Genomic DNA, 205376 nt, shown 5'->3' on the forward strand with positions numbered 1-205376 from the left:
CATACTTCCTTTAGTCTGTATACACGAAGAGAGTAAATGACAGGAAGTGCGATGACCAGACTTCAAGCATACAGCGCATTCCGTGGCGATTGTGGGTCGATCGATGCTATAACTTCACATCAACGTATAGTGATGCCCTTGATGAAAAAGCCTAAGTGCCTAGAGATCTCTAGCATTGTGGAGAAGACATGGGAGAGAGCAGTAGACCGCGTCAGGGTATTTATACTTGTTCATGCCACCAAGTGGAAGTCTAATGTCTAGTTGGAGGGTTAACAACTTGATTCGACTGAACCTGGTAGGTATTATCTGCAGAATGTGACGAACCCGGGCACCTCTGGAGCATTGTACACGCCCCTTGCCAATCTTGGATACATCAATGACGAGATCGAGTGAGGCTTATTCTATCAAAAATGCCATAAGTGATCCGTCTGTGTCGTATTCATGGGGAAATGGTCTTTGATTCCGTTCTTTAATCTAAGTCTTCCTCCAAGCTGATTCTACACTGAAGCTCATGATGCATTAACCGAACCTATGAAGTTACTTTCGGCATATAACAGCATACAAATCATACAAAATGAAGTGTTTTATTTTCCGACAGCAAAACATCTATCTCGTCTTCGACGTACTGACACCATAGACTTTAAGTCGCAGGCCGTGCTTGCCGCTTTGAGCGAGATGCACATCGCGTCTAGAAGCTCACCTCCTTACTGTCATCGAACAGTGCTGGTTGTTATCATTTGTATACTGCGTGTATTGAGACTCGACCTGAAGTATACCTATGTAGCAGAGCAGGAGAAGGATGTGTGGGATTCAGTGTTAATTTCTATAAACGACGTTCAAGACCATTAAACCAATCCTAAGTAAAACCAAGGGTTACTACTACCGACGAAGAGAGAACTATTTTGGCAAGTGAAAAAGATTTTGGGTTCGAATTCAAACGTTAAATAGGCGTTATATCTGCAGTATCCCCAAACCATCTCCTTCTATGTGGTCGGTCTTTGGTCGCCTACCTTAGATACCATATAAAACCAGCATTTTCAAGCTAGGTACTGGCCACATCAGACAATACGCTAGGGTGTTGGTCAGTCATTAGCAGCTGTTGCGCCCTTGATTGGACACTCCCCTGAGCCCTGGTTTTCTGTTAGTACCTGGTTTGGATCCAGCTATTAGTACCCTCGTCTTTCAGCGTCCTTGTCACTCGTGCCGTATGAGGCCCCCAAGTAAATGCGTATTCTGTCCGTAAAAGTTCAGTCGTACAGCTTCTAAGCCACAATGTCGTGCGTCTGCGAGATACTACGAAGTTGTAGGCATTCCGCCTCCTGACTTGGAGCGTGATGATGAATATCACTTGGGCATATCCATTTCCCCTGCAATGTCTGTCTGAGATGATCTGACAAGACCGCAGTCCATATAAAAGTTGCCTAAGGAGGAACGCAGAGCCGAGCAATGGAAGCGTTCGCCTGAAGTAAGACTCAGAATGGAAAACATGAAACGCACCTATGAGCATTCTGGGTACGCAATAACACCTGAGAGATCGCTGTGCCATGTTCCGATGGATATGCTATATATTTACTTGGAAGCTGGTTATTGAACTCCGAAAAGCAATGTCCAGTTTGTACAGCCTTTCGTTTTGCATATGCCCCGGCCCGGTTCACACCCGTAAACTAAGGCCGTCTCTGTGCCTTCATTCTGATTGAGCCATCTATCTGCAGGTGTGGGATCACGCAAGTCTCGTCCTTCATCACACTCTTCCACGGGGTATACGTCGATATCATTAGAGACTTATACGATCATGCCGGCCGCGAGCTACGCGTGGGATCTTGCAGCGATACCTTCAAGTCCTATTTTCCGCTCTTGAAGGGCCTCAAAGAATTAATCATTCCAGCTGGTCCTTTCATTGTGTTTAGATCCATCATACTGGATCAAGCTCCTCTTATACTGCCTTCGGCCCCTGACCAAGCAATATCATCAAGTCAGCCACCCGCCGAATCCGATACGGGACCCCGGACTGCGGACGGAGATCGAAGCAAGCACCACATACTCGCTCCCAAACAGGTTCGCCGTTGCCCAGCTGAGTAAACACCAACCCAAATCAAACAGGATTAGTCCCCGGATGCTGTGTTCAGCTTCCAGCAACTCATAACCTGCGACGGACTACCCATTTGCGTGAAATAAAAAGCCAGCCAGCTGTTCCACTTCCGACTCTCTGGTTCACGGAACGAAATCTGCTGAAAAGCGACGAAAGTATTCCAGCTGTCTCAAACGACCCAAGCTCCCGTCATTTATACACTCCCCCAACATCCGCATCGTCGATGTGAAAAGCACCCTCGTTCCAGAAGCCAAGCCATACTAGTCAACCTCATACAACACGAATGATTGCGAGCCAAGGGTGACGACGGAAGTTCATCAACCAGTAGCAACTGAAATTGTATCAGTTTGAATGCATGGTTCCTTAAAGGTTTTACCTCAACATCTCCACAGGTGTCTGCCCAGCTTCAACGCGACAATCCAGACGCCATTTGGACCTTTCTCATCCATGCGTACGAATTTGTTGGTCTAAAACTCATTCAAGTCCAAGTAGCCTCTCTTTTATACTTGAGACTTCCACGCCTACCTAGCTTAGACACGACTGACCGAAAATCAAAGACTGTACTGTCATTCTTCATACAAACAACGCCGCTTCCCACGAAAATCCCACGCACGCCGGGACCGGAATCGCTCCCCAGACCAATGGCACGAGAGGACCAAGGCACATATAAGAAAGAGCCACTACCATGAGGGTTATCACCTTGTACGCCAACCAACATTTCGAAGGTTCGTGCTCATGAAAGCCATGTGCTCCTGTGAGCATCGAGACTGCCGAACATGAATAGCTCTCATGCAGCCAGATTCCGCGTCATCATGGAATAAGAGCAGCAGCCGTCTCTGCTTATCGTCTGTGTTTGTCGTGTATTCATGGTCCAGAGCAACTTGGCTGTTGCCAAAAGCAACTACGGTGTTGAAATCGCCAGTTGAGCACATGATGTTCAATCTGGTCCATGACGCACGATGAAAGCCAATGTTGTCACCTCCGATTCGGTTGTCAGATTCCATCCAAGTTCACGATGCCAGCGGCTTTTATTGGCCTCTGTACTGCCCGCTCCATGGAAACTCGAGTTTGTGAGGGTTCAGGTGGCCCTCTCAGTCACACAGCAAACTGGATGTGGATGGAGACCAACACATTTCGTAGGGCATTCGGCTACCAGGAGACTTGTAGCCGCATAGTACACCTTCACCTCAAACACGCGAGCATTTCAATCACATGAGAGGCGGCAGCAGCGGCTGGCCATTTCCTCAACCGCCGCTGGCGGTGTTCAACACCCATGTTGTCCATGTTTGCTTACCCCCCTGGACACCCAAACAAACGGTGAAGGAGGCTCGGGAAAGGGTCTCTCGCATGCGCGCTGGCCGTTATGAGCAAAACCTCCGGGCAGCCTGCATGTTGTCTCTCCGAGAGGTAACGCGGGGATACTGCCTCTTCTCCAGTAGGCTAGAGGACTACTTAGTACACCGACATCCAATGAGGATGGAGGGATGCTGGGTAAGGGTTGCTCACGTCACTTGCTGTTGGGGGCGAAGCGCTTACGAGCTGCGAATTCGTTCTTAACCCGGGCCGCTTCAAGCGCACATCTGTTCGGGGTCGCTGACCGTTCTGATGCTGTTGCCTCTAGTGTGGCCCGGGGTCAGAGTAGCTTGAAATCTTGCTGCAGGTTGAGGCTAGGGAGGGGGCCGATGTGGGATGCCGGACGCGGATAGACTGGACAAGCGCGAGTATGGATAGCATCCGAAAGAAATCTCATGATGTTTCTGTAAATATTCAATCAGTATCGCACGTGTCCATTCAAACAACAAGGCTCTGATCGACTGGACGTAGCCCAGGATGTCCATTTTCTAGATGTAAGTCAAGTTGCAGTGCCATTGGCGGAGTCGATGCCGCCGGACCACCCGGGTACCACTTCCGAGCTATTAACTTCGCCGGAGACCATTCCGATATTAAGTTTTTCACGCCTTGATTTGACAAGCGCGTTGTTTACTTCGATCACAGGATACGGGTGGTTGGGATTTCGCAGTCGTGTCGGCGCATTCGCACAAGAGTCCCGCCCTTATCAGCATAGAAAAAAAGGTTCCACGGTACCGGCATCGTGCCCGGTTTCCCCACGGAAATAGAACGTTGGTGACATTTGGAAGCCAAGCAAGGGGGTTGCCGACTACCGACGCGCGGCGCTTGTCTTGGTTGAATGATGATGTCCTGGAGACGAGTCGTGGGAGATATGAGCATTCTTGTCTCAGATTCCAATCGAGGCATCCAGAATTCGGATCTAGCATCATATCGTAGAGTTTCACGATCCCTTGAGAACACGCTCATTGAATGGCAGGACGCGGTCAATCTGACTCCCTCATGTCGTTCCTGAGCTAGGACTGACTCTTGGATGATCGAGATCCGACCCTGGAAAAGAAGCAAGTGAATGGCGCTCATACACACGTGATGCCTGCAACGGCTTTCTTGGCGAACAGGACGACGTGAGATGTGTCCATAAGGTGAGCCCTTGGAGGGGAGATTATCTGATTGATAACGGCTCCCCTGGCAAGAAAACGGTCCAACAAAAAGCTCAGGATCCAGGGTGGCACTGACAGAGTATCAAAATGACAGAATCTTTGGTTACCTGTGGGTTAACGAGATGACGGCAGAATCCTTCAGAGACGGTGATGGGTCAGGCTGTGGTTGATTTTATGGAACGAGTGAACTTCAAAATGCAATTGAGCCTTTAGGCGCAATGATCGACACTCGACTTTTGAAGAGCTCGAGAACAGGTGGTAAATGGCATGCCATGAGGTGGTTTAGAGTTCCCCAGACATTGGCCAGGCTTTCAGGCTGCACCTGCGCTGCAACGTCGAGTGGGAGACCGAAAAAGAGGGCCAGTCCTGTATCCATCCATATCCGTAGTTGCAGGAAAGGGACAGCTCCCCGGCGCATATTGCATGGGCTTGGAAGTGACGGTGGTGCGTGCCGGAGTCTTTCACTCTTGCAATGTCCCGAGCCGCCCCGACTCCGGCATCACCTATTCGTGCCGATTTACGTGCTGCAGGCCGTAGGATACGGATTACGCGATGCCTGTCCTTATCGAACCGCAGCGGGGCCAGCCAATAGTTTCCGGGGATGGTGATGATCGGTTTGCAGCACTTGGAACCCCGCAAGCCATCGTGTGCCTCTCGCCGGCTGCATGCACGCACAGGGCAAGGCCAAGATACCTCTTGCAATGCTGCGGGCTTTTTCAACGGCTGCAGCAGTCGGATAGCAACTTCCTGCCGCCGGTGCGGCCACGCGCCAGGGTTTGGTCAGCCTAAGATGTCATGCAGTATCTGTGGTTTACTGAAGGTGTAGTGTCTTCGAATGGCGGTGAAGGTGAGTCATTGGCCGATGGCAATGGCATTGTTGGCCGAATCCCGCTTTGGGGAGATGGGATGGACCATGAACGGGGGCTCAAACAGATGGATCTGATTCCCGAGCATTGTCTTGCCCCAATGGGAAGGTCGATGATTAGCAGCAATGGTGGTGCGGATGGGACGTTTGAGGGTCCAGTCCAGTAAAGTCCAGCCGAGGACTTCGTTTATGATTCGGTTCTGAGGAGAGCTGAGCGACCTCCAGAACAAGCAAAATGAGGGGTTCTGCGTTGATCAACCGCGTGATGGAGGGACGGGCGAATCAATTGACACGATTGGGCCTGTCCTGGAGGTCATGAGGCTTCATGTTTGTCACTCATCAGTGGCATCAGGAGTGCGTCTATGTAAGCCGGCTTCCATCCATGCCACACGCGTATGCAGGAGAGGTACGAATAGAGCACGCAATAGAGCGTATGGCGTGCGATTCAGGTTGACTTTGGTGTTCCAGGAGAGCGAGGGGTGTGGATGGCCCAAGGCAAGAAAGCAATCTCCCTCATGCCGACAGTCGAACGCCTATCGGCCTGCAGCAGAAGTGCTTGAAGCGGGTGGGGGAGGAAGTCGCATCCAGGATCAGCTCTCTTATTCGTTATCGCCGCTTTGCAGGTGCGGCGCCGTACGTGAGGACGGGTGGGATATTCAGAGTCCAGTCTTGCAGTCGATCGTTACGTACGACCTGAGAGAAACGTCGGCGTACGACTCAAGCAGTTGATGTGTCAGAACCAATGCAATTGGTTTAATGTCGACGACGTCGAAGAGTGAGCCGTGCGTTGCACACGATGGGAATGTGGTGGTTGGGAGTCGAAGATTGGCTTCTGACAGCGCACCAAAGGCGGATGGGTGCGGATGTTCCTGAACGTTGGGAAACCTTGAGCCTCGTGGCAGCTCTTGGATCCAGAGGCTAGCGAGCTGGTGCTTGTGGGATGCCTTGAGTGGGCGCCTTTGAGTCCTCTAGGGACGAGGGAGCGTCAGCTCAAAGCATTGTTCGACGGTAAGACATTGTTGATGGTCAAAGCCTAGCAAAGCAGCTCCAGGTGTGCAGGCTAGTCGGGAGTTAGGAGACGGCGCAGGTCCCTCAAGCCAAACACCCAAAGGACGTTTGTTGAAGGACAGATTTGCAGGAAGTCAGATTGACGAGGCAAGGTTTGGCCGTGTAATTACTTCCCAGACATCTGGGAGCAGTGCTTGGCTTGAGACATCATTCTGATCTCATGGGAAAGTGTGTCGCAAGTTGCTGGCAAGCCATCTGTTCTTCACCAAAGGCAAAAGCAAGGAGGGACGCTGCCGATGGAACGGGTGATGCCTATGCCGCTGTTTCCTGCAACAATAAACACTGCGGGCTGCGATTGCTAATGCCCATGAAAACACGGTGAGGTGAGTCGGACGGCGAGAAGCAGGCATTTGCTTGCGAGAGGGCCAGGTTCTCGGGAGCAACGCTTCAAGGATGCATTGATCCGGGTGGAAGGTGGGTTGGCAGAGGTGTGGTTGGCGGGTGAAAGAGAGAGCGAGAGAGTGAGGTGCTGCTGCTGTGGGCTCACGATCCCTGCAGACGCGCTTTCCAGCAACCATCCATGTGCAAGGCAAGAGCAGCTGCGTTGCGCCTTCACTTCCGGCACCTGCCTGCGATTTTGAACCTGGGAGCTACAAACTGCAATTGCACTTGCACTTACAGTTGCGCTTGCTCGTTGCGCCTTTTCGCCCTTGCCATTTCCAGCGTGGTATGGCGTCTAGCCCTGCGAAAAGACAGATACGTACCTCTTGTTTCTCTTGCTTAGGAATTTTTCATCATCTTTTTTTTTTACTCCTTCCCGGTCCTCAGAGATCGAGCTCTCAGTTGCTCATCGGGTACGTACCGAGACCTGTCGCAGTGGGGATGAGGAAACCGAGCTCGCCGACAAGGTGCTCGGTCGTCATGGGCGTTGAGCGTTCTGGGCCGAAAGGAGCTGGAGCTGGTGGGTTTTTCTTGATGTTTAGATTGGGGAGCCTTACATCATTGGGTTGGTGGAATGAGAGAGGCCTTGCGCAAGACGCTTCAGCGACATCTCATTTCTGGGAGAAATGAAGCTGGCCGACAGGTGACTCGATGGTTTTGAGGTAGCTACTTCACATGGCTATTTACCCACATCACTCATCCATTGATCTGTATCCTTCCTCATGGCAAGCAGCAGCAACAGCAAGCAGTCGCGCACGCGTTATCTTCCGGCGGGGAGGTAGGCCAACATAAAACCGTAGCTTCAGTCCTTTTGCGCCCTTACGGGGCACGCTTGGTGGAGAAGAAAGCTGCACGCTGAAGCAGGGCGAAAAGGAGGAGAGCGTTGCTAGCGAGCACATGCTTGCTGCAATTGAAGCTTCCCACTGGACGGCTCGCTGCTATCATGGTGCAGCTGGCGGGGCACGATCCTGGCCGCCTTGGTACACCCTGGACCTCCGGACTGCATCTGACCTTGCCGGACGGAGCCTGCGCCTGTGTCGTGTATTCCGACTGCGTCGTCCAGCACTCCAGACTCCAGAGGCATGGCTTCGGCTCACAGTCTAGCTCACAGTGAGGAACAAGGCCCGAAGCTGGGTTCCGGGGTCGCCATTCTGGGTACTTTGGAGGGAGGGAGGCTCCGCTCTGGCCAAGATCCGTGGAGACTGCGTCCTTCAGGTAGTGTGGATGAGGCGGTGGAAACCTCGCCGTTGTTGTTTCCCAGGTCTGTGAGCTGCTTGCCGCGGATCGTTATGCTGCTGCTCCGGCGACTGTGTGCTTCGTATTTTCTATGTGTCCAGTGTGTGTACGCAGTATGTGTATTATTCGGCCCCCGAGTGCTCCAGCAAGGACCGGGTCCCAGAAAAAAAAAATAGCGACGAAGAAGGAGGACAGACAGGCCAGGGCACCGTCGTCAGTTACCCGTGTCAGTCAGTCAGTGCCGTGGAGTGTTGTTAACCAGACGCCAGACCAGACCAGACGGGACCAGAAGTTAGCTACCTAAACACCTTCCCCCCACCCCCAAAACTCATTCTGGATTCTGCAGCAAAGACGTGCCGTGCCATCCTCTTCCTCCTTCCATCCCTCTCTTTCCTTTTTATCTTTTTTTGTTTTGTTTCTTCCCCCGACATCACCTGCCTCCCAGCAGCGTGCACCCGACGGAAACTCCCTCTGCAACGCCTAGGTTTTGATCCTCTCTCTCTCGGATGAGGTGACGTACATACAAACATACGCCCTACCTCGCCTTCTCCTCTCCCTCTGCAACAAAGTCCGACGTCGGCTCCCGCCACCGCTCCCTCGACTGGACCGCCGCGAACCGATCCGAGACGCCGTTACACTTCCCATCCATTCAGCTTATCTGACCCCAACACCACAAGCTGTCGGAGCTCGACCATTGATCGCTTGCTTTTAGGCGTTTCTCCCCGCCATACGGGAGTGGGGTACTAGCAGCAGCAGCAGCAAACATGAGCAACTTTGCTCAGTGTAGCTGGCCAATATGGCAGATCGATGATCTCACGCCGTGTTTCCAGCAGGAGTAAGTCATGATCCCGCCCTGTCTTGTGTTCCGTCGCATCCTTCTCAGTCGCACCGCGAGCGCATCGCATCAAAGCGCATGCACCACCGCACCAAATCCTTCTACAGCTGTGCCTGCGGTACCCTTGCGCCGACAATTTTTGCGCCTGATAGAATGCATAAACTAACCATTCTTCTCGTTACAGCTATCTGAAGATTCTCTTCCCTCTGATTATAATAGGATTTTCATTCCTCCACCTCGCCGTGCAGACTCTTCGAAGCATTTCCAAGAATCGCAAACATGGATACGAACAGGTTTCTGACGAACATCACCACTCGCATACCGAGCTTCCTTCCGAGGAGACCGCCGACGACGATGAGGACGACGACGAGGCACTCACCATGAACGGTGGTGGCCGCTTGGCTCTGGTCAAGACCACCACCAAAGGATCCATTGTCCAGGCCGACAGCCCCCACGGTCAGAACCTCTCCATCGTCGTGGAGGAGCTTGCGATTGCTGGTCTGATTGCCATTCACATTATTTCGTTGGTTACTGGTTCTGTTGCCGGCGGCCACGGCTTGATCGTCACCATCGTTGGCCTCGTCAACTGGGTTTACGTCGCTATCCTTGTCACACTGCGCCTCTTCTTGGGAAACACAAAGTGGCGCGTGCCTCGCATCTGGAACCACACGGCCTTCATCTACCTCTTCCAGTGGCTGTTTACCGTTGCAATCTTCCGCTCTGTTATTGTCAACCCGCCTCCTCAGCTCGCGCAGATCCTCGTCATTCTCGAGTTTGCGTTGACCACCCTGCTGTTTGGCCTTGCTGTCACTACGAGAAAGGGCAACAAGACGGTGCTGTTGGAGTGGGAAGATGGAATTGAGCCTTCTCGCGAGCCTTTGGCCTCCCTCTTTTCCTTGGCTACCTTCTCCTGGTTCGACCCCCTGATCCTGCGCGGGTACAAGGAGACTCTTGAGATGAAGAGTGTCTGGAACCTCATTCCCAAGGAGAAGGCTGCAGCCGTATTGGCGGACTACAGAACACTCAAGAGGACCGGGGCCCTGTCATGGCACTTGATCAAGTACTTCAAGGCCGAGCTTCTGAGCCAATTCGCCTTGGCAGTCCTGGCTGGTATCTTTACTTTCGCCCCAACGATGTTGCTCAAGGCCATCCTAGAGTATGTGGAGCGTCCCGAAGGAGCTCCGATCAACGTCCTGTGGCTGTACGTGATCCTGCTGCCCGTTCTCGACATTGTGAGATCGTTCGCCGACGGCATGGCTCTGTGGATTGGTCGCAAGATTTGCATTCGCATTCGTGCCATCATGGTTGGTGAAATCTATGCCAAGGCCCTTCGTCGCAAGGCCGCCGCAGGCAAAGATAAAGAACTCGGCATGAAGAAGCCTTCTGGTTCCGAGAAGAAGGGCTTCTTCGCAAAGGTCAAGTCCAAGTTGGGTTTTAAGAAGGCCAGCGACGCCGAGTCCGCCAACGGTGCCGCAAAGGACGCTGAGAAGAAGGACGACGAGCAGGCTAACCTGGGCACCATCATCAACCTGATGTCTGTGGACAGCTTCAAGATCTCTGAAGTCACCGCTTACCTCCACTTCATCTGCGCATCCGCTCCTACTCAGCTGGTCATTGCAATTGTTCTGCTCTGGCAAGTTATGGGTCTCAGCGCCATCCCCGGTCTCGTTGTCATGGCTTTGCTCTTGCCCATCAACTACAGCTTCGCCCGAGGCTTTGCCAACACGTCGAAGAAGATCTTGGGAGCTACCGACAAGAGAATCAATGTGACCAACGAAGTCCTCCAAAACATCCGCATTATCAAGTACTTCGCATGGGAGGCTAAGTTTGGCCGAATCGTGGACGAGAAGCGTGCTGCGGAGTTGAAGGCTCTCCGATCCCGCTACATCATCTGGTCTTTCGCGGTTGCCGTTTGGAACTCCGTGCCTGTTCTCATCACCTTCTTCTCTTTCCTGATGTACACTCTCGTCGAGAAGAAGCCCCTTTACCCCTCCGTGGCCTTTACTGCCATCTCGCTTTTCATGCTTCTGCGTGTTCCTCTCGATCAAATGGGAGACATGTTTGCTCACGTTCAGGAAACCAAGGTCTCTTTGGACCGTGTCGAGGAGTTCCTCACCGAGGAGGAGACGGAGAAATACGAGCAACTTGGCGAGGACAATGTGGACGAGAACGGCAACAAGGTTATCGGCTTCCGCAAGGCAACTTTCATCTGGGGTGGCAAGGACGTTGTCGCGGACGATGGATCCCTCGCTTTCCGTCTCATGGATATGGACGTTGACTTCCGCATCGGAAAGCTCAACATCATTGCTGGACCCACAGGTTCTGGAAAGACATCTATGCTCATGGCTTTGCTGGGAGAAATGACTCTGGTGGATGGCAAGGTGTACTGCCCTGGTGGTCGCAGCCGTGAGGAAGTCCGCGCTGATCCCGAAACCCACTTGGCGGATACGGTTGCTTATGTCGCCCAAGCTGCTTGGCTTGTGAACGCCAACATCAAGGAGAATATTCTTTTCGCTGCACCTTACGATGAGAAGAGATACCGAGACGTCATTGTCGCTTGCGCCCTGGAGCGTGACCTGGAGATTCTCGATAACGGCGATGAGACTCTGGTTGGTGAGAAGGGCATTACTCTTTCTGGTGGCCAGAAGCAGCGTATCTCTCTTGCCCGCGCCATCTACTCCAACTCTCGGCACATTCTTTTGGACGATTGCCTCAGCGCCGTGGATTCCCATACCGCGCAATGGATTTTCAACAATGCTATCAAAGGTCCTCTCATGGCCAACCGAACCTGCATTCTCGTCACGCACAACCTTACATTGTGCGCTCCCTCATCCCACTACATCGTTACTATCGAAAATGGCAGAATTGGTGCCCAAGGTCCATCGGGCGAACTCATCGCCTCCGGTAAGCTCGGAGAGGAGATCCAGAAGGCCGCCATCAACTCCGCCACAGTCTCACGCATTCCATCCCGTGTACCGTCTAGCGTCGGCGAGGATGGTTCCGAAACCGTCGTCAACCCAGGCGACGAGAACACCACCGATGCCCGATCCAAGAAGAACGACAAGAAGAAGAAGGAGACGAAGGATGCTATGGAGGAACACAAGGCGGAGGGCTCCGTCAAGTGGCCTGTCATCCAGTTGTACTTGTCATCCATGGGCCCTTGGTGGTTCTGGATCGTTGCCCTTAGCGTATTTGGTCTCCAGCAGCTTTCAGGTGTTGCAACTAGTTGGTGGGTGCGGGAGTGGGCCAAGCAGTATCTTCAGACGGAAGAGCAGTCCATGACATTCTCGACTTCATCTCACAGTTACAGCTCTCAGTCGTTGTCTCCCACTTACTTCGCCTCCATCGCCAATATTGGGGAGAGAATCAGCTCGTCGTTCTCCACTACCGACAATTCCGACGTCAACGTTACTTATTACCTGACCATTCTTGCCATTATCGGTGTCGCAGGCTCGGCCACAGCCTTCATCAGAGATATCTGGGTCTTCTACGGTTCTTTGACGGCCTCTAAGAAGATTCACAACGATCTTATCTCCCGCGTCTCGAGGGCCAAGTTCAAGTTCTTCGATGTTACTCCCTTGGGCCAGCTCATGAACCGTTTCAGCAAGGACCTTGAGGCAGTCGATCAAGAAGTCGCTCCGATCGCTATCGGCGTCTTCGGATGTGCTCTTGGAATTCTAGTCACTGTCGTCCTGATCACTGTCATCACCCCTGGCTTCCTCATCGCTGGTGTCTTCATCACCGCTGCTTACTGGTTTGTTGGCTCGTTCTATCTCCGAGCTTCTAGAGACTTGAAGCGTCTGGAATCCGTCCAGCGAAGCCCTCTATTCCAGCAATTTGGCGAGACCTTGTCGGGAATGACCACTATTCGTGCCTATGGCGATGAGCGCCGTTTCATCCGCGAGAACCTGACAAAGATCAATGTGCAGGCGCGTCCTTTCATCTACCTCTGGGCTGCTAACCGATGGCTTGCTTTCAGAACTGATGTTCTTGGAGACATGGTGTCTTTCTTTGCTGGAGTCTTCATCATTTTCAGCCTTGGCACCATCGAGCCTGGACTTGCCGGTATTTCTCTCAGCTACGCCATTGGATTCACGGAGAACGTCCTGTGGCTCATTCGCCTTTATGCCATCAATGAACAGAACATGAACTCAGTGGAGCGCATCAAGGAGTACCTGGATGTTGAGCAAGAGGCCGAGCCCATTGTGGAGAAGAACCGCCCCCCTGAGAACTGGCCCAGCCAGGGATCTGTCGAATTCATCAACTACTCTACGCGTTACCGCCAGGATCTTGACCCTGTCCTTAGAAACCTCAGCTTCAAGATCAACCCCAAGGAGAAGGTCGGCATTGTTGGTAGAACGGGAGCTGGCAAGAGTTCGCTAGCCCTGGCCATCTTCAGAGCTTTGGAGGCCGATGAGGGCAAGATCTTGATCGACGACATTGACATCGGACTGATTGGACTTCGCGACTTGAGAGAGTCTATTACCATCGTCCCCCAGGATCCTACGCTCTTTATGGGCACTATCCGCAGCAACCTCGACCCCTTTGACGCGTACACGGATGAGCAAATTTTCGAGGCCCTCCGCAAGGTTCAGCTCATCGGACCTAACGAGTCGACGACTAGACCTACGACACCCTCTGCCTCGTCGATGTTGCCAGCTACGCCCAACCTCGGCCTCATCCAGGGCGAGACAAACTCGAGCCCTGCTTCTTCCATCGCACCTACGAACAAGAACGTCTTCCTCAGCCTATCGTCGACTGTCTCGGAGTCTGGCTCCAACTTGTCTCAAGGCCAGCGTCAACTTCTTTGCCTCGCCCGAGCGCTCTTGAAGCGCCCGAATGTGCTGGTCATGGACGAGGCAACGGCCTCCATTGACTATGCCACCGACACCAAGATTCAGGAAACGATTCGCGAACTGACCAGCACCATCATCACCATTGCTCACCGTCTACAGACAATCGTGGACTACGACAAGGTGCTCGTTCTGGATAAGGGAGCCGTTGTCGAGTACGGCCACCCATACGAGTTGATTCGCAAGGAGAACGGCAGCTTCCGGGGCATGTGCGATATGAGTGGAGAGCTATCTATCCTGATCAAGGCCGCCAAGAAGAAGTGGGATTCCGGAAGGCTAGTCGACATTGACGACGAGGAAATCGGTGACAGCCAGGCGACGGCCGTCGAGGATGAAGCCCAGAAGATTACCGAAGAGGCCAAGGCCAAGGCCGATGAGGAGGCTAAGCAAAAGGCCGAGGAAGAGGCCAAGAAGAAGGCTGAGGCTGAAGCCCAAGCCAGAGAGAGAGCGGAGCAAGATGCCAAGAAGGCACAGGAGGCAGATGAGGAGGCGAAGAGAAAAGCGGAAGAGGACGCCAAGAAGAAGGCGTCTGACGAGGAAGCAAAGACGTCCGAGGAAGAGGACAAGCGAAAAGCTGAGGAAAAGGCAAAGGCCGACGAGGAGGCCAGGAAGGCTGGCGGAGGATAGGAGCCTGACCTGGACGACTTGGCCTTGTGTATTATGTCTTAGCGTTGAGCCAGGGGTTGGTATTCTCAGCTATCGCCAGCGTTGTGTTTTAATAGGTAAAGGATAGTTTAGGTTCGGTAGATACAATATTCTCTTTGTTCATTCATCTGCAATCTCATAATTGCGTCTGGTGACTTGTTATCCTGTTTATGAAGATTCACACCGACGACGCAAATGCTGGGTGTTAGCTGTGTTGTGATCAAGCTAGTCCAGCGTCGCTTTACTCGTTCAGCGTTCCTGGGCTCACACGTCTAGCTGGCCTACCGTGAGTATATAAGAAGAAGCTTTTCCTTCACCAGGCAGAAACCTGCCAATGTGATCGTAATCGAGTTGGTGGTAGACTTTGTTTTCCAGGATCTGGAGGCGGTGTAAGAGCTCCCATTTTCTGGCGGTGGTTGCGGTGCTTTTTCTGCACGAATAACCTCCTGGACGATTGCGTGGCTCTGAGTTTGAAGTATACTCATGAATAATTTCTGAGAGGGGACGACGGAGGTATGGATGTTACGGATGCGAGATGGCTGATGGTACGTGGCGGAGTTGAGGGCTCAGTCTTGGGATGTGGTGACTCAGAGGTGGTTGACGTCGCGTCTTGGAATACCCGGACGCAAGTTCAATTCTGTGGCTGTTGAGTTTTCTGTATGTTTGACGGCCCTGTGCTATTTATGTCCTGAGCTGTGTGGACTCTGGGCTTTGAGAGCAGGGAGGTTGGTGTGTGAGACTAGATGAACGCGAGATGCGTGGTAGCGTGTCCTTGAATAATTGGCTGACGGGCAGAAGTATGTCTTGACTGACTTATAAAGAGAAAAGATATCTAATTCTTTTAATCATCAATGTGGTCACTGCAGTAATGGTTTTTAAATGCTTTCAAATACGGTCTATGGTCTTTGGGCGAGTGCTTGCGATGTTCAAGTCTACCTGATCCCTTGAGGTATGGCTCTGCTTTCAACGGCTCTTCTCTTGTTTTATATATCTCAGGAATACACAACTATCGATACCGAGTGTGAACGAGGGGATATAGTGATGGCGGGCGCGGTGTTGGTTCGACCTGGATGAGAAGGCCGCATGGAGTAGATTGCTTATGCAGTGTATCCGGCAGCTGGATCGCATGTACCATTGCGTGACATTTAGAGACATATCCAAAGCAATCTAGAGTCATATACAAGTATGTGTCGTTCAGGGCCGTTCACGGTCCTTTCATGGCGGCTGCCTCGTCGCCTGGCCAAAGGTTACGGTAGTTGTTGAGCTAGAGGTCGAGCTATGTAAGAGGTTTGCGCCGCATGATCTGGGAAAGAAGTTCAGTTCAGCAATAAGTAGAACTTGGTTTCCATTTTCTAAGGGTTCAACAAGTCGAAACCTTCAGCGTCGGTACGTCCAGAGGAACTATACCCGGTTGGCAAGTTTTCCATCGCCTAAGTGTGTCCTAGAGTTCACGCCTGCGATTTCGACGTCTAATACATCACGCACCAAGACGACATCCAAGTCCATTTCTGTTGTTGATCTTCCTCGTGATTTCTTTTGTATTCGTGTGTTTCGTCATCTTATCCAGCCGCGATCTCTGCTCATCACATTACCGCAGCCATTGAGAGAAGCGCAGTCGACGACGCGGTTTCGAAAGGCCCACAAGAGGCAACTCTTCACCTAAGGATCTATCATTTTCTCGAAAAAGAATACGATGAAACAGGACGATTCGGGCAGAGTATTTTCAAAGATGTATCACCTTGCTTTTATACACTCACTAGTCTCGACGGCCGGCGCCAGGGAATGATCATAAGCAGCTCTTCCTAAGCACGACGCGACGCCTCCAGTACGGATGTCGACCAGCAATATCGGCAATGTAGCCGGCAGTATCTGCTCTATACTATATGCACTACATTCTGTGCTGTCTCTATTTATTTTCAAACTTCTATCATTGACCACGCATATAAGGAAGAGGTCTCTCCGCCGAAAACATGGGCTAACGGAACACACAGTGTCCACCGGGGTCGAACTAATCGTGCCATGGAGAGTTGCGAGCGAGGCTTCTCTCCGTCTCACTGCAGATACACTCCTGTCTCTTGAGTTACGATGTTTATCTCATATAACCCATGCATCTTTGGCAATAATCTGGAACAGGTGAGGAGCAATGAGAATAAGACAAGGAATCAGAAACGCTGTGGATATTAGCACTGCCTGTGTCTAACTTCTGAATAGGATACTAAAGCTTCATGCAGCTTCGATTATTTTCACCAATAGAAAACAGTTCCAGAAGAGCACATTTCGTGTTTTTTCCTGAAGGAATTTCGTTGCTGGCGCTCTCACTTAGCTCTTGTATAACTACTCTTTTAGGTGCAGCAACCAAAGAGCAGTCAGAAGAGCCTCAGAAACCGGAACGGAGGTGTAGTCTATCGTTGGGGTGGTGGTGGAATGTTTCTACAAAGACTGTAGTATGCACTATGCGTGTCCGCCACGACGAACGGAATTATGTATTAAACCCCGCATTTTGACGCATTAGATCTGTTACCGGACAGTTGACGTGCCGTCTTGGAAACTATGACATCTTGACCGGTCACGCTGAGCCTCATTGTGTGCTTTTGCTTGGCCCCATAGACATCGTCTTCCTTCATCTTTCTCATGATATTCCCACGTGTTGCTATATCTCGACAAGTCAAACGAAGACCAGATGCCAAACATGCCCCGAGCGTGTAGCTTACGACACATTGGTGATCATTTCATGAATCTTCATCAGGATTGGCCAACGACCGCTTGAGGAAACACCCCATTGGCCTGGAAAAAAAGACCAGCTCTTCACCTCAAACATGGGACCCATTCATACTCGGTGGATGACTAGATTCAAGCAGCAGAGCGAAGGATTTTCAAATGGCATCGTTGTGCATTGTCACATACTTCCACAGCCAATGTCGCTCAGCCAAAGGCACCCGCGCGTCAGTCCAACTAGAGTTCGCGGCCTGAGCTTTGCGGCCGGCGCCGATAAGGGTCAATCAGAATGGCAAAATGACTGCCGCTTGTCCTGTACGGCTATGCTGGTCATGTTATATGCCCTATATACGAGTACGAATGATGGACGGGGAGACAGACAATTCGAGGAGGCAATGAACGAGATAAGATCCAAGCAATGCAGTTTGGTTTGTTCCAGTACCGTGGTCACTGGCTCAACAAAACATTTCATGGGCTGTGCGTTCTATTGTTGTTTTGCCTAATATTCAAAATCTCCCGGTGTATGCTATTATATGCTCTCCTCATCGACGCCTTATTCTCTCAGCGCTCCCGACTGACATCGTTGAGAGCTGGGTCTCAAGTAGAATATTTTGCAATCATATTTGATTATATGGAGCTACTTCGTCATTTCCCTCTCAGCAGGAGAAATGGCCAAATCGTCATCGAAGTGTCTCCATCTTGGCAGAGAAAATGACCTTCGAATCAAACTTAGAAACCTAATGTATTAGCATGCTTCCAACGCTGCAGTACTACGCAGGTTTTCTTCCTTCACCTACGGCCTCCATGGTCAGAGGCGTATTCACGACTAATACTGGATTTTATTATGCTCGGATTCAGCTGCCATTGAGCGCACGACGACACCATTGGCCTCGCATCTGGAGGAGGAAAATGGGATGCATTTCCACTTGCTCGATGGCACATACAGCCAGCAAACACGCCCGGGACTTTGAAAGACTAGATTGCTCCTGAACCATCATCCGTGAACCGATGCACCTATCTTTATACAATGAGGACGAGGAGTTTGTACATTGCGGTAAAGGTTGCTGAACTGAACGGAATAGATGCTGTGAAGGGGCTAGAAAACGCATGCAAATTGCTACATTTTGATCAAAATCCCGTGACGAGATCCTCATGTGCATTTGCAGTGGTGAGCATAGTATACATAGGCGTGTTCGGCTGACTTCAGGTTCTTTCAAACACACAATACTTGCTCATTGACTCAGTTCTTCCGCTACAACGCGTTTGCTCGAAGCCGTAAGAGTGATGCATTCGTAACATGTACCGGTAGCCGCAGATCTGAATGCAGGCAGGGTCGCCAATTTCAGCCTTTTCTCAGGCGTACCTGTAGTATTCTTTTGTGATGGGCGATGTGGGCACATAGCGACGGTGACAGCGGCGGCTTTGAGTTCACATCGTGGTTTAACATCGTGTGATGGCACCACAACTTCTTGCATGGGTCCAAGACTGAGTAAATGGTATCAAGACACAGGCGAGCTGAGCGAGGTGTTTAAAGAACGACCACAGACTCAAGCTAGCTGACGAATAGATATGCGTACGATTATCTGGATTGGGGTCGTCGCGAGGGTTGAGTTAGAGCTAGTACAGTTGCCTCTTCGCAGTTCTGCTGGATGAATACTGGTCTATCAACGTCTTAGCTCGTCTCGCCGTGTCCGCCGAACAAGAGACTTGGCTTCAGATGGCCCTTCCCCCAGTTCCATTCCCAGATCTTGCCGCGGTCATGCCTGCCAAATGATGAAATGTTTCCGCCAACCTGCTCATCTCATACGTAAGCCTTGCCGGCCAGCTGCAGGCAACAGTGCATTTTGTTCTCGCCCTCATGTCCAATCCCAGATATTTCTAGACGAAAAGGCTGGCATCAACAAGATTAGTCTTGAGCACCTTGGTGGATGGTGGGCAAAGTTCTCGACAGTTGAGATCAAAACGGCAGGAGCGGTCATCAGAACACCATGTCATGTCAGTCTTGGCTGGGAATAGACTTTTTTCCAGCATGAAGAAACAATCAAAAGTCAACTAAGCAAACGAAAAGCGCCACACCCACATGGCGCCGCTCATTTAGCCAGCTAAGAAAGGGGGCGCGGCATCGCTGACGAAGCCCATTCAGCCGCAGCGGACTCGCATCACAACATAATTTCGGGCCGGGAGGAACGTTCAGCACTGCAACATGCTCCCTTCCCTCGGCTTGATCCGAAGAAAGGCTGGCTCTTCACCGCGTCTTTGAAAATAGGTTGTCTGGCATGGAAGGGGGGAAAGGGACAGGCAGATATATGTACACGTGCAGGTGCCAGTATGTTGCCAGGTTCATCGCATTGAGTAGGTGGCACGAGCGACGTCTCAACAGTGGGACGAGGTCCTGCAACGAGTGGCTGAGTGGCCAGCGCCCGGTTGGATGTTCCGTGTGGAGATGGCGGGGGCGCCGCCAGTGACAATGCAGAATGACCGCCATCCGACACCTGACTGGCCAGAACTTGGCGTCCACGTCGCCTTGCAGAGGAGGAGAGGAGAAGAGAGGCCCGTGGTGAGTGGCCAGTGGCCAATCTGTGGCGCTCAATCGTCTCTCCGCACCAAATATTTTTTTGATTGTCTCTCTGGCCCTGTCTACTGCGTACTTTCAGGCACCAGGAGGAGCAAAGGGAAGAAAAACAATAAAATCTGTGTGTGTGAGCTGGCCGTGAGGTTGTTAGGGTCCTCCGCAACACCAGGTGGGTGCTGCTGCGCCGCAAACCGAAACTGTTGGCCGTTGATTCGTGTAGGCAGTAAGGGTACCTGGATGCAGCGTAGTAAGGGAACTTGAGTGTGAGGTGTTGTTGTTTTCGTTGGTCACTTCAGGGTCTGGTGGCCAAGACGTGGATGCAGATTCCGGGCCTGGAACCTTGCCCAGACTTCAGAGCGACGGCAAAGCCAAAATAGCGACCCGGAAAGTCCATACCTTGTCTACCTGCCCTTTCGCTGCCTGCGGCATCACCCCATCCATCCCTCTCCTTCATCCCCTCACTCAGCACCGTCTTTCGTTTGATTTTTTCGTCTTCGTGTTGATTCATCGTCGGTTCTCTCTACCGCCGTCGACTTCCATCTTTGCGGGATCGACTCCTCCTCTCCCTCAACCCTCCAAGACAGTGACAGGGAATATTCAGTGTTCTCCACGTCTTTAATCCTCACCTCCACTCACCGATCTCTTCTCCGCACCTTGCAGTCGGCCAGGCACTCTACCCGCAACAACACCAACATTTCCAAAATGTCCATGCCAGGCGCCTTCTCCCCGGAGCTGCCCCCTTCCAAAGCAGCCCCCGAAGACGCCAAGTCCAACAACCCGCCGCCCCTCCGCCTCGACCAGCCCAACGACGCATACTCCCTCCACACAAACGACCCCTACTTCGATAACCCGGCCGCCGCATCTTCAAGCGCCGCCCTGGACCTGCCGCCTTCCTACACCGACGACCCTGCCGCCGAGCCCCCGATTCCCTCCCTCCTGCTCGCAGACGAACACGCCGCCCCGAATCTCTTCCGCAGAGATCCCGCAACCGGCAACGAGATCCACATCTCCAAGCGTCTCGACACAGACCCCGCCTACCTCGAATCCTTCATCACCTCCCTCGCCCAGCTCCCTCCGCGCCCCTACGTCCGCGTCCGCGGCACCCACTCCAGCACCGTCCACAAGTCGGAAAACAAGACCGAGTCCAAGACCGTCGTCGACTTCGACCTTCACCTCGACCTCACCCCCTTCCTCTACCGCGATATTTCCGCCCGCCAGTCCTGGCGCGACCTGCGCACCGCAGACAACTTCTCAAAGGTCCGCCGCGGCACCGTCTTCCCAACCCGCGCCCCGGGCTTCGGCGGCTCCTCCTCCGCCGGCGGCGTCGTCGAGGGCAGCAAGCCCCCGACCCTGCGCGAGTGGTGCCACCGCTACTGCGCCTCCCACGCCGGCCTGAAGACCTTCACCCTCTCCCGCACCGTCACCGGCTTCGACGACGACGAGCGCCTCAAGGGCCGCCTCGAGGATCTCGTCCGCTCCACCCACTACCGCGGCCGCATCGACGTCAGCTTCCCCGTCCGCGACGAGCGCGTCGACGTCTACAACACCTGCCGCGTCAACCGCTGGCGCTTCTCCAGCTGGGTGCGCTGGCTCTTCTACCTTACCTTCCTGTGGGTCTTTGCCTGGCCGTACCTCTTCTTCCGCACCAAGCGCTTCGAGGTCGTCGAGGCGGAGTGGCCCTTCTCTCGGCGCAAGCGGGACCCGCAGACCGGCCGCGTCGTCGGGAGGGAATACATCACCGTGTCCGAGGACCAGTGGTACAACATGTGGGCCAGGGCCATCCACCGTGCCGTGATGGAGCGGCGCCAGGGCGAGCTGGACCAGCGGGACCTCAGGGATGCCGAGGGCCGCCAGGATACCAGCTTCGAGGATGTCCTCGCGGGCATGGACGATGAGAGAACCAGGGGCATCGTGAGAGCTGGCGTGAGCGCGATGAACGTTGTGAACCGTCACTTTGGCTGGGGCGGTGATTGCTAGGCGTTTTTCCTGTGTACTGCTTTTCTTTTGGGTTCCGGGTCTTCTCATCTCAGCTTGGATTGGTTTCGCTTGGCTTGGCTTGTTTCCTTGGTGCGTGCATGGTTGGATGGTTCGGAGGGCGTTTCATTTTGCATTATGACGATTCCCAGACTGCACGTTATCATGATCGTTTCCGATTCTTTCTTCAGAATACCCCGTTCTGCATGGGTAGCGAGGCCATAAAAAACAGTTGTTAGCAGAGTATTCGCACGCACCTCACCTCGTCAACACAAAATTGATACCACTTCTCACTTTTGCAGTACCAGTGCAACGTGTCATTGCAGAGCAGATGTCCAATGTGTGAGATGGTGAAAGAAACGATGCCCGCACCTCCCGTCCCTGAGGTGGTGGTCTTACACACTGGAGCGTTTTCAGGGTCCGTAGCATCCGCTCGGCGCCCCGCACCCACCCGCTTAGCGAAGGGCCCGTCCTCCGGCGTTTAGGTAAGCTGGGACCCCCGTCCCGATACTTTGGGCCCCAAACTGTCACATTCAACCTCTCAACGCTGCATTCCATTCCACGTCAATTCACCAAGCTCATAGAAACATGGCGGAAGTCTCGAATCCGCGCCGAGTGCTGGCCGTCTCGCTGGCCGAGTCGACGCAGCATCTCAGCAGGGTAATCAAAGGTGCGCAACATCGTCCGAAAACGGCTTATCTGATCACCCCGCCATGCGCTCAAGAGAGAGCTGGCATATATGAGCTTCACGATACACACTCTCGGACGCCAGAACTATGTCACACAACGGCTAGCTAATACGCTTCGCAGACCTCACTGGCGCCGTCCCGGAACCTGCCTCAACCTCCCTGGCCGGCACCACGCATCTCCTCGACATCAAGACGAGCTACTACACCGCCCAGGTGCCCATCTGGCTGGACCTCATCACCTCGCCCGCCGAGTGGTCCGCCTCATTCCTGTCCCCCGAGGCGAAGGAGGTCCTCTCCGTTCTGGGCGGGTTGGCCGTCGTCTTCGCCCTGCCGTCGCCGCCTTCTTCCACGACAACAGCAGCACCACCATCATCATCATCACCGCCGCCAACAGTAGCAGCGCCGCCGCCGCCCACCGCGGACGAGACCCGCGCGCTCATCTCGGAAGTCGGCAAGGTCGTGCGCGAAGGGCTCGGCGGGTGGGCATGGGACGGCGTCGGGCTGGGCATCGGCGTCGGCGAGGGCGACGCGGAGGAGTGGGAGGAGCTGTGCGCCGAGTGGGGGCTGGAGTTTGTGCAGGTGCGCGGGGGCAAGAAGGATGACGGGCGGAACGAGTTTGGAGGTTTGTTTTGTTTTCCCCTCCTTCCACCCACTCATTCTTCATCAAGGTCGATACTCTGTCAGGAAGCCAAAGGCTAACCAAGCCCCCCAGAAAAAATGGGCATCCCACGAGTCCTCGAGGCGCTGGAATCAAACGACTGGGCTGCCGACGCCGGGCCGGACGTCGACTCTGACCTTGAGGAGGTCGAGGCGGAGATGGCGGGCCTGCCGCGCAAACCTAGACCACTCGCTGACGGAGACGACGGGGACGAGTTCGACTTCGACCCGGAGAGCCTCGATTTTGGTTTCGACCGGGCTGATTTCGAGGGGCTGAAGAAGGCGATCTGGAACCTGGAGCAGGAGCAGCAGCAAGTCGATGATGAGGACGAGGGCAAGGACGGTGATAAGAAGAAGGATGGTGAGGGCTCAAAGGATGCAACGAAAAGGGAGGCGGCGAAGGCGGCGGCCGATGAGGAGGAGGAGCGGCTTGATGCCGAGGAGATTGAGAAGCTGGAGGGGATGATGCGCAAGTTGCAGGCTGTCAGGGATATGAGCGCGGGGATGCCTGTGGAGCAGGCGAGGAAGATGGCCAAGAAGGCAGTGAGTGAGGTGATGAAGGAGTTGTGATTGTGGTTGGTTGGTGATTTTGAAGGGGGGCGGCAAGTCGTTGTGAGGACGTGGCTTGCTCTGACCATGATAGAAAATAATCATGCATGAAAAGAAAGCAAGATGAAGAAATCGATAAAAGGTGTTGGTCAGGGCATAGCTGTGAAATGAAGTCCTTGATGACAACCTTTGTTGAACGGGTAAGAATTTGACCGCAGCACGTCAATGTATGGAGCCTCCCACAGCGCATTTATTGACGAATCCTTCGGCAAGGTTATTCGTAGTGGTGGACTGTCTCTTTCATCTACAGACAATACTTCCAGTACTGCGTCAACACAGCATGTCTTGCTTGTTCCTGTCCAATTCTGTCCCTGAGATTTGATCCCTTGGGATTTCCACTGGTTTAGGAGTTAATCAAGTTGAGTTAAATGTCTCTGAGAAAGCTAGAGACTCTTCAACACCTCATTCACCAAAGGAGCTCCCTACCTCTATCATATTCTTCCCATCTGAGAATTTTCAGAGGACAAAATAGATACGCCATGGACGAGATGCTTCTTCACCTACCGAGAGAGTATAAAATGGTTCAGAGCCCCCGTACAAAGACCATTTCAGAGGCCAGGAAATTAGACGGCTCTTGGTCATTTTGAAGTGATCCAATAGCGGCGCGAACTGAGACATGTTAGGAGGCGCACGGCAAAAAAGGAGCTTCAAAGACAACCAGGTTATCGGAAAGACAGGACAACCCGCGCGTATTCATATCACTGCCCAAATCGCACGTGGTGAATAACTCTGAGACGTCGGAGCCGCGAGGTGACGACGATCATGCCCGGAGAGAAGTGATCTCACCGTCTTTTACAACATGGCCTAGAAACCTGTCGTCGACGGGCCTCGCTCAACGGCAAAGCCTGATTTAGTACCCCCAATTACATTACATACAAGAGGAGTAAAACCGTGGCTCAGAAGTAATCAGAAGACCCTTGGCTGTTTTTTTTACCAGATATATCAATTACATCCTGCCTTGCGACTCCGCTGGAACTCATACGGGAAGACTGGATATCAACTCTGCCGAGCACATGCGCTTCAAACATGGTCTCAGGCAAGTTCCATCATACACCCACAACCTTTGAAAACCAAGAAGAACCGGACACGACTGCCGCTGATACCGCAGACTACTTCTGTCACAACACACCCAGAAGGCTAGGTCTTTACGGACAACAACCAACTCACTTCACACCGAAGGCACGAAACCACATTACTAGAATACCCGAAGTAGGGTATGATGACGAGACACGCCCGGCTCAATTGCTAACGACATTCTTCTGGAACTTCATGGTGATTTAGACGAACACTGTGCTGCTGGTCTTTTTGACGTATCTAATTTGTGCGCAATATTCGAAGGACGAGAGATCTTTTCAACCGCAGGCCAGTCTGTAAATTTGGCGATTCGTGCCGCTTGAGGTTAAAAGTGCGCATGCTGGTAGTCTCGCGCACACACACTCAGGACAATCATTAGTCGCTCCTCTATATGCTCACGAGTAGGAAGATTCATTGTCGTGACGGCTGGAGGCACCGTTCAACTTACCCCAAGCCATACCGAACTTACCATCTGGACGTTTCACAAGTAAACCTTGTGAGTTCTATTCGTATTGACACTGCCCATGCTTCATATAAAGGAGCTATCCGCGTAGATGCCGACGTGGCATCCGCGCCCCTCAGCCCGCCCACCCCCCTGGAAGACGTCGACAGTGCCGAAGCCAAAAGCCCGAAGGTCTCGCATTGCCTCCTAAAGAGGTCGAGAACGATACCCCTAATACACAACCTTATGCCAGGCCGCAACCAACGTGCCCACAAACTCCAATGGCTCGGTAGGTTCCGAGCATCTCAGACTCCCTTAGGCCAGCCCCATCCACTATAGGGCTTAATGTAAATGCCAATCAGTCATATATTTTGTTGGAGTTCGGACGATCTCATCATGTTGGGGGCAGCGCAACACACCCTCAAAAGACCCGGATTGTAAAGAGGCAAAGTTACGGTTGTCCTTGTTGACCTCAATATGTAGGGTGATCCACTACTTGATATATCTGAGAGTTCGGCGGACCGTGTGTCGGGAAGCCGGGTGCATCATGTAACCTGACGGCCGGGTCAGTCATCGTCACGTCTCTTTGGTTGGGACTTGTCGAAGTGTATATGAAGGAGTGGCGCCGAGTCAGTGCCAGGCGCGTGTTCGGACGATTCGAGTCGGTCAAGCTGGGTTAGCCCGGAAGGAAGAATCCAGACCGAAAGGTCCTCTCCCTTCGGCGAACAGGCTCCGTCCCGGTCAAGCTGTCATCGGTAGACCGGCCAGGGGCCCCGTCTCGGTGAGGCCCGGGAACATCAGACGAACGCTAGCGCCGATCTTTGGCAAACCCTTGTGCGATCTCGTACGGATGGAATGGTGCACGACGTCGCAGACAGAAAGCGAGCAGGGAACGTTCCGGCATAGCCTCTGTTGAGAGGGTCCACCGCCGCAATGCCGATGTGTGGTTCCTGCCTCTCTTTGTCATGCTGGAGGCCCAAGCACGGCAGAGGAGTCGTGAAGTATTCTGCCGCCACGAATCGCAAAAGACAATGCGGCGGAGCGGTATCGACGCATGACTGGTGCGTCTTTCCTCACTGATTTCTCTCTCGCAGCGGGGTGCTGGGCTCGCTCGGAAATTTCTCCGCGATGCCTGCAATGCTTGTCAAAGAAGCGAAGACCCGGAGCAGTTTCAGCAAACTCAATTGGGAATGCTTGGCCCGGTGTCACGGCAGTTTTGGTGGCCCTGCTCGATTTCTTGACGCTGAGGATACCGTGCGCGACTGAAATGCTGCCATGCTGCCACGTCGATTGCCCATAGATTGCGCATGAGGGTTCGCCAGTTTTCTCGGGGTCGAGAACCGAGCGACCCCAGAACGGCACACTGACCATACGCACGATGCCTCAGATCGACCAGGGCGGCGAGTTTCGTTGTCTAATGTCTTCGGAATGACAAGAAGATGCATCTCGTAACGAAGAAATCGGGTACATGGGCCTGTTTACATAGATGTTTCTGCTGCAACCGCCTTTTCGTGCGGAGAGAAAACATAGAAACGCGTCCACACGCGTCTGTTGATGGAAGTGTCGGAGGGCTGCGATGATCATTCATGCCTCCACGAGTGGCCGGGCTTCAGTAACTTGCTCATTGGATCAAGTGTGGTCCGTGGTCATGCAGCCCCGGGGGAGGGGAGCGGACTGCATGACAGTTGGGACGCCATGTTTTCTTGGCCTTGCAATTGATATTCGTGGTTTGTCTACAGAGTACTTCATGCTCCATTGTGTTGTCAGTGTTACTTCGTAGTTGCCTGCGTTGCTGTGTCAAGGGATTCGCTATCGGCCGAGAAGTGGTGCTGATTCACGTCTCTGGATGTCAGCTGTAGTGCCAAACGAGAGGCAAGGCAGACACCCTAAAGTTGAACATAGACTTATGATGACAAGCTCTCAACGGTCGACCCTCACAGTGTCTGACGTGACGGATAGTTGTGCCACAGATGCTGCGACACATGATGCTAGAGACACATCTCGCCTATCCATCGTCTCGTCCACCTCGTGCGGCAATCTTGCGTGTTATCCATGAAGGGTCCAGACAGACGAGCCGACCTTTCAAGGGCTCCTGGCTAGCGAGGTGTCGCCCAGCAGGGCCCTCAGATAGGGGGAGGGGCACACTAGGGCAGGCGGCCAGGGACCTCAGGTTCGCAATGTTCGATGGTTCTTCTGGAACATTTCACCGGACAGGCCACGAGAGGTTTGGTCTGGTGATGCTGGCGACGGAGGCAACGGACCCCGGACACCTTCTTTGAAGAGTCCCGTAGCGGTTTTACGAATTTCAATCACGACGGGCGGCGGGTCGACAGGCCAGGTAGGCGGTGGTGGATGCTGCTAGGAAAGCCGGTCGGTCGGATTCATATGCGATGACTGACCGTCGTCGGAGCTTGTGGCTGAGTCAGTAGCAGAAATGTCTGAATTGTTTGGCCCCGAGGCCAGCGGGCTGCAAAACGACGATCTCCCACCAACAACGCACGGTACTCTGAATGCCTCTTGTCATCATGTTGCTGTTTGCCCTTCTCCTTTATGCGGCGCCGTAGTCCTGTTTGAGCGCTAACCGCCGTATCCCGTCTTTCCCCAGGGTGCTTGGCTGATTCTCTGCGGAGGAAGCCCAGTCGCTGTCTAGTTTGACAGTTGTTAAATGGGGCCGGACGCGGACCGGAACTAGGTACAACTGGAGTCGAGAGCCAGAAGCGGGAAGAGAAAAGATCAGATGAAAGAAGCACGCCGGAGGCTGACCAAGTGGATTTTGAGTGGGAGACAGAGGCGTGGGAAGCGTGGAAGACAGGGGGGAGGCTCAACGAAGTTTGAGCACCACCCCTCCGTATCTGAATGTTCCCTTTGCCTGAGGTTCCTGACTGCGGTAGTGGCCCCCCTCACTAACCCGACGAGGCATTCCATCGGCGATCTTTGGCTATCCCTATTTCAGCCAAGCTCGAACGGGATTGTCCAATGACGGGCTTCGTTTTGTGAAGATCCTTGCAAGCGACGCGAGACTGGCTGGGTTAGCCGCAACGCCCTGCAAAGCTGCAAGGTACCGACGCCAACGTTCAGGGGTAAAAGCGGGTCTTGTTGAAGACAACCTGGAACCCTGACGCTGACTGCCTCGAGACAGTTTTCAACATTCCTCCAACACTGTGTTGGCTGTCGCGCGTTATGCAGATCCGCGAGACTTATTGTGGAAAACGGAGCCGATCCGTCATGCGCGACGGACACAGTGCCCGATGCGTATCTTCTTGCCTCGAGAAGGAGCCTGCTCCGGAACCTTGGTTTTGTCGGTGTGGCGTCGATGGAGGCGTTGCCTGGTTGTGACCAGAAACTCGAAAATTGACTTCTCTGCGAGTCTCGCATGCTGGCAAGCAAGATGTTCGTTGCCCGGTGGAAGAGCGTGAAGTGTTAGGTGAAGGTCATGCAGCTGAGTTGACCGGGGCTGCGCAGCTTAAGAAGACCGGTGGCTAAGTCAAAACAAGCGGGCACCTGCGGCTGTGATGCGATGATTGTCCGCCATCTCGAAACCCATGTTACTATTTCGGGCATCGTGAAGCACCTTGCGACCGCCTAGAGCAACCAGCTCAAAGTTAGCGGCGCAAGGAGGCGTGCGCGAAGGGAATGTTCCGCCTGCAAGTACGGACGCAGTAGAAGAGGGGCCGGCGGCTATGGGCTTCGACGGGTTGCTTAGCAAATGAAAAGTTCGTCCGATCTTGACTTCAGTTGGAACTAGTTCAGCGCAGTTGACATCACTCGCTGTGGTCAGACCGGATGCATTGTGAAAGTCCAAGCTTCTCGCGATGCCAGGCTTGATTAACACTGACAAGAACCATCGACTGTGCCGTGCAATGCGATGCCAGCCCGTTCGTTTTGGCCTTGAGAAATTTTGGAGCGCTTTCTTGTAGGTGCTGCTACTGAGGACCAACGGGACTGGCCCACCTGTCTCGAACGGGACTTGGTAAGATGTTTTGAATGGAGCCGGTTAAACGGTCAAAGATGGTTAGCGTCGTGTCACAGTGTCTCTGGCGCATGTGGGACACTGGCGGTGTCCTAGGTTACATGACGCTTCTGCAGGTACGAGGTAAGAGGTGCTGCAACAGCAGCACCATTGACCAAGGCCGGAGATGCAAGCTTGCTTGAATGACGATATAGGCAACCTGAAGCCTCGGCCGTTGACGGAGGACGCGGGAGCATCGGAGGGAGAAAAGGTCAAAATTCCTCGGCCAGCCGTAAAGTTCTTTCCAGATGCGGCTGTTCAACACGCCGTGGGCGCGATGCTCGATAGGATTGGGCCTGGGATGTTTGTTGGAACGCCTCGACGTGCGTGCGAGGTCTTCGAGCGTGTAAAGCAGTCTTTGTAACGCCCAACAGGGCCTTGTCTGAGACATCCCTTTCGTTGTCGATTGCCCGGGAGGAATGGCCAGGCGATCTGTTTCGCGCGTTGTTATTCGGATCCCAGCAAAGGACTCCGTACACAAGATGCAGATTGGGCGTCCAAGGGAGCCGATTAGCATTCGCATGTAGTTTATACGTAACGAAGCGGAAACAGTTGGTCTCTGCTTTGTATATGAGGATGCCCAGCGACCCCATCACATTGCATCGCATCACAGCCCATCCCTTGAGAGGGATGGTTGGCTGCAATGTTTTCGCAGTTCGATGGCGTGGACAGGTCGGACGTGAGGTCAGCGTGGGCAAGTCCGCTTAGGGCGGGATAGGTCGGCTTGGCGTGACCCCTTTTCCCCGACATGCCATTCGTGGAAGTTGAGTCCTGCCCATTGGTTCCAGAACGCGCCAACAGCTTGAAACCCTTCCAAATAGACTTGCTGAGGTCTTCATTGCCGGCACTCATTGTAGAAGTGCGGCCAAGAGAGTGAGAAAGGGACGTGATGGCCTGAGAATTTTGGCGTTGATCGAGTATGTTCGCCATGACAGGAAATTTCCCCATGGCACTGACAAAGTCAAGGAGCCATCAATCATTCAGTAAAAAAAACGCCGAGCGAGGTCTGAGGTCGGGGCGGGCATGGGCGCCGAGGCCTGCCCATGGCCCAAGTGGGTGGCGGACAGTTGAGCGATTCCCAGAGCTGTGAATGGGCTGCATCTGCATGGGCTGGACAGCTTGTCTGCATGGCGCGGAAACCGCCGTCATGACCACCTCAATCACTAGACGGGCATCAAGCCGTTGAGCCGGTCGACGGAGATGCTTTGTGCCGGGCAGTCGATATGTTGACAGACCCCTGTCGTCCGAACCAGTGGTGGACCGCGTTCTGCACCTTTCGCTTTACGACTGAGATGGTGGTTTTGGTGGTGCTGGGTTCTCTCATCATGAGCGCTAGTGCGAGGCTAACCTCTTGAGCAGGGCCAGAGGCTAGTCCCGAATCCGAAGAACCGTCGCAACGTGGAGGCTCAAGAAGGCAGGACGGCGGCATCAGAGCGGGCGCCTGACTGCTGGCAACGTGCAACGACACCAGAGGCTTGACCGATGCCGAGCTGCTGTACCAGGCACAGAGGATTGCTTGCTGCGCGGGCATCGACGAACCAGCAGAGAGACGACTTGCCACCATCGATCCCCCTTTCCAAGACCAGGACAGCGAGGACGGAAACATGCAGATCCAAGTTGGGGAAATCGACGTTGGAAGGAAGGCCGCTGTTGGTGGGTGGCGTATCCAACCATTGGTATGAGAGGTACGGATACAGCAGACGGAGGTGTGGTACCGTGTAAGGGGGGATCAGGATCAGGATCAGCCGGCGCAACGGTCCACGACAGTAACTATACTAGGCGACGTCTGTCGTGGGTTTCTGGGATAATGGCTGCTCAATGGTTCAAGACCAAGCGGGAGGTGCATCGCGAGACCCCAGACTCTGAGCCAGCGTTGAGAGGGTTACGTAGTTTTGTTTGAGTTTCCAGGTTTGCCGAAGCACAACATGACAGTCCGGTGTCGTCTCGATCTGGCGTATCGGCTGTGTACATGACGCCGTTCTTCTGGAGCAAAAAACGCGTCTCCGGGGTACAGAGCTTTGTTTAGACTATTTTTTTTGGAGAGGCGAGTGAGCCGTCGCCGGTGAGAGGGAGGGGCGGAGAGGTCAGAAGGGCGGCATGGATCGCCAGGAACAAGAGACATTGTGCCTTGAGAGGGTGGACGGAGCCGAGACAGTGCGAGCAGCGAGGCTTGCGCCGACGTGTGGCCGCTGCAGGCGCAAGTACAGCTTCCACACTTTTTTTTTGTGTGAAGGTGAGGGGTGCTGCAATGCAAATGCAATGCAGGCAGGCACTTGCGACTTGGAGTTGGTGGGGAGGGAGGCGCGACTGGACGACGCGACGTACGTAGGTACCTGTACGGATAGGTAGTTTACCTTTGGAGGCGGACGGAAGACTGGACGAACGAGCAAGGGCCAGGGTCCGACGGTTTTCTCTGGACCCCACCAAGTCAGCCAGAGTGTCGCTGCGGCAGTCTTCTTTGGTGTGCGTGCAACGGATAGTTCACAGTGCTCACTCGTAGCTGTTCAGTGTTGGAGCTCCGCAGGTCCCAGTCGTCGTCGTTCTCGGTCGGTCGTGTTGCTCTTTCCGCGAGGTGGGTGAGGTGGCACGGTGGATGGAACGCGCTCCGTTGACAGCCGATCAATGGTTCCGTTGGCCGCGCATGACGAGTTCTGGTCGTTCCTGTCCGGCTGATCTGCTGATGTGCAGGTGCGAAGGACGGACGGGAGGTGCAAATGGCAGGCATACGGCAGAGTAGCAGCAGAAACGACATCAGTAAGGTAAGGCGTGCCTTGCCTAAGCGAGACGGAGACGGAAGGAGGACCAGCCCAGGAAGGCACAGGAAGGCAAAGGAAGGCAGGCAGGCACGCCAACACCGCACGGCTGGATGGAAGGATAGGACGGCCATTGGAAGGCGCGGGATGGAATGGAGTCAGAACCTGGAAGGAGGGACGATGGATTGGCCGGATAAGATCTTCTGGATGGAAGAAGGTGTAGCAGCGCGTCACAGCCTTCCCTCACAGACCTTGCGTCTTAAGTCGGGACGAGATAACGGTCGGGATTTGGAAGTTGGGACGGGGGGAGGAGGGGACTGGCAGACTTTCAAACTTGGGACGACAGCAACGTGGAACTGACGGTGGACGGATGGGATGACGGGACGGAAAACCCTTTCCACTGCTGACATGACACTCCGTTGGTACGGGATAAGGTACTTGGATGGGACCTGTAGAAACAAGCCCCTGCTCAAACGGCTCCGACGAGACGGCCGCGGCTTTTGTGCATGACAAAGACCCCGGCACCCTCGATTCAAGAGGTATCCGCCTGGTATTCAGAATTTCAGAAAACGTCAGCCCTCTCCTGTTCCCCTTGCCGTCTTCAACGTGACCTGTTCTGGAGACGACGCAGGGTATTCCGTACCCATCGCCCCCCTCCAGTATCCCCTCCCTCCTCCCAGAGTCTGTTCAAAGTCATCCACCACCCATCATCCCTGTGTGCCTGACAGGAACCCACGGGTCCCAGCATCAATCCAAAGGTCCATGCAGCCCACCCACCAACCGCAGGCAGAACCCCCAGTCGCACTCACAAGTCGCGCTGGACCTTCCGTCCATCGTTCCACCGTGGGCTCTTTTTCGCTCACTGACGCACGAAAGCAAGCGGACTGTCTCTTTGGCAGCCGCGCGATGCCCCATGTGTCAGTGGCAGCGGCAGCGTCAGTGTCAGTCTCTGCGATCCAATGCTGTTCTTGTCGCGTCCGACTGCGAGCAGTGGGTGAGCCCTTGAACTTTGAAGAGGTCCATCACCCCTTCGCTGCCGATGCCTCCACGAGGCCAGTGTCGCGTCGCTGCTCGGCCGCCCCCAAAAATAATGGGGTATTCGAGAAAGTGTACGAACCTTTTTGCGGATACCTACCAAACGCGACCCTGCCGCCAGTGCCTGTGCTTGTGCCTGTCCACTAGCCACCGCTCTCGTGCCTGCGTCCGAATACCTGAAGAGACGGTGAAGACTGGACAGGGCAGGCAGGACAGGCAGGGCAATAAGGGTAGGGCAAAAGCCGAGGCGCGTCGTTGATGTACGAAGCAGGTGCGAGGGCGCGTTGCTCAGAATACCAGACCGACGCCTCTTTTTCATGCTCATGCTAAGCCGACGGTCCAGCATAAGGTGCTATGCAGTACACAGTCCGTTAGTCTCTCAAGCTCTAGCTCCTACATAGTAAAGGTACGGACGGGAGTCTCCCCTTTCCACGAGTCCCAAGGTGCAAGGATATGCTTTCCTCCGCGTCGCTGACTTTCCACTGCCGCCGATGTTTCTGCTTCCCCCACCTTTTCTTTGGAGGATGGTTGCTGGACGCCAGGAATAGCCCGGCATCAGCATCGTCTGCATCTGCATCTGCAGCAGGGCTCTTGGTTGGCTGGCATGTATATCTCCTATCAGTTTCTGTCGACCGAGGACCAACAGCGGTGTGTGGGTGTGCGAGTGGCACTTTTGACTTCTGAATTGGGGTGCTGATGCGGCGCGGGCAGAAAAAAAAAGAGCGAGAGAGAGGCAGTTTCAAGACTCGTAGCCACAGTGAGAGGCTGCGAGGGAAAAAAGGCACCAGAAACTAACACCGACCGGGGATGCCACTAGAGCAGGGTTGGGCTAGGTTAACGGATACGTATACGTACCTACTGCGTATCGTTCGTCCATCGGCCGCAGGTCAGGTGCGGACGGTAGAAGTGGCTTTTGCTTGGCCAATGAGAAACGGCGCGTACCTGACGTGACCCCCGTCAACCTGTGGAAGCTCCAGCCAGTCCGCGTCGTGGCTCTTCTTACCTGCCCCATCCCTCCTCCCCTCTCGTGCTGTCCCCTCCACGTCCCATCCCACACCTCCAGCCCACGATGCGCCTCCAAGTACTTGACCCTGGCTCTCGGGGCTGAATAGGGCGGCAGAGCAGGATAAAGTACTTACGTGTACATGCCGTGGCTGCATGTTCCACTGGCCGCTGCTGAGCCGCCGCTGCACAACTCGTCCGTCCCATCCATCCCTCCCCATCCCTCGCCCACCAGGCACAGGCACAGGCACAGGTACAGACAGACCAGGGTGTCGCATCTCCCCCGTCCCAGTCGGGCCCATCCCCGTCGAGGTCGTCCACTGCCTCCAGTGTCTTCCCAACTGTGTGAACTCCACACTCACACATTCCCACCCACACGCCCCCCTCGATCCTCGTCCACACCACTAACGCACACGCCTCACTCCTCTTCCTGGGGCTCCTGGCTGGCCTCCTCTTTCGCCCGCCCGCTCTCGTTGGACTGGCTTGCTCCTGAGTAGCCCTGGCCCCAGGCCCTGGGACGTGGACGGGACTGGACTGGGCTGGCCTCTCTGTGAACCGGCGCCTGCACCTGTGCCTGACTGAGGAGACCTCTCTGCGCGCTCTCTCTCGACTCCCTCCTAGCCCAGAGAGGAGCCTCTGGCCTCTCGACAGGGTGGGCTGCCACCGGTTCATTCGTTCGTTCGTTCGCTCGTTCGTCTGTTCCCTTTTTTTTCTGGGCCCGCCGCCTCGCCCGTCCATGTCTTTTCCTTTTTCTCCTCTCTTGCCCCCATCCCTCCTTCTTCTCATCATCTCCTCATCGTCATCCTCGTCGTTCACGACAATCCCTTCCTCTCTTCCTCTTTTTCCCCCACTCCTTTTTCCTTTTCACAGTCACTCTCTTGAATAATTCAACCATAAACTACTTCTCTGAATCCCGTCACTCCTTTCCGGGTATTCCATTACGTTCCTTAAGTCTGGTTGAATTTCGACATTCGTTCGTACCGAACCGACACTATTCACACATCCCAAATCTCCTGATCCCCCTGCTGGATTCTGGACCACGCTCCTTAGCAACCTTGCCTTAAAGCTCCTTCTTTACCTTCCCTAGCCTCACAGCAAACATCCTTCATACCTGTTACCTACCATCAAAGAGGAATCCGTCTACACGACACCATACATCCCGATCACACCGTGGACGCGACTTACACCGAGATCTTCTGACCCTCGAGCTTCCGTCCCTTGATCACAATCGCACCACACCACAGCGATACTACCTCGCCTTTGCTCCTTTATACCGATCGATATCACCGATTAGAAAACAAAGAAAGCCATGGCTACTGAGGTGGAAAACCCGGTGGCTCTTGCCCCCAGCGCCGCGACGCCCGGCTCGACCACCGCCCATGAGTCCATTCAGACTCCCGGTTCCGCCAACAGGAACTCAACCCCCTCCCCGACTTCCGCCAATGGCCAGGCGCCCTCTTCGCAATCAAGGCGCCCGCCTCGCAAGAGCACCCTCACCCAGCAGCAGAAGAACCAGAAGAGACAGCGTGCTACCCAAGATCAACTCACAACCCTCGAGCTGGAATTCAACAAGAACCCGACTCCCACGGCTACAGTCCGTGAGCGCATAGCGGAGGAAATCAACATGACCGAAAGGTCTGTCCAGATCTGGTTCCAGAACAGGTGAGATATGCCGACCCCTGAAGTCGCGTCCCTTGGAATCGTAGCTGACCCCTGGAAAGACGTGCCAAGATCAAGCTTTTGGCCAAGAAGAGTCTCGAGACTGGTGAAGACATTGACTCCATCCCCGAGTCCATGCGTGCCTACCTCGCCATGCAGGCGATGGAATCCGGCAAAGGACTGGGCGGCCCTTTCCTCGGCCGCACCGGACTCTTGCCCTATGGACACAACAGCATGCTCCTCGGTGGCGACCAGAGTGGCCAGGGCAAAGTTTGTAAGTACCTCCGGAACGTAAGTCAAGCTTAACTAAACTAACCAGCCTCAGTGATCCATCACTTGACCTGTCGTTCTCTCAGCATCGGCAAGTGGACTCGCGTCGGACAGAACACGATGGATCTCATCATCTTCTACTCCCCTGACAAGTGCACCATGACCTACTACATCAACAATGAGCAGGCTGGTTACAAGATCGAGTACCCCTTCGCCTACATCAAGAACATCTTCCTCGAGAACCAGGAGGGCGACCCGAACAAGCCCGGCGGCATTGTCATCGAGCTTAACCGCCCTCCCAACTTCTTCATGGACTCTTCCCCCCAGACGAGCGGCTTCTTCCAGTGCGGCGACTTCACTGAGGACCAGCAGGCGTCCCAGTGCCTTGTTCACCACCTTGGGGGCAACCCCAAGGTTCTGAGCGGTCAGCTGGCGAAGCTCGTCTCCCTGGAGGCATTCATGAACCGCAACAACCCTCACCCCTTCATTGACCAGCAACACGCTCTTTCCGTGTCCGCCCCCGTGTCGCCCACCGGTCGCCCTTCTTCGCAGCCCAACTTTGCTCAGCCTCACATCGGTATGTTCCAGGAGACCTGGGGCATCAACAACATGCACCCTGGCATGCGCGGTCCTGGCCACAAGAGACAGCGTAGTCGCTCCGTGCCCATGGCCGTCGACTTCTCCATGCTCCAGACGCCCATGCCCTCCTTCTACATCCAGCAGCCTGGCGAGATGCAGGCTGCTCAGACTCCTGGCCCTTACCTCCACGCTCCTGTTCCTCAGCAGCCTGGTGGCCTCGGCCCCAACCTGAGAATCGACACCCAAGCCGGCTTCGGACTGGATATGCGTCAGTACCCCATGTCGGCCACGACCGCTTCTCCGTCCGAGTTCCCCACGAGCCCTGCGTTCTTCTCTCAGCCCCCTGAGCCGAGCCCCCTCCCGACCTCCAGCTACAACACTCCCTACGGAAGCGCGTTCCTGTCGCCGATGGCCAACCCCTCAAACAACATGATCCCGCCTTCCGTCTCCCCTCTGTCATTCGGCAGCCACCACGAGCCCTCCATCGTTGAGCAATCGCCTCCTTTGTCCATGCTCGGCAGACCCGCCTCAGCCGACATCTACACCCAGGGCGACAGCGGATCCTGCGCCGTTTCTGACGACGGTACCGGCCTGAACGAGATGTACTCGAAGCACACCATCAACTTGCCGATGCACCCTCATTCTCCTGCGTTTGTCGAGCAAGGTCAGGCCGATCTCGACATGAACCAGCTGGTGCAATTCGATAACGTTGACCCCAGCTCATTGTCACCCGAGTCCATGTCCCATGTGCCTCATCAATGAGCGCCTTTGACTCAGGCCTGCAGTGCCTGAAGTCAACTGGCGTTTGGGATTATTCCGGACAGGACATGGCGTACATAATACAGGCTCCGGCGTGCTTCGAAAACCTTTGGGAGGAGAGCGGAGTTGCTTTGCTTTGATTATTCACAGCTGGCGTTGAGGCGCTCGATATATACCAGATGGGTTGCGCTTGGTCTACTTTCGACACACCGATGACTACGATGCTTGATTCAGTTCTCGCTCTACTTTCATCCATCGGCCACGACGAATCTGCATGACGATACCTCTATTCGTATCTCGATCATGCGTGTCCGGCACAAGCGATCGTACACTTGCACTTTCTTGAAAATCTACTTCTACCATTTTTCGAGTCATTTATTGTCGCGAACAAACTCATTTTTTGTTGCGAAGGGGGTAATCTTCCGATTTTCCTACCTTGTCATCACAACCGTGCTTCGCCGTATCGGTCCGCGCAGAGACCCGACGATATGGCACCTAATAATCCTTTCCCCTTCAAATCTTTGGTTGGCTTGCGCTGCACATTTTGTTATTTTTACTTCGATTTCTTCTGTCATCGTTCATGAGTCAAAGATGTCTTGGCCGCAGGTCTGGAGATGAAAATGGGGGAAAAGCCCAGGTGGCTTGGGATTTTTCCTGGTTCTTAATCAGTCACAAACCGAAATTTTCTTGCGCAAAGATATACACAACTCCGACACACAACAACTTTTTTGGTCTACCTCCTCTTGTGGGTACTTTTTATTGGTTTGACGGGAATCGTGGGGGAGCAGGGTAAATCTTGGTGGCTTTTGTGCGTTGGATGCCGGGGTACAGCGTTTGGGAGCGGTTTAATGGGAAACAAACCGCGCCGCGCTGTATGACCTCGGCAGCGAGAGGCTGGGGCCGGCCGTTGCTCGAAAGAGGCGGTTCGGCCTTGGAAGTAAATGACGATAGATAGTCGAGAGTTGAGAGAGACAAAGAGAGAGGGCGTCAAATCCCTGTTTTCCCACTATTACAAGACTTGCAAGTTCCCATTCGGTCTAGACTGTGACAGTGCATCTGTAAAGTTGGGTGATTTGCAAAACTAGTGATTTTGACGTCTCCACGGCCGGCGGCCAGGTTGCTTGCCTGCGCGGCCTCATCGTCATGGGTGTGGAGGCTGAACCGATGTAACGTGCATGGTGAGAAGACGATCCCGATGTTTTCTGGAAAATGATGTTACCGGCGCCTACCGAAGCGTCGTTTCCTCTGCTGGCTGCTCTGGGGGATCTGCTGGGAGGGATTATGTATCGGATGGGTACTGCTTTGCTTTTTGGGCGAAACGGTGTCGTGATGCGAGATTGCAGAGTCGGATCGTGAGCCGGTGGGCGAGGCGAGGCGAGGCTCTGCCACTTCTGGGGTCTTGCTGTGGGCACTTTTTGGCAGTGGACGGGGCTAGGTAGGCTAGGCTAGACCAGGCTGGACTACGAGTACGGGTACAGAACCAGACTTGTTGGTTTCTTGGATTTTGTAGCGGCGGGTGAGTGATGGCAGACGGATATGAGACTTTCTGTTTTTAGATAGCTTTTTTGGTGAGAGCCACGTGGAACATGCATGGGGGCCGGGTAGGTTTACGTGCGGGATCACTGAATATCTGGAGATGTGAATGCTATGCACTCCTCGTTTTTGTAACGAGGCTGAGCTTGGATAAGGAAGTACGGATAACTGCTGATGACTGCTGAGGTGGTGATGGTGGACGTTACATGTTACACGAGAGACACGAGGGACGGGGCGCAGCCGCGCAAGTGCTGATGGGCAATGCCACCTGCGTGCAAGCTAAGGTAGCTACTGAATCACTCTGTGTTGCTGATGCATTTATTGGCCTTTCACCTTGGGCAGTACCGCCGGCTTTGCTTGAGTTACCGTGTCGGAATACGTCTGCCTAAGTTAGGATATGGTAGTATCAAGTCATCCCCCACAGACCTACGCAGGTAAGGTTAGGTTGAATGAATGAAGATGCCTATTGTATCCGTAGGAGGAATCCATGGCTCGGGGAAATCAAATCCCACTTGCTGTCGGCGTTGCATTAAGCAAGCGCTGAAAAGGGTAAAAAAGCATCTACTGTCGTGCCGTCCTACGGCCCCCTCCATGTGTGCCTGTGTCTAGCATGAAGTTCTCGATGTCGAAGTCGACGTCCTAAAAGTGTGTGGCGTTGGACAAGCTCGAGACGGTGTCAAAGCCGCGGGGGCCGAGCCGGGGAAACGGGGGAAGGGGGCGCGAGGTGGCGATGGGTGGTGGCCCACTAACACGAGGTCTGAGGGCGCTCTCTTTCGACCTTACTCGATCACAGGAACGGTGTGTTTGTGTATTTTATTCCATGGGGTTTGTTGGGGGCCGATGATGACTGGGTTTCTAGGCGTAGGGCCAAGATGAACTTAAGTGTTCTAGTGCAGCGCCTCTGAGGGGAACGCGCTACGGATACAGAGCAAGGTAACCTAAGCCTTTAGGTAATATGGAGGTAGGATGTGGGTGTGTGGACGGCACACGTATGAGTAGATATAATATTTAATAGCACTAATAACGTGGTATAGAAAGTATTTCGATATTAGACTAGTACTACGTAGCTATATATATACTAGTAGGGCGAATAGGCCGCCCGCCACCTGTGCGTAGTGGGCGGTGGAAGCTGCCCGAGAGCAGCAGTCAGCGCACATGAGGCGAGAGAAGAGCAGACGGGCCAGGGGTGTTCGTATGTTACTGGGCATATTCTGGGGGTGGGATCAAAGTCCGAGGTGCGGAACTGCAGACGGTATTGTGCGGTGAGGACGGCAGATAGGCCAATTCTCCGTGCCGTGCCCACACTTGGGAACCGGAACGTACGGGAGTTGTGAGTCGTGTCTTGTGCCTTTTCCTTGCATGCCGTACAGAGTGCGTGTGTTTTAAAAGAGAAAACGCACTCCGTACCCGCCTGAAGAAGATGACCTGGAAATGAGACGGAACGCGGATGTGTGCAATGTGCAATGCGGATGGATCCCGTCCACTTGGTGGGCGCGGGCGAAGTTTCCCTCGCCGTCTTTCTTTTTGGTATTAGAGTTTGGCCCATCCCATCTTTTTGCATGTGGTAGGGAATGCCCTGCGTCAATGGAGGCTGGCCACGTTCGTCCCATGGAGAGTGCGCCCATAATAATTGATTAGATACTTAGAGCACGCGCCCACAGATGGGCTGTCGTCTTCTAGCTGGCGGGATGCAGGACGGTTTGGCGCCTTTTCCAATGAGGCGGTCTGCATCCTCGAGATAAGTCTTCCTGCGACCTCGATGGAGTCAATGCTAAAAGAGACAAGATGCCGTGTTTGCTGGCGTTTCAATGGCGGGTCGAAACGTGACCCAAGAAAGTGTGCTGAGCCAAGACAATGTGCGTCTATTGAATGAGTGGGTGATGTTGGCGGGTTCGATGCTGTTCTTTCTTCAGGGCGAGTCCAAGGGTACAATGCCATTGACAGCTGGGACAGTGGACGGGTGCCGCGGGCGTTCAAGTACCGCGTCGTGGCACCTGCGTTTTTTTTCGGGCGTCTTGTTCTCTTTTTGCAGGCAGTTTGCAGTTGGCACTTGCCCTCTTCCTTCACCAATGACGTCGGGCCCTCTGGCTTTGCGGGGGCAGACCGAAGAAAGTGTGCTGCCACCAGCTCGAAAAAAGGCAAGGCTCCCCCCTTCCTGTTGGGTCTTTCCCCGGTGTCTCTCTCTCCTGCTTGCTTCCAAGGCTCCTTCCTTCCGTCGGACTTCAGACCAACCAACCAATCCATCATCGAAGAGATCCTCCTCCTTCGTCCATCCATCAGCATCAGCAGTGCAATCAATGTCTTGGTATTCCCGTCGGGCAATGGTGGCAGTGGCAGTGCAGAAACGTGCCAAGACGCGCCAGAGACACGCTCTCTCCCTGACCTCATGATTGGGGGGGGGGCCCTCCAGGTCGATGCCGACGCCATCCACGAATAGTCTCCACGGCCACTTACTGGCCCCCGTCGTGACTTTTCGCCAAGACGACTCCAAGAGCGAACGCCGCTCCTGCTGTTGCGCGTTGCTGGCGGCGCAGCTGCTGTACGCGGCAACCTTCTTTGCGCTTCTTAGGAAACAACTTGTGTGTTTCGCCTGTCTTATGGCTGTCGTGTGTCTTGTCTGTACCTACTCGCCTATCTCACTCTCTGCTGCCATCTTTCCGCCCAGATCAGATCGACGCAAGGCTCTGTCGGGTTGGCGGAGTGGCTCTTCTTTCCCGCCCGGCGCTTCCTTCGACGTCCGTCCTTTTTGGGAATCCAACGCCGCCCGACTTCTTGTGACCAATTTTCTCTTGACTTCTCCCTTTCTCATCTCCTTTTCGCACTTGTTTTTCACGTATCCATTCCAGCAATACTGCGGGTGTTCCATCATCACTATTCGCCTTGTATCGTTAACCCTGGCGTCGACTAATCGCTGGACCGAAAAACTTGAATTCGTTCCGCCAGCACCCGTGACGTCGAAATCGCTGATCTGACATCTCTTCGACGCCCACTGCGACGGTTTCAGCCCTGCGAACCCAGCATTTCAATCTGTATCCGTATCCCCGGCTGCTTGCACTGACCACGACATTGGCGTTCCCTCGCGTCGCAGTTCGAAGCCACGCCAGATTTAGCAAGGAACGCGCCACAATCCTGGGTCGAGACCAATGAAGACTACCACGCGCGAGCCACTGTGGTGAATCCGGCCCGCCAGCAAGGGGAACCGTCTGGAACAAGCGTCATTCTGCCGTCTGTCTAGTCGTCAAGCTAGCTGTTCTTGCTAGCCTCTCTGCGACTAACCCCGTCTGCGCCAGGCACTTTCCATCTGCAGCGTCTGCGGTTTTGGGGGAGACATCTGGGCCTGGACTGGCCAACACAGCCTAGACAGAAACCGACCAAGCCTCACCCCTTCAAGAATGGATAGCCGGGCCCCGGGTGACGCCTCTTCCTCTGCTGCTCCCCAGCATGAAGACCCCGACGACCCCGCCCCGAGTCCTCCTCTGCCGTCCGCAACGTCTGCAGCAACCTTCGACACTGCTGATGACATTCCGGCGCCCTCAGCGAGTCCCGCGCCAACTCGCGCTGCTCAGAGAATACAGCCGAGACGAGCCATCACCGATCCCATGGGCAGTAAGGGCACCCTCGACGGCGGCCACGTCCGCTTCTCGGATGATGTGCCGCGTGAATCCATGCGTAGCTTCGACCCGGCGGGCTCGCATCCCGATCCAAGCAGTCATCATGGTCTTTACACCATCCCGTCAAGGGGGGACTTGGAAAGCCACATCTTGCCAGAGCCGTCGACGTCGCGCGCCCACCTGAGCAGTGACCAGAGCTCTGTGCAACATTCAGAAGAGCTCAAGTATCCCATTCATCGACCAGAGCCAGGGAAGCGCGCAAAATGGCTTGTTGCGAAGGAGACGCTACCTGAGCAGCTGAAGAAGGCGTACAATGTGTATGTCGTGCAGGGCTTGTTGCGACAGAAGCCGCTTCCACCGAGCGCAGATGGCAGGCATATTCCTCTGAACACGGCGAAAAAACGAGACGAGGCTCTCATCGATGAGCGTACTAGGAAACCGTACATCAGCAACTTCATTCGATCCAGTCGCTACACGATATTGAGCTTCTTGCCGAAACAGCTTTTTTCACAGTTTAGTAAGATGGGCAACTTCTACTTCCTCGTCGTCGGTATTATTCAAGCAATCCCCGGCTTGAGCACCACTGGACAATGGACAACGATAGGGCCCCTTCTCGCCTTTGTTTCCCTGTCGATGGCGAAAGAGGGCTATGACGACTACCGGCGATATCTGCTTGCAAAGACTGAGAATTTGAGTCGAACGCTGGTTCTGGGAGAAAGATCTAAGAAAGCAACTGCCAGCATGAAGAGGCACAGCAAGGCAGAGGATGCAGAGGCGTCGTTCAAAAAGAACTCGGATAATGGTTGGACTGAAACCGAATGGCAGGATCTCAAGGTCGGCGATGTTATCAAGCTCGGACGAGACGATGATGTTCCTGCTGACGTTGTACTGTTGAGCGCGTCCGGGCCCAACAGCACGGCATACATCGAAACGATGGCTTTGGACGGAGAGACAAATCTCAAGGCGAAGAGAGCGTCTCCACTTCTTGCAGAGAGCTGTTCAACTGTGGAAGGGATCAAGTCATGTGAGGCCATGATTGTTTCCGAGGACCCCAACCTCGACCTTTACAGATATGATGGTCGCGTGACCGTCAAAGAGGAGACGCTGCCTCTGTCGCTGGACAACGTCATCTACCGTGGATCGACTGTGCGTAACACGACCGAGGCGATTGGCATCGTCATCAATTCCGGCGAAGAGTGCAAAATCAGAATGAACGCCCACAAGCATGTTCGAACCAAGGCGCCAGCAATGCAGCGAGTACTGAACAGAATCGTGATTTGGCTCATTTTTGTGCTTCTCTGCCTGAGTAGCGGTCTTACTCTTGGCTACAGCCTCTGGAAAGAAGAGACCGAAAGGAAATCGTGGTATTTCCATGGAGACACGTTGACGCTTAGGAAGATCTTCATTGCCTATGTTCTCATGTTTAACACACTGATTCCACTATCGCTCTACATCAGCTTGGAGATCATCAAGATCATACAATTCTACATGATGGGAGATGTCGAGATGTACGACCCCGTTACCAACACACCAATGGTTGCGAATACGACGACGATTCTCGAGGATCTTGGTCAAGTAAATTACGTCTTCTCGGACAAGACCGGTACCTTGACAGAAAACATCATGCGTTTCCGCAAAATGAGTGTCGCTGGCACCGCCTGGTTGCACGACATGGACATCGAGAGAGACGAGCAGGCCAAGCAAAAGTTGATCGAGTCGGCTCGCAAGAAGCGAAAAGGCAAGGGTAAAGACCGGAAGAAGACCGCCGATCAACCCGACGACGGCGCGTCGCAGCCCTTGTCAGCTAGAGGCCGGCCCTCCGTCAGCTCATTTGCGCGCGGGAGATCTATCAGCAGGGCTCCAGAGTCAGATCCTGAGCTCAAGACTGAGGATCTGCTAGAATACTTACGACGAAAGCCAGACACTGCTTTTTCGAAAAAGGCAAAGCAGTTCCTTCTTTGCATCGCCCTCTGCCACACTTGTCTCCCTGAGACCTCGGACAACGGCGAAATCGAGTACCAAGCTGCTTCTCCAGATGAGCTCGCGCTTGTAGAAGCTGCGCGTGACCTGGGGTACATCGTCATTGATCGGCCGGCGCAATCGATCCATCTCCAATTGCCAGATGCCAACGGGTCGATTGTCAAAGAGACGTACCAGGTTCTCGACGTGATTGAGTTCAGCAGTCAGCGAAAGAGAATGTCAATCATCATCCGCATGCCAGATGGCAGAGTCTGCGTGTTCTGCAAAGGCGCCGATAACGTCATCTTGCCTCGTCTAAAGCTGAGCGGGCTTGCCAGTCAAAAGGCGGATGCCGTCCAGCGGAGAGCCTCGATCCGAAGGAGTGTTGAGAAGGAAAAGGCTCACCAGCGCATGAGCAATGGCGGCACGCCCCGTAGCAGCATGATGCTTGCACGAACGTCCGTGTCGGGCCGTCGCAGTTTAGCGATGAGGCGTGAAAGTATGAGAAATTCTGGAGATTTACACCGACGAGGAAGCGCCGTTACTGACGACACCGAAATGTGGTCTCCGCAAAGAGTTTCACACGACGTCCTGTCGCCAATGAGTCCTCAGGAAATCTGGCCCTCTCCACGGCCCAGCATGGCCATGAGCGAGAGTGAGATTGATGACTTCATTGATGAGTCAGTCGCGCTTAATGAGGGCGCAGTCTTTGAGAGGTGTTTCCAACATATGAACGACTTCGCATCGGATGGTCTGCGAACTCTGCTCTACGGATACCGCTACATCCCAGAAGATGATTATATCTCGTGGAAGAAGCTCTACCAGGATGCTACAACTAGCCTAGACAATAGGCAAGAGAAGATCGAAGCCGCTGGTGAGCTGATTGAAGACAAATTCGATCTCGCTGGTGCAACAGCCATCGAAGATCGCCTGCAAGAAGGTGTGCCCGAAACCATAGAAAAGCTTCGTCGAGCCGAGATCAAAGTCTGGATGCTCACTGGAGACAAGCGGGAGACCGCCATCAACATCGGACACTCCGCCGGCCTCTGCAAGCCCTTCTCGGAAGTCTTCATCCTGGACGCTTCAATGGGCAATCTCCAGGACTCCATCCTATCCACTCTCGGTGAGGTCTCTAGAGGTATGCTTCCTCACACGGTCGTGGTTGTCGACGGTCAGACCTTGGGCACCATCGAGGACGATGAGGACCTGAGTTTCCTTTTTTTCGACCTTGCGGTTAGAGTTGATTCCGTCATTTGTTGCCGTGCCTCCCCATCTCAGAAAGCTACCCTTGTCAAGCGTATTCGCCGACAAGTACCGCATTCTCTGACTTTGGCCATTGGAGACGGCGCAAACGACATCGGTATGATCCAAGCCTCCCATGTCGGCATCGGTATTTCTGGCCGCGAGGGTCTGCAGGCCGCCCGCATCTCTGACTACGCCATCGCTCAATTCCGTTTCTTGCAGCGCCTTCTTTTCGTCCACGGTCGTTGGAACTATCTGCGAACTGGCAAATACATCCTGGCCACCTTTTGGAAGGAGATAGTGTTTTTCCTCCCACAAGCCTACTATCAACGTTACAACGGACACAGTGGAACCTCTCTGTATGAACCTACGAGCTTGGCAGTGTTTAATACGCTTTTCACTTCCCTCGCAGTCATCCTTCTGGGTGGTTTAGAAAAGGATTTGCAAGCGAAGACCCTTCTGGAGTATCCTGAGCTTTACACCTACGGCCATAGAAACAGCGCCTTCAACGTCAGGCTTTACATCGGATGGACGATCATGGGCTTAATTGAATCGGCAATCATCTACTGGGTGATGTTTGCCGTGTACGAAAAGTTGCCTTTCGATCTGAATAACGGCCTCTACGCCATGGGAACTGTGCCGTTCACCGTCTGCGTAGTGTTCATCAACATCAAGCTGCTGTAAGTATTGATCCTATATCCAGGGGTGTACTCATGCTGATTTGTAAAGGATCCTTGAAATGGAGAACAAGACCCTGATAATTCTGGCTGGCTTTCTGCTCTCAGTTGGCGGCTGGTTTCTGTGGTGTATCCTCCTGTCCGTTATCCACAAAGCTCGGTCTGGGATTTACTTTGTGCACAGAGAATTTCTCGACAACTTCGGCAATACGCTCAACTTCTGGGCGGTGCTCTTCATCATCCTCTCAGCAGTTATTGTGTTTGAACTGCTTTTCAATGCTATACGACGCGTCTACTTTCCACAAGATGTGGACTTCATGCAGCGACTTGAAAGGAATGGTAGGAAAGGGAAAGGTGGGGTGGAAACAGAGGATGAAGCAACAATTTTGGAAGCCATCGGGCACAAGCATGATTCGAGCGATGGCCAGGGCGGCCACACCAACACAGAAGGTGTGCCCAGAAAGAGCCACCACTCCGGCCGGCCATCACATCACACGATCCGCATGTCGCGCAAGTCAAGAGACGAGACCGCAGCACGGGCTTTCACGCCCCCTATTGAAGAAACCAGCGGTAGTTTAGAGCAGGTGGCAGGTGGATCAAGGCAGTCGAAAAAACCAGTGCTCTCTGTTGCGACAAAGTGGCTAGGTAACACAAAAGGCGGTCGTTCTGCTAGCCCCATTGAGCTGCGGTCAACCGGGCACAAGCAAGCATGAAAGATGAAGGGGCGCTCAGGACAACAACAGCATTATGTCTTTCATGACAAGAGGATCAGGTTACAGAATAGTGTTACCGGCATGGAGCAGGTGATGCATATGATGAAGGGGCCTTTGGCTTTGGAAAGCCAACACCAATGGCCCGGAACAGTCCTTTTCATATTTTGATACCACAAGCATGTTGACTAAAAGTCAGCATACGGCGTTTGAACATCATTTTCCAAGCATACAATAAACAGTAGAAACATTACTGATTCAAGAATATGCCCCATTTTGTGACAGTTGACGAAATGTTTGTAGAGCTACCCAGTAAATTATGGATTAGGACAATAACGAAAAGAGTATGTACATGATACTGGGTCTCGTGTGAAGTTCCATTCGTACCCAGCTATGCCCACGAATCCGATCCTCGTAAGTCATGAGTGCTGGTGGCGCAAAAATGGGGCGTCAGTGGGATATCAAGTAGGGAAGAGGGGCATCTAGTTTTCCTCCTTCTTCTCCCCAGACTTGTCCTCAGACTTGCTCTCCTCCTGCTTCTTATCTCCGTCGTCCTTCTCCTCATCCTTAGGCTCTTCAGACTTGTTGTCCTCCTTGGACTCATCCTTCTTTTCGTCCTTGGACTCCTCAGCCTTGTCGTCAGACTTGTCCTCGGACTTGGATTCCTGCTTAGGCTGCTCGTCGGTCTTTTCGTCCTTCTTCTCCTCGGGCTTGTCCTCGGTCTTCTCCTCCTTGGGTTCTTCGGACTTCTCCTCGGGCTTGGACTCCTCGGCTTCTTCCTTGGCGGGTGCCTCCTCGTGCTTCTCCTCGTGGGCGGCTTCGTGGCCGTGGCCGTGGCCGTGAGCGTCGGACTTCTTCTCGCCCCAGGGGAGGATTACGGCGAGACCGGCGACGGTAATGAGTGCCGAGCCGAGGGCGCTGGATGGGATATTGTCAGCAATCGTTCAGCCAGAGGCATGAGCATTGGAGTTGCCAAGCGGTAGGGAGCCCGTCTGAACTCCAATTGGGCCAATTGGGCATGGAAGAATGGAAATGCTTACAGAGGAAGCTCGCTCTGGGGCTTCGCGGCGCCATGCTGGCTCGCGTAGGTCCTCTGCGCGAACTGAGGGCGGAGCTGAGGACGGATCGTCCGGCGCGCCGAAAGTCGGAGGGCGGAACGGAGGGAAGCGGCTCTGGAGAACGACATTGTCGGCCTTTTTTTTTTTTTGGTTTTCTTATAATTGAATGACAAAATTAATATAAAGACACAGTATAGTACAGAGGAACTTTTGGGCAACCCGATTGAGTCGTTTTTCTCTTCAGACGTGGCTTTTTCGTGCAGTACCGGGGAGAGGGAAGGAGAGAAAAAAAAGGATCTCGGGTGGCTTAGGAAAAAAAAGAAACACCAAGAATCCAAGGGGTGATTCGGCAAAGGTACTTGCTGTGCTACAAACGGAAGTGTTTCCCGCTTCACAGGCTGCCCGGCTGCCGTCCGAAGTTTAGAGCTCGGAGCTGCGAGCTGCAGAGCAGCCAAAAGCACTGGCGCCAACAGCTGGGGGTGGGAACGAGCTTCTACGGGGGCCTGTAGCAGCAAAGGCCCTCCATTGGCTGGCGAAAGAGCTGGATGGTTCCAGCGTGCCGGGGTGAATGGCTCTCCACAGCTTCTGTGGTGACGACATTGCTGGGCCTGCACGGACTGTTTCCCGATGGAATGCGATGTTCTGGCTCTCTGGACTTATGTAATCTCGGCAATGGATTTAGCTTTAGTCCGAGGATCTCGAATTGAACCTGGAAAGCACCTATCCCCTCGCACGGCCGCTGAGTGGAGGCAATTGCGGGCAGTCACAAAGAGTGGGGGTCCACTTTCGCGGGGCAAGACCTGGAACGTCCTGGGAGCAGCACCTCTTAGGTCCCCGACAACGCCTTCCTGCCTAGAGCTGCAAACCCCACCAACAACCTACCTCTCTTCACGAGGGTCTCTTGTTGTCGTTTATCACAAAACACAACAAACCAATCTCTCTACGGCATCATCTTCCAGTCTATTCCCAACCTATTGCAGACTACGCGGGCCGGTCACTCTTTCCCTACTCTCTGCATGGTCAGAGCCACCGCTTCCCGCTAACACGCCATCTGCCGCCTCTCAACCTCTCCGTCTTCCTTAACCCATTCTTCCCCCGATCAAAGCATCAATCAACCCGTCAAGATGGCTTCATCGAGCGTGCCCGCGAACCCGACGCCTCAGACCGTGATTGGTCTCGTCCAGAAGCTCGGCGACGCTGACCCGGACTTCCGCTTCATGTCTCTCAACGATCTGCTCCAGGTCCTCGCAAACGGAAAGCCCGACTTCCTCCACCATGACTATAATGTAGCCGCGCGCACAGTCGACAGTATCATCAAGACCCTGGACGACCAGAATGGAGAGGTGCAAAACTTGGCAATCAAGTGGTACGTGGACCCCTCCTGCCCCCTTCTGAACCTCAAGAAGCAATCGCTAACAGATGGGCAACCAACAGCCTCGGCCCCCTCGTCACAAAAGTACCGACCCCGATCATCGCGCCCATGATCGAGAAGCTTTCGGCGATAAAGCTTAAGAACTCCGTCGACAACGCCGTCCCGTCCCTCGCGCTGCGCGCCGTCATCATGGCGCTGCCGAAACCCACACCCGGCCTGCCCCCGTCCAAAGAGGTCCAGGAGTCCTACGTCGCCGTGAGCCGGGTGCTGATCCCGCGTTTGCTGGGTCCCGGAGGCAAGGTCCAGGCGCAGTCTGGCTCTAACAACATTCAGCTCCCGCCTGTGCCGCCGGGCCTATTGAAGGTCGACAAGAACCTTAGCGCGGAATCGGTCGACATTCTTATCGAGGTCGTCAGGTGTTTTGGAGTGATGCTCTCCCCGCTTGAGGTTGAGGCGATGCAGGACGCGGTCATCAGCTTGCTGGAGAACGACAAGACATCTTCCGTCGTTAAGAAGAGGGCTGTCGTGGCGATTTCTATCCTGGCGGTCCACCTGTCGGACGACCTGCTCAACCAGATGGTCACGCGCATGGCTAACAACCTAGGCAAGCGTGATATCCCCGCGGTTACGCGCCGTCTCTACATCTCCATTACCGGCTCCATGGCGAGATCGATCCCCGCACGATTCGGCACATATCTGAGCACCCTTGTGCCTTTCATCATGCAAGCTCTTAGCGAAGGCGAGCTGGAGCAGCACTTGGAGGAGATTAGCGACGGAGACGACGTCGGTCTGGACTTTAACGAAGTTCGCGAGTCTGCTTTGGTGGCACTGGAGGCTTTCCTCGCAGCATGCCCAACAGAAATGCGCCCCTTTACCGAAGACACTATCAAGGCGTGTCTCCGATACCTCAAGTACGACCCCAACAACGCTCAGATGGACGACGACGAGGATATGGAGGTCGATGAGGAGGAGGAAGAGGAAGATGCCGATGATGAGTTTGATGACGATGCTGGCTTCGATGACGATGACGACGCGAGCTGGAAGGTCCGTCGCTGCGCCGCAAAGGCTCTGTACACTCTCATCTCGACCCGCGGAAGCGGCGATTTGCTCGAGAATGGCGTCCTTTACAGCCAGGCCGGCCCTACTCTCGTCAAGAGATTCGACGAGAGAGAAGAGAATGTTCGTCTGGAGGTCATCTCCTGTCTGTCCCTCCTCGTTCGCAAGACAGGCGAGGGCATTTATCCCACCGATTTGTCACTCGACGACCAAGAGCAAGAGGCCCCGAGCCTGATCCCTGTCAGCCGGAAGCGTAGGCGCCAGAGCAGCGGCGGTGGTTCCATGGCTGCTCATGTTGCGACAGGTCTCACATCACCCACTCTCGAGCGAATTCCTTCGACCGGCCCTCGCGCCGACTTGGCTCGCTTCACCCCTACGATTGTAAAGGCGTCCACAAAGTTGCTCAAGGGCAAGGTTATTCCCACTAAGCAGGCCATCATTAACCTCCTTGACGACATCATTACGGTGCAGCGCGGAGGTCTGTCTGACTACTTCAACGATGCCATTGGCCCCATCATCGAGTCGATCAAGCCTACTGGAGCCTCTGCTCTCGCTTCCTCCTTGGCCGCTTCTGGTGGTAACGCGTCTGCCACTCCCAGCACACTACGTGTTGCGGCCCTGAAGCTTACCAGTGACATTGCCAAGACTCACTCTTCAAGCCTACTCCAGCCTTACCTGACCAAGATCGTTGCTGGTGTGGTGGCGGCCGCCAATGACCGCTTTTACAAGATTTCCAGCGAAGCCATTGGCACGATTGAAGAGCTGGTCAAGGCAATTACACCCCCTCGTTCCAAGATGACGGCGCAGAAGTTCAAGGGCGAGCTGCAAAAGCTTTTCGACACGATCATGGATCGCATTACCGCTACTGATGCCGATGCCGAGGTCAAGCAACGGGGTATTCACGCTTTGGGCGTCCTCTTGTCGAGAACGTCTGGCGCAGATGGTGCTGGTTTGATTGCTGCCGACAAGCGCCAAGCCGCCCTCGCCGCTCTGCTCGATCGTCTCAAGAATGAGACCACTCGACTTGCCGCCGTCAGAGCCGTCGATAACGTCGCCGCCTTTAGCACCAGCAGCGGGCAACTCGAGACGGCTTGGATTCGCGAGGTGGCTCTGGAGCTCGCCGGCCAACTGCGCAAGGCGAACCGATCTTTGCGCGGCTCTAGCATCCAGGCTCTGAAGCACTTGATCGTGTCTCCCACGTCTAAGGGGCAGCTTGATGCAAACACGATCCAGGGCCTGGTCTCGGCTTTGGTTCCTGTAATCAGCAATCACGACACCCACCTCCTGGCCCCGGCACTGCTTATTCTCGCAACTCTGGTCGAGGAGAACGCAGGCCTTGTTGTGAACCAATCCATGGTCGCGACTATCTGCACTCTTCTCAAGTCGAGTTACGCAAGCATCGTTCTGGATCAAATCTTGATCCTCGTCACCAAGGTTGGTGAGAGTGGCTCTGGCCAAGGTCTCATGCAGGGTATTCTCAAAGAAGTTAGTATCGAAGGAGACCCGGTCGTTGTTGGCAAGGTCATTGGTGCTCTTCTAGTAGCCAGCGGAAGCTCGGCTGGTGTCACGATTGATAGCTTCATTTCCGAGCTTCAGAGCAGCACGCAGAAGAGGGATGACGCTAGAATCAGTCTTGCCTTGGCAGTGCTTGGTGAAGCCGGTCTGCGACTAGGACCCAACTCTCCTCTCAAGCCGGATCTGTTCCTAAAGCAGTTCCATGAAGAGCCCGACAAGGTCTCTATTTCCGCCGCGGTAGCTCTGGGCCGTGCTGGTTCGGGCAATGTGTCCCAGTACCTCCCGATCATCTTGGACACCATGCAGAAGGGTGGCAACACGCAGTACTTGCTGATTCAATCGATCAAGGAGATCTTGCAGCAAGTCACCGTTCTGTCCGCCGAGGTTTCCAAGTTCGCCGCGCCAATTTGGCAGCATCTGCTTTCGGCGTCTACTATCCCCGACAACCGCGTCGTCTGCGCGGAGTGTGTTGGCCGCTTGACCATTATTGATACCCAGACATTCATGCCCCAGCTCCAGGTAAGTGCTCAAGGTCACCTCTTGTAGCAATCTGCTAACAGCTTGTAGTCCCTCCTCAGAGATCAGAACCCCGACATCCGTGGCATGGCCGTGCAGGCTGTTCGATACACGCTGCCTGACAGTGACGACGCTTTCGATGCTATGCTCAAGAACGTCCTCGTTGACATGCTTCTCGTCATGCTTCAAGACACGGAGATGGACAACCGTCGCTTGGCCATGTCGACGTTGAACTCGGCAGCCCACAACAAGCCCGATCTTATTCTGCCCCACTTGGGCGAGCTGATGCCGTATGTCTTGTCCGAGTCGGTCATCAAGCCGCATTTGATTCGTGAGGTGATGATGGGTCCCTTCAAACATATGGTGGATGATGGCCTGGAAGTCCGCAAGGTAAGTACTTCGTGCTTCTCATGGGACCACGCTAACTCGCTGTGCAGAGTGCCTACGAGACGTTGTACGCTCTCATGGAGACGGCATTCTCACGGATCAACAACATTGACTTCTACGACCGTGTTGTCGCTGGTCTTAAGGACGACAATGACATTCGCAGTCTGTGCAACCTGATGGTTTCCAAGCTCATCGTGCTTGACCCTGATGAGACGGCTCGTCGCCTCGATACAATTGCCGAGGCATACCGGGCAATCCTGTCGACCAAGTTGAAGGATGGTGCCGTCAAGCAGGACGTGGAGAAGCAAGAGGAGGCCAACAAGAGCGTCCTGCGTGTGACACTCCTGCTCGGAGACAGGCACAAGAACAACAAGGCGGGCTCAGGCAATGCTGTGGCCAACGCCAACGCTGGAGGCGGAAGCCAGGTGTGGAATGCTTACTGGGAGTGGGTGAACAAGGAGTTCCAAGCGTCGCTTAGAAGTCTACGCGAGGAAAGCAAGGAAGCCCGCGTGTTGTAAGCGGGGGATCTTTTAGCCGGGCTGAATACCTTCTGGCGTTAGTGAACATGGAGTAGCAGGAACTAGGACAAAGCATTACTCAACGATCAGGAACTCGAGTTATCCGGGAACTATTCGTGCTGCTTCGTGAGAAATCCATGAGCCACTGAAAAGATATCCGTGCTAACCCATCCGTAACGCAAGGCTGCATCGCTGTCCGGAAGTCACTAATAACCGAGACAAATTGGCGAGATGCTGTGTAGCGTAACGAGCTGTGATCCGCGACATTCCGATTAGCCCCACGCAGGGCACCGTCATATTACACAAGTAAGGCTGATCGGGACAGATTTACTGTCTTCAATGGTGGCGTGGGTACGCGATTCCTGTTGGGTGATGGTGTAAGCCACGGGCTTGGCGGGAAGTCATGCTTGAGCGTTATGCTGGGGCCGGCTTACGTCCATCTTCATGAGCAAGGGTTATGGTACTCGCAGGATGGAAAACTTATAAGATGAGCTGTTTCTAGACAAACGATTTGAATTTGAGAATAATAAGATATTTTAATCCGGTATTTTCTTTACCATAGATGAGTGCAGCTCCACACACAACAAACTGAGCTGCTGAACGAACGACACCAAGGCAACCAATATTATCAGACACAACTTCGACTTACACCATCCCTCAAAACACCACAACAACCAACAAAAAGCTCAGCCATGGCAACCTCCCGCGCCTGGACTTTCACAGCCCGCGGCGCGCCCCGCTCCGTCCTCTCTCTGACATCGCGCCCGGTCCCAACGCTCCCGCCCGCAGCCGCCGTCGTCTCAAAGTCCAAAGACAGCACCGAGTGGCTCCTGGTCAAGGTAGCCTACGCGGCTCTCAACCCAGGCGGGCAGTTCTTCGTGAGCATGATCCCCGCGGCCGCGAGGGCGAAAACCGCCGTGCCGGAGATGGATCTGAGCGGCGTCGTGGCCGATGTCTGGACCCCTTCTGCTTCTTCGTCTGCGACGGGAGCGAGGTTTCGCAAGGGAGACCGCGTCGCTGCCTTCATCCCCGTCTCTTTCGGCTGGGCCACGGGGACGGGCGCGCTGGCGGAGCACGTCGTCCTGCCGGCCAAGTACGCGATCGCCGTGCCGCGGGGCGTGGGGTTGAAGGGCGCCGGGAGCGTGTTGACGGCTGGGTGCACGGCGCTCACTACGGTCCGGGCCGCGGGGCTGAAGAGGGGCGGCAGGGTGCTGGTCAACGGGGCCAGCGGCGGGGTGGGGAGTCTGGCGGTGCAGATGGCGAGAGACGCGGTCGGGCCGGAGGGTGTTGTGGTTGCGGTGTGTTCGAGGAGGAATGCCGAGATGGTCAGGGGGTTGGGGGCGGATGAGGTTGTGGACTACACCGCCGGCAGGGTTTCTGATGTGTTGAGGAAGAGGTTCGGCGGGGAGAAGAGGTTTGACGGGGTTGTCGATTGTATTGGGGTGCAGGATGTGTACGCTTCCTGCGCGGCGTATGTGGTGCCCGGGGGCGTGTATGCGGCGGTCGGGATCAAGCCAGCGGCTCAGACGTGGGGGAGCTTTTTCAAGGCTGTGTGGACGATGCAGATGAATGCTGTATGGCCTTTGGCGGGGTGGCTTGGGGGCGCGGGAAGGGTTTGGAAGGGGACGACGATGATGGATCCTGGGAGGACGTTGATGGAGGAAGTTGTGGGTATGTTGGCGGATGGGAGGGTGAAGGCTGTTTTCGATAAGGAGTTTGCGATGGAGGAGGCTGTGAAGGGATATGATGTTGTCGAGAGTGGGAGGGCTAGGGGGAAGGTTGTTGTCAAGGTTGGAGAGGAGTGAGCTATTGCCATAGATGGATGTGTTCGATAATCGTCTAGGCGTATTACACATTGTTTATTTCTGATCAGTTGGTTAACTTCTTAGCTTGAATGAGAACCACTCTACCAAGCTCATTACCTCTTTTCTACGCGCGCCCGCCACTCCTAGTACATTTCGAAGAAGCCTGTTAATGTCTGCCGCATGATACATCAGTTTGAAGAGGATATGGACTGAATCTGACTGGTGAATCAATGTGTTTAAACCGATTCAACGGCTTCTTTCCCACGTGGCATCTTTTCCAAGCTCGTCTTCCTCTACCAGCGTCCCTCTGTGAAAGCGACGAAAGAGATCCTGGTCCGCCTCAACATCAACACACCAGCCCCTGTTCATGTCTATAGTCAAAAGCCACGACGACAGCCTTCGCGTACGCGAGCGCTGCGGCAAGAACCTGGAAGCAATTAGCATCTTTCTCCTCCAAATTTTTCATACCCCTTTCACATCCAAGGCTGACCATTATATGCATAATCTGATGACTGGCCCCAAACAGATCAAACGTCCTCGGGAACCACAACTCGGGAAACTGCCTTGATCAGCGACCACGCTCACTTCATCAGGTACAGGAAACAGAATCTTACCTTGGCCCAGTATACCAAGACCGCCAACGCATTACACCCAGCCGTCGCCAGTATCCATGGGCCCCCAGCCCGCGCCCACTCCTCACCAGCCCCGAACACCAAAGCACCATGCCCGATCGGCAACACAAACGCCGCAGCGCCAAACGTGGCGAACAGTGCGGCGCGGTGGTGACCCAGATGCACGGCGCCCAGGTTGGGCCTCGTCGTCGCCGCGGCGCACAGAGCGGCGAGCGCGCCCGTCAGCAGGACGTAGGCGTCGCGGGTGCGCGGCGAGCAGGGGAAGGTGTAGTGTGCCAGCGGCGCCGTGGAGCTCCACATGAGGGCCAGTACGCCGTGGAAGTCTGCTTTTATGCCGGCGAGGTAGTAGGGTTCGCTGTGAGACATGAAGGTATGGAAGCTGGAAGGGAGATGTGTTGGCGTTAGTGATGTGTGGTTGATTGTCAGGTGGTCATGTAAACCAGTCACTGAGAGGTTACTACGTACGCAGTTGAGAGAACAAAACAGACTGTAACACCTGCTGCGTAGATGCTGCAGACCACGATGTCTGAGGTGGAGGCGGTTGTCCATCTCGGGGAAATGGGGTTGCCGAAGATGAGGAATGGAAGGGACATGAAGAGGATCGCCCCGATTATGTGTGAGTAGATGTTGACTGTCCGTTGATTTAGTCTCAAAGTTGTCACTTTTCGTTGATCCCTGGATTTTCTTACTTGTTTCATTGTGAACATATGTCCAACTATGAAAGCACTCCCAGACTGAGAAGCATGCTTTTCTAAAGTGGATGATTAGCATTGTTCCAAGCTGCGTTCATGATACACACGCCAACTCACCGATAACCCGTCTTGATGTGCTCGCTCCCACATCTCATACGTCGTTAGCTGCCGCTTGAAGGAATGAGAAAGACTCATCATGAACTCACTGCTGCCATTCCGCTAGAGAACTCGTCAGCAACTTTACGTCCAAGTATCGTGTTCAAGCAACAAACTTACGGAGCTCTTCCCATCTGAGCAGCGCGCTCACTTTTATCTGCTTCGCCGGTCCCTCGGCCTGGCCGCCCCATCTCCGCAACCGCCTGCCGGAGCTCTCTCCGCCAAAAGCCTTCTGCAGCCTCCGTCTCAAGGCAGATGTCGAAAGAAGGGCCGCCATCTCAGTTTGAGGGAGAGCACTGCCCGTCAAAGTCGCCCAGGTCAACGTCGTCCAATCCTTCCTCACCCTGTCGCGACAAGAACGTAACACAGCAATTGCGCGAAGTAATCGATCCGCAGCTCACAGACGACCTAAAAGTCATCAACGGGATCCGAAGCGCTCAAGTGTTTGCAAATGTCTTGTATCCATCAAGTGCAAATGACCGTCGCGTCGATAAAAATACTGCGCAACCAGGCACAAAAAGTCCCAACATGAAGGACGTTCGTCACATTTACTCCTCACGTTCAAACCCAACAATCCCCGTGCTGTTTCCTCCATGCCCCCCTTGCCGCCGCAGTCGCCGAACCAAATCCACCAACACGAAACCCGCCCCGGAAGCGCGCCGATCCGGTGAGTGTGTGGTCCCGCAGCATCGTCGCATCCGACCACCTGCTAAAAAATTGCGACGACGCTGATGCAGGCCCATGAATAATGCGCATGGCAGAACCAAGCGTGCTAAAAAAGAGAAACCAAACAGAAGAAGTCGGTTGGATAGAGCCTAAAATACGCTACCTTAGTTGGGTTGGGTTGGGGCCAGCAGGTGGTCACTTGACGGGAGGGTGATGCGTTGCAGGGAGGGACCCTGAGTTTTTGGAGAGACCGTTGTTTCTGAGGTTCATGGCGATGTCGAAACGTTGTGGTATGTAATGCTAAGACTTGTGGGAGTGCGTTGTCTGCTCGATAGCGTGGGTCACTTACCTGCCCAGTTATGATATTTGAAGTCCGACTCGTGGACTTTGTAATTGATGAGAAGAACATTTGGAAGGCAGAACCATTTAACATCAGTCTCCTCTGAGAGACGCTTCGTACGACTGCGAAGCTAACAATACCGAAGAGCCTTCGTCTGGCCTGGCCGACATGAAAAAGATCACGAGATGAGAAGACCACGGAATCGACACGATGAAAGCGAAGGTCTCTAGTCCTATGAATATGCTACCAAGGTTCAGAATGAACATTATGCCGTGATAGAGAAGCCAATTGGCTATGTATCTGATGCCAGAGCCCCATCGTTATTCCTCATTGTCTAAGGTATTGGAACGCGAACACCCCGCCAATAACCGATACGAACAAGCGGATGATTACTTGAGGCTCTCCGTAAATTTGAACACGAGACATTTCTAAGCCTCATGGTCATCACAGAAATATGTGGGCAAGCAACGTGCAGACGCGAGTATCATTGCTAAAAGAAGACATATGAAAGGATGATATCGGATAATTCTATAGGGAAACCAGTGTCGATGTCTCACACGTAATGAATTGGAACTCAACTCAAGCACATTAACAACACTTGGAAGCTGTAGGTAGAGAAGTAACGAAACAAAAATTACAAGTCTCTCATCTCCTGACTTGGCCTCCGGTGCATGTTAAACGAAATGAAGACGCCCTGCCGAATCAGACTGCCAACATGCAGGTTTCTTCTGTACCACAGACGCCTACCTATATAAAGTCTGAGTAATTTCCTGTTGACTCACATAAAACTAAATTAAGGAGTATTCTGGCGAATTTACACATCAGATCAGAACGTCGCAGGGTGATGCAGGAAGGTCTGTTTGTCTTTGCTGTCACCTACTGCCTCTGTGATTCAACTTAACCGGCATTGATGATCGGTACAAGAAGACTTCTTCTGGCAATTACTGTTCTTCGAGAGCTTTGTAAATGTGTCATTAACCGAACGAGACATGCGGAAGCATTGAGTATCTTGCTGACCCAGACAGATGGGTCTGGGTTGTTGTGACGTTGTAGCCAAATCCCCTTCCTTCTTCCCCCATCCCCTTGTATTAAAGGACTTTTTAGATGCTACTATACAATTGAAAGAAATTCCATAGAAGACCTGTTCCCCTTTTCCCAGGAATTATAACCCTGATATACCTGAAGAGACTAATAGGTACGAAGCGGAAGACCTAAGAGAACGCCCCTTGACCACAACAGTAGCTATAAGCCCTTCTCAGACACAAACAACAATCTCACATGTCTAAATTCTGTCTTTGCAGAATCGAATTCAAAAGGCAAGACTTGATTATCTGTTCTCCTGAAAGCAATGTACCCGGCGTCAATGGCATCCCTAGCCCTATTTACAACTATTCACCATAAGTCCCGTAGCCAAGCCAAGGTCTCATTCATCCTGCGAAAGGAACAGCAACAATACCAACGCAGTTTTCGTACATATCGGTCTATGTAGGTATCATGCTAGTCTTAACAGACCCAAGCAATCCACTCCGCCTGTCGCTAGAAGCTGAGCTTTATAGAAGAGCCTCAGAGTCAAGATCAAGTGCTCCCTTACAAGGCTGGCCGGAAGAAGTTTATACGAACAAATCTTCGTCCCTCTCAGTCGTCTACATCCGCCACATATACATCGTGAATACGCAGCAGACAACCTATTGCAAAGGCAATTGGAAGGGGAACGACTTAGCAGCAAGAAAACCAGTAGCACTCCAATTCACAAAGCCCAAAGACAGTCACGCCCAGCAAGATCTTGTTGTCAAGAGGCCCGAATCTGCCGCAAACTCCTGTGTTTTAAAGGCGTATATATCGCTAACCAGAGACTTCATGAATAAAAAGGATAAAAGTGCCAGTTCCAGGCAGATGCTGTTTTCTGACTTATGGCAATTGCCCGGAGATTCCTCTCTATCAAGCCTCTGAGCATTGACAGGATTCATCAGGCCGGACTACCATCCCATTACTCACAGTTCACACCCTATGACTCACAATTGACATGTACATCAGCCGTGCAACTCTCTATGGTTTTACGCTGCCGTCCAGGACGTATTGCCCCAGAGCATTTGCAATACTCGCGTGATATGCCCACCACACTCCAAGCCAGCGCTTACACGTCATAACCGTTATGTAGCAAGCTAACAGAAGCACGTAGAATACAGTGTTAATCACCTACCTAGGTTAATGCCAAGACATCGTCGCTACTCCAGTAATGATCAAGTCCGCCACGAGACCACTTTACCTAGCAATACTCCCGAACCAAAGGCGGAGATCGACCGCGTCCCGGCCAGACTCGCCTGGTCTTTGACGTCCAGTTTCAGAGCCATCCTTCTGTGTAACTTGGGCGCTGAGCATTTCAAATACCAGGGTACGGCACCCTTTTCTGTGCCCCCTAAAACCCATTTGCGGGAGACAACAGACAATGATAGGTGACCAAAAGCGGCCTGTCCCTTGGACATAAGCAACGGGAATAACAGGGCTTGCCCACGGCAACGAAAACATCCAAAACTAGGGGAACGCCGCGCCGTTGAGATTCCATCGCAGTGGTACACTTCTGCATCCGGTAGGGCCCTGAAAGACGTTCAGGATCTTGGTATCGACGCCTCCGTTCGGCTTGGCAAGCCTCTCGTGTAAGAGGCTCAGGCTTGACTGCAATACGCAACTTGCAACGGTTGCAGGTCAGATATGTCAAGTCACCAACAGCCAGGGACAGCAGGCCAGCAGTCTAGAAGACGAGCTCGTGGACCATCTTTTGACTGCGGAACGTAGGCGTTTGCCAGATATGGAAGTGCTCGCCCCTAGGCGCATGGCCAACGGCATTACCGGAGCAGTAACAACGCTCCCAGACTTCTGGAACGGCACCATAAGCCATTGTAACGCTCGACTTCGACGTCCAGCCCCGTAAGGTGGTCAGCAGCGTGAGCGGGAAAACCTCACCCGCTGACACAAAGCAGGGGTCGGCCGCCGAGAAGGGATCTCAGCCCGGATGCGTGATGAGACAAAGAAATACTCTTATCAGATCCTTATATCATCTCGAGCAACGCTGACCGGCTCTGACCATCAACAACTCGGAAGATGCCCCGGGTCTAGCAACGCCCTGAAGACATTTCCCCGATCTCCAGGCGGCCGCCGACCGCCTCTTCATCTGAGAATCGGCTCGACGGGACCCAGGCCGGGCTCAGACCGTGTATTGTGGATTCGAGCGCTGCCGAAGTCGTCCGCCTGACTCGCCATCGGGCCGGGCCAGTTGGCGAGCGACTCAAGAGGCCGGAAGCAGAGAGGGGACGCCAACACCGGGTTTCTGGGATTTTGATTAATGACGAGAGAGGGTTGCTTACGTGCAGGGTTGTTGCTCCATGCGCAGAGGTTGCCTGTGGAGCGGGGAGGTAATTAACTCGTCCAAGGAGACGAGACTGTAACCTCAAACCTCGCGATCATCCTTCGGTTGGGGGTGGAGATGTCACTGCCCACCCGCAAAAATGCCCCCAAGACCCTCTCTCGCGGGAGGATCAATTTCAGGCACGAGGCGAGGGGTGGACTTTGCGTAACGGAACCTTGCCGATCCATTCTTCCGCGGCTGAAGCTGTGTTTCCGTTGACTCGAAGGAGAAATCTTTGGTCGACATTCTAGAGCTGTCGTGGGCGACACAGGCCGAACACCTGGAATGGCGTTTGGTGAAGGTTCCTCAATGATGTGCAACGCGCCCCCAGCTCCTGTCTCAGACATGTCAGCTGCTAGTGCGACCAGCTGCTGTGGAATCATCCAGGATGAAATGCCCGTTTAGGTGGTTTCCGTCTTCTGAAATCTCAAGTGTAGGAAATGGACCGGTGGTATGATGGGAAAGAGGCGAGCGCCCACAGTTTGCCCATCTTCTGGTGCACTAGGCCGCGAGTCAAGACCCCCCGCCTCTCCACGATTGGAAGGAATACGATGCCCCCAATGCTACCGTGGTTTGGTCTGACGCTAAGGAAAGGAGGTTTGTGCTCAACGGCAGGGGAAAGTGACTCCTACGATGACGGCGACGAAGACCGTTAGAACGCGTTGCAATCGCATTTGTAGATGTGTCTGAGACATTGTCGAGGCTAACGAAATGGTGGACGAAGACTGCGCGCGGCTGGGCGGGTGCTGTATCCGGATGATTTAAGACGGAATCATCCCATGCTGGAAAGCAACCTATGCCTTGCGGTCAAAGAGGGTGTGCTGTCGCTGGTCGATCATCGTGACTTGCGGCCTCGGCGTGGTCTTCTCATGCAAGAATGGTGGTTGCGTGTGCTCGGGCTGGCAAGCCTGCGTTGTATCAGGAAGGAGCAGGAACGTGTCGAGTTCTTGGGCCGAAGCTATGGGTGCATGTATGTAAGCCAGCCACACGAGAATGCCCATGTTGGTGTACAAGTTGGCGGGACAAGCGGCATCGCAGTGGTTGCGTGGATCACTCTAAGCGCGTAGTAGTAAGCTGGCCGTCGATTTTTGTCTCGTCCGAAATTGAGACTTGTAGGTGCTTTACGCTTCGCCACGCGATTGACAAGTCTCCTACGCAGATTCAGTTTGCTTAGCCGCGAGAGGAAAAAGAAAGCGAACAGCTTAAAAGTGTGGAGAACCCGATTCCACGCAGTGTGACGGATCAGGGGGTGAACGAGGCACGACTAGACTTCTGGTAGCCGCAACTCTCCCCTTCGCCGTTCTTCAAACCGTCTCAGGGCGGCTGGCAAGCCACATTAACGACGCCGAATAAGATGTGCAATGGGTAAGATCCCAAGACAATGGGTCGAAAGCTGCGTCAACACGTACCCAGGCTTGAAACCCGTGATTGTTGGCTGAAGAAGATTGTTTTGATAGGCTTGTTCGGACTGACCCTCCATCTTGAATCGGGGGTTCGGAGAAGGCTGACACCAGGTCGGCGGTACATGCCAGATTCGAGGGGTGATATTCTCGCGATTATTGGTAGTGCCGGTGGGAAAGGCGGGAGGCTGGTGTAAAGGCTTAGGCAGCTGGAAGCGATTGCGCTTGGGAGCAGCACAAACCCGTCGGCGATGACGATACCGCCACTGATGGGAATGGGCAGCCTGGTCTGGCGTCAGCATGAAGGAATACCGTTGACACCAGGCCGTCATTCGGCCCCGGATTGGGGTGCTTTGTCCGCTCCTTAAACCCGTCTGTTATCAACCCTGATCCCAGCTGGTGCTGCTGTTGTTTGCGCTGCAAGATTGGCGACAAATAGGCCAGGGGCGCATACGCTAGATGAAGCAGAATTATTACATTCAATGGTAGTGCGTTTTCATTCGCAACGAGGGTTATGTTTGGGCGAGCAATGCCACCATCACTCTGGGCGTTGGCAGAAACGGCAACGGCAGATGGTGAGGGGCGAGAATCGTTATCAAAAGGCGGCGTACGTATTCATCCCAGTGGATACGGAAACCGAGATGACGCGAGAGCATGGCAACCAAACGGCCGGAGCAACCAGCTTGATGGCTCTCGGGGCGCTCCCCTCGCACGGAGGCACTTTAATCGGAATCGGGCTTACTGCCGAAGGAGAGGGGTGCCTTGGAAGAAAGACCAAAGTTGCTCCCTTTGGGAGTCGACTCTTTTGTGGTTTCCGATTCCTTCCTAACTACTCTGCATACGAATGGAATATTGGGAGTCGACTCGGTTAGGCTTCCGCGGGCATTTCCAATTTGAAGGCGACGTCGGCTGCAACGGCTTGTCCAAAGCAGGAATTGGTCCGCAAGTGATTGCCGGAAGTTCTGCAGCAGAGGAAACAAGTCGACACCATCTCTGAGGTTTGAGTGCTGAGAGCCCTTGCTCAGTTCCACACATGACCAGATATTTTTTGCCCGACAGGCTAGCTTTTGCCAGGGACGCCAGGGACGAGCGGCGTGGACTGGTCTAGCTCAGGAGGTGCGGATTTCAGGGCAAGGCACATTGATGGGGCCTCGGAGGTCTTGGTGCGCCGCATGCATTGTGATCTCCGCAATGGTGCAGAACCATGGCGAAGGAGCCGGCGAATCGGCGGAGTCAGGAACGATTTGGACTGGCCACGTACAAATTTCAACCTGCAGGCGTCGACAAAGTAGGACCTAAGTCTATGACGGTGACTAGTTGGTCAGTCCGGTCGGGCGCGGTGCGGTACGGTGCAGGCTGAAAGTCGGAGAGGCCACATGGGCTTTAGCTTGGGTAGAGGTTAGCGTCGATGGATAATGCGATGCAACGCAATGCCATGCTAGGTATGTATGCCATGCCATGCGATTGTCTGCATGAGGTGCATATTTGAGGCGCCCGCCCGACTGCAGCGTCAACTGAGAATATGTGATTGTACCGGCCGGACCTGGTGTTGGAATTTGACCGGAGCTCCAAATGCAGTACGCTGCAGAGTGCAGGCTGCACGCATTGCCTGCAGCGAGAAGTGCGTTTGCGTCTGCGTTTGCATCTGGGGTGAACTGATGTTGGAGGGGAGCGGCGGAATGTGTGGACGACAGGTGGGGATTCAGAAGGGACGGTTCGGTCCCTGAGATCCGCAAGGTCCGCAGGGAGGGCTTATCCGCACCTATTTCAACTTGACTGGGCACGGCTGAGGCGAAGCGCGCCGTTCGTTAGGAGGACGTTTTCTCTGCGGCGGTACGAAGAAGGAATGCGAGCTTGCGAGCGAGGGGGCGACGCCAAGCTGATCCAGTATGGTTCGATAGTGATGTCTCTCAAGTAGCGGTGGGGGGGAGCACGTATGGGGTTTCCCATCAGGCGATATGAAGGCATGTCAGTCTCTCCGACGACGAGTGGTTTTCATCATGTCAACTGGCAAAAGGCTCCAAGAGCCCCAGTTGTTTGCACCTTTCCCCCTTTCTTCCCGGCAGATGAATCCGCAGGACATCGATCCACGAGTGATATGGTGTTGCATAACGGACAGAGGCTCGTGGACTCGGATGAGGCAGACTAACACAGTATTGCGCAGTAGGCGAAGGACTAGCGCAGAGGAGGACGTAAGATCAGGTAGCAAAAGCCAGCAGCCGCGCTGGCCGTCCCTTAGCTGATGCAATGCGATTCGCGAACCAGAGTGGAACATTTTGTGGTTGCGACAGAAGAAGGGAAGAAAACCCGGTACTTCGTACAACAGGATTTGGACTCGTGCTACCCGGGATGGTGGGAGTGTCGCCCGTGCCGCTCTTTGGAAACGCGGGAGGCCCTGAAAGACGGGAAGAGGTCTTGGGATGGCGGTGGGCGGGCTGGGATGATGTATTGGGCGAAGCAGTTGATTCCGTCCTCTGGAGAGCAGGGAGTATTCGTATCTCAGGTCTATCTGTGTCTGTACCTGACACCGACGGACATGGCCCTCGTTGAGGTGAGGTCCAACGTGGAGCAGAGAGGCGAAGGCGAGTACGACTCCACATGTATCAGGCCTTCCCGCGGTGGTGCAAAGGCGCCTCGGTACCAGCCCGGCGGCGATTTGATGGATGGTGTCGAGTGCGAAGAAGAGGAGGGTGAAAGGCAGCGCGGGTGTCAAGACTCCTTTTCCAGATGCGGTTCCTGGGACAGTGTTGTAGAACCAAGAGGCGGGCAGCGTCCCGCTTCCCGAGATGCACTTGTCTTGTCTTGCATAGCATGGCATGGCATGGCATGGCGTGGAAAAGCAGCCTGAAACTGTACGACGGACGGTGCCTGGATGGAAGATAGAATTCAAGAAGGGCAGAGACATACGTCAGGGCCATGAGACGGATGGTTGGGACGGTGCCATATGGGACGAGTGGTATCCGTCTTGGCCTGCCGAGACAACAAGGAGAGGTGAATGGCGCATACGTTCAAATGGCGTCGTTTCTTTGGCGTTGGTATGGAGACAAAAGACTCGGAGTTGGATGAAAGGGACACTGGCAAACTCAAAGAAGACGGCGACGGGTCGGCGAGACATTGCATCGGGTGGATCGTGGAAAGATGGTGCTTCTGTGCTGTTTTCGGACAGTCTGACGGACGGTTGGCGCTGTTTGCAGAAGAGATGGGAGATTTTGCCGGGACCTAAGGTGCTGGCTGGTCAGTGGTCAGTGAAGAGTACCAAACGTTAGGTGGTGTAGTTCGTCGTCGGTCGGTGTCTGGTGATGGAGGGCAGAGAGAGGGTAGGGGGTGGGGGCTCCGTACCTGGGCAGGGACCCCGGGGGCCTTGTCACTCCTGCGCAAGAAGGTGAGGTAGGGGCCCAGGGCGTTGCATGGGGGCGGACAGGACCAAGGGCAGGCTAGCGTACCTGGCATGTTTCTCTTTTAGCGATGGAAGTTTTCGAGTGTTTCCGCCCCTCCAGTGGAAGCGTCGCGATGCGGCCCTTGTGGTTCCTCCGAGGTGGAATTGTGGGTTTGCAATGGAGCGGCAGCCAGGTTGTCACTGATGAAGCCGCGTCCTCGTCGCCCTCGCCCTCGCCCTCGCCCTCGCTTCTGGAGACTGACAAGCCCGCCCGTGGCAGGGTAGCGAGAGTGAAGAGACAGGTTTGAGCCGTGGCAGTGGACACGGGTCGAGATGTCTCCTTGGGCCTTCTCCATTCTAGACCCCCGATATCCATCGTCATTGGGCAGGAGGAAATGCCACTCGAGGCTGCCCCAAGATGCAGGGGACAAGAAGAGAAGGGCAAAAAAAAAAAAAAAAAAAAAAAAAAAAAAAAGGGGCCNAAAAAAAAAAAAGGAAAAAAAAAAAAAAAAAAAAAAAAAAAAAAAAAAGGGCACTGGCACTGGAAGCAAGAGCCGCAAGGGGAACCCGGTACTTGTGGGCTGCACTTGCCGTCGTAAGTACTATGACAGCAGCTTTGGCGCAGGTACCGTTCGTTCCTTCCTACCTTGCCCGTTTTTCCCTTTCCCTCTTTTTTTTTTCTTTTTTTTTTTTTTTCCCTTCTTAACAATTCTTCCCGTCCCCTTCCCCCCTTCCCTTCCATCTTTCTTGCTGACCCGTCCCTGGCCCCTGCCCCCTGCCCCTGCTGCCATTCATGGCATCCCGAGTCGAGCGCGGCGAATGCACCTCGGAGGGGGGGTCGGCCAGGGGCGGCCTGCACCTGCGCCTGTTCCTGCACCAGGACCGGACCTGGACTGCAGCAGCCATTGATTGTGTTTGCAAATGGGTGCAAGGACCTCCATATCTGTAATTCCCCAGGTGCTACTCTGTTTTCTGTAAAGTCCTAAATTAGGTACCTCAGCACTCCGATAGGGAAAGGAGACGAGCAGTGCATAAGGTATGCGAAGAGTCAGTACCTTAAGGTTGGTACGCAGTAGACTTGCCTACTTCATCGCAGGTGGACTTAACTTGCTACTTGGGTGCATCATGTCTGGCTCGAGGTAATTTCGCCTACTGCATACTACCGCCGCTCCTGGACCAAGGACGACGGCATTGTACCTCTTTTCTGCTCACGTCTATCTCCTGCCACCGTCTGCGACTCCATGGAGTCCATGCCATTGCGGATTGTGTGTGGACTGTCTCCTCCCGTCTTCAGTCCCTTTGCCTGGAAGCGTAATCATACCGCCCCCCCAGATCTCTACCCACTTCATTCGCCGTTATTAACGTCAATTTCAAACAACAAGATCCCCCCTCCCCTGCCCTGCCTCTCCATGCAGTACTCTTCGTAGCTAGACTCTGTCTGCCTCTAGGCTCAGGCCCAGGCGCAAGCTCTCGCTCTCTCACCGACAAGCCGCTTTCACCTTACCCTCCCGCCAAACCAAAAAGGGCCACCGCAAGGCAAGGTATCCGTCCCAAATACCTCCTAAGGGCGCCGCCGTCCGTGACGACGATAATAATACCACCACTACCTACCTAGTGGTACCTTATTACTTAGGTTACCTGACTGACAGAGACACACTGACCGTCCTTCCTGCCTCTGCTTCACCTGTCCTCACCTCACCTCCTCTTCCTCCCTCACCAAAAGGTACCAAGTCACGGCACCGCACCGCACAGCGCCTTGCCTGCCTTAGTAACCCTCACTTATTCCTTCCACCCACCCCTCCATTGTTGGCGCCGCCCCCCTCCTTCATATCCTTTACCTACCTGCCCTACGCCATCTTCTATTTCGTTTCTTCTTCCTCCAAGTCACCCGTTTCTCTGTTCCAACGCGAAGGTTATTCATCCACGCGCAAGCCGGGGGCGCTGGGGAGATACTGGGAGCGTTTCTCTGTTCTATCTGGATACTGGTCCCTTGTGCAGAATCCGAAAAACAAAAGACGAAGAAGAAAAAACCAGCCAAACACTTCGACAATCCCTTTTGCATGCCGACTTCTTCGGCCCCGTCACACACGCAGTACCACTTTCTTCTGTCACCTGTCAAGGTACCTCACTGCATGCGCCATCGCTACTCTCTCGTCAGACACTAGACACCGACAAGGCTCGTTGGCCTCTGAACCATTCAACCGCGACAGCCTGCTCTCAGGATGCCTCTTTAATCCTATACTTATTTTGATGCCCAATTCTTTTTCTCTACAGGGCGACAGTATCCCTTCCTACCTCGCTTCACCATCTCAACCGCATCGCCTCGACAGGTTCCTCCACCATGGATACCTGCGAGGGGTTTCTTCTAACTCCTCCTGACCGAGGCCAAATACTGGGTCGCGCCATCTGGAAGGTATGTCTTCCCACACTACCTTATCCTCTCTACTTTCTTTTGCCATATTTGAACCTGCCTAACACCCTCGTCTCAGCCTCGATATGTCGTTGTCGGGGGCCGCAATGTTTCAAGAGAAGGCGTAACCAGCCCGACGTTCCCTCCAAGCGGCTCAACCGGCCGTATGAATGGCGCCCCTACCAAGATCCCGCCGAGGCCGATCGCGATCGACGACTACTATATCACCATCTTCAAGTCAAAGGTAAGAATCAACACGACAGAGTTCTCCGGCCAAAACCTAAGCCTTCCGAACTTGCAGGACGACTGGGAACCTTCCTATCAGTATCCCGTCAGCTCCGTCATCGATTGCCAGGTCCAAATGCTCGCCCACCGCAAACAGGGTCCTGTCTTGCCGACCCTTGTCATCACCATCAACGATAAAGAGAAGAAACGTCGTTCCAGCAGGGCTGCCGGCCTGATGTCCAGTAAAGAATCCTCAGCGACCACGTTATGGTTCCGGACACCTCCCGATGACCACCACATCAGCCTTCACGAATGGGCCCGTTTCATCATCTCGAGAAAGCTGCCCATGAGCCCCGAGGAGAGCCCGGCATCCCCTTCTTTCACGAACCCATTTTCGCCCCAGCAGCGGTCCAGAGATGCTTCCGATTACTTCCCTCGTCCACCAAGCGGAAACCCAAATCCTCGTACAACTCTGCAACACAAGCCCTCGACACAGACTTACTCGAGCCGAGACCGCCCTGTTACCTTCAGCTCCGATTCACCGAGTCTTCGCTCAAAGGCCAGCGACGTTTCATCTCCAACCAGCACCCATCACCCGGCTCACATGGGGTTTGCGCTGCCCGACCCCAACAAGTACACTACTGTACTCCCCTCCGATATACCATCTCCTATCACCACAATGAGCGACTATCAACAAAGCGACTTCATCGAGGGTTGGACAGCTGCCCAGGGAAGGTCGTCGACCGTCAGCTCTCCCATCCGCGGACGTGGCAGTGTGAGCTCTGGCGGGCCACAGCCCTTTCCCGGGGCTGATTCTAGTTCGCCGCCTGCACCACGGGAGACTATCCTTGACAGGGCATTCCAGTTGAGATGTATCCCTGGATCCGAACAAGAAATTCCGGGTGAGGAGAAGCTCACATCTTTGGCTCGGTTCGATGCTCTCATGAGGGAGGCCGACTCGAAGAGACGAGAGCAGGTGAAGAAGGCCGAGGCGGAAAAGGCTGCCATGCAGAGTGCTTTCGATATGGACGAGGATTCGTCTGAAGAAGAGGAAGATTCAGACTCAGATGACCTCGAGGGATCTCAAGACGAGTATGCGCACGAGGGAGACGTAAATGGCAACCGACACACTTTGATTCCCCCAAATGCGGCGCATGCCCTTGCATTCCTATCTACCCAGCCCGACGACATCACATCACCTCGCTCACCAGTGATGAGGAGCTCGCCAGCCAACTTCAGCGTTCCGTTGCAGGCGCCTGCGCGCCCGCACACGGCACACTCCAGAATGCGGCCGATGACGACGCACAGAACATACAGCCAACCTCAGCCCACAGGCCCAGAAAGGCTTGACGTTCCCACCTCATCATCCGGTAAGATATCCGAAGAAGCTATCTTCCGAGCCAACGGGGAGAAGCGGACGTCCGGCTCCAGCGCCAAACGACTCAGCTTCACCGAGTTCACCAAGCGTCTCTCCAGCACCAGCAGCTTACTTCTCGTCCAGACCAACACGAGCGGCGGGAGCAGCTGCGGAAGCAGCGAATTCGACCCAAGTCCATCACAGGCACCCAAAGGTACTTTGAACGCTAGAGGCGTTCCGCCGCGGCCCCGTGATATCGAGAGGGAGGAGCAAGAACGACGCTGCGGATGGCGCAACAGTGTCGGATTCACCGAGGGTGGCTTGATCTGATCGGCTACCCTGTAAATTCAACCATCGACACAGTCATCCATTTTTTTTTTCTACTTCCTTCCGACTCCCGTTCAACTATTGCGACATCGGACTCGAGCCAGACTTCTTCTAAGCCACCCTCACCAGCTATCGATTCTATACCCGACTCATTCACGCCGCAACATAGTTGATGTACATGTTGTACGATTTTCGATCAGACGATACCATTTATTTGCATCTCATAACGACTTATGATCTGGGTTCCATAGTCTAGGACCTGGCGTTTTTTTGATATCCGTTCTTATTCATTGTATTGCGAGAGCACTCAGCCTTTGTACATGGTTTCTAGTGGAGGAGACATTTGCGGAGGAGGTAGCATCGTCCATGATGCGAAAAGTTTGTGAGACGTCATATCACGAAGGCCTGATTTATATTTCTTGAAGTAATTTACGCGTTCAGATGAACATATAGATACGTTGTAGTACAAAGTGAACGACACAATTGCACGAAAAGCTAATGAAATATGGCTCTTACCAAAAAAACACAATTATCTCGCTCGCAATTCATGTAATTATCTCCCTTGGCAACCGGGAGCAAAGTGTCCTTCATTTCACACACCCTTTTACTCGACTCAAGTCCCCTGAAATTGTCATCAACCAGCGTTCCCCGGCATTGCAGAGCGGTCAACGGCATCCTCCGCGCCTCTCAACCCTTCCAAGTTCCTTCTCGGTAAACTGTTCGCCTGCCGCCCACTCTGCGCCCTGAGATCACCGGCAGCCCCAATTCCCGTCCCGATTCCCGCAGATCGACAACCTCAACTTCCCTCTTTGACCGCTCTTGTTCCCACTGGCTCAGTGGCCCTGCTCATCACCCGGGGGAGGGAGGGCATCGGACCTTGTCCGTTTTGTTTGTTCGAGAAAGACCCCAGGAGTTTGTCATTCCAGTACAGATGCCGGTGACGAGGGGAGAGGTGGAGGGGCGTAATGAGCAGCGGGTACGGATACGTAGGTGTTCATCCCATGTTTCTTTCACGATGGAGGAGGGCCCAGACGTCCTTGTCGAATCGTCAACTACATTGCCAGGGTGAACGAGAGAGAGAGAGTCCACGCCCCCCCCCAATTCTTCATCCAATCATGCGGAACCTATAAAAAATCTTTGTACGGAGGTACGGAGTACCCTCCCTACACCGTTGTCGCTCATCGTTCGCCACGCGGTCTAATATCGGTGGGAAGAAAAGTTTTCCCTTGGCCAGCCACAGCCTGCTTTTTTGCGCTCGCCTCGCGTGATGGCAAAGAGCACGCGCCTCCTCTTCCGCAGACCTGCTCGCACTCCCTCCCCCGGCCTCGGAGGGCCGTAATTGAGCCCCAAAGCATTTTTATGCAGACAGAGTTTGAAACTACCTCGTACCTTATCTCTACCTTAGTCAGGGAGAACGGGTGAAACGGAACGAATATAATCAATCTGAATTTTTACACAATTCATTGCTGGTCCGCGGCCCCCTTAAACACTCATAAACACAAGGCCACGGGAGAAAACTTCTAGAACGACGGGTTCCCCGTTCGCAAACAAGGGACACCCGGGACGATGGGTTTCCCGGGATCTAATGGATTTATGGGTCGTGCGGAAGCGGTGTAGGAAAGGACGGGACTCCCGCCAGGCAGAAAGAGAGAGTGACAGACTTGTTGGGACAGTTTTTCTGGAAGCCCCCGACCGACGTACGGACCACCACCGTATCCGTACATGCGAATTAACACCCCCGGCCCCGGCCTATAGGTGCCCCGAGCGGGTACGGCCGCGGCCGGGGCCGAATGTTACCCTCTCTTGACACGATGCGAGCGTTTCCGTGACTTGCCAGGGGATGCGGATAGAGCATGTTCAGCGCATGACGGATTCCCCATGGATTTCGTGTCGTTGTCTGGGACCTCGGGTGGCTGGCTGGCCTGTGTGGGTTTCTGGGGTAATGATGGACCGGCCGTATGATATGAGCGATGAGAAGTGCAGTGGCTTGATGGACATGGGCATCGAGGATCGGGATGCCGCTCATGTTGACTCAAAATGAAATGTTGCTTTTGTCTTCTCACAGCTTGCGAGAATATGACACTTGTCAGCTGTGCGCGCCTCTATGAGACTATCTTATAATGATCATGCTTTCGGGCATCTGGCTTTGTACGACTGTCTGTCGTCTCTAGGCCTGCATCCGACGATCTATCTGATCGAGCTTCTGATGTTCCTCCACCGCATACGCCTCATTACGTCTTTCCTAAGCGAGCTTCCCTGTCCACTCAACTCCCTATTTTCCTGTTCGACGATGCTGTCCTGCGCCTTTTGTCCGCCCTACATTGCATTCGTCAAGTTCGCTCAAGCCTACTGAATTGGATGCCAACTGCCCATCGAGAAGACAACGTTGTCCGGCAGGCCCATTCCACCGCTGGGTAACGCCACCTATTGCAGATACTGCTGCAGTGCCTGCTGCTGCTCCGGCGTAAGACGCGTACTTATGAAGTTCACAATGGCTCCGTTGTGGCGCTGGTTGGCAGAGCTGATGTACGCGCTGACCCACGGGGCCACGGCAGTAACCTCGGGATAATCGTCACGCACAATCGGCTTGCAAGTGTTGAGTGCGGTGTACGACAGTCCGAACCCAATGTCATCAACGTCGGCCTCAGCAATGATCTCGTCGCCAAGACCCGCAGTCATCACGGGTGGGTTCACAAGCAGTGCGAGAAGAATCTTGCAGGTGTTTGCCCAACCCTTGGCGAACTTTTGCGCAAAGGCCTGAGAGTCGCAAAGAACCTTGGTGAGAGAGATCACAGCAAGTTTGCGGTCAACAGGACGCGCAAGCTTTTCCGTCTCACCGAGAACGAAAGTCGGGTAAACCTTGGTGAAGATGCCCTCTTGGATCTTCTCCGAGTGCTGCATGAAGTAGTCGGCGCCGTACCCGGCCTCAAGACGGGCCGAGACGAGGTGGAAGAACCGAGCGAAACGCAGCTTCAGCGAATCGGGTGGGTTGCCCTGCAACTTGGCAAATGTTAGATTCAAAATCGTGCCAAAGTATTGGTCAAGGACCCCGCTGCATTTTGGAGTTAGCATAATCCATGATGGATTTGGAGAGTGCAACGCTTACGGCTCGAATGACTTCACAACAGCCTCCAGAATGTCAAAGGCGTACAACTGGTACTTCTTGAAATTGAGGAGGCGCTGAAAGATACCAAGGATCGCCTCCAGCTTGTTCTCCGAGACGATGTAACTGGCAGTAGCGGGAATGACGGCTGACAAAAGTCGTGTGCAAGCAGGCACGTTACCCTTGGTGTCCCACAAGCCTGCCTCGAGCAACGGGCCCAGGAAAGCCTTGTAGTTGTCGGAAATAGCATCACGAGGGCTTGACTCCAGGAGCAGCGCCAGGATCTGGAAAATGTACTGCAGGAATTCTGCGAAAGAATTAGCAAGGCGTTATGAAGTATCAAAGGGAATATCCTACCTGAGACATCTTCCACCAGAATCTGGTTGAAGGGCTCCCACAACTTCTGGTTGAAGAGTGCTGCGCTCGTTGAAGAGCAGTACCTGACAAGCGCACCCAGTGCCTCGAAGTGGTAGTAGTAAAAGCGCGGGTTGCTAGGGTTCTGCTTGATCATGTTGGTGATAGCAATCAAGTGCGTGAGGATGCCCTCGACGAGAGGGGCTGCACCGTCCTTGATGACGATGAGGATTCTCATGACGCATCTCATCAAGAACTCATTCTCCTGCAACTTCGCAGGGGTTCTCTCCTTCTCGATCAACTTGAACAGGTGGTCAAGCAGATCCTTCGCGAAAGGCTGAATGTCCTCGCGAGGGAACATAGCCTTGCCAGAATCATCAGACAAGAAGAGAAGGCGCTCCACTGCAATTGCAGCGTAAGAATAGACAACGTAGTTGTCCGAGGCCAGGTTCTGGATGAGAGGAGGGAACGCGAGCTTCCATTGCTCCTTCGTCAACTGGCTACGGAAGGTATGCAGATATTTGATGGCATCAACCTTGGAAATGGGCTCAACGCCTGCGCTCGCCATCAGGTCAGACGCAATGTGCTGCTCGAAGAAGTCAACAACGTTGACCAGAGAGTTGACGGTCTTGACACCCTGAGCCGAGGTGACGGAACCCTTGGCAGCGACCGAGATGAACAGGTAGACAGCGGTGTCCTTTGCCTTCCAGTCGGTCTTGCCCTGCTCCAAGTAATGGTTGATGTACTTGTAGACAACTCCAGTGACCAGTTGCTCGTACTTCTCTTGAAGCCTCCGGAGGAAATCAGTGGCAGAACGGCGTCTGGAATCGGTGTCGGAGCCCTCCAGATCGCGACGGATAAACTCGATGGGCTCATCCTCGAAAAGCTCCAGATCAGATTCGCGCAGGGCGACGTTGGGCAAAATGACCTTCTCGACCACTTGGCCCAGGACTTCCTCGTTGGCAAAGACACCAGAATGCTGGGACGTGCCTGCAACAGCGGTCAAGAAGTGCAGGGCCTTGCTGACTAGCAAGTCGTACTTGGTCTCGGCTCCGACATTGGAAAGAAGGTTCCAAGCATTTGTGATGAAAGGCTCGGTGTACTTGCTGAAGTCTTCGTCGTACTTGAGGGTGTAGAGCTCCAAAGCCTCGCAAATGTCCGCCTTGACGGTATCGACGATACTAACCTCGGTATCGTCATCGGTTTCGAGAATGGGGTTCGAGTAAGTGAGGTACTTGTGCAGGAGCTCGGAGATGGACGCCAGATGTTCTTCGAAAATGGGAGGCATGTCGTGTGACGAGAGATCGTAGAAAATCTTGATCATGAGACTCAGAGCATCGAACCAGTTCTTAAGAACATCCTTGTTCTGGGCGTTCTTGGTGATCTGCTCGTCGGTTTGAACCAAGAGACGCACAAAAGGCTGGGCAAAGGTGCTAATGACATGGTTGATTTCCGTGTACAGCTCGTCGGTTCTGAAGAGTGGTCGCCAGCGGACAAAGATAGAGTGGGCGACTTCGAGTACACCGATGTTGATCTTGGGATCGACGGGGGAAAACTTCTCGACGAGCTCCTGCGTCAGAGATTGCCACCGCTCCCAGAAGTCGGAGTCGGCGATGATGCTGATGGCATCGCCAAGCTGTGTTTGGATGGCGGGAGGGCAGGCAATCATCAGCCCAATAAGCTGAGACTTGATTGTTTGCACCTCATCGGCGGGGAGCTTGTAGTTTCCGTCGGCGTCAACGTAGTTGGAGCGAATGAAGTTCTTGAAAGCCAAAGCAGCAGCCAGACGAGTCTTGAGGGGCAGAGGGTCGGAAGCAACGATGTTGAGCAGTTGCAGCGAGTATTGGGGCTTGCTTTGCTCAGCCTTGAGGGCGTTCTCGGCTGTTGTTCCATTTGTTTATTAGCATGCAAAGCAAACAAAGTTGGCGGGGTAGGAAGCAACGGGGATATTTAGGTACCTTTTTTGTGAGTGCTGGGGTCTAAAGTAGCGTCCAGCAGCTGGGCGATGGTGCCCATTTGGGAGGCCATCTTGACAGAGTTCGCAACGTCGAAAAGGTGTGTGGATGACGATGTGTTGGGTGTTCGGACTGTCGTGGACTCTGCCTGTTCTGAACTTTTTGGGGATGGGACGTGTTGCTGTGGGGGGCGAGGCTGCCATTTGGAAAACAGATGGAAGGTACTGTGGGGCAACTGTCATTGGCTGGAGCCTGCTGTTAGGCAACCTGAACAGGTTGCGGGAGGCGCTTGGGCCGGGGTGAAGGCACCGGTTGTGTTGTCGGAAAAACCACGGCCAGCCACGGCGGGGCTGGCCCGTGCTTGGTGCAAGACAGGAATAGGAGCCCATTTCAGGGTTTGCTGCAAGAGAGACAAAGAGAGGAATTGCTGAAGAAAATTCCCTGGAATGAGGGAGGGTCTTCTGACGTCGTCCACGAAGGTTGGTTGGTACCGTAGCCGGGAGCGGCTTTGTTGAGCGTGGGCTGTCTTGGAATTAGGGCAACAGGGAGATCAGATTACGGATACTCCTGCAGGAATTACTACTGCAATCCTGTGAGACAGAGATAAGGCATATCAAACCAATTGGTGTAGTCATCTCATGTTTCCATAACTATCGTCAGAATGTGCCTAAATGTGCCTACTAGAGCTATTGATCTCTGGCTAAGCACCGGCCATCAGCCCCCCGTGACATTTTGATCCGGACCGGCGCCGACAGCGGGGCATTCTCGGAAGGGTGGATGCCCGCCACGGAGAATGACGCCACGGCCACCTCAGGGCAGATGACGGAATAATGTTGGTGCGACGTGACCAGGGGCGTCAAAAAGGAAGCATTCATTCATTGGATGAGCATGAATCTCTACGCCCGCCAGGACCTGGGATGGATCAGCTGGCCATGTCGAGTGGGGCATTTGACCACTCTAGGACTCTTTGGCTTAGGTAAGGCTGGTAAGGTACTTGGAGGAAACCTGCAACTGCAACGGGAAAAGAGATGCCCTGCGCGCGCACTGCATCAGGGAGCTCACGAACTGTTGGTTCTTGCTGCAGGTACTTGTCGCCTTTCCTGCCCCCTAAAAAACCTGCACTACCTCCACCCCTACCGCCCCTGACCAGTGACGGTACAGCAGCAGCAGCCCGGCCCTGCACCGACAGAGGGGATCAGCGTTCAATTTTCCTCGACGCATTTTTCTGCTGCTTCCATATCTCTTAGATGCACCACCGACGAACTTCAACAGTCCGATGCGCGAGACTATGCTGTGAGAGCGCATTAGCACCTCCCGAATCCTTGGCACCGCAAACCACAGACAATCGCCGGACCGAAACCACCACACCACCGGCCTCTCGCCTCTCAACTCACGTCCCGTCGTTGAGTCCCCCCTGGCCTGACTGAGGTGGTGGTTCCAGTTGCGCCGGGGGCCTTGTTGCTTGGTGTGCGTGCGGCACCCCTCCCACTTCGTCCAACTTGTTGCTCTCCCACTCCGACTCCCACGTCGGGGCTATCTGGCCTGCAGCTCGCCTCGCCGCCGTGGATGGGGTTTTCCAGACCTTCCCAGCTGAGCCGATAGCACGTTTGCCGTAAGTATCGTCTGCAGATACCTACTTCTTGCTTCCTTTTTCCCTCTCCAGCCCACACGTCCTAGCCTGCGTACCTATCCATCTACCTTGCTCCGCAAACTAAGTTTCATCGTCATCTCCAAAGTTGTGGACCCCCATGAGGCCATCATCGTCATTAGCGATTCGAATGACAGCATCACTTCGCTCTTTTACCTACCTTTGACCACTACCACGCCGATATGAAGCACACTGTGCTACAACGCGGCTAACATGCTCCGTCGCATAGTATCCTCCAAGAACATCCCCAGCGAGTCCGACCAGTCCGACGAGCACATGTCCCCTTCGCCAGGAGATGCGCCTTCATCGCCAGACTCGAGTCGCCCCGGCGGCCTGGCGAGCGTCTTCAAAGGCTTGACGGGTGCCAAGTTGACCAAGTCTCCTCCGCCGAGCCTCAAATCTACCTCGTCGATCCTCTCCCCCATCGCCGACACCGTGAATGCCACCCGCACTACCCTGACTCTGTCGCCAAACCACATGGAGTCCTTTGAGTTGCTGAAGAGCGGGAACGGCACCGCTGCCGATCGCGTTTCTGCCGCAAACTCCCTTCGATATGCCGTGTCCGAATACCCCATGAACCCTGTCCAGGACATCTGGTACGCTGCGAAGGACATGATCGATGCGACAAAGACAGATGCAGAACGTCTCGCTGGTTGGGAGCTTCTCTCAGAATGCGTCAAACACAAGGAGGCCTCGGACCTCGATCGCAAAGAGTACTTCCAAACCCTCACTGCACCCGCGAACCCGGATGATTTCCACCTACAACTGGCTGCTGTCGTGGACCTCACCAATCATGGGAGACAGCTGAATGGTTTCGATTACGATGTGATACCTTTACTACGAAGTTGGCTTTGCGATGCCTACAAGGCCGTCAAAGCCGCGAGGAAACAAGCTAGTCGAGATGCGAAGAAGAACACCAAATCCAGGGCCTCTGTCGCTGGAGAGGAAAAGAACCTGCATCAGTTATTCGTTTTCATCAGCGAGGTCATCAAATTTGGATCCAACGTAGCCGATGAGGCTGCAATGTCTGGTTTGATGAAAGCGTTGGTCGGCATCTGTCTTAGCACCACCATCGAAGACGACCTACGGGCTTCAATCAGCGTTATTGATACAATTGTGACGTTCGGCACCTTGCCTGTCGAAAGCTTCAAGGAGTGTGTACTTGTGCTGGGCTCAATATTCTGCCTGGTACCAAGCCTATCCAAGACCGCATGGCACACCATATCCATATTGCTGAAATCGCACAATGGCCCCGCCGCAGTGAGAGTATTAGTCGACCTGTTGCGCCATCTCCCACCGGACGGCACCAGCAAAGGAAAGGACACCAGGGACATCCGCGGCGTGCTCGCTGTCTTGGAGAAACTGCTCACAAAAAGCACAGAAAAGGGATACCCGCCTGTGCCCTTTGCGCTACTCATCGATGGATTGGTTGCTGCGGTCCACAGCACGGACTCGGGCCGAGTTCACTGCGCAATTTTGAAGCTCGTCAACTCCCTATTCCGCGACGGTGATGGAAAGCTTCATAATTTGATCATCGAGGAAGACTGGTCGGCATTACTCGATGTGGCCATGGAATGTTCAAAGAAGGCCTCACCAAACATGGTGACCGGTATCGGTTTAATAGCCCCGGAGACAGAACCTGACCGACCAGACGAAGCTATTGGCCTCGAGCTGTTGAAGCTTATCGCGCGTCTAGAAGAGTTGGCCACTAATAAGTCCGGCGATTTTGTTCAGCGACAGATAATCATCAGCTTCTTCACCAACATTCATGCCCGACTTCCAGATTCTGCGGCACGGGTTGTTCTCACATACTTTCAGGAATTCCGATGCTGCTCTCCTTCGGATCTGCAGTGGGAAGAAAACTTATCTCTGGTCCTGTCGGAATTCTATGCCAATCGGAACCGAACTTCTCAGACTCGTCTTCTAGCCCTTCAGGCTGTCACCGAGTCTTACGACATGATGGACCTCATTGGAGAGGGTTTAGGCGATGACATTGTTCCGAATCTGATTAAAGACCTTCTCAGAGACATAGCTGATGAGACCAACCTGCTGGTTCTTGAGGCAGTCGTCTCATTTATGGTTTCTGTCTGTGTGTCTTCGGATCGTGAACTTTTCGACTATATCACAGACACGTTGAGGACAATTGTCATGAACGAGCGGCTCTTATCGCCAATACCGTCGTCAACGACATCGCGGCCAACAACCCCGGTCATGGCTGATGCAGCTCCTGTCAAGAGCCATACAGCTTCTGGTGTTGTGACAAGGGGTTATGTTAAGCTTTTCATGCGATGCATGAACTTAGACGGAGCCAAAAGTCTCAAACTTTACGACGCACTCGTCAACATCGCGAAAACAAGCTCTGGCAAAACGGATGCTCGACTTGTAGCGATGAAGCTTTTGTTCCGTCTGAGAGCCGACTGGGCCAACAGGGTATTCTTGATCCAGGATACAGAGTCAGAAGGCTTGGCGGCGACATTGCAACACACAGGTTCGCTTCGAGGACGAAAGCAAAGTGAGGATGCTCAACCTGCTAGAAACACGAGAGCAGACCATGGCGCCGTATCCCGTACTACGAGAGGAATTTCCTTCAGCAGCTCGTCAACGCAAGACAGGAGCTTTCCCATGCGCTCTGCCAGCGGCGCTAAACAGACGCATCCTTACAAGCAACTATGGGTCCTGCCTGATCCCGAGGCTTTGCCTGAGTCTCCATCCGCAATAGCAAGCCCCATACTGGTGTCTCATATCGAAGATTTGGATACTAGGGTCACTGAAGAAGGCGACACAAATGCCGTCGAGACGAAACAAATTGCCTTGAACATGGAAGTCTGGCTTGACGCGATTGTTCACATTGTTGAGCACGGAGGCGATTGGGAGGTCTACAGCATGGTATTGGTGCATTTGCCTTCACAACTCACGAACCATGCAATTTTCCGGGGAGCTGTGCCGCAAATCAAAGAGCTCCGGCGCGTGGTGTGTGAACAGATTCGGACGAACAACTTTCAAGAGCCGCCTAACTGTACCAGTCTGCGGCGCGCTGATGTCGCCATCTGCCTTTTCCACAGCCTGACCATGATATTGAGCTATCACGAGTTCTTCCTCAAGGACCAAGAGGACGAGATCGTGCAGGCCTTTGTCAAGGGCATATCGACTTGGGAAAGGTGCGCCAAATACTGCATTCACGCCCTGTCAATCTGTTGCCACGAATTACCTCTATCCACCAGCAAGACTCTAGTACAAATGCTGCAGAAGATGGCGCAAATCATCACCCAACCACATGTCGCTATGCACATTCTGGAGTTTCTTGCATGTCTGAGCAGAATGCAAAATTTGTACGTAAACTTCAGGGAAGATGAGTATCGCATCGTGTTTGGTATTTGCGTCAGATACCTTCAGTACGTTCGAGACAAGAAACAAACCCAACGAGGCAGCCTCCATAGCGAAGCAGCAACGCCAACCGGGACCTCAGCGCCAGACACTTTGCATCCAAACGCGGCAGATGACCTGCCTCAATATGTGTATGCCTTAGCATACCATGTCATTACCTTCTGGTTCTTGGCCCTGAAGCTCCCGGATCGTGCTAACCATGTTGGATGGATTGCCAAGAACTTGCTCACAGATGTCGACGGTGGACAAAATCCTGAAGAACAAGCTTTGGTCACGCTCGACTTCATGCAAAGAGTCGCTTTCGCCGACGCCGATGAATCTTCGGAAGATTTACTCTTTACGAAAGAAAGATTTGGAGAGATTCTGAAGCGCAGATGGCTCATGGGCAACAGCATCGTGACAATTGAACAGTCAACGACCACTGGGTGGTCCCAGATCACTAAACGGCAACCTTCTGGGACGTCATCTTACATTGTCCACGAGAATTTCAGACCACGTCCGGCACACCAAGCACAATACATATCCGATGTTTCGAGAGACGGGCAATTAACCAACAACAATATCCTGCCTAGCCACTTGATGGTGCAGTTGATGACCTCAACCCCGCAGACCGCCGACGGAGCTCGCCCAATTCCCCTTCCCGATGACGAAGCGGTGCAGAGAGCTATGAGGGTGTTTGACCGCAATTCGACTGTGGACGGACACAAGGTGGGAGTGGTTTACATTGGCGAAGGTCAAACGCAAGAAGCCGAGATTCTTGCCAATGTCTCAGGTAGTAGTGACTACGTGACGTTCCTCAATGGCTTGGGCACTCTCACAAAACTAAAGGGCTCCAAGTTCAATTCACAGGGCCTGGATAGGGAGTACGACACCGACGGCGAGTACACATTTTGCTGGCGCGACAAGGTCACAGAAATGGTCTTCCACGTCACTACGCAAATGCCCACGAACCTTGAGCGAGACCCAATCTGCATTAACAAAAAGCGACACATCGGCAACGACTTCGTCAATATCATTTTCAACGATTCTGGAACGCCCTTCAGGTTCGATACTTTTCCTAGCGAATTCAACTATGTCAACATCGTCATCACTCCAGAGTCGAGAGCAGGATTCCTCGCTATGCGAGAAAACCCACCAAGCGAAAAGCACCCGCCTTTCTATAAGGTGCAGGTCATGAGCAAGCCTGGTTTTCCTGAAATCTCACCAGCGTCTGAGACGAAGATGGTCAGCCTGAAAGCGCTCCCAGGTTTCATACGCTTGCTAGCGCTCAACGCTTCCGTTTTCTGTCTCGTTTGGGCAAATCGCGAAGTCGGCGAGCACATCAGTTCTTGGCGCAACCGACTCAGGGAGATCAAGCGCCTTCGTGAGAAATTTGGCCCCAAGAATGCGCAAAACACACACGCTTCACTCAACCACATCAACAGTGCCTTGACACCATCACCGCCGCCCACCTCACTAGGCGGCGCTGTCGTCGGCGCCAATCCATTGGGACCGGATGCCAAATCAGCCAGCGTGCGCGACAGTTTCAGCAGCCTCCGCCGATCCTCCGTCGCCACCTTCTTCACGAGCACGAGCGAACAAACGAGCCACCGCAGCTCAATGCTCTCCACCACAACCAACGATACCGAGGTTGTAACAGCCAACGGACTCGACTCTCTCGTCGAGTCGGTTGACTTTTCTAAATGGGCGTAAATACGACACGACATCGCAACCTCCGTCACTCTGTTTTTTTTCCACAACGTAGCAAGCGATATACAACAAAAGTTCGGCGTGGGCGTGTTGGGTACCTAATGAAAGAACAAAAGACGCAAAACGATGTATCAAGTCCCTCGTCATATGACGTCTTTAAATGACACTTTTCTATGGACGGGGAGTGAGGGGGGCAATCACCGGGGGGAGGCGGCGGGTTCTTCGGAATGAATACCACTAAAAGTTTTCTGTTCTTTGTTTTGTACATGGACGCCTCAATCTGTATTGTACAGGCTATCGTGACGAAAAGACTCCCTTCCGCAAGAAAATCTTGAGTTGTCTCCTGTGCAATGTTTAATCACCGTTTCAACGTCGCAATCGTATTACCGTCGCCTTCTGAGCTCGACAGTCAATTCGGTGGACATTTGGACGCATGTGATCACAAGCACTCTCAACCAAGTCCTTCCATCGTTTTGAGTCCTAGAAATGCTTCATTGAACGTATGTATCGACAGTCAGCAGGACACCCATTCAATTCGACAAACAACCTCAAACGGACTCGGTCGCCATGCTTAATATTTATCTCCTTCACCCGACTTCCGAACCCAAACGAACAAACATAGCGTCGACACCCAGGCTCCCTGCCCGAAATACCCAGAATCGAGCGCACACAATTTGCGAGGGCATCCCGCAATTTCGTACATTCAGCACAGCTTCCTCTCGCGACACCCGAGACGTCGACGGCTAAGGACGGCGAGATGTTCGTTCTGATCCACTTACAATGGCATGTTGCTAGGTCACAGACTCTTAATGCGCGAGTCCTGTCACCCAGTCGATGCTAATTGAACGCCTCGTCCTCCTCGATCTATCCGGCTGCCATTGAGTAGGGCAATGAACGATCGAAGAAGATTTCGACAGAACACTCACTAGACATTGTCCCTTCCAAACCCTTCCAAACGCCCAATTATATAATTGAGCCTCTCGCTATGGCGACGTTGTTCCGACACTGGACGTTTTCAACTACTCTTCGTTCTGCGACGGCCCATCCCCACGATTGTACATCAATCAATTGGACGCCGTGGCCGCAGCTGCTGTTCGCCATTGTCTCCCTTTCATTATAGATATAGTCCTCAACTAGCACTGCCTTACTTTGGAAGATTGGTGTTGTAGCTTCTGCATCATAAGTAATGCAAGTGGAACAACGTAAGCTGTCATCTGCCAAGAAATGGATAAAGGCCGAACGACGAAGTTGCTAATGGCTTGCCGCAACAGTGTGTAGGAACATGGCCGTGATAGTTCCTCTGAATACGACCTGCCGATACAGAAATAGGATCTTCATCTTAATCAGCCTTCCTAAGCAGCAAATCTGTGTCTCGTTGATATGATCTGCTTTCGCCACCAACGAAGCCATCGCCACAACCTGTTCCAGCCTCTATACACTTTGGCGGCTGCGCGAATTCGGCAGCATATTTTATAGTCGTGCATATGCTTTGATACCATGGCGATGCCTCAACTCGACATTCAAATCATAATAGAGTCCTAGCGTGTAAATAGGACTTTAAACTCTCCGCTGATGACTATCATCGTGACTCTATGGCGGCGATTCCTCTGGAACAGACAATCGTGTCTGTTAATCATTCCTGAACCATATCAACCCAGGAAGCAAGGGCAAGACCATCTCTTTTCAGGCAATGAAAGTATAGTACTTCACTTAAGCTCTCAGCAATATAACTTTGGTTAGGAGATTGGCGATGATTGCGAGCCCTTCTGAATATGTCTAGAGATCTCGGACACAAAGCAGACCACTTCAGAGGTACTTTGGGGACCACTCCGCGACCTCTCTCATCATTCTGTAGAAATCGAACTGAGTGTGATGCAATGATGTGGCTAGGAAAAGTATACAAACTATCGTACACTCGAGAGGTCACAGTGACCTTCTTCGTGCGGTACAGGACATCGACAACAAGAAAGTCCAATCACAGCAATTCCTCATGACTCGCAGATGAACGGCTGCCCTTTTGTCCACGTCGTTCAATTTCGGAGTTTCTCTACGGCTCACGGCCTTACATACGATCACAGCTTGTTCAACTCTTGAGAACCGTACGCCAAAACTTCAATCACGGCTGCGCCTAGAACACAGGAATAATCGACATCTGAACACACCAGCCTATAAATCTCTCCCAGAGCACGACTGTACACTCAAACTTTACCCCTCTCGACTAGTTCTTTCCACGACTATTCCGCCTATCCCGCCCATCGTCCACCGCACCCTCCCGACTCGGCGAGGCCTAAACACCTCCCAAACCGGTAATTCTCCGAAACCTTGCAGCATCGTGGCTTCCACATCCAGAATCCAGACAAGTCCAAACGGGCCATTTGCTCCTAAGTCTCAACCCCCAATGTAAGCACCCAACGCCACACAATTCATAGCAACCAATGACACTGTCGCTTTCACGAAACCTCAATGCCGTGGACCGCTCCAGATCAATAGGGCACAGACAATTAGGAGCCGCACGTAAAGAGTATATCTTCCCCTTGCGTTCTTGTCAGTGGCCAATTAGTCTAAACGCAGTCGATAATTCTATAGGTCTATATCGTAGAGCTGTCTAAACTCACCGATATAGCTGCTAGACATCCGTTTCGGCGGAGCCACGTTGTGAACTCCAAAGGCCGGTTTTAACGGAGCAGAGCGCCAACGAGATCCCGTTCGATGATAGGCCGATGACCATGACCATGCCAAGAGCCAATTTCCAACACCAACAATCTTCACATACCCTGTCCCCTTACTGGGGAAACATTGCATGTTGGACTACTCCATACCTTGTCAATGTTCACAAAGCGACCTAGTCCGCGACGCCCTGCATGTGTCGACGTCAGCCCTTCTACCTTTTGATAAGCTAGCGCGCCTCTCTCTATCCATGCCCATTTCGTATCAAAATTTCGCCGCGTCGAGGAAGTCGAGCGAAGGTAACGGCTCAAGCCTCCTGGGTAAAGCGTTCGTCTTGCGGGATCATAGTTGATCAGAAACAGATAGGTCATGGCCAACCCTCATCAAAGGGTAACATTTTGGCTTGCCAGGTATGACTCGATCTTAGTCCAGAGAGCCCGTTAGAAGCTTTTGGATGGAAGCAGGGTTGAGTATTGTCAAAGCCGGCGTCAATCCGACAGCTCAGTTTCGCAATCACAACATTTCACCGGGCGGGAAACACTACCAGCAGATATACACACTTCATTACCAGGCCCTAAGAACACACCTTCGCGGAGTCTCTTGTCTAACTCTTCGAATTCAAAAGCCCCAAGTAGCTTCTGCACATCAATATTTGTTTTAAGGCTCTGAAAACGCAAATAGGCCTTGTTTACGAACAACTTTACCTAAAGGCTAATTGCCATTTCAGAAATGTTTACGCAATCCCATCGCCATACGGAACGCACATAATCATAACGCAATTATCAACCCACCGATCACTTTTCACCTACAATTTACGTCACAAAGACGTAAACCTCAACACGCCTCAACCTCCGGACTAGGGAAAAAAAAAAAAAAAAAAAAAAAAAAAAAGGNGGAATAGGGAAAAAAAAAAAAAAAAAAAAAAAAAAGGGCCAAGATGTCGTTTGATCTTCTGCGCAAGCGCATCTGTGTCTAGGAAGGGGGGTAGCTCGGCACACACAATTTCTGCAATCATCAACAACCGCAAGGTCTGCCCTTCCCTGCGCTGTAATCGCCTTGGCTACCCTATTCGAACTGGGGCCGGTGATAAAACGCACATGTACCTGTATGCAGAATGCCTTGATTGCATCCTCGTCACGGCTTAGTCTCAAAAGGAACGTCTCGAGCCATATAACCCGCGGTTGAGTCTTGGCCCGCAACTCGCTTCTTCGGCCCACGGCATCCCGAGACGTAACTCGGGACTGCCGAGCCGTGTTTGACGAAAGGAAGCCCACAGGCCAGTATAGATTCACGAAATTAATACACACTCTGCAATATGTCTTTCCCCTTCTTATCTTTTCGGTTTGCTCACAGATGGAGCAACCGAGTAACCAGGACAAAGACTTCACCGACGGTAAGGTACGTCTACCGATCTCTACACGACGAACACCGGGTAAGATTCCGCGGATATGGATTCCGAACTCAGGCGGGAACTAATTAGCAGCTCCCATGACCGCGGACCTTAACTCCGTAGCGTGACGGAGCACAAGGAAGGGGGGACAAAATGAAAAAGACCGGAGAAATTGGCCGGTCAAGCTAGCTGGGGTTCCCAGCTCCTTGGGTTGCCAATCTGTCTGCCCACCAAACGGCTTACGGCCGGCAAGATGATGGGTCATGTTGTAGTCCCGCTGATGGTGTCTTCTCCTGTACGAATAGACTACACAGTGTAAGTCAACCGATGTGAGTGTCAGCAACTATTCTGCCGGATGGGCGGGGGAGATGTCTTCGCAATGGATCGTAGTCTTTCCTGTCTCATCATCGGGGGGAGGGGAAAGGCGTGACATCTATTCTCTGTCTAGTCATCATCTAGTCGATATAAACCCCCCCCCCCCCCCCCCCCCNAAAAACCCCCCCCCCCCCCCCCCCCCCCCAAACGAATCAAGAATTGGCGTCCCGCCCGAAGCGCCAGAACAGGTCAATTGTTGCACGACATGAACAAACACCGCTCCTGCTCCTCGTCCCCCCACCAAAGAGTCTTTAATGGTGGTTGGTGTAAATCAATACGTCTGCACTCTCGTGGCACACACGCTCTCCCCCAAACCACCCCTGTCCTTGTCCGTCAGCAGTCCCCCCCGCTCTTCCTTCCAACAACGTCCGCTTCAATAGTTCACTTTGCGCGTCAGCGTTCGTTGGCCGGCGGCCACTTTGTGCGGGCCGTTAGATGGGTAGCGCGTCGCCCAGGCGGACCGTCATCTTTTCACAGCGGCCGCATTTCGTGGGTGTGTGATGTGAGCCTTTCCTTCGAGGGCAGGTGGGCGCAAACGGCGAGAGAGCCGTGCCGTAAGGGAGAGCCGGGATTAGCAGTGACCTTGGCGAAACGGAGAAAAAAAGTAGCTAGGGTGCGGTCATGTTTAAACGGTGCTGCTTTGGCAATATTGCACGGCTGGATTGAAAATCGTCGGTCACCCTGCAGGCTTCTAAGGATCAACGCCTGTGCCGTCAATGACGTTACATAGCACCGGCTCGAAGTATTTTTTCTTTCGAGAAGAATTGCGCGAGCGCCTTCGAAAACGTGTGTGGGTACCCGGCACGACAGAGTGGAACCGTTATGCCCCTATCGAACGGGCCGGTCAGTCGATTACTGTCTCTTACTGACGTCCTGTCCACATGGCGCAGGTCAGATGAGAGTCTGACCGGCACAGATTGACAAGTGAGGGGTGATCCCCTACTACGTCTCCCAGCATTCGACCGCACTATCCGCTGCTCAGGTGCAGTCTGCTTCAAATCAAAGCCCTTCTCAGCTTCCACGCACAGGTTTTGGGGCAGACCAATAACGACATTTGTGTGATTCAACCTGCATCCTGCTCTCTGTGGTATAACGCAGCCGAGGACGACGGACCTACGACCAGGGATCTGGGGAACAAGGATAGGACCGTATTATTGGAGAGCTATTTGGGTCTGTTCGTTGGTTGGGTCGCACGGAAACTTGAAAGTGGCAGCACGGAGATAACCCCGGCGATGTGACCGGGATACCGGACGCTAATGATCCAGTGCTAGTCGGCGTGGCTCGGCTGCTCCCGGCCACCCGGCCTCAGCGTTTGTTCTTCCTCCCCTAGTCTAGACGGCGGGTGGTTCATGGCTTCGATCCCTGGCCACATGGGAAATGTTAGGGTCTGTGTGTAAGCTCTGCATCAGGCCATTGGGAACCCCCCTTTTTCAAACTTGGCAGCCATCGCCCAATCTACACGAGACTGTGCGAGTTGCGATATCGACCTGCCTGATCGGCGGTGCTAAAATCGGTTTCCCTTTGGCATAACCTCGGGAGAGACAGGGTGTGTCTGACAAGCTCGGGGCCGAAGGTTGATTGATGATCGTCGGTTGGGCTCCAATGACTTATTACTTGTTGCGGCTCTTAACAAAAAGATCGGGGTCCTCCACCAAATGTCTCTCCATTTACATGTTTATCGACATTTTCCGTCCCCATGCTGGTTGGGCTCGCAGAAGTACAGGCAACCCCCAAAATTTTGTCATTTATGCTGAGTTGCCGTCCTCACGCTCCGGTTACTGCGGAGAAAAGGGGCGTCGAGGTTTTTGAATGTAAACCCCTTGCAAAAAAAAAAACCCGTTCGCGAGGAGAAACAGGCCTCCAAACCGCAAGAGGCAGTCTGAACCTGGGAAGCAGTGCTGTTGGTCATGGCAATCTCACCTAGGTGTCCACCCCGGGCCCCTTGCTTATGCCGGATCAAACCCAAATTGGCGGACCTTGTCTGGCTTGTTCCTGCTCAACGAGACCGATCGCACAGGCCATATGTTAGCGGCTCATCCTGAAGAGGAGAGTGATTGTTCGGGTTTGTCAACCCTTCGATAGCATTTTGACAGCTAACCGATAGGGGAGATCCGAGGCCATTGCGGAATATTACCATACATCGCATTGCTGACGGATGATGCATATGATAGGTGCCACGACTGTTCTTCATGTGTCCTTGTCGGACATGGTCAGCAACACAGAGGATCGCCATTGGGGCGCTCTGCTTACTGTCGAACAGCCCCTGTCTAGTGTTGCGGTGGGGGACAGCCACACTGCCGAGGAGGTTTTGTGCTGCGAATTTGACACGCACTTCAATCTTTAGGGCTCCTGGAAACAGGAACAAGGTGGTACTCGGAGCCGATGTATACATCCGTCACTTCTGGGATAAGAGCCAGCACTAATGGTCGGCTGTCAGCCAACGGGGGAGGCACCCCGCATCCAACATGGAGGGAGCGGTCCCGGCGTGCTGTGTTCACATTGTGAAGGTCATACAAAGCGACGTCATGGCGGTGACGATTGGCGAAGGAATCGACAGGCGTGGGTGGTGCAAATTAGCCCAAAGGCGTCGTCGGCGATTGGTATCATGTTATGTACGTGAGATCTTTGTTCAGATCTTTCGCCAACTGTCTTTGTATCTTGCCCACTCTCGAAAACCTTCGCCAGCGCGTTAGACGGGAACACGAAGTATTCGAAGGTTCTGCTTACCTAGACTTTGAAAGCCAGCATTGCCCCCTTTGACACCATCGATGAACATTTGCTGCATACCTCGGTCGGCCAGCAACTTGACACAGGTATCTAGCAGTCGAATCATAACCGAGTCCCGGCTATTCACCATTTCACGATTATCATCTGGAGCGCTTTGAGTGAGCCACTGACTTCGCGGGGTCCTGATAGTGTTGCCACGAACCTGTGATGCAAATGCATGTTACGCCACCGACATCCGCGCCAATGGTCTTGGCCCACGGTAGGTCGTCCTCGGTTGGGCTTCCAGTGTTGGGGATGTACGTCAAAGCGACAGCCACGATAGTCTCGCCCTCTAGACCGATGACAACGTCCTCAATGTTTGGAGTGCCGTCCAGCCTCGCATATTGGTCATACCATCCCATGTTCCCCTTTCGTATCGCGTCTCTGTCTACAATTTGCAGAACTTGATGAAATTCCATAAAGTCGCACCGCCGAAAAGTTAGTCCTGCTGAGGATAGACTGGTTGCTGGCATATCGTCAAATCGGAGAAGCCAGTCCGAAACCTCCTGTCCATGCATCTGCCAGCCTCGGCGAGCAAACCATTCTTTTGCAAAGAAGTCTGACGGGACCCCGTAAAGTAGGCGTGGGAAAGCCGTCCCAAGCTGAAGCCGTCTGACACCTCGTGTTCTCTGTAGCATCTTTAATGCATTGTCGTGTAGGCTCAGACCTATACCTCGCCCTCGATACGAGCTTTTGACAATCAAGACGGCCAACGAGCCTAGAAGACTCTCCTGATCACTGTCCGTAAATGTTGTGTATGTCGCACAGAAACCAACAATCTCTCGAGTATCGGGGTCTCGCACGACGTAGTTCATCGTATATCCATCCCGTTTAAGAAGGAGAACAAGAGCAAATTGAGGTAGGTGATATTTTGGCGGTAGACATTCTGTCCAAAGTTTGTGTATTGGCGCCATGTCCTGGCCACAAACCTCCACAGGCCAATGTCGTGCCGCACTGATGATGAGATTTTGCACAGGCACGGCATTGACAGGCGGGGGTCGTTGATCTCCAAACATGATTGAAGCTGCGCTTTCGAGGTCCGATGGTGCAAATCCCCCGACTTGTACAATCGTGGCAAAGTTTTCGAGAACATCCGGATTTGCCTTGACGTTGTAACATGCCACTAAAATTTGTGGGCGTTCCTCAGCCAAGGACCGCGCGGTTTCCGCCAGCTCGACCTGCGAGACATCGCCGTCTAACGGTGGCCCGGAGATGACGAAAACCATCGTTTTCGCTCTCTTTATGAACTCGGAGTGAATATTGTTGATGCCGCCTCGTTTGGTATAGGGAACATGGCGGACCATAGAATGCCGCGCAGCAATCGCACGGCCCAGCGGTTCGAATGGATCTCGATAATTTTCGGCGTTTCTGCTGTATGGGACGACAACGGGCGTGAGGAGTACAATGACATCGTCTTCCGACAGACACCTTCCAAGTGGGATACAATCCTGCTGATCCCGTAGCAACATTGCCAAAGCCCCTTGAGTCGGTTTTGGACTGCTCCTCGAGCCGACAAGACGGTCGATTTGCATGTCAGGGGAGTACCTCATGTCGAATATCTCAGACACCTAAAGATCGAACTCTAGCTCATCCCTACCAAAAGGTTAGCTGAGGTTACACAACGGTTCAGAACCAATGTTGTATCATGAATACGCTTGAATGAAGCGATATCAATGACTGAGCTAACCTGTACAGTGGATGAGATGCCTTGCACGGCATGAGGAGACGACAGTGCCGACAATATCGTCCGTGGAACTGGCTGACTGAGCTTCACCAACTCGGTCGAGAAGACAACGGCACTTGTACAGCCTGAAAAGTTGTCAACATCGACAAGTTGATGCGTGCTCACGCAGGAATCGTGTGGTAGGTAGCGGGAAAGGGGTTCGTCAATCCTAAAATAGCTGTGGTTGAAATGGTTCCTGGGCCCGGGCGCTTTTGAATTCTATGCGGTATGATCGAATAGACTCAAACCTTCGCATACAGGGTTGTCCGAGAAGGTCAATAATGACTACCACTGTCGATAGCGCTGAGCAAGTTGACGAGATAGGAGGCTCATGCCGAGGCAGTGTCAAGCCGAGGACGGAAAGGAGCGAATGATGCTGCCTGCTATTTCAAGTTAAAGGGCTGCGTCAGCTAACTAAAGATGACTGAGAGACGAAGTCGAAAGATACGCAACGGAAACATAAGGGACCCGCAAGTCTAAATGTTGTCACTTGCATCGTGTGGGAGGAACAGGAAGGTTACACATACCGTGACGAGCTAGCAGCAGAAAAGAGTCTAAGAGACGATGTCCTTTGGTGAGCTCTTTATCCTGATAGGCGTGGGAAGAGCACTGCATAAGGCCAGCAAAGAGTGGGGTGTGTACAAGAGGCGAGCGGCGGAGGAGACAGGGTCAGCCAGGCTGCCGGGTAGACTGAATGGAGACTGATGGAGAAAATCTTGAAACGACATGCACACGGACATCATCAGCGGATTGCATAAATCCAGCGCTGAGCGACTGTAGGAAGGTAATAGCATGGTACTGTGGATGTAGGCAGGTAGGACAAGACGAGCAAAGCGCGCAAGCGGCTAATGTCCAAGGACCTCCACGCCTCATGCGGTGGGTGGTGGGTCGCAGTAACAGTTAATCAATGAAGAGCGACGTGGTTCCTGGTCCGGGGGGCATCTGACTGATACAATGGCAAGTTGGCTGTGTGAGTATGCTTGCACGGACAGAAAGAGTGTGTGGCCATGGACAAGATGAGGATGGAGGGACGGTGGGAAGGATGGATGGCTGGACGGGTGTATCCCAATGCAACCGCTGCGGTACGGGGCGGCACTAGGTCCGTTTGCTGGGGGTCAATCTATGGATAACGGAACAACGAGGAGCGGTCTTTTACCTTGATATGCTGACCACCGGGCAAACCATGCAGCTGCCACTTAGCAACACGAGGGGCTCACATAGGTTACACAAAGTAGCTGCAGATGAATTGACTCCGGCCGGTGCGAGGTGAGATGAGAAAGGAAGGGTAAGCAGACGCCAGCGCATGACGGTCGACCGTGACACAGAGCCAAGATGATGACAGGAAACTGGAACCAGACCTCGTGAGACTTGCTGCTCGATCAACGCAGCCCCCAAACCCCCCACGGGTGATGGAGCAGGAGACTTGGAAGACTTTGCTTCAGACGTAAGTGAAAGGGTGAGGTGTCTTCTCGATTTGGGCATAAGAAGCGGGCACTTGGTGCACGAGTACCGTCATTGAGTGCCATTCCAAGACCAACCGCAGTCTTGGTGCTCTCCAAGTACCAAATGCTCGGGGTCTGCATACAGAAAAAGGAAAGTCCAAAACGAGATTGCCGGGACAAAATAGCTCAGTCTAGGCTGTTGGTGGTGTAACTGGTGTTTGTCAGGGTAAGAAAAATAGGGTTTGCCGGGAAAATCCTACCAACAAAAGGCAGGAGAAGGAAGAGTCGGCACAACAGGGGCGGGATGATGGTAGATGTTGAGTCTCAATCGGGCGTCTCTCGGCTGTGGAGACGTCGGGCCGCGAACAATGGCACAAAACGTTGGACCCTGGGTAGGACCGGCGAGGGTCCTCGGTGACTTGATCTGGCCCTAGTATGGCAGTGATGGGCATAGGTTGCAGTCGATGGACATGTCGACAGCTGGACTTCCAACTTGCGAGATTCAACGGCGATGGAAGCGATCGACGCGGCCTGGGGGAGACAACAAGGGACGATTAGACCAGGGCTTGACATAAACGCACCAAACCCGATCCGTGGGAAGGAAAATGAAAAAGAGAGAAAAAAGCGGCGTGAATGGTAAGCAGGCTACATCACCTTGCGCAGCGATGTGGAGGCGAAGAGAAAAGGTGGTTTGGTCTGGCATGGGTGGAAGTGACGGAAGGATTCTGACGAAGCATTTTGTGTAGCACGTCTGTGAAACAATGAGGTCGGAAGCGGACGTCAGTCGGTTTCGACCCGGCTTATTGGCAAAGCAACAATACAGAAATGCCGTCCCTGCCTGTCCACATTGTCGATTGTACGACTTCCATGCGATGCGCCAGGAGCATTTGATGGTGTCGGAAGGCGGCGGATAGTCGAGGAAGGTATGGTGCAGTGTGAGTGGAAGGAGTTGTAATACGGATACAGTTGCGGAACCAGGGGGTAGGCATCAAAGCGTAAGGTAAGGTAAGCAAGCCCAGGACTTTGCTATGTGCTCCGCACCCGACGTTACGGACGGTGGGCGCCGTTCCCCAGAAGCACGGTGTAAGATGAAGGTGTGGGAACGGTTCGTCACCTTCAGGCTTCCATAGGTTCGGGCAGGCGCCAGTGCGTCAAAATGGACGTCCCGTCAGATACGGGCGCAGGATGGCACCTTACCTTACCGTACCTTGACTAGCACCCCAGGTAAGGCACCTGCCTGCGGATACGGATGGAAACCCTGCCTTGCGCACCAGAGCTCTTTCCTTTGCAGAACAGGTGCAGATGCGGATAGATGAGAGAAGAATTGAGCAGGCAAGAAGAGCCTAGGGAACAATCCGAATTCCATCTCATTTCCTTCCTCGACTCGACCTCGACATGGAAGTCTGACGTTTGCGCCTGCGCCTGCGCCTACAACATCAAGCTTCCTTGTCAATGGCCCGCCTTGTGCAACGCGAGGTGAGGCCACGACTGGGCCCTTCCAACCCTTCTAGTCGCCGTGCATCTGCCGAGAGGAGAGTCGTGCTCCTCATCTCATCTAAGACAATGAGGAGAAATGTCCATCATCCCGAGCGCTTTCTCAATTGTCCGTCAATGAGTCGCAAAATGCCGGTACGCCTCACATATCACAAAGCCCGACTTGGACCCCAAATTCACGGCCAACTTTGGAATAAGCCCGGTCGAATGAGCGCAGGTCATGGCAGCCAAGACGGCTTGTACGCCGCTTACATACCTTTACCTGGGGTCGGTCTCGGGGCCGCAGCACGCAGCAAGCATTCAACGTGAGGTAAGGTAAGCAGAGCAGCATCCGCACGCATACGAATACACACTCGATGGGAAAGCCGGTGAGCCCTCTTGTGCCAATCCTGCCCTACCATCTCTTTTCCTGCAGCTCATCTCATCATGACCATCTCCTTTCCTGTGTCACAGTGCCAATGAGCCGCGGTCAGCCAAACGCGCAAATCGGGCATGATGCGACTTCGGACATCAATCATCAAACATGATCAGATGCTCGGATCATGAGACATATTTGCCTTTGTTTTTGCCCAGTACCTGCCAGGAGTCGCAGGCCAGATGCAGATTCTTGCCAAGAATCTCGCCTAGCTCTTTCTCACCGAGCAATGCTCCCATTAGCACCTACCAATTTCGTGGTGTTCATGGGTGGTTTTTTACCGGTGACCGAGAAGCCCCCACCCATGCTCGCCCAATCGACGGCAAGCACAGGCTTATGCTCGCTCACCCTCCCGACCGTCTTTCGTGCACCGTGCAGGTCCTCCACGGGCCTCCTCTCCAGCCCGATTGCAGCCGACAGGAGCTCATTCCGGTTGCTGCACTGGGCCCCCGGCCGCTGAGGAACCGCAAGTGGGGCTCGTCCGGCCATTGACATCCACAACCCATGGGCCATGCAAGGTGTGTGCGCCACTTTTTTCCCGGTCGAGGTAGACGCGCTCACCTTAGCTCTCTCACCCCGCGACGCGTCCACCACTCCGTTATTCGCGACCGAACGAGGACCACACCACCAGCCCGACCTCGGGACTGCACCACCGCTCACGGCGTCCCTGCATCTCCTGCGGTGCATTGGGGGTTTCCAAGGAACATAGGATACCGACCAAAATGGCTTCACCCACAGACGACATGTCTGTAGATGGAGACAACGACATAAACCAGCTTGTAGAGGACATCGTTGAGGGTGAGTTGTACTTGTTGGGTTTCATGTAAATATCGAAATACTGATCGATTCCAAACCCATAGCTTCCAAGTTACCGGCCAAGAAGCGAGCTACAGCCATTAGACCTACCGTGGACAAGGTAGCTTCATCGGCATATGAAAACGGCCTGTTGCCTGAGCCGCTCAATGAGCTCATAGATCTTCTCACGAGACCAAGCTATCTGGACCAAGGGAGCCTCAACGCCTTGCTGAAGAGTCTCTACCCTGCGACCAAGCTATCAAACGATGTTGTTTGGAGGGTAGTGGGTTGCCTGGGACACGGAGAGCTCAAGCCTTCGCTGAACTTGCAGTCGAATCTGCTCAAGTGGCTGATTATGGCGTATCATGTTATTGAGAATCCAGCAGTATTATCCCAAGCATATGCTGTTCTTTTCAACCTCCTCGACACAGCTGCCATCAGGTTGGATTCCCCTGGCGCACTGCACTGAAAAACTCAAGGCGCTGACGCCATCCAGGCCACAGCTCTGTCATCTTCTTGCTCTCATAACACGGAGAAAGCACGTTCGACCTTTCAGGATACAACTCGTGTAAGTCTGCATCGCTTTGAAGGGTGCAGGTGCAAGACTGACTTGATCGTCAGCCTAAACCTATCTCGAAATACCGGCAGCGACCCAGCTCTGACTGGTCTCCTTCGGGTATACAAGGACTACTATCCCGAAATCATTGTCAGCGATGCTCTCAGGGGCAGGGCGTCAGCGTTCAAGGTACAGCACGGTTGATTGTCCGTTTGGAAGCTTGTTCTAACACTCACAGCATCCCGACATGGAATGGAGAGAAAGATTGGATCAGATTCAGAGGGACCATTCCCAACGAACTGCCGATATCACCGGCCAGCCTCGAAACGGCTTTAGCGTCAATCACTCTGCTTTGAGAGCTCGCGGTAGAAAGGGGACGCATCTCCCCTCAGTTCATACCTCGGCCGCTACAGAGGTGAGACCATCATGTCCGGGCAAGATGTGGTGTTCCCATGAAACTGATTTCTGCAGAACTCCGTCACACTGGAAGAGATCGACAGTGCCGACCGGCTCGCCCAAAATATTGAGAAAATCGAGCTTCCCAACCAGCTGGCAGCAGTCTTGGCAGACCCCTTGCTTCAGAAGTTCATCGCTTTGAAGAAAGATGATGCCGCCTCGAGGCGCGTGATCCATTGGGTGGATGCTATCCTCGAGGACGTACTGAATGGGAATGCCGACGACAAGCTCTTCAACGAGACGATGGAGATCTTGGAAGACTATGTCACTCGGGTGAAGGTATGTGCTGTCACAGTGATCGAAGCAAGCCAGTCTGACCATAAAGGAAACCCCTGCCGTCGTCTTGAACTTCCTCGCCAAGCTCTTCACAACCTGGAATGGGGTAGATGCACGAGGCCCCATTCTCAACATACTCTCCTACGCGCCACTTGCTTCCTTCGAAGGTATACTAAACCCTTTAATTGCCCAGCGCAGTACTAACGATTTCAGAACTTCACAAATTCCTTTTCCAGCCGCTAGAAAGATGTCTACCACCAACACCAAATTCACAGCTTTCTCTTCTAAAACTCTACCAAAACCTCATTCGCCGCTGGACTTTCGTCCTCCGCTCCCTCGATCCGATCCCCCCTGAAGCTCCAGTCAGCGCCTTCTACGATGTGATGGAGCATGCAGGCATCATCGCTCTGAACCTGGTGCAAGCGACACCAAGCGTTGCGGTCCATGGTGCTGTGTTGGACCTCTACGAGCAGGCGGCGACCAGCATCTCCGATCCAACTCTCCAACCCCTCCTCCGCATCGCCAACCCGCCCGCGCAGCTCATATACCTCCTCTTCTTCAGCCACTCGCTGTCTAACGTGTCTCGTTTATGCGCCGTCCTCGCAGTCTACAAGAAGGGTTTTGAGACCGCCATGTCGCGCCGCCAGCCGACCACGTATCAGCCCAGCTACGTCAATCACTTCAATGGCTTCCTCATGGACGTCTGTAACTGTCTTTGGCGCGGCAAGGCCTTCAATGATGCGGACAAGAATGCTCTCGGCTGCCTAAGCGCCCGTCCCGTCACCTTACGTTTGCAGCGCTACGTTGAGGATCTAGGGATGGACCTCGCGCTGCCGACGCTCTTCGGCTTCTCCTACTCGCCCGTGCTGAGTCTGCAAGCTATCGACTGCATCCGCGAACGGGAGGATAGGGCGCTGGCGGAGGATGAAGACGCCATTGCCACTAGGCATGGTGGCCCTGTCACGGCCAACAGTCTGGCAAGGTTGGCTGAAGCCCGCGGCATCCGCGTGACGTGGTCCGAGTATAGAATACAAGTGCTGCACGCGCTGGAGGGCAAGGGCTTGGGCGGCATCCCGGCGCTGATGAGGAACACCATGAAGGTTCTTATGGGCTCTCAGCCACCGAAGTGAGCAAACCGCCAACATGCATCGGATCGGCCAAGGGAGTAGTTGTGATACCCGCCGCGAGCGACTCGCAGCATCAATCGATATGTATGTATTTGATACAAAATGTGTGCGACGTCTAAATGTCTGTCTAGTTGAGTCGACGAGACTTCTACCGCCAGAGTTGTAAAGCCCCCTTCTCGGTTGAAGACGCAGGGTATCAAGAGCCGTGAAAATCCTAATAGAAAGAGCCCGGGTATGCTGTTGTTGAACATGTATGCAACCAAACGCCATAGGGTGGGCAAGTTGAGAATGCCCCCCTTTTATTTCATAACCCTCCTTCCTCTTGTGGTTATCCCTCTAGGTGTCGTTGAGAGACACCGAATGCCGCCATAAGACCCAATCGTCATGTTCATGTTGAAAGAAACGCCCTTCATAATGCAGTTGAGTGCCGTATGCGCCATGGCCCATCCTGTTGAACGCGAAAAAAACAAAACAAAAACCACCTCTCCAGACCCAATTGCGAGATTTATCGCTTGCCAGACTCGTCACCGTAGCCTCCGTATCCACCAGCGTCGTACGTCTTGCCCTCAGGCGCGACGCGACCCTGGCTTCTCGGCCCACGATCCTTCAGATCCTTCCTCAACCACCCCAGCACCAGCTCGCCCAGGGTGCTGTTCCCAGTGCCCCCTTCGACATCCTTCAGGAACTTGCCCGCTGTGTCCCACTCCCTGACGGTGCCCAGGTGCATGTGCACAAGATGCGTCGGCCATCCGGCGAGGTTGTCCAGAATGTGCGTGGCGTACACGATCGTACACTCGCGGATCTCGGTCTCGCGCTTCAGCCAGCCCAGGAACTCGGCGCGGCTCAGCACGTCGAGGTCGACGGTGATCTCATCCAGCAGGAGAATCGTCCACGGGCGGATGAGCCCCATGGCAAGCTGCACGCGGCGCCTCTCGCCGTCGGAGACGGCGTGCATGCGCCAGGCGGTGTCAATGTCCAGCACCGAGACGAGCTCGTCGCGGCGGTCCGGGTAAGCGTCGCCGCCGACGCTGCGGAGGAGCTCGACGACGCCGATGTCAGTGCGCACGATGGGGTTGAGGACCCATTCCAGGCCGAGGTAGGTGACGCCCTCGAGGCCCTCCTTGAAGGGGTCGACGCCGCCAATGGAGATGCCGCCCTGCGGGGCGAGGCGCTTGCCGGCGAGCAGGCGCAGGATGGTCGTCTTGCCGGCGCCGTTTGCGCCGATGAGCAGGGTGCGCGAGCGGGCGGGCACGGAGAGGGAGATGTTCTCGAGGCCTGACGAGGAGTCTGGGAACTTATAGTTGAGGTTTGTGACCTCGATGGTTGGGGGTCGTTGGGCGGACATTGTGGGCGATGTATGTGGTGAGCGGATGCAATTGAGGCTGACTGAGGTTGCAGGAAGTGGGAAGGGAGAGGTGGTGGAGGAGGAGAGTGTATGCGACGAGGTCGGAAGTTTTAATGAGGAAAATTTAGAGCCACGATACACACCGCCCTGCGACTGAAGGCGTCATGACCCTAACTTATGGGATGAAAGGTGGGATGGTCTCACCCATCCCGAGCTAATCCCGCCCTCGTGTCGTGGGACAAGCACTGCTAGAACTCAATTGCCCCTCCATCCAAACCCCGCCGTGGCTGGGACCGACCGCCTGGGCCGGGGACCGCCGCGCAAAAGCCACAAGGGACGCAGCAGGGGACGGGCACCTAACCCATGGTCCATTTACGCCAAAATACGCGACTACACCAGCCCCAGGTCCTTCGACGCGTCTGCGCATCGTAGCAGTCAAGCTTCATTCTTGCACCCGCTGCCATTGACACCCTGCGAGAGCTTCTGCCAAACCATCACCAGCTCGACAACACACTCTCGTGTCTGCAGAGCCACGACCTCAAGATGGTGACCCTCGACGAAGCGACTGCGCTTTTACAGAAACCGGCGTAAGTCCTCCCACCCTGCTTCTACATCCCCATTCCATCAACCCCTGCCCAACATTGCCTTTTTCTGATATCGCGACACACGACTAATAAAGTCACGATCCAGCGACGCAGCCGCGGCCTCCTCGACCCTCGTTCGCGCCCCCTCCCAGTACAAACCTCTATCAACCTTCACCCTTCCAAAGGAGCGTTCCTACCAACAACAATATGCAGACGTCTACTTCCTGCGCCTCACCTCGATCAAGCCCGCAGTCGACGCCGTCGCCGCTGAAGCCTGGGACGGCACAGTCATAGGCGGCGAGGAAGCCCGCCATGTCAACCGCGTCCTCGATGTGCGCCAGGGCGAGCTGTGCTGGGTTACCGGCACCGTCTACATGGACATGCCCCTGAAGCCCAACATTCTGGAGGACGTGTCGAAGGACGTACGTATCTGCTCTCGCCCATTTCTACCCCCCCCTTGCCTCGATGAATCCCTATACTGACAACATCCACAGCGTTGGATCTCCGCCCCCATCTCCACAGACCGCTACTACTCCGACGACGTCGAAAAGGACCAAATCATGCTTGAGGACGACTCAGGCCGCATCCGCCTCGTCGGCGACGTCCTCAAATCAATCCACCTCGTGACGGGCTGCATCATTGGCGTAATGGGCACTGAGAATGCCAGCGGCGAGCTCGAGGTAATCGACGTTAAGTTCCCCGACCTCGCACCGCAACCCTCCCGCTGGTCCCTCACCCAACCACCTCCGTCCTCCGAAGACCACGACATGTCCGGCACAACGCCCTCCCAACAAAAGCCCTCCTCCAAGATCGCCATCGTCTCGGGCCTGTCCTTCTCCGGCACAGACGCATCCTACGCCCTCGAGCTGTCCCTCCTGCTTGAGTTCCTCCTCGGCGAGGCCCTCTCCCCCGAGACGCAATCCCAAATCACAAACATCTCGCGCCTAGTCATCTCGGGCAACTCCATCTCCACGACGGCCGCGAACCCGGCCCTCAAGACGGACGACGCTACAAACGGCAACAAGAAGGCGACGGTGAAGAAGTACGGCTACGACGCGAGCGCGTATAACCCCCTCCCGAGTCAGCTCTTTGACGAGTTCCTCGCGGACCTGCTACCCTCCATGCCCGTCACTCTCATGCCGGGCGCACAGGACCCCGCCAACGCGAGTTACCCCCAGCAGCCGATTCACTCGGCCATGTTCCCACGCGCAAGGCCATATGCGGCTGGCCCAGATGCCAAGGAGGCCGGCTGGTTCGACACCACGACGAATCCGTGGGAAGCCGAGGTTGACGGGTGGAGGATGCTGGGAACAGGAGGTCAGAATGTCGACGATGTATTCAAGTACGTCGACAGTGACGACAGGTTGGGTATGATGGAGGCCATGTGCAGATGGCGATGCAGCGCGCCGACGGCGCCGGATACACTCTGTGAGTTAACACCCTCTTTGCGACCTAAATATGCGTTGATCATAGCTAACACGTTCCCAGGGGCATACCCATTCCAAGACAATGACCCGTTCGTGATGAAGGAAGCCCCCCACGTCTTCTTCGTCGGCTGTCAGCCAGAGTTCGGAACAAGGGTCATTCAGGGCGCTGACGGCCAGACGACGCGGTTGATAACCGTTCCTTCATTTTCAGAAACCAAGGAGATCGTTCTCGTTGACACGGAGACGTTGGAGGTTTCCAAGGTCAAGATTTCGGCGGCATCATGAGGAAAAACAGGCAGCACATGTTGAGCACAAGACGGTCATGATTAGATATACCCCCTGAGCTTACGAAGATGAGGTGAAAAGCAAAAAATATTGACGCTACCTAGAAGCTAGGCTCCGTGAAGAAAAGCGAATCGCTGATGGGTAGACGCTCCCAAAGATTGTCGCTCGCCTCTCCCAATATGTTGACGGCGATATGTTTTGCCCCTGTGCCATTCCCGCCAGACCAGACTGGCTTCCATCCAGAGCAATCCTCAATTCCATGACGTCCAATACCAGAAGCAGAAGCAGCGCATCTTATTGCCGTTCTCTATGATCGTTATCCTGCCCCCAAGAAATACCAAAATCATTCGCGCCATCAGTCATAGTCCTGTCCCCATAGCATATCGTCATCCTCATCTCCTTCGTCGTCGTCGTCTTCGTCCCCTTCACCCAGCATTGCCGGGCCTTGAGCCTGGTTCTTATCCTTGAAGCCGTCCCAAAAAGCGCGAATAGACGCAGGGATATTGTCCAGCTGCGCTTGTGCCTCACCGGCCGCGTTGATCCTGTAGACCTCCATCTGCAGATCGCCCTTCCACGGGTCATCCTCGCCGCGGCGGGCACGTCGCACTTTCGCAGCGTACTTCATGTTGACCCGGATCCGCTTCTGCTCCTGCCTGTCCGAAATGTTGACAATGATCTCGATGAACTGGCAGGGCAGGCCGCGGAGCGCCTTCATCACCTCGGACGTCTTCTCGAAGAAGTTGAGGAAGGTGAGGTCGCCGGTCTCGCGGTCGCGCGAGGGCGTGATCTCGATCTCGATGGTGTGGATGCGGCACTTGATCGGCTTGAGGTTGCGGAAGACGGAGATGGCGTTGGCCATGCTCAGGAGGTAGCCCTTCTCGGTGCGGTTGGGCTCGGCGAGGATCTTGATGTGCCGGAACTTGTGGCCGTACCGGTGAATGTCGATCTCGACGTGCGGGTTCTTGGATGCGCCTGGGAGGGGCATGTCGTCGTTGTACTCATCGTCGTCGTCGGCGTCGTAGTCGGAAGAGCACTCCTCCATGGGCGCAAGGGGATGCTGCACCACGATCTCGTCCTCTCCGTCGCCAACCTCGGAGACCCTCGCAGGCGCCGTCTCTCTGAGGAGGTAGAGGAACTTGTTCCCGCCGTAGAAGATGTCGATGGCCTCTTTCCAAATTTCGCGGGAGGTGCGAAGGATGGCGGTATCGAGGCAAGGGCGGTTCCGTGGATAGAGCGTGGACCAGCCCTGGCGGACTTGCACGGGGTTGTCAGCCACGAGAACGAACCCGTAAATTCTATCCCTGATCTCGGGAGGGAATTTCATGAACCAGATCTTGCTCGTTGGCATGTCTTGTGCAGTAAGATCAATGACTGAACCATGCTTCAACTTAGTCGGCGTTGGATCCGGACTAGGAGGACCGTAGATATCGTCGTCGTCGCTCTCGTCCAGAAAGGGTGTGGCACCCTTGGCCTTCTTCTTGCCCTTTCCTTTGCCCTTGGCATTCGTTGCAGCAACAGCTTTCTTGGGCTCAGGGGTTTTGAGAAGAGGCGGGGTGAAAGTCATCGGAGCACCCCAGGTGTAATGAGCCGTCGACTTGGCCGCAAACGCTGCGCCGTAGTCTCGAGGGATCGGCATCTCACGCTCAGTGAAGTCATCCCAGGTCTTCTTCTTGGTGGCCTTCCTGCGCTTTTGAGGCGGCTTCCGCATGCCATCGTCGTCGCTGTCCGTCTCGGCAAGCTCAAAGCCGCGCTTTTGGGCATACTTGAGAACCGCATCAGGTATTTGACGCTTTGGGGGTTTCTCAGCAGAGGCTCGTTCCTTCCCCTTCGATGACTTGCTCTTGGACTTGGAGGATCCGGTAAGTGCGGACTTGGACGAGCCGGATGTGACAAATCTCTTCTTCTCAGTGGAAGAGGATTTGGACTTCCTTCCGGGAGCCATCTTGGAGGGTTTTTTTTGTAACTTCTGAGGGTATCAGCGACTGTTGCCAGGAAGATGTCAGAAAACTTACTTAGATGAAAGGGGGTATATGATAATATTTGGACCTGCTGGGTTAGATGGTCAGTGTAGATGTCGCAGTCTTTGAACCCAGTGAAGTTTCACTTGCTGCCTTGTCGCTTCTTCGTTCGTGAAATAAGTCTTTGTGGTGGTTTGTCTCTTGTATTACAAGTAAGACACTTCTGCAACGAAAGTTGATGTCAAAGAGAGAGATAGATATGTCATGAAGGTGAGATATGAGGCTGCGACCTTCCCAATGGGTTTAGCAGAGGAAGTAGACGAGAAACTTTTGAAGCAATCGTCAGCTCTCTCCAGATTTTAGACCTCTGGTAGTAGCAAGTCCCTACTTGCCAAACGACCAGGTAGTTAATGAAATGAATGAGCAAAATCCACAAACATGTATTGAAGTTTGGTGAAATTTGTGAGCCACAGACGAAAGCTCCAATGGCAGAATTCAATGCTAATAGAACGAGTGAAAACCGCGAAGAGACTGAAGAGAAGTGTTGTGTTGGTGGAGGATAGAGAAAGGCAAGATCCACGCCGGAGTGGTAGTGTTGATATAGACGCTGGCTCAACTACAGAAGGCAGCTTCAGAGAAGTGATGCCTTCCCGTTGCGGCCGATCAAATGACAGGAGGAGGAGGAGCAGGTGAAAATATGATTAGAAAATAACATGATTTCATATTTGGCTTCTACGACGGCTGTATTGGTTCTGGCAGGAGGGGCTTTTTGAGTGACCATGGTCTTTCTGAATCCATTTACTGATATTCACGATGTCGTTTCGACTTGTTAACTATAATTCATTTGAAAATGCGAGATTTATGTTACAACTTTGGTCGCGACTAAAACAATAGGAAAGTATCCAGTTAGATGAGGCCATGATGTTGTTATGGGAAAAATGGAATAAAAACAGATTCGCTGGGCAAACCGAGAGATGATATTTATTTGCCAATATACTGTCAATCTTCCAATAGTGAGGATGCCACGGGCTAGCCATGCAAGTCATGACAACACAATGAACCCAAGTCGTCATACGAAGGGCGACATAACGAAATTGACCGAAAGAATTCCATCCATTGTGTTCCATCACAATCCATGTTGTCTCAAGGGCTGACTGCATGCACTAGTTGGAGTTGTTGTTCTCTAATCCCACCGGGCGGCCGCTGCGACCCCTGCTAAGGCCCTGTGAAAGTTTGACATGCGCGCCCTTTGGTCTTTATGCCCCTCATCCTCTAACATAGCGCTCCACCATCGATTACGACGCGGGGTTCTTTCAGAAATCGAGATAGGTTTTAATTAGGAGTAGCCAATTATCAGACATGATACCTAGTCCCTGAACATCGATCTAAATGTTCCGAATACGCGGCTGATTCAAGAAATCGTCCGAACTATTCTCGATCCCAACATCGGAAGTCCTTCCGCTCCCCCACCTCGTAAGTCTGGCTTATTTCAACGTACGCCTGAAAAGGACAACCCCTTCTCTCTTTAACCATCATCTTCCATTGCGCATGTTCTCGGTCTATACTACTTTCGCTTTGATGTTGAAGGTGCAGTAACGTCTGATCCCCTCGTCTGCTCTAGCTTGAAGGATCCCCAAGTCTCCACATCTGGCACCCTAGTGCCGTACACTCGACGTTACCTATAAACATCGTGTCTTGACTTTCCTTCGATAAACTTGGCTCTCACTTTTATTACTGAAGATAATCCGCCAAATCACCCGAGACATCAACCACAATGGGCTCGCTCGATTCAGACACCAAGAAGCCATGGATCCAAACACCGTGCATTGCCTCTGCACCCCTGTCTAGGATAGCAGGATGGTACGTTTCAAAAGCACCATCGACCCAAACCAACTAACGGAATGTCTCTAGCAACATCTTCCTCAAGCTTGAGAACCACCAGCCCTCGGGCTCCTTCAAGTCCCGCGGCGTCGGCAACCTCATGTTCCGCGCCGCCGCCGCAGCCCCCGGCGCAGACGTCCACTTCTACTGCTCCTCCGGCGGTAACGCAGGACTCGCCTGCGCGACCTCCGCCATCGCTCTGAACCGCAAAGCCACCATCGTAGTACCCATGATCTCGTCGCCGCTGATGATCTCCAAGCTGCGCCTCCTGGGAGCAGAGGTCCACCAAGTCGGCGACAACTGGCCCCAGGCCGACCGCTACCTGCGCGAGGAGCTGCTCGCCAAGGACCCCGCCGGCGTCTACGTCCCGCCGTTCGACCACCAGCACGTGTGGGATGGCGCATCGACCATTGTCGACGAACTGGTATCGCAGCTGCCTGGCAGCGACATCAACGCCATCGTCTGCTCCGTCGGCGGCGGCGGCCTCCTCAACGGGCTCGCACAGGGCGTTGAACCGGAGCGCTGGCAGGGGACGAAGGGCCGGGAACCCCGTCTGATGGCCGTCGAAACGCGGGGAGCCGATAGTCTGAATGCGAGCGTGTTGGCTGGCGAGCACGTCACCCTACCCGGCATCACTTCGATCGCCTTTTCTTTGGGCGCCACGAGGGTCTCTGAGAGGACCTGGGAGGTCTCGCAGAAGACGCCTGGTTTCCGGAGTGTGACGGTCAGTGATGCGGAGGCGGCGATGGCAACCGTGCGCTTCGTCGACGATGCGCAGCTTGTGGTTGAGGTTGCATGCGGCGCAACGATAGCGACAGTTTACAACGGCATGTTGAGGAAGCAGCTCGGTGCGGGAATGTCGGATGAGGAGTGGGCGAAGCAGAACGTTGTGCTCATCGTCTGTGGCGGTTCGAACATCACGCTTGAGATGTTGAATGGGTACCGTGAAAAGTTTGGCGACGCATTTGCAAGCGCATGATACTGGAGATGGAATGGTCTCTTTTTAGACGATAAAATTAGATGTACACTGCCAAGGCATAAAATAGAAGCTGATAACCAGCGTGAGACGGTGACTTGGCCGTCCTATGTGTCTTCTTGTGTTCTATCTTTATGTGCTTCGTCTATCTCGCATAAGCCACCTCTCGCGATTCTTCTGCTGCCTTCAACCCAGCAGGAGATGACACAAAGTGACCCAGGTCGTTCAGCACCATCGTGACCTCCCCAAAATAGTTGACTTCTCCTTTCTGCGTGAAGCCAACTCTCTTGAATAGCGATATGCTCGCCGCATTCCCCTCTTTGATCTTAACCATCAACCCCTTCAACTCAGCCTTCCTACCCTTGCCTTCGCCCTCAACATACTCCTTCAGAATGCGCTCTTGGTTGCGGTGAACAAACACCAGCAACGTCGTGACAGCAGCGTATCCTACACCCTTGCCACGGTGCTCCTTCGCCGCCACCATAACGTCCACTTCACCGACATAGGCCCCCTCGCCCTCTTCCTCATCGTCGTGGGGATAAACGAAAAAGTTGATGTCGCCAATCATGCGTGCCGCCGCATCGACCTCACCAGCCTTTACGCTGGCCGCATCAGAGGCCGCATCCAGGGGTTGGCAGATGATGAAGGTGAGCTTGTCATGGGACGGCCGCCACGACTGCTGGTTCTCGTACTCCTCCTCCAGCGACAATGGCTCAGAAGCCGTCGCTTCTTGGATGTCCTGTCATAAAAATAAGCATGTGCCTGGACGTCGCGGCGGGTGCATTGGTGCGGCGTTTTGCTGACCGGATCACTCATCCACTCATGATAACGCTCCACATGTCTCGCTTCGTATGGCACAAGCGTCACCGCCGGCGTCGCGATCGCTATGTTCTTGTAAGTCCCTCACATCCAAACGCCCAGCGTCAAACAAATCAGACAGTGTCCTCAAAGTACATGCCTGTGTTCTCATTCAACCTCATCGTGAAGTATGCCAAGGGCGTCCGTCCCAGGCACGAAGTCCCCCACTTGCACCCTCGTTCCAAAAACTAAAAATGCGAGCGAAGCCGATGAGCTGGCCAGCGTCCCCGCCCTGCGCTCCACGCCTGCGTGCTGCCGCTGTCCGAAAGGGGCAAACAAACGACCCCGTCCGCGGAAGCAGACGCGCGATGGCCGCGAGGTATGGACCCTCCGAACCCCTGGAAGTCCTCAACAAGAACAAGTGTCAAGGTGCCAGAGTGGTTAATGGGCTGCCCTGCTACGGAATGCCTCGGTTTACCGAGACAACCTAGCTGCCAGGCAGTGGCTTCGGTCGCGCAGGTTCGAATCCTGTCCTTGACGTGTTTCCTTTTTGCGCCTTTGAGAACGGCCGGTTGAGTCACTCGGTAGTGTAAGTTGCGAGCTGAGTTTTTGGCTGAGGCGGATTTAGTGCCCCGAGCTTAGTGAGCTTGGGTGGGTGGTCGGGTGCTGAAGTGCACAGGAACTGCGGGGTACTTAGTGGACATTCCATATCTTTCAGTTCATCCACCGTCAAGGTGCCAGAGTGGTTAATGGGCTGCCCTGCTATTGTCCCTTGGATGATCGTTGTTCAGGCAGTGGCTTCGGTCGCGCAGGTTCGAATCCTGTCCTTGACGATTCTCTTTTGCCCCTTTTGATGAATCCGCGTGACATATTCTTTTTTGACCGGTGCTGCTCGTGCTGGCCTTGTTGCTGGGTCCAGCTGGTGGGTTTGCGTACTGCTTAGGACCGAGCGCATGCACTCATCGCATCTACTTACAACTAATTGACACCTACCTCATCTCGAGATATCCTGTTATTTCTGTGTTATAAAACTTCCCATTATATGCTGGCTGACTTAGTTACCACCCGCTGATTTAAACATCACGTTGAAAAGAAGAGGCGACTTAGTTTTTAAGAGCAGTCACGCTTTACGCCGGGCTGACCTGGAGACCTTCTCTTTCGTTCATCGTCATATAATTACAACATCTTACACTTCCACCAGTGATGGGGAGACTTTGCATTTACATTCAAATTCATAGAGAAACTGGAAACGCCTAGACTCACTCCTCAGCGGCCTGCGGAGGAAATAAAGCGTTCCACTTCCCTTCCTTGCCTGGATCGCCCACCGGGACACCATACGTCAAGTCTGCGCCAAACGTCGCATCCTGGAAGCGCCGCTTGCCGGCGTCAACACCCATGGTATCCAGCAGAAGCCCCATCTTGGTCGGCATGACAGGCTGGAGCAAAATACCCGCCACACGCGAAGCCTCCGCGGTGTAGAAGATGCACTCGTGGAGCGTGGCTTGGTCTTTGGGATCCTCCGACTTGACCAACTTCCACGGTGCCAGGTGGGAAATGTACTTGTTCGCCTAGAAGCCTTATTAACATATTTCCCGCAGAGCATTTCCAGGTAAGCGCGCTTACGTCGGCGAGAACATCTAGCACACCACGGATGGCAGCATTGGGATTCAACTCATCCATGCTCTTTGACATATCAGACGCCATGCCGTTGATACCTGTTTTCAGCTTCTCGCTGCTCGACAGAGTGGCGCTATTCTCTTCCGTCCACGCGACAGAGCTCAACAGAGAGGCGCTGTTCTCTTCCGCCCACACGACAGAGTCCCTGAGCTTCCACGTTTTGCTCTTGGCGACCCTGTTCATCAAGTTGCCCACGGTCGACTGAAGATCCTTTTGATATCGTGCTACGACCAACGAGTTCTCGTAGTCAGCATCCTGCTCAATGCCGCCGTCGCGCATCATGAAATACCGCATCGTATCTAACCCCCATCGGTCGACGGCGAAGAACGGGTTGACGACGTTTCCCAAAGACTTGGACATCTTCTTCTTCCCCAACGTCCAATGCGCATGGCTTAGCAACTGCTTCGGCAGTGGAAGATCCAGCGCCATCAGCAGCGCGGGCCAATAGATTCCGTGGAACCGCACGATATCCTTTCCGATGACATGCACGTCCGCCGGCCAGCCTCCCTCGTGCTCTTTCCCAGGCTGCCATGTCGGAAACCCGGCTTTCGTGAGGTAGTTAATCAGCGCGTCCACCCAGACATAAATCGTCTGCGAGGGATCGTCCGGTACGCGGACCCCCCAGTCTAGCCTCTGTACGGGTCTTGATATCGACAGGTCCTCGAGGTTGTTTTGTACCCAAGCGATAACTTCCTTCTGCCTCGCCCTTGGTACGATCCAGTCCGGGTTCTCCTCGTAGAACTTCAGCAAGCGGTCCTTGAGCGCCGTCATACGGAAGTGGTAGTTCTTCTCCTCGACCCACTCAACCTCGTTGCCCGTCTCGATCGACGCCATCACCGTCCGTCCCGTCGACGGCACCAACGTCCTCTCGACCTCATTCGCGGCGTAGAAGCACTCGTCGCTCACACAGTACCACCCCTCATGCTTACTCTCGTAGATATATCCCTTCTCCTTCAGCAGGAACCAGAAATGCTGCACAGCCTCCATATGGTCCGGGTCGGTGGTGCGAATGAAGTAGTCGTTGTCCATGCCAATCACCTGCGCCAGGTCGCGGAACTTCTCGGCCGTCGAGTCGCAGAACTCTTTGGGGGCGACGCCCTGTTTGGCGGCCGCCTGCTGGACTTTGGACCCGTGTTCGTCGGTGCCGGTGCACAGGATCGCGGGCCTGCCCCTGAGGACCTGCCAGCGCTTGAGGACGTCGGCGAGGAGCATCGAGTACATGTGGCCGACGTGCGGGGCTGTACATGTCCTCGTTAGCTCGCAGGTCTCCGTGATTTCGTCGCAATATCTTCACATACATGCATTGACGTAGAAGATGGGCGTCGTCACATAATACGGCTTTTCGCTCTTGCTGTCGGAGCTCGCGAACCGTCGCAATGTCGGCCCATAGCTGCACGAGGGGCAGACCCAGGCCGGTCGCAGCGCTGGTGCATAGCGGCGAGTACGGAAGGCCGAAGCTGCAGGTAGTCTTAATCGTCTCATTGCGGCTGTGTTCGTCAAGAAGCTACCTTTGGAAAAGCATGTCGCCGTCGAGCATGCAGGTAGATCGTGAGTCGAAGGGCGCGACTAATCACTGCCTCTCGAAATATGCCGACCTTCTGGAGGCACCGTACCAATTGAGTCAAGCGATAACGGTAGAGAGCTCTTATCGGTGAAAGATCCCTGCACCCCGCCATAATTCTGACCGAGTCCCCTTTACCTCGACAACTTTGCGACAACCTCGAGTAAACAACAAAGCTGCGCATTCGAAAAAGCTCCAGGTCCCATTCCACAAAACACCGTCGAAGACAGGACAACGAAATGTCTCTCCCATCTCGCGAAACGGAAATGAGGGCCTCCTCAGATGGTGCGCAACCTTTTAGCCCACGAGCAGCAGCACCACACTGACGCAGGCTCTCCCCTCCCCCAGCGGCCTCAAACTTCGCAGATGCCTACTACGACGCCCTCAACCGCCGCAAGCTCAAAGGCACAATGTCGCAGTTCTACACGACGGCCTGCTCAAAGTACCCCACGCCGCCCGACATCTCCGTCAACGGCGCCGTCCTCGCTAACGGGCCCGACGAATACACCACCCTCCTCGACACGCAGGGCCCCGACGTCCGCTACGAGATCGAGTCCCTCGACGCCCACGTCGTCAACCCAGACTTCTCCCTCGGCTGCCCCGAGCACCTCCAGGGCGGCGACAAGAACGGCGCAAAGTGCAGCGTAATGGCCCAGGTCACCGGCCGCGTCTACTACGGCAAGGGCCGCGATGCCGCCGCCAAGACGTTTAACGAGGTCTTCGTGCTGGTGCCGAACTGGGACACCTTCGGCAAGAACCCCCCGCGCGGCGTCAGGCGATGGTTGATTATGAGCCAGAACTTTCGCGCGCTGTGAGGTTGTGCATGGATCCGAGAGCGGAGGATATACCCCAGAATGAAGACATGTCGAGACGACCGGGTTGCTTCGCAATTCGTAATGAGAGGTACGGGCAATGACTCACTGGTCGCTGAAGAGCCTGCTAACTTGGCAACAGAATGGGATTATGGACGAAAATCGGAGCTACGGGAGATCCCTGTCATTTTGGCAGCATGAAAGCGAGGATGATCGTCTTTAAAGAACATCCTATTAGCGTGTGTCTTCTTGGACAAGATAGCTCAATAACACATCAATTATCACACAAACACGCTACCTATGCAAGTTGCTGCTTCCTGTACTTCCAGTATCCCGCCCTCACGGGATCCCACTTCTCCGCCAGTCGGTCGAGGTACTTGCCCGCCTCCTCCTTCTGGCCCTTCTCCGCGTACACCTCGGCCAGGAAGTCGAGCGCATGTGTACTGCGCACCACCTCCTTGTCCTCGCCCTCTCCGATGCCGTTGACAAACTGCGCCGCAAACGCCTCCGCGGTCTCTAGCTTCCGGCCGCCCTTGACGAGCACGCCCCTAAGGTAGTTCCACGCAGCTTGGTTCTGCGGTGCCAACAGCGCCTTCTCCTCGACGTACCTGACCTCCCGGTCCACAATGTCTGCGGGGACCTTCGGATCGTGCTCCGTCGCGTGCGAGCCCTCCGTCGAAGCTGCCGGGTCCGAAAACACGAGAAAGAACCGGTGCGACCAGGCCGAGTTGTTCCTCACGTCCTCCTCGATCCAGTTCTGCGTCGACAGCAGCTCCTGCAGGTTCCACAGCCCCAGCTTACGCACCAGATACTGCCTGTAGCTCCACACGTGATAGTTTTTGGTGTCCTCTTCAAGCATGCGCGTGAGGAAGTCCGTTTCGGACCTTCCGAAGCGCTTCACTTCGTCTGGGCTGCCCTTGATGTGGTTGTAGTGGTGGTCAAGCAGCAGCTGGCGGTGGTGCCAAATCTGGTAGTTCTTGATGTGCTCGAGCGACACCTCGTTGAGCCACTCGATCTCATCGATAACGGAAATTTCGAGCGCCTCGACGATCTTGAACCGGTACAGCCATACGGTGTAGTGTGCCGGGTTCATGGAGATAACGTGGTCCGTCAACCGCAAGCACCGCGGGCTATACTCTTCGGCGACCATGACGGCGCGCAGGTAGCTCATGACTGGAAAGAACACGCACAAAGTCAGTGGGACATGAAGATAGGCAGAATCCCCGAGGCCTCCATTTCCCGAAACAAAACACACGTCGGTGCAAGACACAGAAAGAAGAAGTGAATTATTTACCCTCAGCATAGTCCTCCGGGTAAGCAATCGTAGCCAGCGCGCCCTCGGGCTCCTCGGCGGGGATGGGCACGACGTCGTCCCACTCCGGGTCGGTCGCGTATGGCCCCATCTTCTCCCCGTAGAGCTCCTTCCTAAGCGCCGCCATCTCCCGTCGTCGCTTCCTCTCTTCGTCAATGTCCTCCTGCGTGATCTCTGTGACCTTGCCCTCGGCCGCGTCCGGAACGCCGTCTCGCATAAACTCTCTCCGCTGAAGGAACCTGCGGTGCAGCACCTCAAGCGCCGTGAGCTGTGCCTGTTTCGCGGCTCGAACGGTGAATTGGTCGAGCGGATACTCGCCCAGGTCGCGCCCGTTCTTGTCCTTGCCCCAGTCGTAGACGACCTTCTGCTCGGCGCTTCTCGGCTTCTCGAGTCGGCGGATCGGCGGCGATTCCCTGCTGACCTGCTTCCAGAACTCGCGCTCTGCTTTGTTGGTGAGGAAGAACTCTCTGTTGGCTACACGGCGCACCAGGCTCGCGTTGACCCAGGACTGTCGCTCCGCGGGCGAGAGGGCGTGCAGACCTCCGGCTTCCTCACGTCGTCGCTCGTGCGGATTCGTCAGGTGGTAGCGCTGGAAAGACCGCTCGTTGATCGTCTTCGGGGGTTGTTGGGTTTCAGCCGCAGCTTGCGCTTGTTGTTTGCCTATGATGGAGGGAGACCGTCAGTTTTGGAGAACGCCATCGAATGGGATTGATGCATCAGGCCATACAGGAGCTGTGCGGCCTTGACAGCAGCGCAGAGGGATGGACATCACTCCAACGTACTTTTGTTCTCAGCGTCCTTAGCTTTGGAGCTGGCCTTGGATTTGGCGGGCATGTCTGCGGCTGGCTTGGTCTATGGCGGGGTTGAGCTGGCGGCGAAGTATGTCCCGGACATGGAAAATGTTCGCCCATGGCTGCTACCCCACCACGGGAACGCCCACCTGAGACCCTTTGATCTAGCGAAGCCACCTTGGACAGCTCTGTTGTACGACATTAGGCACGACAGCATTGTTGTCACTGAAAATCCGTTTGCAGCATCGGAATAATAAAATTAAAAGGAATTTAGCACCGCAAGGTGGGCTTCTAACATTTGCACGCCGATTATATCTGATACATAGAGCCCCCTCTCATATTCCCGTCTCCTGCGCCATTATCATGTCGTACAGCGAATAAGCTGTAGTATCAAAAACTTTTCCCGATTCTGCGCCCTGGCAAAGCCGTGAAAGTGTAGAAGCAAATTGAAGAAAGTGAGTCGCCGTGGTCCTTACCGACTCTCGACCCTCCAGAACTTCCAGCCCTCCCTCTCACCTGCACCGCCGTGGACGCCTACCAGCTTCTCAACGCCCTCGTTACCATCGGCATTCAAGAAGCTGTCCAGGTCGATCTCCATACCACCTTCGTTGTCTTCCACGCCGTTCTTCAGAACAGCAGGCCAGAGCACGCCAACACCATCACCGCCGAGAGTTGTCTCAAACTTTTCGTAGCCTTCGTCTTCGAGTTGAGTCTCAAGCCGCACGAGCTTGTCCTTGGGCACATCAGGCTTCAGCAATGTGATAGAGCAACCGCCACCGCCAGCACCAGTCAACTTCGTCCAGCCGATGCCTTCGTGGTCGACAAGCTCTCTTATCCGCTCGAGGCGAGGGTGTGATACGCCCAACGAGACAAGAAGTCCATGATTGATAGTCATGAGTTCTCCGACCTGTTGCAGGCTTTCCTCACTCTTGTTGTCGAACTTCTCATCGCCGATAAGGCCGTCTGCCGTATTCGTCACCTTATCGATGGCGTCCAGAATGCTTCCGACCAATTTCGGGTGGCCGCTCTTCAACTTGGCGACCTTGGCGACCTCAAAAGCAGTTGACTTAGCCTGCTTTGTATCGACCAACAGAAGCGGTAGTTCAGGGAAATCCCACAGCGGGCGCACTGCTGGAGGCTTGTTGTAATCTGTGCGCTGGAAGACCACGGCCTTGCCTTGGGTCGCAACAGTATTGTCCACGCCTGAGGGGTTTCCGTGTATGCACATCTCGCATACGAATGCCCATCTGTTGATTCTCTCCACTTGCAACCTAGCCTCATCAGGAGGTTGGTCGGGATGTGGGCCCGACAAGGTACGCAATTGCAAGAGAAGAGCGGCCGCCAGGCACACCGCGATGGAAGCGCTGCTACCCAAGCCTGCGCCGATAGGAATTGTTGATCTCAGAGTGTACAAGCAGCCCGTAAACGATCGGTCGCCGAGAGCCAGGAAGATGTAGAGGAACGCGGAGGCCGAGTTTTGATGCACTTTCCGCACATCGTCGGGCTTGTGTGGTGAGACCTCGTTGAGATGTGGCTGAATGGCTGCGACGAGGTCTTGATCGAGCTCCGTGACCAAGTCATAGTACGATTTCTTCTTGGAGGGGTGCTGGAATGCCGCCCACGGGAGGTCGTCAATGTTCCACGTGTGGTGCAAGTCGATGTCTGGGAAGCGCAAGGAGACAGTTCTCCTAGATTTGGATAGCGAGGTTACAAGGAGGTACGATCGTAAGGAGATAGCCGCGGCGATTGCGGCCTGTTGGTTTCTCAAATGTCAGTGAATGCGCCAGAAATTAGGAAAAGGGGGTTTTTCGCAACTGACCTTGCCGTGAACGACAGCGTGCTCACCAAAAACAATGACTTTGCCAGGCGCTGAGACCATGAAGGCGGGCATCATGGGACTTGATTGTTTGCGATCCATTTTGAGACGATGGGATAAGTTGCCGTTTCCGTTCACAAAAGAGGTTGTCGGTACACCGTTGACGGCGACAGCATCCAGGGGGTTTCGCATCTCTGGAGCAAAGATAGCCATGAGCGGGTTGCGTGTGTTGAAGCTGCAACAGCAAGATTATTTGCGTGTTGCTGGGGAGAATCCGTTCTTGTCGTGCAGTCGTGGAGGAGGCGTGTTATCGGCCTAGCATAGTATCGCGGCTCAGGGTCCTCGCGCGCGGTCGTCCGTCTCTTTGGTGTGAAGAGGGGTCAATTGGTGAGTGGCACTAATAGCGGAGCGAATGGAAGGTGCTGAATGGGTCGTGATGGAGCGAGTCGGCGAGTCGTGTGGTTGTGCCAGCTCAGAAGTGAAAGTGGACGTGCCGAAAAGTCTATGGAGAAAAAGTGTTGGGAAGGAGAGGAGGGTGCAGGTGTGGTGACGGGTGACGGGTGACGATGGCGGCGCGCCAGATGGTGGTAGCGGTGGCAGCAGCACTTAAAGGCGTAATTTGGTAAGTGTGTAATACAGTAATACAAGCACTTTTATTAGAGGAGGAGCAGGACAGGAGGGACTGGACACTCGATTCAGTTAGCCAATTTAGCTTTCCCAGGTTCCGGGGGGTGGCCGGACAAATTGGACAACGTGGTGGTGGTCCTGGGCCTGGAGATGGAGGATGGAGCCCCCCTTATCAGAAGGGAAACATGGGGAAAGCAACTCAGAGAGAGGGTAGAGGTACTTACGGATACGGGAAACAGGAATCGGGTCAATGACAAGCACGAGCTGGGCGTGATGTGGTGGAGGAGGGGAAGGGTTGGGGCGGTTGGAGGCGTGTTTGTTCTAGACACAACGACGGTAAATAAGGGTAAGAGGTCTTGGGTTTTTGCGGGTTCTAGCCGTTCTTTGTAATGTGGGAATAAAACGTGTCGCAAGTGAGACTTGATTTAGATGAGCAGAGGGAGCGCCGGGGTTCCAGTCTGGGGGAGGAATTCTGTTGTTCGAGTCCGCCGCCGGGGAGGTTTTGGCAGCTATGCAATGGAAGCTCCGGTGGACGCTTTTCGTTTTCGATGGACGGGGAAAAAGTTGGGACGAAACTGATCGCACTCCAGACCCCAAAAGGGGGAGCAGTTGGTTCTATTCAGGGATACTGCGCAGTACCAAAAAAAGTTCTTTTTTTCGGTGATGGAAGACAGGCTGCATTACGCAGAACTGATATCTGAGCCCCAGGCAGGCACTGCATGTTTTCTGGCGGCCGCGTGATGTGTGAAGTGAGAAAGAGATGTGCCTGTCATCTTACAATCATCTTACTATCTGTCATCTTACCTAAAGGTACTTGCTGTTGCCCCAACCAACAACCAACAGCAGGTCCAGTTTGCTACTTCAAGTTGTTCCTCCAGGTACCACCTCATAACTTGTTCAACTTGCAGGTACCCTCCATGACTGCAGCTAGGCTCCCAGGCGGCCGGCCCTCTGCGCCTTACCATTGGCCCTGCATGTTTCCCCTGGAAGACATTCCCGGTCTGGCGGGTGTTTCCCGGCAAGCACCGACCTGCGGCAGCAGGGGTATCTGCAGGTGAAAAGGGTGGCCGCTCGGGCGGTGTTGTTGTCCCTCACTCCCTGTCGAGCTGTGTTGCGTATCGTGCGCCTTACTGGGAAGAGACAGGTACTTGGGAAGCTTTCTCACCTCGGACTCTCCCTCTACTTGGGCACTGGTAGCTAACACAACACGCAGCTTCGAGAAGCGAACATCGAAAGTTCCAAAGACGACATTGGAGATTTCTTAGGTTTTCGACGGCATGGAACCTTTTCCCATTATGAGCGGCTGTTGATGGCTCAGTTTGGGATGGACGAAAGCCACCGACCACGCCGTTAACGCCATCCGCCGGCAGTGACTTGTCACGCTGACAAGCTCGACCACCACTTCCTTCGTCCGCCAAGCTCGTTGCTTCAGAACACACCTTACTGGCTCTTCTGGCCTTCAGCACTCCTACGAGATTGCTTCAACGATAAGATGCTGACCGGCTTCCTGCTACCGCTTCTGCCGCCCAACCCACAGCAAACATGATCCAATTGTTTGCTTTATCGAAAAGCGAGTCGCGATGACCAATGGGCGAGGGAAGCTACATCCAACCAACGCAGTGGACGGACAAAACGGTGACCAAACCTCGGCTGGAAAGCTGTTCTACGGCAGAACTCCATGCTTTACGATGAGCTACGGCACGAGTACCCAGCAGTCTAGATACCTTGCGCTGCGCACGCCAGCAACCTGACACATCCGTCCGATCATGACTTTCGATCATCAACGACATTTCGCCATCGGTGCGACCGAGCGTCGTTTCGTCTGAGCCTCAACACGGGAAGGGCTGTGTGTTACTGGCTCGCCGTGTACCCCCAACTGCTACCCGCCTGATAAGTTGGGTCGCCTGGTTCCGTCTGGCGGTTTGCTGGTCAAATATTGGGCAGTCCGATGCGATAGCTGCCTGCTCCCGCCCTCGACAGCGGATTCAGCATGCAGACACCGAGCAAGGCGGCTGCACCTCCGCCGCTGATGGCACCTTGCATCACGAATTCTCTCTTGCGGTTGGGTTACAGGCTGCACTCCTGACTCTTGCTGGTTCGAGGCGGTGAAGCGGCTAGGTTTCCAGAGGAATGGCCGCCTAACTAATACCAAGTCGTCACATGAGCCCTGATGTCTCCAACTTGTCTCTCGAGTCAAGACTGGACTAGAAGATTTCTATGACCTCATCTGGCAGCTCCGAGTCTCGAAAAGAGAATAGAACCATTGTCTACTGCGTATCATCTCTGACTGTTCACACCGAAGGACTTGTTTGATTTCATGAGCCCAAGTCGCTCGTGGAGACACAGCTATGCACTTGAGCGCCGTGAACCACCATCTGGGGTGATGAGAAACTTATCTGCAGGCGGCTTATGCCCCAGGCGGCTTATCCCCCTGCCGTACAGCGCGGAGCATACGGAGATTGCCTTATCGATAGCATGTCGCTCCCAAATCTCAGCTCGGCGAGTGAGGCGCAGGTCGCCCAGCGCATAGCGGGTCACACAATCGGCACTCTTCTCCTTGTCGTCTGGGCAGACGATTTGTCGTTGATCATCGGGACCAAGCAAATACTTGGCAGGGGCAGCGACGTTAGAAAGCAACCGTCCAGCGTTGTCAATGTGTGCAGACTGCGAACGACACTTTGGAACCGGTCATCGGGAAAGCTACCCCGAGCTCAACCCCGAGTTCCAAACCGACGGGTCTCTTAGTCAAGGTTACATATATGTTCGCTTTTGAGGGCAATCAAATCTCAATGTAACCGGCCTTGGAAACCGGGCGATTTCGGTTGTGGACTGAACAGTTGACCCAGCGGCACCCAGCAGGAGAACATGAAGGCCCCGAGCATCATGAATATCGCCTTACCCACAAGCCCCTCTGCTCCTGTACCTGCGGCGCCCGAACACGACGGCGTCGTTGCGGCTTAGCGCTAGACGGCTTTCATCTCCGTCCATCGTGGGTAACCAAAACATGCCGACGGTTGACGGGCGGTCGAGCTGAACTTAGTTATGTCTCGCAGGCTGGACAGAAGTTTATCGACAAAAACGAGGCAGCAAATCAGGGACATTGCAAAGCGGTGCGGGGACGACCGGTTGCAGCCACTATCCGAGTCCATCCAAGTCTTCCCTGAGCTTTGGCTGGTGTCTTCTTCAGAGGGGGAGGCAGGCACTATGCGACTCGAAGTCCGGGCTGTCAGACAACAGAGCTTATTAGCACCGCCCTACCATGGTACTTCACCTTGGGCTCGGTCTGTGCCGCAGCGCTTGTTTGTGGTCAACGTCACACCCAGACCTCCGGCTTAACGACGTCGAGACTGCAGCCTTACTGCCCCGCTGAGCTGGACCTGTGAACTTGCAACCGGAATCCCTCGGAATATCCGCCTTCAAGCTCCAAGTCAACAAAGCAGAATTCAAACTCCAACTGAGGGTCGCAATTCTCTCTGCCCCAAGTTCAGGTCGTAGACGAGCGATCCCAGTCACCAGCCAACCGGACTCAAGCTCACACCCCAGTATTCCCGGCCCGCACCGAACCCCGCGCGCGAGCGAGAGCAAGCTCACCATCCTAAGCCCCCGCCGAGAGCCCCAGATAACGCTCTCCCATTCCTCAGATTCGCAGCTCATAGGACATCAATTTCTGCAAATTCTCGATCGCCTGCCCCAACACCCATCCGACAAACATTCTGCCAAGATGGCCGTCACAGAGCTCGCCCTCCTCCAGTTCAAGGAGCTCCCGAACGAGGAGACCAAGGAGCTCCTCGACTACTGCCAGACGGTCCAGGACACCTGGGTCCTCCGCCAGAAACCTGGTCTGCCACCGAAGCGCGTGGAACGCGGCACTGCCATCCTCCAGCAGGTCGAGGACCCGAGCGTGCTGCTGCTGGCCGCACAATGGGATTCTCCCGAGGCGCACCACGAGTGGATCGTGTCGCCCGAAAACCAAAACGTCATGGGGAAGCTGACGCCGCTCATCCACCGCGAGGGTCCGCGGGCAGTGCTTTTCTTCCACATCGATGCGCCCATATTCGTCCCGGGGCAGAGCACACCGGCAGCGGCGGATGGCGAGGCAAAGACGGGGGGTGATGAAGCGGCTGCTGCCGCTGAGTCGGCAGAAGCGGGATCGAAGGACAAGGAGCCGGAAGCGCCGGCAGAAGCGGAAAACAAGGCAGAGGGCAAGAAGAAGGCCGAAGACGAGCCGCCTAACTTGTTGACGGCGCCGGTGGTCAGCGTCGGGCGCTTCGGCGTCCGGCCTGAGCGCAAGGAGGAGTTCGTCAAGAAGTACGCCGAAGCGAAGTGGGTGGTCGAGGATGCCTCGAAGCCGTACCCCGTGCGCGGCGGTTGGCGAATCGAGCGGGCGGTGGACGGCACGGAGGAGTTCGTCATGTACTGCGGCTGGTCATCGGTCGAGCAGCATAAGGCAATCGCGCAGCACGAAGGGTTCAAGGAGTGGGCAGGCATTCAGGAGTTTGTGACAGGGACGGACATCTGGCACTACAAGAGGATCATGTAGAGACGGTCTCCCTCGGTATGCCCGTTTCGACCGCGGAAGTAAACGGGCTCAGTTCGGCGAGACGAGAGGCCATTGCCTGTTCCTGGGATAGATGGGCGAGGATTGGCAGGATCAATGGCGTCAAAAGAGGGCCAGGCGTGCGCGACACACAACATGGAGAGGGAGAGAGCCCATCAGCACATGAAATCATCCCCGTCTTGCGCCTTTTTGGTGTGTTCAATGGTTGCTTTTCTTCATTGGACAAATGTCTGCTAGTAGACAGGAGACAATCCATCCATCATTGCAATTGCCTAGGTAATCCCTCGACGCCATATCGTTTTGATGCTACGGTTCTAGCTTCCTTTTTCACCTCGTCATGGTCTCTTTCGGGACATGAAGACAAACAAAAAAGGACAAGAAACCGCCTCGTTCCCAGACCGACCGGACCCAGTGTTGTATTCATGCGAAAACCGGAGGGGGACAAATCATTCCATTGGACCTCAATGTCAGGCTAACTGACAAAGTTCTAGCAACTCCGCCCCATCGAAGACATTTTTAATTCCCTTTTTTTGTGTCAAGTTATTCGGCGTGTTCGACTCGCTTATGCGGAGGCCTTGCCGCCCTTGGGGTTCTTCTTGGGAACGTCCTTGATCTGGAGCTCTATATGAGGGGGATTCGCGGTTAGCTTGCGTTCTTACAATGGTAGTTGTAGTTCGTCCTCTTCGATCCCGGTTTGCAAGGGGGGAAACGCAACAACGCCCGAGTTTGGGAAGCCGGGTGGAAGTATGCGACGGGAAAGACGTACGAGGAGGGAGGGACTGCTTGAGCTTCTCGGCCTTGTCGTTGTCCTTGAGGACAAGGGTGTAGAGGTGACGCTGGCAGCGGACCTTGAACTTGATCTGGGAGCTCTTGCGGTTACGCTTGATGCGCGCGGCTATATTTTTCAATTCGTTAGAAATCTCAATTCCCCTTTTTCTTCTCACAATCATGGAACTGAAGTTGCCGCCATCTTTCAAAACTCGTTCTCGTCGGTTCGCGGGCGGTGGTGGTGAGTGGAGGGAGTGGGAAAATGCATACAAGAGGCGTCCTTCCTGCGGGCAATCTCAATGAACTGCAAAAGACGAATTGTTAGTCAAAATTTCCCCTGGAAAAATGCTTGGGAATTGCCCGGCATAACGACGTTGACCGTACGAACCTTCTTGATATCACCGATCTCTTGAGGCATCTTGGCGGTATTGATGGGGGTTTTTGGCGACAACGAGGGGGTCTACTTGTCTGGTCGATGGGTGGTTTTGTCGTGGAACACTTTCGTGGGTGGTTTTTTGGTGTGAATTTGATTTTGTGGGATGGACCCCTGGCGCCGAACCGCGCGAGCTGCCAGGCGGGTGCACGGGCCACTGTAGTCTGTCTTGTCCTTCTGCCTCCCCTTCTGGAGCATTTCCATTCTGCGACTACGTCGGGAGATGTGCACCGATCGTGCCGACGGGCTCTGCGTGGGGCCCGACTGGCCTGGCCGCCACAGGCAGCAGCGGGTGGTGGTCCAACGTCACTGTGGCTTGACGCGTCACCTGGAGCTGTTCGCCCAGACATACTCGGCCTGTACCTTGGCACGAGTTGACGACGCTTCAACTCAATTCGGCTTGCTAACACGTTGCTATTAGTATATATATACGTGTTTTTTTTTTTTTTTTCTCGTATAAGTCTAGCCAGAGTAAATCTTGCAACAAGCCTGAGGTTCTTTCAGTTTAACCAGCAAACGCACCGCCACACCTAGTTCCCAAAATGCCCACCCCACTCGACAATGCTATGAAGTCAAAGGTGAGTCTCATGGGCCTAATCGTGTGCCTGTGTTGGCTAACATTTCACAGAATGCAGTACTCGGTTAGTTGTACCTGAAATATGTATGATCAGAACTCTTAACTGACAAATAACGAAGCATTCGGAGGCTTAGTCACGGCTGTTGCTGTATGGGCCATCTACGGCGGGGACATGTTTCCAGCAGGCTCCGATCCGACTGGCAACCCCGAAAATTGGACGAGGGAAGAGATGAGAAGATGGCTAGCAGCAGTACGAGAACTTCTCACCTCCGATCGCCCACCTTCATGCTGACATGTCGGTAGCGAAACCTATTTCCTGGGGATTCAGACACGAGGGAAGAGTTGCTTGCAAGGGTCATGGCCAATATGAGGGCCCCTAGGCGTTGACCGCGATGGACGTTGATTTCACGTTGGTGTAGTTTGGGGAAAAAAGGATGGAACTTTGATAAGCGTCATGATATAACTACTTTCCTCCTTGATGGAGGCTAAAACCACTTGCGCAAAGTGGGTAGGTAGTATAGTTATTCTACATGATATTTGGTGGAGTTTTCGCTCCAGCATGGTTTGGCATGATGCCTCTTTGATCTAATGTTCCAAAGCCGCCTACAACTCATCTCTTCCAGTGGTCGTTCCGACGGTGGGCTCGTCCTTGGTGACCTTGCCCGTGGACTTCCAGTTGAGTGCCTTGAGACGCTCGGAGAGGTGAGGGTGAGAGAAGTGGTACGTGGCGTAGACCCAGTCAGCATCCATGGTGCTGAGGTTCTGAATCTGCAGCTTGAGCAGGGACTTAGCCAGCTCAACGGAGTAGCCAAGCTTCTGAGCAAAGGCATCAGCCTGGAACTCGTACTTGCGGCTCAGGATGTTCATCAAGAGCTTAACAACAGTGTCCATGGGCGAGAGCGCATCAGAGAAGAGGATGAAACCGATAATGATGGGGTGCTCCTTGAGGAAGCCAAAGTCGGCGTACAGAGAGTTGTTGCTGATGAAAACTGAGAACAGAGTGAAGATGTACAAGAAGTGGACCTGGAGTAAATTAGTTGCTGAAAACATGCTCGTCGGCTTTAAAGTCATACCTGGGAGATGCCAAAGAGACGGGTGGTGTGACCCAGGCTCCAGTGACCCAGCTCGTGAGCCAAAACAGCCACGACCTCCTGCGTCTCGCTCTTCTCGATGAGGGTGTCGTAGATGACAATGTGCTTCTTCCAGGGAAGACCAAAGAAGTAGGCGTTGCTGTGGGCGCTGCGCTTGCTTCCGTCAATGACGTAAAGCTCGTGCAGGGGGAAGTTCAGGCTCTTGGCGAGACTCTCGACACCGGTCTTCAGCTCGCCCTCTTCCAAAGGCGACAGCTTATTGAACAGAGGCAGGATAGCGATCGGGTAGATGGTGATCATGAAGACCTGAAGGCCAGCGGCGAATAACCAGAGGTAAAAGAAGAATTGGTTACCAGTCTTCTTGACAATGGAGAGGAAACCGGCGAGAATCGGGGGGGCGATGACAAAGGCGAGCAGCTGGGACTTGATCATGTCGGTGATGAACAGCTTGGGCGTCTGCTTGTTGAAACCGAACTTTTCCTCCAAGACGAAGGTCTGGTATACCGAGCTGGGAAGCGAGAGGATCTGCTGGATGATGATGAAGGCCAGGACGAAGACGATGGAGTGCGATATCTCGCCGGTGAAGCGCGCCGGCGCGAACTTGAGCAGCAGGTTACCGGTCCAAGACCACAGCTTGGGGAGGACATCGTATTGGATAAAAGCAATATTCTGGATCTGACCCCAGAGACCGTTGACGAATTCGAATTGAGCTTTAGCGCGACCGTAGGCCTGAGACTTGTCGAAAGTTTCCTGTGAAATTTCTTGTTCGAGGACCTTGGGGGGCTTTGTCTTCTTGAGGACTTGGTACTGGCGCAACGAGAGCAGGCTCTCGAAGACGAACTGGCCGACCGAGAAGCCGAGAATGAGACGCTTCCATGGGAATAATGGGCGGTCCAAGAACCGGGCGAGGCGCTGGAGGAAATCCATCTTGCTGCCTCCGTCCTTGCTGTTGAAAATATGGCAAAGGAGGGACAGGAAATGGAGGTGTTGGTTTGAGGAAAGAGGGACAGGCTCCGGCCGTGTCGCAAGGCAATCAACCCGGTCAGCAGCAGGCAAGCTGTCCACAGTGAGCTTGGCCCCCAGACAGCCCAAGTGGGGGCCGCACAAGCTGAAGTTCGGAGCTTGCGGGAGTCGGCAGGGGTCATGATTCGCTCTAAATTCTCCAGGTTCTTTCTACGTTGACTGGCTGAAACACCCGGCGAACGCAGCGTTCCGCCCCGTTTATGGACAGAGCCCCTTTAGGTGCATGAATGGCGGCAACTCCCGTCAATCGCAAGAAAGTCGGCCGCAAAATCTCAAGCAGCTTGCCGAGGCCGATATCGAGACGTGCGAGACCTACGCCAACAGCACAGAGAAAGCACAAACGCTGCCAAAATGATGCGCCAGTCTGTCACAAGCCTGGCGAGGGTCTCCCTCTTCCGCCCGACTGTCCAGCCTGCCCGTGTGGCGCAGACTGTCTCCCAAAGGTGACGATCGAGATATGCCGAATCCCCTCCAAAGAAGCGACAAGGCTGACTGGATGCCCCTTCAGGACGTTCACCTCACTCCCCTCCCTCCGTCCTTCAATTACTCCTCTCACATCTGCCTTCCGCCGGCCAGCGATCACGCCCTTTGCCCCTTCAACAGCAAATGTCGTCGATGTCGTCCCCACCAGTGCCGTCACGCAACATCCTGCCCTGGCCTCCATGCAGCTCTGCTTCGGCCCGCGTAACACCATGAACCGAAACACGCGATTGATCCAGAAGCGAAGACACGGATTTCTTTCTCGCATGAAGACGAAGGACGGCCGCAAGATCATTGCACGGAGGAGGGCGAAGGGACGCAAGAAGCTGGGTTGCTAAGACCGTGCGCCACTTGGAAGTCTTGCGACTGTGACCGATAAAGCGAGGAAATCAGGACGCCAATGCATGCTGGAGAATCAGCATTGAGAACACCACGTCGTTTGCTTGGTGGAATTTGAGCCACGCATGCAGCACATCCGCGCGGTGTTGAATGCTGAAAGGGCGACTATTACGACTCAAGAAGATATAGAGTCGAAACTTCTCGAAAAGCGGGAAGTATTCAATATGTATCAATATGAATTCAATGTACAACAACCATCCCCACAAGCTTGCTGTACACTGGCGATTGGTTCCCGCCTTCATGTTAGCTGAGGTCCTCCGGATCAGTGTTGATCAAACCAGAGTCTCAACCAGCGGTTATCGGGCACTCGGTCCTCAGTACATTGAGAAGATGCACGTTGAGATTGAGGCGCGCAACGTCAGATAAGGCAGCCTTGAGACTTGATTGTCTACTAAGTCTCTAGAGCAGCACAGCTTTGCCGCTTCTATTTGAGGAGCCCTATGTCTGGAACGCAAACACCCGACCGAACAGAGTAAGAGGGCAGAATGAACGACAACATGTTTCAGCCGTCCACAAGAGGCCATATAATTTTCCAATGTCTGCGCGGCGATCTCTTCTGGGTACTTGATTGAAGTTTGGCTTTGGTTAAGGACGACAGTAAGTCACTAAGTAGAGACGACTGAAATGATGTTAATAGAACCGATTGTAATAACGATAGAGGCGCTTGAGGCGACGACTACAGCGACCACACAGGAAAAGTATTCGCTCCAACGCAGAGTTATAGGGCGACTCGTCCAACGACTGTACGCCAATCGCCCGCGAGTATCAAAAGCACATGCACGCCCGTGCTCTTTGTGGTCATCAACGTCTTACTGCATGTTCCAGAGGACTCGAATGTTGTTTCCCCCATCTTCTGTCGGTAGCTGGGCCCGAGAAAGAGGCCGGCTTATGCAGCCCTACCAGGGCCTAGACATAAGCGACGTGCGGATGGCTCACAGCAGTGTTCCCAAAACGGACAACGGCTATCAATAATTTCCAACCCATCTTTAAACTTCGATACCCTTGACCATGATCATCAATTGATTTCTCGAGGAATATCTAGAACACTCTGGACGTGCTCGCATCACATGATCAGACGCGGTCGGGGATCCAGGGTCCACGGCTCGAAAAAACATTTCGTCAAGGATAGCTCGACGCGTTGATTCGCGTCGAAAAAGCAATTAAGGGTCGTGGGGTGCTATCTACATTTGACTTTAGGGGTGACGACGGTGGCTACCCAACTGCTTCAGACAAGAGGAGCTCCCAACGCCTTTTAATCTCCAGCTTTCCTTCTTCCGACGTTGAACGGTTTTTGTCTCTGTCCTTGACAACCTATCCTTGCCCATTGACTTATACCATTATTCTTATCCAACATGCCGCCCAAGAGACGTTCAGACGCGAGCGACGTCTCGGACTCCTCAAAGAAGACCAAGACGACTCCGGAGGCGTCTGCGTCTTCCCCTTCGGAGAGCGAGCCTCCTCGTTGGGCCGCCAAGAGCCGCTTCACCAGAGTCTCCAACACGCGCAATTCAGACCGCGACTACAAGGAGAAGATGGCGGACGCCAAGAAGGCTTTCGAATTCATCTGCAGATGTCCATGGGGCACTAAGCGTAACCTTGGTGGTGAGGAGGAGGAAGAAGATGAGTGGGAGGACGAAGACGAGGAGGACGAGGATGAAGACGAGGAAGAGGGCGAAGGGCCCAAGCCTAAGTGCGACCTCGGCAAGACTTGTCTCTGCGAGAAGCCCGCCGCGGACCACCCTGACGCTCCCTATGTCATCATGCGCGCCGGCTACTACAAGCTCATGAACCAGCAGCCCAACGTCCAGGTCCGCGACCCGGACTTCTTCGGCATGTACACCTACAACGACCACCGTGCCTACGGCATTATCGAGATCATTCAGAACCTCGTTCTTGATTTCGATGAGGCCAGCGCGAACTGGAAGGAGCAGTGGGTCATCTGCGAGGCTCTGTCTCCGTTCATCTGGTATCTCTCTGGGGACGACTTCGCGATGTGAGTTTCATTCTCAACCAATGTCATATACACGGTACTAATGTCATAACAGGTGTGATGACGGCGACTTCGCCAGCCTGACAGCCAAGCTCATTGGCACTCTCTTCCTCTACATGCTCGCCCGTCTCGAGCGCATGGGTTTTATGAAGCCAGACTCCGAGGTCCGCGACCTTGGTATGGTCATGGCCGGCTTCATCAAGTGTGCCCAGGCTTTCCGCGGCTACTCTCTTCTGGAAGACGATGACAAGACCCGCAAGTCAAAGGCGCGCCCCTTCGTCTATGTGCCCTCCCACTTCGACAGCTACGTCGCCGCCTATGCCGCGAAGTACAACATCAAGTTTGGCGGCGTTAAGGCGCTCAAGACCCTTCTCGACGATGTCGACGAAGATGTTGACCTGCCCACGGAGAAGGACGGTGAAGACCCTTGGGGCTTCAAGGCTGCCCTGAAAGATTATAAGGCCCACCGTGGCAAGATTGGCGGCGACGCTCTCGACATCACCGGTTGGTCGTCGGCGGAGCGCAAGCAGCATGCCTTCCGTAAGAAGGATCCGCTACCCAAGGACATTCTCGACGGCCTCAAAGCCGGCGAAGTGATTGGACTCGCCTGAACTTGAATGGCTCTATTGATTGCCATTGTATATCCTCATGTTGAGGTCGTGTAGTTGTATGTTATTGCAAGCGAAGGATACCACATCGAATTGTAGACCGTCTTTTTGGATAGAAATTACGGATTGGAAATGTATTATCACTTTAAGAATCAAACATTAGACAGGACTGGTGAGACCTCCCTCGCACGACTTGGAGTCGGTATAACACGCCAAAAACAAGCGGTCACTCGCGTCACCGATCCAAATCTTGTACCTGCCCTGGGTGTTGGGGATAACCCAGTTCTGGCTGACCACATCCCACACGCTCAAATCCTTCCTCGTCAACTGCAGCTGCACCGTGGTGCTCTCACCAGGCGCCAAATTCTTGGTCTTCTCAAAGTCTCTGAGCTGGATCACCGGGGTCTCGGGTCCGCCACTAGGAAACTGCACGTACGCCTGCGCCGAGGCCTTGCCCGAGTATTTGGACCCGGTGTTTGTGACCTTCACGGAGACGGTGAACATCACGTCGTACAGCGCAGGGTTGCCGCCCTGAGCACCGCCGGCCGCGGGGCCGGGCTTTTGGGTGGTGCTGTAGCCCGGAGGGTACGGGTACGTCTTGGTCTTGGCGTCCTCGACGGCCTGCTTCGCCTCGCCCTCGGTGCACCAAGAGTAGATGTACCGGAAGATCTTGTTGAAGCCGGAGGGGACGACGCCCTCGGTCCAGTCGGGGATGGGGGCGTCGTACACCAGCACATCACCCTTTGCAGGGCGCGCGGGAGGGGTGGCGCTGAGGGCTCCGACGGAGCTGATGCTTGCGTCGGTGAAGGAGAAGTTGGTGTAGCTGAGCCCGTGGCCGAAAGCGAAGCGCGGCTTGATGCTGTTCTTGTTGAGATAGCGGTAGTCGATGTAGAGACCCTCGGTGTACGTGTCCTGGGGCTGGCCGGTCGAGCCGCCGGTGAGCTTCGTGACGGAATCGGGAAGGTCAGACTCCTGCCTCGTCATGCTGTACGGCAGGTGGCCGGAGGGAGAAGCATCGCCGAAGACGACGTTCGCCAACGACTCGCCAGCCTCCTGGCCGGGGAGGTGGGCAACGAGCACGGACTTGACGCTGGGGAGATCGATCCAGGAGTCGACCACGATTGGACCGACGGTGTGGATCACCACGACGACGTTCTTGTACTTGGCGGCGGCGTCCTGGACGAGCTTGTTGCCGTTGTGCCAGGCGTCAAGTCCAGATGAGCTCCGGTCACCGTTGTTGCCTTCGACGACGTACTGGTTCTCTCCCGAGTCGGAAGTGATGAAGACAAATGCGACATCGTTGTCGGTGGGCGTAGGGACTGACGGGAAGCTGTCGGTGTTGTAGAATGTGACGTTGCTGGCTTTCTTCTTGAACGCAGTGATGGGGTCGTCCAGGTAGACATAGTCAACGGTTCCGGAACCCCAGCCAATACCGAGCGTGCCCTTGTTGCAGCTCCTATCGGCACAGGCATTAGGTCCGTCAGAGTTTGTCTGGGCATCAGTGCCGAAGACCTTGACCGGGGCCGATGTTGTAATGGGGAGAAGGCTATCCGCGTTCTTAAGCAAGGTAATGGCCTCCTGAGCAACCTGCCTAGCAATGAGGTAGTGGTCGTCCTGAACTTGCACCATCTCGTTGACAACGCCGCTGGGGCTGAAGGGCCAGGCTCCCGGATACAGCGGCCCCTCGCGATCGCGGGTGCCCGTGGCGAAGTTGAGCTTGGGGAAGCCCTGGTCTTGGCCCATCTGATACCAGGTTGCCACGATTCTCGTGGTCATGTCGTTGAGACGGCTCATGGGGACAGATCCGTTGAGCACCGACCTCGTGAGGTCGTACATCCAGTAGCTGTAACCGAATAGGGGGATCTGGGTGTCGCCAGGCATGTTCAGGTCGAGACCGGCGAGAGCAGAGTCGACTCCGGACATGTGGGCCAGCCAGTCAGACATCACGGTTCCTTGGAAACCGAGCTCGTCTTTCAGGATGCCGTTGATCAGATAGCTGTTCTGGCTGCAGGCGGATCCGTTGACCTATGGTGCTGTTAGTTGACGTTGCCAACAAATGACTTGCTATCTGCATACCGCGTTATAAGCCGTCATGACGGCGCCAACTCCTTCTCGAATGCCGTCTGCAAACGGCCAAAGGTACAACTCATGCAGTGTACGGTCATCTGTTAAGCCGGTTAGCATCTGGAGTCTGCTACAAAGCCAGGCGGTCAACATACCAATGTTGGAGCTGTAGCTCTGCTGGAGCGTGTTGTACATGCGGTACATCTCCTGCTCGTTTCCAATAAGATGCTTAATCGTAGCAATCACACCTTGCTCCTGAACGCCCTTAATGGTCAACGCAGCTGCTTTGCCTTGCAGGACGGGGTCGGCGCCGAAGCCTTCCCAGTTTCGACCGCCCCTCGGCTTGCGGCCGATGGGACCCACGCTTGGTCCAAGATATATGTTGGCGCCTTTGCCACGGAACTCCTTTCCCATAGCCACTCCTCGAGCGTACATCAAGTCCTTGTCCCAAGTGGCCCCGGTGGTTATACCGGACGGGAACACCGTGACGTTGTCGGCCTGACGGACGCCGGTGGCTGAGTCTGCGAGACAAAGCTGAGGGAAGCCAACACGCTCGGCGCTGCCCGTATTACCAACGCAGCGACTGTGCAGGTTAGTTGATGTTCGCGATGTAGACGGTCGAGTACGTACCCTGTAATGTGTTAGTCTAGCGCACTTCATGTTGAAACTCTTTCACGTCTATCTTACCCATGAAAATGCCGGAGCCAGAAGTGATGTTGGTCTTCTCAGCCAGCGTCATCCTGTCAACGAGAGCTTTCGCCCTCTCATAGCTGTCTGCCCAATCCGCCGTCCAGCCACCGAACGGCGCTGGGTAGTAAGACGCCGCAACATAGCCGGCGGGAACTTGCCTGACATCGATTGCAGCGGCATCACTCCACGACACCTGGCTCGCAAGCGCAACAAGGGCAAGAGACTTGATGCCGGCCATGGTGTTTGCCGACTTGTTCCGAGCTGGGGTGCTGATTAAAGCACTGGCAAAAACACACGCACAGAAACGGCAGCTCAACGCAACGAAGGGAGCAGCAGAGCAAGCTGGCAAACACTTGCGAATGGTATCGCGGCCATTACTACTTAACTTATACAAAAGTCGGGCAGAGTGGACACACCCACTCGCGCAGATCTCCGGCGCCCGTGCCAGCACAAGATCCGGCGCCCTGCTTTCAATCTTTCAATACCATGGTTGCATTGCACTTGGGGTAGCGCCCATCCTCATGACTCTCCCGTGGGCTCACATCTCAGAACGCTTCCCCTTGCCTGTCACAAGGGAGAGCTGGCAGCGGGCAGCAGGAAAAGGGGTGGCCCGCGAAGCTGAACTGCGACAAGCAAGCGATCGCCCCTTGGCGGCGCATCCACGATGTATGTGACTGACGTCGTCCACGAAAGCACACAGCACACAACACACAGCCGTGTATGTGTGTGTACCCGAGCTGATCGGGGGCGGAGAGAGGTGTAATGTCACGATAGCAACCGAAAGGGTCCATGAGCATCACGCAGGCACATATAGGACAAGCCAAATATTGCAACGCATCAAGGTTGCGGCCTGTTCCTTTCGGGCAGCTGGCTTGGCCGTGAAGTCGGGCCTATGCGTGACCAAGAGATAAGTGTAGTGCGGCCGATCAGCATGTCGCGTAGAGCGTAGCGTTAGAGTAGAGACTAAAGAAGAGTCGGTAAGCGGTATTCGCAGAGGGGTGGGCAGGGGACGTCTGGCAGAAGGCGGGGAAATGTGACCCATAGGGAACCATTCAAAGACGTTTCTAGAGCTTGGGATTCAGTCGGGTGAGGGACCGAGAGTTGCTGATTAGCTGGCTGGCTCGCTCGCTTCGGGCGGGAGTTGGTGCGTGGACTAGTTGGGGGTTCAACCTGGAAGCGAAGCGGCATTTCGTGTGTGGACGTTTGGGGGTCGCGTTGCGTTGCGTTGCCAGTGACCGGAGGAATCTTCAAGTCCGTTGGGGGGAAAAACATACTTGGGAATAATGCGGTGGATATCATGAGATTAGGGGAACATGGACAGACGGACCCACGACCGAGGCCCAAAGCAATGACAGGTCCGGAGACGTTAACCGTAAATGTCGACATATTCCGTAAGGGGTGACAATGATTGCAGATCTCCCCCATTGCTGGAGAGATGCGAGGAATACGCGCAGCGCTGAGTGCACGCGGCCGGCTGGGGGGATGATCATCATCCATCGAGCGGTCTCCTCTAGGAAGGCCGACCTCTGATCCGGCTCGGCTCCGAAGCGGGGAGAATGGAGTGGGCGAAAGGTCAATCACTGTTAAATCTGCATGCTGGTGTCGCATTGCAGCCGTGATCAACTGAGCAAAGCTGGCAGTTTTTCTTGATAATAGTGCATGCGCAGCGGTGGAAATGGGTGTGTAACCACGGCGGTAGAGGTGGGAAACATCTTGACGCGTGACCACCGTTTTTTTTGCTTCCCATGTCTTTATGGTCGGGCATACAGCTCTAATGAGACTAGAACGACTTAGAAGCGAACGAAGCGAAGAGCTCCAAGCGGTTGGAACCCCCAAACTCGGTCCGGCAGCGGGGACCAAAAACAGGGAACAGGGATGACACTGCACAGATTTCGGCTCTTGACTGCACGGCAGACCAGGTTGATTGGTGTCGATACCGGCGTAATTGACTCACTGTATTTCTTATTTTTTGCGTTATTGTCGCGCAGGATGAAGAGCGAATACATAGTATCATCGAGATGTTAATCATGGCGTGGCATTGATGTAGTTGGATGCGACATATGACAGCGGTTGAGAAGCTGTCGTGTGGTGTGTGAGTGGTCACCTAGTCAGCTGTCGGTGATAGTAGTTGCAGATAATTGACTCAAAGATTGGATTGTAATTGCAGGGGAGATCGGGAAAACCATGCCGGAGGTCGAAGCAAGATTCAGTGTGTAACCCTCAGATCAAGCAGCTAGTCGAGGTAGCTAGCTGTCCGTCAACTTCAGATGGCTTCTAACCTCGTTGAGGCAAGACTCAGGGCGAGCAGGCTGAATGTCTCAACCCCGCGTTGTTTTTGGTTACCTCGTGAACATCTGATCTACAGGCACCAGAAAGAAGGATGGATGGGAAAGTCAGAGATGGGTGACTGTGAAAGAGGGTTGATTATAGGTAGGCGGTGGATGTGACGAGAAGGAAGCTTCGACTGGCTGTAAGATAAAGCGGTAAAGCAGGATGACATAGCTTTGCCGCCGAGCCAAGCCACTACTCACGTCTATTTTGCGCCGCTCTCTCGCATTGGCGTTGCATCTGCCACACTTTTTTAGCTGCTGCGGCTTCCCGTCTTCAGCCAGATATGCATACTCTTTGCACGATCCAACTTGGCGTCACTTCTCATCAGCCATTCTTGACGGGCAACGTGCTCAGCTCACCGAACGCCCGACCTGCTTACTCGAATCGTCGGAGTCCGATATGAGCGCGGCCCGCGTGATGGCACGAGAGGGACGAGAGGGGGCCCCCTCATCATCGTGGGCGCTACCATAGCACCAATACACCGCAACGAAACATGCAAAGAGGGGTGAAGGAAAAAACAACGCGTCGGTATTACGGCTCTTTTATTGATTAGTCTGATGGAGAAACATCGAGTCTCGATCCGACTTTGATGTAAAAGGCAATGATTTTGTTGAGCATCGGCGGGGACCTCGTCCGGGGGACACCAGTAACCAGCATCAGCAGGCCAGGGATCGATGATGGATCGTTTCTTCTAGCCAGGAACCCGAATAAACAGCCCGCCTCGTTCGACCGCAAAGGGCCACCGGTTCGCCGTTGACCAGGACCCGGTGCTCCAGCTTTTGCCGTTGGCCTCGTTTTTTACACCATCGATTTGCACGCTATTGTTTCGACGACACCCAACAGAAGTGGGAACTGCCCAGCTACACCCCGGTTTTGCGCTTCGACAAGTCCACCACCTAATCGACGTTGTTCAATAAGCGGCAAGCCCACTCACCGCGCTGCTTGGCTCACCTTGGCTCACGTGGCGCCTGATGCGACCCCAGCTTCTCAGACTGATTGCTCGAGGCAACTCTCTTTTCAAGTTTTTGGCCCTCTGTCTCTGTCTGGCACACTCTACCACTGCTATTTTGAAGAGAAGTTCAAGGGGCTCTTGATGGCCCGTTGAAGGTTCGCACGGGCGTCTTAGTGTGTGTTACCATGTTACCGTCCCTCCGTCTCCGCGAGATGACATTCCATCTCACCCACGTGGGTTGCCTCGAACATGATTCAAGTCAATACTATGGTAAGCAATTCTCCCTCTTTGGGCACCGACTTCTGTGTGCTTCCAGTTCCACAACTGTGGTTAATATTGTTCAGGGAACAAGGCCTGATACGCCTGCCATCCGATTGAGGGCCACCTGATGGCCAATGCTGTGTCTCTCCCGCACGTTGGACCCCGGCTCCAGCCTGGGACTGGGACGTCTCGAGCCCGCTTCCCTGCCGATGGAGGCGCCGTCCCCAAAGACGCCAGCCATTCCCATCACCTCTCCAGTCTCCTCCCCATCGCGACTGGCGCTTGCTTTCCCAATGCCGATTCCCGTGGGACCTGTGCCTGGCGCGATCTCTCCAACATGCGGAGGACTTGCCGGAAAAGAGCAAGGTCTGGCTTATTGTTTGCTCTAGTGCGAGATTTTTGCTCACCTCACCGGGCGTCCACGCAACGCCGATGGCCGATGTGATTCGGCCACGAGGCCCAACCTCTCCGGGCAACTTGTTGGAGGCAGAGTGGATGTGACTACGGAGAACGGACTCTCACCGCAACCCTGGCAAACTGCACCAGGGGTTACGACTCGCTGTCGATCCACCATGGCCTCTACACCCTGTTGGCGGGCTTCTTCAACGGCATCTTACCTTACTTCGTATGTATAAGTTGTTTGCGGCTGCATCATGAGGGTGCAGGTTTCCCCTCGATCTCCTGTCCGGTGTGCCCTACGAGCGAGTTCTCGAGAGATCCCATCACTGTTGCCCTGAGTCGTTGCTCTGTCTCTGTCCAGCCGTCACCATGTTGTCCAAGTTGGCCCTCATTCCTCTTCTGTCCGCCGCCGTCTCGGCATCTCCCATCGATGTCCGCGCCCCGGTGACCGACCTGAACGGCAGAGGTAAGCTCCCATATAATGATGCTTCTTGCTCTTTCAAACGACCATCAGACTAACAAAAAGCAGCCGTTTCAATCACCTCTGAGGACTTCGCCAACCTCGAGTTCTACACACAAGTACGGACAAACCTCCCAACACGTTCACCCCCCAGACCCCGAGTCTAACACACATTCGTGCAGTATGTCCAGTCGACAGGTTGCAACAGCGACGCCGCTGCCGGCGCGAGCATCGTCTGCAGCTCCGACGCCTGCCCCTCCGTCGAGGCCAACGGCGCCAAGGTCGTCGGCACCTTCTCCGGCCCCGTCTCCGGCGTCGAGGGCCTCGTCGCCACCGACCCCGTGAGGCAGAACATCGTCGTCGCCTGCCGCAGCTCCCACAACGTCCGCAACTGGATCACGAACCTCCTCTTCGGCTTCGAGGACTGCGACTTCGCCGACGGCTGCAAGATCCACTCGGGCTTCTCCAACGCCTGGGACGAGGTCAAGGACGAGATCATCGCCTCCGTCCAGGCCGCTAAGGCCGCCAACCCGGCCTTCAGCGTCGTCGCCACGGGACACTCCCTCGGCGGCGCCCTCGCCACCATCGCCGGCGCCGAGCTCCGCCGTGAGGGCTACCCGACCGACATCTACACCTACGGCAGCCCCCGCGTCGGCAACGCCGCCTTCACCGACTTCGTCACCGTCCAGGCCGGCGCCGAGTACCGCGTCACCCACGTCGACGACCCCGTCCCCCGCCTGCCCCCCATCTTCCTCGGCTACCGCCACACCAGCCCCGAGTACTGGCTGTCCACCGGCAGCACCACCACCGTCAACTACACCATCAGCGACGTCAAGATCTGCGAGGGCGACGCAAACACAAAGTGCAACGGCGGCACCTTCGGCCTCAACATCGACGCCCACGGCTACTACTTCAGCAAGACCGGCGCCTGCAACACCGACGGCTTCGAGTTCCGCGAGAGGGAGGAGGAGATTTCCGACGCCGACCTCGAGGCCCGCCTCAAGACGTGGGCGCAGATGGACGTTGAGTTCTCCAAGGGTCTGGGCTTTTAAGCAATCAACACAAGGAGCGACGACGAGTTGAAGGGGAGCATCAGGGCAACATCATGACCGTGTTATGATTACAAACGGCAGGCAGGCAGGCAGGAAGCGGGCTTCTGGAGTTTTTGGGATGGAAGCAAGGACCTAAAAGATACCACTTGAGGACGCGGGGGAAAAGGGATGTAAACGTCCTCGTGGCTGGGGCACTATCATCGTTCAGATGATGTTATTCACGTATATAATTTTTGTACTACTAATCCACCAAACAATTGCCCGGCGCGCTCACAACGTATTTCTCCCATCCTCCTCCCATCAGTCAACAACTTCCACCGCGATGGTCAGTCCCAACGGGGTCCCGAGCCTTCCACTCGCTCACATCAGGCTGCGCTTACGAAACGCGCCGTCGGTTTGATTCCGGGGCAAATGCATCTGAATGACTCGCCACAATATTGCGCAGAGAGGCGAAAGCTGACGATAAGACTGGGGTCGTGGTTACCAATTGAGCGCGGCTGACCTAAATCAGGGCCTTAACGAGAAGAGTAAGTGTTTCGTCTTCTAGGGTCCCAGAAAGGCATGGCTTTTGTTCCATGTAAATGAGCTGCAACGTCCTGCGCTTGGCAAAGTATCGAAATAAAGTTGCAACCGTTCACCTAAAGGTGTGGAACCATCACCAGCACAGCACAATCCATGGATGCTACCTAATAACTGGACCCGTCGTCCAGTTTTCCATTGTGAGATATTGTGGAAAGCGTCCTTGCTAAGACTCTATCTAGCTGAATGCAATTCTGAGAGTCATACTCATACAGGTTTATAAAGTGCCACTCCATGATAGCAGCCACAATGCTGCCGTAGAAAGGGGTATAACGAAAACGACGAATGCTCGATCCGGGTACGCCCCAGCCGAAGCCAATTCAACCTTTCTTTCCTAACGCCCCAAAGAAACCCCAAAAATTTCTCGAAAGAGAACACTGGAAAAGAGCTGTAAGCTAGGTCATTTAAGAGCCTCGGAAAAGGAACTGCATGTCCTCCGGACTGAGGGACTCCATTGCTTTCTCGTCGGAGTTGACAGTAGAATTGATCATGTTTGTCTTCTTCTCCTGAATCAGAACCATACGACTCTCAACAGAGTCTTCGATGCAGAGACGAGTGATGGTGCAAGGACGAGTTTGACCGATGCGGTGGCAGCGGTCCGCGGACTGCCATTCCGCTGCAGGGTTCCACCAACTGATAATCGGCAAATCAGCAAAAGCCAACAAGTCGGGGCGAGGGACAGAAAACTTACGGGTCAACGATGAAGACACGGGATGCCTCAGTGAGGTTCAGAGCCACGCCACCGGCTTTGAGAGACACCAGGAAGCATTCGACCTCCGGCTTCGTCATGAAGCAATTGATGGATGCTTGACGCTGCGCGGGGCTCATGCTACCGTCCAGCATCACAGTGGTAATGCCAGCGCGACGAAGGCGCCACTCAATCAACTGAAGCATAGACGAGAACTGCGAGAAGATGATGGACTTGTGAGAGGCGTTGTTGGAACGCAGCTTGTGGAGCTCATGAACAAGGAGCTCAATCTTGGAAGAAGATGTCCAGTTCTCCATCTTGATGCGGTTGATGATGGACGACTTCTTGACTTGTGTCTCATCCTGCTCGATTTCGGGCTGCTCAAGATCGATCGCCAAACCAATGTGGCACTGCGGGCAATCAGGCTGGTCAGACTGCATCAGATAGCTTCTAGCACACGCACGGCAGAAGTCGTGCTTGCAGCGGCTCCTGATTGCATCTTCGGCAGCCTCGTCACAGATACAGCAGACGAGAGTGTTCTGGCCACCCTCGGCGTTCTTCTTGAGGATGAGATCGGGGTGATCGGCGACTTGTCGCATCTGCATAATGAGTCCGAAGATGTTGGCGTAGTTGTTGAGCAAAACGCCCTGGGAGACGTACGTCTCGAACTTGCGCTGACCATTGGTCATGATACTGTTGGCGAAGTCATTCTCCACTTCGCCAAAGAACTGTCGGTTGACGTAGATCTCCTTGACTGGAAGCTCCATCGCGTTGGTATGATCCTTCTTCTGGCGACGAAGCATGATACGACCGGTCATTAGACGAAGCTTCTCGAAAGCCTCGGCCCCCGGGCCATAGTTGCCAAACTTCTGGATGGGGTTGAGAAGCTCTTGGTTGAAGACGGACACATGCTGCATACCAGCATGATTGCAGCTCTTGCAGCGGTGGTCATCATCCAGGCTCCATTCCAAGCCAGCACAAGGGCATTGCTTGCACAAGTAGGACGCGTATGGCGTAATTTCGAGAAAGCGAATCAAAGAGAAGAATTCGCCGATGCGGTTCTGGAGGGGCGTGCCAGTCAAGCACCATCTGTACTGCGTCTTCAGAGCGAAGCAAGCCTTGGCCGTCATGGTGGTTCGCACCTTGATGCTGTGAGCCTCATCGAGAATAACGCGGTGGAAGTCGATCTGGTGAATCAAGCTCTCTTCCTTGTGAATGCCGTCCTTGCGGGTGAAACCCTTCTCTTGCTTGCGGAACATGGACTCCAGGCTGTTGTAGGACATCATGATGACATCAAACTTCTTAAGCTCTTTGAGGGTCATCTGCTTTGCCTTGGCAAGGGAACCATGGTAAACGAAAGTCTTCAGGGTGCCGTCGGTGTAAGAGGCAATTTCAGCCTGCCATTGCATCAAAGCGACCGGTGGGACCAGAACAAGAGAGGGCTTCTTAGCAGGATAGTCGGACATTATCAACGACACTGCTTGAATGGTCTTGCCAAGGCCCATCTCATCCCCAAGAAGACCACCCTTGTAGTCCGTCTTCTCCATGGCGATCATCCACGCGACACCCTCGAGTTGGAAAGGCTTCAGTTGACGAGAGATTTGCGCTGGCTGGGCGATCTTCTCAGGCTTTATGGGAGGCAGGGCCCGTAGCTCATCCCACATGGTCTTAATCTCTGGATGGTGCAGCTCGAGCCTGTTACGCTCCATCCTGCCTCGGCGACGAGAGCCGTGCTGATAAGCGCGGCGGTGACGTGACTGTCTGGCGATGGCGGCTTGCAGATCACCATTGTCATTTTCGTTGTCGTCGCTCGACTCGGTTGTGACAGAGGCCTCATCCGTGTATTCATCCTCGTCGATGCTGGATTCTGGAAGCATTTGAGGACTAGAACGGCGCGTGGACTGTCTGGCAGACTTCTTAGCCGGCTTCTTGACAGGTTTCGACGTCTTCTTTGGAGGACCGTAAATGTCCTCCGAGTCGCTATCTTGGTTGGACAAAGACAATTCCGACAGAGAAGAGTCAGAGTCGTCGGCGATATTGGAGGTCTTTTGCTTCTTTGTGGCAGGCTTCTTGGCGGAAGCTGCGTTCTTAGGACGGCCACGACTTCGTGCAGCAAGAGGCTCATCATCGGAATCTGCCTCACTAAGGCCAGCAGCGGAAGACTGGACAGTCTGTGACTTCAGGTTGCGTCGACCGCGCAGCGAGGTATCCGGCACGAGCGGAACCTCAGAGTATTCCTCTTGCTGCAATCGCAAGGCGAGATCAGCATCAGAAACACCAATGGTGCTCTTGTCATTGATCTTGTTGTCTTCTTCCGTCTGGAGGCGGCCAGCAACGATGGGATCAGGAGAGCTGTCTGAGTAAAGTCCGTCATCTTCGCTGTCCCCAAGCTCGAAACGCTTGCGCTTGGGCTGGGCAGAAACACCAATGGTGCTCTTGGAACCTAGCTTGCTGTCTTCTTCCTTCTGGAGGCGGCGAGCAACGATGGCATCAGGAGAGTTGTCTGAGTAAAGTTCGTCGTCTTCGCTGTCTCCAAGCTCGAAACGCTTGCTCTTGGGCTGGGGGTTGAGTGAGTACTTGCTATGTCGCAGAGCGCGCTCGCGAGAGAGATCCGCGGCAGTTGGGAGTGCTATCTCGAAGTTTGCAGCTGACTTGCGAGAGCGCGTGGTCTGCCTCAAGCCTGCACCAGCTGCTACAGACGGAGCGGGGGTAGCGACATTGCTGGTGGCGGGGGTCGAATCCTCGCTAGCTGAAGTAAAATCGGCAGAGGCTGCAGCAGAGGGGGCCGAGGAGACGGACTCGGCGGTGGCAGCAACCGATTTGCGAGGTCTGCCGCGACCTCTAGGGGCAGCAGTGGGTGTTGAAGTGTCAATCTCGGGAGCTTGGGGACGTGACAGATTCTTGGATGAAGCAGATCTTGTGAGACGACCAGTAGTGGAGGCTAGGTCGGGGGAATCTGAAGATCGTGTTAGTATTTCGATACTAACATTGCCTCTGGTCGCACAGCATCATCTTTTTGAGATGGAAGATGGAGTTGCGATAAAAAAAATAAGAGGTTCAGATTGGGGTACTCACTGGTTCGGGTGGAAGCCAAGCTCTCAGCAAGAGAAGGACGACCACGACCACGACGGCCGGTCATTTTTGCAGGTGTATTTTTTGGCTCGGACTTCCGGTCGAAGAAGCAGGAGATGACGGGAGTCGTGATCTCACAAGAAAAGGATGAAATAGCCTTCTCAATAGTGTGATTCGCGCGGAGGTGAAGGTTTGACACCGGACAGACAGAAAAGTTGGGATGGGGGAAGGGCGGGACAAAGCTCGGGATGTGTGTGTGGCAAACCGCAGCGTCTCAGTCGCTTATCGCCGAAAGTGAGCACCCTGGCTGGTACAGCTGCCGGTTGACAGATTGGGCCGTGGGAAGGGGAACTGTGACGTGAGTAGCAGGAGCAGGAAATTGCTGCAGTCTGCGGTGGATGCGAGAAAAAAGGAAGAAGAAAAAGAAGATGGGTGATGGAGAAGAGTGAGTGGTGAATGGCGATTGCCACCTGTGTGCTGCTACTCCTTTTTGTCCAAGCTGAAAGGCCAATCGCAAGAGGAAAGTGGGAGAGAATCTGGAACGCGCTGAGAGCAACCCCAGAAATCGGCCACACGAAAAAAGAGGACCCTCTACGCGCAGTCACATGACCTTCCTGAGGTGCTGTCAAGGGAGGAAGGCGTCTAGAAGTGTGTGTCTGCCTGAAGTTTGGGCTTAGAAGGGTTAGCTGGTGTGCTGGTCTCTTTAAGCCTGCAGGGTGCTTTGAGTACCTACCCAGGCGGTCGAAAGCAAATGGAAGAATGGAAGCATGCAAGCACTTAGACGGCCTCCGTTGGGTGGATACTGCCGGACTTTTTACAATTCAATTGCCTCTCAAAAATTGCAAAAGGAGGATGTTTCTGCATTTCAACCTTCACATATTGTAATCGCAGCAAGAAAACCTTCAGTCGAACAGCCTGCTACCAAAGAGTGATGACGCTTCAAGCTTCAGAACAACCTCTCGATCTCCACGCCCCTGAAGCTCCAGCAAAGCAGTTCGATTTGGGGCGATCGATCACCCCGGCCGGTCCCCGACGTCTCCGGTGCAGTGGCTCCTGCCCCACGCCTTCCCGTTGACTTGCCTACCCCACCTCAATTAAACCCCCTGGCAGCTGCCTGGCGTACGGCATGCATCCTGCAGCTAGAAAAACACTTCACACGGTATGAGTTCACCACTAGCCTCTGTAAAGTCGCCAAATAGATGAGATTAGCGATCGACTGCACAGTGTGGCTGCAAAGCGGATCCCACCAGAGGCCGAAGGGATAGACAGACAGGTAGGTAGGAGGTATCTGGCAATCCAGAAGGAAACCGCCCCTTGGCCTGTCTTGATCGACGTCTTTGTCGCCTTCCCAATTTGCCCCCCCAGGACATCACGACCTTTTTTTTTTTCCCTTCAGACTCGCCCAGACGCGTCTCAAGGCAGTGTCAACACAAGGACGGCATTGACAAACACCATCCGACTTTGCCATCAGTTTATCCATTTGAGGTTAGTCTCTCTCCCATCCCCTACTTTCCACCCATTCGCAATACTGTTTGCTTCCTTCGCCACTCACACTGGAGGCACTCACCGAGAGGCACTCACATCTGGAGGATCTCCTATCAACACCAAGTCTCCAATACTGATTTTTCTTTTCTGTCATCCACTGCAGGCTTTTCCAGCTGCGAAATTTGTCAAAGCAATCAAGCATCTGGGAAGACCATACGCTTCTCTGTTGCAAACAGCGAGATCAGAGATCAAAAAATCTCACAGTTGCTTAAGCAACACCATTCAATATGGCGCGGCCTTCTCGTCGCAGAGGTCAGCAGGCGACCCAGCCTCAGCCTCAAGCACAGGGTCAGAATGCGAACCAGCCCCAGCCTGCCCAGCAGAATCAAGCTCCTCAGCAAGCCCAACCCGCTCCGCAGAATATGGCACCGGCTAATGTCCGTCGCCACATCTCTGGACCGTGAGTACTCACTCATTGTGATTTTGTGTTCTTGGTTGCTAATATTTTTCACAGGCAGTCGGCTTTGACTGATTATCTGGCCGTGAGATTTCCTTTCATGATTATCGCATGGCGCATACACTGACCACTGCCACAGTCTCACAACATATCTGCCAACCAGATCCGCCGAGATGCTGATCGTCGTCGCGCTGCTGCTGCTGAGAGCCAGCAGCAGAACCAGCCAGACGAGGAATCTGACGAAGAAGCGAGCCAACCTGCTGCAAGCACTCGCAAAGAGACAGAAGCCGAGAAGAAGAAGCGCCTTCTGAAAGAGAAGCAGGCCATTGCCAAGATCAAGGCTTCCAAGAAGTTCAAGAAGCGGAAGCGCGACGCAGGCGATTCCGAGGACGACGATGACATCGCTCGCGCCTTGATGGAGCAAATGTCTCAGCCCCTACCTGGCCAGATGGACAATTGCGAAATTTGCAAGAAGCGTTTTACGGTGACGCCCTACTCCAAGACCGGTCCTGACGGTGGCTTGCTTTGCGCCAAGTGTAGCAAAGAGGCTGCTGCCAACGACAAGCAACCAAACAAGAAGCCTCGGAAGGCTGCTGCAGGAGGTGGAGGTCGCCGAAAAGTCCAGAGCAACATCCTCGACGGAACTTACCACACTGGCGCGAAGAGATTGACAACACTCTGCATAGAGACCTTGGCCAAGAATGTCGACCTCGCAGACAGCCTGGGAGAGCTCCCTGACCACATCGTCGATAGAATCGCTCGATTATTCTCCAAGCGTCGGCTCTTGAACCCGCAAACCCTGGCACTCTTCCTCCAGCCCTCTTCCTCGTTCATCAATATCTATGATGGCGCAAAGCTGGGCATGGATGATTACATCGGAATCTTCCAGGTTGCGGCGAACCTGAAGGGATTTAAGGCGCGCAACTCGATTCAGTTCAAGGATGAGGTCATGGAGTATCTTCTCGAGCGCGATACGCAGCTCACATCTTTCTATCTTCATGGAGCCAACCTGCTTAGCGATGATATGTGGACCAGATTCGTCCAAGAGAAGGGCGCTTCCTTAGAAGAACTTCGTGTCTACTATACGGACAGACACTTCGGAGACGAAATTCTGGCTTTACTCCCGAAGAACTGCCCCAACCTGACCAGGCTCAAGGCCTACCACAACCAGAAGATTACTAACGCCGGCATTAAGGAACTTGGTGAGGTCAAGAGCCTCCGGCATCTAGGCCTCCATCTGCAGAACCGCATTGATGCCAAGGTCATGGCGTCCACGATACTAAGCGTTGGAGAAAATCTGCAGACGCTTTCTCTGCCATTGTTCCTCGACGCTACGGATGAGGTCCTAGCTGCCATCAAGAAGTCTTGTCGTTCTCTCAGAAAGCTCCGCATCAACGACAGCGACAAGCTGACCGACGCTGGCTTCGTTGATCTTTTCACTAACTGGGCCAATCCATCGCTCGAAAAAATCGATTTCCAGAAGTGCTGCCATGTTGATTCCACCAACCCGCGGGAGAACCCAGAGAAGGTCGGTCTTTGCTCCGATGGCCTTCGTGCTTTGATGAAGCACTCGGGTCGCAAGCTCAAGGATCTCAACATTCACGCCTGCCGTCATATCACGCGCGAAGCTCTGGAGGACGTCTTTGGAAAGGACAACCAATACACCGAACTGCTCAAGCTCGAGATCAGCTTCGTTGAGGAGGTTGACGATTACATCGTCGGCTGCATCTTTCGCAGCTGCCCCAACATCAAGGAAGTGAACGTATTCGGTTGCATGAAGGTCAAGGACGCCCCGGTACCCAGAGGCAAGGTGCTCGTTGGCGTCCCCAACGCCGTGGGTATGGTTACCGAAGGCAATGCGGACTAGATGCGTACTAATGAGAGGGGGGGGCGGTTCCCTTTCTGGAAAGTGTTTGAGTATACTACAAGGGTCGGTGGAGAGGCATCATTAGGAAGGCGAGGACTCTATACAAGCAGGCCATGACGATTCGCAGTATTATACCTTTCTTTCAGCCTAGGTTAATCAGAGAGTGGGTGGTTACTAGTGTTCCTGTTCATCAGCAGGCGTTGGGAGGACTTCTTTTCTTTGCTCTGTTCAGCTAGGAATACCCTAGACACCAATGAAGAACAAATCATACTTGACAGTCTGATAGCTCGGCTCGGCGTAGAGAAACTCGGCGTTTCTGCGTGATGATTTGTGCCTCTCGGAACTGACTCTGACATTAAAGCCGATACATACGGAAGAACGGAACGGGACCGTTTTAATATTCGGGGTTGTGGCACCAAAACACTCTCGGAACAGACGGGAACCCGGGCTAAAGTTGGCAGACTGGACAGGACACAGACACCGCCACGAATCCACCCGGAGGCGGTAAAGGTCAGCTTAGCTCAGCCTCAGCTCCCTGCGTAAGGCAAGGCCCAAATGTAACGGGGCGACGGCTTGCGGGGCCTTTGACTGCAGCGTGCTGCGTGCCGTGCTGCGCGAGCGCACCCTTCGTGCTGGCGTTGAGTCTCCACTCTAAGTCCCGGCACCCTGCTTCGTGGTGCTGGCCTAAACTTCCCCTGATTAATCGTGTCCAACCAGCAAGGAGTCCGGTCTGAAGCAGCGCACCACTACCTACGGGCCGCCCCTTCTCGCCCACGACCTGCCAGGCATTTGCCCTTTCTCGAATCCCTCCCCTGCCGCCCCCGACCGCCATGATATTTCTTCCCTTTTGGTCTCTCTCCGAGTGAATTGGATGGATCTTGACCGTCCACAACCGTCGCCCGAAAACATGTCTCGACGCTGGGCGCGAAAGGTCGAGCGCTGCTGCTGCACCTTCGCGACCTACATCCCCTTATTCTTCGTTTACAGCTTGACCACATGGGCCGTATGGGTGGATGTTACCATCGGGTCCGCGCCCTCTAAAGCCACTTGGCTAGGTAAGTCTACTCCGTGACGTCGGTCGCGTGCCATTCCCACCCGTTCCCTTCGTGGAACTGACGCTCTCCTCCTCTTCACAGGTACAGGTTCCTCTACCCTCGCCGTCCTCCTCTATGGCCTGCTCAACTGGTCCTACACCACTGCCGTCTTTACGAACCCCGGAAGCACGACAAACGACAATGGATACAGCACCCTACCGACCGAGGCCCCTCCACCGGCCACGTCCTTTACCGTCAAGGCTAATGGCGAGATCCGATTCTGCAAGAAGTGCCAGGCGAGGAAACCTGACCGCGCTCATCACTGCTCCACCTGCCGTCGATGCGTCTTGAAGATGGATCATCATTGCCCTTGGCTGGCGACGTGTATCGGCCTGAAGAATCACAAGGCCTTCCTGCTGTTCCTCATCTACACGACATTGTTCTGCTTCTACAGCTTCTTCGTCTCGGGAAGCTGGGTGTACATGGAGGTCATCAACAACACGACGTACGTGGAGACGTTGATGCCCATCAACTACGTGATCCTCAGCGTCATGGCCGGAATCATCGGCATTGTCGTCGGCGCGTTCACAGGGTGGCATATCATGCTGGCGAGTCGCGGACAGACCACCATCGAATGTCTTGAGAAGACTCGCTACCTGTCCCCGCTGAAGAAGCAGATGCAAAACCAGTTCGTCGCCCAGCACAATGGCGAAGGCGTCCCCCTTCCAGCTTACGGCCAGCAACTGCTCGACATCCACGCCAACGCACTGCCAGGCATTACACGACCCGAAGAAGGCGAAGAGTTCCGTGGACACCCTGGGGCTTCGAGGCCAGTACACCAGTCCTACGAAGAGATGGAACGCGATCGCGCCAAGAAGCGTTACGAAGAGTACCTTGACGAGCAAGACTCTGAGAAGCTCCCTAACGCCTTCGACCTTGGGGCAAAACGCAATCTCTTGCATCTTTTCGGACCCAAGCCGCTCTTTTGGTTCGTCCCCGTCTGCAACACCACCGGTGATGGCTGGTCATGGGAGCCCAGTCCTAAGTGGATTGCCGCGCGTGAGAGCCTGGCCAGGGAACGTGAGGAGCAGCGCGCCCGCGAGATCAACGCTGGCTGGGGAACCGACGAGCCGCCGCCATCTTTCATGCGCCCCGCCCCCACGAAACCCGACGGTGCCGGCCGTCACTACCTCACCACCCCGCCATCACCCCCGCCGCCCGCGAACGGTAGCCGCAACGACGCGCGTAAGATGCCGTCCAAGGCCGACCGGGTTCTCGGCCGCGATCCCAACCTGTACGCTGATGGCTTCCAAGAATCGATGCCGATGCGCAAGCTTAGTCCGCGCGGCACGGCGCTCGAGGAGGAGCTGACGGACAGCGACGTCGACATGGATGACGCGGCGGCGGCGGAGCACCGTGCTATGAACCTCGTTACCAACGGCGGATGGGGGCGGAGCGGCGCAAGCGGACTGCTGCGGAAGAGCAGCCCCACCTCTCCATCCTTCAGGACATCGCCGTCCAACGACGACACCGTGGACTAGGTTAGAAATGCAACGCAGGAAAAAGTCCGGGAGGTATGTGACAAAAATGATGATGGCGGGTTAGAAAGTGATATCCAACGCATATTCTCATCGGCGGGTTTGCAACGGCTCAATGGGAGGGGCATGACTGCGGCGTCGCTAGAGTGTATACGCATCCATGTACGATTTTTTTATTTGCAAAGGCGGGGGAGGGCCAAACTTCGGAAACTCGACGGATGGAGCATCTCACAGATGTATATCGACATCTATTTACCATTGGTGTTGGGGAGTGTTCGACTTTCTTTCTTTGTCAGTTTCTTTTCGCCTTCATGGGGCATCATATCCGATGAGGGACGGGAATGATAATGTTCGGTAGCATTGCCGTCACGAATTACAAGACATGTCTTACTAGTTCACTTGAATCTTACCGAAGAGTAGAGCATGAGTGCCTTGCTTGCTGCGATTCGGGAAAGTGATGTTTATGAAGGCCGTGTAAACTACTTCTATCATCCCTAGTCTCTCTAGTCTACCCCCCTTGGCTAGATCACTCAGACTCCGAGTCGCTGTAGTCACCCTCGCTACCATCCTCCTCCTCATCATCATCCTCGTCATCTTCGTCGCCTTCATCATCTTCGCCCTTGAATCCGTAGTCATCGTGGAAGTCGGCCAGGGGCTTCACCTGGGTCTTGTATCCCATCTCCTTGAAGGCCTTGTCGATGTTCTGTGAGAGACATGTAAGCATTATGGTCATCGTTACTTCAAGGTGGGGAAAGAACATACCTCTTCAAGAATTGGCGCGCAAGTGATGACGACGTTGCTGGTCTTGGGCTCGAAAAGCGGCATGATGAGCTCCTTGAGCACGGCCTTGATCTGGTCGTTTGTGACGTCGCGGACGTCCCGCATGATCTTCTTGTGCCAGTCGAGCGGCAGGTTGCGCACGACGCCGAGCATGAAGTTCTGCGCAGCCGCCGAGGCCATGGTGGACTGCTCGTCGGCGAATTGCACGACGACCTGGCTGATGGCGCCCTCCTTGAGGTGGCGGTCGATGGGCGTCTCGCCGTCGGCGATCTTGCGGATCGTCTCGCGCGATGCGGCGAAGGCCTTGCTCGCGTCCGGGGAGCGATAGACCTTGTACTGGATCGTGCCGGCGTCGAGCTCGCGGCCAAAGTACGAGCCGTACGCCAGGCCCTGGCCGCGGACGGAGTTCCAGAGGGGGCCCTCGGCGGACTCGAGGTAGCCGATGGCGACCATGATGGCGGGGAGGCGCGGGTCCTCGAAGGAGGTAATGCCCTTCGCCGTGCTCACGCCGAAGGAGCTGTCGGCGGTGGTCATGGGAACGATGACGGCGCCGACCTTGCCTGGCTCCTGACCATCGGGGGTGAGGAGGGTGTGGGGCTTGATGATGGGGATGAGGTCGTTGGAGCCCTTGAGGTTGTTGCTGAGGATGTCCCACGCTGCGATGGGTTCGGGGAGACGCGATACGTCGGCGGTGACGAGAACGCGGACGTTGTTGAAGGTGAAGAGGGACTTGCGGAGCTGCTCGAACCAGGAGAGGACCTTCTCCGGGTCCGAGGCGATGAGCTTCTTGAGGCGGCGGAGGTAGACGGCGCGGACGAGCGCGCGCTTGGCAACCGAGTAGGATTCCTTCTTCTGGTGGATGGACATGTCTACCTCGGAGGCCATGGACCTACCGTCGCGCTTCATCTCGGGGATGTCGGCAAGGTGCTTCTGGACGCCAGCCTTAAGGCGCTGAATATCGAAGACGCTGTCGAACATCATGGTACGGACCCAGTTGATGACCGTGGAGTACTTCTCGCGCTCGATCTGGAACTGGATCATGACGCCGTCTGGGTCACCATAGTCTCTGGTGGAGCGGAGGCCATAGCTGATGGTATCCTGCTCCAGCTCCATGACCACCTGCTCAAAGCCGACCTTCTCTCCATCGCGCATGATAGGTGTGTTGAAGAAGTTGTCGTTGAAGATGGGCAGCAGAGGCTTCAGCTCAAGAGGCACCTGGGACGTGCCCAAGTAAATCGTCAAGTGGACAAAGTTGGTCGGGACGCTCTCGAACTGGATGAAGAGGGGATCTTGACCTTGCTTGGAGCCATCGATGACCTTCTGCGCGGCATTGTTGGGCAGTCCTAGGCTCTTCGCCTTTCCGGCTCTCGCCGTGTCGGACTCGATGAAATGGATAGATTCGGTCCCGGGAACAGGCCATTGGTCGACAACAGCAGCAGGAATAGGCTCGTCGTTTTTGGCCTTGGCGGCCTCAAGACGCTCCTTGAGCTTGGCCAAGCCCTCAGGGCCAAGCTTCTCCTTCCTCTCAGCAAGCCTCGTCTCTTCCTCAGCCTTCTGCTTCTTCGCAAGCTCGTGAGACGGCTTGCCAAGGATGGAAACGTGAGGGGCATCGGAGATCCACTTGCGGAGGAAGTCCCTCCACTGCTCGTCCGTCCACTTCTCGAGAACGTCGTACTCTGACAACGACTCCAGCTCCTTGAGGGTTGAGCCGTCGCGCTTGCCGAAAAGGTAGTCCGTGATGATGTTGGTGGAGTAGAAGCTCTCTGATTCTTCAGCCTGGAACTTGACCTGAAGGCGCTCGCGGTGAATGCATGAGGTCAAGTACTCCATATCAAGAGGCTTGCCAGCAACCTCCTTCAGAAGGTCGATCAGTCTCTTCTCGACAAACTCGAGCTTGTCGGTCTCGACACCGGTCGGCTGGAACCAGATAACAGAGTTCGGTCTCGCATCCCACCAGTATGTAACTGAGCTAGCGAGTTCTTCTTTTTCGACGATAACATTCTCGAGGATAGAGACAGACGAGCCACAGAGATAGGTCAGCAGGACGTTAAGTGCTGACGTCGCTATAACGTCGTTGCAGTTGGGGCCAAAGAAGGCCACAGTGATTTCGCCGACCGACTCGTCTTCTTCAGGGAATTCGGCCGTCGTAATAATGGACTTCTCCAGAGCTGGAGGCTGTGCAGAGTCGATCCATGGCCTGAAAACACACGTCAGCATGGCAGGGTTCTAGCCGCCTGATGGTCATCTTACCTCTTGAACGGCGCGTCCAGGGGCGGCAAATCGTCCTTGATGCTCTCCTCGAACTCGTCCAGAATTTGCAGCAGATTGTCATGGTCTGCCTCGCCTATGATAACGACGCAGAGGTTCTTGGGCTGGTACATCTCGCGATGGAACGAGCGAATGCGGTCGTTCGTCAGGACACGCAGCGCATCAGTCATCCCACCGGTCTCGTAACGAAAGCCAACGTTCTCAGGGTATAGGAGTCGGCGGGCCTTGAGATCCATGATCTCTGCGCTCTTAAACTGGACCGCCTGCATCTCCGAGTACACAACGCCGGCATCGTTGCCCTCTCCGTCGATGTGATGCACCTCAGTCACACATGCTTCATCAGTGAGAATGGGCAGGACGACGTGCTCGAGGTAGACGGGAAGAATCTGCGAGAAACCTTCCCAGCCGGCGCTCTCAAGAGTGTAGGCTGTGTGATCTGTTGCGGTCCAGGCGTTGGTTCCAGAGTAGGCTCGCGACGCCAACTTGTCGAGAAGTCCCTTGTAGCGGTAGTTTTTGGAGCCCATGAAGATCAGATGCTCGAGGGTGTGGGGAGCGCCGGAATCATCGAGGATTTCGGTTGCGAGAGTAAAGTAGCCGTTGGTCTTGGGGCCCTTGCGATCTGCCACAATGACCTGCATTCCACTTCTTTCCGAGACATACTGGCTGATCGTACAAGGAGCGTAGTCGGTCTTGAAGCTCTGGATCTTGCGAAACCGCGGCTGCGGCTTTGCTGCGGGCGACATGATATTTGAGTTTGTTGCTAGCTGAGAGTAATAACTTCTGTCCGTAGGTAAGTAAGTATGCTCAGCAATCTCTTGAGGTAGACGAGATTTCTAGAGAAGACAAAAGTCCATATTATAAGGGCGGGGAAGTGGGTGAAAGAGGAAGGTAATCAATGAGCCGGGGGTGTCATCGGTAAGGTAAGGTAGTCATGGGCAAGCGCTTTCAACACGCGAGGAGTCAAAACAGACAACAAGCGAAATATTGTGACGACTGTCATACAAATGAGGGGACCGCTAGAAAGGGTTTTCCAACCGCACAGGGATACGACCGGCCGCTCAATGGGCCGTTGCGTGCAACGAGATGATGAACGGACGGATGCAGAGGTTCGTAACACAGTGTTGAGCGTGGAGTGAATGTAGGTTTCAGGGGTACGAAATCTGTGTGCGAGACTGAGGTCAACTCGCAAAACAACATACGTTGTCCAAAAGCTTGGCAAGCTGTAATCTGGTTCGTGGCATGCGTTGTAGAAATAAGCAACGGCAACAGCAACGGCAACAGCAACGGCAACAGCAACGGCAACAGCAACGGCAACAGCAACAGCCGCTTGGCCAGCTTTGAAGCTTGACATTCCGGCAACAATAATAAACGCAAGGTGCTTTGGGAATTTGAATCTGGATCAAAGGAGCATGCTGTTTGAAGAGTAAGGCTCTGTGCAGCCTTCTTCCAGATGCCATCGCGACATAACCAAGACCGGGAAGGTGGGGGAGAAGTGACACAGAAGAGAGGCCAATCGGGATCTCCATGGTAAAATTGATGCCTAGAAGATAGAGGAGGTACGACGAGTAGAAAATGCAGCTGCTTACCTTACAGATAAACGATTTGCCAGCCTGATGGACAGTGAAGGAATACACCAATGGGGGTTTTCCCAATATACGCTGGCCCGTGATAGCACGAAGTAGCGGTTACCTCAATCGCAAGTTGCGAAGTGAGGTTGAAGTGAATGACAAGCCGTGAATGTGCCGGATATGGGTGGCTTGAGTCCTGCAATCGCGACTCACAAATTTGCTTGACTTCTGGTGAGTTTTCCGTTTCCAAGTTCCCACAACTTCCAGGTTCAATGTGTCGTCGCGGGGCACGGGAACAATAGAGACGTCGGGTTGCCGAAGAGGTCGATACAATCAGAGCACTGACCTAATTGCCCCTCCATCAGCCAGGGCAGGGGAACGGTGGAGTTTATCTTCCCTAGCTACCTTAGGTGCCTTCTTTTTTTTTTTTTTTTTTTTTTTTTTTTTTCCCCCCCCCCCCCTTTTGGGGGAAACCCCGGNTGCTTTTTTTTTTTTTTTTTTTTTTTTTTTTTTTTTTCCCCTCCCAGCACGTTTGGCGGAAACTCAGGCTCCGATTGGTCTCTTGCTGCCCTTCTCTATCTTATCATATCTTATCGACAGCAAGCCGTCGGCTGAACTTCGGAGGAAATCCCTCGATACGTACCGTGCCGACACGGACTGTGACGTGGGTTGTTCATGGTGGTATTCGGGACAGCTATGCCATCGGTGCCAAATCTGCTTGTGGTTCATTGCGACGATGCAACGACCTCTCGCTCTCTAACAAATATGAACGCTCGCTAGGCGTAGAAAGCTCAAGAGCCTCAAGAATTACCGACACACTACTTTCTTGCACACACCCGATCACCATTTACCACTCGACCTCGAGCGCCAGTACACCGACTTGACCCAGCCCCGCGACGATCGAGCTCTACGAAGCTATTGCCACAGTTCGCGCCAAACTCCGGATCACAGAAATGGCGAGCGCGACCGAGGCGCAGGTATCTGCGCAACTTGGGGACGCCATTGTTTCCTTTGCTCTTGAGGGAAGCTTCCCAGACGAGCAGGTGTCGTCCCTTTCGCTTTCGTCTTCCGATCTGTCACCGGCGATCGATGCGCTGGAGAAAGCCAAGGGGGAATTGGAGGTATCTTGAGGCTCTGTAGCGGACTTGAGCGACGGCCCGTTGACGTGTGTTTAGACCGAGATCCATACGATAAACGAGGAAACAAAAGGGGACGTCAGCTCCTGGGTGAGCAACGCAAAGTCACTACAAGAAGACATCCTGCGATCTAAGAGGCTGGCCGATGATATCGTGCGACAATCAGAGGCTCCACAGGTCTCAGGAAAGGCCATTCAAGATGCCGAAGAACACATACATTTTCTGCAAAGAGAGGTGATGTATACGGAACAGCTGCACGATGCGCTCAGGGGTATCCAGCATGTCAATGAGCTTTTGGGGGAGGTTGAGCAGGCCATGAACGAGCGGCGCATCATCGACTCGCTGCGGTGGTTGGAAAGTACGGGCAACCCGCATCGACACAGATATGGACAATGCTAACAGGCAACAGAGTCGTGGACCGAGTTGGATGCCGTCCCTGTCAACAAGAAGACTTGCAGAGTCATGAGGCTTCTTGATCTGCGCGCGTTTGAGCTCAAATCCAATGTTCATGATGTTTTTGACCACGTGTGGGCATCTCTTGTGCACACGGATTTACAAGCAGGGTCCCTCTCCATCTATGGAAAACTAGAAGGTAAGCCTGTCACGAAGACGTACAATAAGTTCGCTTCTAACAGCACCAGGGGAGCAAATGACCCTCTCAGAAGCCATCATCGGGCTTCAGGCCTACAAGGAGGTCGAAGAAAGAATGTCTAAGCTATGGCACGAAGTTGACAATGCTATCGTGTCTCCGAGGATGGACGTAGAAGCTTCTTCTCTTCCTTCGATTCGTGCAAGCGAGGTATGCACTCATCGGACATTGGTTTCTGGCCCCTCTAATAGCTTCACAGAATGTAGTCGAGTTGAATGGCGAGGCCGGCCGGTCAATAGACGAGCTATTTACAGACCTCCGCAAGCTGGTTGAGTTCCTGGCAGCTAGATTGACCCCTGACCTCCTGATGTTCTTCAGCCCGATCATGATGAGCGACCTTGTCCCGAGACTGGTCAAGGTCTGGCTGGACGGTGCAGTTCCTGCGACATTGAAGGACATTGATCGGTTCCAAGCCGTGATTCAATCTGCGCGAGGTTTCTGCGAGGTTCTCGAAGAAAACGGTTTCACAGGCTTCACAGAGCTTAAGGAGTGGGTTGGAAGCGCACCATCAATTTGGCTCGCCAAGTGTAGAGAAACCGCACTTGACTCTGTCCGCAACCAGCTCTCGAATGGTTTGTAACACAATTTTCGAATTCATGTCACTTGCTAATTAGTCTTAGGTTTGGGCGCACCCAAGCAAGTCGAGAAGGTGGAAAAGCAGATGGTGTCTCGGTCAGAGGGCAAGGAGTTGACAGCTAACAACGCAGCCGCCGGGGCTGCAACAGACGATGACTGGGGCGCTGCGTGGGGGGTCGATGACGAGCCTGCTGAAGAAAAGGACACAGCCCAGCAAAGCCAAGAAGAGGACGACGGAGCAGACGCCTGGGGTTGGGACGATGATGACCAAGGTGCAGATAAGAAGGAGGAGGAACCAGCCCAGCCAAGTGTGGAACCAGCAGCCGCGGACGATGACGACGCAGCCGATGCCTGGGGCTGGGGAGACGAAGACGCGACAGAACCGGCGCAAGAGCCTGAGCCTAAACCGCAGCCCAGGAAATCGCCCGCGAAGAAGGAAAAGATGGCAACTCCAGCTGAAGACGAGAGCAGGGAAATGGTGCTGAAGGAGATCTATCACATATCGGCCATGCCAGAGCCAGTACTGGAGCTCATCCTCGCCATATTGGAGGACGGTGCGGCTCTTACTCGGCCAGAGTGAGTACTTCGTTTTACCTATAGAGACCTCGAACTAATGGCCCCTAGATACGAGAACAGTCCCGTGGCAGCCGCGGCACCGGGCCTGTTCAGCTTACCAACATTTGCACTGGCCATGTTCAGAGCCGTTTCACCGCACTACTATGCACTTGATATCGGCGGAAACATGTAAGTCTCGGCCTCGCTAATAATCCTTTCGAGTTTAATTAAGAGACAGGTTCCTTTACAACGATGCCATGTACTTGTCCGAAAAGCTAAGCGAGCTGGCGTCAGCGTGGAAGTCGCGTGCAGACCTGACGACACGTGCCCAAAACATGTTGCGCATAGACAACGACATCAAGAGCCTGCAAAACTTTGCGACGCGCGCATACACTAATGAACTCGGGGTGCAGAAAACGGTCCTTCGAGATCTGTTAGGAGGTAAGCAACATTAGGCCGGGCTGATGAATACCCGTTCGCGCAGTAGTACCAAACGCGGGGCTAACGCGGACGCACAGGCGATCAAAGTCTGATGCAACAGGATGAACTAGACAGTTGCGTGGACTCGGCAGTAGCGCGGGTCAGATCCCTGGCAGTGACATGGGAATCGATTCTCTCGCGCTCCGTGTGGTACCAGGCGGTGGGGTCCCTCGCAGATGCCATCTCATCAAAGATCATCAGCGACGTGATGGAGTCGTCCTCCATCGGCCAGGACGACGCCTATAGGATCGCGCAGCTCATTGCCAAGATCACGGAGCTGGACGACCTCTTCCTCCCGTCGCGGACGGCAGCCTCTTCGGGGCCCGGCAAGGACGAGATCCCGACGACGGCGCAGTACGCCGCCACGTGGCTCCGGCTCAAGTACCTCAGCGAAGTCCTCCAATCCAACCTCAACGAGGTCAAGTATCTCTGGTGCGACAGCGAGCTCAGCCTGTACTTTTCCGCGGACGAGGTGGTCGACCTCATCGAGGCTAGCTTTGACGCTAACCCGCGGATGAGGGAGACCATCCGGGCGATTCGGGAGAACCCAAGCCCCGTGCTCGCCTAGGGGACCGGACGGGTTTGCCGGAGGGCCCGGGCGGTCAGGCGCAAGTCCCGGCGAGTCCCAGTGGTGTTGACATGGACGTTTACAGATTAGGGACGGACGTAGCCTGTGCATGTAACTGAGATGAGGAACGGGAGAACATTGGAATTGAAGGCAACACACACGCGCACAAAACGTAGTCTAGGGTTTCTCATGTATTATTCCATCGTTCTGGCGCGCATCAATTCGTTCCCCTGCAATATCGAAACCTCGAGTATACCACCCCCTTTCCTGGAACCCGTAAAACCCGTCTTTAATCCAACCCAAAACGGTGCATCTCCATGCCTTTTAGCACCACACCCATGCTTCGATGACGCACGCCCACACTCCCCTGCTCGCAGCTCGCGTCTTGTTTCTTCCCCGCACGCACGCCCCCTTCTCCACACTCTCCAACGCAACGCCCAAACCCTGTCGGCCTCGGCACCTTCCACCCCAAATCTCCACTCTGAGGAATTGGAGAACATTCTGTGTGCTGCGCTGCTCCCCCTCATTGCTGTCGTTATTTTTGATTTTGTGTTGTCCATGTATCGCGAACCAACAGTGTATCATCTAATTTAATCTCATCACTTATGAAGTTTCTCGCCTCAATGATGTTGAGTGACCCCCTGGTAGAGAAGCCCGGGGATATGGGCCGAATGCCACTCTGTCAAATGACACTTCATTAAAGACACGCGTGTCCCGTTGCTCAGAATTTTCTCATGGATCGCGATCTAGACCGTCGCCTCCCCTTTCCTCAGTGTGACGGCTGAGACCAAAAAAAAAAAAAAAACCAAAAAAAAAAACCAAAAAAAAACCCAAACCCGATGAAATACTACCAAGGCAGAGAGATACTGACGACCTTGGAAAACTTGATCCCCCCCGTCGACTCCTTACAGTCCCCCTTCTAGCTTGGTTTACACCCCCTTCCCCCCCTCGTCTTCAGGTTTTTTCATTAATCTCCAAGCTTCCGAAATAGAGAGAGACTTGCCGTCCCCACGACACCTTTCCGCGGCACGCCGTACACCACCCCCAATTCCTCCCGGAGCAGTTCTCCCCTTAGCTCCAAACTCTGCAATCAAAATTTTACACGTCAACCTTGTTTATTCTCATTTCTGGCTGCTCACTTGGACCCTTCTGCCAGCCGCCAGGGGCGAAGGAGCCAAGCAAAAAGAACGACGCCCCCCTTCCGAACAACACAAAACGAATGTTCCATGCATGGGCGGTCAAGAAGGAATCGCGATGATCTGCCTGCCCGTCAACATCCCTACCCTGTCCAATTCCGCCCTCCGGGTCGGCCGTCGCTTTCGTGCATTCCACCGTCTACATGCTTGTACACATTCCCCTCCTCGCATTCTCATCCCAGACTGTGAGTGTATTTTGTCGAAACTGGGCATGGCAGTTTGCTCCGCCCAATACCAAATTCCCTCAAAACTTCTGGTCATGTGGTACACCATTGGCAGAAAAGACGTATCCCGTGGTTCAGATACCTCTGCGACGTTGACGTGACATTGCATTCGGCACATCCTTCCCCGCACAAGCCAAAGTGCCAAGCAACCGTTCAGCAGAGACATGCCCGCCCAGCTCTCGTTCTGGCCCTCCCGCGATTGATCAACCCCCCGCACCGCACCGCACCGCGCCTCGCATCCGTCCATCCATCCGTTATCTTTCATCCAGTGATAGACCAGTTCTCAATTCTGCCTCTCCTCGCATCCGGGCTCTGCATTCGCTCACTGTGTTCCTTTCTCCCGGAGCTGCCTCCGGATGCCACGGCAAGAACGGGATTGGCGGCTGGTCCTCAGTACCTCGTTACGCCAAACCCGGCCGCCAATTGACCAATGCCCTTCTCCCACATACTCTCGTCACCATCATGAACGCAACATTCAGTCGGTGTACCTCTGCCACAAGTCCCGTGCGTTTTCTTCCCCTCTCCAATCGCGAACTTCCAAGCCCTCAATCACCTGACAACGGCCCGACTGAATATCTCGACCCATGCTTCCTCCAAAACCCTTGTCCGCCTAGAGATGACGCTCTATCAAGCTGGAGGAACCTCATCGAAATGTGAGACAATCGTCGTCTTCAACCCCCGGTCCCAACGCGGAGATTAAAAGAAGCGGCCCCCAGCTCAGGGAAAACCAATCTTCCCCCCGAGGAGGAATTTCCATTTCATTCCACTAGAAATCCTTTAAGCCATAATGAAGCACAGCCCACAGCGAGGCATACTTACAATACCCAATTGGGTTGGGGATGCTGGCTCGACACTTGACTCCAAGACTTCTGCGTTGTGTCCTATTCCTTGTTATGTACGAAACCTCCCAAGACAAGATAGCTTGCTCGGCGATATTGAATTGAGAAAGCTCGAATCGTGAAGCACGGCCCACCCAGCCCCAGCCCATCCCGCCATGGCACCACTTCGCTCTTCACAAGAAGAGGGGGGGATGTCTTGCACCACACCTACCCCCTCCCCCTGCTTCCTGACCACCCATTGAGCCACAATTTGAGGCTGGTGAAATGATCTCAGGGTGCACATCTGGAGTAATTGCTGCTCGCAGCAATAAATGCATCCGGGGCCTTTGCCGAGTGTGGCTTCGTGGGTGTTCATATACACAGAGGGTGGGCGTGGTTCAAGACGCGGGCCCCCTCAGCAAAAACCGCCCCCAAAACCTTAAATGTGGGAAAGACGATGATACAGCATGGAAGAAGTGCTCCCCCCGTCCCCCCCGACCCCACGCATCAAATCAGCTTTCAAAAAAAAATGTTGTCTGATCTCGATCGATCCGTGCTTGGCAGACGGCCTGGAAGGCCTGGAAAGGGGTAGGGAAAGGGAGAGCAGAGAGCGTACACGTATTCGCAAACGGAACAAACCCCCCAAACTTCAACACATTCGCGAAAAGAAACACACACAGAGAGAAACTCGACGTCTGCCTAGCCGCTTGGCCCCCCGTAATGTCAAGACCGAACCTTGACAAACTCCCAAAGTCAACCTCCCCCTCTCCCTTACGAAAATGCAATGTTCGAGACGCCATGACACGCTGTTCCTTTCCCCCCACGGCCAATTTCTATTCTCCATCCTGCCTAAACTTCCCATCACCAAGCACACTAAAACACACCGCCAACCTCAAAAAGAGAAGCAAAAGTACCTACCTACCTTAAACAAGCTGTCCTGACGAACGACAGACAACCCGTAGCCATAATTAAACAGACTTTGCCCACCCCGAGAATGACGGGATGGGAAAGGAAAGCCCGCTACCGAGGAGAAAAGACACACTTCTTCCCCTCATCTAACCACAGCATTCCCATGCCACAACGGCCGTAAGCGAGGATGGATCCCCCATTTCCCACCGAGGCCCCATCCCCCAGAACCCAAAACACCTCACAACGGCATCACAATCTCCCCATAAACAGCAGATAACTGCATCATCATTGTCATAATGAAATAAAAGACAAACTTGTTCGCCCCGCCCCCGTCCGGCAAATGTTTGTTTGCCCACGGGATGCAGCACAGAACGGCTTGCCCTCCTCTTGTTTGTCTCATAAGCTTCGTCAAGATAGCAACAAAATATGCTCATAAAGTCAAAACGCCGGTTCCCCGTAGACCTGGCCACCCCGGCCGGGCCACGCCAAAACATGAATGAGGTCTCTCTACTCTCCCTCACATGGTTCTCTGGGTTCGTCCGTCCACCCATTACCCAAGGAACAACAGAGAATTCCCCTCCCGGCCCATGCCATTCCACACACAGATGATCATGCTTCACGTCAATGCTTAATCCTGCCATGCTCCCCCCGGCTTGCGGACATCAAGGCCCTCCCGCAATGCTCATTCTCCAACACATGCAATTGCCGCCGATTGCCCATGCTACTACTGGTTCACGTCCAACGCCATTAAGAAATGAAATGCTTGTGGAGATGAGCGAATGACACTTCTGTTCCCTCCCAGTTCTGTGCTGTGATACCATTCATCTTGAGAAACAAAAAGAAAACTTTTTTTTGCCTATGGTCTTTTCTCGACTCTTGCTTTCATCTCATGTCGGATTGATCCCAGTTCTATGCTCCTTCCCGTCCTCGACATGTGGTATATGCTGCTGTCCGTTCCCATTCAAAAGTCAACTACCCGGCTCCTAGGCTCTCGGGGTGACACACATGCCCATATTCGCCGTCCCAGTGCAATGATTATCCCATACAAAGGAAATTGAAATGCCCGTTGGTATCCCTAAAAAAAACCTCGCATCCTTCAAGGAAAGCGGGTGAGCGAAAGAAAAATAGTCGTAGACTACACCAGGAAGTTCTCATCCATGCCAGTTGTACGCCGCAGTCGAATGCCAAAAGGGGTATTGATCGCACATTAGATCCAAAAAACTGGCGCGCGCTGTGGGAATTCTGTCTTTTTTGGTTTCGGCCGTGTCATTTCGTCCCGGGGCTGCGAGCCCGGGGATGTTGTCGTTAAATCTCTGTCGATACTGATACAAAACTTGGTTGAAAAGGAAACGAATTTATGCCAAGAAGTGAAGGTCGGAGGGTTGTAGCATGGTACAGAGAGGAACGCGGTTGGCCCAATCAGAGTGGGCGCTTAGCCCAATGAGCCGTCGTAGCTCGATTTGTCCATGCTGGACTTGGGGCTGATGTTATTGGAGCGAGTCCCAAAGATGTTGGAGACGCGTCCGATGCCTCGCGGCTTGCTGTTAGTACTGGTGTTGTCCGCGTTGTCCTCGGGGTTCTCAAAGAGAACCGTCTGGACAGAGTCGACGCTGACACGGGTGAATAGTGTGGAGAAGAGGTACTGCTCGCCATTGTGATCAAACAGCGGCAAGGTGCGGTAGCCACGCTTAAGGCCACTGAGCTTGGCGGTGTGCGTCGCAATTGGAGGCCGGTCATTGTAGCTCTCGCCGTTGTGGGAGAGCTTGACGGACAGACGTACGAAGATGAGTTCGGGGAACTTGGTCGTGACCTTGAACGTGAACTTGCCGTCAAAGATGGGGTTGAAGCCGTTCTCCTGAATGATCTGGGTTCTGTACTTGAGAGGCGAATCCGAGACCGACGCCATGGTGGGGTCCACCTCCATCTTGTCCCTCTTGTCGTTGGGGTGGAACACTTCAACCTCCACGTACGGGTCAACGGGCTTGTTGGCCGGCATGCCGTTGGGTCGCATGAGTTGCTGCGCCGAGATCACGTCGATGCTGAAAGTCACCTCCTTGCGCTCTCGCTTGCCAGACCATTCCTCAGGCAACCTCTTGATCTCTCGGAGCTCGGTAGGCTTCAGCACATATCCGGATCTGTCGGTGCCGCTTTCGTACATGGCCTGGTTGATTTGCATGCCGAGGTCGAATGTCTGCCAGTTCAGAGCCGCCATTTGCACACCCTTGCGCCAGTAGCTGATCGGGTTGAAGTTGTTCGAGGTGATTCTGGTGCGGTCGGGGTAGACACGCATCATGTAGCGCATGTTGTGACGGTCCATGGCTACTCTGTCCTCCTTGAGACGGCTGTTTCTGAAGAAACTCGATTCCATGAAGGAGAAGATGTGGTTGTAGGCCTTCGCATCAGCAGTGTCGAATCCACCGAACTTGAGTCCTGCACAGTAGACACCCAAATCTCCAAGCACCTTGACCGTCTTGTTCGAAGACCTCTTCGCGGGCACACGCTCGCCGGCGCTGTCGTTGTCGCTGGTACTACTGCTCAACGCGTCCTGGACCTCACCCTCGGTAATGGTGTTAACACGGCTCTTGCTGACCAATCGTCGAGTGGAGTGGCTCGGGCTGAGGATCGGGCTCTGAGGCAGAGATTGCGAGGGGATGACGCTATTGTCGAGCTGTACAGGCTTCGGGTATGGTGAGGTAAGGCTATTGCCTCGTCGACGACCGGTGGTCTCCGCCGGCTTGGGCTCCTCCTTCGGCTGAGGGCGCTTAACCTTGATGAGGACACGCTCCTTGAGCTGCTCGGGGGTCGGGAGTCTGTCAGAAGAGGGGTCAAGAGGTTCGGTGACAAGTCGGGAACCGAAAGTCTCCTTGATGATGCGGGCCATCTCGGCCTGCTGCGGCGGAGAGCAGTGCACCTCCAGGGAGATCCAAAGGGGGTAGCGGGTTTTGACGAAGGCGTACTTGTTGATGGTCGTCATGGTTTCCTGGAAGCTGATCGAGGTCGTAAGAGTTCTGCCATGGTTGACAGTAGGCTGGCCATCGGCGCCGTCCCAGCAGTCAACTTCGACACAGCGGCAGCCGCGGGCAAGGGCTGAGATGTAACCCTCGACGCTGGACAGACCGGCAACCTGGCGGCCGAGCAGGTAAGTGTTGTGAGAGCTAGAGATAAAATACTCGTTCAAAGGTCGGTCCAGGGTATACTCCTTGGGTTCCTTGTAAACGGGCAGGTTGTAGGTGGAGGTCAGGAAGGCGGCAAAGGCGGCGTCGCCCATGCGGAGGCCATCGACGAGGAAAGCGTCAAGCTTCTCGGCATCCTTGGTACGGAACTTGCGCGAAAACTTGGCGTACAAGGCTTCCCAGGCGGCAAGGTCACCATCGATGTTCTCCCGCTGGACTTCGCGCAGGAAGCCGAGAAACTCCTTGAGGGTAAGGCCAAGGTCTGGAGAAGCCGCGATCTGGTTGTAGATCTGGCGAATGTCGTCACGACGTTTCATGTAACCCACAAAAGTCTGGAACTCGTAAAAGTTCAGACGACCCGTGTTGGTGACATCAGCCGCATGGAATTTGGCACGCAGCTGACTGGGCGAGGCATGGATGTGGAGATTCCGGCAGACCCGCTGAACCCCGTCAAAGTCAATGTCGCCTTCTTCAATGGGATTCGGGTGCTTTTCGCCGCCGAGGCACTGCTTGTTCATCTCGGTTACCCAGTAATCGCGGATCGCACGGTCATTAAACGCCATAAGCGAGGCCATCATGTCTTGTCGATGCTTGGAAATGGCTTCAAGTGTGGTGACCCAGTTGTAAAAGGTGCTGTCATCGTCGGCAACGAGATGCATCATCTTGGTCTTGGACTTGTCGGGCACGGCGTACATGATGGAGAACCACCGGCTCTCCTCAGATTCCGGAACGCCGTAGTCGATGCGGTACTGACGGATGTCGGAGCCGGTCCTGATCTCCTTGATGTCGTCAATGTATAGACACTTGTGGGGCCTGTTCTTATCCCATGAAATCTTGGCCGCTTCTTGATCGAAAACGAGGACGAAGCGCTTCTTCCAGTTCTTCTTGGAGACCTTCCTGATCCAGGTGCCCTTGAGCAGCTGGAACGGGATGACAGGGCCGGCAGTGGTGTTTGACGGGGAGGTGGAGCCGGCGAGTGAGGCTGTAGTGCTATTTGAGGAGGATTCTCTGAGAGCCCCGTCGAGGCCGCCGATCAGAGACCGGAGATCGTCCATCTCATCGACGAATTCATCGTCCGAATCGCTGTACGTGGCAAGGTCGGGTGGGGCCGTGTTGTTGCTGTCGCTTCTGCGCCGGAGCATGCCAGGACCGACACTACCATCACGGCTATTGGGCGCCGCTGAGGACGTCCTGCGCCGAGAGAACCTGGCAGTGGCTCGGTTGGAGAGGCGGCGGATGATGTTGTTACCCTTGCTCACAGCCTCTGACATGGCACTTGGACTGCCCACCAGGGTCTGGCCCAGCGAGTTGTCACTAGTTTTCCTTGACAGAACCGACTCTGGTAGTTGGAAAGAACCTGTAGAGAACTGGTCATCTACAAGCTCCCGTCCCCTGTGTTCAGGCGATGCCTGGACGGAGCTGTTGCTCGTCATGACGGCAGTCTCTGGAGACATGATGGGCGAGCCCTGTTGTGAGCTTGAGGCCACGGAGGAGGAGCTAATGGCTGAGGCTGGTATGGTAGACTGTGGTTGTGTTGCTGTTGCTGTTGTTGATGAGGGGAGATTTGTCTGTACACGGCTTGGGCGTGTGCGCCTGAGCTGTGAAGTCTGAGGTGTCATGGTAGGTTTGCAAAGGGGAGTTGGAGTCGATATGTGTTGTGTAGGAGTTGAAGTAGAGGACATGATGGTCGTGGGGGTAGCGTTCGCTACTGAGGAGCTTGGAGAGGTCCCAGGGGAGATCCAAGGCGGACGATCTGTCGTTTATATGCAAATGGTGAGTGTTGGAGACGGCATCCTTGGAGAGGTGGTCGTGTGGAACGGCCCGTAGAGGGTTAGAGAATGCGGGGAATGCGTGGGAGAAGTCGATCCTGAGATATAGAGGTGGGCGTTCCACACACACGGTGCCTATCTGGCAGGCTGGGATTGCTCAGGAGGGAAGCAGCAAGCGTGGGGAGAGCGGTGATCGTCTGCAGCGCCGGGCTGGGGTCGGCGGCGCGCTGTGCGATGGGATGCGATGCGGCACTCTCAAGACGTGACGAGAGACCACGCGGGTGGTAAGGTATGGCGTGGAAGGTCGTCAACGGAGGTCGTACAGGGTACTGACACTGCAGGAGAGGAGAGGCAGGCGTGGCAGGGCGGACGGGCAGTGTAGGATGGGCCAATTGTGGCCGCAGTTGTGCGTCCTTCGTCTCGGAGCTCCTGTCTCTGTCTTTTGCTGTAGTGGCCTAAAAGCAGCACTGCAGAAGCTCACGGCAAAAAGACGATCGAGTGATGTGGCAGGCGGTATGCAGGTCGCTGAATGGGGCGTATGTCCAAGTTGGGGTCGAGGGAACCGACAGCATTGGCAGGCCGCAATGCAATGTTCCCGCAGCGGATGCTCGTTCGTTTTTTTTTTCTGGTCCCCCTCTACAGTCTTCTCCGTAAGTCCCTTGCCAGCTGGTTGCTGGAGTTGCAGGTTCCAGATACAATCCCAAGTCGGGCAGGGTCGTGTCCGGCAGAGAATCGAACGTGAATCGGGTGGAAGGTGGTTCGGCGCAACAAGAGTATGGTTGCTCGGGAGGGTGCGCGCGGGCGCAACACGCGAAGCAGCAGTTGCAGATGAGTCAATGGGGAGATTCCTCGGATCGGGAAGTCCCAGTCTGTTGCACACAATGAGTTTCTCTTCTGATTTTGAATTTGTCTTCTCGCGCAGCAGTATGCCGTGTGCGGGTGCGCGGGTATGCGAGTGCAAGTTGAGAATGGAAAATGGTTGTGGGTGGTTGTTATGTAGTTGGACCAGCAATGAATGTATGTGTAAGGCCAGTCGTCGGGCAGTGGTGGTGGAGGTTTATGAGTCGAGGTGCAGTGAGTGCGGGTGCGGTGCGAGCGACTTGGACTGGCGGACTGAACACGGACGGGAGTGTGTGGTGGCAGTCAAGTCTTATGTGGGTGGGAGCCGTAGTTGGGGCCGGGAAATTATGAGTAGAACGGAGCGGGAAGGAGGCATAGCCAAGAGCTTTATTTTGGAGAAGGGCAAAGACCACCAGGAGCAAAAAAAAAGATGTCAGGGTCAGGAGAGGAGAGAGGGTGGAAACGAAGGGAAACGAACAAGTCCAGCGCCGGTAGGGTACGGATAGGTAAGGTAGGTACCGGCACCAAGACGCCCAAGCCAGCGCCAGCACCAGGTGCTCAAGTTAAGTCAAGGAGAGGTGTGTGTGTGTGTGTGTGTGTAAGGCAAGGCGAGGCAACGTACCTCACTTGGACTACGTAGCGCGTGCCGGGTCGAGGTAAGGTATCCGTACTCTTGGTGGAGGGGACTGACTGACTGAGAGGTGAGGTACCTCCTCTGTAAAAAGTAGCGTAGAGCAAGGTCTGATTGCGAGAGCCGGGAGTCCCATTAGAGAATCCAGCGCAGGTGCCAATCCCATCCAGGTCCCCCGGGGCAGTGACAAGGAACGACAACCCTGGTCCGTCAGTGAGAGACACAGTGGACAGGTGGACAGCGCAATGCATTCGAATTGGGGGGACAAAAACACAGGGCACACAGAAAGACAGAGAGACAGCGAGAGAGCGAGCCAGGGGGGGAGGACTTCCACAGAGCTGTGCTTGCAGGGAAGGTGTGGAGGCAAAACGGGAGCGAGCCAAGATGGGCGCCCAGATGGATGGGAAGGAGGATGAGGAGGGAAGCAGTACGTACCTGGGTTTGCAGTAGCGCCGTCATGTACCCTCAGGCGCGGCGCTCATACAGAATTGTAAGGCAAGGTACGGATGCGATGCGCTGCCCTGCCCTGCGGATTTGAATGTGGAGGGGGTGCCGGGACGAGAGGGGAGCAGAGACAGAGGAGGAGGGCAACTGAGGGAGTGCGACGTGGTAGTGGTGTAAGGCCAAAGGCTCGTGGGTACGGATATTCATTCGCAATGGGCTATCCAGCAGCATGTGTAATGTAGCCAAAATTATGAGGAGGAGCACCAGGACCGGACGAGGAATGCGGAAGACGCTGCGCGCGAGCGCACACACACAACGCACACACTGATCATATCTCTTCGTACCTCGCCTTGCTGCACTTACACACACATAACACAGACATTGACAGAAAGCTCTGAGTGTACGGGGAAGAGCGGGAGAGAAAGGGAAAGAGGCCCAGAGAGAGGATGACACAAACAGAGAGAGAGAGAGAGAGAGAGTGCGAGAGAAGCAGACAACAAAACGGTACGTACCGCTTCAAGAACCACACAGCGACACACACAGAGAACAGAGAACAAAATAAAATACGTGAAAAGCGGACGAAGGACGAGGGCAAAATGGGGAAATAGGAGGGCAATGGGGCGTCAGTCGGGAGAGGCGCTAGTCCGTCATGGGCAGGATACGTACTGCCCAAGGTATTTTAGGTATTCTTCCCTTTTCTTCCGTCCTTCACTTTGACAAGGCTCAGAGGGAAGAAACAACCCCATGTCCGTCACCATCAAGTGAGCCAGCCATATCCACCATCGTCTCTTATTTTGTGTGTGTTTCTCTCGATTTCTAGTGTACCACTCTACAAAACTACAAAGGTCGACAGGCGGAGCCAATGGGCTGCGTGCCGACCTGGGGGAGATGGTAACGCAGAGTCGCGCGCAAGGCCGAGATGGAGACGCCGGGCAGCGTAAGAATGGAACATCAGAATGGAACATGGTCCTGGAGGGGCAGACAGCGTCTGAACCGACAAGGGTAGGGAAAGGTACGAGGTAGACAGCGGCACGGGTCAGTCAGGTCCCCCTCCGCTCCCCTCGTCCACCGCGCGACACTGCGAACACACAGAAGAAAGACGTTGAACCACCACGACAGCTCAGGGCAGTGAGAGATACATTCGAAAATGGGGAGCTGGGCAGAAACAAGGGAACCTCGAGCCGGGGAGACAGAGGTGAGGGCAAGTGAGGGCAGGGTGTGTCGTCATCGGCGGCAGAAAAAGGGGCGTGCCGATAGAATGATTGACGAATGAGCGGACAGGGGCCCAGCAGCAGACAGACAGCAGCGAGCAGGGAGAAGCCGAAGGAGGGTGCAGGGGCCAAAAGCTGGTAGAAAATAAAAACACAGAAAAAAAAGAAGACAGAGAAGGGAAAAAAAAACCTTCAGGAACTCGGTGTCTTGGGTCCCCGACCAGGGGTACCATCGTCCACCAGGGGAGCTCGGAATACGTATCTTTTTCTGCCCCCCAAGTTCCGGGCTCGCGATACGCAAAGGGGCTCTGGGGAACCCAAGGGAGGCCTGAAGTAGAAGGGAAAAGAACAATTCCAATCCCAGGAACGGCTGTGAGTAAGGATCATGGGTAGTCCAAGGACGGCCCAAGGTACAGTACGAAGCAGGTACAACGCCATGTGCACAGCTCTCGATCAGACAGGGATCCCGCTGGCATGGGAAAGGAGGGTGAGTGAGGTGGGCGTGTGAGTGAGTTCTCTGGGCGTACCTTAGCAGTCAGTGTCAGTGTCTCTGTCTCTGTCTCGTCTCTTGGAGAGGCAGCGCCAGCCAGCCAGACACACTCGTCCGGCAGTGGCTTCCCTGTGGCACCCAACTGGCAACAGCACCTCAGTGAAGTGAAGTGACACTGCCCTGGCAACCTAGGCACGTCGAGGACACTGATGCTGGGCTGGCACTGGCTTGCTGCAGCCCTGGACGGCGCCGATGATGAGCTGTGCCTTCCACTACAGGCTTCCACGGCTGTATCTTCTTTCGTCTCAAGGTCAAGGCCATCTCAAGACCTCATTTGCCTCCTTCAGGGGGCGGGCTGTACATGTACAGCACAGCTGCAGTCGGCCAACAAAGGATGAGGTGTGCAACGGTAATAATAATAAACCTGATGCTGGGCTTCGTCGTTGCCTTGTCTTGCTCTGCCTCGCCCGTCATCTGCCTCGCGTTGCCTTACCGGCTTCCTGCTGCTTTGCCCTGTGCTGTGTAACGATGACTGCGCGGGTGGATGCCGTTGCAGTGGTGAGGTGGGATATGTCTTGGGATGGTGACGGCGGGAGCTTACCTGTCTGGGTAGGTGGTTGGCAGATGGTGGTGAGTTGGAGGCGATGCTTTACACCTCAGCGGTGCCTCTGAGAACAGAGAACCTGCCTACCTCACTGCCATGTTTTGTTTGCGGTGTAGGTACGTATCTCCAAAGACGGTACGGTGAGAGTCTGAGCAGCTCAGAGTCAGCGGGACGGTGAGGAAGGCAAGCAGTGGAGGGGGCTGCACTCGTTGCAGCTTCCTCGCTGGGCAGATACTGGCAAGATTGAGAGTGACTTCCAACGCCCTCAACTTGTGACGATGGCGAAGTGAGGTCAGACTGACATGATCCAATCTTGTCCTCCGCTAAAAGCAGGTGCCGACGAACCGTAATTGGTGTCTGGCTTCCTCTAGATGAGGTACGGCAATGGCAAGTACCAAGCAGCGAACCTCGACCACGTTCACGGCCGCACCACGTCCGTCCCGTCCCCCGTCTTGTCCAGTCCTGTTTCTCCCCCAGACCATTACGTCGGTCGGCGCCTTCCAAGGCCCGTCCGTCCTCTGACGGCAACAGAGCAACGCTGAACATCAATCTCGCCGCCTTCCAGTTGCCAACAATCGACAACTGCCAATGCCAATCCTCCTCGTCCCATTCTACTTGCGTTTGCCTCGCGTGCCGAACCTCCGTTGCTGCCGCCGTGCTCATCCTCGTCCATCTTCCCCAGGGAACATTGACTTTTTTTTTTTTTTTCGTCCCAGCTTGTCTCCCTTTGTTGTGTCCAGCTGACCTCAACCTTTTTCCAGCTGCAACAAAGTCAAAAACATGCGGCTGCAACTTTTCATTCGCTACACGGCGGATACGCTCATTTCGACACACGATCGGCGGTTATTTTCTGCTCATCACACCTCCACCTACCTGGTTGACCCCGTCTTATTCCAACGTTGCCCAACGCTCTTACCAAACCACTGCCTACCGGCCTCATGTCGTTGCTGATGATCCATTCGTTATCCGTTCAACCGCTTCAAGTCTATGGAGTACATGGAGTTACTGCGTACGCAACCAAACTTGTCCGACAGCCGGCCCAGCATTGCCTGCTCTGTACAGACTCGCCTTGCGAACCTTGCGCTACCCGCACTCGGACGCTGGTGTGGTCAGCCGGTCGTCGCATGCGGCCGTGGGGGCGCGAGCGACATGTCCAAGGCATATTCGTACATATTGCACCAACCAGCCAAGATATGGCCTTTTACACGCGATACCGATGCCACTGACGGTGCTGATTAGTGGGAAAGGGAACGGATCCAAGCTAGGTATCGTCGTCACTCAAAGCAGCCAACCGTCAACAACGAGCGCTACCTTACCTCTCGGTGCCTCGCCTCATCCTCAGTACCTACATTACCTCAGGTGAGCTGCCTCTGCCAAGGTACCTCACACGTTCCTCCCTTCCCTCGCGGCTCGGGACTGCTGCACCAAACGGAAACAAGCCAGCCATTCGCACGACAACTGCCTTCAGAAGGCACTCCTCCACTCTGGCGATAACGCCGCCGTGGCTATTACTGGACACCAGTCTCCATCCATGATCCCGTCTGCAACTGTTCTGACGAATCTCCCATTGCTGGCCCTGCAAGCACAGCTTGACAGGGATTCTGCCTCGAAACCACCGAAACCAGCACCTTCCCGACCGCTGCCTTCAATTTCAGAGGTACAATCCAGAAATACCACAGCTGCACACGGCTCTCGGAGGAGCAGGTAACACATTCGTCTCTTCGCCTCACAACATGCCTTCCCTCGGCGCTCTTTTGCCTCTTTTGTTCTCAAGCTCAATGGCCCAAACAAACGTGCGAGGGAAGATGCCATCTCCAAAAGATACGTTGCAATCGCCAGGCCGCAAGGGCTTGAGTCGACCAAGGCATCAATCTCTATTATTGCTCTTGCAGCAGGGAATATCGTAACGACACTGGCACCGGATGTCATGGACCGTCACTCACGCATTGCTCGTTTGCCTTTTCTTGCTTCGCAGCCACAGCGATCCGCCATCGACATTCAGTGACACACCCTTTTTACCATGTTGATCGGCGAAATCCCATGGGGCGGCGCCTGTCGCCGGAAGCTGCGTGGCTGCTCCGGCCCCCCAGAAACCACGTCCAAACAAGATGGCACCCCTGGCTGGGCCCTGGAGCGGCTCTGTTGATCAGGTCTCACCGTCTCCCAGCCAGAAAAGTCGGGGTCTACAGAGTACGTCGATAGCGACTCATCGCTACATTGGTAATGAATGTCACTGACAGGCTGGATCTGACGGGGAAGGATTGCCAATCAAACAGCGCGGGCTTCCCTCGGGCTCACAGATGATCAGGGCCCTTTCTCATTTCTTGCTGGCGCGTTTCCAGCGATAACCTACGTGTGCCACGGCCGGCCGTGATCAGCCACACGCCATGCCACACAGGACACTACACGGGTAGATTCTTTTAGAGTTCTGCTGGGTCGTCGTCGTCGTCTCAAGGTCCCAAGGTCCCAATGTCACTTTTGTTTGAAAGCCTGCGACACTGTCGGCTGCATCTCAATTGGTCGACTGCAACTACCCAATGCTCATCACACCTTACGTACGCGGCCACTACGTATGCACCGGCTGGGACTGGCCACAAGATAACATGCCGACGCAAAGAACAAGCACTTCATCAAACATATCTTGCTTGAGTCGCTGGTGGTTGCCGAGATCGGGTGGTTCCAGGCATCTGGGCGTACTGCATCAGACTAGCCTGCTCATCCTCCGAAGCTCCCATTCCATGGGGTGACTCACGAGTGTTTCTGTTTATTTTCCCCCATATTGTGGGAGAGAGTCACCAACGACGAGCCTTGCAACTTGGTGCCGGTCTGCCAGGGGTGGTTTCTAAGATGCGTTAACCCTTCCGCTCTACCGGGCCCATTGCTCTGATGCGAGGCCTTTCACTGTCCATCTTAGCCCCATAAAATGAATGAATCCATCTGCCTGGACATCCATCGTCGCCCGGGCGCCGTGGGATTCCCGCGTGCCAGGACAAAAAAGAGAGACAGGAACAGAAAGGGGCCCCATATTAAAGCTGAGCCCCGAAATAACCTTGAGAAATAACCCAAAAAAAGAAGGCAAGAATCTTATCATGCACCGCATGCAGTACGCCCCGAGACGCTGTTGCCCTACACTGCCATCATCCTCGTTCCTCGTAATTTTTCAACAAGATAATCTGGGGGCTAGGTAGAGAGAAGGCATCACCCAGCGAGTGACGTGGCAACTGCAACAGTTGCAACAGGTTTATCTCGGCTTCTCTGGACAATGTGACAATCAAGACGGCCCAACAGGACAGCCAACTTCCAACAGCAGGCCGCTTTTCCATGACCCGAAACAAGACGTTGATCCGGGCCGGAAGCACAACGACAATAACAACCATCCGGCGAAAGCATGTCGCGTCGTCCTGGGGGGGATCGAGCCTGCGCAAACAAGAAAGTACTTGTACCCTGCCGGGTACGGTAGGCAATTGCGTTATCGTCGCCAATCCGTGGGATGGGATTGTCACTGAGGTGCTGTCAGCCACTGCCACTGCCACGGCAGCGTCGTAGTGGCTTCGTCACTTTGTACATTCGGTACATCCAAAGGTACATTGATATTGCGATTCTGTCATTGTATCATGCAGCGCAGGTACCTCGGTAGGGAACCGTGGGAATGCGAGTTGTGGGGTAAGTAGCATCGCACAGAGGCTCCGGAAATGGGGGAAAGGCACTCACAGTGAGAGTGACTCGTTGGAATTGGCCCTCTTCCCAGACATTCGCAGAAATGAGAGATTTGGACGGGGAGGGGGAAAACGGCGCCATCTTTGAGAAGGGTCACGTCAGAGCCCCTCGTATCCTCCCTCTAAGCATCTCTGTCAGTCGCGTTGTGTTGGTCTGACTGTTGGTTGTTGTGTCGCTCGCATTCGTACGTGGGGAACCTTTCTTTCGAGTAAGAAATTGGTTGACTAGAACCAGTCAAGCCACACTTGCTGTGGATAGAGTGCGCCGGACAGGCGTTAGCATGCCTGATCAGCATGAGCTGCTGGCCCGTCCGGTTGTCCGCAGAGGCGGCGCCAACGCCGCACGCCTTTTTTTCTTTTTTTTTCCTTTTTTTTAAAAAAAAAAAAAAAACACCTTGGAGGAGGGAAAGGGCATCGATAGTGGTGACGGTCGCCATTTTGCGTTGGCGTGCTCGACGTACATGCTGCTGTGTCTTGGTCTGCCATAACTTGCTGGAGAATGTTGCAAGAGACGAAGGTGCAATCTTGGTCGGATCCGAAACAGGAGCTCGACAAGCAGCTATTCAGCCCCAGGTCCCCGTAGGCTATTCAATCTGAAAAGCTCTGGGTGTGTCTTTGTCTCTGTTCCCCGAATGAAAGGGTCGAATGCCCGAGAGGCATTGGGGGTGAGTGTATCCAGCCCGGTGTTCCTGTTTCAACGGGCAAAAATGCGGTCGAGAAACCCATCGAGAATAGTGCGTGTACCTGTCGAGTGGTGTACGTCTGCTTCGCTCAAACAACCGAGTCCGCCTGCTCTGTACGACGAAACCAGCCCAGCTCAGAAGAACGCCTTGCCAGGATGACTTTCCAAGGCGAAGGATTGAAGCAGGCAGCGGAAGCAGACCTGAGCTTCAACTGTTCCTGTTGGATGGCTGACACCCAATCGCCTTCGTCTTGTCGTTGCGTTCCCGGTCAGCGTTGGCATTGTGCCGTGTGGCTGTTACAGTGGAATGCGGAGGTAAGGAACTCCACGGTTGCATCTCCGTGAAATCCCTTGGGCAGAGAGCACTGCAGAAGGAAAAGGCGTTGGTACCATGCGCTAAGCCTCCCAGAGAGTACTTTTGGTCGTCGAGGGTTGCACCAGTACCAGCGAAGCAGAGGTATCAGACTTGCTGCTGCTGCTACTGCTGCAGCAGCATTACATCTGGGGACGTTCAGATGCAGCCTTGTCGACGGGCCCCTGTCCAACCACGCAACTCCGCATCATCGGCGCCGTAAAAGCGTCACCTGAGCGGGCGGGATTGGCTGGCTGGTGCTTGATGACTCCTGCGAGAGCGGGTACACACATCTTGCAGCAAATCTGCTGTTTCTGATGCGCTGCAGTCGTTTGTTGCGCTGCTGGCACGTCTGAAGCGCATCTTGGTTGCCCTGTCCTGATGCGATGTGACGATCAAGACACGCTGGCTTACGAGTTTAGCGACCAACAGGACCTCCACAAGCACATGACAAACGACAACGACGACGAAAACACCGCGGTCATCCTCCAATGCTTGCTCGGAGACTTGGACCCTGTGCGCCTTTTCGCAGCCCCGTCCAACCACGAAGCGTCCTCGAGACGTCGCATGTCAGTGACAGGCGGTCCGCAGTCCCTTGGAGTAGTCTGAAGCTGAGGCGCTAACAGTGCCCATCCCTCTGTATCACAAGTGGACAACCGTTGGTACCGCCCAGGGACCAACATGGCCGCGCTGCGGGGTTCGAGGAAATCACTCGAGACCAGGGGTTGATTTGATGGACATTGACTTCCTTCACGCCGCCTTGTGGCTGGACAATCGCAGACGGGTGCATCACACCGACATTTGGTATTGCGAAAAGTGCCCGGATGAGACGCATCATGTGGTCTCGTATACCATGTCGGCGGCATTTTCTTAGCAAATCGCTCGCATGCCGGAATTACTGACCTGGAGAGAAGTTTCGCTGCTGCGCGGAATGAATGCCATGCCATATCCGCCTCGATATTCTGGATTTTTGTTGGCGCAAGCCTGGCGTACTGATAACCAGCTGGCGGCGTTATGCAACCAACGCTCGCTTCATGTATGTCATGGCACATGGCATGGCATGGCAGGACAGACGGGTTTGTGCTTTGCGAAGACCATCTCTGCCTGTGATGAGATGAACGCGGTAAACGACAGGCGTCAGGGTGCGTAGGGTGAGTTGCAGTTGCAACTAACTCTACGAGCCGATAACCGTCTTCGCTGCGCAGGCAGGGAATCAGTCCCAAGCAGTCGGACCATGATAGCCGCCAGAGGAACTCTTATTTGATGGTGGTATTACGAATGGCGGCAGCCATGGTCCCCTGCAATAGCCCATGCCAGAGGTCGCATTTTTGAAGACCCGACTCGCTGCATCTCCATATCTCCTTTTTTTTTCTTCCTTACCCCGTCAGTTTTGTTTGATGAGCAAGAGACACTGCAACTGCAACTGCAACTCCAACTCTAGTTCGGTGGCTCGCCGACGAAGAACGTGGGAGAGAATGGCCAATCGGCCGAGACCACCCCTGACGACCGGCCGCCGACCGGGCCCTGAGAGTCCCTGAGCGCGACCGACTCGCATCCCACGGCCAGCGGGCAGGGAGTCGGAGTCAGTAGCAGGTCTGCTTTAAGCCTCTTCCCGCTTTGCTGGGAGACCCGTACGAACATAATGGTAGGTTACCGTCGTGTTTGTCTTGAGAAATTGCGACACGAGGGGCACGTTGGGCACTGTCTCACACACGAGGCCACTCCATTCCCAGCGGCGTAGTTTTGTCGCACCCAGCAGAGCGGGACAAGGGCAGGAAATGGCACACTCTGTTGTTGACTCTGGGCCGAGATCTGGGAGTTTTGGCGCGCCGATCTTGTCTCTCAAAGTATGTGATCCGATGAAGAAAGAGTCACGGTGTGATGATGTCTTTCAAACCATGCATTTGGCGAAGCAAGGCCGTGGTTGGTCGGACGTCGTGGTGTTTATTGCGTTCCCTGTATCTTGGTTCTGCTCACCGCCGGGTGTGTTTCGGAAGGAGGCTCTTTCAATCTTGTGCGCGGGAAGAAACACCACGTGAGTGGCCAGGTGGAAGGTAGTGTAGGTAGGTATGTCGCTGGTGTTGTGGATGACGGAACCGAGTCCGACCGGGAGGTGTAGTGTATTCGCACGGCGGTAAGGTGTAAGGCGAATGAATGTGGCTCAGTGATGAAATTGACATGGTGACACCGCAGGGGCGGGATAGGAGGCCGGGGATGAGAGGGCGTCTCCAGACTCCCATTGGGCAAGTACCCCTGACGTGACGTAGTTTTCTCGAAGGTCGTTGGAAAGACGCAGACTGCAGCAGAGACGAGGCGAGGTGAGGCACGGCGAGGCGAGGCGAACAATGGGGAACAAAGAAAGATGCATGGTGGACCTGAAGGGCACCCGACGGTGTAAGGTATCCGCAATCTGGGCGCTGGTTTCTGGGTATCCGGTGCTGAGGAGCCCGAGCCCTGTCGCTGCTGCACCGTACCGCTGCCGGGGCCCCTCTCCAGCTTGAGCTACCTTCGTTGGGTGTTGGGGTGACCCCGGGTCGTCCCTTGTCGCCGGATTCCAAGTTTTGGGCGCCGCCGCCGCAATCAATTGCGGATGAGCCGACGATGAATGAGGTTGGTGGTTGGTGGGTGGTGAGAGCCTCGGAGGTGGATGTGGAAGAGGGGAGTGGGCGGCCCAAAGTAAGGTGCAGCTTAGGTAAGGCCACAATGGCAAACATGGTTACTTGCATATCCATGCCATTGGGCATCTTCAGCCCCTCCTCGGCTTCCTCCTGCCTTTTATTCCAAGCCCAGCCCAGCCCAGCCCAGCTTCACGTCACGTTCGTTGCTTCCCAATCGAATTGAATGGAGATGGGTGTGATTACCCGGGTCCCAGTGCAAGTGCAAGTTAAAGTGCAAGTGCAAGTTAAAGTGCAAGTGCAACGGCGCCTCCGGACTTGTCCTTTTCGGACCACAAGTGGACAGGCGGGCACCTCAGAGGCTCAGTCAGAGAGATTGAGGTGTCCCTGTGTTCTTTCCCGCTGGCGTCCGTCCGTCCCTGCCGTGCCGTGCCTATTAAAAAATCGAAAATGGGGGGGGGGGGGGGGGGCACNAGGGGGGGGGGGGGGGGGGGGGGGGGGGGTCACGAGGGGCCATCCCAAACACCCCCGGCACCACGAATTGGATGCCGACAAGCCCAATTGCGCCGACCTCTCTCTATCTTTCCCATCCTCCTCCTCCTCCAGACAGACGAGCCGCCCGGACGAAGGGTGTCGAGTCGTCGTCGTGTCACCGCGCCTCCTTGGGGCCTTCAGAAGATGCTCACTTCTCTGTTCCCATCGTCGGGGGGCGAGGGAGGGGGTGCGAGATGCTCCATCTCCATCGTATGTATTTTCAGATCGAGTTTCGAGAGCTTGAACCCCTTGTCCCTTTCGGACTCAACTCAATTCGCGAATCACCCTTGCCCATTTCTTGATCTTCAGGCATCAAACGCCCTCGCCCAAGCCATGTCATGTCGCTTTGCATCGCATCGCATCGCATCACATCTTGCGCATCGTCACCGCCGGTTCCTCCGTCGAAGCAGAATCGAATTCCGATTTTGCCCCTCTGCGTCCAACCCCTGGGGCTTTGGTTCACAACGTCTTCCATCGTCTTGACAAACCCAGTTGCTGGAGGGAGGTAGCAGCGACGCCCGTTTGAGGCATGAGGCGTGAGCCGACCAACGATGCCGCAGAAGAAAATGGCGCGCCCTTCGCCTTGGAGGTGACCATCGCTCCTCACACGTCGCCTTTGGACCGCTCCAGATTCTCATCGCCGGCATATCTGAGGGTTGTCCAGCCGCTGCACATGTTGTCCAATTCAACCTCTCATGCCGATGTTATTCAGATGCCGTTTTCACACACACGCCCTTACTTTGATGAGGATCACTCGCTTAGACAGAGTCCATTGCTGCCCGTGGTCAGCTGATGATGAGATGTCGTCCACCTTCATCTCCTATGTCGCACTCTCATGTTGAGCAGTCGATTTGCGGCTCGGCGCAAGACCCATACCCAATTCAGGGTTGTTCGAACCGAGTTCGGCGCCACTTGCTTTTCCCCGTCAACTGTTTCCATCATTTTCTGAAAAGATTTCTCCCCCTCCCATTGCCTCTCCCTACGGAGACTCCTCGAGCCACAAGGTCTCGTGTGTGTTGTGGGGGTCAGAGACACACGTGCCCACCCCCTGGAATCAACCAAGTACTCGACACAAGGAGACGGGAACTTGGGAAGCACATGTCGGCCAAAGTTACCAGGCTGTGTGCTGCTGGGGACTCTCTGCCAGTCGCATTCATGAGAATGCTGGAGCCTAGAAAGATGGAGTTGCGCGCCCAAACCCGCGGATACGATACCTGGTCTCCCAGTCGCCGACCAACAATATGCGCGCATACAACAACTCCCTCGGGACCTTGGCTGACGGATCAAACACCCATCGATTGACAGACACAGACACCACACCAAGGGGCCTATGGCTGGCCCCAGCCGCGCAAACTCGCATTGGAACCCGCCGTCTCCAGCCATTTCGCCTCTGCATTTTCCACTTTCCCGTCTCCAACTCTCCGATGTACCCTGAGGTGGATTGCCCTCCACCGCGGGTACACCAAGCAGTGCAGTGCCTGTTCATCGGGCAATTCGCAAACTGGGTCCAGCATTATCAACCAAAGCTGACAACAAGACCGTTTCACCCGCCCGTTGCCAAGATCGATGGCAAAGGAGGACCGCAGGTCAGAGTCAACAAGAAACGGCCTGAACAGCTGAAATGCGCTTTGTAACACCCACTCGACCGCCGATGGCGGCGGGGATGGGGCTTGTCGCCGAACGAATTGACGACTCAACAGCCGTTTCTTCTGCCCTAACCACAGTCCTCCCTTGCTGTCTCGGCCTTCAACTCAGTGGACAACGTCGAATTCCTCGGAAACCTGTCTTTTGGCACTCCCGGGGCGCCTCCTCTCACTTTCAGCCATGCCGTCATCCTGCTGGTTGCATCGGGTGTTGCCCGTCCCTCACGATGCCGGCTTGCCGTACCAAGCCTTGTGGTTGCGCTTAGAGCCAAGGCCATGGGATGTGCAATGCGCGAAGGCCGTGTTTGCAGGCCACTCGCCCGCCACCTCGCTTGTGATTCATCTTGCGTTGGGCGTGTACGCGTTGGGATTGCGGACTTTACACTGCTCCGTATTCTTTTTTTTCTTTCCTCCCCCCCATATGCTGGCCATCATTCGTTTCTGATACGAGGAATTTTGTACTTGCCAGTCAATTCCAACGGTTCAAGACAAGGGACATGTTGTATCCGTACCCTGCCCTGCCCTACCTTACCTTAACCTTGTGCCGTGTCTTGGACTAAGGTAGAGACCGTTGACGCCCCTCCCCCGGCCGATCTCGTATCATTAGCCGCAGCCGCAGTATATCTCCGCACACACTCAATTTTGTTTGCGAGAAACAAAATGCGCTACCACTGCAGAGGGAAAAAAAGACAAAAAAAAAAAAAAAAGGTATTTACGGTCATCGCAGGTACACCACAAGACACTCGCGCCTCATTTTCACTGTGCGCGCATTACGACATCCCTGTTTATACGCCCATGTTGAGTCGGACCCGAGGCACTTTTGCGATGCGCCGTTGCAAAGAGCCAAGTCTTTGACCATTCTTTTCCTCAGTTCTCTTCTTCCAGGTAGACGCGGTGACACACGATTTGCAGTCTCTTTTCTCCTTCACTCCGGCCAGCTCTTTGGATCCTCTCTGGAATTCCCCACGCGGGATAGCACTCTAGCGAGGGAACCAACAAGGGGCCTGAGGGAGGCTCTTCCGGCCTCGTGAGGTTGTTGCCGATCTTGGGTTGAAAAAAGTAATTGTGCGGCGCAAATGCATTCCCACATGTCGTCCTGGTGCTTTTGATATCTGTAACATGATGCGGGACTGCGGGCTCACCGTCAGGACAATCTCAATTTCCGTCAGCTGACTCTCTGGACGGTCTGATGTTGCTGTAAGTCGAGTTGTCTCCGTCTGGGCGTTTCGAGCGGGCCGACAAGAGTCTCGGAGGCTCAGAAAAGTCAATACACAACAAGAGGAGGGCTTGTAAGGCGGGTCCCAGCATGTTCAGGATGAGACTGCATGGGGCGAGGCACAGGCACAATAACGACACTGCCTTCTTTTTTTTCTTCCCAACAACACACTTGGTCCGAGTGGTAACTTTTCTTTTTTGGCAGGTTTCTTCCGATTTTGTTATTTTCCCGTCTCCGGATCTGTCGGTTCTGTGGCCTTGTGGCACGGGAACCCGCAAGGCCATGCCTGCCAGTCACAGTAAACATGTTGACAAGCGGATATGTTGTGGATGTGTCTGTTGTCTCGCCTGATAGGACCCGCGGGTCCTGTTCTTGCTGATGGACGCGCATGAATGTTATTTTCCTGTCGCTGCCGTCGAATGTCTCTTTCTGGTCGGTGAGATTCGACGGATGGGCGAATGCCACAGACTGTGTGTCTCTGCCGTTGGATCCTTGCTTGCCTCAGCGTTAGTGAAGCAATACTACTAATGTACACTGCTGAATGGCCTGGGTCTGCCTTGCCTCATCTCCCCATCACTACTTGCCTCGTCACTGGCGAAGGCACCGCATGTGGCTTGGGAATTCCGACATCTTATGCCTCGTTACAGACATCTCTTGCCCTGTTGTTGTTTTTAGGGTTCGATGCCAGGGCTCAGAAAAATGCCCCGCCATCCTGGTTGGTTTGCTTCCTCCATGTTGGACCAAGTCATCCCTACAGTTGGGTTGAGTTTACTTTCCCTTGTGCCCTGCCCGTTGTCCTTGCTTGCAGAGTCGGAAAGTGTCCAGCAAAGGCTTAGGCGGATGCCCGTCATTTCGGCTGCCCTGTCGTCCATCAGGGCTAAAGAGGCAGTTGCCAGCAGTCGATTTGGGAGGTATGACTTGCATTCCAGCTCAATTTTGAGGCATCCCATCCGATTGCCAACAAGCCCGGCCTTTCTTCGTTTTCTGTATCGCCCTGTCCCTGGTTTCTTGTCCCATGGATCTAGCTTCAACAGAGCCTTCCGAAAAACCAGACCGGCGACATCGAACGATGGAGAAGGGAAAACATCAACGTGACGGTGACGGCGCATGAATGGCCTCGTCCGTCCCCAACAATGCCTCGAGGATCGACTTAATCTGCCGTCCCGCTCTGTTTCCCAGGCTCCATTCCTTTTCTCCGCGCATCCGAAACACCGACGATGACCATTTGCTTGCCCTCCTCATCGGCGTCCTGCAACGTTCCTCCTGACACCCACCTCCGACTTAACATCCTGGCATCGCAGCACATCGCAGCGCATCGCACATTGCACCTTGGGCTTTCATCCTGCGGCTGTCGCCTGCATTCAAAGTCCACCAACGGGCCAACCAAGCAAACACGCTGGCTGGACGTCGGTTGGCTGCACAGTACGTTGTCTGGATGAAATTCGCGCGTCTTATTCCCTCGCCAGATCGCGTTGTCATGCCGTCTCTCACACACACACACCCTGTCATCCACCACGGATGGCTTGGGCTGGGATGGGCTGGGTGCCACGGCCCATTCGTTCGTTGCCTTGAAGGCCTTTTTTGCTTTGCCGGCATGATACAGCAATGCCACGGCTCATCTCGTTCCATCTCGAATCGGCCATGCGCGCGATGCGCGACCTCGGCGTCCACACGACACTGATTTGACCAGCACATACATGCCTCCGAACGCCTATCCCAATCCCAATGCCAGTTCGCGTTCCCACCGCCCACACATGCCCTTCTGTGCTTCCTAATCACTGATCCGCGCGCGGGGGACGACCTTGCCCATGCATTGCTGCATCCTCCATGATGAATGAGGGGCTGAATGGAGACAGCCCCGGCCGGCCTATCGGGATGGCACCGTTCCTTCGGCGACACGCATCTCGGGGAGGGGTGGAGGGGTCGCCTTGGAGACCCTCCCACACGCTTTCTCTCTCTCTGTGTCTCTGTCTGAGGTCTGTCTGTGGCCCGCGTCCCTGGTTCGGTTGGGATTGGGGACGGAACGGAACAGTGACAGTGACAAGTTGCAACGTCCTGCTGCTGCTAGCACTTCAGTTTCCACCCTCACAGCATGATCCGTACCCATCACCAGCTCATCATCCAGGTCCCGTTTTGCGACGGCGTCCACAGCCACCTCCACCCTTTCGACATCGGCCAGCAACGCGGAGCCCACACAGATTGCAACATATCCCAGACCAGACTCGCGAATGAACAAAGCCGATCCCGTACGAGCACCTGAGATCGACCCGGTGTTCTTGCCTCACCGACGTTGTACGGCTGCAGGCCTTAATACCACGCATTGGGTGCGGGAAGGCCCGTTGTCTGCTGCTGCTGATGCTTACTCCGCGACCCGCGAAAAACGCCAGACGACGCCTTGTCTCGCGTGCGTGTGTGCCCGCTGCCACATCGTGACATGGCAGTGACATTTGTTGACATGCGTTGACAGCGGCGGGCATTTTGCGACTTTGTTGTCACATCGCAATCAAACGGCAGACTGACACTGAAACCTGCTGGGCAACAACACCCGACTGTGAGCCAACCGAGCCTCGCAATGGCACCAGCAGTGGTCCTACGTCCTCAAGGGATTGACCTATCGGTGGCTTCATGTCGTTTCTGCTCTGCATGCCCACGCGGTACTGTCACTTTGCCGTTTGCTGTCCCTGATGGGCTGGCTGTTTCTGCTGCTGTGTGTACATCCGCGGGAGATCTCACCACTCGGAGACGGCGCACATCACTTTGTCATACACACAGCAGCAACTAAATGTATGCTTCGTCGCATGTCTCTGATCGGTGGCCTGTTACTGGAAACCGACCCCCCTTTGGCCGGACAAACAATTCCAAGACAACAACGCCGGCCGCCTTACCCTTCGCCATCTCGCGTTTTAATAATGCTTGCCCTATCGTTTACCAGCACATGGCATGTTACCACGGCATACGCCGAGGGAGAGAGGAATTAGGGAAAAACAAAAGACTGCCATTGACACGCGGTGTTGCGCGGCGCCACGGGAGCTAAACAAAACCAAGCAGCGGTTCAGGTACCGCAACTGTAGCGCATTCAGGTGCCGGAAAGATCAAATGAACCGGTCCCTGCCAGGTCATTCCGGCTCCAGCCTCCGGCGAGGCATGATCCCTTCACTGCCAAACCCACGGCGGGGTATGTGTACAGCGTAGGTCCATGTCAACTGTCGTGAGAAGGGAGTGGGTGAGGGCATTTTCCCTCTTCCGCCTTCTTCTTTTTCCACTGCAAAACGCGCGGGATGATGCCAATGACGATGGTCCCCCTTGGAAAGGATCTCCTTGAAGGTCACTGCTGCTGCTGCTGCTGCGGCTTGCAACCGACATGAGGAGACTTTTGTGGGGGTGGGTTGGTTAGCGATGAACACGATTGACACGATTGACAGATTTGCCATCTGCAGGGCCACCAGTCTGTGTCACAATTCTGCTGCGTCCCAGACGTAATTATCACGCATATCTACGGCGTTCGATAGCACTTGCGCAGGTCAGCAGCAGCGGCGCCCAGGGCGGTCACAAGAGATAACGATGGCATCAGAGTTGCTGCTGCTGCTGCTGCTGCTGCATGCCACCCACGGAGAACGCGGGTAGTCGAATATTCAAAAAGATATGCGGATCGCCTGGATCCTTGACCTTGGGGGGAGGGACAACAAAGCATGCTGCCTCCTGCACCTTTGCTGCAGGCACCGCATCGCATCACCATTGCCTTGGAAGCCATCGCGGGATCATCATGACTACCCTGCGTGCTACGCTTCCCAGCGCGTTTCACGCGGAAGTTTGGAGAAAGATACACATATTCTGTTGGGCTCAAAATTGAGAAGCGTGGGAGACGCAGGTGGTGGCCCTGTCCCCCATGGAACTTTGTGTTGGCAGTCATGCGGCGCCGACTCATGCCTCTGCATGTAGACTACCACGATCCTATTCGCAAGCATGAACGAGAACTTTTTTTCTTTTTTTGTCGTCTCCGAGGCCCAGATTACGCCTACGGCGCTTGATTTGGGCACATTTTCCCTTCTCTACATGGGGGTTTCCAATCCAGCTTTCTCCTCGACATTGTAGTTACATAATGTAGATTCGATGACCTCCCGCGGCGGCGGACAAGACGATCAAAGGAAAATAACATGGGTAAGTGAAAGGGACGCCGCCGACAAACCGTTTCATACCGGCCGAATCGCTCTTGACTGGACGACTTGCCTGATTAGGACTGCGGACGAAGGATCAGCCTGTCAGAACGCTCGTAGGCCGGCACGCTACATCTACCCCGTGTTATTAATCGGCCGTCCGTTAAGGAGGAATCTCTCTCTCGGCTGCGAGGGATTCAACCGTCAGAACCTCGTCGATGGGCAGGGTGTCGTGGGGCGTGTGTCGCTGATCGTTTGGCTTAGCATGTCATTCAACCCCCTTTTTGTTGCTTTTCTCTGCTTCTAAACGGCCCCCCGCGAGTAGCAATTTTGCCCTCATTTTCTAAACAGTGGCCCCATTCCGAGAGGAACCACAACGTTTGCCTGAGTTGCTCTTTCTTACGGCGTATTCTCCCACGGGCGAACTCTATTCAGCGCGCTTGGACGTTGCTGCACATCATTTTGCGTTTGGGCATGGGTGGCACGGCGCGCGAAGACGTACTGGTGATGGGAATGTTACCAGCGGCCTGTGGAGATTGAAGTCGCCATTGTGATCACTGGACCTCCTGCTGATTCATTCCCTGGCGCCCAGCTGAATGATGATGATGCTTTTCTTGTTACCTCAATTCCGCCGGGGGAAGGGGAGGGGGGAAACAAGAGAGAGAACCCCCGCAGCTGTTTCAAAGTTGCCTTTCTTTTGATGATGATTGCTGCTGCTGCTTGATGGACAGACAAGGGGGCCAACAGGCAATGAGCTGCCGACCGAACTGCAGTCGATCGTATTATTCCTGTTCCCGTCGTAACGTTCGTCGTCGTCTCCTCCTTGTCATCTCAACAGGCCAAGGCAAGGCAAACCGGCACATGACCTTTCTCTTCCCCAGGTTTCATCGCGCCAAAACTGTCGCCCATCTTAACGCGCAGATCTGAATACTTGCCCAATGCGGTTGTTCATCGGCGTCAATCCGACCCTTAATAAACAACTACCGGGCGATGCTTTGCGCATTGTGGTGTCACTGGATGGGTTCCCCCTTGAGTTCGGAGGGGAGCAATGGGAGGCCGCAAGTGCCTATCCTTGGAGTTTGCGACTCGTAGATCGTTCATGGGTGAAATGGCGGTCGCAGGCGAGCAAGCAATTGCCTGGGGCCGAGTGCCGATTGTCACGACCATGGTATGTAACATTTGCGCGCGCATGGTTCCGGCTACACCAAATGGAACAGAACACAACAACAGCGAGAATGGCCGCTTTGGCGCGGGTGGTGTGCCGGTGTAACGCGGCCAAGCAAAAGGCAGCAGCAGCGCAGCCGCGGAGATGCTCCGAGATGGATGGAAAGCCATCCATCCTTCAGATGGGCATCCACCAACTCTCTCACGCGCGCTCACGGGCCTTCTTCTTGTCCAAGGCTGCTGCGCGTCTCATCCATCCCCCATCGTCCCGTTCATCCTCAGCTCAGGAACCCAGGGCGAATGGGAACGAGTTCCGGATGTTGACGCGGCGGCGGCGATGCCGTCAAACGGGCAGCAGCGACGAAACTTCCGCAATCTAATTGACGATCTTTTTTTTTTTGTCTTTAAAGAATCCATCGTGGCGGAAGTTATCGCCAGACTTCCAGGAATAGCATGCTGGCGCCTGCGCGTCTCATGTTGATTGCGCCGGAGTGGACTCCTTTAGCGATCGCAATTGTACGGTACTACAGCAGTACGCAACCACACAAGGCCAGCGAATGGTCGAGAGATTGATTAATCAACGCTCTGTTAAGACCATGGGGGGGAGTCGGTTGGTTCAAGGCTGTGGCCGGCCGGGCCCCCGGCGGTGCCTGCCTTGTCAGCAAGGCTCTTGCTTGACGCAAATTGTCACGATCATTCCACGACGACGGACGAGGACCGGGCTGACAATGTACTACATAGTATGTGGTTCGAGCAGGAGAGCAAGCATCCAGCCTTAAGAGAAGGGGTCTATAGCGTTCGACCTGACTCAACAAACAACGAGGCGTAGCCGCGACGCGCCGTCTCCGCGCGCACCTTTTCCCGCTTGGGATGGGGAACCACTCACATCTCTCTCTCTAACACTCTGTCGCCTTGTCCTTTTCTCCATCACAATGTGTGGTAGGCATGAATGTTGACACAAACGAGGTGCCGTGGGGAACGATGGGGAGCTGGGAGATTGCCTGTTGGGCCATCCGGTGCCTGACCGTTGACAAGCAGCGCCGAACAGCGAAGGTCCCTGAGAAATGGCGTCTGGTCAGTTCCCATTGTTCCCTTCTGGACGGTAGCGTCGCCCATATTGTCGCCTTTTGGGAAACCCGGCGTGTCGTTCCTGCGAGACGTCTCGGGAATATCCCCGTCACGATGGAAGCCGAAGAAGCCGGGTTCATAGAAGCTGCTGCTGCGGCTACTGCTGCCGGGCCCTTGAACACCAGCTTTGCAACACACAACCACGATGGTCAGGACTCAGAAGCAACCCCCGGCGCCTAAGCGGGTGAAAGAAGGATCCGCGCAGTCGAAACGGCGCGAGCGAGATGTGCCCTGGCTGCAATAGACTTGGGGAAAGTCGTCTCGTGTTCCTGAACTTGCTGACCCCTGAACAATCCCCGCGGCCATCAAACAAGAGCACGCCATCCAAGCTTCTCCCGGGACCTTAGTCAGTCCTTCTAGAAGGCTTCCACTCGCGTTGCAGCGGACGACAAACCCCATCCTCCTCCTCCCCTGAGGTGACCCCCCCCCCATGCGACCTGAACTCGGTGAACCTTAGCTCCGGGCCCGTACCCCGGTCAGCTGGTGCAGATCACTCCGCAGGGCGGCCCTCCTGCTCGGGACTCCCGTTGTCAACGTTGTTTTTTGCTGTTCCAAGGTACCGCCGCATGGTATGTTCTTGTCTCCTCTCTCTTCGTCGATGAATATCAGAAGCTTTCTTTTCTGTTATTGAATGTGGGAACTTCTAGGCGAGAAGAAGAAAACAAAGCCGCCCTTCCCCTATCCTGGTCCCTGGCTCTTCTCTGTCGCTCTCTCTCTCTCCACTCGACGACTCATCATACGATCCTTGACGTTCTTCTTCTCCCAGCCAATGTGTCGTCTCCGTCGCCCCCCTCTGACGACCGAAAGCGGTAGGCGGGCAGCGTTTGAGAGCGGTGGAGTTGGTGACGTGCGGCTGGGTACGACAGCAGCACGCCTCTTTTTGGGGGCGGCCGAGGGTTCCGTTCGAACCTCCTCTCGCGTCTCACGGCGCAACCCAAGCAACACCGTTATCTGCCTACCTTATTTGCCTTCGCCCGGCGGTGGGCTTCTCGTCGAGCTTAGTCCCGCGGCTGGGGGGCGCTAATGCGCGCTACGCAATGTTTGCGTCGTATTCTTCTTGCTGTTCAATATCGTGACCATCGCCATCGCATCTTACCTCGCAACAATCGACGATGGAGTCCCCCTCCCACTCCCCGCTTCTCTTGTTGTTTTGGGATTCCGTGTACCAAGTATCTTTCCCAGCCACACACAGCAATACTATAAACGTAGTAAGGTAGCCTTGCCCATTGCCGATCTTGGCAGAAATACGCCCGAGATTTTCAGCAGACGGTCCACAAGAGGCTCAGTCCAAACGGGCTGTCATGGTGTTTTGCGTCCCCAACCCAACCCCACAGAGCTGAAGTTTGATGTACATGCTGCGCAAACCTACCAGGTCTGTGTTCCTTGGTTGTATGTACGATGGAAGCATGGAAGGAAGCAATGGAAGAAACATGCAGAGACTTTGCCGCTGCTGCGCATTGGGGAACTGGGACGCTGTGCCCTGCCCCTCCTCGCGCGGAGCTGACGGGGCGGGTTGTGTTGCTAATTCTGGGTTGTACACGTGCCGTGCGTGATGCCAGTCAATCCCCTCGTTCGCTGATTGCGCCGAAGCGGCGGCGGGGTCGGCGTGCTGCGCGCGATGGAATGGATGAGATTGGGGTTGTCGAATCTTGGATTCGTCCAGCTGTCTTGTCTTTCTTGTTTTGCTGTGTAGCGCCGGGGCAGAGAAGGAAGCCCGCCCATGCCTTGGCTGCATCTGACACCTCTCACATGAGCCCTCGCGCTGTCGAACATGTCCCTTCTGCTGATGTTGCTTACCGTGCATCGTCGACCTCACGACATCTGGTGTAGCGACAACCCTCCACGGTCTTGTTTGGGGGTCACATCAATGACGGCGCAGGCGAGGTATTTTCATTCTTCACTATTTTTTCCCCTTCTTGCACCTCGTGGAATGGGTGCTGACACCGGCGCCTCCCTTCCTCCTGCTGTTACAATGCACAGAACCCTGGGCAACTTTGGTCGACATCGACACCAGTGGGCTGGTTAAGTCTGCAGCACGACAGAGCATGGTAAAGTGAACAAGACACCCCTCCAGGACGTTCGTAGATACAGTTCAGTCAGTAAAATAAACCAGTTTTAGTCAAGACCGTTCGTTCCAGTGCACTCTCCTTCCCCCGCCGTCGCGGATACACACGATGGATCATGGATATTACCAGTTGCCCTCGCCTCGCCTCGCCTCATCTCGTCTCATCTCGCCCTGTTCTGCGCTGCCCTGTCGTGGCTTCACCACTATATTGCAACAACGACCATACCTACGCCCACAAGTCCACCATTTGCCACGATGCGCATCGAAGCGAGGCTTCAAACCTAGTCTCGTCAACATGAGATATGGCGGCGGGCTGATCCCGGCCGCGCGGGCGAAAGCCACCGTCTAGCAATGCCGGGACGAAGGAGCTCGTTCCCCCGAGTTCCAGGTTCAAGCAGCGACACTTGGTGCAATTCCATGGCGGCTGGCGATTTTGTTACCTTTGATGGGATGGCAGGGCCACGCTCCATGCTCCTCTAGAGCCGTGTAAGCGCGTGCGCGGCGCACGTCCGTCGAGCTTCGCTCCCTCGCAGAGGAGGGATTGGAGGCTAACACAGGAACCGTACGATCTGGCCCCAGAGTGCAATCAAGCCTCAAACGCCGGTGTCTGGCTGTGTCTGCGGATAGGATGGGACGTGATGGGGTGGGATGGAATGGGGAGGCAGCGAATGCTGACAGATTGGGGGTGAGGAAACCCACGCCTCAGATCGAAAATCCCGCGTGCAGAGGAGCTGGCTGTCTGCAAGCAGCCAACTGCTACATGTCTATTGCTCTGTGGCGTCTACCATCATTCAGCCCAAATGCAGCCTCCGTCACGAGGGAACCCATATGCCACTCGCTCACCACTGTCTCTCCCACGAACGCCCCCAAATCCTAGATCCTTCACCACCATGAAATGACCCTGACTGGTCGCTACCTTGGTGCATGTGCCTGTGCCTGTGCTGCCGGGCTTCGCGACTGCTGCACGAGTGCTTGGCCTCTGCGCCGGGCGCCGGCCTGGGCCGCCGAGGGCCGGGCCAAAAAAGAAACCTAAGAAAAAAAGGGGACCCGCTGATAGGGCCGCCTCCGTAGCGCCGAGTTTTGGAGGTGGAAATCTCACGATAGCCTCACGTCAAGCCTCCAACCTACACCGTCGTTTGTCTAACCCTACCTCGCGGCCGCTCCCGCCACCAACGTGTCTCGACGTGCTTCACACCCTCCCAGGGAGAAAGTCATTAGGCAAGCAAATAATCCTGCTCCAACGAGAAGGAAAAATTGAGTCCGGGCGGCTCGGACATTTGGACAACGTCTCACTAATCGCCACCACAGCTCGAAATTTTTCCATTGATTGCTAGCTTCTGGGTGCTGCTCCAACACACCCGCTCATACTGCTGCTGCTGCTACTACTACTACTGCTACCACCACTAATGCTACTACGCCAACGCGCATTTGAGTGTGTGTGTGTGTGTACGCAGTATGAGTGTCCCAACCTCAGGGCGCACCCCTCCGCCACGACACACACAACCCTCCCCTTCTCCTGCAGCACGACTTCCCGGATAAGGCAATCGATGCCAGGGTCTCCGGCGTCCAGAAGACGGAGATCGGTACTCGGCTCGCACCACCGTTCACACCCTGCCCGGGCCGGCCCCCCCTTCCACCCTCCACCACCTCACCCTTGGCTCGACGTTGCTTCGCTGGCAAACCCAGCCTTTGGCCTCGGAGCCTTTTTACGACCTGTCACATTCCGACTTCGTTCGCAATGAAGAAGACGAACGTCCGCCGGGGGGTGCAAGACGGCCCAGATGGCTAAGAGAGCAGGCGACGAGGTTGAGAAGGGGGGTTCGTTACATCTCCCATCTGTAAGCTCGCCCCGAGTGGGCATCAGAAAGACATGTTGCTACGCCGGTCAGTCTTGGGAGGTGCAGCCGTCCAAATGCGGTCGGTCTCGGACGTCGTGGTGATGGCTCACTGTCGCCTGGGAGGGGGTGGTGAAGGGAAAGCATAGCCATAGCATGCCGCCCGGCGGGGAGGGAGTCGAGGGGCGCGTCCTGCTTCGTTGTCGTGAAGTGGCTCAGGTTTCCGTTGCCGTCGCCGTTGCTGCTGTCTCTGCGATGCACCGGCTGTTTGCAGCAAGGCAGCCTGGGCTGAGTCCGAGACGTCTCTGTTCCAGTTGCCCATCGGCAGCGGCGCGGCCAACGAGCGAGTTGTTTGCTGCGCCGTGCCCACGCCCGTCGTCCTTGCTGCTGCTGCTGCTGCTCTACCACCCTGTCTCACAAATCCTCCGGACCTTACTGCTTTCTTCACCTCGTGCAGCTTGCAGGTGTACACCCAGGCGTCACGAGATCTCCCATGCTGATTACGCTATTTGATCGCAATTGTTCTCTTTTATCCGTTTCCTGGGCCGCGCTATTACTGCACTTACCTTGCCTTCCGGCCGTTTGATATCACCCACGCCCCCCGCCCCCAACGGCGCGGAGAAAGGGCCATGGTTTCAGTGCAGCCCGGCAAGGTCTCGTCGGTGAGGCGGACGACATGCGTATCCTCACCGAATCACGCGTTGCTTTCTTTTGCGTTGTACGACTTGAGCTGTCAGCTCAGACTACCACTCCTTGGCGGGCAACCCGCATGGCCCCCGCGTCTCGTGTTGACGAAACCACCGCCGCGGCAGACAGACACACAGAGAGAGTCGAGATGTCGATATGTTTCTGAGTCGGCGTGCCTGGTCACCTGAGGTCCAATTTACCACCTCACCTCCGCGCCTACATGGCTGAGCACCCCTCATCCTCCTTGCTCCTTCCGAGCCACGGAACGGGAGTTCCAATCTGACTCACGGGCGTCTTCCGGACGTCGAGTGCAACACGGCACAATCACAACCCCGTCTCTCTGCCTCGCGCGCATGTCAGCCAGCATATGGCGATGGCCCCCATGAGGGAGGTGCGTTGTGAGCTGTCACATACTACTCTACGCTCCAACGACGATGCGCGACAGCAGCACCCGTGGCGGAGAGCAAGGCTGAAAGAGGTTGATGACCGACACTGCAGCCGGCCTCGTTCATCAATGACAGACGTACCACCTGCCTGGGCAGGCTACAGCCGAATGCACGCACACATGGTGGTGATGATGGCGATGCCTGCCGGCGCGGTGCCGCGTCTTGGTACCGTACCCTCCGGTATCAGTACCTTACATTACCTTACCGGCTCGAGACAGCAGCAGCAGCAGCCCTCCCTCGCCCCCTCGTCTGTTATTGATAGAAACATGATCCAGGAAGAGGAGGCCATGTGCTGAGTGTCTGCCACGTCAGTCCAGGTGAGATTTGACCCGTCGCTTCTTTTTTGCTCTCGCCGCCTGCATTCTCTCTGCCATCCCGCCTTGCTGGCTTCGCCTAGAGGTCTCGGGCGGCGGTCGGCCGTTTAGATGATGCCCTTAAGACGAGTCGGATCTGATACTCGTCCGACTCGAGCGGGGAAGACGGCCAACAGGAACGACACACTTGCGTTATCGCCCGCCGGAACACACCCCGCGCGAAGAACCAACGCTGCCTGGATCGTTACACGTCTGCGATCGCCCACTGCAGGACCATATCACACAGGAGCCAGTCAATGTCACCGGCCGAAGCACGCGGGGGGCAGGCAGCGACTATTTGCGGCCATCGACATATCTGGCGCGCGGCTGCGGACGACCTATCCCAGCAAGCAAGCTTACGCGATGACCTGCTGACAGCTGCGGTCCGTTCAATGGTTTTCCGTTCCCCTGTTTTTTTCCTGTTCCGCCCCTTGGTTGCTGATTATGTACATATCAGGGGGGCTGGATCGCGAGGTGGTCTCGATCGACTCCAGACGCCTGGGTGCTGGTGAAACCCTCCCTCCCCTCCCCTCCCCTATCTGCTTCGGAGGAAACACATACACATAGCCATGTTGCCTATCATTGGGAAATGCCGCCCCCAGCCACCTCGTCGAAGTGGCCACCGTCCTCCCCCCCCTGCCGATGGCATCCCGCACGTGAGCATGTCATGCTTAGGCAAGGGCAGCTGTTGGAAAAGGGTGGGAGCCAGGCGGGATGGATCCCGCTGTTCGTTGCTTCTTTGTCGAGTGATGCGGTCCCGTTGGGAGCGGAGTCCAAAAAAAGGACCCAGGAATGCTGCAATGCACTCCTTCCTGCTTCCTTGTTGATGCAGAGCCTCAAAAAGTCTGATGTGAGAGGCGGCGGCACACACATCATCAAAGTCGCATCGTGTGGCACCGTCTTGTGTGTTTTTCTTCAACGGGACAGAGCGTGCGTGCGCAGCGTACGCGCAGAGACGCAGAGAGGAGCAGCTGTGTGTCTGCCTGCTTACGCGCGGGCGAAGCCATATCTGGACGGCAAACACGTATACGTATTCCGCCAGGCAACGAAGAATGAGAGCGAGGGAGGGAGCTCTCGTCCTCCTCTGTGGTGCTTTCTCTCTCTCAGTGGCAGCAGCAGCAGCCAGAAGCGTTACAGGGACCCAGGGGAAGACGACCTATTCCGGCGAGCTCTGATGGAGGGCAGAGGTCGTGCAGGGGGGTCGCGAGCAAGGGGCCCAGCAACGGTCTGCGGGCTGGTCCTTCTTTAGCGAACGGTCCCTAGTGCTTTCGTCAGATTGTGGCATTGGGAACCGCAGGGGGCCTTGCTCGACGTGCTGGCAAGGCTTGCCGAGGTGGTCTGCTTTTTTTGTTTTGTAACCCTTGGGTGCTGCTCTTCTGGCGCGCATCGTCGCGGTGAGAGGGTACTTACCCAGCGAGGCCAAGCGACAAAAACTGAGATTTGACCATCCGTTCCGCCCAGGCGTTGGACACAGGCAGGCAGGCAGTCAGCCTTGGGAGGAGGAGGAGGAGCAGGTGAGTCAGGTGAGCATGAGGCATGTTGGACGAGCAGCAAGGCAGAGGACCAATATGTCGGTGAGAGGTTACACCTGACTGCTCACCTTGGAGCCTGTTGGGACTTTGGAGGGGACGTTGTTGGCGGGCAGGGGGTGGAAGTGGAAGTGGATGATGGGCAAGGGGGGGCCCCGTCGTTCGGCACATGGGTTGCCCGTCCCCGTCCGCCCGTCCGCGGCGCCGCCTCGCCGGTCCCCACGTCGGTGTGCCTGCCCTCTCCACGTAGGCGGATAGCCCGGCGTCCTGGACGGAGGTATTAGCATGGTCCACCACGTCTTGGATGGGGAGGAGGAGGAGGAGGAGGAGGAGGAGGAGGAGATGCGACGGGGATGCACGTGGGAATAGGGCGGCGATATGGCGGAGGCAGTCGGGGAATACCAAGGAGTCACAGTCAGTCAGTCAATCAAGTCAGCCAGCATGTCGTCGTGCGCGTGTGTGCAATGTGTGGAGAGCTTTAGGTGCGTGAGTGACCGGCCGGCATGATGCGTTGGTCCTGCGGGCTGCCGTTTGGGGGTTACCTGGAGAATGTAGACGAGGGAGTGTGTGGATCGGTTGATTTGCTATGCTTGACCAAGGGGGCGCGAGGTTCGAATGTCTTTGGTAGAGGTGTCTCTCACGGGCATGGTTGAAGGTAGTGAGTGGGTGGATTGGTAGGTCGTTGTAACTAGGTGCGGTCTTAGCAGAAGTAGACATGAAGTAGACACGAGGGATGGAGATGTTGTGGAGGATGTATCCCCAAAGTCACTCTGCCTTTGACGCCGTGATACTACCCCTTTCGGCCTGAGACGGTGGATGAGATGCTGCCTCGTTTGGACTGGTGTTTGCCTTATCAGGGGACATGGAAGATGTTTGGCTTGGCCCCCGGGATGTAGGGGTGTCGTTGGAGATGTTGGGCATACTGCAGGTCCAACCCTCGGAGCGGCATTTGCGTGGGTTTTGGCTCCTCATTGGTGATACTTGACTTTACTTTTCTTGCTGCCGCGCCGTTTTCGTTATATTCTGTAAGCGACATGTCGGCCGTGTAAGCAAAAGACTCAGGTCATCCAAGTCATTGAGCCACGGGGTGGAGGGAGCTAAGCAAACTCCACCTTGTGGATGGTGAGCTATCAGGGACCAAGGTTGTGTCTCTCCCTGTGATATGTGAGGTGTATGAAGGATGAGGTGAGAGCTCTTGGTTCTTTTTGCTTGGTTCTTTTTGCTGTGCTGTAATCTTTGCTAAGCTTGGGGAGCCTTGTCTTCTGCCTGGATGGAGACGGGCGATCAATACGCGGGAGATGGACTGGCCGCCGGACGGATGGGGGGAATGGAGTCCCCGGGGAGGGCGGGATCAGGCGGTTGATGGCGCCATCTAGGTTGGACGTTGTGAGAGAGCGAGACAAGAATTGAGTGGGAGGGTGATCGTGGAGCCCGCCGCGTGTGGGACGGCAGATGAGAAAGGGCGCTCTCTCATGGGGGATTGCAAAGGGGGACGACGTTAAGCGAACTCTCTGTCTTGCTCGCTTCTCGCTTCGCTTGTCAGTTTGAGGGGGCGGTCGTGTGTCTATCTGCTTAGAATGGACGTCTAATGTGGGCTACTCGGCCGTTGGAATGGATACACCAACTGGGAAGAGGGGTGTCAGGACTTCAGATGATGGCGGCGGGGGAGACAGACAACCACATGGTTCATGGTATTTACAGGCTACATGGGCAACGGTCGACGGTCTGTCGGATCAGGGACCGGGACGGCGGAACCGGAAGGTTTCTTTCAGATGACTTGTGCGGGTGTGGGTTCGTCTCTGTGAGGACTTGAGAGACGGTTGAAGCATGTAGATTAGAAGAAATGGGACGGACACAATTAGCACGGCTCGGACGGTCTGGAGAACGGTCCATGGGTTTGAGTTTGTCGCGATGGAGACTCTGGGCAGCAAAAGAACGCGCGGCGTCGACGTAGAATCTGATATCGCCGGCGGGATATCGACACCCGGCGCCGACTGATAAGTTCGCTTGCTAGACCCGGGCAGATGGGCAATCGCAGAGGTCATGGCGTTTCTCGGCCGGAAGGTAGATGCTTCTTCCATTCGGAACATTTTCATTGCTTCTTTTTCTGGAGTTGCGAGACTTTCAGACCCTCATGAGCCGTTTGATCCTCAGGGGAGGCGCAAAGAGTGGTGACAATGGTCGGTGGACGGTGGACGTCGGTGGGTTTTGGGTTCAGTTTTTGGTGTCTTGGTCCCCGTCTATGATAGATGTGAGGCCGTTTGCGTATGCGCAATGCGTGTCTTGGAAAAACCAAAACCGTAGGAGGCCCTTTGTGCCTACGTAAGTCGACGCGTTGGCGTCGGTTTCCGAGACGCAAAGGGAGACGAAAATGTGGGAGATTAACGGAGTCTTATGTAGATGGAGAAACGGCGCCAGCGGGGGTCGGTTGGTGATTTGAGACGGGGATGGCTCCTCGACGGGATGTGGAGGCCTTTTGAGTGGTTCCCGACCTGGTGGGAGAGGCAAGGGGGAGGGGGTATGGGGGGCGTGTTATAGTGAAAAAAACGAAGGGTTGTGTTTGAGAAAGATGAGTGTCTTTTTTGGAAAACGGCCGATGATGTGGGTTATCGTTGCATCGTTCTAAGAAGCTTAGTTGGTTTGGTGATGTGCATGTATTGAAATAAGAATGGGTGTCATTTGGTTGGTTCGTGGTGGAGCGGAGGTGTTGGTTTTGAGTTGACCGGGATTGTTGGGGGCTCTTTGAGACTACCGTCGTCTAGCACAGATAGGCTCGTTTCTTTCTCGTCGACTGACGTTGTTTCGACATCTGCAAAAATTCCCCGAGGACGATCTCGCAGAAAAAGAAATATGCGTGGTCTAGACTGCGGTCCGATTCGACTAGAACGGAGGCAAGGTGGCGAAGGCGGTGGTTTATCAACCTTCTGAGATATCACCGAGGGCAAGAGGTTTAAGACTCAACGAAACGATGGTTGCATATCGTGTCTCAGAGAAACCTGCGAGCGTTTTCAACAAACATATACATGCGTCATTGTGATTTAGACAATGTGTTGGCTTACGTTGGTTCTGAACCAGGCTTCGTGATTTTAGCAAGGCTTAAACATGTATCGAAATTGGAGCATGATTACCTGTCTAAGGGGCTATCATTGTGGCCTTGGTCATTCTCAACCGGACTGACCAGTGTACCTCACACCATATATGTACCAAATGATTAAAGAGGTGATGGGCTTTCAGGGACGAACACCTGGACCTCAACGCAGCTGGTTCTCAAAAATGAAGTCCTCAACAAGCATGCTCAACGAAACCCTTTCAACTATATTGGCCAACTGCATCAGTAATGGGTCTTCTCAGAAGAGGGGCAGTGAGACGGCCTGTTGATGTGTGATGGTATTGAACTAGATCATGTGTGCAATCTGCCAAAGCTACTATGAACCGAGCTAAGGAGTCTTGACCCCCAAACTTTCTCCTGAAACCCAACGTATGCTGTGCGGCAGGCCATGAGATCTTACTAGATCAAGTAAGAGCGTAGATGCATTTGTATCGCCCAAGGGGGTCAAAGGCAACAGGAAGCCTCGAGGTCGCGAACCTTGCGCGCAACATAAACGAGTTGCAAAGTTTCCTCCTCCCACTTGGCGTCTCGAGAGTACTTTGTTCAGATGTACCAGGGATGACGATGTGTCTTCCCAATGCATCCTGCGTCTTTGACTGGATGCTCATCCCGTTCCAGACGAAAGAAGTCGATGATGGATGTTCCTGTCGTATGTGTATCATCTTCAACTTCGTCCGCCTGCTGTATGGTCCATCCACAGGCCGCCATCGATGTTCTACTTTGCTCATCAAAGCGACAGTCCGGATCTCTCGAGAAACAGATAGAGAAGCTTCTGATGTACGGTCTTTGTTTCAAGTCGGATTTGACAAAGTGTAGTGATTCAAAGGTATGAAGTGTCCCAGCGCAGGTCAAATCGCAAGAAGCTCTTCTAGCCATGTGAATTTGAAGAGATTCGAGGCCTCCTTTGAATCCCTCCAGTGGTTCTATCAAATTCCCAACGCACGATATGCGCCTTAAATCGACCACCTGGGGCTTATAAGAACAATACCTCCATGGGAATCCCTCCAGACGAACGTGGCGGACGAGACTCGCATTGGTGGCCCCAATCGTGCGGACGAAATCCTGTACCTGGATGCGATAGGGGATAGGTCGGAGGCCGCCCGAGGCCAAAGCAAATTGGTTCTTCGAAAAGAATATGACGTAGGCTTCTTCGTAAACCCCCTTGCAGGTGAATAGGATAGACCTGGAGTCGCGCTCGCTGCGATCGGCGAACTGTGTTGAGATCGGTCGGTAGAAACCAGGGCGGACGAGAACTAGCTCGTAGATTCGCTTTCGAAGCTCTACAGGTAGCTCCAAGAGTCTGAAACTTCTTTCGTCCCTCCGAAACTTCCTCCTTAGCGCTTCATCTTCCTTCTTCCTGATTCGTTTCAGTTTGTTCCTCTCCTTGAGTGCTTTCTTGAGTACTTTTCGCTCCGTCTCTTCCGGTGAATCGTAGAAGGATGGATGAAGCCAGCGGTCAGGTAGAAGAAAATAAACAGCCACGCAGGGGCAACAGAAAATGCAACAGGCAATTGTGACAAGATTCTCGACAAGGTCATCGGTAATAAATTCTGTAAAAGATCTACTCATCTTGACGCCCGTGTTGTCGCCTGGAGGACGATCGTGACATTCTCATAGAAGCGTATAAAGCTCGAAGAGAACTGTGAAATGGACAGGGGTATGCGAGAAAACTCACCTAACCGACTGTCATGTAAAATTTGAACTGTTTGAGAACCTCGCTGGGTTTGATGGCGGTGCTAGGCGCTCCAAGAACTGAACTTACGTCAATACCCTGCTGGAGCGTGGCACAGGACACGATCTCATATCAGATTCACTCATGGAAGTCATCCAAACCGAAATCTCAGGCTAATTGTGCTAGAGACTCGGAAAAATCTCAAATGTGGACTGCATATCGGCTTCACAAGACAGAAAGGGGAAGGTTGTCATCGATGAAATGAAGCGTTCTCCAACATTTGAAAGTCAATAGATAACCTGAGCAATAGAATATGTCTGTCATCCGAATCCGTAATCCAAAAAGCTTAAGAAACATGTATGTAAGAACATCTCTATAGATCAACTCCGTCATCTCCGTAATATACACACAATTTGTGTTACAACATCTTGAGCAATCCCCAGGACAACTCTCGCGGTTCCTCTAATACAGCCTAACAACCATCTTTGGATGATGAGTTCTGCAAAGAAACTCCGTGCTTCTCATAGATGTACTCTTTGTAGTGCAACAACTTGTACAGATCCCCAGGCAAGCACTCGCGAACCCTCAAGTCGACACCAAGCTCCTCTTCTATCCAAGGAAGCAACGGATGAGTAGTGTCAACTTTGAGAGGCTCGCTCACTTTGATCCATCCGCAAAACTTCAAGATCCTTCTCATCGAGATCTGGTTGCGATCCGCGTCCTTGGAAAGAGGCCTCATCTTGACAGAGAGTGACCTGATGCCCTTAATTTTTCCCACGGTGGCGTAGACGGCAGCGAGGAACGCGTAAACTTCATCTTCGGGGTGAATACCCTTCGGAATTTTCCGATCCTCGTGAAAGGCATCCTCGAGAATTCGCGACTGTCCCGAATTTGTCATTGCCCCGCGCAAGTTCTTCGCGGTGTCGTCGGGCATATCAATTTCAACGGAGTCGAGGCCGTGGGAGAACCGTTGGAGTTGGTTGACGATCGGCCTCACGTTATTGCTCAAGGGCTCCTTGTCCTGCCACGCCGACCAGGGGAATCCTCTCAGAAGGACGCGGCGGACGAGACTGGCGTTGGCCCTGCTGGTCTGGAAGAAGAACTTCATGTCGCTTTCGGTCGAGACCGAGACCTTGGGCTCGAGCTGGCCTCTCCAGCGAGCATCTGCTTTGGCGGCTTCTCTCTTTGCTCTGGCGGCGTCTCTGGAAAGTCTCTTGGTTGCTCTGTCGTCGTCGTCTTCTATTTTGCCTGTGAGGACCGCTGCCTTGGGCGCTTTCGTTGGCGGGGCGGAGGGCGGGCCCCAGACCGTGGTGCGCTCGGTGTAACGGCCTGGCCCAAAGGCGAAAGTGTTTTCCCGATAGAGGACTTCAATTGCCTCTTTGGATATCTTCTTGCATGTAAAAATGATGCCGCGCTTCCGGATCTCGCCAGGGGTGTCGAGGATCTCGTCAGGGGTGAGCTGGCGTGGGCGTATAGGCTCTTTTCGGACGAAGAGATGACGATACACCTGCAGTCGAATCTCGCATGGCATATCGAGAAAACCCAACTTGGATGATTTGGGTTGATCCATGTAGTAGGGGATCGAGCCAACCTCTACTCTCATTGTCTCCGTCGTGGTTGTGGTCGTAGACATGAGTGTGACTGTGGTTAGCTGATCCTCTTGGTAAGGTATTTTTGCTTTTAGAATGTTGTTATTCTATGGAATATGTGGATCAAATGCAAAGATCTAAGTGAGATAAAGAGGGAGAGAAGGCATCGTAATATACCAGCGCCTGTGTTTTCGGAGAAAGGAAATCACCATTGTGAGCCCGCAAAACTTTGAAGCTATCTGCGACCTGTTTGACCACACCCCGCCGTAATGGAACGTAACCAGCCAGGTGCAGGAGAGAATCCGTACAAGTCCCAGCTCCATATCGCATCAAGACTTATCAGTGTTTGGAACCCAGTTTGCTAGATATCGCATCAACACTTACTAGTGGTTGAAAGCCAGCTTAACAGTCACGGAGCCGAAGCCACCACTCGGCCGCTTCCGGGGCCGAACAGGCGTCGGTTGTCGTCTGCCGGGGGCTCTGCCAGCCTGTAAGAAATCGGTGAGGCGGCGGTACGATACAGCGGGGTATTGGTGGGGTAATATGCACTATCGTTTCTTTTTTCCAACGGGTGCGGCACCCAGAACGGTCATCACTTTTCGCCTCCCCGAGCCCAGAGCCTGTTGACATCTGCACTTTCGTGGTTTGAATGGCAGATATGCTTGTTCAACTCGGCTCGGCGTAAGAATATGAACAGCCTGCCTCGGACCCGATTGCCACATTGTTCAATCAAATCAGCCTTACTTGCTGTGTCAACCAACTAGGGGGCGACGGATCTACTTGCCTCTCGGATCTAGACCGCGAACGCCTCGATGACTCACATGCGAACTCGTCATCCGCTTGGTTATCGAGCGCATCCCTGGGCTATAATTCATTGGTTACTGCAGCCGAATGGAAGTACGAATCTGCGTGCGGTTTTGTTTTCTCACTCATTCGAGAATGATAGGCACTCCGAATAGCGAGTCCAATCGAAGGCGATTCCGAGACGGGAACTACACTGCATCTTTAGTGAGCTGCTGATGACGTTGGCCGCGTCGACCACTGATTTCCGCTCATTCATCCGGGGCTTATAGTCACGAGGCAAAGTTTTATGAGGGTTGCAAGAGACGTTTTAGTCTCTGCATCGCCCTCTTTTAATCGATTCGCCACCCAGGCAGTTCTCAATTACCCACTCGTGCGAATTAGCCTGCCTGCTTCTACGTAGCAGTAGAAGACTCATTCCAAACCCACTCATCAGCTTACAAGGCTGTGTGGCGTACTTCTTATTCGACTGTGACATGCATAGTACTTTCTTTTGAGTAATTGTTAGCCTTTCTGTCACCATTGGTGTTGGTTAGGCAGGAACACTTGCGCAGCCTGAACGCGTTACTCCAAGTTGTCTTGGTTGCCTCCGTGGCTTCCAAACGTCGTCCGAACTAAGGTTGTCTTTGAAGTCGCCTCAACTGCTGCCTTGGATTTATGGACTCGTATAAATACATCCTACAAGAGCCTCATCCAACCTCTTCCACTACTCCAACCGACGTCATTGCAACTTGGTCGCAAGATGATGGACTTGGGCAAAATGGACTTCGCAACGTTGTTCAAAGGCAACTTCTCCGCCATGGCCGAAAATATGACCGGCGGAAAGTCCTACTCGGGCGACAGCAAGAAGATGATGGAGAGCCTTCTGCCCATGCTGGGTGGCCAGTTCAACCCGGTCGTCAGGTCTCTCATGTTCCTCTACCAGATGATTGGGTCCCATCTGGGCATTGACCCGACGCTCATCCTGACGTTGGCGGGCTTCATCTGGGCCGCGAATAGGGTCGCCCGGCAAGTGTACGGCGCCATCTTCCGAGTCATCCAGGACAACTTTATGAGTTCGATCCACGTCCAGAGCACCGACGAGATCTACGCGCACATGATGAAGTGGCTCGCCCTGCAGCCCCTGATGGCGAGCTCAAGGTCGTTGACTGCGGAGACTGTGAGCAAGACGGCGTGGGAGGAGGAGGAGGAGCTTGAGGCGCTTCAGACGATCAGGATAACAGGTAGCGGCGATGGAGAAGCCGAGTATCTCAACTTTTCTAACCAGGAAGCCAAAGCTGTGAGTTCAAACCGCCCTCCTTGTTGCGCAGCCCGTACTAAAACTGTGTCTAGCTTCCAAGATATGTACCGGCGGTTGGTGTACACGGTTTCTGGTTCAAGGGCCGCTACTTCAGACTACACCGCAAGCAGCAGAATGTCTTCGACGGCCAGGAAGCTTACGGAACGTTTAGGAAAGAGGAAGACCTAATCATCTCCTGTTTCGGCCGGGACCCGGCGCCCATCAAGGAGCTGCTTCGTTTTGTCAAGGAGTTCTTCTACTCAGATCACTATGCCCGCACAACCATCAAACGCCCAAGTCCGCAGCCGATGCGCAGGTACGGAGGCCGCTATAACTGGTCGCAGGTGGCCAACCGCCCCGTCCGCCCCATGCGCACCGTTGTTCTCGACCCCAAGCAGAAGGGCCAAGTTCTCGCCGACATGAACGAGTATCTCCATCCGGCCACCCCTCGCTGGTATGCTAACCGCGGTATCCCCCTGCGTCGCGGATACCTATTCTACGGGCCCCCCGGGACAGGAAAGACGTCGCTGTCCTTTGCGTTGGCTGGTGTCTTTGGCCTGGACATCTTTGTCATCTCCCTGCTTGAACCGACGTTGACGGAAGAAGATCTCGGCACGCTGTTCAACTCCCTTCCCCGTCGTTGCGTCGTCCTGCTGGAGGATATCGACACTGCCGGCCTGAGCCGTGGAGACGAAGAACCTGAAGATGCCAACCCAGAACCCGAGTCCAAAGACGACAAGGACAAAGACGACACCGCCAAGGATGGCGAAAGCACCACCAAAAAGGGAGACCGGCCCAGCAGGAGACAGACAAAAGACGACTGGAAAGTATCAGACCTCGCCCGCGCGCTGAAGAAGGAGGCCAAGGACGATAAGAAGGGCATCTCCCTCTCGGGCCTCCTCAACGCCATCGACGGCGTCGCCTCGCAGGAGGGCCGCATCCTCGTCATGACGACCAACAAGCCCGAGTCGCTCGACGAAGCCCTCATCCGCCCCGGCCGCGTCGACCTTCAGGTCGGCTTCACCAACGCCACCCCGGCGCAGGCGACGGAGCTGTTCCAGCGCATGTACGAGGCCGACGGCGCGGTGCCCGCGAAGCGCGTCGACGGGCACGTCGCGCCGCCATCGCACCCCGGGCCGAGCATCGTAAAGATGAACGGCTCGTCATCCGCCTCTGGGTCTGGGGCATCTACCCCTTCGCCTCTGCGGTCTTCGTTCGCACAGGGCGAGGCTACGGCTGCTACCACTACTGCTCCGATGGCGCAGGAGGCGGAGAAGAAGCGCTTGTTCGATGCGGAGGAGCTGGGTCGGATCGCGGGCGAGTTTGGCGCCCTCATTCCTGACGGACTATTCAGCCCGGCTGAGATCCAGGGGTTCTTGCTGAAGCGTAAGAAGGACCCGCGACGGGCCCTGAAGGAGACGGCGGAGTGGGTTGAGGGGATGCGCCTGCAGAAGGAGAGCAAGACCAAAGTGCTCAAGGTGCAGTGAGACTCAAATACGTTTTATGATGGACGATGGAATCCTGATCCAGCATCAACGTCCCCTAGTCACCGGCTGGTGGACTATCCTCTTACAACAAGTCATTTTTTTCATACTGTTTGATGATGCATGGGCGTAAACAAGGTACTCCCGAGGCATGGTTCGGTTTGAATTGCAGAATGGAAACATCGAATTAGGCAATAATAATTCTGACCCCTTGATATTAGATCGTGTCTTGCGTGTGTCTTGATGTAGGTAGTGATGCGATAAACAGATTCTGGTTGGCTGTCCGATTCGGAAAACTGTTTGATGATGTGCAAGAGACCGAGACTCATTACAACGGCGCAGAGGGGTACGCCCCTTCAGCTTGAGTCTCGTCAATATGGTAACGCGGAGGCTCCACCTGCTCAGGCAGTTCGTCTGCTTCCTCATAGTACGTCTCGTATCCTTCGCCTTCCTCGCCGTACTCATACGTCTCTGCATCGTCGTACTCTTCTTCCGCATGGCCCTCTTCTGCCTCGGCTTCCATGCCAGGACCAGGGGCGAACCCTTCGTCGTCTTGACCGAAGCCATCGTCCTCATCGTCTTCATCCTCAAGACTGTCGTCTCCCGCAAGCGACATGAGTTCGTCCTGAACACCCTGCTCCGCGTCGGGGGTCTCCTCTCCCGCACCCATGGCAGCCGCAGCTGCAACACTCCGAGGCCCGTTAGCTTTCGTGACACGATAAGCAGTTCCTTTTCTCTTCTTTTTGGGCTCCTTGAATCGTCTGCCGTAGAGCACCCGCTTCTCGGCGTCGGTGAGCTCCAGGTCCGGAAGGGGGATGTGCACGCTCGACGACCCGGGCGGCGGAGTCGTGTCGCGGACGTCAAAGATGCCGGCAAAGTCCTCGTCCTTGAGCTTGCGGCCAAACTGGATGGCGATCATCTTGGTCTTCATGATCCCCTTGACCTTCGCCCAAGTGCCCTGGTGGTACCAGCCGCTGTTGTAGATGTCGACCTCTGACCGCTGCGGTGCCGTAGCGAACATCTTGGCGATCAACGGGTCCGTGATGTCGCAAATCTGCCAGACCTTGCCGTCGGTCCAGTAGGACTTCCCGTCAAAGATGTGGCTTTCGTGGTTGTCGCCCTGAGGCTGGCGCTGCTCCGTACGCAGGCTGCGGATGGCGTGCCACGTCTCGCCAATGTGGCCAGCCTGTAGCTTGCGCATATTGAAGATCATGGTCTGGTAGGTTTTGTAGGCCGGGTCGGTGCGCGGGTCGATGCCGTACTTGATGATGGCGTCGCGCCAGGGTCCGCCGCGGAACTGATACCCGACGTAGCCGACGCACCGCTTCATGACGTTGGCATTTCGAACGATGGAGCCGAGTTTATTGAGGAGGGAGCGGCGTGTCCAAATAGGACGTTCCTCCATGGCTTCTTCCATCTTGGCTATGCAGGTGGTCACCTCCTCGTCGGTTCCGTCATATGGCATTTGCGGGCCTGTTGGGATGGGGTACTGATCTGCCTTCAAGAAGTAGCCGATAAGAGTTGGTAGTTGGGTATTAATGAGCTTCGTCTGTCCGGCATGGTCGAGCTCAGATCGTACGTAGGGATTCTGTGAGTAGTTGTAGATGAATGGGAGCGTCATTGGCGTCCATACTGGTGGAGGGATGATATCCACGTTTGGTCCTTTGTCGACGCCGTCAACGAATTGGAAGTTCCTCATTTGAGTAACTGGTATTGGTGTCAGTGTGTTTTCAACATCGCAGACTGCAGAAAGACTCACTGTCACCGGGCATAACCTGATCCATGAATCTCGAAATGAAGGGAGACTCTTTCAGGCTCCAGTGGAAATCTGCCATACCGCGGAACCGGTGAGTGTGCTTGATGACGCCGACGGCCTCCACGTCGTAATTGTCGACATTGTCCTGCATTTTCCGCCGCAGGACCTTCGGATTGTCTAGCCTCGACCTAGAGCAGATCTGCTCTCGTGGTGACCTGGACCGGGGCGCATCGGTCATTTCGACCTCACCTTCCCACGGCCCGTCCGTACCCCTCTTGCGTTTCCTGCCGGTCCGCTTCGGCACAGTCACTTTCAGCACGACATTGTGACTTGTAGCACTGTGTGACATGATTGGCCTGCGGAATGGGCTCTCGGGGTTGAGATAGAAGGGGATTGTATTCCGTTCAGTGTCGAGGATCTGGCAGGCTGTCAGTACCGCCGGGTAGGTTGAATTATCCAGTCATTGCCGAAATATACGCACATTCTGGAACGACGAAATGCTTCCAAAGGCCTTTTCTGCCCTGTCCAGATTCATGACGATCATGGGAATCTCCACGGCACCCATGGACCGTTTGGGGATGGGGAACCGAGGCGCTGAGTTGCTGTCATGTCGATTCTGAGCGGTTGAAGATTCCTCTTGCGGCTCATGCTCATCTTCCTGGACATCTTCTGCGAGCTTGTCATTCTCTGTGCCGTCATTCATGTATTCGTCTTCGGTGTCCATGGTGATGGTTTCCGTGCGGCCGTCTTCTAAGACGCCTTGGTCTTGCGGGCGGTTGCCCAGCCGTTTGCTGTGAGATGATCTTTGATTGGCTGTAGGTGGCCTAGGGTAAAGAAGCAGGTAATCTGACACCGCAAGTCTAAGAGCGACTGGCTGAAGAAGGTGGAGTTGCGACGATTTGCGGATGTCGCCGCGTTGAGCGCAGCGATACGTCGTTTGACTGGAATTTTACCTGCTGTTCTGGGCAACTGAGATTCTCGATTGATGCACGGTGCGAGATGTAGCCCGACCTGAGGCAGGTGCTAGGTGAGTGGCTGTATCGCCGTACAGTGCCCGAACTGTACGGGTAAATTTGCTGAGGATCTCTTCACCAGCATCATGAGGCAGTCATCTGGCGAATCTTTCAAAGCGATTGTATGCCTGCCAATTATGAGCCAGGATGACAAAAAATTAGCTACAGAAGAGACAATGCTGCAATACTACAATGCACAGATTGGATGAGAACAGGACAGGCTGTGTTCGTAAATCTGTGATTGACATACACAGATAAGGTATGGTATGCACGCGACTCTATCTCATCCGGATTCACTAGTGACTCTTGTTCCAGCAAGACACAGTATCAGAGGAATGGAGACTGGCGCATTCGTGTTTCAGAATTCTCAGCAGATCAAGTCGTCCCATGTTGAACCCGTTCCCGAAGCCCTGGGACGCTCCTGTTCTGTGATAGCTTGGACCCAGGGTGATGTGATGATGCCCACATTGTTTGGGGGCATTGAGCCCAAAGAAGGCCCTTGCAGCGGCTGCCAGGGACCTGCAGCAATCAAAATACAGTGCGTATGTTCATTGGTACGGTACAAGCAACGGCTGTGTCTGAGTGTTCGCTGCTGAGGTAAGGTTTGAGGTAAGGTCACAGGCATTCCTTGTTTTAGTCGAGTGTAAATTTTTTTTTTTTTTTTTTTTTTTTTTGGAAAAAAACCCTCNTTTTTTTTTTTTTTTTTTTTTTTTTGGAATAAAGCCATCTCCTGATGAACATTCACTTCAAAATACCTAAGTGATGACTGAGTGAAGTCAGTAAACATCGGCCCTGCAGCTGCATTGTGCCGTCTGGAGATGCAGGTTTGCTGTGTAGGTATGGAGATCACATGTGGGGGCCAAGAATCCCAGGCCGAACCTCGATCTGGACGGGACGGGAGGGCAGAAACCTCCCGGATAAACCCTCCTGCCGACAAAAGAAATTGAGCTCCAGGGTCCAGCTTCGCTCGTCCAGTCGCAGACAGCGAATGTCGACAGGCAATCCACACCAATGTCGAGGAGAGAGGCAGGAGCATGGAGGGGTCGCGGGCCTTATCTTACCTAAGACGCTCAACAGCCAATCAAAAGCTGTGGTATTCGCTGATCGGGCCCGTGCAGAGGTCA

The 205376-nt window shown here is 54.5% G+C and overlaps 37 protein-coding genes across 37 annotated transcripts; 20 read left to right on the top strand and 17 right to left on the bottom strand.

The window, feature by feature from the left end:
* Positions 1–8910: 8910 nt before the first annotated feature.
* On the top strand, positions 8911–23656 carry GCG54_00000768 (ATP-dependent bile acid permease; the record flags this gene model as incomplete). The annotated part of the gene is made up of 6 exons (XM_045400900.1): positions 8911–8981; positions 9166–14382; positions 20435–21732; positions 22339–22410; positions 22551–23051; positions 23142–23656. 6 exons carry the CDS (start codon positions 8911–8913, stop codon positions 23654–23656), a joined length of 7674 nt encoding a protein of 2557 aa, XP_045263573.1.
* Positions 23657–35319: 11663 nt separating this feature from the next.
* Positions 35320–37280, top strand: GCG54_00000769 (Homeobox protein HOY1; the record flags this gene model as incomplete). Its single annotated transcript, XM_045400901.1, has 3 exons — positions 35320–35672; positions 35732–35943; positions 35995–37280. 3 exons carry the CDS (start codon positions 35320–35322, stop codon positions 37278–37280), a joined length of 1851 nt encoding a protein of 616 aa, XP_045263574.1.
* Positions 37281–42202: 4922 nt separating this feature from the next.
* GCG54_00000770 (putative phospholipid-transporting ATPase DNF3) lies at positions 42203–47012 on the top strand (the record flags this gene model as incomplete). Its single annotated transcript, XM_045400902.1, has 2 exons — positions 42203–46302; positions 46352–47012. The coding sequence occupies 2 exons, from the start codon at positions 42203–42205 to the stop codon at positions 47010–47012; spliced, it is 4761 nt and encodes a 1586-aa protein (XP_045263575.1).
* A 479-nt stretch (positions 47013–47491) lies between these two features.
* Positions 47492–48195, bottom strand: GCG54_00000771 (uncharacterized protein; the record flags this gene model as incomplete). Its single annotated transcript, XM_045400903.1, has 2 exons — positions 47492–47927; positions 48050–48195. 2 exons carry the CDS (start codon positions 48193–48195, stop codon positions 47492–47494), a joined length of 582 nt encoding a protein of 193 aa, XP_045263576.1.
* A 996-nt stretch (positions 48196–49191) lies between these two features.
* On the top strand, positions 49192–53431 carry GCG54_00000772 (Cullin-associated NEDD8-dissociated protein 1 C-terminal part; the record flags this gene model as incomplete). The annotated part of the gene is made up of 4 exons (XM_045400904.1): positions 49192–49430; positions 49487–52529; positions 52578–52916; positions 52964–53431. The coding sequence occupies 4 exons, from the start codon at positions 49192–49194 to the stop codon at positions 53429–53431; spliced, it is 4089 nt and encodes a 1362-aa protein (XP_045263577.1).
* Positions 53432–54123: 692 nt separating this feature from the next.
* Positions 54124–55236, top strand: GCG54_00000773 (Reticulon-4-interacting protein 1-like; the record flags this gene model as incomplete). Its single annotated transcript, XM_045400905.1, has 1 exon — positions 54124–55236. One exon carries the CDS (start codon positions 54124–54126, stop codon positions 55234–55236), a length of 1113 nt encoding a protein of 370 aa, XP_045263578.1.
* Positions 55237–55482: 246 nt separating this feature from the next.
* On the bottom strand, positions 55483–56993 carry GCG54_00000774 (ADIPOR-like receptor SPBC12C2.09c; the record flags this gene model as incomplete). Its single annotated transcript, XM_045400906.1, has 9 exons — positions 55483–55597; positions 55644–55663; positions 55727–55795; positions 55851–56247; positions 56334–56499; positions 56558–56619; positions 56678–56710; positions 56767–56779; positions 56837–56993. 9 exons carry the CDS (start codon positions 56991–56993, stop codon positions 55483–55485), a joined length of 1032 nt encoding a protein of 343 aa, XP_045263579.1.
* Positions 56994–68242: 11249 nt separating this feature from the next.
* Positions 68243–70223, top strand: GCG54_00000775 (uncharacterized protein; the record flags this gene model as incomplete). The annotated part of the gene is made up of 2 exons (XM_045400907.1): positions 68243–68314; positions 68391–70223. The coding sequence occupies 2 exons, from the start codon at positions 68243–68245 to the stop codon at positions 70221–70223; spliced, it is 1905 nt and encodes a 634-aa protein (XP_045263580.1).
* A 2421-nt stretch (positions 70224–72644) lies between these two features.
* Positions 72645–75835, bottom strand: GCG54_00000776 (Importin alpha re-exporter; the record flags this gene model as incomplete). Its single annotated transcript, XM_045400908.1, has 5 exons — positions 72645–73272; positions 73327–73630; positions 73681–75558; positions 75636–75764; positions 75808–75835. 5 exons carry the CDS (start codon positions 75833–75835, stop codon positions 72645–72647), a joined length of 2967 nt encoding a protein of 988 aa, XP_045263581.1.
* Positions 75836–77493: 1658 nt separating this feature from the next.
* On the top strand, positions 77494–82356 carry GCG54_00000777 (Tuberous sclerosis 2 protein-like; the record flags this gene model as incomplete). Its single annotated transcript, XM_045400909.1, has 1 exon — positions 77494–82356. One exon carries the CDS (start codon positions 77494–77496, stop codon positions 82354–82356), a length of 4863 nt encoding a protein of 1620 aa, XP_045263582.1.
* Positions 82357–89474: 7118 nt separating this feature from the next.
* On the bottom strand, positions 89475–91101 carry GCG54_00000778 (uncharacterized protein; the record flags this gene model as incomplete). The annotated part of the gene is made up of 2 exons (XM_045400910.1): positions 89475–89656; positions 89715–91101. 2 exons carry the CDS (start codon positions 91099–91101, stop codon positions 89475–89477), a joined length of 1569 nt encoding a protein of 522 aa, XP_045263583.1.
* A 4246-nt stretch (positions 91102–95347) lies between these two features.
* GCG54_00000779 (uncharacterized protein) lies at positions 95348–97838 on the top strand (the record flags this gene model as incomplete). The annotated part of the gene is made up of 8 exons (XM_045400911.1): positions 95348–95423; positions 95486–95861; positions 95917–95988; positions 96042–96165; positions 96215–96391; positions 96448–96711; positions 96758–96875; positions 96922–97838. 8 exons carry the CDS (start codon positions 95348–95350, stop codon positions 97836–97838), a joined length of 2124 nt encoding a protein of 707 aa, XP_045263584.1.
* A 502-nt stretch (positions 97839–98340) lies between these two features.
* Positions 98341–99180, bottom strand: GCG54_00000780 (putative ABC transporter ATP-binding protein C20G4.01; the record flags this gene model as incomplete). The annotated part of the gene is made up of 1 exon (XM_045400912.1): positions 98341–99180. One exon carries the CDS (start codon positions 99178–99180, stop codon positions 98341–98343), a length of 840 nt encoding a protein of 279 aa, XP_045263585.1.
* Positions 99181–99723: 543 nt separating this feature from the next.
* Positions 99724–101476, top strand: GCG54_00000781 (DNA polymerase delta small subunit; the record flags this gene model as incomplete). The annotated part of the gene is made up of 4 exons (XM_045400913.1): positions 99724–99767; positions 99871–100186; positions 100259–101192; positions 101253–101476. The coding sequence occupies 4 exons, from the start codon at positions 99724–99726 to the stop codon at positions 101474–101476; spliced, it is 1518 nt and encodes a 505-aa protein (XP_045263586.1).
* A 355-nt stretch (positions 101477–101831) lies between these two features.
* On the bottom strand, positions 101832–103418 carry GCG54_00000782 (uncharacterized protein; the record flags this gene model as incomplete). Its single annotated transcript, XM_045400914.1, has 1 exon — positions 101832–103418. The coding sequence occupies one exon, from the start codon at positions 103416–103418 to the stop codon at positions 101832–101834; it is 1587 nt and encodes a 528-aa protein (XP_045263587.1).
* A 1790-nt stretch (positions 103419–105208) lies between these two features.
* GCG54_00000783 (Catabolic L-serine/threonine dehydratase) lies at positions 105209–106294 on the top strand (the record flags this gene model as incomplete). Its single annotated transcript, XM_045400915.1, has 2 exons — positions 105209–105294; positions 105346–106294. The coding sequence occupies 2 exons, from the start codon at positions 105209–105211 to the stop codon at positions 106292–106294; spliced, it is 1035 nt and encodes a 344-aa protein (XP_045263588.1).
* A 142-nt stretch (positions 106295–106436) lies between these two features.
* Positions 106437–110248, bottom strand: GCG54_00000784 (putative methionine--tRNA ligase; the record flags this gene model as incomplete). The annotated part of the gene is made up of 5 exons (XM_045400916.1): positions 106437–107030; positions 108280–108301; positions 108353–108657; positions 108713–110004; positions 110065–110248. The coding sequence occupies 5 exons, from the start codon at positions 110246–110248 to the stop codon at positions 106437–106439; spliced, it is 2397 nt and encodes a 798-aa protein (XP_045263589.1).
* Positions 110249–110566: 318 nt separating this feature from the next.
* Positions 110567–111142, top strand: GCG54_00000785 (uncharacterized protein; the record flags this gene model as incomplete). Its single annotated transcript, XM_045400917.1, has 2 exons — positions 110567–110612; positions 110676–111142. The coding sequence occupies 2 exons, from the start codon at positions 110567–110569 to the stop codon at positions 111140–111142; spliced, it is 513 nt and encodes a 170-aa protein (XP_045263590.1).
* A 295-nt stretch (positions 111143–111437) lies between these two features.
* Positions 111438–113285, bottom strand: GCG54_00000786 (Protein farnesyltransferase/geranylgeranyltransferase type-1 subunit alpha; the record flags this gene model as incomplete). The annotated part of the gene is made up of 3 exons (XM_045400918.1): positions 111438–112312; positions 112434–113111; positions 113234–113285. 3 exons carry the CDS (start codon positions 113283–113285, stop codon positions 111438–111440), a joined length of 1605 nt encoding a protein of 534 aa, XP_045263591.1.
* Positions 113286–113714: 429 nt separating this feature from the next.
* Positions 113715–115271, bottom strand: GCG54_00000787 (putative mevalonate kinase; the record flags this gene model as incomplete). Its single annotated transcript, XM_045400919.1, has 2 exons — positions 113715–114995; positions 115062–115271. The coding sequence occupies 2 exons, from the start codon at positions 115269–115271 to the stop codon at positions 113715–113717; spliced, it is 1491 nt and encodes a 496-aa protein (XP_045263592.1).
* A 4135-nt stretch (positions 115272–119406) lies between these two features.
* On the top strand, positions 119407–120225 carry GCG54_00000788 (uncharacterized protein; the record flags this gene model as incomplete). Its single annotated transcript, XM_045400920.1, has 1 exon — positions 119407–120225. One exon carries the CDS (start codon positions 119407–119409, stop codon positions 120223–120225), a length of 819 nt encoding a protein of 272 aa, XP_045263593.1.
* A 580-nt stretch (positions 120226–120805) lies between these two features.
* GCG54_00000789 (60S ribosomal protein L38) lies at positions 120806–121429 on the bottom strand (the record flags this gene model as incomplete). Its single annotated transcript, XM_045400921.1, has 4 exons — positions 120806–120864; positions 121010–121138; positions 121282–121315; positions 121400–121429. The coding sequence occupies 4 exons, from the start codon at positions 121427–121429 to the stop codon at positions 120806–120808; spliced, it is 252 nt and encodes an 83-aa protein (XP_045263594.1).
* A 742-nt stretch (positions 121430–122171) lies between these two features.
* On the top strand, positions 122172–122401 carry GCG54_00000790 (uncharacterized protein; the record flags this gene model as incomplete). The annotated part of the gene is made up of 2 exons (XM_045400922.1): positions 122172–122271; positions 122325–122401. The coding sequence occupies 2 exons, from the start codon at positions 122172–122174 to the stop codon at positions 122399–122401; spliced, it is 177 nt and encodes a 58-aa protein (XP_045263595.1).
* Positions 122402–122624: 223 nt separating this feature from the next.
* Positions 122625–124219, bottom strand: GCG54_00000791 (CAAX prenyl protease 1; the record flags this gene model as incomplete). Its single annotated transcript, XM_045400923.1, has 2 exons — positions 122625–123044; positions 123095–124219. 2 exons carry the CDS (start codon positions 124217–124219, stop codon positions 122625–122627), a joined length of 1545 nt encoding a protein of 514 aa, XP_045263596.1.
* Positions 124220–124486: 267 nt separating this feature from the next.
* Positions 124487–124953, top strand: GCG54_00000792 (50S ribosomal protein L34; the record flags this gene model as incomplete). The annotated part of the gene is made up of 2 exons (XM_045400924.1): positions 124487–124578; positions 124644–124953. 2 exons carry the CDS (start codon positions 124487–124489, stop codon positions 124951–124953), a joined length of 402 nt encoding a protein of 133 aa, XP_045263597.1.
* A 1413-nt stretch (positions 124954–126366) lies between these two features.
* GCG54_00000793 (uncharacterized protein) lies at positions 126367–127615 on the top strand (the record flags this gene model as incomplete). The annotated part of the gene is made up of 2 exons (XM_045400925.1): positions 126367–127007; positions 127060–127615. The coding sequence occupies 2 exons, from the start codon at positions 126367–126369 to the stop codon at positions 127613–127615; spliced, it is 1197 nt and encodes a 398-aa protein (XP_045263598.1).
* A 156-nt stretch (positions 127616–127771) lies between these two features.
* Positions 127772–130604, bottom strand: GCG54_00000794 (putative beta-glucosidase F; the record flags this gene model as incomplete). The annotated part of the gene is made up of 5 exons (XM_045400926.1): positions 127772–129637; positions 129689–129777; positions 129832–130174; positions 130249–130307; positions 130364–130604. The coding sequence occupies 5 exons, from the start codon at positions 130602–130604 to the stop codon at positions 127772–127774; spliced, it is 2598 nt and encodes an 865-aa protein (XP_045263599.1).
* A 4074-nt stretch (positions 130605–134678) lies between these two features.
* GCG54_00000795 (Lipase) lies at positions 134679–135821 on the top strand (the record flags this gene model as incomplete). The annotated part of the gene is made up of 3 exons (XM_045400927.1): positions 134679–134775; positions 134839–134888; positions 134952–135821. 3 exons carry the CDS (start codon positions 134679–134681, stop codon positions 135819–135821), a joined length of 1017 nt encoding a protein of 338 aa, XP_045263600.1.
* A 983-nt stretch (positions 135822–136804) lies between these two features.
* On the bottom strand, positions 136805–140227 carry GCG54_00000796 (DNA repair protein RAD16; the record flags this gene model as incomplete). Its single annotated transcript, XM_045400928.1, has 3 exons — positions 136805–137033; positions 137092–140044; positions 140164–140227. The coding sequence occupies 3 exons, from the start codon at positions 140225–140227 to the stop codon at positions 136805–136807; spliced, it is 3246 nt and encodes a 1081-aa protein (XP_045263601.1).
* A 1705-nt stretch (positions 140228–141932) lies between these two features.
* Positions 141933–143969, top strand: GCG54_00000797 (uncharacterized protein; the record flags this gene model as incomplete). Its single annotated transcript, XM_045400929.1, has 3 exons — positions 141933–142105; positions 142160–142187; positions 142242–143969. 3 exons carry the CDS (start codon positions 141933–141935, stop codon positions 143967–143969), a joined length of 1929 nt encoding a protein of 642 aa, XP_045263602.1.
* Positions 143970–144876: 907 nt separating this feature from the next.
* Positions 144877–146544, top strand: GCG54_00000798 (Palmitoyltransferase PFA3; the record flags this gene model as incomplete). Its single annotated transcript, XM_045400930.1, has 2 exons — positions 144877–145024; positions 145106–146544. 2 exons carry the CDS (start codon positions 144877–144879, stop codon positions 146542–146544), a joined length of 1587 nt encoding a protein of 528 aa, XP_045263603.1.
* A 523-nt stretch (positions 146545–147067) lies between these two features.
* GCG54_00000799 (uncharacterized protein) lies at positions 147068–150332 on the bottom strand (the record flags this gene model as incomplete). Its single annotated transcript, XM_045400931.1, has 3 exons — positions 147068–147244; positions 147304–149518; positions 149572–150332. 3 exons carry the CDS (start codon positions 150330–150332, stop codon positions 147068–147070), a joined length of 3153 nt encoding a protein of 1050 aa, XP_045263604.1.
* Positions 150333–152110: 1778 nt separating this feature from the next.
* GCG54_00000800 (uncharacterized protein) lies at positions 152111–155121 on the top strand (the record flags this gene model as incomplete). Its single annotated transcript, XM_045400932.1, has 9 exons — positions 152111–152278; positions 152333–152651; positions 152703–152885; positions 152935–153092; positions 153142–153514; positions 153563–154094; positions 154143–154262; positions 154312–154514; positions 154592–155121. The coding sequence occupies 9 exons, from the start codon at positions 152111–152113 to the stop codon at positions 155119–155121; spliced, it is 2586 nt and encodes an 861-aa protein (XP_045263605.1).
* A 4579-nt stretch (positions 155122–159700) lies between these two features.
* GCG54_00000801 (1-phosphatidylinositol 4 5-bisphosphate phosphodiesterase 1) lies at positions 159701–162895 on the bottom strand (the record flags this gene model as incomplete). The annotated part of the gene is made up of 1 exon (XM_045400933.1): positions 159701–162895. The coding sequence occupies one exon, from the start codon at positions 162893–162895 to the stop codon at positions 159701–159703; it is 3195 nt and encodes a 1064-aa protein (XP_045263606.1).
* A 33907-nt stretch (positions 162896–196802) lies between these two features.
* On the bottom strand, positions 196803–197963 carry GCG54_00000802 (uncharacterized protein; the record flags this gene model as incomplete). Its single annotated transcript, XM_045400934.1, has 1 exon — positions 196803–197963. One exon carries the CDS (start codon positions 197961–197963, stop codon positions 196803–196805), a length of 1161 nt encoding a protein of 386 aa, XP_045263607.1.
* Positions 197964–199480: 1517 nt separating this feature from the next.
* Positions 199481–201486, top strand: GCG54_00000803 (putative mitochondrial chaperone BCS1-A; the record flags this gene model as incomplete). The annotated part of the gene is made up of 2 exons (XM_045400935.1): positions 199481–199999; positions 200053–201486. The coding sequence occupies 2 exons, from the start codon at positions 199481–199483 to the stop codon at positions 201484–201486; spliced, it is 1953 nt and encodes a 650-aa protein (XP_045263608.1).
* A 325-nt stretch (positions 201487–201811) lies between these two features.
* GCG54_00000804 (uncharacterized protein) lies at positions 201812–203963 on the bottom strand (the record flags this gene model as incomplete). Its single annotated transcript, XM_045400936.1, has 3 exons — positions 201812–203190; positions 203243–203657; positions 203721–203963. The coding sequence occupies 3 exons, from the start codon at positions 203961–203963 to the stop codon at positions 201812–201814; spliced, it is 2037 nt and encodes a 678-aa protein (XP_045263609.1).
* Between the last annotated feature and the right edge of the window lie 1413 nt (positions 203964–205376).

The sequence above is a fragment of the Colletotrichum gloeosporioides genome (assembly GCF_011800055.1).
Source record: "Colletotrichum gloeosporioides strain Lc1 chromosome Unknown consensus_50, whole genome shotgun sequence".
NCBI lineage: Eukaryota > Fungi > Ascomycota > Sordariomycetes > Glomerellales > Glomerellaceae > Colletotrichum > Colletotrichum gloeosporioides.